General features: G+C 37.6%; 1 protein-coding gene across 1 annotated transcript; it reads left to right on the top strand.

Annotated features, from left to right (window-relative positions):
- The first annotated feature begins 80,563 nt into the window (after positions 1–80,563).
- HCN1 (hyperpolarization activated cyclic nucleotide gated potassium channel 1) lies at positions 80,564–273,958 on the top strand. The gene is made up of 8 exons (XM_048931180.1): positions 80,564–81,027; positions 102,819–103,242; positions 179,506–179,667; positions 204,858–205,076; positions 230,916–231,062; positions 253,320–253,560; positions 268,199–268,363; positions 270,182–273,958. Exons 1-8 carry the CDS (start codon positions 80,657–80,659, stop codon positions 270,976–270,978), a joined length of 2,526 nt encoding a protein of 841 aa, XP_048787137.1. The 5' UTR covers positions 80,564–80,656; the 3' UTR covers positions 270,979–273,958.
- Positions 273,959–288,358: the final 14,400 nt, after the last annotated feature.

The following is a 288,358-nucleotide window of genomic DNA, read 5'->3' as shown; positions in this document are numbered from 1 at the left end:
TGGCCCTGCTCCGGGAGGGGGTGGGGTGGAAGTGCTGGACAAGGCGCTCTCCAGAGCTCCCTTTTCTCCCTTTTCCCCAGAGCTCCCTCCACCATCTCTGGGGTCTCTGGGGCTTTCCCACTGGTGGCAGGGTACCAGTCCTTCTCCTCAGACAGGCCTCTAAGCAGCTGAGCCACAGCACTCTGCTGGCACTGAGGGAGGAGGCTGCCACAGTTCCCCTGCATCATCTGCTCCGCTGCCCAGCGCCAGGCCCATGTGCTCAGGGACACCAGGCTGCTGACAAGCAGAAACCACATGGCCAGCAAGGCCACATGAAGCACCCTTTGCCCCTCTGGGGCACTTGCCTACCACACTCTCAACGGTCTATGGGCGGGTTCGGCCCGATTCCATGACTGATGGGGTGGGGTGGACCCATGGACCCACACCCTGGGAAAGGAAAAAGTGAAAAAGGGGGAAAGGCGGGGAGATGGGACTAAAACAAAACACCGGCAGAGATCCGAGGAGGAAAGTTAATTTACTAAATAAAGTATCAGAATGCAAGATAACACAGTGCAAAACAATATAATCGTAATTGAAGGCCATCAATCAAATAAAATGAGTGTCCAAAACCAGAAGACCTTACTCTAATGCTGAAGGTGAGGCGGCTAGGGAGCAAGACGACACAGAGATGAGCGGAAAAGGAAAAAGGGGTGTCTTGTGACCTGCCAAGAGTTTTATCTTCATCTATCCTGTGAAAGGAAGACAGAAACAGAGCAGTGAACAGTCCTCTGGGATACACAGGTTCTTCTGCTCGTCTGAGACAGGTATACCCACAACGGGAGTGATAAGTCTTTAACTCCCAGTGCACTCCATGATGTTATGACATGAAATACCTATAACAAAAATCATGAAACCATTGCACTCACTTGGTGGCCCTCCTGGCCCCTGTGATGTCACGATGCAGTGACTGTGACTGCCCATGGCTCTCCCCTCCTCTCCTCTCTCTCAGTACTTTGTTGGGTTTTCTTCACTTTCCACTTATGAGCATGACGCAAACTCAGGCCATTGGCACCTCTTTATTTTCTTTTTTTCCTCCCAGAAATTAGGTTCTGAGAAAACTCTGGAGTACAGGGGCAGTATTGCAATGGCCAGCAGGAGCCACCTGCAGCAGGAAGACCCATTGGACGCACCGGAAGACTACCACTGCACCATCTGCTTGGACAACATCAGCAACATGGCGTGTGTGGAGCCATGCTTCCATTGCTTCTGTTCTGGCTGCATCCAGTGGTGGGCTACCATGAGAGCTGTGTGCCCACTCTGCAGGCAGCCTATTGAACATTTCCTGCACACGGTGAGAGCAGATGATGACTACCAGGAGTACGTAGTCAACTCATCCTCCCATTGGCAGAGAAGAAGAGCCAGGGAGAGGTCCAGGAGCAGGTCCCCACTGCAGCACAGGCAGTCCAGGAACAATGGCTTCCCAGCGAGAAGAAGCATAATAGGCAGTGCCCAAGTGTCACAAGGTGATGCAGCTCCAAGTGTTCCTGCAGTGAGAATTTCTGGGGAGCAAAGCCCACCGAGCAGAGCAGAGCACGTCGTCAGCCCTGGTGATGGAGCATACGTCTGCATCAGCACGCTGCAGCTGCCACCTCTGCGCATCCAGGTCCCCAATCGGAGAGCCCAGTAAACATCTGGATGCTGTTCAGGGCGTGGCTTTTACCGAACCAAAGAACAGTCCCATGCAGGGAATACTTTTCAGCGTTGTCTCAAGGGCACAGGAAATCAAGAGGGGAGGACCTCCTGGAGCGTGCATTTAAGGGTAGTGCCGCAACCGGGAATACTTCACTCCCTCAGTCCCAGCAGCCTCAGCCCTTCCATCATGCTTCTCTGCAACACCAGCCCCACATTCTCCAGCCCAGAAGTCTGTGGCTGTGGCTGGGAGGCAGAAGGAGGCCGACCATCTCCTCACTGACCAGAAGATTGGGGATGATAATAACGATGATGATTAAAGAATGCAGGAAACAAGTAGCACACAGTGTAATTGTTCCACGTCCACCTGAGCGAAGCCCAGCCAGTTCCCAGGAAGCAGTCCCTGCCACCAGCAGGTTCAGTTCCCTAACGCCTTCTTGTGAACCCTCAGTCTCTCTCAGGCAGGGCAAGACCTTGAGTGTAAGCACCCGTTGGCAAGAACTAATACATCAGGGCATGATCAACAGTATTCTCACCCTACATCCAAAATGCCAGCTGCTGGGATGAAAGCTGACTCTATCCCAGCCAAAACCAGGACAATGCCCTCCCCTCATTCTATACCATCTCCAGCATGCTCAGGTCCCACGCTTTCCAAGACATCCAAATCACCATCAGATTTCCTGTCTTTTGATACAAACACAGAGACGGCATTCCCATAGTCTATTGGCCATACCTCAAAAATGACCGTGGGGTTCATTTAGCCCATGGTCAAAGAGTCAAAGCGTCACACCCCTCCAAGGCCTTGAAGCAGCTGCTCCAAGCAGGCTCCTTCGTCTGACACTATTTGAGTGTGAGGCCTGTCTAGCGTAGGGAGGTGCCTGGTCAGCTCTTGTGATAGAGCAGCCACGTGCATCGGGCTCTGTAGCATTTGCAATATTTGAGAAATGGGCTGAAGCTGTGGAAAGGCCTGTCAGTGGCTGAGAAGCTGCAGTGCCGTCCGAAGCCACTTGAGACTCTGCTGGGCCTCAGGGTTTGCAGAAGCTGCTGGCCCTGTCGCTGGGCTTGGAGCAGCTGCAGAGCCAGTCACAGGCACTGTAATAGCTGGAGGGCCTGTCAGAGGCGCTGGGAAAGTTGCACGGCCTGTGGTACACTTTGTAAAAGCGGCAGGGCTTGTCACAAGTATTAGAGCAGCTGCAGAGGCTGTCACAGGATTTGGATCAGCTGCAGGGCCTGCTACAGGTGCTGGAGTAGCTGCAGGGCCCCTCGGAGGGATTTAGGTAGCTTCAGCTCCTTTCACAGCTGTTGGAGTAGCTGCAGATTCTGCCTGAATCTTGTTAAAGGATATCAGGATCAAAGACTGCTAATTTACAGTGTCAAGACCTTGAGCTGACTCTTGGTTGAGGATGGATGTTTTAGATATTCTAAATCTTTCCCAAGTAGTATGAGCAGCTCAAAAGGACCAAAGTTGTAGGGTAGGTTGTTTCTCAAAAGAGCAGTGGAATTTCCCATTTTTTTTCCAGTTTCCATAAATTTGGACAAATCAATGCAAAAAGCTTCCGAGAGTGTCTGCTTCCCCAGTGTATCCTTTCAGGACATCACCAAAGAAATAAGACTGATGTGTCAATTGCAACTGTAAAGACAGTTTTTATCAGAACTAAAGCTAGAATAATGGTGTTTTAAAACACGAATGATGAAGTGGAACTTAAAAGTGCTATCATTTTTTTTATTGCAATTGTGTTGGTAAGCTGAACCCATTCTTGTTTCCAGACTAGCAGCCCACCAGAGAAGCAACAGTCCCACAGATCATCACTTTTAATGCAATTTTTACATCTTTCCCTGCCTGCTTGAAAAGCTCTTATCACACTATAAATTTACATTTATCCTGTCTCTCACAGTCTGTGCTTAAAGAACAGGTTTCTCTAGTACCTTCTGGAACAGTTGGGAGCAATGGTTACAGGGGTAATATCATGAACAATTGACTTGGTTGACTGTCTCACCAAATGTTACTGTCTCAGAGCAGGAATAGTTAATAGTTTTCAAACTAAAATTTTGAACTAAATATCAAAGAATTATCACAGCTTTCATTTTAGAACGTACCATGCATTGCAGCTGCTGCACATATTCAGCCTAATGCACAGTCCTCCGGAGAACTGCTATCTCTATCAGACCTCTGGGAAATGCATCCTAACACTTCCCTGTGAATAACTCAATACCTTGCAGTGTGAAATAGGAAAGATGCTGTCTATTCAAATAATCATAAATAAGAGGCTACCTCTTCAAATCAACATCAGTAGCACCAGCATAAATGAATGACATCCATTTTTATTTGAATATTAGTCCAGAATAGTAAATAGACAGTGAAACCTGTACTGAAATGAGAGATCATTGCCAGAGCAAGATCCACATTAAATGAAAACTTGATAACATAAGACAAATTCATTTTAAGCATTATTGAAGTTTCCTCATATGGTCATTTGCATTATCCACTCAAGCAAAGGAAAAAAAATAGCTCTAATATTTTATATATAAGTATATATGTATCTTTATTCATATTTATATGTATTTACATATATATATTATATATAAAAATCTTTGAAAAGGTGCAGAAGGAAAAACTAATGGAAGTCAGTTCGTGTATGCATTCATAAGAGAAAGAAAATGGTTCTAGAGAATGATGACAATTAGAAAGCAGAAACTTGTCATCCATAAACATTAGGTCTTACATGAAACAGATCTAGGGCTGGGAAAGAGGGTATTTGCACATGAATAAATGTGAGCAAATACTGTCACATTTTTTTGTGATACCTTATCTGGGCTTACACTGTACCTAAAATGAACAGCATAGTTGCTAATCTGGAAAGAAATAAGTACGGCGTCTAATAAATTAAAATCAGAAATTACATTTTCTATAGATCTGTAGTGTTCTCTCACTCACACACACACATTAGAAGTAAATTAGAATCAAATATAATCTTCTTGATAAGAAGACTAGATTGAAATGCAAACTTATTCTAAAGAAATCTGTAATACTCTGAAGTCAGAGTATTATTTCCATTACACTTGGAAAAAAACATTACCTCTCTTCAATGCGTTTATAAGACAATCTTGCAACTGCAGTGTTGAAGAATCAGAAATTAATATCTCAGAGCTGCAGGATAAACAGCAGAGCATCAAATCAACCCAGTATATTTTCTGATCTAACTGACAATAATTGAATCGTTTCTCAGTATTGCTAGAAAGGCCTGCAAGAGCTTTGCCAGCTGGTGCAAAGAAATTTCTGTAGCATCCCAGGGAAAGCTGTTGTCTGGAGATGTGAAACTGGGATCTACTAGAGCAACAGTATTTTCTGTTGAAGAGCAAAACAGGAGTCCACTTTCTGGACTAGTTCAACACCATAAAAGCAGGCACCAGTGTCCAACAAAATGCACAGTTTCTTATCTATCTATTTTTAACTAAAAAAATGCTTTCATCTATATATGCTCTGTTTCTGAGCAGCTGATCTAAGGTATTGGAAAGTCAGCAGGCAAACAAGAACATTAGACTAAGAAGCTAAAATTAATATTCAATCCCTTCTGCATTCTGTTTGTTGTTGTTGTTTGTTTACCACACTTTTACATTTATCGGAGTTGAAAAATGAAGGAACTAAGTAGTGCAAAGCGTATATGCAGAAGAGTCAGAGCTGCTGCTTTTCATGAACCCATAACAAATATAAAGCAGAATTTTGCATGGATAGGATGGTGATCAAAGAAAGCATTTGATGAGTAGTATTTTTCATACCTACACACCTTTTCTTTTATATAGTCCTACACATACAGGATATATAAACTACTTACAGACTGAAGAAAAAATACAGATGAATTTATTTACATTTTCTTGCCCCAAATGAGAATAATTATGTAAAATTTATCCTTGAAAAGCAAATGTTTCATTTTTTATTTTCAGTACAATTAGGTGCAATTAGCATCAAAACAAAAAATAATTAAATTCTTTTTCAAAGAAAAACAGGCTTTTTGTTAGTTCAGTTACTATCACAGGGAAAAAAGAAACAAACCCACACACAAACAACAAAAGTTATCATAGAATCATAGAATCACAAGGTTGGAAAGGGCCTACAAGATCACCCAATCCAACTATCCACTCATCAGCAATAGTTCACTAAACCATGTCCCCCATCACAATGTCTAAAATCAACCAGTGCTGCTGTAAAGAGTTATTTAAATCTCAGAACATTACTGAGAATGACTTTAAGAGGAAATAGAAGAAGAACTAAGGAGGAATAAAGTTTTCTGGCTGTAACTTTTTGTTTCATAAAGATGGCATCTGTACTCCTTAAAAGCACTAAAGGAGGAAAAGATCACTCTGGTGAAGTTGCATTTTCCTGGTTTTATATTCTCTTTTGCCTTCAATTTCAGGTATCGTTTCAAAAACTTATTCTATGCTTTAAAAAAAAAAGTGAACTTGAAAATAAATTACCCTTTAACTTCTTCAGACATGTTTTAATATGAAATGATTTTTTAAATTCACTATTTTAAATTCACTATTTTAAATTCACTATTACAATAAGTTTCAAAGTCAAATAATAGATTTTCCATGTAATTTAAAAAAAAAACAAGATTGTGCCTTTTCAAAGAGGTATTCATTATGTGAGTACTGAGTTCTTTGAGTGAGAGATGGCTTTTATTTACACTTACTTCCCTGAAAAATGCTTGGTTTTCTTCATTTTCAGTATTTCAGTGGTCCTGTGCCTCTTTGAAATGAATGAATTATCTTATTTTTGCAACAGTTATTTTTTCATCATGTAAAAATCCCTTGTGAAATACCTTATAATAAATATAATGTAAGCTATGTCATTCAATTTTTTTTTTCCTTTTTAAATTTTTAATTTTTTTTTTTTTTTTAAATTTTTACATCAGCCCCATCACAAGTGCCTAAATTGGAGCTCAGGGCATTATTTCTCAATCATGTTAAAGCTGCTAATTTGTTTATCGTATCATCAGAATAGACAAGCTCAGCAGATATTAAGAAAAAATCATATAAAGCTTTTTACAGGGTCAGTGAGAGGGCTTAGCAAGGTCTTCAGCACATTAGTGCACTATTCATTGCATCCTCAATTTCTTTAAATTAAAAATTTATCTGGCAGACATTCAGTTTTCAGAGCACCATCTTCTCCGTAGAGGTAATACTGAACTGAATGCCAGGTTCTGAAAGTCAGAAAGACCCCATTATACAATGGTTTCTGCAAATATACTTCTGATGTATGTATGTGGCCTCCTAGAGCCTCTTTCATGTCACTAGTAGTTCTTCCCTCCTTGACATTTTGAAGTTTGTGAATGGAATAAACAGCAGATGTTTCATGATTATTTTTAAGATTATTTCTCTAGTTGCTCTTGGAAACTAAGAGGAAAAAAAAAAAAAAAAAAAAAAGATGCAGAAAAAATCACTGAGGAGACCTTACACTGAAATGTCCTGCTCTGCAGTTTGGGGCTCCTTCCAGTAGCAATTTCTAGTAGGTTGAAAATAAATTCTTATTGAATGATGTATCAAGTTATGTCTTTTCATGTTTAAAGCTACATCCATCTCTTCCTTTTATAGTTAAGGGTTTTTATACTGAGGAATTAAGAATTTATTTCCAACGTGATGGAAAATCTTTGTAAGAATTGCGTACTCTGAATAGAGCCTAAACTGTGAAGTTGCTGTTATGTTTTCTTAGGAAAATGAATTTTTGTTGAAATGTGTGCCCACATCCTGTGCCCACATCCTGTGATCCTGTGACAACCCTTGAATACTCTGGCCGAGTTCAGCCACAGCTGATCAAAAAACAAACAAACAAACAAACACAAATCTGTGAAAAGCAAATCCTCCAGTGCTTCAGAGGTAAAAAAAACAACCCCCCACTCTCCCACCCCCCTCAAAAAAAACCCAACCAACAACCAAAACCTTCTAGGTAGGCTGTTTATTTCATATCAGCTAAACAAACGGGTGGCAAAACTTTAATCAGAGCTCACACTTCAGTCTTCAGCCCATGAGAAACAGGGCTTACTTGAGACCAGTGTTCACGGAATCATTGAGGTTGTGGTGAAAGGTCTACTCAGAAGGTTGTCTAGAGTGAGGTGGTTGACTCCACACCTAAAGACTGCCTCCACTGAGAAGGAAAGAAGGGTAATTGTTGCAGGTGAATGCCTCTTGAGGGAAATGGAGGGCCATCTGTGTCAGCCAGACCCTATCCATTGGGAATTGAGCTGCCTCCCTGGGCTCAGTTCAGGGACATTACTAGGAAACTCCCTAGTCTGGTTTGCCCCACTAATTATTATCTGCTACTGGTAGTTCAAGCAGACAGCCATAATGTTGCTTAGAGAAGCCCAATAGCTATCAAAAGTGACTTCAGGACAATGGGGTGTTTAGCTGATAGAGCAGGAGTACAGATGATGTTTCTCTCTGTCCCTTCAGTGGCATCAAGGGATACTGAGAGGACAAGGAAGACTCATCTCGTAAATATGTGGCTGAAAGGCTAATGCAATTGCAGAATTTTTTTTTACCATAGTATGATATTCTTGGTGCCTGGTCTGATGGCTGCACGTGGGTCTCACGTGTCTCAGAGGGGAAAGAGATCCTAGCCCGTGAGCTGGCAGGTCTCATTGAGAGGGCTTTAAACTGAGTATGAGGAAGAAAGGTGATAAAACCAAGTTTGATAGAGATGATCTGATAATGATGATGTGGTTGGGAGTGAGGCAAGGAGCTCAGCTGAAGTATATCTACACCAGTGCATGCAGCATAAGGAACAAGCAGGAGGAGTTGTAAGCCATGGTGTGTATGCCTTAGTTGCCATTACAGAAACATAGTGGGATTGTTCCTGTGACTGGAATCATAGAATCATAGAATCACAAGGTTAGAAACAACCTATAAGATCATCTAGTCCAACCGTCTCCTCATCACCATTGCCACCACAAGCACTAAACCATATCACGCAGCACGTCATCCAGACGCCTCTTGAACACTGCCAGGGATGGTGACTCCACCCCTCCCAGCCATTCCAGTGCCTGACCACTCTGAGAGAAATAGTTCTTCCTTATGTCTAATCTAAATGTCCTCTGGTACAACTTGCAGCCATTTCCCCGTGTCCTGCTTGTTGCCTGGGAGAAGAGACCAAAACCCCTCTTCACCACAGCCTTCCCTTCAGGAAGTTGTAGAGTGCAATGAGGTCTCCCCTGAGCCTCCTCTTCTCCAGAGTGAACAATCCCAGCTCCCTCAGCTGCTCCTCATAAGACTTGTGCTCCAGGCCCCTCACCAGTTTCATTGCCCTTCTCTGCACACGCTCCAGGACCTCAACATCTTTCCAGTAGTGAGAAGCCCAAAACTGAACACAGTACTCAAAGTGCTGCTGCTGGCCACATTATTTCTAATGCAGGCTAGGATGCCGTTGGCTCTCTTGGCCACCTGGGCACACTGTGGGCTCATGTTCAGCCAAGCATCAACCAACACCCCCAGGTCCTTCTCTTCTTCACACTCATCCAACTACTCATCCCCAAGCCTATAATGCTACATGGGGTTGTTCTGCCCAAAGTGCAGGACCCGAATGATGCAATGGATGGCTATAAGCTCTTCAGAAGGGATAGGCAAGGAAAGAGGAGTGGTGGTATGGCTCTCCATGCTAGAGAGTGTTTCAGTGTTGTTAAGCTCAGGGCTGAGAATGATAAGGTTGAGTCTCTCAGGTAAAAAATAAGGGGCAGGCCAACAAGGCTGACATCCTGGTGGGGGTCTGTAATTGATCACCTAACAGGATGAAGAGATGGATGAGGTGTTGCATGAGCAGCTGGTAGATCACCAGCCCTTGTTCTCATGGAGGACTTCAACTTCCCTGATATGTGCTGGAAATATAACATGGCACAGAAAAAGCAGTCTATGAGGTTTCTAGGAGGTGTGGAAGATAGCTTCCTGATGCAGCTGGTAAGAGAGTCTACCAAGGGAGCTGCTGTGCTAGACCTGCTGCTCACAGACAGGGAAGAATTGGTGGGAAATGGGAAGGTCAGGAGCTGCCTTGAACAGAGTGACAATGAAATGGTTGAGTTCTCAATTGTTGGTGAGGTCAGAGGGTGGAGCAGCAAAACTGCTACCTTGGGCTTTCTGGAACTTTGAACTGTTCAGGACACTGGTAGGGAAGATTCAGGGGACTGCAGGCTGTCCACCTCACCTTGGTGCCAGATAAGGTTTTGGAGAAGATCATCTTGAGGGAAATCACATAGCATGTGTGGGACAACCGTGGGTTCAGGTCCAGCCAGCATGGGTTAATGAAAGACAGGTCCTGTTTGACCAACCTGATCTCCTTCTATGAGAAGGTAACCCGCCTGGTGGATGAGGGAAAGGCCGTTGACATAGTCTACCTGGACTTCAGCAAAGCCTTTGACACTCTCCCACAGTATTCTCCCAGAAAACCTGGCAGCCCATGGCTTGGACAGGTACACTCTTTGTTGGGTAGAGCTAGAGGACTGGGCCCAAAGAGCAGTGGTGAATGAAGCTAAATCCAGCTGATGACTGGCCATGAGTGATATTCCTTGAGGGAAAGTATTGCGGCCTGCCCTGTTCAGTATTTTTATTGATGACACGGATGAGGGCACTGAGTGCACAATCAGAAAGTTTGCAGATGTTACCAATGTGGGAGGAAGTGTCAATGTACCTGGGAGAAGGAAGGCCCTACAGATCAATCTGGAGAAGTAGGATTTCTGGGCTGAGACCAATGGGATGAAGTTCAAGACCAAGTGCCAGATCCTGCACTTTGGGCATAACAAATCCAGGCATTGATACTTGAGGCAGAGTGACTGGAAGGCTGTAAAGGAATGAACCTGGCGATTTTCACCAATGTTCAGCTGAACATGAGCCAGCAATGTCCCCAAGAGGCCAAGAAGGCCAATGGCATTTTGTCTTGTATCAGAAATAGTGTTGCCAGCAGGAGGAGGGAGGTGATAGTTCTTCTGTATTCAGCCCTGGTGAGGCTGCACCTTAAATGCTGTGTTCAGTTTTGGCCCTTTACTACAAGACAGACATAGAAGCCCCAAAGCATATCCAGAGAAGGGCAATGAAACTGGTGAGGGGTCTGGAGCACAAGTCTTATGAGGAGCAGCTGAGGGAATTGAGATTGTTTAGTCTGGAGAAGAGGAGGCTCAAGGGAGACTTTATTGCTCTCTACAACTACCTGAAAGGAGGTTGTACCAATGTGGGGGGTCAGCCTCTTCTCCCATGTAACTAGTGATAGGACTAGTGGGAAAAGCCTCAAGCTGTGTGAGGGGAAATTCAGTTTGGATATTTGGAAAAAATTCTTCTCTGAAAGATTGTTCATGCACTGGACCTGGCTACCCAGGGCAGTGACTGAGTCACCATCCCTGGAGGATATTTAGATGTTGCACTAAGGTGAATAAGGGGAAATATTGGTGCAGGATTGGACTGGAAGATCTTAGAAGTCTTTTCCAAACTTGCTGATTCTATGATTTTATTTCTTTTCCCTTCTGTGGATACCAGGAACAAGTTTTATTTGCTGGAAGATAGGGAGTAAAAAACTAATAGATTAATGAAGTCTGCTTCAAGTATGCAATGATTTTGCACTTCCCTATGTACATTTACCCAACCAAATTTTTTCTCACTTTGCTATTCAGTAAAGGCAGTACAATATTTGGTTGAAATATGTATCAGTACTTTCAGTAGTTTTTCATTCATTGCCTAGAATTTCTAATCAAGATTTCCAAAGGTAACATTTCCTGGTGCATCTATATCATACATTTTTCTCAGATAACAGGCATTTCTGTATTGTTTCATTAGATAACAAACAGATCAGTCATCTCTTGGACAGGTTTGATGGTGAATAAGAATAATTGGAGAAATATACTTAAAACTACTGAAACTGTAGTTGAAACACTTTTAGAAAAGCATGTTGCCCTTTTTCCACATCTACTGTTAATTTTAATAAAACAATGCTCACCTTTCAAAGAAAGATACTTTCAACCTTAACAAAATATTTTAAATTTTCTATTGCTTTGTACATTACCTAAGTTTAAATTTCAGAATCTGATGTGGGAAAATATTAAAAATAGTCTTCCAAGTCTATCACAAGTCTTACTGCAAACCAAAATACCTGTATGATTAAACTGCATTTGCTTCCTACTGTTAAGTTTTGCTAAGGCAGCTATAAATACAACCATTCTTGTTGTTGTTGTTGTTGTTTTTTGCACTGGCAGTTACTACTTTAGATTTTTCTTCTCTGTAATGCCACACATAAGCAAAAATTGCCCACATAGTCATATGCAAGGCAGGGAGTTGATCCATAAGCTGTCCTCACATTAAAGATGGAGACAATAAAATGAATGACATTAAAATCCCATTCCTATCTATGTTTCAATGCACTGTTATAGACAGGAAGATCAGTGACCTGAGAAGCCCCAGGACAGAGAACAGAAAGGGTATCAGGTAGCTAAGTGTGCTTGTTTATGCCAGGAGATACAAGAAAAACACCAGGTAATATCAGACAGCTAGGATCACTTTAATTTACAGTACATATGAGTCCTAACAAACTGACTGGTTTCAGGTTAACCTCGAATAAGCACCTGAGCTGCTGGGCTCTGTATTCATCACTTCCAAAGCAAAGGTATTGGATAAAACTATTTATCAAAGTATCAGTACTGTTGCTCATGCTAATGGTATGGAATGCACACTACTTTTTGTAAGAGGACTTTAAAATAAAGTGGCTTGTGCCATAAAATAGAAGCCATCTGGTGAACACAAGTGAATAATCAAATGCAAGAGACTCAGAGATCATTAATAAGAAGCTCGTTCTTCTCCTATTTATCTATTTTTTTGTGCAAGGCTCTGATTTAATTAGCAGTACTATGTTTTTTTATTTTCATGGAAACACAGAATGACTTGGGCTGGAAGAGACCTCAAGGATCATCAAATGGCCACAGGCAGGGTTGCCAACAGGTAGATCAAGTGCCGGATCAGGTTGCCCAGGGCCTCATCCATGCTGGTCTTGAACACTACCAGGAATGGGGCATCCACAGCCTTTCTGGGCAGCCTGTACCAGAACTTCCCCACCCTCTCAGTGAAAAACTTCCACCCTAATCTAATCTAAATCTTCCCTCCTGTCGTTTAAACGCCTTGGTCAATCATAATCCATCTGTAAAAAAGTTTTTTCCTAAAAGAAAGCAAAACAAGTATATGACCTAGGCAACTTGGTCTAGTTGACCCTGTTTTGAGCAGGGGAGTTGGGCCTGCAGACTTCTAAAAGTCACTTCCAACCTCAGCTATTCTGCAATCCCACAGCACCATTACAGAGATACGTATTTGCTCACATGCAACTATTTGCTGGCAAGAAACAAACAAACAGAAACACAACAATAGAAAAATATTCTGGCAAAGAAAAAATCTTAAAACTAAGAATTTCCATTAAAAAACAAAACAAAATAAACAACCAAGATTTAGAAGAGAGTTTGAACTTGTAACATTTTCCTGCAATTTCAGAGGCAGGAGCTGCTGAGAGGTAGAGATTCAGACTTCATTTCCATCTATATTTCTAGTTAATATTAAATTAAGTGATGTTCATGGGATTGCTACAACCTCAAAAAGGTCACCATCCTAACTTGTTTTTCTCTTTTGTATCTAACTGCTTAGACTTGGGAACGAGATCTTCTTTTGTTCATTTTGCACCTTGCACAGAATTGAGAATGGCGCACTTTAGGACAAAGGAAAAAAGAAAAAATGTTTCCTAACATACACAGATTAACCATTGATTGTTTTTTACTGCTTAAAATAGGATATGGTTTATTTTTTCAAAGATTGAATCCGTCCTCTTTTTCCCTTGCCATGAAAAACGAACTGTGTCTGTGGTTTGAGCCATGCATTCTTTGGTTGAAGGGCAAAATATCCTACGTCGCATACTTAAATGCAGCCAAGAGATAGGATTTTGCCTCCAGTATGCATATATACTGGGGGAAATTCTAGCCTTCAGAGTGCAGTTTTGTCAGCTGTCCTCTCCAACAAGGCATTTTCGGTAGCCTTGAAGGAACTGGAGTACAAAACTACAAGTTCTTCAGTTTCCGTTTTCTAATAGAAACCAGGGACATTTAATAATCTGAGAGTTAATATTGTTGCCCAATCCTATCTGAAGAAAGTTAAGCACATGCAGCCTGCACTCCATATTTGTGTAACAGGGAGGTCAAGAATAACATCTTCCTAATCTTTTAAAAATAAAAATTGAAAAAAAATAAAGAAGTAATAAGATAAATTGAATTCACAAAGGACTTACTTGAAAGCTAGTACTAGAAGAGTTTACTTCTAGCTTAAGGCTGTTGTTCTGTATCCCAGAAGCTTCTCTAAAAACACAGGTAATTTATCCGTGGAAATTTAAATATGAAATGAAATTGAGGAGATGTGATCCCAACAAATATTCACAATGCAGTATCTTTGGCTGATATGTTTCCATAGGTTGGAGTTATTGCTTGTCTTTCTAACAGTAACATCAAAACTTATGATCCATGCAGAAATAACTAATTTTGACTCTGAATTTAATTTGCAAATGGATTAAGTAGGGTTGCACATGAATAGCAGCTAACCGCTTATGGGATGCACAAGAGTCCAATTACAATTATTTCATGTGCAACTGTCCAATCTGAATTGGGAACAGTAATTTTATGAAAAAATTAGGCCCATGATTGCCTTTCCACCTTGTTCTTAAGTTCTCTCAAGATGAAACCTCTTCCTGCTATGTGTTGTTATGCCAAGAGAGGAAACAAATATGTGCACTGTAATGAAGTGTAACAATTTTTGATATTCCGAGTATTCCACCTATGGATGCTCATATTGTTTTGCGAAATGCATCTGACAGTATATTCCTAAACTTGAAAGGTCATCGTAATTGCAGCTGTAGGGAGCTGATGAAAGAGAAATTTAAGCTTCTGGTCATTAGCTGTATCCGATTCTCCCTGTTTCTATTCCTATATTCACCTCAGAGGCTCTTGAAAAAGCACAGTTGACACTTTGCCTGTGAACATAGCTATTCATGGTAAGAGCAGGAGATTACCCCAGAGACTCAGTTTTCTTGAATACTTAACAAAATCTAGGATTAATAAGTAGCATCATTCACTTCTTAGCTACAGCAATGAGATAGAAAGAAGAATATGCTTTTGGATTTAGTTGGCAAGAAGAACTCATGCACCAATTGCTGTAGTGCAGTACTAGTGAATACCAAAACACATTATGGAACAACCTAGACAAAGCAAGAATATTATGTTCCAATGTGAATGAGTGCGCTCAAAGGAGAGAAAAATAGAAGGCTAGGGAATGATCACATCTTTCACGTGTGCTTTATATTAGACACATTGGCTTTTCAACAGGGCAGGTAATTCAAACTCATTCAGTGAATCTGAGAACTGTAGGAAAGGGCAGGTTTAAAGAGCTGTTATAGAATTTCAGTATTAATTCACAATACATCATAATTCCTACAGGAGATATCATATTTGTGACTGCAAACCCCATGTATAAAAATCCTTGACATTTTACCCAATGAGAAACTAATTAAATAACATCGTTTGAAGGTCTGTATATTTGCACTGTGGAGAAAATCAAGGTTCTTAAAAAGAAAAGACAAAGCTTTTTTAGTAATGTAAGGATTCATCATTACTCAGCAGTCTGCAAATCTTAAAGAAAGCTTACCTCTGCTTATAGAGCTCTAGAACATATTTGTAAAGTACTTTTGATACTTGTTTGTGCTTATTTGCGTTTTTGTATTTGTGTACGTAAAAGAGGAGTTTAAGATTTCATAATAACATTTCTGTAGCAACTTCTAAGCCTTGAAAGCTAGCCATTTATCGTAAGTCAATTACAACATCAAGTCTGGTGGCTCAGAACTGATACAAGATCTAAGCAAGATTGGTAGTGTCCTGGTCTTAGAAAAAACTTCATGTCCTTAAGCAAACTTCAAATTTTGATGTTATATCAAATCTGCTTGGGAGACAGGAATGCCAAACATCCTGCAGACTGCAGTCAGCATCTTACAAGGTTATCTCAGGTAATTGCTGCTTCTCTAACTCTTTTCTGTGAAATCATTCTGTAGCAGTTACTCTTTGCTGTTGTTCAGCAGTCTAGAGAGCTCTGACAAAGAAGTGCCAAATAAATTCCTCTGGGTTCAAAACACTCTACTGCAGAAGACCTTTCCTCTGTACCCTGATTATTAAGGTTACAGGAGGATGGAGAGCCTGGATGTCCAGCCTTTTGTCCTGCTTGGGCTGAACCGAATGAAGAGGAAGATATAGTTTATGTATATAAGTAACAAAACATTTTATTTTTTATTGTTTTTTTTTAGTCAAAATATTAAAAAAGAACAGCAAAAACATAAAACTAGTGGAATATTTGACCTTGTTTTTGAGAAATCAGTGTATCAGTCTGGTTCAATGGCACTGGTTGCAATTTTTAGTGAGTTCTCAAGGAGTTCAACAGAGACTTTTGATGCAATTTTACTCTCCCAATGCTTAATTCTTGATGGTGGTGCCTGGAAAGAAGGTAACATCACACTCATTTTTAAATGGGTAAAGAAGATGACCCCAGGACCAATTGACCTGTCAATATCACCTCTGTACCAGGGAAGATCATAGAATAGATCCTTCTGGAAGCCATGCTAAGGCACAGTGGAAGTCAAGGAGTTGATACGGGAGAACCAGCATGTCTTCACCAAGGACAAATTCTGCTTAACTAGCCTAGTGGCCTTCTATGATGGCGTCACTGCACTGATGGACAGATGTCATCTATCTTAATTTCAGTAAGGCCTTTGAAGCAGTACCCCACAACATCCTTCTCTCTAGTTTGGAAAGATATGGATTTGATAGGTGGACTGTTTGATGGACGAAGAACTGACTGCAGGATTGAGTCCTGAGAGTGGTGGTCAATGGCTCAGTGTCCAGATGGAGATTGGTGATGAGTGGCGTCCCCCCAAGGTTGGTGCTGGGGCCAATACTCTTCAGTATTTTCATTGGTGACATTGACAGTGGTATCAAATGCATTCTCAGCAGGTTTGCTGATAACACCAAGCTGTGGAGTGCAGTTGACACACCAAAGGGATGGGATGCCATCCAGAGGGACCGAGACAGGCTTGAATAGCAGGCCCATATGAACCTCATGAGGTTCAGCAAATCCAAGTGCAAGGTCCTGCATCTGGGCTGAGGCAACTCCCTTTACCTCAAACTGGAGGATGAAAGGAGTGAGGGCAGCCCTGCTGAAAAAGACCTGGAAGTACTGATGGGAATACTCCTCTTGTTCTATCACTTGTTGCTTGGGAAAAGAGACCAACACTTGTCTCACTACAGCCTCCCTTGAGGTAGCTATGGAGAGTGATAAGGCCTGCCTTGTTTTTTATCTCTAGATTAAATAACCCTAGTTCTTTCAGCAGCTCTTCGTAACTCTTGTGCTCTTAATCCTTCACCAGCTTTGGTGCCATTCTCTGAGCACACTTTAGTATCTCAGTGTCTATGTAATAAGGAACCCCAAACTCAACACAGTATTTGAGGAGCAGCCTTACTAGGGCCAAGTGCAGGAAAAGAACCACTTCCCTAGTCCTTCTGGATTCATACCGTTGGCAATCTTGGCTACATGGGCACACTCCTGGCTCCTATCAAGCTGTTGACCAATACCACATGTCCTCTTCCAGCAGACAAGTTATTAGATACTTTCTCTATACAATGTCCCAGAAATGAGTGCCACATTCCACTGTTCTCTGGTTAACCAGGCAGCTCATTGCAATTGCTTTATTTTCTTGATAGATAACATGTACTTAGTTCCCACTTAGTTCCCTGGTAACTGAACAGTTTGTTGCACTGAAGAAAGGAAAATAAATTCGTAATGGGAAAAAAGTTGATTGCATATTAAATCACAGTTATTAGAGAATACTGTTCTTCAGTAGACTGTGAAAGGTAATTTTGTTACAAACAACAAGTGCTAGGTAGTGTATGAGATGCAGATGACATGCAAAAGGAAAGAAAATTAACTAAGGACTGTTCTTGCCACAGAAAGTACCAGCACATAAAGGATTTTAATGAGACAGCAGTTCTGAGGCTGTCAGCTTCTCTGTTTCTATGAAACAAACAGGAGACAGATCCTCAATTCTTTTTTCTCCTCTTCTGACAGCAGAGAAAGATCATGACAATAATTGCTTCTTTAAAATCTGTGTGATGAGACTCAATATTTGAAGCTATCTCTACTTGAGTTAATAAAAATTTGAAGCTGGCACAGTAAGGATTATATAACTCCCAGAAATCTTACTTTGTGTTTTGATTACATATTTTTTTAATATAGGAATCTGTAATTAGTTCACAGATAAACAAGCACAGTTTCTACTACATCTTTTAAGCCTTAAAAATATGGAGGGGAATAGTTGTTTGCAGAAACACATACAGATAGAGTGGACTGTCTGATTTAAGAAGATGTAAGAGGAGAATTTAGCTACACTATCAATAAAATGAAATTCAGAATTACAGATCTCATTATGGTTTTTAGTACATAAAGGGAGCCTACAAAAAGCTGGAAGGGGACATTTTACAAGTGATAGGAGAAGCGGTAATGGCTTTAAATGGCTTTCAGTCAAAAAAGATTAGATTTAGATTAGACCTTATGTATAGATTCTTCCATTTGAGGGTGGTAAGATGCTGGAATAGGTTGCCCAGAGAATCTGTGGATGCCTGACCCATGGAAGTGTTCCAGGCCAGGTTGGATTGCTTTGGGCAACCTGAATTAATGGGAGGTGTCCCTGCCTATATGCCCATTCTATGATTCTATGATAATCAATCTTGCCATCTGTGCAGGCACACATGCATTCAAATTGTCCAGAAAAGCATAAACATCTACAGTACAAACCAGTAAGATAAAAGAAATAGTATTTTCTTAATTTTCTGTAGTACAGTAAGTGAAAAGTTGTTTCAGCCTTTTTGCACCAAGCAGTGAGCATCTCTAGTTGTTGAATTCAATGTGTGAATTGCATGCAGAGGTTACCCCCAGAAGAGAAAAGAACTATGTTTTGATTGTAACCACCCACTTCATTTGCTAAGTTAATTTATGGAATGTATCATCTCAGTAATCTGAAAGGAAGATGATTTTATATCAAATGTCGGCTTACTATGATATTTAATTATAAGCATGCAAAATACCTAATTACTTAGGTATCTTATCTTTCTTTTTAAAGTGTTAGCAATCTCTTAGGCTAGATTTAAGGAAGCAATTCTGTACTGTGAGGATGGTGAGACACTGGAAATTGTTGCCCAGCAAGGTTATGGATGCCCCACCCTGGAAGCATTCCAGGACAGGCTGGATGGGGTTTTGAGCAGCCAGGTCAAGTGGGAGGAATCCCTGCCTAGCAGGGATTTGGAATATATATATATATATATTATATTTGGAATATATATTATGGATTATATTATATATGTATTATTTGGAATATATTTGGAATATAATTCCCTGCTATATAAATAGCAGGGAATTGGAATGAGATGATATGGAAGGTCCCTTCCAGCTCAAACCATTCTATGATTCTATGAGCAATATACTGATTGAAATAAAATTGTTCGTACACCTAAAAATTGAATACCAATTACATTCTTACTTGATCTCATGTATTAGAGCTTAAAGAAATCCCCTTTTTTTTTTGTACTGGATTTCATGTGAAGAAGCCCTGTTATACTATAAAATGCTACCTGGAAATTTAAGTGAACACAGAATGGAGGTCTTAGAGTGGAAGAGCACAGCTGAGGAAGAAGAGTAGAGAACAAATTTATTTATTTTTCCCTACTCAACCTGTAAGACCTTCATTAATACACATTTTTCAGTTGCCATAATTATGAAATTTCTGAGCCCTCTGTGGAAAGTATCATACTAATGAAAGATGAGAATGCAAAATACTTTTTTTGCATACTTTTTAATTTATATTTTCATCTGTTTTAATGAAATCTTAAGAGTTAGACCAACTAAATAATTGAGTCATTCCCCCTACTGACATCTCTGAATAATTCCTTATATTTTCAGGTCCTGAAAATGCAGCATTTACATACAGATGACAAAATACATTTTAATGAGCCAGATTCTTTCTCCTGTGCAATTTAAGCAGAACTGTTGAGATTAAGGCAGCTCTGTCACAACAGAAGACTTCTAAGGGAATATATACTGCAGCTAAGATGGGTGTGACTTACAGGATCAAATAGTGAACTCAAACAAGTTATTATTATGCATTTCAGTATCTGATAGGAAGAGGAGACACACTAATTAGATCAATCAGCACACCTTCTATAGATTAGTCTAGACACAAAGCAAGGTGTTCCTGGGAGTAGGGTAAGGTAACCTTGGGTAAACTCTACTTGCTGTCACTCACTTAAAGAACAGCGGCACACCACCATTAGTTTAGTACAGAGTCACTTTGCCATTAACAAACAGCTCAAACTACCATGTGGTTGGATTTGTAACCTAAGAATTTGTAGCTATCAATGAATAATAAGATTAAGATGAATTTGTAGTTCAGAAGATTGTTGTCAAGACTGACCTTTTGACAAAATGTCAGACTTTCAGTGTGAAGTTACAGTCAGTGTCTCAAAGTTCAATAGAAGTCCAGTTAGATAATCATGGAATCATAGAAAGATTTGTGTTGGAAGGGACCAGTCAAATAATTTAGTTCCACCTCACTTGTTATAGGCAAGTGATGTTATAGGCAGGGACACCTGTCTCTAGACCAGGTTCCTCTAAGCCCGAAAAACATATTTACAGCTCAAAAGCCAGAACACAGGAGTGAAAGCAGAAACTGAAGCTCTATGCCACTTCCTGGCTCCAGCATTAAACACTATCTTTCACGTAATTTTAAATAAAATCTAATTTTTTTTTTTTTCCAGACATGTCTTTGCACTACAATTCAAGAAACATCCAAAATCTTGCTTTACTTTTCTACTTTCTTAAGATATTCACACATGGCAACATTCTCATGGTAAACAGCAAGTGAGTTTCTATGAATGTACATGCAATGTTTTCACTGGACATGTTCCTCAGAATTTATGTAGATCAGACACTGTGCACTGTAGGCTGCAGTAGACCACCATTAAGATAAAGGGAAGGGTGTGACAATGGGGAAACTGCAGTAACAGTTGTAGAATATTCTGACAGTATTTAACATTTAACAATTGTTCCAATTGTTCTAGAGATTTGACAACATCAACTTCACTATTTGTTATTCTGACAAAATTACTTCTAGAGCATTCAGCTACCTGAATATCTTTTTTTTTTGCATAATTTTTACACCTCTGAACAATGGTGACATAGTGCTATATCAAATTGCTTGAAATAGAAGTAAAACAGACTCTGCATTTGTATTCCTTCTTATATGGAATGGTATATATAAGCCTATATATAAGCCTACTGTGGTTTTCACAACTCACAGAACATCCTGGATTGAGAGGGCTTTAAGATCATCTGGTTCCAACTCCACTGCCATAAGCTGGGTTGCCAACCACCAGCTCAGGCTGTCATGGCTGCATCCAACCTGGCCTTGAATGCCTCCAGGGATGGGGCATCCACAGCTTCTATGGGCAGCCTGTGCCAGGGCCTCACCTCTCTCATAGTGAAGAATTTCTTGCAAACACCTAATCTAAGTATACTCCCTACTAAATTTTCATGACCTAGAGCTTTTTCTTAATAGAACTGATTTACAAATAACTGGCTCTGCATAACAGAAAAGGATATATCACAAATAAAGATATGAGTGCTATGATCTATTAGCAGTTTTTCCAAAACAATTACAAGATATCCAAGCAGTTCCTATAAATATGAATAGTTGGAAACTCTCTTCATTTGTTCCCAATTTACAATATTGTCTTTATAAAATATATTTTTCAAGCTGTGATTTGATGAAAGTGTTCTAAATTTACTACGTTGGCTTCTGAATCCATGTAGTTTTTTTTCCTGTTATTCATTTACACACAAGGGAGGAGTACCTCATGCAAATTGTGAAGCAAATTGTGTAGCATGAATAGGAGCTTTATTAAAGGCAGATTAATTCCACAAAGTGAACACATATTACTGTTCAAAACTCATCTTCATCTACTGTTTCAAACTGAAGCACACTCTGCAATTATAGATAGCACAAACTACCTTAAGCAACAGCTGACTTATTTAATACATTATAGAAAGGCATGAGATTGGGCAGGATAAAAGCTTGCTCTGCAGTGTAATTTGCTCCTCTTTCTATACATCAAGAGGCATCAAGCATATAAAAGGAACCTTATGCTTCACACCTTCGTCTCAAAAATCAGATTCATCAGATTCACCATGCAAGAGCAAAGACAAATAAAAAAAACAGCAGGACCAACATCACACAAAATAAATGGGGATTTTGATGATCCCACCATTGTCACCTGTGCATATCCCACAGAACCAGAGGCAGTATGATTACCTCTATCATTATGTTTATTTTATGTGATAATCACTGTAATGCGTGTTCTCCTTTTCCATGACAGCACTTTAGCGAGTCACAACTCTGTGACATACAATGTGACATCAAATGTTCCTTAGAATTCCAGTCCTATTTTTGATGGTCTCCCTGCAGCCCTTGGGCACCACGTGGAGCAGATCTGCCTGTGCAGCCATGGAGAAGCCCATAGTACAGCAATGGATGAGGCCTGAAGGAGGCTGCAGCCCATGGAGAGCACCTGGCAGGAGAGTCCTGGGTTGGATCTGTGGGGGTCAGGCCGTGGTGGGATAGGTGGGCTGGGGGAGCTGCCACCCATGGGACTGTGCTGGAGCAGCACCTGAAGGACTGGCCTTGTGGTATAGAGCTGGGTTGCTTGGAGAACTGCAGCCTATGACAAGTCCAAGGGGATCAGTGTGGGAAGGGTGGCATCCCATGGGAAGGACCCCATTGAGCAGGAACAGAGAGAGACCATGGGGGAATGGGAGAGATGAAGAATTATGGACTGCTTCATCTCTGTGTTATGCTTCACCTCCCCCTTGAGCTGTCTGGGAGGAGATGAAGGTTGATGAGAGGAAGGTACTTCTGTTTGTTTTTAGTTTTTGTTCCCTAAGTCTATTAGTAATAGGCAATAAATTGCATTCATCTCCCTGGGCTGAGTATGCTTTCTCCACGATGGTGATTGGTGAGTGATCTCTCTGTCCTCTCATGTGAGCCCTTTTTTGTTGTATTTCCTTCCCCTCTTCTGTTGAGGATGGGGAGCAAGAGAACAGCTGCCCTTCAGGGTGAGACACTGTATCTCCTCAAAATCTTTTGATTCAGGCTGAAGCAGTGAGAAAATACTCAAGTATTTGTAGCATTTGGTTGTATTTGAAGGAATTACCACCTTTCCGTTACATTTTTCTGTCTGCTAATTGATTTGCTACTTGAGAGTTGCTCAGTTACTACAGCGGCTGTTATTCAATCAAATTGGAGCTGGTAAGATTCACACAGCTCTATTCCAACCTAGCAGTAGCAAATGGGAGAGTCAGCTATTTATGGTGGCCATACAGCTTTGATTCTTTTTTTTTTCCAAGTTACAAAGCAGTGATACAGAGTCCATCTTTTATTCATGATACATTGAAGGCATGAAGAAAGCTTAATTTCATTGCTTCAGAGTTGAAATACTCCATGCATAACAGCTGTATGACACTCTGGTATTTCAACAGTAAAGTAACCGTTTCCTTGGGACTTTACTACTATCATTGCCTATGATCAATGTCTCTAGTTTTTCTTTTGATAGAGAAAAAAATTGTATCTCCATGTGTAGAGAAACAGAAGATAATAATTCCCAAGATCCACCTAAAAATGCCTAATTGCATGATATGAGCTTGATGGTAGTGGTCGACTATTTTATCTTGTTTTTAACAGGCCTGCAGGAGAACTTAGAAAAAGCATGCAGATGAAAAACTAGTTTCCCAAAGGATACACACCTGTCAAAAATAATTCTTTCTGTCTAAACTGTAGGTAATGAACAAATGATTCAGTGAAATACATTCCATGCTTCCATTCACTGCCATCTGTGAATAGCAAGATACTTTCTTTGTTCCCAGCTACAAAGCTCAAGCATGCAGATAACCACACAAAGGAAGGAAGAAAGTGAATGCTGCAAGGAATATATATGGCTGCATTTCATGTGTGCATGTATTTGTACATAAATGGCTAACAGTATTTAGCTTTTAATCAGAATTAAGGAAAGGAGGCATTGGTAACTGGAAAAATGCAATTCAAGACAAATAAAAGTGCTTTTTTGTTTGTTTGTTTGTTTGTATTTTGTTTTTGCATTAAATTCCATGTCATCTCAGGGAGCAGCACTTTTGCCTGAACCTACTAAGTCTTCTCCACATGTTTTCTAGATCATAGAATTGTAGAATCATAGAATGATTTGAGTTGCAAGGGACCCTTAAGATAATCTAGTTTCAACTCCCTGCTGTCAGCAGACACCTCCCACTAGACCAGGCTGCTCAAAGTAAATCTATGTATTACCAACATTTTATGCAGACCAAATCAAAGCCATCACTTATCTGCATGCAATTCCTTCTGAAACCATTTTTTAGATCCTGCATACTTTTTAATTAGGGCACTATTCATTTCATGAAATAAAAATCAAGTGGTTGCAGTGTTCCCTGACAAGAAATGGTGTTGATACTTTAATAAACAGCATCTTTCCTACTAAAGGAATTCTGAGGATGTTGATATGAGACTGCAGTCCTACATAATTCCATTTAGACACATGGAGAAGAAAAGGTCTTGTCTGGAGCTGGGCAAAAGACAACAGGATGCTTTGTTGTGAAATTATGAAGCGTGTTGCTTTGTCAGTCTCTGTTTATAATTTCAAACTCTTTTTTTTTTTTTTTTTTTTTTTTTTTTTTTTAATTGGAACTATTTACACTAATTTACACTAATTAAATGGAAGTCTGAAAAAAAACTCCAAGGGGTAAATTTGTAGAGTTTGCTAAATTACATGAAAGACGGAGAAGAGAAAAATTCTATTTAGTTGTGTTCAAAATTGCTCAGGGTTTTCTTTTTGTTCTGTTTGGTTTTTGTTTTGTTTTGTTTTGTTTTTCCTCTAAACAGTGGCTCTAGTTACCTTGGAAGTAATATCTAAAAGATGCTTTATGACTAGTATTTATTAAAACAGTACTGTGCTTTCCACACAGACAGAAAGATTACACAGCCAAATGCATTCAGGCTCATTCTACTCTCTCAGTGAGGAAGCAGGACACCTCCGCCCACAGCTGCTTAGCCCCACTTGTGCCCTGGTACTTACTTTGTCCAAAAAAACCCAAACCCACTGCAGTATCACAAAGGTTATCTTCAATTCTTTCACAGAATAGTGCAAACAGAAGTAATTAATTCTCCCTTCACTTCCTGAATCCGGTAACAACAAATAAAAAAGCAAACCCAAAACAAAACAAAAAAATTAAGTAAAAGAATATAACTGTCAATACTTTCATGAAGACTTCTGTAAGAGTAGCTGGTCTGTGCAAATGAAAGTGAATGAGAAATCTGACATTTCCTGGCAATCCCAGCAGTGCTCTGCCAGCAGCAGCAAGCAGTATGGAACAAGGATATCTGGGAGAGGATGAGTGCAGGGGTTCAGGAGACTGAGCTCACTGCAGTGCTAGAGGAGAAGAGGGCGAGCATGGCAAGAGACTCTAAGCAGCCAAAACTTGTTTATAAGGCATGACTGTACTGAAGCTAAAACTCTGGTAAATGACCTGCTATGGTAAGGAGATGAGTCAGACATTGAAAGGGCACACAAGTGCAGCTGTTTGCCTAGGGAAAGGAGGAAAACCATCAGCTTCCTTTAGCTTCAGGGTGTGCTGCCTGCCTGCATAAAGCACAGGCGTTAGCAGCTGTGAAAGAACATTAAAGGAGGTGAGATCAACTACCTTCTGAAGTCATGACTAATGGGATCTTTTGCAGAAATCAAGAGTAAGAGCTTCACTAAGATCATCTTGGTCAAAGGCTCTGTATGTAAATAAACCTAAAAAGGAAAATAAAACACAGAACAAAACAAAAAAAACCCAACAACAAAACAAGAAATCTGCTCACAAACCAACTGAAAAAGAGCGTTCTCAAACTGCTCTGCTACCAAAAGAAAATGTGCATTGCTTTCCGATGATAATTACCACAGCGATGTATTTGGAGTGTGGTTTATCTTGAGTTAGGCTATGAAGACAGACTCTGGTATCTTTTCAAAGTGAGTCCCGTAGCATTATAAAAATGTGTACCTGGCTTCATGCCATATCTCAGGGGTCAGACCATTTAAGAGCCATCAGTTCCTTACTCTCTCTATGTAAGATAGATATAAGGAGACACAACTGACAAAAAAAAATTACCCTACTTGGAGAATAACTTTGTTTAAAATGAGGTGTTAGAGTTCTTGTGATGGAGAGGGGGTTATGCATATTTCCTTTTCCTTGGAGTTTAAAAGCCTACTCTGCATGGGGATAATACTGCTTAGGATGAACTCTGATAAAGAAGATGAGATGATATACTGATTGTGTTGCTGCTGATTGTCTGCCTGTCAGAAAGGCAGATCAAAATCAGGTGTCACAAGCTGCATAAAGCAAGGCTTAGTTGTCAGGAAGCATGTTCAAATTAGGGGGCACTGCTCAACCCACAGTCTATCTGAAATCAGGGAGCTGCAAGAAGCTCCCGTGACAAGTAAGGAAGATGTGTGATATGAAACAGTTCAAAACAGTAGGAGGCTGCTTAGTAATTCATTTGAAGCTGTCTACAGCCTGTAAAAACACTGAGCAACAACTGAAAGGGCCTTGCAGTGTTGGCAAGGCACCCACTCATCTCATGCCGCTTGCCAGCTCCTGCTTATCAAGCCATTAGCTTGTTTCAAAATCCAAGTTATAGTAGCTGCAAGTTTGACCAGCACCTAAATGTCACCAGGGTCTCTGCTGTTGGTCACAACCTCATTTGTGGATTCCAGCACTAATGATGGCTGACAGCCCTGCCATGTATGCTGCCACCTTTGGTAGCATAAGAGATTAGATAAGTGAGATATTTTATAGCATAATCTTTCAATATTTCTTATAAAACTGGATACTTGTTGTCTAAATGATAATCCTGAGTAAGTTTAGAAAGTGTGATCTTGTTAACAATGCACTACCTGTAAGAACTGAATAATCTGAAAGAGACAGTGAACCTTTGCTTTAAAGATCCATCTGCCACTTTCATGTCGTATTTCTGAGCAGTGTAAAATGCATGCATGTTTCTACTGACTAGTTAGCACTAGCACTTATGAACTTTATATGAACTATAATTTTTGCGAGTTATTAATTCAATTTTAAAGGCTTTTATTTTCTTGATGTGCATGAAGGTGAAGAAACCATCTAGTTTGCACTATTGAATATGTATGAAATAGTAGATGGAAGCTGCATGTGCAACATTTGAAGCTCAAGCAGGAGGCTCATGTATACTGATAGGTATGGAATATTTTTCAACTTTATTTGCCCTATTTGCTTGATGTCAATCAGTCCTGTTTTTTTTTTTAATGTTTTTATTTTCAGGCTACATACTAGATTTACGTAGTAAACTATAGAGTAAGAAACAAGAGTTCAAAAGCCAAGTTCAGCAGTCTATTTAAAGATTTCTATTCTTCAAGAGGAATCAGTCACCTGAGCCAGACTATAATTTAGATGATATCTTTAATATGACCCTAGAATCAATGCTGCAGTTGTTTTTTCATTCAGTTTATGAAGAAAAAATGCTTCTTCCGTTACTACTCCTTTCTGTAATAGTTCTTCATATTTGGAAACTGACATTTAACTAGAATATTTAATCTAACTGCTTGTTGTGTAGAAGTCTTTGGAATATTAATTACATTCTGTCAATCTTGTAATGAGTTCAGTGATTCATGGCAGATAATCAAACCTAGTGTTCATTTTTTCCTTTCACATATTTTGTACAGCAATGCAAAGTCATAACAAAGGTCCATCCAGCTCAATATTTCATCTCTAATGGCAGCAAATAGGTATGAAAAGAATAAGGAGGACAAGCATAGAGTTTTCTTGCCCACAATATGTACTATGTAAGATTAAATGTTTTGGTTGTGAACAAGCTACATAATATTTAGGTATAAAAACCAAGGTTTTTTTAAGGAATTCATACAAACATCATAATTTTAAAAGCTGAAAAATAAGATGGAAATGGATTTCCTTATGGAAATGGAAATAAATTCAGTTCTGTGGAAAAAAACAACTTGGGAAGAGTTCAGGAGTGCAAATGTATCACAGTTATGAGCATGTTCAGCTTTGCTTGGGGCTGGAACTGATGTCACCTCTCACACTGGTCTTCAAGGCAGCAGCCATAGAAACATGGCTCATTAGCTCTATGGCTGAGACCAGCAACTTTTGGGCCATCCTAACAGTGATTATCCAAAGTCATATGCCTTCTCTTCACTGAAGCCAGCGCATACTTTGAGCCAGGTGAAGGAGCTGCCTTCACCATGATGGGCAGCAAATCAGTGATGGCTCCAGTGACTATGGCAACCAGGCTCACAGCAGACTGCTTCTGCTGTGATAAAGAGACAAGTAACTTGTCTCACCAACAGTCTCTGCCACTAGGAGCACTCTGAGGACTGATAACTATCCTCTCCTCCCCACCTTCCACTCCAATTCTAATCCTTAGAAAGGTGAGCAGGAAGAGGAGGGGCTCTGTAGAGTTAACCTGCATATGTACTGTTATAAGTATATACAGTATGCATATATACATACTGCTTGGTATTTACAGTAAAAAGAAAGTGGGAGAGAAACAAAGAACTGTTCCTGCCTTGCTGCAATTAGTGGTCATATGGCAGAGCCAGGAGCAGTTTTTTCAGCCAGCAGGAAAGAGAGCACAAAGAGCCAAGAGCACTGGCAGAAGCAGAGACCCCTGAAGGTGGCTCTGAAACCTACCTGTCTGCCTTCATGGTTTCCAGCAACAACCACAGACATCATTTCAGTTCAAAATGATCTAATCTGCTGAGATTACATTTGGAATTTAACACTTTCTAAAACTGTAGGTAATCTGGGTAATTCTGATGGCCAGAATGGCTTGAGTCAGGGCTAAGGTGATCTCCCTTACATTCCTTGTGTTGATATAGGTTCATCTGTTTGCCAGAGATCTGCAATTAGAGTAGGTGGAGGAGGAAAAGGAAAAATGTCAGAACATGAGCTTTCACATAGTATCAATGTGCTATTTGACCTGCATTTTGTATTTCAACATTTCAGTTTTCTGAAAGCGAAAGACCTGAAAAGTAAATCATATTTTTAATACCTGAGTAGTTCCATGGTTCAGTGTAAGAAGTGTGACACTGACAATCAAACATTTTGATAAACTAGCCTTAAAGAGGGCAAGCAATCTTCAATGTGTCACAGAATTTTCTAAAACATATCATCCACAGCAGCAGTAATCCACAGCTCCTCTCTAGGAAGCAAGATACAATGCCTAAAAATAGAAATAACACTATTTAAAACCTTTGAGATGATAGTGGTGGTGGGGGTTGGTTGTCTCTAAGGACCTCACAGCCCATCCTAAAAAGGCTCAGATTTACAGCCATTCCACAGATCCAGTTAACTGAATGAAACAGTGCAGGAATTCCTGCATAATATCTAATAATATCTTCTAGAGTGTATCAGTTAATACTGCCTGCCACAGGAGGTGTTGAAGTGTTGAAATACTTCCAAAAAAAGTATAGGAAAGTAATTTGGGCACTGGGAGGAAAAGAATTATAATTACCTATGCAATGCACTTGTTCTACTGTCAGCAGAAGGGAATGAAAGGATCAGTCCCTCAGACATGACGTAGGCAAGGCAAGAGAAGTGAAAGAAAATGTGTCCAGTTTTAATTACTATTATGCCCCAAAATGACATAGCTTAAGACAATTTTCAAAAACCGCAATGACCAGCAACACACACAACACTTCTGGGGACTGCGCCCTGTATACTTGATGGTACTATGTGTTGGAACAGGGCAGGTATACCTGACAGTTCCTCTAAGAACCTTAGAAGAAATTCCAATAAGGCATGCTTAACCAGTGACACAGAGCAAATGGTATCAAAGTGGGATGCACAGAAAATTCAGACTAATCTTCAAGAAGTGCAGGTGGACATCACGCTAGGAAAGGGATTAGGCATATAACACAATCAAATGGCATCACTGTTCCAGATCTAAAATTGCAGTTAGAAAAAGCCCAGAGGTAGATTGTGGTGCACAATCACAATGTTGGCTACATTTGTCGTTTATTAGCAGTGTTCAGCTTCCACAGGCTGCATCCATCCTTTTGACCCATGTTTTAACTTGCAGACGTGTACCTTTCAGACAGCACAGCCTTGGACTCGTTTGCTGTTATTCCCACCTCCTTCTGATGTACACAGGAATGCCCCAGTGCGTAGAAAGATTCAACCCCTTCCCAAGGTCTTCTTAATTGAGTTTGATCAAACTTAATACTGATAGATAGCTACCTACATGGAAAAAGAATAAATAGAAACAAGTAGGATAATTCTGCAGTGAGTGTTGGAATGTCAGTTTAGAGAACAATGAACAGAGAACAAGTTTGGAAGTGCCTAATTACATGATAACATTATTAGATTGTTCTAAGACTACATGCATACAATGCAGTTCAGCAATATTAGGGGAATTACAGATGCAGCACTTCACAATTAAAGCACCTTCTGCTGCTACATTGACAACTTTTGGCCTTCTTTTGGCATTAAGTATTAAAAAGACACGCTGCATAGCTGGAAGAGTCTGCAGGCAATTTTCAGTGCTATGAAGTTCTATGAAGTTCTCTGAAAATGTGTCATTTCTTGACTGTGACTTTACTTTTTCAACTTGTTTCACTGTAATAATACAGCATACATTGTGGAGGTGAAAGGCTTAAGGGCATGAGATATTCTAGCAATGAATTTTTATTCGAAGAGATCTGAAAATACTTTCACTGCTGTGAATTTAATTTTTATTAATACATCAAGATTTTCAAATTGTGTCTCCATAAAATAATAATGTAACCTTTGCACCAAGGGAGTTGAGCAGCGGCACTAAATTTCTTATTAGTACCATTCTGATAGAGAGTATCTACTTATTTTGCAGTTGGTGATTTGTCACTATTCACATGAACTTAATTTGAATCAATGAGACACATGGAATGATGTGATATGTCAGTTTATTCTGTTATCAACTGTTGAATACAATTATGTGAGAAAATATGTAAAATGCAACAACAACAACAAAAAATTTTCACCAGCTCAATAAATAAATGAATACATAAATAAATCAAAGAGGGTTAAAAGCAATCACATGACAGAAAAACTGCTTAGGTCCTAACAGGACCAAGGAATGCATTAATATAAACATCAAGAGTCCACTTAAAAACTTTGTGATATTACGAATTTGAGGAACCAAAGCCCCAAAAACTGGAATCCTTCAAAAAACAAATAATAACAATGGCAATAAAAATAACAGCAATAACAATAACTACAAAAACCCCAACCCTAACCCTAACCCAAATCCAACCATATTTCAAACGCTATGTTAAACGACTTAGCTGGAAATATAATGTAAAAATGTAACGATGGACTCTGTGCATAACCTCCAAGTACAAAGTGAGGTAGGGAGCTACAAAAACCTGTCTGTTTCTTCCAAAAAGAATCTCATGAGAACACTTTAAAGAAAAGGGCACAATTCACTTCAATTCCCAGACCACATTTCAGATTCTCTGCCTCATCTCAGTTTCTGCTTTTCCTTGCAACAACTACAAAAAAATTGAAATTGAATTTATGTTCCTTTGATACTTCTCACGTTGCCTGAACCCATCTAAGCAGGTTGTACCTGATTTTCTGAGCTGGGAAGATATTCAGAGTATAATCTTTTCCCTGCTTCTCCTGACAAGTTGACCAAGTCACAAAAGTTTCTTGCCTCAGGCTGAGCACCCCTGCGATGCAGCTTAAGGAAACATAGGATGCAAGAGTAGAAGGCTTTTTAAAGCCTCCAGCACACACAGAGCTTATGTGGCAGTGTGGTAGCATTCCATAAGTAATAAGCTAAAAAAGATTTTTAGAGTCCAGGGATGCCTATGGATGGTTAAAAAAAACAAGACCTTTTTTCTTCAGTGTAGAAAGAACAGAAATCAGATCTCCCATCTGTATGATCCAAAAGTAAGCCTGAACCATAACTCAAGTATTATTCACCACTCCTTTCTCTTTTTTGTAGACCGGTTTTCCACAAAAAAGTTGAAATAAAACAATAGGCACCACTGGGAGGAACAGTTGCACTTTTTGTTTTTCCTCCTATCTATGCTTGAATGATTGATTACCTTAGAGTAGCTACTGACCTTAACGGGTATAAATATTTTATTTATTTTCAGGCATAAAAATTTAAAAAACATACTACTACTAGCTCAAAAAAAAAAAAAAGAAAACAAAACTGTAACCAAAAAAACCAACTTCCACTGACATGTCAGATTTATCAAATTTAATATGTCTGCAAGCAACTGCATACATCATTGAAGAAATAGGTTATTTTCTCCTTAAAACTTATGAGTGATTTTCACAGAGTGTAGGTAAGTGGTGGAATTCTTTGCAGGAGAACATCCGGAATGCTGAAAGTGGGTAAGAAACCTATTAAGTACACAGACATTCTCTAAGCCTCTTACCTGAAATACTTGCATTTCAGTGGTGAGAGACCAAATAGTAAAGAACTCCTTGTTCTTTCCTTCTGCTGTAGGAATTCACTGTCAGAAGTAATGTTTGAGCTGGGCAAATGTTCCTCCTGGTTCATTAATGTCTTCTTCCATAGTTGTGTGATTTTCTTCTGCTGGTACAAAATTGAAGTGCAACAAACTGCAACCCACAAAGTTAACTCTTCCAATAGGCCAGAGTCAAACATTTCCCTTTGCACTACTCTAGGGTCCAAATATTACAAATGGAGGCTACATCAGGTTATCTGCTTACTTTCTAAACCTGACAACATACTCAGATAAAGGCTGAATTCCAACATGTATGAAGGTTTCCTAATTTAGAAATTGGAAATTACATAAAATCATTCTTTTAAAATTGCACACTTTCACTTCAGAAAGTACTTGCAGAATGCACACATTGGGAATGCTGACATCTCTTAAAAAGCCCTAGAAAATCCACTGATTTCTGAGGCTGTACAGGAAGACAGAAGTTTTCCAACGCATTGCTAATTTCAGAATCTGGTCATACAAATAAACTGTGACAGTTTTCAAATGTTTTCATTCATAAGTTATCTAGGTACTTGCAGTATGCATGAACAGAATCCAAGCATTTTTGTTATACTTAGTTTGCTTTCCAAATGCATCAACAGACAAATTGATGCTGAATAATAAGACATTCGTATTTTCTTTCCCTTTTAAGATAGATGAGGTTCCATAGAGGGTATATTTAATTTTCAATGCAATATAAGATTAAGAAAGGCCTCTCCATTTCAAGAAAAGAATAGCATTGGTTTGAAAATGTGCCTAGTGCAGATGGTGATCACATTGATATAATTGCTTTAGAGTTATCAAATAAATTGCACTCTCTGACTGTAATGTTTGATCAAAACTACACCGACATTCAAATGCTGAATTTCCTTGCCAGTATTGTCTCCTAGGGTGCTTATTTGAGCTCAACCACTATCTTAAAAATTTTTATAATTGTTTTGAGACTTGTCTGGGGCTAAGTAAGATATCACAAGTGTAAAGCTATCAGAAATTCTTTCCATAGGAGTACGTCAAACATGGCAGCCTCTTCAACTGATTGTTGTAATGAATTTCAGATTCTGGAGAGCAAAATGACACATGACCATATCTAGTTACTACATGTGGTAAAAATGTCATTCACAATAGTAGGTGCTTTGAAGTCCAGGAGGCTCTGCAGACAGTCCTGTACTACCAGATATTATTTTAGACTCTTGGGACATTGTGGTTTCTATCATTCGGTGATAAATCATGATTTTTCTCCAGATTATCCAATGAATTCTCCAGCAGTATTACAGACATCAGATAATACTGAAAGCATTGAAAGTTGTCTTCCTTGCGGCTTCCCTCTGTTTCCACCCTTGCCTCATCTCACTATATTTCCTGAGGAACCGCATTTCTCTCTGCAAATAAACATATACTGCATTTCATTGTTATAAAGTAACTATTTAAAAAATGATGAATGTTTAGTTACAGCGGATTCTAATTAATTTATACACTTTAATATACTTTTATATTTAAACCTAAAAAAGTACATGTTTCTGTGCTATATCTATTTTCACTCATTTTGAAGGAAATGATCAAGGCAGATGTAGGTAAAAGACAATCACAAAGTTTTATAACTTTATTCAGTATTTCATTCTAATCAGCAAAAAGAGTTAAAATCACAGAAATCCTAATGTTTTCTCCTTCTTACAATGGTATTTACTTTCCTACTGCACAATTATCTTGTAGGCAAATAATTTCATGGACTTATGCACAGGTCCTTTTCCCTTAAAGGTATAGTTAAATTTAAACATCCACAAGCTTTGTTTATAGTTACCATTATTCCTTTTATTGTACATTAGCTTGCTCTGCCAACGTTCAGTCTAATCTGTCATTCTCCCTCCCAGACACACTGCCTTGTTATGCTCCTCTTGAGTTCTTCATAGCCTCCTCTTCTCCCCCATTCATAAGTGATTCCAGGTCATCTTTTTATAAGAGCTAAATGTTAAACAAACAGTTGGTGGAGAGGAGATGGAGAAAAGGGTGTCCCTGATAAATTTAAGTTTAACATTGGATGGTATGAAGAAAATATTGTTTTTCCTGTGATTTTTAATCACAGTATAGAAGTAAAGCTGGCCTGATATGTATGTGCAGTCCTGTCCTATTTCAGATAATTCTACCTAATTTTAGATGTTCTTCCTGCTCACTTGAGATTCAGCAACAAGCATGAACAGCATGCTGGTAGTGACGGAGTCTCTAGATATCTTGGATTTGGTCCCTTGTCACTTCATAGAATCATAGAATCATTAACATTGGAAACAACTTCGAAGTTCTTCTAGCCCATCTGCCAACACATTATTACTACGCCCATTAAATCACATCCCTGAGTGGCACATCTATAAGCTTTTAGAACACCTCCAGAGATGACTTTACCTCTTCCCTGGGCAGCCAGTATCAGTGTGTGACCACTCAACGGGAGAAGAAATTTTTCCTCATATCCAATCTTAACCTTCCCTGGCCATTATATCTCATTGCTGTGAGAAGAGGTGGACCCCCACCTTGCTGCAACATCTTTTTAGGTAGTTACAGCGGGAAATAATGTCTTCCTGGGCCTACTCTTTTCTAGACTGAAAAATCCAGTTCTCTCAGCTGCTCCTCATGAGAGGGTTTATGCTCCAAACCCCTCACCAGTTTCACTGCTCTTCTATGGACATGTTCCAGGGTCTTGAAGTCTTTCTTGTAGTGAGATGCCCAAAACTGAACACAGTACTCAAAGTGCGGCCTCACCAATGCTGAATATAGGGGAATGATCCCCTCCCTGCTCCTGCTGGTAACACCATTTCTGATACAAGCCAGGATGCCATTGGCCTTCTTGGCCACATGGGCACACTGCTGGCTTGTGTTCAGCTGAGCGTCGACCAAAACCTGCAGATCCTTTTTTCTCTGTGCAGCTTTCCAGTCACTCTGCCACAGCAGTCACATCTTTGAAACCAGGTAAGTTTCTATCATGCAACAACAATCTAAAAACCTCCTCCAAGAAGACTGCATCTTTTAATTAATGAAGATCTTTATAAAATATAGGAAGAGAGCCATGATTTGCACGTAACATTTAATTTAGTGGAAAGTATTTGTGTACATCAGATTGCTAATCTAAACTACAGTACTTGAACTTTCACAACTCTAGCAGCTACTGTGAAGTCTGTCAAATGTCTAGAGTTTTGAATATACAGAAGATTCCATTTGTCTTTTCTCTGTAATTATAAATGCTGCCGCTTCATGATTCCGGAGGCCCTTCTTTGCTCCGATCTCTGGAATGCTGGCTTTTATTTTAGATTCCATGCTTCTTTCATATATCTGTTTTTACTTAGAAGCTATATATAACATCCTGATTTAGCAATCTGCTGTGGCTCCCCCTGTTTACTGGAAGCTGCTGGTGAAATAATTTGCTTACATATGGCCCCTTGTTTTAGTCCCTTCATTCTTTCTACTCCATTTGCTTGGATCATCTTTTATATTTTAAACTAATTCCTGTGAGAAGCACTGAGCACCCAGACCTATAGATTTTATACCGGAGGCAGGGCAGACGTAGAGACAAAGCCCTGAAGGTCAGAGTGATACAGAAGTCTGCTTACCTTCTCTAAGAACCAGGACATGTCCTGAGAGGGCCTCCTGGACTAGGCTACTCTGCCAGAATGAATCCCACAACTTGCTCCCACACTATTTGGCTAAGGAAGGGAATGGGGGCTGAGTTATGCAGTGATTGCATGAAGTGTGGACGAGAACGCCAGCCGTCTGTTCTCTGAAAGGACAGTAATAAGTGAAGAGGCTTGTGCCAGCTGAACTTACTGGATTGTACCCATAAATTAGTATGACCCTGCAGCTGGTCCAAGTCATTTAATTCTTTCACCTCCAGCACTTTCGTGCTGATTTGTCTCTCCTATGATTCTCCAATATAATTTGAATGATAGAATTGAATAGCTGGAAAAAGAGGATTGAGTAAGTGCTGATGATTATGCTTATGGTTATTGTTTAGTTGTGTGAAACTTTGCAAAAACATTTATTGAATGAGTTAGTATTAATTATGTTTAAATTATATTTTGTGACTAATTGATTTTCTCATTGTTTTATTCTTCCAGGATTCCTCTATGAGAGTTTATGAGACAAAGCTTGCTGTCAAGCCTAGGAAGGAAAAGGGCTATTCATCTGCTCCCACCATAACAGAATGGACAAGAATGTGGAGTAGAAAAGAAGCAGTGAACACTTTCTTGAACCTACAGTATATCACAGCTTGAGGGAGCTGTGTGTGGGAAAACCCAAACACCCAAGCGTTGCTGAGATGATGGAACAACCTTATTTATGGCTTCACAGTGTCTGATACTGTCTTTTCTTGGCACTGCTTGTGTTCACGATTAGCACAAAGCAAGTTAAACCTACTGTTTTTCTAGCAGAAAATGTGGGTTTTTTTTGATGAATAAAATTAGTTTTTTTTTTCCCTAGCTCCTGTTTCTCTGTTTTTAACACTTTGCAAATTCCTGGGATGATTTTACTTATTTGTTAATTTATTTTAAGTATATGTCCATTACTGTTACCCTTTCTTCAAAAATACACAAACCACTAGTGGCACCGTGTTAGTTGGTGGCACTGATGACACTAATTGTACCCTCACATAAAGATCAAATTGGAGCTAGCACAGGCTTAGCAGCAACTTCTTCTGTTTCTGTCTGCCTGCTAGACTTCTAGTGCTCTGTAGAACTCATTCGGCAGGCAGTGTTTGAGGTACCAGGTCTCCTGTCAGCAAAGCAGGGCTCAGCCCTCTGGCTGCAGTTGTAGTGAGTAGCATGCTGTACCTAGGCTCTGTGCCCTCAAAGTCAATTGTGTACCAGCAGCCTGTTTCAAGGTCAGCTCTGTGGTGATAACATACAAGGTACAACTGCTTTTCATTTATGGCCACACCAGAACTGTGACTTCAGATGTGGTTCTCACTGCAGGCAATGCAACGAAGCAAACTCCATTTCTCAGCAAGTTTGATCTGTGTTCTGTAATAAACCGAGGGAATATCAGATCTCAAATCAAGAAAAGACGTCAGAGACTGTATGTGACTAATGATGCTTGAACTGTAATGAAACTGTTTAATGTTAATGAGCAAATTAATCTCAATTTTAATTACTAAATCTTCTCCTCCAGTAAATAATCAAAAACTACAGCTGGCCTAGACATTTTGGAGCAATAACAAACTGATGAGCATATTGCAAAGTCTTTTTCATAGCATAGAAAAACATACATGAAACACTTGCAACTGCAAGCTAAATATATATTATTCCCATAAAATTGATATATATGTAAACACATATTTTCATTGGCAATATATATGCATATAGACAATGTAGAAAAATTTATAACCATAAAATAAATATGTCATACAAAAATAGTTATACCTCTTCATTTACATTTCTGTTTGTTCGGACAAAGGTATCCATTTTAATATAGATATACACTTATATCTAAATATCAGTAGGCACAGATATCTCTGTGTATCTGGAATATATCACATTTATTCTCTAATAAGACACTTCAGTTCAAAGCAGAACATGCCAAAACACCTACATAGTGAAAAGTCAATGAAGAAAACGCATCATACTTCACATTTGAACAGAATGTTTTATTTCAATGGGAAGCTTGTTCTTAATATTTTATAAAATATTAATTTTTCTAAAATTACAAATACAGCATGTTCCCAAATGCTAAACGGTATTTTGTTCTCCACCTCCAAAACTTGGCTTCACTGAGCATTTTGAAATCAACAGAATCATCTCTGTTTCATGCTAGTGTTTTTTCATGAATATTCATTTGGTAATCATTGTTGTACATGGCTGAAACAAAAAAATCCAAGACATCTAGGAGGCCAGACGAATCTTTCAGTAAATGGGTTCAGACACAAGCCAATCCAACCACTACAAAATTATTTAAGGGATGAAATGATCTGATTCAGCGTTATGAAACAAGTAGAATTCCATAGGCTTGGAGGCTTTTTTTGTTTGTTTTCCTGTCAGAGATGTCAGCCTATAGCTCGCTGTGTAAGTGACCGGCTGTGAACTTACTAGTAGACTGATAGAAATCTGTCTAGGCAGTGATATGCCCACTCTGCTTCAGGCTGCATATACAAATGTCTTTAATAAGCAGAGGCTCATGCCGTGCCTGGCCAAGGCAATTTGGAGTTTCAGAGATTTGATTAGCACTTACTGAGAGAATCACAGGCAGGATTTGGAATGTAGAGGCCCTGAGAAAAGATGACGTGCTTACATCAGTAAAAGTGCTTTCAGTACTTAGCTTATTTAGCTCTCTATTTACCTTAGAGAGGTACCTGTCCTGGAGGTGTGTACATAACCTCCTTGCCAGCTAAATAAGCAACACCATCTACAGCATGATGTACTTGCTGATCGAGTGAGTGAGGTGCAGGAGAGAGCTCTGCCAAATCAATAAGAGTGCAAGACAGCTTCTAAGAGGTTACACAAACATTCTGCACTCAGGAAGTTGGGTGGCTTTTCAAGAAAGATCAGAAATATGTTGTTTTTAGAGAAGCAGCTATCTCCATTGTCAGGTATGCTTGCTGATCTCGAAAAATGTCACATAGCCTTGGGAGTTAGGAGGGAGAAGACATTCCAACAACAGAATTCTGTGAAAAGCAGTGTTTGTCACACACAGGAAAGTGGCCATGGTCTTCTGTGAGGATGAGAAGCTTTGCTTATAGCAATTACTCTGCCTGCTAAAATCCAAGTTTTTTAGGATACCAAGTCAGAATCCTACTTATTATTCTCTTGTAGGCACAATCTTGCTTTTGAGCTTTTACATTATTAAATCAGTAACCAAGTGGTATCAAGTTCTGCTCAGCCCCTTTCAATCCTGGATAGTTCCCACAAGTTTTGTCTCTGAAGTATGGCTGTTGGATCTCAAGTCTTTCACCTATGTAATTACCAGCCATACTGCCATACTACACAAGTATGCTCATTTGTTCACTCACCATGAATGGTCTCTCCTTGGCCTCTTTTGGAAGACTGCAATGTACCCTAGGATTCAACGTATGTAACCATCACTTACAAAGGAGGAAGAGGAAGAGGAAGAGGAAGAGGAAGAGGAAGAGGAAGAGGAAGAGGAAGAGGAAGAGGAAGAGGAAGAGGAAGAGGAAGAGGAAGAGGAAAGTACTATTCATCACATGAAGAACAGAGAGAAAAGATAGGATTTGCAACATTGGGTGTATGAACATACACATAATATTCATGAAAGATGAAAGATGGTGGGCAGAGAGATAAAGGTGTTTTGCACAGTAACACTTACCAATACTTAAACTTACATGGACCTAAATTCCTAAATAGCTTTCACTAAAACTTGAAGCCAGCTATAGTCAAAATACAAACTGATTGAGTCTTTAAAGTCTTGTGGTCTTTCTGAAAAGGGTTACTGTTATTAGGGCATCAGTCGCTGGCATAAGGCAGCTACATGTTATCCAATGCCAATTTCAATGTTCTATCAGCTCCTATTCTTGTTCAAGAGGTTCTCTGCTTCTCTGTCCTATTTCACACATCTAAAAAACATTTTTATTTTAAGGCTGAAAATCGGAAACAAAGGAAAACCACTAGGGATCACAAATAAGAGACACACTAAAAGCCTTAGCACTGCTAAACGATACCGACATTGTGAAGTGGATAAATAGTTATGGAATACATAAAAAATCTTCCCAGCCCATGCAAGACATAGTTTATGGTCTAGAACCCTACTCTGACTACAGATTATAACATTTTTATAAAGAAAACTAGTTACTTAAGTTGTGTGTATATGCAAGCATCCCAGATCTCTTCCCTTCAGGATTGAATCCCTCCCTATCAGTGTCCTGAACAGTTCAAAGTCCAACCTCTGGAACTCCAAGATAGCAGTTTTGCTGCCTCCCTTCCTGACTTCACCAAGAATCGAGAACTCTACCATTTCATTGTCACTCTGTCCAAGACAGCTCCTGACCCGTCCTTCTCCTCTATCCTTACAGCGGGATCTGTCCTTACAATATGAATTGTCAAAAAGCAGATGAAGTAAGCTGAAGAAGTAAGAGGTATTAGGTGAAGAGGTAAGAGGTAAAAGGTACAAAAAACTCTAAATGCTGGTGGTACTGCATAGAGAAAAGTGCTTTCACTGAGTATTCTTCAGCAGCCTCTTGCAACGTAGAGCCTGAAATAGGGTTAGACATAATGTTAAGAGAATTGAACAGAAAAATCTTGGCTTTCAGATCTCTTAAACTTAAGCCCAAATTTGCTAACATCTATTCATAAAGACAAAAAACTTCAGTGAATTTCACAACATTCAGCAAATGCAAATGTGAAGCAAGCATTACTAAAATTTAGACTGACACAAGTGACAGAATCTCGCTGCAGATAAAGTTTGTAGGACTTTTCCACTAACCTACAGTGGTCTTCTCTAAACCATTTCAAAATCAAGTGTGACAAGAAACAGCTGAGAATGAAGTGTAAAAAGACTTTACATTATCTGATATGACTGTGTAAAAATGGGGCAAAGTTCAGCTCAGACATCTCTGATCCTTCTATTGTTACAAATGCTTTCTGCTACTACAGCAATTAATACAAAAAAGAGAAATATCAACAAAGTGAGCATGGAGAAAAAAATGCTGGATGGAAAACAGCTTAAGCCGGTTATTTGTTTGGATACAAATTTTCTAAAATACTTTCCAAACTTAAAACTAGATTAAGAAAGACTGTGCAAGGATAGCTGTTACAAGTCAATGTCATGTTATAACAAAACACTAAGTAACATACTGACAAGTGTGAAGTTCAGACCTCATTTTTAATGCAGTCTCCAGTTGCACGTCGTATTTTGATTATAGGAGCCCAATTTCATAATCATTCCTTCCATGAAGTCTACTTATACTGAGATTTTCAGACTCAGTTCCCCACAACTACCAAACTTCAGGTGTTTGGTAATAAAAACAATTGTCTGAATTGAATTAAAATAATCTCTCTGACAACTGCTATAAACTGTTTTAATTAGAGACAGAAATTTTGCTAAGCCAAAACTTATGTAACATTTCTACAGCTAAAGAAATGAAGTAGGAAATGACAAGCATATGAAAAACAGTAAGGTGAATATTAAACAGGAGGAGCTGAAAAATTTAAATATCCAAACTCCTTACTTAGAAAAGTCTTGGCTACTGATGGTCTCCATTAAGTCAAGGTCAGAGTAAAGATGGAGCAATGAGTAGATATGGCCTCAGAAAAATGCCAAAACTAAGCAAGCATTGATTAGTCAGCCATTTTACCATTTTACCATTTTACCATTTTACCATTTTACCATTTTACATAAGCTCTACATTAAGCAGAATCTGAACCTATTATTTTTAAAGGAATGCTAAATCACTCATCTCTTGTTGTAAATTAGCTTATATAGTTAAACTCTGTAAGAGTAACTAGAGACCATGTCATAAGCAAGATGCAGCAAAAAATGAGAGGCTGATAAATTCTGGAGCTGCTTAAATCCAAAGCCCTAAGTGCCTTACAATATTTTGCATTTTCAGAGTTGGTATATGACTTATGAAAATAAGAATTAACACATAATAAAAGGCAGTAGTGCTTAATTGTTGTACACAAGTGAGAACTTTTAAAATTTATCTAAGGAAGATATTGTGGGATAAAACATCTTTCTAATGCTGTAAAGCTATATTAACCTATTATTTGAGAGCTCAATAATTGTGCTACTTTTGCTAAATAATTTCCTTTATGTGGCTTTAATATAGCATGTAAGCTCCTATTCCATATGTCACATCCTTCATGAAATTTGTAAAAAAAGTTTGGTCTTGCAGGAAGTCTGGGTCCTCCAAATCATAATCATAGAATCATAGAATCACAGGCCTGGGCTGAAAAGGACCACAATGATCATCTAGTTTCAACCCCCCTGCTATATGCAGAATTGCCAACCACTAGACCAGGCTACCCAGAGCCACATCCAGCCTGGCTGAATGTCCCTAAAGTGTGGGAAATGTGGGATCTCAAATAAACATTAATCAAATAATTTATTACAAACAAAATCTGAGCTACTAGAAAGATGTTGTCATCCTATATTTAACTGATACTCATATATAAAATTTAAGCACGCCTTGTCATAACGAAAATTATACGCTCCATTCTACATGGAAAATCTGTTTTGGAGGTTTTATTTTAAACTATTACATTCAGGATTGGTAGAGAAAAGCTATAGAGGTGTCAAGTTAACTTCACAGCTCTTTTTGTTCTTTCTGGGAAGTACGCATCAGGACTCAGCTTGATTCCTTACAGTTAATCAAATTGCTTTAGTTTCTAGGAATCCTGTCACATGGTACTGGAGCTTATCCAAAATGTTCCTTCTGCCTTTGCAGATGGCACAGCACAAGCTGCACTTGACTGCACAGAATCCATAAAAACATCAGGGGACATCCCTGAGCAGAGCCTCATGAAAGGTAATGCTGTTATTTCCATTCTGAAATGCTTTCAACCCTAAATCCAGACAGATTATAGACTTCTGGCTGCTTTTAGTTTATAGGTGGCAACACCAGCAATCTAATAGAGAAACATTCCCAGTTGCTTGGAAACTGCCATCAAGACAGAAATTGTATTGGAATTGGCAATGCACAAAAACTTGCTGATTTTTGTAGATAACAATTGAGTGTGCCAGGATCTTGATCTAGAGACACAACTCTCAAATACATTTCTCAGCTACGTAACTTTGGCACTTTTTTATATCATTCAGTAATTTTCATAGAAGAGAATCAAAAAACTGTGGTGATATCTGTTGGTTTCAATGAATACAGCCAGACTGACAAAGATCTTCAGAACTTACATGTTTCTTTCTGAACCTCTGCAACACATTCACTGATGGCATCAATACTAGCTCTAACCAACCCCTTCTTTTGCATTTCAGCCATATGTGTATCCAGAGCACACCCAGCATTCCTTATGCCTCAGGCTTTTAGGATTGCAGTATAGAGCAACTGCTTCTCCTCCTGCAGAGGCAGCAAGCATCAAAAGCTCAGCACCAACCAGCACATTTGAGATCCTGTCAGAGACAGTAAGACATCCAGCATTTCTCATAAAAGGAATTATACAATCAGTAACAGTTGCTGAAGGAAATACAGGTTGCACTGCCCTTCCTGTTCACTATCTGGGTGTTCTCTACTGGACAGAAAATAATAGCAGAAATTGTCTCATTATATACTGTTAACAGAAAAAAAAAAAAAAAGAAAAAAAAAGAAAAAAGACACAATTTCCAGTTGCAGCTCTACCATTCCACATCCCTAGATTGCCTCTGTTCCACAGAATTAAAACTACTGTAGTTTAGGATTACAGGATTATAAATAGGTGCTGCATGCCTCTACATCTGAACTAGTTAAGACAAATTGTCGTGCCTGAGAGTGAACAACTATTTCTCTCATTGTGTGCACATCATTTCTCTCACTTAAGAGAACAAGTACAACTAGTCCAATACAAGAAAATATAACACCACTGATCCAAGTGCAGATTTTATCTCAGACCCCAGCCTAGCACCTGATAGGAGCAGAGAATCAGAACACATTATAATGAAAGCAAACTACATCTCTGAGCACTTTCATCATGTGAATGAAAAAAAGTTTTTAGCATTCTTCTTTATTAAAAAAAAAATATATATATATATAGACATTTTGTCTTGTACAATTATATATTAAAATACTGAACAAAATTCATTTTTAAAGCAATATAGGAAAATTCAGAAACAAATTTAAATTATGAAATAATTACATGGTTTTGTCAAATTTCCTAAACAATGCTTTGTGCATCAGCACCTGATAATGATGTTCCAAGACTAATCATGATTTTTTCAAGTATGGTTTTTGTTTATTTGTTTGTTTGTTTTTAAATGGAGCTTTCATGTAAACCATGTCATTGATAGTACTGACAAGGCAGTATTCTCAAGTCTAACATATAAATATTTTTTATGATACTGTCTGCATTGTAAAGGCAAACGTGTTTCAAAATCACAAAGGCAGTAGCAGGTTCTTGCTTAGCTGTATTAGCACCTCCAAGAGTAATGTGTATTTCAGTATGGAACTCCAGCTGTTTCTCTGCTATGACCTTGTTTCACCAGGTGAAGCATAACACACGCTCAGCAGCTGAGGTCAGGCTTTGTGGGTAGTGAGGGCTTTCTGCCTACCGCAACTCAGGCAATGCCCCACCAGCTGTACACTGTGGCTGCAGTCATCTTCCAAGGCATCACATGAGGTACTACAAGAAGTTCAGTATCAACAGCACAGAAATCATCATTCACAAAGCAGTGTGCAGAGCACATGCACATAACGGCATGTAGGCCACAGTTTTGGTGTATGCCAATCCAACACATTCGGATTTGCAGCCTTGCTGTCCAAGCAGATTCATTTGTTCATGAGAAATACCTACAGTTAACTGTTCATTAGACCTTTCTGCACCAGCAAAGTAAGCTTTCTGAAGACATGAAATGAGCCAAAGTAATTGGAAACTATGCAGACAGCATGTCTGAACAACTGAGTTGTGAGAAAACATGATGCCACTTCAGGCTCATTTTAACAGTATCTATTACCAGTGCAGGCTGAGGACTAGAGGAAAGGCCAGGGTTACATTTACTCCAACAAAACACAATATCTTTTGATAGAGATCCTCAGATTTCTCCTTACATGCTGAGACTGAGAAACACAAATTACACACATAAACTCAGTCATAAGGAGATAATGAGTTCTATCAATAAAAATTACACTCTGCTTTGGAGCTGATAATCCTGCAGCACAGAGCACTCAGGCAGGTAGGGACTGAGTGGAATTTCTTCCTGCAACAGCAGATAGCTCAAGTTTGAGGCACTGCTGTAAATAGAGCACAGATTTCCTTATGCTGACCTATGGAATGTGTAGCTAAAATATGTTTTACTGTACAGTAGATTTGTACTCTGAATGCTTTCTTCAATTCTGATATTCTCAGGGAGCAATTGCTCTTGATAGATGCATTAGTGACAAACTTACCCACCTTTACACACATTCAGTTTCATTTTTTTAACAACAACATCAAAATTAGCGTTCTCCCAAGACAGAAGCTGAAGCAACTGAAATCAATTCAAAATTCTGCTCACAGCAAGTCTTCAAACTGAATTATTCACTACTGGAAGCCAAGAGCTCTGAGACATGTGCAGAACCCATTACGGAGAGGAAAGTGACTGAAGTTGGTCCGGAGGGTGCATGTATGCTCTGCAGCAAAGTGGTAAGGCTGTAACTTAAATATCAGAAACTAAAAAAAAAAAAAACAAAAAAAACAAAAAAAACCAAAAAACCCAAAAAACAACCAAACAAAAAAACCCAACTATTTGGACTCATATCCTTCAGACATATTTTTCTACATATTTTCTGACCTGATAGGTTCAGTTTTATGAAGCCCCCCATTCCATCCTAAATCGTCCACTTCAGACACCTTACATGTTTTCCAAAAACTCTCTGACCTTCTAAAACATTAAATTGTAAAAAAGAAAAAAAAAAAAAAAAAAAAAAAGAAAAAAAAGAAACCCTTGAAGTCATGTTTCTTATATGGACCCAGGCACTTCTCACTCCTGTAAGATCTTCTCCAGCCCCAAGTTAATTTTCCACCTTTCATAAGTATTTATTTACCCTGACTGAGAGGGTAAGTTGCCACAGAATGCAGTTCATTTCATTTCTACTTTAGATTTATAACACCATGCAGCATAGGTGCAAAGTGCCAAGTTTCTAGAAGTATTGAATTCATTATTGGTGAACAGTACAAAGATCTCCTGTGTTCTGAAGCTGTCAAGGAGCTTCAGTTGAGCACAGAACTCACAAGGGCATAAAATTCTCCAATTCTGCTCAAATTTCTAAGCAGAGAAAAATCCAAGGAACACAAAATGTGACAATCATTCACCAGAAAGGCTGCATCTTACTCTTAGAATAGATTGGGCTGAGTGGTGGGTATTTCTGTTTGTTTGTTTTCCACATATTATTCAGGGAAGATATGAAGACAGTTGTCACAGTACGACCTTCGGCATCCCGGCTTATTTTTTTAATAACCAAAATTTCCACATGCAATAATATAAAGCAGTTCTGTAGGCTGTCTCCATTTAGTATTCAACATACTTAGAGCACCATAATCTGCAGTAACCACTCTATGCTTTAAATAACATTTCAAACGTGCTGCTAAACTAGCATAGTTTGCGTAGTGACTGAAACTTTGCAGATAACACGGTAATGGTCTATCTGCAACTAACATAGAAAAGTTTTGAACTATAAACATATTTCATGTATTCAACACACTGGTCAGGGATGGATTTTTCTTTCAAAAAGCTTACTTCCCCCTACATACAGTATAAATCATAACTGAGAGATTTCAAACAAGTCTGAGGTCACATTGTACCAAACGTAATCCTTGTTTACCTTGAAATCTGCATTAACCACATTACCAAATTGGTTCTAATTCTCACTAATTAATAGAGGAATCACTTTCAGATTAGTATGTTTTTGAATTTAACTGCTTGTTGTAGAAAAAAGCAACAAGCTAGCAGTGTTGGCTCTACTACAGTTTTCATACATGTTGGCAGATCTTAGAGATGTGGCCTCATTTTTAACCATTACTTTTTCAGATTACTTTTTCATCCCATACTGCACTAACACATTTAATTCCTCAGTACACTTTAAAAAGTAAGCAGGAAAAAAAAAGAAAAAAAAAGAAAAAAAAAAAACAGAATATAAAAATCTTCACTCTAATCTTGTTCTGATTTTCATCTGTAACTTTTGTAAATTGAAATGTAAGCTCTAGGCAACTGCTGCATCCTTTTGAAGTTTTCTTTTAAGCACCGTGAGCTCTGAATGACAGCCTTTCTGGATCTTATGAGACTCAGTTTTGAAGATGAGGTACAGATTTCATCTTCTGATTTTAAGACAAATCTACTCTGTGAAATGAAGCTGCAATCATAGCTGATTATTACTTCTATAATTGCAGCTGCAGAAGTGAAGTGAGTATAGAGCTTCTACGAAAACATGGCAACTTTATTTCACTTTTAAGATTTGCAGCAGAGTACCAATTTAAATCTTAAATAATTCCATGGAGGGTCTTCAAATACAGTTTAGCTCTTTAATACAAATAGAAATAGTTACAATTTTATTGGAATATGTACTAAAGACAATATGCTAAAATTCCAATTAAAAAAAAAAAAAAGAAGAAGAGAATTTCAGTCAGTTTAAATTGCAAATCTTCACCCTGTTCAAATGAAACTGGCAGAGATACCTATTTAAGTAAATCAAATTAATATCTTAGAGTTGTGCTTACATTCAAGTGACTTAGTACCAGTCCTGGTTTCGCCTGGGAGAGTTGATTTCCTTCCCAGTGTCTATGATGGCTTTAGAAGAAAACAATGTTGATAACACACTGATATTTTAGTTGTTTTTGAGCAGTACCAATCAGAGCCAAATGTGTTTCAGTTTTTCAGCTTCTTGAACTTTCCTGCCAGTGGAGGGGCTGGAGAGACATGAGCAGCAGGGAGGGGGCAGAACCAGAGCATCTGATACAAGCTGGCCAAAGAGATGTTCTATAACATGATAACATGTGGAAAAACTATAAAATTGAGGAATTTTGGCTACGGGGTGGCTGCAGCTCAGAGACTGCCTGATTAATGAGAAATTCCTTTGTGTATCACTCATTTTATAGATATACATGTTTCCATTATTATCGTTACTGTTATTTCTTGCTTCCTTTTCCGTCTCAGTAAGTAGTTTTTATCTCAACCTACGAGTTCTTTTTTTTTTTCTTTTCTTTTTTTTCTGATTGTCTTCTCTATCCCAGTGTGCAGGGAGACTGAGCAAAACACTTTGTGGTTCCTAGTTGCTCGTTGAGTAAAACAACATATCCAATTCTCTTGTTCTGTTATTATCTTTTAGTCTCCCTTGAGCAATGACTTTGTTTTCTTGAAGGCATTTCCATGCTGATTATACATATATATATATATTGGCCTAACTGAGGGGATCTGTTTTCTTTCCAAATGTTGAATATTTTTGCTCTTCATGTACAGTGTTTACTTTGTACTTTTTCTATAGGTGGATGAATCATAGAATCATAGAATCATAGAATCATAGAAGCATAGAAGCATAGAAGCATAGAAGCATAGAATGGTTTGGGTTGGAAGAGATCTTGAAGACCATCCGGTCCCAACCCCCTTGGTACAGGCAGGTACCTCCCACTAGACCAGGTAGCTTAAAGCTCTATCCAGTCTGACCTTGAATTCTTTCAGGGAGGGGGCATTTGCATCCTCACTGGGCAACCCGTTCCAGTGTCTCACCACCATCACAGTAAAGAATTTCTTCCTAATATCTAGTCTAAATCTACTCTCTTCCTGTTTAAAGCCATTTTCCCTTGTCTTGTCACTACTTGCCCTTACAAAAAGTCCCTCCCCAGCTTTCCTATAGACCCCTTCAGGTACTGAATGCTGCTATAAGGTCCCCCCAGAACCTTCTCTTCTCCAGGTTGAAGAGCTTAATTCTCTCAGCCTGTCTTCCCAGGAGATGTGCTCCAGCCCTCTGATCATCTTCACGGGCCTCCTCTGGACCTACTCCAACAGCTCGATGTCCTTCTGTTGGGGGTCCCAGAACTGGACACAGTACTCCAGATGGGGTCTCATGAGAGCAGAGTAGAAGGGCAGAATCCCCTCCCTCAACCTGCTGGTCACACTTCTTTTGATGCAAACCAGGATTGGCCTTCTGGACTGCAAGCACACAGCTCATGTTGAGCCCTTCATCAACCAGCACCCCCAAATCTTTTTCCTCAGTGCTGCTTTCAAGCTATTTTTTGCCCAGCCTGTATTTGTGCTTGGGATTGTCCCACCCCAGGTGCAGGACCTTGCACTTGGCCTTGTTGAACTTAATGAGGTTGGCCATAGGCCCACATCTTAAGCCTGTCCATGTCCCTCTGGGTAGCATCCCTTTCCTCTAGCATGTCAGCTGCACCACTCAGCTTGGTGTCATCTGCAAACTTGTTGAGAGTACACTTGATTCTGTTGTCTATGCCACCTACAAAAATGTTAAATAACACCAGTCCCAGCACTAATCCTTAGGTAATGCCACTCATCAGTGGTCTCTACTTGCACTGCAACACTCTGAGTGTGACCATCCAGCCATTTCCTTATCCAGTGACTGGTCCATCAATCAAATCCACTTTTTTTTTCCAATTTATTGACCAGGATGTCATGCAGGACCATGCTTGACTAATGCGTGTCAAACAAGTGTGTCAAACGCTTTTCAAAAGCTCAGGTAGATGATGTCAGTTGTATATCCACTGATGCCATAACAGTATCACGAAAGGCCCTAGTTTTGTCAAGCATGACTTGTCCTTTGTGAAGGCATGTTGGTTACCACCAGTCACCTCACCTTTATTTTCCACATGCCTTAGTAGGTCCTCAGGAGGATCTTCTCCACAGTCTTGTTAGGCACAGAGGTGAGACTGACTGGCCTGTAGTTCTCCAGATCTTTTTTTCCCTTCCTGAAAATGGATGCTATGTTTCCCCTTTTCCAAACAGTGGGAACTTCACCAGACTTCCATGACTTTTCAAATATGATGGATACTGGCTTGGCAACTTCATCCATTTGTTCTCTCAGAACTCATGGGCGGATCTTGTCTGGTCCCACGGACTTGTGCACCTTCATGTTCTTTAGATGGTGTCAAAACTGATCTTCACTTACAGCAGGTAGATCTTCCTTCTCCCTGTTCTTCCCTTTGCTTTCCTTTTGCTTTGCAGCTTGGGCGGTGTGGATAGAGCCCTTGCTCTTGAAGGCTGAGGCAAAGCAGTCATTGAGCTCCTCAATCTTTCTCCGTGTCCCTTGTGAACAGATCTCCAGGTTTCTACTGGGGAGGTTCTGCATCCTCTTGGACCTTCCTTTTATCACTGATATACCTGTAGAATTTCTTCTTGTTCCCCCTTGTGTCCCTGAATAGATTTTGTCTGGGTTTTAGCTTTCTTAACCTTATCCTTGACTGCTCCATTGACTCCTTTGTAGTGCTTCCATGTCATCTGTTCCTGCTTCCACTCCCCATGGGCTTTGTTTTTGTGCTTAAGTTTTTGTGCTTTGGGGATCCTTGTTGACCCCCGGAGGCCTCCTGGCATTCTTGCCTGACTTCCTTCCTCTTGAGATGCACTGCTTTTCAAGAAGTTTGGAGGAGATGGTCCTTCAATAGGATCAGCTTTCTTGGGCCCCTCTTCCCTCCAAGGCTTTATCCCATGTCACTCTGCCAAGCAGTTCCCTGAAAAGGTCAAAAGGAGATTTTTTGAGAAATCTGGTCTTCTAAGGAATGATGAGGTTCATCTCTCAGATAAGGGGAAAACCATATTTGGCTTTAAAAAACAGGCTTTCCAATTTAATCAAGAGAGCTTTAAACTAGAGTTAACAAGGGATGGGATCCTCAAATCATCCCACCCCAAAGCTGATGTTAGCAATGAATGCCCTGGGCCTGGAGTTGGATCACAGGCCAGTAGGACTGTAAAACTTCTCTCCATACATTCAGACTGTGAAATGCATCAAGTCCTAGGACACAGGACATCCTTATTTGGAGTGGATTTACCAAGGTCATTTGAGTCCATCTCCTGTCCCCACACAGGACCAGTCAAAGTCAAACCCTATGTTTAAGAGCACGGACCAAACAGAGCTGACCATGAAGAATAGCTGCTCAATGCTGTGCTCACAGTCCTGGCAGCCTGTTCCATGCTCACCACCCTCTGGTGCAGAACCTTTTCCTAACTCCCTGACCCTGCCCTGACACAGCTCCATGCCATTCCCTTGGGCTCTGTTGCTGTCACAGGCAGAGCTCAGCACTGCTCCTCCACTCCTTGTGAGAAGCTGTAGCTGCCATGTCGCCTCTCCTCAGCCTGCTCTTCTCTGGGTTGAACCTCAGTTGTTCCTCACTCACCTTGCCCTTCAGACCCTTCACCATCTTTACAGTCCTACGTTTGATGTCCTCTAATAGTTTTATGTTCTTCTTGTGGTGCCGAAACCTGTACCCAGTGCTGGAGGTGAGGTCACAGCACATGCAGGGAGGACAACTCTTTCCCTTGTCTGGTAGCAGCGCTGAGCCTGATGCACTGCAGGATATGGTTAGTCCTTTTGGCTGCCAGGGCGCACTGTTGATTCACATTCATCATCAACTTATATAAACGGCTATACTCAACACCTTGATATTGTTATCTTTTTTTACTACAACTATTATCAGCTGCCATTAGTTTTACCAGGCAGATTCACCCAAGAACACTAAAAATAAAATCTTTAGAGTCCAGAAGTCTGAACTTTTGAGTTGCTTTTATTTCTCTAAATTAATTTATTTAAATACTGTTCATAAAAGTCACTTTTAACTTTAGCTTTGATTTTCCACCTAAATCCCCTCTCCATCGGCTTACAACACACACACAGGAGGTATTTTAGCATATGGTAACTTACATAATACATGATTACTATGAATAAAATAAATTCCTTATCAACCTCTAATGAAAGTCAAATTTAAGTGATAACTCTTCTCTATTTTTAGTTGAAGTTATTCAATCCCAATTAGTTTTAATTGCATTTGAGTGAAGGAATCTTTATACCTGGTACCACAGATGTCCTTTCAAACAGAAAATCTAAACAAGTTCTCTTCAGAAGTAATTGTATACTTTTTGCATTTATCAGTTATCTTCTTTATTCCAAAATTCTCTGTAGGCTCGTGTAAAACAATATAGGATACTTCATGATTCCAGATTTATGTAAGCCATACAGGTCCTACAACTATTTTGGAATTAGCTACGAAGGCTACATAACCAATCTCTTTTTGGTAATGTCAGATGAACTAAAACAGGGCCCTGCATGTGGCAAGGGGGTTTCATGATTCCAACTCTGGCCATTCCGTGATTCTGTGAGCGCAATGATCAATTACTGAAGCTTGGAAAGCTGTGGTAGCACACCAGAAAAGTAAGTTCTTGTTCTGGTTTTCCATAACTGTTCCATACCATGACAATATGCAATGAAGTAATGGAATGGGAACAGCTGTTAAAGATCTCTAATTCCAAAAATGCTACGTTAATTCTGACACGGTTTCTGGGAGGAAAAGAAAAGGTGACATAATGACGTAAAGATATTCATTTTCCTCTCTGTACCGCCAAATAGCACAGTTAAATGACATTTTCTTTCCATTTGATTGATTTATTACCCTTAATTCCTTTTAAATTGTATTATTTTACATTCCTTTACCATTTTTAGTAAAATAGTTTTTTTTTTTTTAATCTAAATTGAGTTGCAGCCCCTCCTTCTCACTTCTCTTTTGGCCTCCTGCAGTGGGAGGAATGGGAAAGGGAGGACCTAAGTCCCTTCTTGTGTGACAAAGACCCTCAACCTATGACAGTTTCTCACTGGGATAGTAGACTAGCAGTAGAAAAGTTTTGTAATTTAAATCTCTTGGGGATTTTTAATTCTTACACAAATAAGGGTCTGTGTAATCTGGTCCAACTTTGATGCCAGCCCTGCTTGGAGAAGTAAGATGCAATAACCCCTAGATATCATTTTCAATCAACATTCCCATTGTTTTATGGACCCATATAAATGTTGCACTTTCAATCTTCGGTAGCAAGTGTCAAATAAGGACAATAGCATAGCCAATGTCTTTCAGACAAATCTTTACAAGGTTAAATTGTAAGTGACTGTGAGTATGTGAACTAAAATTGAAAAAGCTACAAATATCTTTCCTATTTCTTTTATCATGCCCAAAGCATCTATATTTGCAATTCAAATACAAAGAGTTTAAAAGTAGGAAGTGTTGCACCTAGGTGGGCAAAACATCTCTTGGAAACTGTATGGACAGTTACAGAGAATTTTGCTTCCTTATAGAGGTATTATTTGTCTTGCCTGTTTGGCACAACTTTAACTTCTGAAATTCAGACCATGAGAAGTTGTATTGGCTAAGCCAGTGGAGGCAATAGGAGAAATCTCTGGTGACTGTATATTGGACCAGGAATAGTGCTTCTCTGCATCCTAGAGAAGGAATGACTTCAAATGGTCTTTTCTGAATCAATTTTAAAAAATGACCTGCCATGTTATGAGAAGGAGACATATGCAAAATCTTTGCCAACTTCAGTATTGCTTGATACCTTTGCTCATTGAAAACAACATTAAAGAGAAGATGCAGCTAAAAATGTGTCTGCCAGAACAGTCATTTACTTTAAGTCAGTGAAAGCAGAAACAAATTTATCAACATTTTTGCTTCTTTTCTACGCCTATAGTGTTGTTAATTCTCTTTCAGTAACATGCTTAGTGATGTGCATCCAGGAGTACTTCAAACAGGCAGACCTTGTGCTGAAAGAACGATTGTTTCTTACTTTTATTTTTTTCCCATGACATTTAAGTCATGAATAAACTCCTGCGCCACAGCAAGAATTGTCTACATGCACATGCTCAATCTGGAAACAAAAGGTTTTACCTTCTTTTTCTTTTGTTCTTGTTATCAAATGCTGCACTCTGTATATATGAATAAAACATTCTCATTCCTTAAGTGCTTCATAGAAGTTTCCTAATACAAGATTCCAATAATTTTTTTTTTTTTTTAACAGTAATTCTATAGTAGTTGATTTAAAGAACACTTATCATTGAAGAGATGCTCATTTTCCATTTTAAAGAAACATACAGAGAATATTAGACTTCAAGAAGAATTTCAGTTATTCTTTCCATGGATTTTTGAGTTACAGTTTAAAGGAAGTTTGTGCTTTATATTGGTCAGCAACTTGATGTAAATGTAACTGCAATTTCAAAATAATTCCAAATTTTGGAAAAAAGGAAAAACAATAGCAGGGGCTATTGCACCCATAACCCATGGGACTTTGCAGCACACCATTCTGAAAATCTTATTAGTTAAGCACAGGGCTACACATCAACTCGTTAACATGATTTTAATGACAGTATTTTTTATTGTCATGCTGATGTACTTACAACGTAATTTGTGTTCGCAGCAGAGATGAACCATTGCAGTTCAGCGTAAGAGCAATAGCTCTGAACTGCACTGTGGCACTTCCAACAGCGAAGCCAACCTTATTTATTTTGCAGTGACATCTGAAAATCTCTTCAGTGAGGTCTGGAAATTTGAATTACAAAGATTAAGAAATAGCTGGATTTTGAAGTATACTGTAATGCAGATTCTGAGTAACCACCATGCAAAATACTTATTTACAACTGACACCATTTCAATAAATAAATCCAGAAGAGTAACATCATGAACAAGCAGGGAGAGATGCAAATTCCATTTAATTTGCTCATTGTATTGGGAAAGCACATAAATACCAGTTTCCACCTCATTACCAATATCTTCAAGTTCAAAATGAGCGTCTCCTTATCAAATAAAGGAAAAAAACATCTCCAACAACATCAGTTTCATTTTACTCTGAAAGCTACTTTCCTGTTGAGAAATATTTTTTCATTGGAAAGTAAGCTTAACTATCCATTTCAAGTGTGGGCTTCATTCCCCCTCATCTCTGCTGTGTCCATGTCAGAGATGCAGTGTAAGCTATTACCTAGACTCCCTCCCTACAGCCAGCAGAGAAGAGACTAATTTATTCTACCTGTTTTGGCCATCACGAGAGCCTAGACAAATACAAAACTGAGACTTGCTTGGCAATGTTAAAGGCAAGAGAAGGTGATTTCTTTCCTACACCTAGAAATGAGTGTACTCTTTGGTGACCACTGACTGTACAATTGGAAGAAACACCCCAAAACTACCTAGCTCAGGGCTGAATTCAAGCAAAAGCCTGTGTCATTGCTCCTTGTTTGAGTTTCACAGCAGTGTGCACTGATTTGAATAGAGCCCAATCCACACATTTGATCCATTTGGATTTGCCCTAAGAACCATCACGTTGTTAAGCAGTGCTGGGCTCTCAGATGAACCTGTCTGCCACCAGATTTGCTCTGCAAATCTGGGCAGGTACTGGAGCACAAGCCTTTGGTTGTTAAGGTTTTTCCTAGTTGTGTCAGTGGTTCCCCAACTCTTCTAGAACATGCAGCCCTGTGCGATTCATGACAGTCTTGGGAGTGAGGGGGTGACTGACTCAAAGTCCTCTGCAGGAAAAAGCAGACAGAATGTAGTTTTGAAGTGCTGACTGTGCATGGGAGACATTATCATTCTATTTCAGAAAGTATGATGCTGGAACAATCTGCCAGTCCTCCTCTCTGCTGTGTGTATTACACATCAGTTTCTAAAGGGAAAAGCTCAATTCCTTTCAGGAGATGAGATTTACGTGTTTCAAGATGGTCTGTGTTTGAAGTGTTCTGATTACACTGCCCCATAAGATGAGCCTTTTAATAAGGTGAGGGATAGAACCCCAACAGATCGTCTTTCTAGAGATCTCTAGAGAATTTTAGAGCTGCTTTCCACTTATGTTCTTTCATCTAGCAAGACGTAGTATCCACGAACATGCAATATTTAAAGGATTCTTTTTCTTCTGCAGTCTCTTCAATCTATTTGTGAAGTTTTGTTTCAAGTCTTTTAAAGTGAGGTTTTGAGTGTGTAATTAATTTAAAAAAAAATGAGAAAAGATTTCTACCTCTAATCCCAAGAAATCTTAAGAAAATGTGTGCACAAAATAATAATCTAGTTCATTAAGTTATTAATGAGAATCACATGCAACAAATAAACAGGAGGCACACAACATCAGAAGCAGATGTTGGTGGTATGGCAGAAGATGCTGAACCTTCCTACCAATGTTCAATTGCTTTTTGTGTGACAGACGGCAGCAGAGGGGCAGTCTGACAGAATGGCGTCTGACATGGAAGCGCAGATGAAGAAAAGGTGTGCCACTGAATTCCTCCTTGTAGAAAAAATGGCACTCATTGCCATTTGACATTTTGCTGAACCTTTACGGAGGACAGTGAGCACAGTCAGGTGGTTGAGTGGTGCATTTCAGCAGTGGCGACAATCACAGTAGGTCACCTCCACTGGTGCAGATATTTATGAGCATAGCATGCAGCTCTTGTTCATGGCTGGCAAAAACTCAGAGCTAATGGTGGTGACTATGTTGAATAATAGTGTTTTGTATTTGAGAATTTGCTCTTTAAAAGAACGTTTTTGTTCTCATTGTATATGTTGTAGTTTCCATGGAAGTAAATATGAGACATTATTTTCAGAGTGACCTAAAATTAGCCCAAAATTTCACATTTTTTAAAACACTGGAAAATGATATATAGAGAGACCAAAAATTTTCATGACTCAGTATAATTTTCAATTCACAGAAAAATGAAGATTTTATGTCAGTTGAGATCTAGGAGCCTAATTCAGCTGCTATAAATAGTAAATCTCAAGATTTAAAAGATTTAAATCTATCACAAAGTTGAATTGTGTTCTCAATAATTAGTCTAGAGGCTTGACAACATAACTTTTGAAAGTGTCTAGCAGCTGTTTTCAATATCCTTGTTTTTTTTTGCCATTTTTAAAATAATATTGCAAACAGCTGCTCTTCTAGTACACAGTATGCCTGTCATCTCTCTATAAAATGATTTCACTTCAGCATAAACAAGGAACAGTTTAGTCTCAAAAATAGGACATACAAAGCAGTCACTAGGAGAAGATTCATAGAACCAATTCTCTGTAAAGAGGAAGTGTTTGCTATTTCTAGCTCATCTGCCTGTAAATCTTCCTTGCAGTAGCTATGCTTCATGTTTGCAGTTTGAATGTTCTGTTGTCGGTTGCAATTTGCAGCTGCAGGCTATCAAGGCTGTGTCATGCATGAGGGGGAGGTTTTGGCTGAGGTGTGAGGGAACTGACTTTCTTTAATTGTGACTGACAGACTTGCTAAAGTTTCATCAGAGGGTGATGCTGATGAAAGAAAAGGTGTATTTGCTGTAAGTGTTCTGTTCTGCTTAAGAGCCCTAATCATCAGCACCTTATCCACATAGGCGCTACAGTGACTTTACTTGCCAGTACTTTTGCCAGAGCTCATTCCTCACGACCTCCCCATTAGTGACATGGCTAAATGGCAAGCCTAGTAAACACAAGTACCACTGCCAGTTGATTCTATAAAGCATTGTGAACTTTGGCAATGCCTGGGAAACCAGAGTGTGACATAGAGATAGGTTTATAAGCCAGCTGCTTCCACTCAGATCTTAGAATGATAAAAGGCTTATGAAAAAGTCATGTTATGAAAAAGTTGATAAAGATGTCAGCTGAGTGTTCAGTAGCAGTGGAAAAACAAATCAAATGTTAGGAATACTTAGTGACAGAACAGAAAATAGAACACAAAGCATCATTAAAGCACTATATAAGTTTGTAGCACCTGCAAACAATGCATTTGGCTTGGTTCCTCTTTTTAAACAAGATTACAGTAAAATTTGGGAACCAAGAAAAAGAAAGAAAGGGAAGAAAGGGAAGAAAGGGAAGAAAGGGAAGAAAGGGAAGAAAGGGAAGAAAGGGGAGAAAGGAAGAAAGGAGGAAAGGAGGAAAGGAGGAAAGGAGGAAAGGAGGAAAGGAGGAAAGGAGGAAAGAAAAGAAAGGAAGGAAGGAAGGAAGGAAGGAAGGAAGGAAGGAAGGAAGGAAGGAAGGAAGGAAGGAAGGAAGGAAGGAAGGAAGGTAAAAATAGTAATCAAATACAAGAAATATCTTCTGGAAAAGAAGTGACTAAACAGAATAATTATCTGTGGCCAGGTTGAGAACTGGAAGGAAAGACATCATGAAAGGTCTGCAAAATCAGGGGATACAGAAGGCAAATTCAGCCTGACTCACTGGGAGCTCAGCATGGACAATTATCTGTTCTGTCAACCATTGTTGCCTTGCATGACTGGAGACACCAAATAAGAAACCAAGTGAGTCGCTGTGTAAGTAGAAAACCAATAAGCCAGCCAGAAGAGGGAAGAAAATCTAATACAGAAGGCAATTAGTATTGGAGACCTAAATGACTGGAGACTATCTTTAAGATAAAGGAATAAAGGATTTACATGTTCTGCCAGTTCCTGCTTCAGAATCCTGTCATGATGAACACGTTTCACTTATACTGATATGATATCCAAAGTCAATTTCAGGAAAGGGTTACAACCACCCCTTATTTAATACATTTATTTACAGGTATATACTATTTGATAGTATTTACTTTCATCTTTTATAAATTATAAAATTCCATCTAATTATAAATCAGTTTCAAACCAGAATTATTCTAATTCTCTAAACATACCATCATGAAAAGCTAGTAAGAAGACTTTGATTTCAAACTTAAAAATAAAATACAACAAATGACTTAATGTAATTTGTGTGCATTTGCCAATCTTATGACTCATGGCTTCACATGGTTTCATTTAAATTGTTATGACAGTCAGTGCTCTATCTATACTGAAACAGAAGAGGATCTAATAAAGGTAAAATAAATATTTGTATGTCAGTGCCAATGCAAGAATAGAGTGATGACAAAAATTTGCGGCTGCTTCCTACATTTAAAAACTCAGGTAAAAAAGAACTACAGTTTAAAATTGCTTATTTGAACTTTTGTTTCATTGAAGTAGAAAGATAGCAACAATTATATTGGAGGATGAGAAAGGAATATTCAGCCGTGTGTTACAGAACAGAGTAGAAATAAGAAGATATACTTGGGCAAATAGAAATTGCTTGTCAGGTAAAGGAACAGTGAAGATCCAAATGTTTGACCTTCTCAATCGTCTGAATAAGAAGCAAAACAATTCCTTCTTCTACACAGTATTAGAATTTAAATCTTGCAGTGATTTTACATGATCAAGAATCTAATTAAATGAGGAAGTATAAGTGCTAGGTAAATAAATTATTTGTACATTTAGATGTATGAATACAACTGCACATCTATATTCTGATTTAGAAGTAGGTTTAAAAATCAACATATAGATGTTTAAATGGAATCCTCAGAACCAAGAATTCAACTTCAAATAGAATTCAAAAATGTCTTCAATTGTCTAGGGCAATTTTTTCAGTACTTCACTGAAATACACTTTTCTTTGTGTCTTCATAAGGACCCCAAGGAATTCATATGTTTATCTTGCTAGCATGATGTGGTGCTAGAAATAAATGCAGAAACAGCTTTTTCAAAAGATGATGTGCTCTTCAACACGGACGCATGATGACTGAAGGAGATTGCCATAAGAGCAATGGACTATAACAGAGCTCACTATTTCCTTTTCAGATGGCAAAACCTGCTCCCATAATTGGGCTTTCTAATAAGTAGACTGACATTAGTCAGATTGATACATCTACTTGAACAAATCAATAGAATATAGAATATGGAAGACAGATTCCAACTGCATAGACTTTTTGTCTCAGGAAAAAGAAAATAAAAGAAGCACAAGAGATGGTAATCAATTTGCCTAAGCCATTACCTAAAGGAGCCAAGGCTCAGTGATAACAATAAGTGTGGTTGAAGCTGGTATGAGCAAAACAGGATATCAAAGCAAATAATTGGTAGAGATATTACTGTCCCACTAACACCTTCTCATAAATAATTTTAATTATTGTGAAATTACTATTCTGTGCTAATTCAATTAAAACAAACAAACAAACAAACAACAGACAGCTTGGTTGTTGATTTGTTCTTCCTTAAGTTTTTCTCCTGAGTTATTTGACTGGTAGCATTTACTCGACTCAATGAATCCGGCTGTTCTACAGGCAGTTAACCATTTTGAGCAGTTCAAAAGTTCATTGCCCAAGACAGAAGGAAGACAGTGTTTTTTCCCTGTGGAAACTCATATAAACACATTCAAAAATCATAGAAATCTTGGGTGGCAGATAGGAAGTATTACAACTGTAAGAAAAAAGCACACAATGGTCTGTTACAGGTGATGAATAACCACAAAATTTGAGAGAAGCTGACATTTGTATCTCAGATCCATCTTCTAGTGTAGACATAAGCAGCAGAAGGTGGGCACGCCTATATAGTCAAACTCCAGTGTTTTCTGTGATGCAATATGGGCCTAGAAAAATATGATTTTTTAGTTAATATATTTAACTTTTTGTTCACCTATTGAATATCATGCAGAAATCCACCATGGAAATAATTACTGTGAGCACTGAGTGCAAAGGTAGAGTAGAAATGACTTATTAGTATTACAGTTTACTTGTTACATGCAATGGGGCACCAAAACGAAACTTTCTGTGGTAGTTGTAAATTTTGTCTCATAAACCTAGGGACAAAACAGAGCTTAGCCAAGCTTACCTTGTCAAGCCCCAGTGCTCTACCCAAAGTCACACAGAAATTATCAGGCAATAACTTCTGTCCCAAACCTCAACTGAAAGTCATACCAGAATTATCAGACAACAACTTCTTCAAGTCAGAAGTTGAAATTAAAGAGATGTTAAGAAAAAAGCATAAAATTTGACACAACAGAAGTCATTTATAATTGTATTGCAAAGAATCCTTTCAACCAAGCTAAACCCCGTATGTTTTGTATTCAGCAAGTTGATGGCAAAAGCAGAGTGGAATTTTGTTTACCCACAGGAACAAATGATGCATTATTTCTGCACAAGAACAGTCAGCTGAGACAAAATTATCTATGGCTATCAATTTACTTGATGCTCAGAATATTTCCAAGCATATAGCGATTGCCTTTCAAGATTACCGAACATTTATGTTTCAACAATGTAATTAATAGATTATTCTCTCTGCTTTTGGAATGCAGAATCCATTTAGTGCAAATATGAGCATTTCTGTTTCTTTATAAATCACTTCAACTTTTCTCTGTATTTGGATACTCAGTTCTTACTGTGACAAATAAATGGCAAGCACAATTTGGTAAATGTTTTAATCCTATTGAATACATACCTATATTTTCTGAGGGACCAGGAGGGAGATGGATATTCCAGCAGCTTCCAACTACAAAAGCCATCAGGTTCAACATTTCCAACTGCTTTGATCCCACACTCTCTCAGACACTGAACTCACAATGACTTCAACCTCTCTGGTTGAAGAAACATCTGAGGATCTGGGTCAGATTGAAAAATACAAGATTAAATTTGCAAAGGCAGTCTTCATCAAGCAAATGGCAGAGTATAAGTTGCCTCTAGCTATTTGCCTTTATGACTTTTTTAATGGACAGAAACATTTAACTTGTACTGGTGTATCTTTGTATGAAGAATTCCTTCCCCCTGTATCATGAAGCCAAGTAAGCATATAAATTAAGTTTTTTTGAATATAATTCTGAGTATTGCAATTAGAATTGTTTGTTAGCCTTTGGTTTTAAAATGCATCCTCAGGTCAGTGCTCATAAGTGGGACAATTCCTGTCCCTAACCACTGGGAGGTAGCAGATGTATTACGCATTTATTAAGGTCTCAAGAACTGTGCTTGGAACATCACCAAAGATACAGATTTGCTGTTTAAGGATGTACCTTTTGTCATTAGATTTACTGAGTTGTTTTGAGAAAGGTTCATTTAGATACAGTATAATTAAACAAGTCCTTCAAATATCATATGCAAATATTTAGATAAACATGTCAAAATTTCTGTATGATTTTCATCAACTGGTACTGAAAATCTCAGTAAGCAAGTTTTTTGTTTTTAATTTCTTTTTAACATATATTGTAAAAAAAATACTTCACTGATTAAGATTTCATGTAGGATTATCCTTCTAATATCCTAACAATTATTTTGCCACCTTCTATTTTTGCATGAACAGACTCCTTTTCAAATGAATTTCTCTACTGTGAACAGACTCTACAAACATCAATTCAAGCAGTGACCTGATAAAATATTTTTCTTTGTATTAAGTTTTTCTAGAGAATAAAGAATAATTAAACATTAAATAATCAGACTGAATGCCTCAATCAGAGAAATTAGTCTAAACATATCATAACAAAGGGCTACTGTAAACATTTCAGCATTCCTTTGTTGTTCTGCAAGTAGCATAAGAATAGCTCTTTCTTTCACAATGTTTATTAAAATGTAAAAAAGCCCACTACTTGCACAAATGAATTGTGGATAAGAATGGAATAAATGTCATACTCAAAATATAGCTGGATTTTGTTGGCCTTTGAATAAGATCATGTGAACAGCTCCATTGACTTAACTTACCATGGCCACTATGTAATGCCTCTGCTGATGATGCTGGCAGTTCACAAAGATGTTCGTCCCCATTCTGTATAAACAGGAGGGGGAATGGCTGTTTACGGGGGTGGACACTGATAGGACAAGGGGGAATGGTTTCAAACTGAGACAGGGGAGGTTTACGTTAAATATTAGAAGGAAGTTTTTCACACAGAGGGTGGTGATGCACTGGTTGCCCAAGGAGGCTGTGGATGCCCGATCCCTGGAGGCATTCAAGGCCAGGCTGGATGTGGCTCTAGGCAGCCTGGTCTGGTAGTTGGCGACCCTGCACATAGCAGGGGGTTGAAACTAGAGGATCTTTGTGGTCCTTTTCAACCTAGGCCATTCCATCATTCTATGATACTCCAAAAGGACATTAATTTACAGCTTCATCCTGAGCTGGTTATGCTCAAGCCTTGACTTACACTTATGACTTGACATACACTTGATGTATGGAATAATAAGGAGTTACCATAAGGAGGTGTCATGCTCTTTAAACATGTTAATTCTTATTAACTTAAGGAAAATCTGAATTTTTTTTCCTATTTGATTTTTTTTGTATTAAAGCTGAAATCAATTGTGTAGTAAATGATACCACTCATAAGCTCTTCACAGTATCTATCACCTCTTGTCATCCAGTCTTGTTTTGATTAGTTGAGTAAAGTGAAAATTCTCATTAAAATTTTACAAGGACATTTCTTCCTGCTGAATTTCATAATGTATTCCCTAATTTCCAAACTGAAGCTAAAGCCAATAGGATTCTGCTTCAAAAAAAAACTCCCAAAACTCTCAAATTATGTTGGCCTTCTACTAATATTGATGTTCCACATGCATTCTGAGTAACCACTAACACTGTCTTTTAAGATATAATTATTAAAAGATTATTTTTTTATTCTAGTTTTGACAATCGATAAAATAATGATTTCACATTAAAAATATGATGATGCTTACAGTGATATTTAGTAATGAAGTGCAAATGGTCTGAATGTTAAGAGTGGTTTTATTTCACATTAGACAATACTGCTTAAAAATGTCCTTTTTCACTATCACTCAAACGTGTTCAACATTATTATGCAACAGAAATGTTTTCAATAAATATTATATTGCTCAACTAGCTGCTTATGCTCCACGGTGCGCAAGCTAGAGCTGGACTTACAGAATAAAAAGAGATGAAGACATAGTTCCAAAGTAGTTACAGATTTAGTTCTGCTAGTTCCATCTTTGGTTCAAGGAAAATATGGGAAACAAAAAAAATACCTAAGGGCTCTACCTGAGAGAATTGATTTTTTTTTTTTTTTCAGTCTCACAATTTTATCTTAATTTGATTAAAAATTCAAAGTTTGTCTGTTTTAGTAGACAATGGAGATCAAATACTGTGAACTTCTCAGGAGAATCTTTTCCTCTCAGTAATTTGACTCTATTGCCTTTTTCTGTTTTATAGTGACAAAGCGTAAGTAGTATTAAAAAGTGGGCCTGTAGTCCTTGTAAACTTTAATCTTACTGTGATATCATACAACCTAAGGCTTTATTTTGGCAGTTCTTCTCTTTATATATATATATGCATACAAATTTTGAGGTGTGGAAATGTCCAAAAGAACTTACTGCTAATTCTGAAAGTCCAGGGATGTCAATGGATTATGCAGTTTTTCTAAAATTCTTAAAACACAAGCTTTAGCAGACCCTATTAATTTATTAATTCCTGAAAATCAATAAGGTTTCATCAACTAATTTTTATCAACTAAGCACAGTTGCCAGGAAATGTGGTAATGGTAATTTCTTCAGTAACACAAGATGAGACAGTCAACAGTCAAACTGTTTTCTCAGACCAAGGATGTTTTTAACTTCTTAAGCTCTTATTTTTGTCTGGAAAGTAGGCTAGCAACACTTTAAAACACCTGCCTTATTAAACCAGAGAGAAGGAAGTTGGGAGGAACAATATTTTAGTTCAGTGATCAGGGATGTCATGCCCAAGGGACAAAAAAATAATCTCTTTTCTATTACTATTCACAGAACTAGCCCTTTACTTCATCCACTGACTTTCTAGTATTTCACTTCCAAAAAGACCTGGCCAATTTTCCAGATACAGTAAAGCATGGAAACTCAAGCCTCTCAATTAATTTAATCTCCATATCTTCAACTGTTTTATTTCTAGTTTGTCTTGAGAATCTTCAAAAGTATTTAATCCAAATGTTAATTCATTTAATGCCTAGGAAATAATAATAATAAATATTCTAAACAGTAGTAGAAGAGCTGTACATGAATTACTTTATCATTGAAAATATCACTGCAATGTGGGGTTGCTGTCAGAGGAGTTCTGAGGGAGGAAGAGATCATTTAATTTGGGAAAAAGTAGGTCCTATTTTGTTCATCTTTGACTATGATGGTGGTGAATTCAGCTCCTTCTGTAGAAGAAAAAAATTAGTCCCATTAGTTGTGGTGGAATGTAGATGACATTGCAATTGCATTACATTTCAAAAATACTTTTTGTAATTCTGTAATCAATATTGAAAACCTCTTGTCATAAGAGGAGTGCACACTTTATTGAAAAATATTATATATATAAACCATTGGTTTTCTATACTTAGATTTTGAAAGGTGCTGACGTTTACTTCCTGGGATTTTTGGCTTGCTTAATATTTAGAAAGCAATTATTCCAGAATGGATTTGAAAACAACTGTCAGCATTAATTCTTACTGATACAATCTTCAAAGAGGATACACTGGAAAGAGAGGACAAAGTATGTGAATGATGACTATTACATGGCGGACTTTTCTCACTGTGTTCTAATGCTGAATTTGATTTATAATGTACTGTTAGTTTGAATCTGAGAAACCAAAACCACTCACTTTGATCTATTGATTTTTTTTTTCAAACAATACATTACTTTATTTATTCTAATACTCTTCCTGAGAGTATTTCTCTCCACTGTATACAAAATGTGACACACTAATTTGAAGCATTGCTAGCAGCTGATAAAACAGACTAGCTGATGTTAAAGAATACCAGTTTCTGAGATGCCATTCATTTCAGAAACTTGGTGCCAACTGGCACATCAGCTTCATTTTATCCTCAAGGATAAATGGCTTTGCAACAGAGGTCTGTGAATAGTCCGAATGACTTATTCAGTTAATGAGAGTACCAAACCACACAGCCTGGTCAGTTCCTTTCAAAGTTCATTTTCAAGCCAATATCCTCAACTGCATCCAGTTTCATTGTGTTAAAGAGAATACTGTGGGTCTTTTATCATGTCTATAATGATCATACATATCCTGCTATTGTTGATGAGAGCTCAAGGCATTTACATAGGTGTGATTTGAGATTTACAAATCAGGGCAAAAGATTTTAGGGGTGTTTCTTCCCTTTTTGACAATGCTTTACTCAGTTGGGAATGAAATCTGTAGTCTTCAATGTGGTAACACTGAAGGAAGAACTACTGGTATTACTGTAATGAAACAAGCAGATGTTATCATTATTTATGGCACAAAATTATTGGTGAAATTTAAATTATTTTCTATTTTTAAACGAAGAAAAACTTCTGGTTTTATTAGTAAAGGCTGAAATTCAAAGGCAGCATTATGTCATTGTTTTAGCAGTGCTATTCTGTTTAGATTTAGTTCAATTGCATGCAACAGTACCATCTCAAAGATTTTCATCCTCATAGTTTATATATAAAATTTGGCATATAGAATTTACTATCTGTTCCAATTTGAACTTGTAAAATTTAGAGAAGACATATCTTTGACAAAGTGTAAATGTAGGTCAGACTTAGATTCCCTCCTGTCAAAGAAATGAAGCCATTAATTCAAATGATTTCAATGGAATAGAATAGAATAATTTCTACTATGTATCTTTACATTCAAGATGAAACGTGGCAGGGTTTATACTATACTGATATACTATAGAAGAAGACACCTTTGGATTTTTCATACAAAGTTCTAGCTTAGTCCTGAAATAGTACTTTACAGTACATAATACAATATACACAACCTTCAGATTAACCAGTGGGGTGTGCTGAGCTAGTTGAGAAAAATGAAAACTTAAAATCTCAACCCAGAATTCATGGTCTGGTTCACAGCTCTGTCATCTTCTGAACCACATCAGATAAAATTGCATGAGAAACAACATACATGCCATATATGTGATCAAGATCAGCAAAAGAAATGCACAGCTCTCTTTTCCAAATACTTATATTGGTCTTCTAAAAAATGGTGGGGAATTCTTATTTATATTAAAATGTAATTTAGCACATTTCATAGGAAAGTTTGGAAGGCACCTGAAAGGAGAAGACTGAAGAGAGATTCTTACAGTGGGCATCAAGGTATAGGAAGAGAGACACTATGATGATTAGCCAAAGGACTGCATATTGATCTGAAATCACATTGAACTTAAACTCAGAAAACTGTAGCTCATTTGAGTTGAAAATGAACACAATTCATTTGTTCATCCTCTGAACACTGACAAAAAACCAAAAACATGCTTGGTGAGTAGGAATCACTAGATGAGTCTTTCAAATAATTTGTCTGCAAGGGCTAGCTGGCATATGGCATTCTCTTTGGAATTCACCACATTTTGACATGTCTCTAACTAATTGAAAAGGGCTTGTATAAATTGTTTGTAGTGGTTTTCTTTCCTTTGCTGAACAATAAATGATAAATCTCTACTTTGGGATATAATATTTCTAAGACCATTTTGTAGAGAAAATCTTGCTAAAGTGTCAGTAATCAGAAACATAAATAAAAGCTAACATAAATCTGGATGAATGAAATACTCTTACATTTTTAGGATCTCAGTTCCCCAAGCTTTTGACGTGCATATGAAAAACAGAAGATATGCATACTCTCAGTGAGATCAACAAGCCTACACAAGCTTAATAGTTTTTGCTGGATCAGAGAGTAAATTACCATAAGTAGGCAAAATGAAGTGTGTGATAGTCACCTAAAAACTTCAGGAAGCTGCTTACCAGTGCAGATAGACTAAGCATTAATCATTTATTAAGTTGTAAAAGTTTGCTTTAAAATAACAGGCCTAAAATTAACCTTACTGCTTATTTCTAAAAGTTACAGAAATAATCCTGCAACCTCTGCAGTGTTGCATGTTCCTTTTAGACGCCAGTACAATATTTTTAAAAGTATGACCACAGTCAATGACCTCCCTCCAAAGTTTGAATTGATTATCTTGTATAAGCAAGATAAATAATCTTGTGCAGCATAAGATTTTTTTTATTTTTATTTTTGTCATTGAATGTTCTCTGTGATTTATGACTGAAAGCGAGGTGACCTGTATGACTACATTCACTTTCATGGTTTCACAAAAAAGATCACTTTTTATCTGAGTGACCATCGATCAAAGCGTTGCATGATAAAAGGTGAAGAACACTTAGTTTAAATAGCACAGTCAAACCGTTGATTAGATGCCTATCACACACACAAAGGTGACTTATTTGCTGATGTGTTTACCCTGTTGGGAACAGGATCAAGGAAACATACAGATTTCCTCAGGAAAGACAAGCACTTCAGATTTCAATGTAGTCTGTCCCACAGAACTGAAATTAGTGGGTCTCATTTAAAGAGAGAGAAATATATGAACTGTAATCATAACAGAATTCTTCAAGATGGTAAAGCTATTGCCAGGTTATTTTCCTTAAACTAAAGACAGTCCTGCTCTAACTTTTGCCACCTACAGAACTCTTTGCCTCGACTCCAGGGGCTGCTGATCCTTCAGTACAATGTCAATACATAATGCTCACAAAATGTAGCTTGTATGACTTACATATTTTAATAATGCTCAGTCCTGAGGTCCATCAGCACTTCCATTTTCCATCTTTAGAATTTAAAATAATGAATTTCTACTGTTTTCTGAGATAACGGCTGTTCAGTCAACATTTCTAAAAATGGAGTGATACTCAGTATAATATTTCAAAACAAAAGCACCATAGATAGGTCTGTTAGTGTAAGTACTCAAGTTTTTGTGTGCAAAATGGATGGGCCCACACATTTTAAAGACATAATTATATAAAATAGTATGATGAACAGTGAAAATAGTGACTTTAGAATTCTGTATTCTTAAGCGTTAAACTTAACATTTGAACCCTAAAAGGCAAAAGAGAAATGTAATGAATACTTTTTCGCTTTCAAATACATTTTCCACAGTTTATAGGTATTGCTAGATTTCCATAATTGCTATTTGTATTATTTTTCTTACAATTTTCTTCTAACAGTATAGGTTCCATGTCTTTCCCCCTCCTGTTTCCATGTGCTAGGCAAAGATATTTCATGACTCAATCAGCATTAGCAACTGAATAAGCCTTTGAGTGTACTGAGAAAAATGAAGAGATGGTAACAGCCACATTTCTCAGCAGTAGAAAAAGTGCTTCTGTAGCATTCACTGGCATAGCTGAGCATATGCTCTGCATGGTTCTTCAGTCATCTGCTTGGAGTGGGCAGCATCATTGAGGAAAAGACAATCTGTCTCCCTGTTAATGAAAAAGTATCTCTACAAAATAGAGTTGATTAGCCCAACGGTAAACTGTTCAGTGAAGTAGAAACTGAGAAATGATAAAAGCTTGTAAAAAATTTACCTTTTCTGCCTCAGGAGCTCAAATATTTATGATATATGAAACACAAATATGGTAAGACTTGTAGTACTGGAAGAGAGGCTACAGGAAATATAAAATATTTTTAACTATATAAATACGAAAAATTTGCCAAGTTATTTAACTTCCTCTCGAGGATAGCATTACCTTTTAATGTATGCCTGCAGTTCAGTAGAGGGATGCACAAACAAGCTTTAAAAGAGATAGCGTAGGAAATGGAATGAGTTTATAAGTGCTAGCATATAAGGTAGCCTACTCTTATTTCTCATCTTAATATCTTATCTCACATGGAGCTCCACGCTGCTGCTGCTAGACTGTTTCATATAAATAAGCTCAATTGTGCAGACAGCTTGACTATCTCTGTACTTCTCTGCTGGCTGCAGGGCAGGCATATTCCATATACAGACCTGAAACTGCAGGTGGCTGAGCCAGTGAAAGTGAAGGTCCAATTCAGCAGTCTTACAATTTTCTTTCTTCCTTTTCCTTTCAGTGGAGAACGTGCTGCTGGCATTTTATCTGGCAACAATGGTGACATTATATTTACACTGTAAATGGGAATAACAAGTCTTGCTTTTATTAAGACCATACAACAGTGAAATCAATTTGAACTGCTTTAAAGAAATGAGGCAGAAATTTTTTTTCAGCTGCATAAAACAGATTTCATATTGTGTACTTGTCATGTGCCAGAAATCTGCCTTTGGCCGAATTTTAGCAGATGGACAAAACAGTTCAGATATTTTTGTAAAAAGGGTTAGATGAAACAAAGTATGTTCTTATATCCAGTTGTAGTAATTTTCCTATAGTTTCCAGAACATATAAGATTTTTCAGAAAATTTTAATATTTGCTGGTGTCTTTTGGGTAGGAATTAAGCCCTATTTGGTCTTCTATACTCAATTTATTTCCAGCTAGAATCTGGATTAAGGAAAGGAACTCTCTAAATTCATTGTAAACACTTATGAAATCAATTAGAAAAATGTTTCTTTTCCCCATCTAGCAGCAAATCTATGGAGGAACTCCCTCCTCTGTTAGCTGCAGAGGTTTAGGTGATGAGACTAGATGTTCCAGAATCGCAAATTCTGCGAATTGCAAATATGACTGGCAGAGAGAGAAAGGAAAGGTGTTTACTTGGGGGAGGGGAGGAAATTAGGAGCACATACTAACAAAACATTATCATTGTCAGTCATGATCTTTAAAATAAAGGAGTTCCTGAAGTAATGTCTCCCATCCTACTGTGTTTTTGTTTTTGTTTTTCAGTGGGAAGCTTGCCACAGTTTTCAAATTACAAAGGAATACAGTTTACCCAAATACATCATTCCCAAACACATCCTCACTGATGAAATCTTAATGGTTAATGGTAAAATGTTAGCTTGTGTACTTTAATCATAGACAATTTTTAAAGCTTATGTACTTGTAAATAAATGTCTACACTATGCACATTCCAACATCAAAGAAAATAATTGGACATATTCTAAAGTGATTTGGCTTATAAATGATAGTATAGCAATATTTTAAATAATTATGTACTGCTTACTGGGATTTTCAGAAGCCACGGTTTTGGCAAATTTCATAATGCTCTGGGAAGTGTATCATTCTTGCAATCAAAGACAACAGTGACAGAATGGTCTTAAAAATTCTATTAAGTGAAACTCTGAATGCAAAATAGAAATTACAATGTAATTTTCACTTTACTCTTTCGGGACATGGAAGGAATCTACCACAAACATCAAATAATTTTTAGACTGAAAAAGGACAATGCAAACTTTTTGGCATGTTATATTGAAAGTGTTCAAATGCAGAAGAAGGAAGAAGAAGAAAGATTACTAAATAGCCAATACTAAGATACAGGTCACAAATCTATATGAGCCACTGAAAATACAAGACCAAAGAATGGAAGTTACCAATACACTAACTTACTGAACATCAGCTGGGGAGAGATTCTTCGCACAACTGCTGCATCAAGAATGCACTATTAGATCACTTATAAGACTACAGAAGGTGCTGAGATCCTGGTTTTGTTATTAATATTTTCATCAGTTCATCAGTTAATCGGTAATCATACCAGAATAAAAGCCTTCATCTTTAGTGGACAGAAAATAAGAACAATACTGGAAGAATCTACTATAGTTCTTGACTGTTGATATTTTTCAAAGACAGTAGTAAATGTGAGCCCCAAATCCCAAACCTACCATAATAACTCAGCTGAAAAATCATACATAACTTAATGCATTTTGCACACAGCTATTAATACATTTCAGAGAAAGTAGGTTTTAGACAGAGAGCTTTCCAGCCCTTTTTTCTACTGCTACAGACCAATCAGTTTTACTCATTCTTCTGCTTATCAGGTTCGAATTTTCAGCTTGCAATATTGTACTCTTAAATCTCATGTCTTACAAAAGAAAATGACACTGTATCATCGAAGATCAAAATCATCAACATTTTTCAAAGCAGTACAGTCATGGAAGGCTGTTGTGCTTTTCAGTGCTATACCTGTTCGTACCTTACGTGGTAGCTCTGATATAATACTTTTTAATCCCCAAGTAAAATGTATTTGTAATATTTCCCAATTTTTCAGTTAAGGTTTAAAGATAAATATACATTCTTCCAAGTTCTCCATATTTTTATGTTATATGATCTTATTGTCAAGTGAGCAATGCCCACTGTTGAAGAATCTGCTGACTCCACACACGTTTTAAAAACAAATTTGTTTTTAAAATGCCTTCTAGTTTTCACTAGAACAAGTAAAATGCTATAGAAAGACTGCCAGTATAGTGTTTCTGCTTATTTCCAGTTGATCTTTGTCCTGAAGTACTCCATATATCTCATAGGTCAACAGAGAAAGATACTTACATGTGTACAACGATTTGCCCTGTTTTGTGTGCTAAACATCTATTTGTATCTCTGTTAATTCACAAAAACGAAGGTTAGCTGACAATTATCCAATGCCCCTCACAAATAAGTGTTTAACACTTTGAGGGAAAGTACTTGGCTAAAGACAGTCATTAAAATGAAAAACTAAAAAATACGTTATTAAATATAAGCATAGATATATAGTAAAGGTAACAGGAAAATGCCTTCCTTCACTGAGGCTTTGTCCATGCTTGTCTTACTGTATTGTTGAGGATACTTGTTGTGTATTCCTTATTACACAAGAATATTACTGTTCTGTATTTATTTCAAGTACTTTTACTTGGAAGTAGGAAAAGATAAGCTCTTCATATCTTTTTCTGCTATCATTACAGACGATACATGCTACTGTCCTTCCTTTATTTTTCAGCTGCCACCACTGTTTCAGTTACAGTGATAGTACTGCCAGCATTAAATTTTGAATTCTTAGGAAATTATTTCAGTGTAGTGCTAAAGACCCTCCTTACACTTACTGTTCCTAATGCTTCTACCACAACAGCCCTGAGGAAATGACTTATTTAAGTTACTCAGTTCAGAAAGTTTGACAGGCTTTCTTTTCCAGAAGACTCAACCTTTCTACAGTCATGCTTGGTTCCTTACTGTTCTGCGCAGACTTGTGTGTGAAGCTCCAACAGGCAAGGAATTCACATTCAATAGTTTATTTATTATGCACTGCAAAGGCCTCTTGCATTCCCTCAACTCAAGATTTACTGGCCAATGACACCTGTTATGAATTGACAGTCCTTTTATTCTCACAAATCAATTTCACATCAGCTATCAAAACAGTTAATTTCAGGCTGTATATGTAATGGTATCTTTTTCCCAATAGTGCTTATTTATATTGCAGTTTTCATATCTCTCTTTAATGAAGGGACACTTTAATGAAAGGCCTACAAGTACAATTCTGTCACAGCAGTTTACTTTCTCATGCAAAAAAAATCCCAGAGGCAATACTTTACAGTTACTAATTCATATATATTCCCATTAGAAGTCAAAGAGCATGGAATCTGCTTCCAAACCCAAACAGCCTGTGACTGCAGTGGCAGTATTTCCCTCCAAGTACTGATGTTAATTATAGGGCTTTACATTTGCTCAGCTGTGCATGTTGTACTGTTTGCCTCTGCTAGTTGCGCTGGTTTATTCCTCTGCAGTAGAGAATGCCTTCAGCTGCAAGAATGTTGCAGGAACAGAATGTCTGGCAGCAAAAACTGGGGCAATCCTTCCTGAGTTGCAGCGCTTAATGTCACCATTTATCCTGCATCTCTAAGGCAGAGCAGTCAAAAGGGAGTAATGCTGCATGGTCTTCTAATTACGTGTTAGTAATTGAATGCACCTACTACCAACAAAGTATGTTTATGAGTAATGCTAAGTATCTTTGAAAAGTAGTTGCATAAATGAGTACTTCAAAGACAGCAAGTCAGGTATAGCTTGAGATTAATGTCTGGACTGTCTCTGGACTACTCTGGATTCCTTTTTACTTACTGGTAAAACTGAATCTTTAAATCAACTTTGCAAGTATTTAAATACTCACCGTTTTTCTGAAAGTACTCAATAAAAGAAAAAAAAAAAACCAACAACTTTTCTACACTTTGCATTTTAAAAAATGTTTTTAAGTTCTAAAAACATTTGAAAGTCTTCTGGTGTTCCTTCCCCCCTCGCCATCTCCTTTTTATTTTTCTCTTATGTTGTTTTAATGGATGAAATTTCTTGATTTTCAGAAATTACTGCATTACTGCTTTAAAGGAGATCTTCTTACATCTTAGAAGCACCTGGAACAGGATTTTTTTTTCTTTTCATCTTTTTTTTCCTAGCATTTAGTAATCATCAACTTTTTCAAGACTTCAGCTTATTCATTAAAAAAAAAAAAAAAATCCAGGAATCTTTCCAATCTTTCTTTTCAATGTCATGAATGTTATATTGAAGACAGATATTAGTCCAGCAAGACATCTCTCTCTACAAGGAACTGAATTCTACATGCAACTTAAGCACATTGTTTGCAGTGTATGTACACTGCTTGTGTCTACATAAATTAAAATATGATGGTTAAGTGATAGCTCTTAAGTACTTAATCAACACACAAGAATAGCTTGCAGGATTAAAACTGGCAGCTATTAAAACCTTAACTAACAAACTTAAAGGTCAAGCAGAAGGCAGTTTTCAGGTATCTCTAAGAGCACTCTACCAGTTTTGATTACCAGAACAAAAGTTAAGATGGAAAGGTGAACAAGGTTACTGATATCAGGAAAATCAGAAGAGAAAAAAAAGAGATTTAAAAGATTTATTGTTGATGATCTTTGTGAATACCACAGCTAAATGTTAGACAACATGCACTCAATCATTGTGTTTTATGATAATATTCACGCATTATTGAACTAAACAGCTAAAAAAAAATCACCTCTCTTTCTTTGGTCACGTAATTTTCAAGATGGAAAAGGCTTTAAATCACAAGAGCGTGTATTTGTGACAATATAGTCATGTAGGAAAGCTGTGTGGAATAGGAGCATAGAGATACTGTTAATGTGAAGTTGCAATAAAGAATAACTAAAGGCACTTGCATTTTCAGAGAAGGTTTTTTTTTTTTTTTTTTTTTCCCAAATATCTCAAAGAATGGCCACACAAAGCCTTAAGATATGTAGATTCCTTTGAAAGTAATGCCTCCTATTTATTCCTGTGGGAACTCCAAAATATACAGTGAGCACAATAACACTGAAATAATAATAAAAAAAAATTAGCTACAAAACACTATATTTCAACATAGTCACCAGTCACCATCATTAACTCTGCATTTTGCGAGATATGAACAAGAGCTGCATGCCACTCATAAATATCTGCACCAGAGAGGTGACCTACTGTGTCAGTCACCACTGCTGAAACATACCACTCACTGCCTGACTGTGCTCACATCCACTGTCTGTTCTCCATAAACATTCAGCAAATGTCAAAGAATATCAATGGGAGCCATTTTTTCTACATGGAGGAATTCAACGACACGCCTTTGCTTCACCCACACCATTTTGTCAGACTGCCCCTCTGCTGCCACCTGTCGCACAGGAACAAAAACTAACTGAATATTGGTGGGAAAGCTCAGCATCTTCTGCCATACCACCAACATTTGCTTCTGACCTCATGGACAAACATCATAAAATAGGAGGCATTATTTTTGGAGCAGTACTCACACCTCCTGCCCAGTATAAAGTTACTGCTCTTAATAGTATCATGTGACCTTTCACAGCTAATTCTAGAGCTGTTTATAGGATTAAACTTAGTATTAAATAGGTATCAGGTTCTACATAGAAATTATTCCAAAATGGCTTTATTGCAGTTTGTTTCAAGATAAATACTACTGTAAAGAAGGATAAAGACTGAAATCCACCCGTATATGAACTGAACAGAAAAAAAAAGAAAAAAAAAAAGGGAATTTTTTTTGTCACAGGAAAATTAAAAATGCATTGTCAAAGCTATTTGGCTGGTCAGTTGAGCAACTGCTAGAAAAAGTGACTTCTTAATGATTTCTAAATCACTGTAGGTACAAAAAAAATCCAGACACTAGTAAAGACTAATAAGCAGTTATCTGCACAGCTATTAGTAAAAAAAAACAAAAACAAAAACAAAAACAAATTAGAATTTATTTTCTACCTTTTACTCTTTTAGTGGTAGTGCTTAATCTATAAAAATTGGATAAAGATTTAGCAGGTTATTAAGCAGCTAATAAGCTCCAGCATTAAAATACTGTTTTCAGAAAAAAAAAGCACTCAGAACACACAAATATTCCACCAGATTTGGAAGTGATTTGCATAACTAGAAGGTACTCCAGAGAGCTGGTAAGAACCCACTGTGCTTTAATTTCTGTGCTTTAATTTCACTCTATGACACAGCAACAACAACCTACTCGTCCCACCTTCCCAATTGCTGCTTTGAAGCACTTCACTGAGCCTCTTTCGTAGGACTTCCATCACTCAGCACTGAGTCAGAGCTGAACATCAAGGTTTTCCAAGACACAGAAGACTGCTGTGGCATGTAGTAAATAAACAAGCATGTATTTCTGTAAAGTGCAGCTGAACAATTCGTTGAGATTTCAGTGCACTGTAATGATTTTCTTTTGCTTACTGGCGTCTTACATGTTCCCGTAGATTATTTATAAAAAAATTAGGCATTTGTTCATATGTACTAGTGCATTTGTACCAGTATACGTGAATGTGGTCACCCCAGGTCATGTCTGACAGCCATTTCAGACATGAGAGCCTTTCCACACTGGTAGTATTCACCTTATTTTTCTGTTATGTTACAGGACATACCCCACTGATTTCAATTTCTTTTAAATCTTGCTTTTAACTTTCAGAGACATATTTCCCACAAGGTATGCTTCTGCAAAACATCAGGGCGCTGCTTTTGGGAAACAGGCAATGCGGAGGGAGCTATCATTCACATCTGGCACCAGACTTAGGTGTCAGTTAGGTGTCGACAGATCCAATGCATCTGCTCTTAATGATCTTCACAGAAATCATTAAAAAAAATGTGAATAATTTTATTATGTCAGTGTTGACTGTGGATACTTCAAACAGCACAGCTGAGTGAAAATAAATATACAGTTGGCAACCACCTAATATTCGCACTTAAATAGGTAGATGGATGTATGGTGTAATGTTTTCTCCAAGAGATAATGCAGAAGAAAGATTACTTCTGCTTCCCGCACATTACGGGATATTACATAATAAATGTTTTATTGGCAAACACTTGTTGCCAGAAAATATTTAAGGCTGAAGTCACAGCAAAGAACATAAGTAGGCTAGGACAAAAGCAAAATAACTTTATTGTGAATTTGAAGTAACCAGACATATAAAATGACACTTATTATGAATCTGGATTGTCCTCAATGTCGCATGCATAGCTACTCCTCTATGTACATATTTTTCTTCCTCACCAATCCTGCTTTAGCATTTGACTTGATAGTGATTTCCAGTGGAGATGTAATCCTAAACATTCCCATAGGGCAGGAATCTAAAACTTGAGATAGAAGGGGGATGTACTTACAATAGGCATAAAAATTTACTCTGCTTGTTAGAAGAAAAATAAATCCATTTTAAAACATATGTATTATGCTGTTACAGTGGTGTAAATCACTGGAATTAATAAAGTTATCATAGTCTAATAGAGCAATTAAAATAATTAAATACACAAGTAAGAGAGGCTACTAAATTTTTAGAAATGATCCGTTAACCCAGAGCACTGTAAGAAGAACAAAATAAAAACGCTTTCTATTCCTTGTTCTGATAACAATTTCTTGGAAACAGTTTATCAATTTCTTTTTCTGAGTATCTCCTGGCACAGTCACAAAATTGAAATCCAACTTGACAGAAAACAAGCTATACCTCTAGCTAAAGTGAGTTTGTGACCTTTCTACCATATGTAGCATTGGTGCACTCTACAGAACTATTCACACATGCCATGCTCCATTACTTCTCTTTCTGTCTGTGAAACCAAAAATCTCTCATCTAAACTAACATGCTGGCTGGGCCTCAGGAGAGGTCAATTTTCTGGCTGACAACAATTTAAGTTATTTTGACACAGAGAAGAACAAATTCTCCTCCATAAAAACTACAGATTATAAAAATCCTCCATTTCATCTTCTCAGGATTTACTGCTGTAAAATGCATGATGCTCACGCATTAAGGCCATTTAGGCCAGGAAAATATTTGTGACAAATGGTACTTGTGCACAAATAAGTTTATATTTCATCTACATAGAATAAAAATGATTTGATCTCATGTAGCTCATAATACCAAAATGTCAATTTTACAAATACATGTGCCCATGTTGTTTACACATATGGAGAATTTCAGAAGCATGCAGAGAATGTTATGTATACTGCAGGGTTTTTTTTCTCTCATTCAGAGATTTTCCAAAATCATAAGACATTTTGATGCAATAATATATATAATGCTACTAAAGTAAAGAGAATATATCCAGATTATTGTTTGATAAAAATGGGCCAGTTAGGCCACAAGGAGTCATTCTGGTAACTCTGTAGTCCGTGCTAAATAAGGAGAGATAAACACTACCATAAATATACACTAAATAAAAGCAAAAGCAAAACTTCATAAAATAAGAAATTAGATGTTGTTTTACGCTACTTTCATGATTCAGAAATGAAGAACTGTCTGTTTTTTCAAGGTACATTAGAATCTGCTTACTGCAGCTGTGATGCTTGCGTTTCACTACTCTGACTTACTCCATTACAAGCCCATTTTCTTTTGTACATGATGTGTTGCTGTACACCTTATGCTGGAAGAGACCATTTAGGTCAAGGGTTTTGTGCAAAAGACCTCTGAAATAATGAGTAAAGAGATAGTAAAACTGCCTTCTGTCAGGGAGGAAAGGTAAGGCTGCAACATATATACGCATTTCAAGTGTGGAAACTGTCAGTTCCACTGACACTGATGTGATAAACTGTGTGAGTATGTGGAAAAACACAGCGTGACTTTGCCTTTTTATCCCCCGCCTTTGAGGGCTTGTCAAATATGACGTAAGCTAATTCTCTTACAAAGGTGTAGAACAATAATAATAATTTCTTACTTTCTAATTATCATTTGGTGAAAGAAATTGGATGAGGGAAGGAGGTGAACATCATCTGGGGATAAAACAGTAAGAGGGTTTTGTCAGCAGCTGTGCATAAGCCATCAGCAGCTGTGTACACACTCTTCACTGTTTTAGGATAAAATCATACAGAAAAGTATCACTCCAGATGGGGAAGGCTTGTGTATGCCAGCTCTCACACAGTTGTGCTGCAAGGATATTCCTTCTCATGCTAGACCCTGCCCAGGATCCAGCCTCCATCCTGATGCATCCTTGCCTGCCATCCTCCTCTATAAGAACACCATGTTACTGTTACATGGGCATCATGCAAACCCTGCATGTTCCAGTGCGCTGGGCATTAACAGCGCTAGGGGTGGAACTGCTGAGAAAACTTCTCACATTTGGCGCTGAAACAGCTCCTTGGAGTCACCTGATTTGCATTAATCACACTGCGATGCGTGGATTTCCATTTCTCTATCAAGTCTGTTCTAAATGACTGTTTGTAAAGGAGGTGCTGAATGACTGCATAGTGACAAATACTATTGAATATACCTGAGCTAATCTTAGGATATTTCACTAATTCCCTCAATGTATTTTTCAGATGCAAAATGAAAATTGTGATGAGAATTTGTGAAAAATAATTCTATGTCCAACCCAAAGGATCAGTCACTTGTACTTCTACAGGTACACATGATGTTAAAGGTTCTGTGATACCATCTGCATCATTCTGTAACCCACATTAAATCACTCTTTTATGTACAAGGGCCAAGTACATACATTTCTCATTTTTCACAGTGGAGATCAAAGCCCTCCTTTGCTCATTTTGCGGCTAGCTTCTTACCGTTGGCACATCTGGAAGCACCTGATGCCCTCTCAGATCCAACCTCACCCGCAGCTCCCCATGTGTTAAACCCTTCTTCCAGGGCATTCCTAAGGTTTTGAGCATCTAACCATCTCTCTTCCAATGAAAGCCCTTACTGCACACAGTCTCACTTGACATGTTATGCCTGGCACTGAGGGGCCCGTGCCCACAAAGCCAGGCTTCTTGCGTGCCCTTATCTCTCAGGGCTGGAGCTGCACCGCTGGGCTCACACATGTCCCAGCCCATGGTGGCATGCTTGCACTGGGCTGCCTGCTCCCAGCCAGTGCTAACAGCAGAGAGCAAGGAATCAAGAGGTAGCAAAGGCTGAAAAACCTCAACAAGCAGTTTGAGTGTGAAAACGAATGTCACACAAAGCTTCCTCCCACCCCCTTTGCTCCTCACCACTGCACACACAGCACACACTGCAGCAGCAAAGTGCGGCCTCTGGCTTCTTTTCAAAGTCATACTGTCCAAAATGCCCCTGCCATACCCCGGGACACTACCCGGACACGCTGCCACCCGACCACTGCCCCCACTTCTCCCGTCGGGCCACGTCCCGGCTGCACCTAGAGGCCGCAGGACTGAGCGAGCTGCGATCCCCACCTTCACGTGTCTTTACTCAGAGCTGTTTCCCGCTCTGGGCCTAGGGCATCCCTCACCCCGATTGCCCATATGGTAAGACACAGATCTACTCGCTTTATTTAATTCCATTTGACTTTATTTCTGCTTGAAAACCATGCGCGGTAGCCCATCGGTCAGTCCCGCACGCGGACGGGAAACCCGTGGCCACCCCGTTCCGGACCGCTCCGTCTCGCTTCAGAGGCGCCATCCGCCGCCTTCAAGCGCCGACAGGGACCCCGAGCCCCCGCCCCTCCCCGCCCGCGACACAGCTCTCCGCAGCCCGCGCCTCGAGCAGCCGCTCCTGAGAGCCTCGCGGGCAAAGCCCGCCCCGCCACCGGCCCCTCCCCGTCCCCTCAGCTCGGGCTCCTCGGCCCCACAAGGACTCCGGGACGCTCAATGTCAGGCTGGCGGTGCGGCTCGGCCGCCGGCAGGGGGCGGGCGAGGGGAAGCGGTGCCAGCCCTGCGCGGGAGCGCGGCTCAGTGTCGGCGGCGCTGGCCATGCCGGGCAGCGCGGCGGCGCGGTACTGAGCCCAGCGCGGCCGAGCCGCTGAAGGGCACGGGAGGCGGCGGCAGCGGCAGCGGCGGCAGCGGCGGCGGCTGAGGCTGAGGCTTACCACGCGCTCTCCTTCGGCCGGGGCGCGCAGCATGGAGGGCGGGAAGCGCAGCTCCTCTCCCGGCAGCCGGGACGAGGGCAGCGCGAACGCCTTCCCAGCCAAGCAGGCAACCCCGGCGGAGAAAGCCCAGAGCAGCCCCGGCGGCGGTGCGAAGGAGCATGGCAACTCTGTGTGCTTCAAAGTGGACGGCGGCGGAGCCGAGGAGCCCGTGGTGGGCTTCGAAGACGCCGAGGGACCCCGGCGGCAGTACGGCTTCATGCAGCGGCAGTTCACCTCCATGCTGCAGCCGGGGGTCAACAAATTCTCCCTCCGCATGTTCGGCAGCCAGAAGGCGGTGGAGAAGGAGCAGGAAAGGGTTAAAACTGCGGGGTTCTGGATCATCCACCCCTACAGCGACTTCAGGTGAGCGCAGGGCTCCCGCAGGTGAGCCGGGCAGCGCCGCTCCCTCAAACTTCGGCGGGCTCCGGCCCAGCCTCGCTCCGTCCCTCCTTCCTCGCAGACCCGCTCTCCCTGCCGAAACTTTGCCGGGTGCAGCGTTAGGCAGCGGGAACGCGGCGGCCTCCCTGCGCTGCGCGCTGCGCGCAGGCGGCGGCTCGGGGCAGGGCGAGTCTCCCGCCGACCCGGCTCGGCGCTCTCCAGCGTGCTGCAGCCGGGGCGACAGTACCGCCCGGACGCGGAGGCCGCATCGGGGCCTGCGGGAGTGTCCCGGGCTGCAGGGTCCGAGGGGGTCCGCGGCCGCGGAGCCCTCTCGTCTGGATGCAGCGGGCGGGAGGGCGTTTGGGCAGGGCTGGAGACAGGGAGAACTTTGTCCAACGCTGCGAGTGAAAGTGTGTGATCAGAGGTGCAGCGGTAAATAGGGCATGAGCATGGAGTGTCGCTTTCAGAGTGAGTTGGATGTCTGTGACACCGGGATGCTCTTACAGAAAGCATCACAAATAAATTCCCAGCAAGAGGTATTAAGGCTACGTCTTAAATGCGAGATTATTTCATTTTACTATATATATGCCAGCTGGCTGCGTGCCTTTGTAAATTTACCACTCTCTGTGGTATTTGCTGAAGAAACATCAGTGCTGTTAAGCATATTTGATCAAGGACTTGAAGTGGCCACTTTCTGTACACATAATAAGTGAATCATGTTAGTGAGTGTCTTTCAAAAAAGGAAAGCCCATCCTGTTCAGTAGTGACATGGGTCTCCTAAGAAAAAGTGGGCTAAAATAAAATGTGCTCTGGGAGGAAGTGTGGAGCCTGGGTTTCTGTGGGACTGTCAGGGTGCTGGGCAGTGAATGCTGCCCACAGCCCTGGAGCACAGTGGGACCCCAGCACACAGCCCCACACAGCAGAGCTGGTTGCTGGAGGTCCTCTCCAGTGCCTGCTCGCCTGGCTGTGTTAGCTGCAGAGCCAAGGATCCTCTGCTGCCTTCCTGCCATCAGAAGGGAAGCAGCAGGGCACGACTGTGGCGTGTGTGGGGGACAGGGGCTCTAGTGGCCTGCTGTTTCCTGCTTCTGTGCATGAGTAACTTGATTCATGTCAGGGTGACAGTAAAATGAATGAGGTTATTCCTGGATGTTGAGATGCTCGTTTTGTTATAAACTGAATGTCCGAGTGAGGTATGCAGTCCAGCAGTGTGTTGGGCAGAATGAGGTTACAGACCGTATTTTGCACCCTGCAGCTCTTTAAGATGATGATACTCATGGTGATAGCTGGTGATACTCCTGCTTGATTTCATTACACAAATGTCTTCTAATGCTCTCCTGATTCTTCCTGTGGGAATGTTTGAAGATCATAGTTTGCTTCCTTGTTTTATGATAGGAATAAACACTTATTTTTAGGCCTGAGTGCATATTCTTAAATTAACTGTATTTTTTCTGAGGTATTTGTTGTGTTAATTTTATAAAAATTAAGCTTTTTGTTTTTTTAAAGAAAGTTCATAGTTTTTGGTATTTTCTTTCCAGTCTTAGGCGACATGCCCTTGTCCATATCCTATTCTTTACTGTTTCGTGACTTTTTCAGTAAGAAATTTGAGCTGCATGTGTTGTTTTTCCTGAAATAATTGTAGTGACAATATTTATAGAAATGGATGAAGAAGTTGTACTCAGTAGTAAGGGCAGCTTCCTAAGCAGGAATAAGGACAATTCCAGTCAGTTGCCCTCGACAGTATCTCTGTGGCGGAGAAAACGCCATTTGTAAGGGTGAAGTTGTTTTGATTTGTTATTGTATTTTCTAAGAATATATTGCTTGCATGTAAAGCACACAAAGAGGCACAGGTTCATCGATGTTAGTGATGGTAAGACCGAGAGAAAGAATGCAATTTTCTATCAAAATAATATTATAAACAGATGAATGTTTCCCAGTATCAAAGTGGGAACATGTAGGGTAGGCTTGTAAATGTAGTTGTGATCAGCATGTGATCATCATGTTAAATGTGGTCACACTTAGGATGATACTGGATTAACCACATATGAGATAGGAAAACTCTGATGCACGCTTCTGTGGGTTCTTACCTATTTCTGTTTCTCTGGTTTTGAGTGCTTGTGTGCATTTGCTGCAAGTGGTGCATTTGGCTAGTGGTTCACCTAATTCTCTCATTTGTATCTGTAAAACTTTGCATGATTATTGACAGTGAGCACTGTTTATTGACACTGCACTGCGTGGGGCAGGCAGTGTCTCTGTGCTGTCACATATCCTTTTTATAGTGGGAGCAGAAAAGTATAGATTGTACAGAAACTCAGAGCTGGATGAACCAGTTACTCGCATTCTTGCTGGGCTTGATGTCTATTTTATTACTGTTTGCTTCTATCTGCTTGCGTTTCAGAGAAGAATATGCTCTTCATCATACATATACCCTTGGAGAATTAAATTCCATAAATGTTGCATAACACTTCTATAAGGGGGCTGTTCTGTTCCTGGTTGTCTCTTCCCAGTTTTCTGAGGTTAACCTCTGATTTGAAAGCTGTTATGCAAACCGAGCACCTAATGCACACCCACACCAAGGACTTCTGTTTGTCTCTTCTCAGCTCTGATTGATGCCGCTCTGAGCCTGGACAGCGTTTCTGTGCAGTGGCATGAGTCACAAAAGTGAATTTATTATCAACAATTGCGCTCCTGTAGTCCCATGTGCTTTCTGTGGGATACCAGGTGCCATCAGCTGTGCCTGCTCACCTGGGTGAGGGCAGCCCCTGGGAGGGAGCTGCAGAAGTGGCCACAAAACAAAGCAGCACAGAGCCGGAGCAGACCCCAGCAATTGGTTCGGCCACTGCTGTAGGGGCTCTGTGCATTTCATAGCAGATTCATTGCAGACGTGAGTGACTCCTGTATGTTACTGGGTTCTGGTGTCATTGGGATTGTACGTGATAGATATCCCAGATGAGATCCCAGTAATTAATCATGCGGTGTCCTTAGGCACCTTTCGTGAGCTCTCAGAGTGTTTGCATATGTGTGCTTAGGCTGACGAGTTTGAGCCTGTGACATCTCCCTGTCCATGAGCACACACAGAAACTCACAGCATTCTGGAGATGTAGTTTTTATTACTACATCAGCTAGAGCATCTACAGTGTGCAAGCTAAAAAGAAAACAGAGATGCTACCTCCAGAGCCATACGGGAGAGGGACATTTTAGTGAGAAGGACTGAGTAGGACTAGAGTGTGCAAGTAAATGCAACCTGTGCACTCTGTTGGTTAAAGTTTTTAGTTTGATGTTTGGGAACAGCCTGTGACTGAAAGTGGAAACAACAATTTTAATTGGCTTCAAGTTGAAGTCAAGTCGTACTGACAGGGAGCTGTCTGATGGTGGTAGATGAGGAGGTGCAGTGCCGGCAGTGCTGGAAGCCTTTTTACTGTAGAGGTGGCTATGAAGTGTGAAGTCCTCTGCAACAATGCAATAATCTATTGCCTTTTTCTTCAGAAGAGTCCCTCTGAGTAAATTCTTATCTTTTCAAGGGGCCCAAAGCCTTATTTTAATGATAACAGAAAAGTGAATGTAGAATTAACTCTAGAATTGGAGCAGAAAATTTTAGAATATAGTGCATAAGAAGGTATTTTAAGTGGAAGGCATACCATTATTATTTTTTTTAAGCAAAAAGCTAAAACCTTTTCCTATACAACTTTGAATGTTCTCATATAAACATTTATAAATCATATAAAGCACTATTGATATTATCTTGAGACTAATGTAAGGTTTAAATATGTTTTAATCAGAGTGAAAGACCAAATAATATTTATATTTAAATACCTAGTTACTTCCAGAATAATTGTTGTCTGATGCTATTAAAAAAGCATTCTCATCTTCTGCAGATTTACCTATCCATGTCATGCACGTATACACAACAAAGTGCAAGTCAGAACTGCGAATGTGCCTCAGGTTTTTGGTTTTTTTTTTAATAATTATTATACTTGTCTCCATTTTGAACATAAATTTGACTTCTTTTTAACTGGTGCTCACTTTCTGGACCTGCCTTAAATATCCAGTCACCCTGATGTGGTAGACTCTGCATGTTATGGGCAGCTTAAAAATACATATTTCTCAAATTATTGCCAGTGTTGACTTAAAACCTGTCCTTCCGGGGGACCAATCTTCACTCTGTGTTATACGTATAACATATTTTAAGAAGCTTAGGGTAAGCACTTTGTCCCTCTCATTTGTCACGTCTGTAATGTTTCAGTTGAAGCTAATGAGCTTTATCCTTTTGTGAGCTGTTACCTACTCAGGTTTACACAGAGCAGTACAGTTGGGAAATAAAGCTGTATGTGATTAAGACAATATGTGTTACATCATCCTTATATGCAATTTATATAGCTATATATATGTATGTAAGATGAAGTATATAAATCATGTTGGTTTGTATTAAATAGATCATTTACAAATTAGTGTGGGCTTTAATGGATACATTATGTCAGTGGTCGTGTAGGAGTATGAAACAGCTGTAGCTTCGGATTCTAAATGTAGTTGTCTCAGTTTTGCGATGAGTGATGATTTTTTTTTTTTCCACAATATCAAGGCTCTTGAGTTATTTGCTTATTACTAATTCTTGTAATTCCTGTACAAACTGATTTTTTGAAATTTATTTGGCTTTGTGATTGAATTGCTGTTTGGCTAGGGCTCTCTTTCATGTATAATTTTCAAACTAGCACTTTTATTTTTATTAAAGGAAAGCTTCTAGTTAAACTATTCCTTTTACATAAGCATCACTCTTTGTACATCACTAACCATAGGGGAACATTGAGTATCGAAAAGGTCATTAGCAGTGCTTGGCATTTTATTTACTATATCCCAACATTTTTTGCACTTTACTTCCCTAATGCCCAAAAGCATAGAATGACAAAATTGCAACATTAATCTAAATAATTAATATATATTGCCAGGAAATTCTTTTTGACAGTAAGTTATGTATTGCACTTTATAATAGTTCCCCAAGTAAAATGCAGCTGTCACCAAGGCAGGTATTGGCAAGTAAGCAGTACGAAAATAAGCAACAAAATGTTCCGCTGGATATGCTTTGATGTAGAATATGGGCCAGAAATTAATTTGATTCTTTTTCATCTTCAGTTGCTATTATTTTTAATATTGAATTATAGTCATCATTAGCCGTCACTAATACATTTGTTATGAAATGGGTGACTAAAACTAGCTACTGGCATTTGTTTTTGTGCAAGCTGTGAGCATGTATGAGTGAAGATAGATATGTAGAAGTGTGTGTTGTGCCTCTGGGCTCCTTAGGGTCATGTTTTTTTAGTCTCCTTTGTGATTTTCTTCAAGCACAGCAACAGAAAGCCTGCTGAATCCACCTGAGTTGGTGCAGCCGCTGCTCATCTCTTGCACCTCTAGGGGACGTGGGAATGATTAGGACTTCATTTGTGCAAGAAAAATAAATTGTTTCGTTTCCATTCATTCGCTTGTCTGTAATGTAGAATTATAATGCATTGTTTGAGTTCACATCCAGGTCCATTTCACAATTTTTATTTTGTTTATTTTCATCCTGGAATAACAGCACATTCATTGTATTGTCTTTCGAAATTTTAATGTTTTATATACATGAGAATATGAAGCAACAATTACAGCAAAGAAAGAGTTCAATAATGTAAGTCAAAAAGTAAATCCATTCTCTGTACTTTTCATTTAAGCAGGGATGTTTTGGAGGTCCCCTGCCACTCCCATGGGGAAATACACAAGTACAGGACACTACATTTTAGATTATTTAACATATTTACAATCTAAGTAAAAGTAATTGTGTACATGGGGGCTTCAAGATACATTTAAAAAAACAAAACAAAGATACCAAAATGGCCCCACAACCCACAAACCACACTGAAGCATTCTACAGTTCCTGTAGTTAATCTAGAATGCGAGTCTTTGAACTTTGAGATGGGACACTCAATACCATGAAACCTCTTATTTTCTGAAGTTTTATTCTTTTTTTTTCTTTTCTCCCTGTTGTTCTGAATGACGTGAGGGAAGTGCTTGATAAATATGTGTATAGAGAACAAGATAATATCAAAATTTAGATTTTATAACATCAGCATCATGCTTGGGCTTCTAGTATTCAATCTGTTATTCTCATTGGTTATGTTGGTAAGACCACACATTTTTGAATATCTACTGGTAATTTATTATTTCTCACCTCATCAAAATAAGTATTGCTTATAATTGCATCAGTAGAGGTTTTCTATTCCTGTTAGATTTCTTAGGTTGAGTATATGGAGAGGACTGTGAATTAGAATGCTATGTAAACATATGGCATTGTAAATAAAGTTCTAGATCAAGGACTTGCTTCAGGGGCTTTAACAATTACAAAGATGAGTAAAAATGCATAATTTTTGATAAGTTGCTTACGCTTTTTATGCTTATATAATCAAGTTAAAATTTTAGTGGCTTCATTTCTGATTGTTCAGTCTGGGATAGATTTTTCAGGGTACTCAGCAACAAAAACCTGTGATACAAGAGGTCACTTAAAAAAAAAAAAAAGTATGATGAATCTCTGTGTTTGCATTTGTCTCAACTTAGGTACAGTGACATTGTAGAATTTAATTAAGCCTTATCAGCTTTCTTGAGCAGCTTGGTTTGAAGACAGTAGAAAGCAAACTACTATTTCTAAAGAGGAGGGAAGAACATGAAAATTTGTGGGGAAATTTATTTCATTTAGATTTAAATAATCAATATTCTTTCTCATCTGTGCTTTCACTCAACAAAGTGCTTGGGAGCCGTCTTCTATGTCAACATGTGATTTTGGAGAGAGAAGAAACTCTTAACCTACTTTGCAATGTTTAATTTTTAACCTGACAGTACAGTTCTCGTTAATTGCTTGAAAGTCCTTTAGCTGTCTATTCTCCGATTCTTTCCCAGAGGCATGATTTAATTTTAAAAATCATAGTGTATTCAGCTCTAATTATTGGAGGGCTCGTTCTAGACACGTAGTAAGGTATGTTAATGACCAAAAACTGTATCAGCTAGAGTCAATGTCAGTGCTACCTCAAGGACACTGTCATTTAGCTTCCATAAAATCTCTGCTAATATCTTTTAATCTGATGATAGTCAGATTCAGGAAAGCTGCATGTTATGTTGAAATAATCTTACTACCTTGGTTTGCAATGCAGCTGGAATAAATCTAGAGTAAACTTGTAATCAGAAAATGTTCATTTGATTAAAAAAGAAATTCAGCTATTATATATTATAACAAACAAACAAAGCCCCAAAATCTTATTGCTCCCCCCCCCAAACCTTTCCATATTTATGTTGCTGAAATTCCTACAGCTTGATTTGCAGTGTGTAGATAGGAACAGAATTCAGTTCTTACTTTATTAGCTTGTGTGCTGTTTGTGTTTGTCTTACCTAATGAAGCATGTTATTTAACAGTTTGCTGTGCTATTGGAATTAAGTGTGCTGCTGACATGAATACATTTTAAATCTTTATAAAAGTCATACTTATTAAAAAAAACATAATAACGTACTTTGTTTTCACCTGGAAAAGCACAGATATCTTGATGCTCACAGCCAAAGCTAACTAGAAATAGGTAGATGGTGCAGGCTAGTAGTCAGGAATTAATGTCTCTAATTATTTTGAATTTAGGTAATTACAGTAAATTTTTTTAGGCTGCATTTTTTATGTATTATTATGATTTTCTTTATCCAATCCTTAGAAATCCATTGAAGCATGTGCTTACATTGAACCTTATGTGAAAAGCTGTACAGAAATAAAACATGACCTCAGTGTTCATGAATTTGGGAATCAAGCCTCCACATTACATACGTACTGTATTCTGATTGCCTCCAGACTTTTTTCCTCCTCTCCTGAAAATAAATACTGAAGCACTGATGTTCTCCATTTCTGTTGTATCCTACAATACAAGCCCAGACTCTTACTTCTCTCTAATGGCATGATTACACTGACAGATAGTATTCTGAAGTGAGCTGGACTTTTAGTGTATGTGTAGATATATCACAGGATACTAATGAAAAGTGATTTTTTTACTTTCTCCAGTCACATCTATGGATACTATACAGAACCTTTTAAAGATGTGTGCATAACATAAAATCAATGCAGCTTTACCAAGGAGATGGAATGTATTGATGGAAGACTAGAGGAATGGAGTCAGGTGTTCATATGACTGCTGGGAAGTCTTCCATCAGGTTCTGTAGTGACTTCTGTCTATCTGTTCATGCCATTTGCAGAACTTACGATTTGTGACATAGAGAAAATACTCTGAAATCTGTAGTAGGCAATACTACCACCTAGTAGTAGGCTTCCTCACAATGCATACTAGCAAGCTTCTGTCTTCCCCAAATATATCCTAGGCTATAGGTTCCTTGGAATGGTTGTGCATGTGCTCATTTGCATTGATTTCTCGGTGAAGGTAACATAGCCAAATTGTCTCTCACTGTGTTCCACCCTCACTTTAGTGCCAGACAAGCTGAACAGGAAAAAAGAGAGATTTTTCTCTTTCCAATTAGGCATTAGTCTGTAAGACAGAAAAGTAGGATCAAAATGAAAGTGGTAAAGTAAGGCAAGCATGTCCCTCTGCCTTCAGCTGTTCATTGGAGGCTTTCTTATTACTCGCCTTACCAAGAATACTTCAGAGATGTCCTGTTTTTCAGAGCTGGCGCCCAGTCTTCTTAGAAACTGCTGTGTAGGTGACTCCTTAAATACTAAATCTGTCTCTTTCTGTATTTTCTTTAAACAATTTATTGTGGTCTAACTTTCAGGTAGTGAAATAGATCTTATAAACAACAAGCAATCCTCATTTGAAAGTTTGCAAGAACACAGTGATGTTATCTGTGACAGATCATCTGAGCAGTTTTGTTTTCATTTTTGTTTTTATGAACATCTATGCTCTTCCCTTATTCTGCTTTTCCTTCCCCTCTCCTCTGTCCCTTCCTGAAGATGCAGTGAATTCCTTTACAGAAATGGAAACAACAAAATGATGGTTTACTGTAATTTGTTTGCCCTGTCATATAGTTCCTTTTCTTACTGTGTCTGGTATGTATGAGCTGCTGAGCTGTTGGGCTGACTTCCTCTTGGTAGTTGAACACAGTGTCTTGTAAACAAAAACTTGTTAAGATTTTTTTTTTTTTTTTAAAGGAAAAATGGTTATATACACAATTTCCCATAATGTGACCATGTTGGTAGATTTCTTCTGGGAAGGCACGTTCCCAGAAGTTGAGTGTGCTGTTAATGTGTAGACTAGTAGCAATATATGTTGCCCAAATTGTCCCTCCAGCCCATTTATTGCTAGCTTGGGAATTCTACTGTTGCATACATCTATCACATTAAAGTTATAATTATAGGAGGCACACTTCTGTAATGCAGAGGAAGTGTGATATCAAGAGTAAAGCAGTGCCAGATGGCAGGCAGTTTAACAGAGCATTGTATAAGGGTCAAAATTGAAAATGTCTGAAGTCCAATGGCTTATTAAGCAGTAGATGTTGCATGTATGGGACAAGTGAGAGATAAGAAACCTAATTTAAGTATCCACGTGACCAAAATTGCCTTTTAATTGCATGTGTTCTGTTAGTAAATATCTGAAATGCATGTTTTTATTAAGTTACGAATGTTTCTTGAAATTGGAGCAGAATATCAAGTGCAGTGATAGACTGCTGGGCAGTAGAGTTTGTACGTGCATTTACTGAAGTCTTAAATTTGTTATGATGGCTGATTCCTCTGACACAGATGAAAATATCTAGAAAGAATCTCAAAATATTTGATGCTGAAAAGAGTTAAGTCTGGTGCCTAATATAAACAATAGCTCAACCGAATTAATGGTTCTAAGTACTACTTGAAGGAATAAAGCATGTAGTGTTTGGTTTTGGGTTTTTTTTTGCCTATCCTCTGAACTGAAGATGAAAACTGAAGATGTTTTTGTTTCCTCATGATGTGTTTTCCTCTGTGCTGTCCTTCGCATGCAGGCTTGCTTTCTTCTGGCGAGAGATGATTGCCATTAAGATAGGTCTCTTCAAGACACCTTCAGTATCGTACACTTGTCCAAGTATTGTACACTCAGTAATTTCCACCTGCCCTCCATCATTCCTATAGCGGAATGATGGAGGGCAGGGGACTACAAAACCCTTTTTTTTAGTATGACCAGGGACATTCTATCATTTTAAAGCCATCTTCACAGTCTATGTAGCATTGACTGATTTTCTATTTTTATGGAACGGCTGGAAAAATTGTAGTGAACTTCTGCTCCCACACTTGCTTCCTGCAGCATGGCAGTGATCAGATCTAGAAGGAGAGCCATGTTCACAGCCCAGGGAAGCAGGTACCAGAAGTCTGCAGGAAATGGTAGCAGATGTTGCTGCTCTGGTGAATGACTTCCTATGTTTTTCTTAGACCTAGGGATTCCACTGTGTTACTGAATTGCAGCTCATCTTAGTATTGAATGTACATGCTGGTTTTTGTCATTAGCAAAAGTAATGGATGAAATGTGGTATTTAAGTTGGTTTAATGCTTCCAGTACAAAGTTTTCAAATTCTGGAACATCTTTGAAAATCTGAATTTTACCCCAGGCTCTGGACAACGTGAGGGAATATACAGAATATTAGATGAAGATACGAGAGATTACAAGCCTGTACATCTTTGGATGTCAAAACCTGGAGACCCAGGTGCTTTTAGAGTCTGGACTCTGTGGCTGAACATCATCACATTCCAGCCTTAAGGAGTTGTAAATGGCAAGACTGATTTATCAATACTGTTGTCCATGTGAATGTTCTGAATTAATATATAATAAGAATTTGCATATTGTTTGTGTTCAATCTCATTCAGATATCTTTCTCTATATAATGTGTATAGATACAGATAAGTATACATATTTTGAATGTGCTGTTTACAGATCAGTATTTTTTCTAAGATTCTGGTGGAAGTTCTAGCAATAATTAGTTTCTTGTTGATTTCCTCCAATGAGTTATCAAAATTCATTTGGCTTTTTCTTATTATTATGCATCTGTAAGTTAAACTTTTTTGAATAGTTTGTAACTCACTGTCCTCTAAAAGTTCTGCAGAAGTATTTGGCTAAACTAATTTTCTTTTAATTCTAAGGGAAGATTGGATTATGGCTAAAATCTAGTCTGAGATCTCCAAAGTAAAATATTTTCTTTTGCTGAAAGCCAGAAACCCATTTATAAAATTTAGAAAATTTCATTTTTGTAAAAAGGAATGAAAGATACACATCTGGCATTTCATTTGCCATGGAGAACAGATGTTCTTTTGTTTTGGTATCTAAAAACAAGTCATTTGTCTGCGCAGTAGTAAATAGCTTCCTCATTACTTTTGCTGCTCTATGCAGTTCAGGTCATAGGTCCCTGACCAAAGTTTCTTATTTAGAGCTGCTTATCAGTGGCTGCTATTAGAGGCAGCTTCACTTGCCACACTCACTTTCCCTTGTCACCCCTAACCTGGGCGACGTGCCTGATCACCGGAGCCATCCCATCCCTGGGGAGCATGAGTAGTCTTTGCTTTGAACTCGTGAAGGTTGGAGACAGAGAATTTCTGTACCAAGAGAATTGACAGCCAATTGTGAAAAATGAAATGTGCTTCCAAAATATAAAGCTTGCTGGCAGAGAAGTAGATTATTCAATAATTCACTTTTATATTTTTTTCTGATAAATATTTATAGGTGAAGCACGTAACGGAGCCTGTGGTTAAGTTTGAATAAGTTTTCAGATCTTAATATCATTACAATCTTTTATTTTTACAGGCTGAAAACTGACATGTTTCTCTGCAGCTCGAAGAAATTGTGTTTTTTTATTAAATAATAAAGGTGTGTGGATGGGAAAACATCCAATGTACCTATTTTTTAATAACATCTTCACTTTAAATTGTTTTGATTCAGTGAAGATAGAATATAAACTTTTATATTAACTTATATTTTGGTATCAAATGTCTTTCAGTATTTAAAACAACCATTTCATATGACTGAATTAAAAAATAATTAACAGATACATTTCAACACAAAAATTTAACAGAGCTAAGGTTTTAGAAATGGATCTTGACCACTATTGCATTGTTATACTGCAGTGGGAACTCATTTTCAGTTGCAACCACAAGAAGCACATGCCCAGCAGTACTGCTCCTGACAAAGGCATACAGGAAAGAGAAAAGCTTTCACTGCACGTTGAGGAAATCTCTCTGCTGTACCAGATATTGCAGGTTATCCCTTGTTTCACAGTCCAAAAAATATCTATTGAACTGGTGTTCATAGAGAGGACGTTGGTTCTTTTTTTGGGGGGGAGGGAAGGGTCTTTTCTTCTTTCCCCTGGATAAAATTGCAAAAATGCTGTTTGTCAGTAGCATTCAGTTGCACCAACTGATGTCCATAGATCTCAGAGATGCATTTTGCATCCCTAGAAACTTAGTTTGTATTTCAAAGCTCTACGTTTGGCCAAGATTACTGCAGGTTCTTTGTGAGAAGTTTTCTCCAGGATTTGGTGTGCGGAAGCCTGATAGACAGTTGGAAGGTGAAGTAGCATGTAAAGGAGGCAACAATAGGCAACATGTAGCGAGATCATGGCTAAATCTTAGGCCAGTAACTAGAACATGCTTGAGAATCATATTCTCGTTCTTGTTTGCTTTTCTGTTCTGGGTTTTCCTTTTTTTTGTTTTAAGTGAATATCAAGTCAATCTGATCGCTGCTCTGTCTAGCAACATAATGAGCTGATTTGTTTTGGCAGTGCAGTCAGCAAGCTTGTGCTGTCAGAAGGATGGAAGGATTGAAGCACGCAGAATGTGAATTGGGAAGTCTTAAAAAATGTTAGTTGTGTTACACCCATTTAAATATTATGGAAGACAAATGGCTAACGGAGGGATTTGGATGCCAGCTGAATAATGAAACAAATAGTGGTTTCTTTATGTGATTGGCATGAGGATGAGAAACCTGCACAAGTTGCTTTTTGTGGTAGAGGCAGGTGTTTCACTGTATGAAGTGTAAATTAGTGTTTTGAGAGATCATAGGGAAACCTGATATTGAAATTCCTAGCTAAGCGTTTGCCTTCTGCCCTGCATCACCCTCAATGCGGGTGTTCTAATGTGGGTGTATGGGGAGATTAAGCTGGCTTGTGGAAGGTGCTTCTGTTATCACTTCAAATATTTTGCATGGTACAAATTTTATCAATTAATTGATGTTTCAGTGGTATAAATGAATTGATAGCATAAGTTGAGTTTACAAAATATTGACTGAAACATAATGCAATTTTCAGCTCCTTCTTAGTTTAAAGGTCTTGCCTGAATCTTGCCTGAAACAAAAATTTCCAAGAGTTTTCTGCTTTCTGCTGACTAATAATTCATATTTGAAGTTACTTGTTAGCTTCTATTCTGTTTTTTACAATGATATGCACAGAGACATTTTACACCTCATTATCAGAATTGAATTGTTAGTACATATGGAAAATACCAGAAATATTGGCATCTTGTGTGCACTAAGCTGAATCTTAGTTTTGTTTTTGTTGTCGGAGATACTCACCTTAGAACATGAATATTCACAACTTGGTGGTAAAAAATCAGTGTCCTCACCATTGCTTGTCCCTAGGATGTATTGAAAATGACTAAGGAGTGCCTTACAAATAAGCTCTTGTCCTGATGCTCCTCTAAAGATAATTAGAGAAAATGGACTTTTCTCTATTAACAGAAACATTTAATGTTTAAACATTACGTTGATAGCTGGGAGATTGAATTGGTTAAAAAAATCTATTAAAGCACCTAATTAATTCTTTTTTCTTCCATAAATCTGTACGTTAACGTATTAATTGTCATGTTAACCATAAGGTTTTTGCTCATTTCTGTACTTTTCCAAAAGTACAGTCCTCTAAAGACAAACAAAAAAGAATGCTTTGACAACAATTTTAGAAAGCTTCTCCCAGTTAAAGCCTCTCCACTTCTACTTCACATAGAAGCATCTTAAATGTCATGTTTCTAATTGGCACCCTTAACATTTCTGTCACTACAGAATTCCTAATGAATTCAAGTGCTCCAGCATGAGATTTGAGATTATTTTGCAGCTGGAATATTTTTAGATCTCCATCTCTTTCAGAGTTTTTCTCATGCTTATAAAGTGGTCCTTTCTAATTTGAGGATAGGAATGCTTTTTGTCCCTTCCCCCAGATATCATCTGCTACAGAAATTTGCTGACAGTGTGTGGTGATTTGTGACTAATTTAAGGGCCAGCATTATGAATTTGAAACATCAGTTGGAGCACTACACAAAATGTTTCCCAATACTGAGAAGCTATGGCACAGCAATTTGAAAAGAGGGGGTGAATCCAGGAAAAACGCATCACTTGTACTGTAAGGCATGTTAGCTTTTGATGATCTGATATATTTATCTTGTGATTGGTGTGCAGGTTGCCATAAATAGATTCAGCATCTTCCAGCAGTAAATTCAATTGTGCATTTGGACTCCCCACCAGAATTTTTTCCCCAGTTGGCAGCTATCTGGATGGGAGCACCAGCCTGTGCTTTTTCTGACGAGCAGAGCTAGTGAAAGGAGGAGCTGTGCAAAGGCAAGGGTGGTGTGGTGTCAGAACTCCATCGGGAGCATGTGCTGCTCTTGCCCAAGGTTAAGTGGAAGTCAGGCTTTAATTCTTCCTACTGTAGTTTAATAAGTTTCTCTGGAGAAAAAGTAACTGCAAATAGCAAATGTATTCAGGCACTTATGGTAGGGGATTTTTGGCTAAAACCAAAGAGACATTATTAAATAATAGTGCCATGTTACATAAATTTATCTTGTCCTCTTCATCCTTCTCCCCAGTATGCACTGTGGGTAATACCACTTCACTGACATTTATTTCTTCATCTCAGAATACTGTTAGTGCTTTAAAGTGCTATGAAACTTTGGGCAGAAGCTACTGGATGAGTACTGATAGCTATAGATCTTCTAATAAAATGTCACATCTACTGCCTAACAGTTGAATTTACTGAATATATACATTATTTTAATGTAGGTAAGTAATTTTGAAGTCACCATCTATGGACAGTACTGTGACTTTTCTTTCCCAGTACTCACACCTGTAGAGCACTCAAGCTAAACGTAAACAAATGCCATAACCGAAGAATTTTGAAAGTAGTAAATTGTTTTTCACTGGCTTGCCTGGGCCCTGATCAGGTTTCCTGATGTAATTCCCTCATGTAATTATCTGCCTTGTGCATATAATCACAACTGTACAGCAAGCTGCAAATCTCCTGCACTGTTTTCTGTTATCAGGTAAAACTCACGGGGGGGAAAAAAAAGTAGGAAACCCTGTAATTTGTTAATTTTTGTATGTAGTGTATAGCTGTGTAATAAAGAGGAGTCAGCATTGCTGAACTAACATTGCATTTCTCACTAAAAAAAAAATAACAGTGGCACATGGTTTGGGTCTCTGAACATACATGTCTAGGCTTGAAGTGAAGGACTTCAGTACTGGTCTCACATCAAATGGAGTTTTCTGACCATCAGAAATCTTCAATATTATTTATTTTGCTTGCTTTTAGTCTGAAAGAAAATGAAAACATTGAGCTAGAAGATTAATGAGGTCCAGTACTGCCCATAATTAAAGCCATGAAACTGAATTTTCAGAACTTCAGCCTCCTCACACACCAGTCTCAGGCAGGTAGAGGAAGCTTTTCTGATGCTTCAGCAGTTTTCCTGTCTAATTCAGTGAGAGTTCATTAAGCTTAGTATGTGTTAAAGAAAAAAAGAGTAACAAATTTGTGTTAAATTTTCATCTGAGTTAGTAATTTCATCCTTAATTTGTAATATTTCTTCAGTTCAAGATTAGGACTTGAAGTTTAGGAGTTAATCTTACTACTCTAAGCTGCTGCTTTAAAGTTGGTAGGAGTCAAGCGTTAAAGGGCGTGTGTCAGCTTTGTAAGATTGACAAAATCCCAGAATGATGAGGTCGGAAGGATCTGTCTGGCCTAACCCTTATCAAACAGGGACACCCAGAGCAGGATGCTGTCTATCTGAAGAACTGTGAGGAGGAGACTCCACAGCCTCTTTGGGCAAAAAAGATTCCTCATTAGTTTTTACTTAAAAGAAGGTAACAGTATTCAGAGCAGAAATAGAGGGGAATAAAGAATATAAATGAAAACAATCAGGATAATATTTTATCTTAAAAACAAACAAACAAAACCCAACTTTTGTGTAAGGTTGGAAAAATCAAAAATTGATGTAACTTAAGTAGTCTTTCATGTGCTACATCTAGAGTCCAGAACTTGTAAATCATGGAAGCACTCTACAATATATTTGCAACATGTAAACAGTCCTCCTTCCATGGTGGATGCTGACTGATATTCCTGGTCAAAATGTAAGAAATTTCATATTTCATTTACGTGCTGCCTTCTTAAAAGAAAGCATGGTGAAATGAACACCTCTGCCATCAAGAAAAGAACTGGGGGTTCCTGATGAAAACCATCCCTTCTTCCTCCTCCTGTACTTTCCAACACATTCCAGTTATTCTCTGCGAGGTTCAGATGTTTTTTGGTTTGTCTAGCTTTGCTGTCTGTTACTTAAAGAATAACATCAATAGAGCTGCACAGTAAGAGAAAGATAGCGTGCTCTGTGGGAACCAAATTCTGACATGGCTAATCGTGAGTTTAGTAGTTGTTACAGTATGCCGTAATGAAGTTTTATATTGCTATTGTTTCTACTAAGATCTGTTCCATATAGCACATTGACTTCTCTGCTAGGTGAATTGATGATCCATGAATTAAAAGAAGAAAACCTGTGTTAGAAGGTGAGAGAAGAACGCTGAGTAATTGTATCTGCTAGCTGATCAGTATATTTAAATAAAGAAGAAGACAGATTTTCTATGGAAAGTTTGTGAAAAATTTCATCAGATCTTGATTTTCTGTATCATCAGATTTGGATTTAAAGATATTTTGTAAAAAATTTGAATGTCTCCTTCAAAGTCCTTCCACTTCATAATGTATGGGGCTGATGAGTATTTATGGCTGAATAACATGAACTCATTTCTTTTTCTGCTGTATTTAAATAATCAAATTATTATGGTCTTTCTGGAAACTGGAAAACTGATCTTAAGGAAGGCCCTGACTACTCGGTAGCCTCAAGTCACAACACCCAGTGTCCTAGAGATGTTGCTCACTTTGTGATTTGTGACACCTTTGACAATTTCTGTTAGGTCAATCTGGGTGTACCATAAGAATAATCATATATTAAAATAGGCAGATTTGAGGACATTGGGACTGTCAATGGGCAGTAACCTGAAAATAATAGGAAACAGAAATCTCAGTGACCTCTTACAGTGTTGTAAATGCAGCAAGTTTTGCAGCATATTAACTACTTGAGAGCTGAAGCTTTGTTCTTTAAAACTCAGTTTTCTCTGTATGGAATATATGAAGTGGAAAATAAAGTGTCTGCTAGAATTTATAGTGCTTTACGTTACTGAGCTTTGTACAAACATTGATTAATTAGTACTAAATAGTTCTTCATCACTTCCTGGGTAGTCACATTTTAAACAGACTGTCCTATTCTGGATAACCAGTAGCAATAAACAAACTACCAAAGCTTCAGCGTGTTCTAGGAACATAAAGTGCACCTTGTAATCAGGGAGTTTGGAAATTATCGTAGATAAATTATGAGTGAAAAGATCACTGAAGGAGAGCTAAATTCAAAATAATTTTACTTGACAATTTTAAAGTAACTATGATGTTTTTCTGCATAAAATGTTTCCATAAAATGAGTAGAAAATTTCTAAAGCTCTCTTTTTATATTGCATTAGCACTTAAAGGTTTTTTTCACCTAGAGATATTAGTACACTGAGAAGCGTTTCAAATGGTTCAGTCTGGTATCTGTGGTTTCAATTAATGGTAAGTTGCAGTAGCTATACTGAGCTAGCTTTGCAGGAAGAGTGAACTGTCACTATTTGCTAAGGTAGTTCTGGCTTCTTATTATGTGCTCTGAATGCTTGTTACCCCAGATTCATTTTTTTGCCTCATTCTCAGCAAGTTTGTGTCACAGCCTTACCACCACTCCCTTGCTTTTTGTCAACATTTCAGAGCAATTTACATACATCTGGAGCTCTGAGATGGTAAGTTTTTAATATCTGTAACTACCCGCAAGGGGCTTGGAGGAATAATAATAATAATAATAAAAATTAAAAAGCAAATAAAAATAGCTTAAAACAGAGAGGTACCTCTTTGTCTCAGTAGCAGCTCCTTGCACTGTCTCATAACACTTTTTAGTAGGCCCTTGTTACGTGAACAGTAGGATGTTCTGAACCACTGGGCAAGGAAAGCACTGTATTACTTTCTTTGCATAGATCACCGAGGGCAATGCAGAGAATGGCATCTAGTTTTTCTCACCTGAGAAAAAAGTATTGTGTAGTGGAGCCAGGAAAGTAGTGGGTGGAAACGTTTTCCTGAAGGAGAACATATGATTCATTTCTGAATGAAAAATGAACTGTACAGTAATAAGACTTTTTCTAGCTACCTAATCAGATTATACTACATTGTGCACTAAAAATCAAAGCACAGAACTGATGCAGTCTCAGAGTCCTTAGCATTAGATTTTGTTACTGAAGCCCTGACTTTACCATAACTTTTGCTGACATTCGGTGTCAGAAGCACCAGTGTTTTGCATAATCACCGTGGACAACTATCCGTTAAACAGTATTATTGTAGGATAAACTCAGCTGATTCAGTATTAAATTTTATTTTGGCCGGGTAGCTGTTTTGTATGTGGCTTTGGTTAGCCTTAGTTATATAACTACATAACACCCTGCTGGTTAGGCTTAAGAGATCTAAAATCCAGGAATGGTTTGTTTAGGAATGAGCCACAGATACAGGTACATCTCTTGTGATTATTTCTTTTCTATTTCCCATTCATTTCAGGATTCCTTACAGAATTCTGTTCCTCAGAAATGCTTTGTGAAATATTTTGGTTGAATACTTGTGGTAATTGAACCTGTCAGCCTGGAAACAGTAATATATAAATTTGTGGTTCCTTCTGCATTGTATTTTTAGTATACTGATAAGGCATGTAGTACAGCAGTAAGCCTACTGTAAGAATTAAAGAAACAAGGAAATACGTTTGGAAACTTGTGCCAGTGCAGAGGTATGGCAACTGTCACAAGTGTTAAGCACAAATACTTTTATAGCATTGAGTCTTCACATTTGTTGTAAGACCAAAAATATGTAAAACAGAAATCTCACTGTAGTACATGGAAAATTACTTGTAAAGTCTATTTTATGCAGTTTCTCTGTGTATTAGTTACAGGAATTTTGATTCAACTACTAGTCCAGACTTATGTTTGTAGGCTTACCATCAAATGAAGAATTAGGAATTTTTATGCCAACCTCAGTCCACTATACCACTCTGGTTTTACTGTGCTTCACAGTTACAATTAGTTATTTTGTATTCTTAGATCATTCAAGAAGTATTTTCTGGATTAAGCTAAAAACAAAGGAAATTTATAAATCCAGATAATTTAGAGTACATAGCTGGAATCTAATTAAAGATGTATGGTGCATGCAAATTTAGAAAAAAAAAATACATTTGTGATTCTGCAACACTTTGTCTCCTATTAAACTTATATAATTATTGTTAATTGCCATGGACCTTTGCCATGATGGGAGTGTCATGTAGCATGTGAGGTGGTTTGTGCTAATGTAATGGAAGTGACCTGGAAGGGTGTACTGAATGCTGTGCTGGTGTCAGGTCCACCACACAGAACTCATTGCAGCTGTTGGCCTGCTCAGGTCCTGCAGAAACCATTCCTGCTCTTCTCTTCTAGAAAGTCCAGTGAGAACATGAGAAACTGATGGAGACCAGTTTCTGTGCCTTTCCAGGTCATTTAGCTGTACAGATCATGCTGCCTTTGCTTACTTGTAATGTTGAGTGCATGTAGTTGTAAACTATCTCACATAGTGAACAAGACATCAGTAATTTTTATGGAGTGATTCTAGAAGCATAGAGATACTGATAATACGCATGGAAATGCATGAAAGTCATAGGATAACAGAATAGTGTAGACTGGGAGAAAGCTGTGAGAGGTCATCTAATCCCACTAACTGCTGAGTGTAAGACTACATAGTTATTTCTGGTTTTGGCTTCTGTGATTTCTTTCTTTTTCTGTGGTGTTATTCAAGCACTGTTATGGTATGATTGCCTTTGTAAGTACGTTTAATATGTTACCAATTAGATATTTGGGTTTCAATTTGGACAGAAACCAGAAAAAATAGAATAACTGCATTGATAAGGCACGTGATTGGCAGTAGGCACCAGTATTACTTCTATACACACACTGTGTGCTAGTTTTGACAGGAGACTAGAGAAGCATGCAGGATTGAGTCCAGAGGGTGGCGGTTAGTGGCTCAGTGTCTGGATGGAGATTGGTGATGAATGGTGTCCCCCAGCGGTTGGTGCTGGGGTCGATACTTTTTAGTATTTTCATCAGTGACACCAACAGTGGGGTCAGGTGCACTCTCAGCAGATTTGCTGGTGACACCAAACTGTGTGGTGCAGTTAGCACACCAGAGGGTTGGGATGCCATCCAGAGGGACTTAGACAGGCTTGAGCAGTGGGCCCAGGTGAATCTCCTGAGATTCAGCAAATCCAAATGCAAGGTCTTGTATCTGGTTCAATGCAACCCTCATTACCAACACAAGCTGGGGGATGAAAGGATTGAGTGTAGCCCTGCTGAAAAAAACCTGTGGTACTGATGGATGGGAAGCAATGTGCCCTCACAGCCCAGAAAGCCAACCCGTGCATCAAAAGAAGCATGGCCAGCAGGATGAGAGAGGTGATTCTGCCCCTCTACTATGTGCTGGTGAGGCCAGGTGTGGAGTCCTCAGTACAGGAGTGACACAGACCTTCTCGAGCATATCCTAAAGATGGCCACAGAAATGAAGCAAGGGGTGGAACAGCTCTCCTACGAGGACAGACTGAAAGAGCTGGGGCTATTCATCCTGGAGAGCAGTAGGCTGCGAGGTGACCTGTGAGGCCTTTCAGTATTTATAGGGGAGGTACAGGAAGGAAGCGGACAGGTTCTAGCAGGGTCTGTGGTGATAGAACAAGGGGAAATGGCTTCAAGGTTAAAGAGGATAGATTTAGGTTAGATATAAGGAAAAGGTCATTTGCAGTGAGGGTGGAGAGGCACTGGAACAGGTTGCCCAGAGATGTGGATGCCTCGGCCCTGAGACTTTCAGACCAAGGCTGGATCAGGGCCTGGACAACCTGGCTTGGCTGTCGATGTCCCTGTTCATTGCAGGGGAGTGGGACTGGATGAACTTTAAAGGTCCCTTCCAACTCTGAGGATTCTGTTTCTGTGATTCCACGATAAGTCTGCTGGGTGTCACACATGCGTCCCTTTCAGATATACCATTCAATGATTAGCACAGTATTGGCTTTATTCTAGATGCATGTTCTTGAGAAGTAAGGCAGATAATGGAAGATGATAATTACTATTCTACTGACTGTGCATACAGAGGAATTAAATTTATGTCAGAATCAGGAGTTCTAGCATAAACAAAATGTTCAAGTAACCTTATATACATTTATTTTCTATATGAAGGCATAGTATAATTGCTAACGTAATTTAAATGCTAACCTATAATACTAATGCATTTGGGCAAAATTAACACTAAATTTCAGTATTGTAATTTATTTGTATGGAACAAAAAATGTAGTTGAAGTGAAATTAGCAGTGTGATAGAAGTCATCTTTCTAAGCAAGTTATGCCCACGTTGCACCAACCGTTCTGTTTCTTTCATTTTTTCAGATTTTACTGGGATTTAATCATGCTCATCATGATGGTTGGAAACCTTGTCATTATACCAGTTGGAATCACATTCTTCACAGAGCAAACAACAACACCATGGATTATTTTCAATGTGGCATCAGACACTGTTTTTCTATTGGACTTGATAATGAATTTCAGAACTGGGACTGTTAATGAAGACAGCTCTGAAATAATACTGGACCCTAAAGTCATTAAGATGAATTATTTAAAAAGCTGGTTTGTGGTTGACTTCATCTCATCGATACCAGTGGATTATATCTTTCTCATTGTAGAAAAAGGAATGGACTCAGAGGTTTACAAGACAGCAAGAGCACTTCGTATCGTGAGATTTACAAAAATCCTCAGCCTGTTACGCTTATTACGCCTTTCAAGACTGATTAGATACATACACCAGTGGGAAGAGGTAAGAGACATACATACAATCATAACATTGTTTGCTTCTGTTCCCATAAAAAACTGGTCAGGTACCTCTGAAGAGCTACTCAAGACCCAGGTTAGAATAACAGGCATTTACTCACCAGTTGGCATAGTTACAGAGACATGCTAGTAGAAAGCCCTTTTGGAAGAAAGCACAGATCAGTAACCATCTTCTGTCTGATAACCACAGAAATAAAGTGTGTGGGATTGTCAGCGCAATTGGGATGGACGAACTCCTACATCAGAAATTTTAGCAGCCGCCTAAAACTGCCCTTGATTTTGGTGGTTAGCATTTAGAAGTAAGAAGTAAATGCTCTTTCAGTCACAGAGAACTAGAGAACTTTATATATATGTGTGTGTGTGTATATATGTATTCATTTAGACACAGAAGAAATTGAAACCACTTTTAATTGAGTAGATTTCCTAGAACATTCATTGTTTCAAGGCTGTATGAAGGCTGAATTAGTTGAATACTGACCTTCTTTATAAAAATGGGGAGTTCAAAATTTTGAGTCATTTCCTTCTAAACTGTCAACTCCACTATTTGTAGATGTGACCTTAAGCTGCCTGCCAGTTTGGCTTGATGACATTTACAGAAAATTATGGCATTCCCTAATTTGGTTTGCTTATAGTTAGGAAGCATTTAAATCTTTGGCACATATTACCATGATTCAGGCATTTCATTTCTTGCCTGTCCCCATTTCTGCAGTTTTAAATATCATAATATGTTTTAAAAGGAAGTGCTAAAAACATAGGAAAAATAACTGCTGTTTTCTACATATTTTTTTGCAGCAAGTGTTACAAGAATTATTTCGTATTTTCACTGAAATGCTATTTAAAAACTGCATTTATTTATTTAAATGAACATTTAGATAATTAAATTAATACTGGAGAATGATTTTCTACCATTTATGTGTTTGTTTTTTTTTCTGCTAGATACTCCGTTTTAAAGTATTATGTTCACTTTCTGGTTTAGCAGAAACCTCAATGCTGATCCTCCCCACAAACAAAATCAGATTATATTAAAACCAGCATGAGGCTGAATGATACTAAATATCAAATGTTTAACAAATTTATAGTTGTTTCTCAAAAACCTGAAATAGGTCATTATTTTTATTAGTATGTTTTGTAAATTCTACTTCTTTGCCTCCACGTAATGGAGTGTAACTATATTTTTGACACAGAAATGGAGCCCTGTAGTTATGTACTCAATTTAACTGAGGCAAATGATTAAGCATATCTTGCAGTTCTACCATAAAGCTGTACTTTTGTCTCCTCTGTGCTTTATAGAGAGACAACCTTCTGAAACATGTTCAATGACATTATAATCTGGCAGCTTGAATTAATAGCTTGCCACTGAAAGGCCCTACTAAGAACAGAAATGAATACTTTTTTCCCCCTTTGCTTCTCTGTTATCAGTGATAAATCAAGTATTCTAAGTCAGAAATAGTTGAATCTAGAGCTGACTAGGACTAGAAGTGACCAGAAGATCTTGTCCTATCTAGCAATGCCTATTGCTGTTGTAATCTATAGTTCAAGGCTGCTAATTTCCCCAAGGTGCTTGATTGTAACCTCATCTTTGCCTCTCTTGGTAATACTTAAATAATGCTAGCATTTATTAAAAATGAGTCGAGTCCATCTTTTTGTGTTGAGTAACACATTATAATGCTTGCTGATTGTTCTCAGGAAGGTGGAAAGGGATCAGAAGTATTATTGTTTCTGGGTCTGAAACTGCAGGGAGGCAGCGGTGGGCTTCATGACTACTTTGAACAAAGACTTCTACTGCCTGGGAGAGTGTGCAAGATACCCTGAGATGAACATAGGCTGAATGAGCTATTGATAAATCCTAAAATGAAAATTAGACAAAACAAAATAAAACAAACCTCTTTTCTCTAGCATATTATGCATATCAGAAGTCAGGGCAGTCATATGGAATTTTGTGTTTGGCATTTGTTATCACAACAGTGATGTATGGAGATGTGAGAGTGTACTGCACAATGATCGAGGACAACTTTGGAGAAATTGAACGTTGCAGCACTGTAAAGTTTTAAAATGGCAAAACTGAATAGCCAGACTTAGTTTAATTTGGAAATGATGGTCAGATGATCACACAGAGGCAGTCAGTCAATGAGACATTTGCTGGTCGTGATAATCTATTCTGTACTGTGTGTACACATGAACTACAGAGAGCATCCAGTGACTTAATTTTTATAATACAGAGCTGGAGTCTGTTTATAAGTGTTTAAATGGATTGAATATTTGTTGCCTATGGGCTGACATGTTGTTTTTCGGTATGATGAAGTTATGTATAAAATAATACATTGTATGCAAAATAATGCCAAAAATATTGAGAAGACAGATAGCAGCTTGTTCTTCGCAAATTGTGAAGCATAGACTTCCTGGAAAACTGATAAATGAGCAAGCCAGGTTGTGTAACAACACTGCTATCCCACTGAAGTATTCATATGACCTTAAATAGTAAAGATAGGTTGAAATTAGAGTTTTTCATTTTCTTAGTATCATATACCTAATATTCACAGAATCACAGAATCACAGAATTGTAGGGGTTGGAAGGGACCTCCAGAGATCATCGAGTCCAACCCCCCTGCCAAAGCAGGTTCCCTACAGCAGGTCGCACAGGTAGGCATCCAGGCAGGTCTTGAACATCTCCAGAGAAGGAGACTCCACCACCTCCCTGGGCAGCCTGTTCCAGTGCTCCGTCACCTCACTGTAAAGAAGTTCTTGCGCACATTTGTGCAGAACTTCGTATGCTGCAGTTTCCGGCCGTTTCCCCTTGTCCTGTCTCCACTCACCACTGAAAAGAGTCCGGCCTCGCCATTCTGCCCCCCACACCTTAGATATTTATAGACCTGGATCAGGTCCCCTCTCAGTCTCCTTTTCTCAAGGCTGAACAGACCCAGTTCACTCAGCCTTTCCTCATAGGGGAGATGCTCCAGGCCCTTCACCATCTTTGTGGCCCTCCGCTGGACTCTTTCCAAGAGATCCCTGTCTTTTTTGTACTGGGGAGCCCAGAACTCAGTTGGTTAGTATCCTAAACTCTAAGAGGAGTTGGCAAAAATGTTAGAGATTTTTATAAGACGCTAGTGAAAAATGGTTTGTTTTCTTTCTTTCCACATTATTTAAATCAATGAAATTGGTATCAATCTGCTGTCAGTTCCATCTAAGTAAGCAGTATTTGTGTTGCAGAAGCTTTCTCCTTAACTGCTAAAAAGTAACAGAGATCCCTAATAGGCATGGATGGATTGATATGTTGTTCTGCTGTAAATAGTTTGCCAGAACAAATGACTGTAAAAATGAGAAGAAACATTTAAATGAAAGTATGGGGGACGTGTTGAATTTGCAAATGTTTTTCATCTACAGAATCTGATATGCCAGTCTCTTAAAACCCAAAACAACAAAGAGATAATGAAGAGATACTTGTTTTAAAAAAATTATGTAATACAGCATTTAGGGAAACATATTTATTTAAATTGCTGATTGCAGAAATTGTTTTTGCAGTGATTTCTGACTGTTCATTTGTTGCTTTTTTTGTTGTTGTTGTTGTTTTTGGTTTTGGTTCCAAAAACCAACCAAACAAAAATTCCTAACTAAACAAACAAAGAAACAAAAACACTGGAAAAGCAGAACGCAAGCATGAACTACAGGATCTAGTGTATATTTACTTTAATATTCAGATAATCCAGCAGGACTCAACCTGTATCATAATACTGACATGGTCAAGAATTGAATATGCAGAGAACTAGACAGTGAATAACATAAAAACAAAGCTATAATAAGCTATGTTACTGAAATAGAATAATTGTAAATATGGAGTGGTGACATCCATAAGTCTTTTTTGGAAAATAATTCTAAAAGTATTGAGATTGATTTGTTTAAGCTCCCATACATTTTACGTAGATATGCTCTCAACTTGTAAGTTATGTTACCAATGTTCACAGATAACCAAACAATTAAAAGATATTCAGAATTAAGAATACATGCACTGTTAAATTACTTTATGTTCTGAAATAGAAAGTCATTCTTTTCCTCTGAGTTTCAATTAAGAGATTACAAATGATTCACCACTTTGAATTTACCTATGGTAGAAATTTACTGATTTTTTCAAATAACGATTTTCTCCAGAGGCTTCTTAAAAACAGACTTCAAAAGCCTTTCTAAAAGCTATTCTAATTGCAGGACAAGACCTAGTAGAAGTACCAGTAAAGAAAATTCTTACTCCTAAAAATGGTCCATAAATATTTCATTCTGAGATGCCTGATTCTTTAGTATTAGAATAGATTTTAAAGTCACAGATTGCTTATTGCAAGATTTGCAAAGAAGTTTAGGTTTTGCAAACATTCATCCATGAGAATGTGTAGTAATTTTAAATTGCATCATGTTTTATTTTGATTTGGCTTGTACTGAAATCTGGTTCTCAGTTTGGGTAACCTTTTCAAGGTTAATGAACATACCAAACATTTGATAGGCATTCTTGCTTTGCTAAAGCTCCATTCCTACATGAAACTTATTCCCCAGATTTCTGAGCACATCACACAAAGTGTCTTTAATTTTTACTGTATTATTTCTATAATCACAGTTATACACAGCTACCAAATCTCATAAATAAAAGCTGTCTTGAAATCTGAGCCTCACCAAAATGCTTAAGAATTAAGTAAATATGGAAGTGCTTTGCCAAATCAAGTTCTGTATTAACAGTTTAATCTGTCGCTTCCATGTTACACAATCCCAATTGTATTTGATGAACACTAGGTGTCCCCTCCTTGTTCTGCTTGTTAATAACCGTACAGAAATATATATATAACTAGATGTGATGATAACTACCTGAAAAGCATACTGCATAACGTGTTTGTGGTACCTGGATGACAGAAGAGGATTCGTACTTGAACAGCATACAATTTCTGTGGTAGGTATACATCACTCCCTTTATTATGTCAAACCTCTTCATTCCCTTATAACCTGCTGAGAAGACTAGATTTATTGTGTCTCCTTTGGATCACTTACTAGCATACAGTGTGACAAAGGAGAGATGATGACTTAGCTGGGTACTTGGTGGGGCTGAGTAAAAACAGTGTTACATCTTTACCACTGGCATTATTCATTTTTCTGTGTCCTCAGTAAAAGGACAATGAAGAGAGGACTGTGTCTCCAAAGATGCCTTCTTTTGGTTGATGGTGTTGTGCAGTGCTCTTTGCTTCAATTAACAGAAATGGGAGTCGACATAATGTTTTTGCTTTCTTTTTATTTAGTTTTAATTCCTCTCCTCTGTGGCAGTAGTTTAAGCTATGTTCCCAAGATCCTGTAAAGTTGTATCGCTTACTGTAATACAGCAAAAAAGACACCAGTACAGTTCATTTTAAAAAATGATTTGTTATACAGTAGGACATACTTGTTTATTGCCTATTACAGATGCATCAATCAAATCTGAATCATCCAGCTCATAGGAGTTACAGGGAAAAAAACTGGTTAAATAACTTCAGAGAGAAAGAAGATGTAGTAGGAGTAGGAGAGCCTACCTTCTCTTACTGGCAGTCACAAAGCCTCTAAAATTTTGCAGAAAATTGTCTGTACTGATTTCTTTGGCTTTCTTGCCATTGAAAAGACTGAAATAAGAGAAAATTCATATTTTCTGCCAATTTCAACTGTAGGAAACTGAAAATCAAGTTTTCCTTTTTTTTTGGGGGGTGTGTGTGTGTGGGGGGGGAATTGTGCTTGGAAAATGCTGCATGCCTAATTTATATAAATGAGTGAGCTTGTGTTTAGCACTGAGTAAGCTACTCAAATCAGGGTAAAATATTCATGCTGTTGTCTCTCACTGAGCAGATATTTGATCTCATGTACACATCTCACACAGATGACTTCCATTTTATGCTGTGCTGTGTCTCAAGACACCTGATTTGTAATCCTATTATAAAGTTGTCTTTACCAGGCGAAGGTGTTGTCATGTGTACTTGACACATGCTGACCTCCTTCACTTCTTGCATAATCTAGACAGGAAAAAAACATGCTATTTGCTTGTGACTTGAATTACAAAGTCTAAAAGTGTGCCTTGCTCAACACAGCTATGGTAGTAGAACATATCTGTAGGTTCATCAGAACACAGAGGCCCATCCATGTCAGATGGCTGCTTCTATTATCCATATGGAGTTGGATGGTTTGGTAGAAAGCTCTCAGATGTTGAGAAGGACAGCATTTAAGAAGTTTTATGCTGGTTTTCAAGTAAAGGCTGTTCCATTCTGAAGCACGTTTGTACTTTTCTTATAATGTGACAACAGCAAGTATTCTATTCCAGGTAGGTTTAATAATCTACTTCAGTTGCATTGTGTTAATTTGTATTTTTGGATTTTGAGCGTGCAAAAAACTTCTGTGTCCCCCCCCTGCATTTAATAGGAGCATTCCAGTATTTTACATTTGGATGTGAATCTATTCATGGCACCTACTCAGGGCTGCTTTATTACAGGGTTTCTACTTGAAGCCATACAAGCTGATCAAGCAGCATGCAGAAAAGGATACCCAGCCCAGTTCCGCAGGGGGAACACACTGTTTGTGCCTGTGAGTTGTGCTGGCTGTTAGGTCATTACGGGTAGGACTCGTAGTGCTGGTATTCCTCCATAATTTGATTGTGATGTTGCCTAATGGATTGTCTGTCTCTGACAGCAATTGAAACTGAGGTATTTTATCTGTAGGCACTGATCCTGTGGAGCCAGAACCCTTACTGCTAGCTGTTTTCTCTCCTTACTTAAAATTAGAGAATATAAAAGCAGTTGAAGCTATTGATGCTGGCTTGATTGTTTAATTCTAGTCTACTGAGTATCATTTGCTTATATGCATAGAACTGAAATGATAGAAGAATTCTACAAATAAATAACACATTGATTCTGAAATAAAGCATGATATACTGTGGAAGAATATGCAAGTTGAAACATTTTCATAACAGCAAAAGGCAGTCTCATGACGTACAGATATGGAAGTCTGGGTGCTTAAATAACATATTTTTCTTCTCTGTCACATAATATACAAGCCTGCTCTGCATGTTTTGTTAGATAGGGCACCCAATCCTGACTGAATTGGTAGTGTTCAAAATATGGGAATGTAATGGAGCTTTTTTCCTAGAAATCTTAGTGTTTATATGTACTGTCAAAGTTTTAACAACAGGTCAGTACATTATGCTCAGCTCTGCAGTGCTTTTTTATGTATTTCAATGAAAATTAGATATCAGAGCAGCTAAAGCATATGTGCATGAGCTGTCACTGATGTAGGTGATGGAGCACACTGAAGTTTGTATTTGTTCGCTCTTTTAAATTCTGTACAACAGTAGGAAAACACATGTAACTGATAGTGACAATTAGAAGACATTATGATCCATCCTCTCCTAATAATAGAATACTAGCTGCCAAAAAAGAGCAGCAGATTTTTAGAGCAGGCAATTACTGAAATGCAAGCAAGATATAGTATTCTGTTCTTTAATTTCCTATTTTGCAATTTAAGTATAATAACTTCCACAGAAAAATATCTTTCTTCCTACAGACTAAATAGGAAATGTTATGAATGTGAAGTTTTTCTCTTCATCTCGTTACTCCATAGTGCCAACAAGGTGTCTTTCGTGTGTAAGTACACTGACATAGTAATTGTGCAATGTCAGTTTTCCCTAGGAGATAAACTGAGGTCTTAAATAAATCTCCCTGAACTGACACGCTGGGAAATAATGCCTTGTATAGTAAGTATTCTTGCTGGTATTCTTGTCGGATCTTTTATTTCTATTTTCGCTTACATAATACCGACAGATTTTAAATTTGCACCCAAGTTTTCTTTGTTTTCATTTTCGTGTAGTTGCTTTAGATATTGCTAGGGATTCATTATCACTGCTTAAGGCTGTCTGAAGAAGACTAACTGGTCTAATAAGATTTTACAAGGCTTTTTTTTTTTTGTTTTAAGAATGCAACAGTGTGTCTTTACATTGCTAATCATTACTAATTGAAAGTTGAGGAGGAAATTATACTGGAAGAATAAAAACTGATGGTCAGAAGCTGAGTGTGAACAATTTTGACTTTTTCCTAACATTTGGCTTCGAGAATCATTTCACTTCTTAAGTAATCATGTATTAAAGGATAAGTTATGTAGATTTCAAGTTGATACAGTTTCATCCTCTACTTCATGGGGAAAGTTGTCAGTTGCTGTGAACACTTCTTTAAATTAAAATAAAAGAAATAAAAAAGCAATAAAATAAAACTAACCCACCAGTTATGTTCCTCTCTCTGTGTAGAACACCGTGCTTCTGAAACTGCAGGCTTTAATTAATGTGGATTCTTAGGATAGTATTACCTCAATTGTCTTAAGTCTCAGAGGCAGAAAAGTGAGATTGGGCAGACCAGCCTGCCTCATCACCCTTTCTCACTCATGTCGTGCTCCTTAATTTGTCTGGGCACTTTGTCAAATAAGAGCAGGGAAATAATACCAATTCACCACCTGTCAGCAGGCTGAGGATCATGTTCTGATTTTGATCAAATTTGACTACCTTCTAACTCAGTAAAATACTTGGGATGCTACTTGTTTGAAGAGTTGCTGACTCTCACTGAAGACAATGGAATAGGAGTTTAATAGTTAATTAGGAGCAGGATTCTACTTTACAAAGCTAAAGTGGTCTAAATTAACCACTCAGGGAGAAAGAGGCAACTGTATAAACCTATTTAGAGACTACTGAGGAGCTGGGTTGGCAATGTAGAAATAGCTTTTCCAACTCTAAGTTGCCTTCTGAGTTATTTCTAACCTGAATTTCATGGAAAGAAACCTGAATTTCATCGAGTTTATTCCATGATATTATCTCACATCCCATATGCGTAATGTATGATTTAAATATAGTTGCAACCTGAAAAGAATGAGCAAATAACCTAATTTAGAGATTGAAAGCACTGTGCTCCTTGCTGCTGAGCAGGAATTAAAGCTGTAATTGAACTGCTGTGCTGCTCAAACAGTTCTGCATGGAAAGCGTGCTCTCTTCCTCACTGCTTTCATCTTCTTTAATCCAGACACGTGCTTTGACATAGCCCTTCCATTCGTCTAGGCTCATAGTCTTTTCCTCTTACTGTTATCTGAAAACAGCTCTTTTTTCAGCTTCTTTGCTTTAGAGCCAATAGCAGCAAAATAAACTGCATCTGCACCTTTTAGTTGTGCTGCCTTGCTCAACATCATAGCATTGTCGATCTGGCATGAACTACTTCCAGGTGGTACTAAGTATTATTACAGTCTTGGTGTTGAATGGATATGCATCTCTAGAGATCCCTCCCTGCACCCAGGTGGGTGCTACTGGATGAGAAGCTGGGGCAATGGGATCCATGGCTGCCTAGGAGAAACCATCTGTAAAGAACCATCTGAAAGGCTGGCTAATTATGATGGGACAGCTGTCATCTTGCCAGAGCGCTGAGCACTATGCTGACTATAGACAACAGGAAATATGATACTGTCAAAAAAGGGGGGAAAAAAAGAAAAACAGTGAGAAAATAATGGGAGAAGATATTGAAGCAACTTGAACAAATATGCATGCACATATTCATGTGAATAATCTCCAAGTGTGAGGGTTCCTCAGACTGCTTACATACCTCTCAACAGAAACCCAAGAAAACTGTCCTGCTTAAGTTTTTCCATCTCCAGATAAATTCTTCATGTTCAGTTTACCTTGCTTGGCTTAACATACTAAAAGGACTGTGATAGCAAAGTTTACTCTCCTTGCTAATGCTTCTTTTCATGCCTTTAAGATAGTGACATACAAGATTAATGGCCAGAATCTGAAACTGGAGAGAATGGTGACATGCATAATTCAGAATGAATCTGTTTGCAATGCTGCTTTACTGTGGTATTTCCAAAGCATAGTATTGAAAAAGGTGTAGTAATTCTCCTTAAGTTGTTTGATTCCTCAACCAGAGACATGAACTTGTCTTCATCTGTTGCAAAAATGACTGAGTGTTTCACTTGAAAATTGTTTTCCATCTTAGGAAGTTTAATGTTGGGTATGTTTTTAACAAAGAAGTGGAAAAATGTACAACTAAAATGTGGTTTCAACAGGCAAGGAGTAAGTTTTAGAATTGGTGCATTATTTTGATCACCAAGAAATTTAAGCTGTTGTTTAGAGACAAGTAACTTAATATAGTCACACCATGCTGTAATCTGCACTTCAGTGGTTTGTCTGATTTCATATATTTTCTCAAGGATAAGATACTCTTTTCTTGTGGAGACTTTCCAGTGAGCTAAGCCAAGCACTGGCTTTCTTTCAGCGTTAATCATGTAAATACATTTTTAACTATCACCTATTTTGTTGATGGCTAGACCAATCAATCATATCATAAATGTGTCATTATTTGTCCTTTTAATGTGACATTTTTAGTAACTGAATGCACATCTTAGCCTTGTATGGATTTGTATTTGTATTTCTATTCATGTTAGAGTGTCACAAATGTGCGTTCTGATGGATCATTTGAAAACAGTTTTTTTAAAAATTCGGTCTGTTTATTGAGGCTCTTGATTGACAGAGTAACTGCCAGACACTGACAATGAAGGTATTAAAATACTTTGCTTGGATAAAATTAGTCAATACTGTAACTTTTTTTTTAATCAAAGAAGATACTGCTTATTTTCAAAATAATTACAAAACAAATTCTAGCTGAACTGTGCCTGGTTTCTTCCTTTTCATTTAATCTTCCCATCATTTTCCCATGGAAGATTGTAAAAACAAAACTTCAGTGTTGAAGGTTTTAGTTCTACTGTTATTCTGTTTCTGAGAATACTTAATTATTGACTCAGTAGTTCTTATCAACTTTTGCTTAGCAATTAAATAATTTTACATTTGTGGAAGAAGTGATTTGCTTTTCCCTCAGCCAGATGTTTAGAATTGATAGCATTTGAAAGCAGATATATAGGAAGTTTTCCTGTGACACAGCAATTCGAATTCAGTCTGCTTCAGCCAATTACTAATGCTCTTAGGGGCAGTAAAGTCAATTTGACAACTTTAGATGGTGCTTTTGGGAAATTTTCTCTCTCTGTTTTTTTAGATATGTATGGATTTCTTGTCTAAAATGAACATGGTCTGAATATTTTAATGCATTAAGTACACAAACTCTTCAGCTGCATGCTAATTTTAAAGCCACGTGTAGTAACTATTTAACAACCTATTTAGAACTAAGAATTGGAAATTATTGCAACAGTAAAGTAGCATAAATTTGATGTCATTTGCTACAGTGATGTGTGAATGGTTGCTTATTGGACTTCACAGCTACCACGAGGTGCTTTGTCTAGTCAGTCAGTTTTTCTTGGTATTGAAGAGACAAGGAAAAAGTGTTAAGTATTTGATTCACAAGTTCAGTGTAAATAACTCAGCATAAACAATGGTCTAAAACTACATTTTCTCATCTTTCCTTAGCTATCTCAATAAGGAATTTGTTGCCTTGTTTAAAAGTTTTAAAAGTTATGGTTCCAAGTAAACCTTGAGCCTGGCCCTATGGATTTCCTTCCAGTTTCTCCAGAAATTTTCCTCTGATGTGAAGTATATATCATGATGCTCTTTAGACAAATCTAGACTAGAATTAGATTGTCATCTGAGCAGTATAAAATAATTCTTCACCAATGTAAAATTTTTTTTTGATGAAATCGTAAAAAGCTCTGGCTTGGATACTTAAGGCTTGAGTTTCAGGATTAACATGCATGCTCGAGGAGATTCATTTTCCTTTATCTCTCCTGTTTTGATCTTTGACAGTAAGCTTTTTCTCGCAGCATTGCATCTCTAGCTCTGTGTTTCAGTGCTAAATATACTTTAAAAACTAGTAATATATTATTCATTACGCATGCTAAATCTATGTGAGAGGAAGGAGAAAAAGAAAATATCTCAAGAGAGAAGGGGTAAGTAACTATATGGTCCCTATATGATGTTGTTGTTTTTTTTTTTCCTTGTGATTTCTGTTACCTGCTGCTGTCTGGATCAAAAGCTCAGCTGTGTTTTCTTTGACTACCATCTCTTAGTCTAAGCAGTGTTAAAACTGTAGAAATAATAGCGCTGATTGTTACCTAGACTTTTTGAATTGGCTGCTGCAGTTTGTGATAGAAGTTCAGTACTGTTAGCTTCTTGCTGACTGCACATCTTGTCATCTCATCAATATTGGAGAGAATCACTCTGATGAAAACAAAATCAGAAAACAAAAACAAGATCAGTGCACCTCCCACCTCACAAGAAAATGTGTCTTTGAATTCTAAGACAAAGTATACTCAATGTAATATCTCCTTAGCTGTTAAATGGTGGTTTTATTAATTTTATAAACAAGTGTTTTTTAGTTTGCTGTATTTTCATATTTTTACTTATGAAGAAAATGGCTGTTCCTCACAGAAATCATGACTTAGAACTATTTCTGGTCAATTTAAGCAGTTTAGGACTCTGAGGGGATTTTCACTGGAAATCATAACATCTGATATTTTCTCTCAAGACATTTTGAAGATTTATAAGCCTTCAGCTGGCCTTAGCCTTGTTGGTTTTTTTTTTATATATATATATATTTTTTTTCTATTTGTATATAAAATTTTGTCTGTGCAGTATTCCAGTTCATTAGCGGAATAGGTAGATACTGTTTCAGGACATGACTCTCCTTTTTTCTGAATATTTTGTGGTTGCAAATGTGATTTTGAGATACAGAGATTCAAATCCATTAAGTATTTTTTAACTTCACATTTATAATGAGTAAATGTAACTGAACCACAGTTTATTTTTAAATTGAACTACAAATGCATTTGAATGTCCTCTTGGTGTTTTTTTTTTGTTTTTTGTTTTTTGTTTTTTCCCCACACAAAGAAATCATTTCTCAGATATTTATTCTGCAGTTTCTTTTTGGTTACCCACATTTTTATTTTGTGGAACTGCCATGAAGAAGGAAAGGCTATCCTGTGTTCTCACAGGCAGTGGAGGCAAAAAATCAGAGCTGCTGCAAAAACTGTTGGATAATTTGTATCTTTGACTATACCTGTGGTGGAATATACAAAACAGAAGAGACTTTAATGAAGATTTTTAAGTAGATTAGTACAAATTAAGCATTTCAAAAGATACACCCTTAATTCTTTTTATTTCTATAGTTTGAAATGGAAGAGTGAAAATCAGTTTTTTAACTAAACAAATCTAAGAAGTTTTAATAGGACATTTTGTAAGGTCAACACAGACAAAACCTAAAGTAAACCTGAAGTACATGGAGTTGTCACCTCAAGGTCATTCCTTATTAAACATCTTTAACTATAGCGATAGTGCCTTCTTTTACAAAGGGAAACAAACTGAAGAAAATCCCCTGCTTTACATGCAGATGTCTTCAAAGCTAGTGGGAGGCCTGGCATTCCTCTGCCCCCTCAGTCGGAAGGGTTTGTGGTGGGGTTGGCCAGAGATGTTGGCTATTCTAGCTTACGGCTTTGCCAAACCAAAACCTGTTCATGATGCTGGCTGTGGGTGCCTAATGGATGTGGCGTTTGCACATCACTGGAGCATCACAGGTATATGTGGTGATTATACAGGTATATATGGAGTGAGTGTCTCGTGACACACATGGGAAGGACACTGCCTCAGCCCTGACATAAAATCAACTTGATGTCAGCAGATTTGTGCTCCCCATTATGATACTAAGCAGGGCCATCTGAAGTGGCCATCTCTTCCCAGAAATTGGGCAGGGAGCCCAGACACGCATTACGCATTGGATGGCAAGATATCAAAATAGGCAACTGAGGGGCTATTAGAGCTGCTGTCCAGCTCCTAGCCACTGCTAACTTGCCTGTGTTTAGAAGAATTAAGGCATATGACCTGGAGAGAATGCAAAAATGAAGCTCACTTAATTATTTCTTACAGTATTTTGTATTCAGTGTTCCATTCAGTTCCATCTCAACTGAGTTCAGTAAGACTGCACTGATGAAAATTGTAGAATTTTCCACAATACTGAAATTATTGGAACTCTTGAATCTAATCAAGATTTACCCTGGTGACCTGCTTCATGCGGTTGCAAGAGGAAATGTAGATATGTCTACTGAAAAGCTAATTTAAATTTGAAACAGAAGGACAAATCTAAGTTTTTCATTTATTTATCTATCTATCTATTTATTTATTTATTTTTAAATTTAAGCTGCTCTTGTTTTTAAGTAAAATGTAAAGCTGCTAACTAGCATGTTCCAATTCTTGGGTACTACCAGAGCTTTGCAGTGATACTACTATCATTCAGTTACCTTAGATGTTTTCAGAATATATCCAAAGAAGCAGACAGAGGATGATTTTGGTCCGACTCTGTCTCTTCATATTAATTTTCATGGCCAAGCAAGTGTTTGTATTTGAAATACGGTTTTCTACATTATACTTTATGCACTTTGGAATAATTTCTATGTATTTCTTAGATGTGAGGAGAAAATTTAGTTTGCTCAGTGTTGGTGGTAGTGAGCACTACTGTGTAGGTAGAAGAAAATCTATTATTTTAACTCTTAAGTAAGTAGAAGTGTTTCTAAATCTTCAGATGATTTGGCCCACCATTAGACTTACAGTTTTCTTAACTAGCCATAACAAGTAGAAAAAAATATATCTACTAATGAATAAAGCAAATCTTAATAAGGCTTTTCTCCTTAAGTTATCAGAGTGAAGTTTTAAGAAAATGCATGAAAAATCATATTTCTGAAGCAGCTTTGTGACTTAATCTATTTCCAAATGACAGTACAATGATGTATCAGTAATCAGTGAAAAATAATGAGTGATCTAATACTGACCAGATCTGCTGCCCTGATAACTCTTCACTATCAGTATAAGAACAAATACTGAGCCAAAATGGCTCAGAAAAATGAAGTGTTATATTCAAAAGGCTAATGTAAAATCTACATACCTTCAGAGCAGTGTATGATGTCGCATATGTTATGCAGTTCTTTGAAATCTATTTCTGTTTTAGATATCGGTATTACAATTCATCGTGCACTCTTTGCTAGCATGTTAAAATGTTGTTCTCCCACCATTAGTCGTACTGCATACACTGACATCAATAGAGACTGCTGTTCTGTTTGCTGTAAGTTACTATCGTTTTTGCTTTATACTGGATTTCTGTTTTAAATGCAGTTTTTATCAGATGAAAACAGAATGGATCCTTTAGAACAGACCTACACAGATCATAAAATCATAGAACAGATAGAAGATAATAGAAGATATTCAAGTCCAGCTGAGTTCTTTCTTCGGACCCTGCGTGATTTTGCCTGTCCCATGTACCCCCAGCTCCCCAAAAAGGACATCTTTTCTTGGTTCCTGATGTCTACATCTCTGTTTATTTCCTTGAAAGAAAGAAATACAAGCTATCTCAAAGTGAACTTCCAAATCAGAGATTTCTGAAATTGGTAGACAGCTGAAGATTCCCCATCCTTCACAGCTGTTTGTTTGCTGTGGTGTCCTTCACATATTAAAAAAACAAACAAACAAACAAAACCAACATGTATTGTAAGATACAAGGTTATATTTTCCTGTTCCAACCAGTTCCTAGATAATCAGCAGTTTTTAAATTGGAAACCTGTTGGGGTTTGGCATTCTTCAATCTGTAATGCAGATTGGTTTATAACCAATTGATAGCTATCCAGAATAATACCTAATATAATCCAACACCTGTATTTAATTGTAGTTATTGATTTCTCTGGTGCTACAGCACCATTCTTCTACAGTTAAAATTAATCAGTGTTCTATGCAATTTAGGTACATTGTCAGTAAGCATTGGTGAGAATCTACACTGGCAAAAAAGATCCCTCAAATGTTATTTTCCCCTATAGTGCGGATTAGCTATCAAAAGTCATTGATCCAGATGTATTCACATGTCTATATCCTTTTATCCTGTTTATTCCTGTTAGATCAGTGAGGCTGAAGCAGTCTCTATAGCTGATAGGGAGCACGTCTTTAAGAACTTAACTTAAGCTGTTGGAGATGAGCTCTTTTTGATGCCTTGCTGGTCTTGCTTCCTTGTGCCCATGCCAAATCCAGTGTTAAATGAACCCCACATCTACTGTGGATTTGAGATTACTGTAGTTTTTAGCCAATTAGATTTTGACTCTTCCACCTATTCTATTAATACTTCTCTGAGAACTTTGTAATGTTGTACAGTTAAATATTGTTTCAAAAAATGTTACTTCACAAGTTACTTTGAAAAAAAACAAAAACTTTTCTCATTCAGAAATTGTGGTGTGTGACATGTTGTGTCTTATTTTGGTATGGCTTCCTATTATTTTGTTAAGCATACTTTAAAGAAATTCCATTTTTTTTTATGTGAAATACTCAGTTCTTCTGGGGAGCATTATTGTTTCCTGTGTTTCCAGTTTGGAGCATTTGACAGACTTTTAGGTTTCAGGCCCACAGTGTGGGATACTTTCATGACAGTCTAGAAAGTCTAGAAAGTCTATCACATTTTAAAGAGAAAACAAATTTCTGCTACTTGTAGTAACCTGTACTTCTGAGGGGACATGTCGTATGCCATGTACTATTTTGGAAAAAGCTCTCAGAGTTTCCCAACAAAGGAAAGTTTTATTTTGTCTACATCCATTTTTCATCATAATGTCTTGAATTTAGTGATCTTCTATGTTCAAGGCGCAGTTAGGACTGAGTTTTTAGGGAGGTAGAAGATTCTGGGAAACAGTTTAATGTGGAGCTCACTCACAGTGTTTCCTTGAAGCTGCTTCATAATGGGAATTTTTCCTTTCAGTTTCATGAGTGATATGAAAATAATGACAAATGCAACAGTCTTGGTAGCTATAAGGCAAGAGATCATCCATTTTTTAGAAGAACAAGTTTAAATTTTGTAATGTTTCAGTCCACAGTGTCTTGTTCCACGATATGTTGCTGCCTACCACTTTGGAGAAAGAAATAGGAGGCTGCTGTTACCTGTGGAAGGAAAATTTCACTGCTAAAGTCTTGCATGTTTCTTACCTGTGAGTAGGGATTTATTCTTCTGGACTTTTTTTTTTTTTTTTTTTGTACAACAGACAATTTGGGTAATAAAAGTAGCAGTGTCTGACCTTGTGTTATTACACACAAGTGGCATACCAATCTTGCCTTAGTTTTGGCAGTGTCACATTAGGAATGTAGCATAATTACAGCTGGCATTTTCTGCCAATATGAGCTTTCAACAGAAGGTGCCAATTAATGGACACCATTACTAGTACTAATAAAAAAAATAGAAAGCTACCAGTGACAGCTCTCTGGTGAGGAAAAATCTACTCAGATCTGAATGTTATTGAAGTAAAGGAGGAGGGAGGAAGAAGGGTTCCAAAAAGAACAGTGTCCAGAAAGTGAGAGAAGCCATGTTGAATGCAGAAGAATCAAATGAATTACCAATCTGGTACATTTCTGTGATTCCAAGTGGACAGTTCATGTTACCAGATGACTGGCCCCCTTTTGAGCCATGGAAGAAATTCCATTCTATTCAGCAGGCAACTGTAATAGTTTATCTGTTCCAGTAGATAAGTGGTGTGACCTCCAGGCTTCTTGGTGAGACATGCCTCACAGTTTGTTTTTTTGCTATTTATTTATTTATTTTGCAAACATGTTGGACTTACTGTGGTGCACACAGAAATGTGACAGTGCTTTGTTTGACATGTTGGAGGAAGTTGGGAGGAAAAGAGCCTTTCCTGTTTATTCCTAAAGACAGGCAGATAAGTAGATCTGTATCCTGTTCCAAAATTTCAGTATAAAATTCAAATACTATTTTTAATATTTCTCTGCATTGGTATTTCCATCTCATTTCCACTGAATATTAACTTCAGTTCTTTGGGTTTCCTGAGCCTTGCCACTTATCACATTACTTAAAGGTGTTTCTAACCACCAGCAAGAGAAGAGATGGAAGAGTTGCTTTTTAAGCAGCTGGAAGCTAATGGAAAGATGATATTAACAGTGCTATAAAACAGCTGCTGGTTGCTGGGAAAATGCTCAATGCTGATGCACTATAATAATTTTATTCCTCTTTCTTAGTGAACTCTGAAGTGACCAGGCTTTTTGGTCTGTGTAGTAATGGAATGTTCCTTACTAATAGTCAAGCAAATTGATGTCCAGATGAATTTAATCACTGTATTTCCAGAAGTGTGTTGGAAATAATACAACAGTTCTATGGAGGGAGATATTTTTTTTGATTACTCTGAAAGGCGAGTTATAGAGGGAAAATATATACATGCAGCTTTTCGAAGTCAGAGAAGAGTCTGCTTTCTTTAGCTAGAAAAAAATATGAGGATTAGAAACTGACTTAAACATTTAATATAGGAAAACATATCTTCTGCAGTAGGAAAAACGACATACAGAAGCCCAATTTTTATGGTAACTTTGACTTCTCATCCTCCCCTATCCTCCCTCTTTCTCATTATTGCATTCTTTTCTGTGATTACTCTTGTAGGCATCAGTACAATAGCATCATCTACTTAGCTGGAAAAATAATAAATTAATAAACAAATTATTGGAATTTATTTATCTTAGTTTATCTGCAAGTAAGGGCCATATAATATACATGTGTGTGTGTATATATATATGTATATGAGAGCCATATATGTTGTGTGTATTTTGTGTTGTGTGTATTTTGTGGGGCAGCAGTGCAACATAACCATGAGGGAAGACAATATTATAACAATTAATCTCTTTGAAAATGATCAAATATCCATTGAAGACCTAGAGTTAGTTCTTTGTTCAGTTTATTCTGAAATTACTCACTTCTCAAAGCCATTGGTTTTTGTATTAGGATGAAGATGCCAAAGGAACCATTATAAATACAGGACTGCACTGTTTTTGGTTCAGAATATGGCTTTGAGATCACACCTACTGTTGCATGGCAGTCTTGTTCAGCAATTCTATTTTTTGAAAGATTTTGTTTTTTGGCATTTTTTCTTTGCTACAGTAAAGAAGAAAATATCTGACTATTCATTTTACCTGCAAGAACACTTGAGAATATCATTCAACTAGAATATTTTAGTGTGCCAGAAAACATTTTTATTTCACTTTTATTATTCATTATTATTTATAGAGTTGTTACAATTTTAGTTTTACTTGTGGGACAGAATACTTCAGCAGTGTAAACTTCCTCCTTACTCCTTCTCCTCCAGAAAATGTTGAAAAAAGTGCTGTACTTTCACTTACTAAGAAATGCTTCCCAATATCATACAATTTTGCATTTTTTTTTCATCCAATCTACTACTGAGTCACTTACAATTATATAAACCATAACAGATTTCTATACCGACTGAGATTGGTGAGCATGCATTTGCTGCAATACTGTGACTCATTTTCAGGAACAGCCAAAGTCGTTATAATGCTTGAACAGTTTGATGCTGCCTGCCTTTCACTTTTCAATTACAGCATACATTATTTAATACTTTTCTAATCTTAATGTCAATAGGTGTTCTTTGTTCTTTGCAACAGAAAAGTTAGCAACATGGAAAGCCCAACATTTACCAGAGGAATTATATTTAGGGAGACCTTTGATGCTGAATATTTCTGTCCCTAATTGTCCCAAGGAGTTTCTTGCTTACAGATATCTGAGTATGTATATCAGTAATGTGATATGGGAATCTGCTATTTGAAGTCTTGAGTGTTTGAACGAGAATGGTTGAGAAAATATTGGTGTTTCACTTCATTCATTTTCAGAAGACATTCATTTCCTCGGTTCCAGAAACTTCTTTTTATTTTCCAGTTTTGCACCCTTTCAGAAAAAGAATTCTCTGGGCCATTAATATTATTAGCAGGGAGATAAAATTAAGGATTTTCATACCTAAGGCTTAGCATTATTCACTGATTTTTATCTTTTATCCAGAACAGCTTCTTCAAGGTCCCATTTCTCTGTATGGCAAATGGCAAAAGTAAAGCATTTCAGGACAGGATTCAGAGCAGTCCTGAAAACCGCGCCCCCAAATGCATATATTCTCTTTTCCCAGATTCAGGTAAGTACGCAGAGGATGGAGCAATGCAGGATTCTGCCCTTGTATGTGATCATGTGTCATGTGAGATGAAGGCAGATCTCTTAGCCTAAAAAAGGGGAGCCACATCCAACACCATGGAGTCAGGATAAATCATGAATCTGTTAAACTATAAGATAAAAAGGTAGGTATCTTTATTAAAAACAGTGACACTGATAGTCACATTTTAGGTCTGTGAAGAGCTGACTCCTGAGGTTTGTATTAAACAACTTGAGAAGACATACCAAACTGGCCTTTAGAGAATTCGGAGAAGAAATAGATAGCATTTATTTTAAATTTTCAAAATGTTTCAAATTGAAAGTCAGCATTAAGCTGTATGGGCTTTCACAGAACCTCACATATCTTGATACCTTAATGTCACCTTCAGATAATCTAAAGAAATAGGCAGCAGTTGAAGTGGAACTTTATCTGTCATAAATTTATACTGCAGTTTAGGTTTTACATTTTGTTTGTAACAACACTGAATTTTATTTCATTTAAAGCAACAATCTTGCCACCCAATAGCTATACTTTTTTTTTTTTTTTTTTTTTTCTGAGTTGTGCTCTCTGCTCTGCTGCTGGTTTTGACTTAACAAAAATAATGCTGGAAAAGATTTCAGATTGGAAAACTAAGGTCTGTGTTTAGATAAGGTCAAATGACGTATTTATTAACCTATAGCTTCCATATTCATGTGCTTTGCTCTACACTAGGTATACCATCATGAAGATATTAGTTTCTCACTGTCCTTTAAATTGTGTTTGAGCATGGTGTCTGTGTAGACCAAGAGGTCACGCTGTTGTTTGAGTAATGTACTGACAGTGGACAAAAACCCCCTCACATATTAGAAAATAGTGTCTCAAAGATGCACATACATAACCAGAAGTATTGCTCTTAATCCTGTCCTGGATCTGTCCAGGTCAGATAAATGCTGTAGGCGCAGGTAATCCTCCCTTCAGACAGTCTGATCTCCTGGACTGCTTCCAGCCCAGGATTCCAGGTATATGATGAGAAATGTGTCCTGAGCTAAAGCTTTGAATTTATATCTTTGTCTCTTTTTACCATTAATCCTTGTTTGATTTTGAATCTTCATGCCTTCTGCTCTCTTAAGTTATTATTATTTTTTTACTATTATTGTATATAAAGAAAATTTACTTTTTTATAACATGGTGTGCTTTTCCCCCCCTCTTTTCATTTATTCTCTGTACTCTTGCTTTCCCTTTCACCAGGATATTCCTTGCACTGGAAAGCTGGTGCCAATGATAGCTTGTCTTACTGCTATGTTTTGCACAAGCTCTATGGATGTGACATCTCTCTTTGCAATAAGACTGTAGGACAGGATGAAGCATATGATCTTCAGCTTACAATTGATAAGAGTCAGTGTGAGAGGGTAAGCCTATTTGTCTGTGTCTGTAAGAGTTTTTTCAAAACAGACCAGTTACTGGTTGTAAGGTCTTTTTTTAGAAATTCAATATTCATTTAACATTGAGCTCTGTTCACTTCTCTATTAAGCTGCTAAGCTAATCCTGAAATGCAGTTAACTAAAGATTGATATATTCTAATTAATAAAATGGAAGCTGTTCATGAAGATAGCAACATGAAAGCTGTGGAGAAAATGCCTTGCCTTGATTTTTCCACAGTAAGCAATTTGATATCATTGTACATTTAATATATACAGCCAAATTTTGTCACATCCATTACTTGAGTCATGAACTTCATCATTCATCAGTTTTCCAATAACTGGAATAAAATCTTTATGTTTTGATCTTGTGGAAGAGCAAGTGAAATGGATATGAGCATACTCATCAGTACCTTCATGGAAATAACTTAAAAAGTTACATTAGCTCATTAAGAGCCACTGGAGAGAATCATATTATTTAGTTTTAGCATTCCCTGATTCAAATAGTTAAACAAATTCTAATCCCCAAAATAATGGTATTCTTTTCTAATAATGGGTTTAAATACAGAATCAAAAGACAGCAAGATGAGAAATAGCTAATATCCCAGGCTAAATTACAAGAGCAGGCAACAAAGCCTTGCTTCAGCATCTGTATTGTAGTGGATAATGCAATCCATGCCCTTGTCTCAGCTAAGTAGGACATAGAATTGCACATCTTATACAATCCATTGGCAAGTTCTTAAAAAATTTTGCCTCAAATAGTGTTCTACATTTGTTCATTAGTTGTACTACCGTGCTACCTGAAATACTTATTTGATTTTGGAAGTCACATTGTTTCTGATGCAGCACCAGTTTGCCCAAAGTTTCTGAAGAAGAAATCAGAAGGTATCCTGTTGGCCTATTCAGTTCACTGTAGAGGTGTTTTTCAGTACCTCCAAACTGCCATTTAATAGTCTATTTATATGCAATATTACAAACTAGATTGAATGTATCAGGTCCATTAAAAATTACTCACTAAAAAAAAAAAAACAACAACAAAACCTGTACAAAAATAAGCATAATTATAAAGGAGTACAGAACAATTAATAGAAAATGTATCCCAGTGTACCAGCAGCTGAAATACATGCGTCCTGATCAATTTACCTCTGGTATCAGTGGAACGGCACAGATAAGGCTTACCATGTCTCAGAGGAAATAGAGAAATTGTGTATTAATTGTATGTACATTTTTAATAAGAAATAACAAGTGCAAGGTCAGATTTCAGCAACTATGAAGAAGCAGTGCCAATAATTTACTATGTGAGAGTTATTTTTTCCATCAATTTTCCATTTACTGCTCCATCAGAATATCAGAAAAATGTAGATCTTTGTTTTTCTGGATGAAAAACAAAAGAAACATAGGAAATGGGACTATGACTTCATTTATTTTCAAGTCAGGAATGACTGTGATTTTGTAATAAGAGAGAGGAAGAGAGAAAAGTAGGTATCACAATGTAGGAAGAATTAATTTTGCTACATAGGCTTTTCTAACATATCTAATTTATGCATTTACAGAATTGTTTTGCTTTTATTTTTTATACTATTCAAATAGAGCAAAGTTTATTTAGAATACAGAAATACATAAAATTTATATCAGAATATTGTTGAATGATCTCATTTATTTGCAGTTTATGCACAAAGGTTGGTTTTATTAAAAAATATTTCAAATAAAGTGTGAACACACTGGAAGGCTGTGGTGCTGTTCAGCAAGACCTGGACAGACTGTAGAGTTGGGCAGAGAGGAACCTGATGTTTAACAATCATGAAATCATAGAATCATAGATTCATCAAGGTTGGAAAGGAACCACAGGATCACCCAGTCCAACCATCCACTTATCACCAATACTTCTCACTAAACCTTATCCCTCAACACAAAATCCAAACGTTCCTTGAACACCTCCCAGCCTGAATCTCTCCTGGCGCAGCTTGAAACCATTCCCTCCAGTCCTATCACCAGTTACACGAGAGAAGAAGCCAACCCCCAGCTCACTACAGCCTCCCTTCAGGTAGTTATGGAGAGCAGTAAGGTCTCCCCTGAGCCTCCTCTTCTCCAAACTGAACATTCCCAGCTCCTTCAGCCTCTCCTCATATGGCCTGTGCTCCAGACCCCTCACAGCTTTGTTGCCCTTCTTTGAACCCGCTCCAGGGCCTCAATGTCTTTCTTGCAGTCAGGGGCCCAAAACTGGACACAGTACTCAAGGTGCAGCCTGACCAGAGCTGAATACAGGGGGACAATCACTGCCCTGCTCCTGCTGGCAACACTGTTTCTGATTCAAGCCAGGATGCCATTGGCCTTCTTGGCCACCCAGGCACACTGTCGGCTCATGTTCAGCCGAGCATCAGTCAATACCCCCAGGTCCATTCCTCTGAGTCTTCCAGCCACTCTGCCCCAAGCCTATAGAGTTGCCTGGGGTTGTTGTGGCCAAAGTGCAGGACCCGGCATTTGGCCCTATTGAACCTCATCCCATTGGCTTCAGCCCAGCTCTCCAGCCTGTCCAGATCCCTCTGTATGGCCTCGCTACCCCCAGGCAGATCCACACTTCCAGCCAATTTGGTGTCATCTGCGAATTTACTGAGGGTGCACTCGATGCCCTCATCCAGGTCATCAGTAAAGATATTGAAGAGGACTGGCCCCAGCACCGACCCCTGGGGAACACCACTCATGACCTGGTCTCCAGCTGGATTCAGCTCCATTCACCACCACTCTCTGGGCCCAGCCCTCCAGCCAGTTCCTTATCCAGCCAAGAGTGTATCTGTCCAAGCCATGGGCTGCCAGCTTCTGCAGGAGGACAGTGTGGGAGACCTGTGGAGGAATAACTGCAAGCATCAGTACAGGTTAGGGGCTGACTTGCTTGAAAGGAGCTCTGGACAAGAGCTTTTGCAGGGTAGTTGGACTCATAGAATCATAGAATCATAGAATCACCAAGGTTGGAAAAGACCTAAAAGATCATCCAGTCCAACTGTTCACCTATTCCCAGTAGCTCCCACTAAACCATGTCCCTCAACACAACATCCAGCCTTTCCTTGAACACCCCCAGGCTCGGTGACTCCACCACCTCCCTGGGCAGTCCATTCCAGTGCCTGACCACCCTTTCTGAAAAGTAATACTTCCTCATGTCCAGCCTGAATCTCCCCTGCCGTAGCTTGAAGCCATTCCCTCTGGTCCTATCACTAATGACACGAGAGAAGAGGCCAACCCCCAGCTCACTACAACCTCCCTTCAGGAAGTTATAGAGAGCAATGAGGTCCCCCCTGAGCCTCCTCTTCTCCAGGCTGAACATTCCCAGCTCCTTCAGCCTCTCCTCATATGGCCTGTGCTCCAGACCCCTCACCAGCTGTGTTGCCCTCCTTTGAACACGTTCCAGGGCCTCAATATCTTTCTTGCAGTGAGGGGCCCAAAACTGGACACAGCACTTGACGTGCGGCCTCACCAGTGCTGAATATAGGGGAACAATCACCTCTCTGCTCCTGCTTGCAACACTGTTTCTGATGCAAGCCAGGATGCCACTGGCCTTCTTGGCCACCTGGGCACACTGTCGGCTCATGTTCAGCCGAGCATCAATCAATACCCCCAGGTCCATTTCCTTTATGCAGTCCTCCAGCCACACCGCCCCAAGCCTGTAGCGTCGCCTGGGGTTGTTGTGGCCGAAGTGCAGGACCCGGCATTTGGCCTTGTTGAAACTCATCCCATTGGCTTCAGCCCAGCTCTCCAGCCTGTCCAGATCCCTCTGTAGGGCCTCGCTACCCCCAGGCAGATCCACACTTCCAGCCAATTTGGTGTCATCTGCAAATTTACTGAGGGTGCACTCGATGCCCTCATCGAGGTCATCAATAAAGATATTGAAGAGGACAGGCCCCAGCACCGACCCCTGGGGAACACCGCTCATGACCGGTCGCCAGCTGGATTTGACTCCATTCACCACCACTCTCTGTGCCCGGCCCTCCAGCCAGCTCCTTACCCAGCCAAGAGTGTACCCATCCAAGCCTCGGGCTGCCAGCTTTTGCAGGAGAATGCTGTGGGAGACAGTGTCAAAGGCTTTGCTGAAGTCCAGCAATCACCAACATCAACAGCCTTTCCCTCCTCCACCAGATGGGTCACTAGATCACAGAAGGTGATCAGGTTGGTCAAGCAGGACCTGCCCTTCATGAACCCATGCTGGCTAGGCCTGATCCCCCGGTCACCCTGCACATGCCGCATGATCTCCCTCAAGACAATCTGCTCCATTACCTTCCCTGGCACTGAGGTCAGGCTAACAGGCCTGTAGTTCCCCGGATAATGATTTCTTGAGGACTGTTCCAATTCCTGCAGTTCTGTGATTATATAACTTGCTCTATATGTGTTTATTTTGACCTGTCTACTTCCAGAGTTTATGAAATATAAATGTACACTAGTCTGCTCTAGGAAAGACAGTATAATACTAATTTTTTAAACAATGTTGAGTTTATAGAGAAAAAGAAGATCACTAAAATGACTTAGTGAGACAACTACATTAATTATGTTTGCTGTGGGATTCTGTACACTGTATGCTGTTGGCGCAGAGTTTCTTCTGTGTAAAGTTTGTTAGTAAACATGATGCTTGCTGATGATTGTGAATGAAGCACAAGGTGTGGAGTCTGGAGACCTGCTCCTGATGCTGCTCCATCACCAAGGGAAAACAAACTTTACTCCCAAAATCTTTTTTTTTTTTTTTTTTTTTTTTTCCTCACAGGGGTCATACACAGTAACTGAACCTTGCCAATAGGGTATCTATGGCTGCCAGCCTCCCCAGTTTCCTTCTCCTTTGTCCATATGGTTTCAAATTGCAGTTCTTAGCAGAATTTCTGACATTAGGAGCAAGCTGCGTGTTAGGAAGTGGCATTTACTTTCTCCTGCTTGATACTGTCCCAGTGGATAATGATTCTCATGGTCTGTTCAAGAGCTCCTTTTGTTCTTTACTCTGCCAGCCTGTACAGTGCTCAAGCTGCAACTCAGCCTTTGCTCAGTCTAGGACATAGCCCAAATTCAGACCAGCTCTGGGTATGTGGGACTGACTGCTTGGCCATGTGTAAGGAGAAGGAAATGGTGGCTGTGGAGAGGTAAAAGGAGCTCTCACTGACTCGCCTGGGAAGAGAAGCTGCTTTTAGACACAACGGGAAAAATCTATTCAATATTTAAAGATTAAAGATAACCTAGTAGATTGCAAGTCTGCTTTCCTCTGCCTGAATAAAACTGAAGCTCGTCTGTAGTTGTACATCCTCCAGTAATAGCATCTGCGCCAAAATCTACATCTACAATGTAGATTCCAGGTTATAGAACTAGAAATTAACTTTAACCCCTACTGTTGCTTTTTTACACTGTAATCTGTTGTTACATCAGATACCTTTTATTAGAAATTCACTTTCACAGGAATAATTCATAGGTTCTTTATTGCTTCCTCAAGTAAATGAGAATAGAAATGCTAATTTCCCCATTTATAAATTATTCTACAAATGCTAGTTTCTTTGCCTGAGAGTGCTTAGTTACATTGTAGTGCAAATTTTGAGTTACTGAGGTATACAACTAACGGATGAGGAGAGAAGTGCTATTGTTTGAAGACTGGTCTCTTTATGGTGTAAGCCTGCATTTGCTTAAGGATTCTGACACAGAGATCCGTCGATTTTTCCTATAGATTAATGTTAAGCCATCAAAACTCATTTTTCGTTCTCACTATTTACATGGCATTTTTCCAAATGTATTGAATAGAGACTTTGCAGGATTTTATATGCAAGCAATGATTCATCAACCGGAACTGAAAGTGAAATTGGCCTTCAAGTTTTGGTGGATTTTAACTGAACAAACAAGTCACATGCTCTTGTGTTCTGAGGCCAGAAAAAAATTTGTTTGTATTTTGCATATAAATATTCACAGCTATAAATAACAATTCTATTTTTTCATGTTCCCTACTATGAATTTAAAACCTCCTGCTACAACAAAGTATCCCCGCAATGCAAAAAAGATGGTTTTGAATGGAAGAGCAACATGAATGTTCACCAAAATTATTTGCCAGTATTCGCTTGCTTGTAGACATAATGTTCTTCCTCCAGCCACTGTTTTATACTTGTCTTTTTAATCCCAGTGACACCACATTAATGCAAACACTTCGGTGCTTGTTTCAGAATCACTTAAAATGTTTCTGAAATAGTGAATAAAGAATAAGAACTATTTCCCAGTATCCCTACTTTAGCATTTCCTTCCAAAGACAGGAATTAGTAAGAACTACCACAGTACAGTTAATAATTGCTACTAATAACTTGATCTATATTCTTATAGCTCACTGAGATATCACTGTAAAATCCCAGGTTATTAGTTGTTACTACTTATTTTCTATTCCTCTTAGTGCCTGGATGCTCATGTCAAGTTCAGATCTGGAATACATGGAATACATAATACATATTGGAATACGTAATGGAATACATAATACATCAATGTACATATCTGCTTCTGGGAAACTTTTAGACTTCAAAGTAATCAGATAATTGTAGGAAAATACCTTTCGTCTTTTGATACTTTGGGGCTTTTAAGCATGATGTCAAGTTGATTTCATAAAAGAAAGAAATTAATTTAGTTATTTCTGATAATGAAAAGTGGTGAAATTTCTAATTGTAATGGAAAAGTGTGACATGTAATTACTGAGTTTTTAAGGTAAATATACTTAGTTTGAAAGCAGAGTATGATTGATAGTCTCATAGTTGTTGTTCTGTTTTTCTTTTTTCCTATGCTATTCTTAGCAATCCAGTATTTTATTTACCATGTCTGACTCTTCTGATTATGAATAGCTGTGGACAGCAGATGTTAGGAAGTGACTCTTGCTAACCACCAAATGCTCTATCTCAGTGCGATAAGCTACAAGAAAGCCAGAGATTATAGCACAGCACAATAAACTTTGTTTTGGTAGCTGTTTCTTTCTCAATAACATGCCACTACATGCTTTGCTTTTTCGACCAGAGATGGGCATCGGGTTCTTTCTTTCATGGGACCTTCATCACCCAACATCTTTCCTCTGAGATATTACAGCTCAGTGCTCATCTTTTTGGATATGGAGGGTTTTGGTTTTTTTTTTCCTATGTGTTACTCTTCACTGAAATAGAAGTTCATAGAATCACAAACTGCTTTGAGTTTGAAGTGATGTAAAGACTATACAGTCCCAACTCCCTGCTGTGAGCAGGGCTGCCATCCATTGGATCACGCTGTCCAGGTCCCATCCAACCCAGCCTTGAACACCTCCAGCAATGGAGCACCCACAACTTCTCCAGGCAGAAACGGGCCATTGCTGTCTGCAGCCCGTTCCCAACCTACTACTTAACTTCAAGCTTGAGAATCAGTTCCATCTAGCTTTAAGGCATTGAAGCAAAGGCTAAACACACATGTCAAGCATTAGGTTAGTCAGATGTTAAGTCTAGATTTGATTCTGAAAAACAAAGAGTTTTGCTAACCTTCACAAAATTGAGCTAAATGTTAAAATCTTCTAAAAATTTTCTTGTGTTTCATATTGTAATATTTTTTTTTCCTGTTTAAATATATTTAACATGAAAACTACAGAAATAAGCTGCAGTAGAAGTTAGCTAGTACATAGTGCTTTGCATAAGCCGTTCTTCAGTGTTGCTTAATTTTGACCAGATCGATTTGGTGCACATTTAAATTTAGCCAATAGGAGTTTGAATTAAATCGTTGTCTATCTTCTTTCAACTTTGCCACAGGGTCTGTGAAGGAGAACATAATATTGTAGTTACACGTGCCCTAATGTTTCTGAAGACAAGCCATTAGTAGCATACATTGGAAAGTGCATTTAAAACCACGACAAATATTTTTTACAGGACAAGTAAAGAGATTTATTTAATCTGCCCTATTTTTAAAGTGATATCGCCATGTGACATAGGGTATTACTGTTGGAGAACTAGATAAACACATTATAGTAATTAACCTTCCTGGAAAGGGGGAGCTTCTGAAACTTTAAAATACTGCTCTGAAAAATAGTTGCTGTTGAATTATCAACATCTGCTAGATAAAGACTAATGATATCATTATCATTTCTTTTAAGAATATTGGACTGATTTCATTTGGAGGCAAGTCAATTGAACTGAAATGAAATAAAGGGAGCTGAGTCAGTCTTTTTACCCCAGGACTGAATTTGGCACACAGTTTTCCTCCTGTACTTTTTATTAGCTCCCTTACAAAGCAATTAAGTGCAAACAACTGAGCATCAGAATTCAGTCTCAAACCTCTTAACAGAAGGAGAACATTGTACAGTTCTTTAGGTTATGGTATTTCAAGCCTGACATTTCTGCTTTTTGATTTAGTATAATAATATAGCTTTTCCAGCTTAACATTAGCCTAACATATAGAGGTTGACATTTTCAATTGAATTCCTGATGAACATTTTTGTGACATCATGATGAACCAGCTGAATTTTTACTTTGTACAGTATTTTGACATATGGAGGCAAAGTATTTAAAATTCCTTGCATTATTTTGCTTTTTTCTGCCTCTTAACTCAACTTTCTCTTTCATTTCTCCTTTTCCAATACTGAAAATTGTATTAAAACTCTCTTTATGCCTTTATACTTGTTCCAGTGTCACTTCTCTCCATGCTGATTGATTTGAAGCAACATTTTTCTGGATGGCCATCAAAAGAATAAATACCATGCTTCACATGTGTTTCTTATACTTGGAATGTGACACTGCAACAACTACTTCAGTAATTAGATGGCAGCATATCTCTCAGTGACTGACTTGTGCTCTGTGTTACCAGAAGGGTACCAGTCAAACAGGATTTTAAGTCTCTCAACACATCTCACAGTTCCTTAGAAATTTGCTTGGCAACTGCAGAGATTTTTGCTTGGCAGCTTCAGTTTGTTATCAGTATAGATCTCCATTGAGGCTGAGCAATCGCCTACTGAAACTTGCTGATGTAACCACACTGCTGGCTGCCTGCATGTGAGTGCCATGTTTCTATGCCTATGAAAACCAGAAAAGTGGGAAGGAACCTGCTGGTGAAAAGCAAAAAAAGAGCTCAATGTGAGGTTCTGTACGACAGAATATCTGACTTAAAAAACAAACAAACAAACAAACAAAAAACCCTACAAAACAAAAAATCTATTACTTTCATGTGTATTAATTCAGTTTTGGAAGATTCTTAGTGATTTGTTGAAGATAAATAATAATGCCATGGACTGATTTTTGGCTTTAAATAGATTATTTAGATTTCTAAGAGGTGAAATATAATTCTGTGCAATATTGGTAATATTAATAAAAGATTAATTTCTAAAATTGTTAATACTTAATGATAATATTCTGTTTTTTTTGTCTTTGAGATATTTGATAAATGTTCTCATTATCCTGAAAGTTATCCAACACATGTACATTCTCCTTCCTTAATCCCCCCACGCTTAAATGAATAATGAGGATTCAATGGGAGACCACGAAAAAAACCCAACAAAACAGTAGGTCTTCCTTCCAAATTGTATTGTGAAAGACTTTGGTCATATTTTATTCTGCATCTATGAATATATTCAATTAGATGCATCTTTTAGCCATCCCTGCTCTGAATCTACCAAATGAGTGGTACCTTCAAAGGCAAAGCGAATTCAAGAATGTAATTGAAATGAATTTGTTTTTTGCTATGTGATTCGTACGTACAGTAATGACAGTCGTGAGGAAGTTATCAAGTATGGGCTCATATGTTTCTCAACAGCGTGTTAAAGATGTCATTGTTAGATATAATGTGTGTTCCACATGGAAATTGCAGCTGATTCTTTCTGGCAATAAGTTGATAGTTGATTCAGGCTTGACAGGAAAATATTTAAGGCTTTTGACCTAAAATGTAGTACACTCTGTTCTATCTCCATCACCATGGAGAAAACAGATGCAAAAACGTAAACATAACTGTAGGCATATTTCAAAGTAATTTTATCATCCTTTGCTTAATTAATTTTTCCAGAACTTTTAATCAGGGTAGATTGGGCTGGAGCTTTTCTTTAGTAGGGCACAGTGCAGTGCTTTTCTACTTCCCATTTAAAGTTAGTCTCAAGACAAATTTTGTACCCGTTCCAAAGCAGGGTGTTGCTCTGAATGTATGGGAAGCCATTCTTCTCTGGCTGTCTGGCAGCTTGCCTCTGAACATGGTCGTGGAGACACACAGCAAACCCTAAGGGGGTCACTTGCCTGCTGGGTTTCATAATAGCTGGTGCATTCTGAATAGTTTCATGATGTAAAAGTAAAGGATGCCTGGAATAAAAGATGTACTCCTGAGATGTGTTCACTGCAATAAACAAACATGAAAGTAAGAAACCCTCAGCCCATCCCTGAGTCTGTTGCTGCTCAGGTTCTTTTCACAGCCTATTGCTGAGAACCTCAGCTGATTTCAAGGCCTGCTCTTTGTGAAAAGGGTTAAATGAATATAAATGTTTGTTCTGCTTTACTCTTGGTACTCGCTTCATCAGCTTAGAGGTGTAAATATTTGTTTTCCCATTGATCTTCTGTCCAAAAATACCTTCCTATTCAGTTGGTTCTGTCCATAAACCTCCAATTCTAACACTGATAGAGTTCTGATATTTCAACTGCTTAGTCTATTAATCTTGAAGTGTGATTTTCTTCTTTTGGCAGTCTTTTCGCATTGCAAGATGCTTAATTTTACCATTTAAAATGCACAGTTTTTGCAGTATCTTTTCCTTGGTGCTGTGTGAACAGTCCAAGCTGGACATGGCTGCTCTACAGAGAAGTCTCTGCAGGAATTAATTTTTACCCTTTATTCAGCACCTGTGAGAGCACATCTGAGACATTGGCTCCAATTTTGAGTTCCTCTGTATGAGACACACATGGATGTACTGGAGCAAATCCAGAGGACGGTCATCAAGATGCTTGAGAAACTGGAGCACAAGTTGTATGAGAAGAAGTTGAGTGATCAGTGTTTATTTAAGCTTTGAGAGATTAACTTCTTTATAGAACTGCCTAACGAAGGTGAAAAGGTGAAGTTAGAACTTCGCAAGAATAAGAAGGATAAAAAATTGCAAGAATAAGTTTGGATTATATGATTGCATAATAAGATATGTTAGTGTTTTGTGGTGGTGGTGTTATACGTTTTTTGTCTGGATTTTTTTTTTTTTTTTTTTTTTTTTTAAATCATGGGATGGTGAAAACTGAAACAGAGGCCAAGGGAACTTTTGGCATCTCTATTCCTGGAGATACTCAGACCTTGACTGGATGGGATCTAAGCAACTGGGCAGAAGTTGACCTTATTTTGATCACAGAGGTGGACCTTTTAGAAGTCTTGTAGAAGTACCTCCCATCTGATGTGATTCAATGAACACTATTCTTATAGTTTGTTTTCCATTTACGTGCCTTTTAATTTGTTATCAGAGTTTCACCTACTTACTCTCTTAACATCAGTTGAATTTGTTCTGGCAGAATCATCATTGTCTAATTTAAAAATTTTTAAAAAGTTGTGTGCCATCAGGCTTATAGGACTTTCTCTTTACTGATGCAACAGACGTTATGGCAGATGATGCAATTTGGACTTCTAGTTCCTGCTTACAAACTCAGAAAATCACTGTTGTTTGTTTCTGTTCATGCACTTTTTTTCATATAAGAAAACATCATCTTTTGTACTGTGTTTGTTTCCACAATTGTGTATGCATTTGTGTGGTTCGCTGTAGATTTCAGTTTTGGATTCCAGAGGCCTTTCTCTCTTATTTTTTGGATTCTTTAAAATGTCTGTTGTGTCAGAACACTGCCCACACATCATAAGCCTTCTCACCCCCACTCCTTCAAAAATATGCTAGACTTGTTCTTCAGCTTTTAACCAACCATAAACTCTTCAGTGCTTCCATTCTTTTGCTATTCTTGTTCTTAAAGAGTATATTGATCACATTTCATTTTTCTGCTGAATGTAGTGTATCTCAAATATCTCTTGTACAGTTTTCTATTGGTCTCTTCTTTCTGAGTTAACTTAAAAAATGCATTATCTTGTTCAGAAATGTTACTGACAAACATTTTTACACATCATAGCTTCTACTGGTATCTATGCAGTGCAGTGTGTGGCACTTACGAAAAATTGTTCAGATAAATTTCTGAAGCCAGAGCTATAGATCAATACAGCTTGAAATGCCAACTCACCTGTTTTCTGCCTGCACGTTGACCTGCCTGGACTCAGTTATTTCCTTGCCTTTACACAACAGATAAGAGGACAATCCAAGGATAATAAAACTTTCTCTACATGCAGAAACATAAGAGAGTGAAGAAAAATATGTTAAAAATGAACTACACATACACAGAGCTGTAAGGGAAAGATGATGATAGCTTATTTTAGTTTTTAAGTTTCAGCTCAAAATCTTGTATATCTGGTTGTATTTTACTTTAAATGCTTGTTTTTTACGCATTATATATATATATATATATATTTTTTTTTTCAATCAAAATGAAAATATTTTAAAAATCTCAGCATTTTTGGTAAAATGTGATGGTTTTGACCATGTTTTCTGGGCAGATCTTTACCAGTCCCAGCAATACCTTTTACACAAGAATTAATCACTTATGTATTTTCGTTAATTTACTTGAGGCTTCCTAATCTTGAGAGGACTATACTAGATCTAAATTTATGTCTGATTCATGTTCCGTGAGTGATATCACTTTTTTCCTTTTCTGCATGTTTTTCCCATGTTTTTTTACAAAACTTGGGTACAGCATAAATAAATAAAAATAAATAAAATATTGTATATATAAATATATACAATATATATTATATTGTATACATAAATATATGCATACATATATATGTATATATACATTGTATATATAAATATATACTATATATATATATATATATATAGTATAAATATAAATAAATAATGTTAAGCTCTGTTATATAATGGAGTAGTGTTCCTTAAGCAAAATGACAGTTGTGACATTGTCGATGTCATTTCAACAGACTATATACAAAATACAGCCAAAATACATGAAGTCAACATATGTCCATTAGCAAAGAAAAGGTTTTTGCAGCTTATGTGCATTTTCTTCCTCCTGATTACAGGCTTCTATTTCAAGATTCATATAGATGACAGAAAGCAAGCTTGGAATTGGATGGAAGTTATAAATAAGCAGTAATATGCATTACCAGTTTTTTTTAACTTGTCAGAAAAAAGTATCCTTATTCCATCAATACTTCAGTTGGTCAGCCAGTGGCTCAGCATTTCTTAGCTGTGAGAACATGGGGTTTGAGGAAGTGAAGATCCTCTAAATTTAGATTTTCTAAAGCAAAATATAGACCTGCTAAAGCTATGTTTCTAAACTCTATATGTTGTGCACTCTTCTAAGACAATTTTTAACCACTTTGAGACCACTGGAGACTTTCAAGGCAAGGCTGGATCAGGCTCTGGGCAGCCTGGTTCCCATGACTTTCCAGGGAGGTTGGACTAGGTGGCCCTTAACTGTCCCTTCCAACTCTAAGATTCTGTGATTCTATAATTCTGTGATTCTGAGTCTGCGGTAATACTTCCAGTTAACAGTTGAAGGAAATACCCAAGCATCCAAGCAGTTTTGAGGTGGGGTGGCAATTAGAAAACTAGGTTTTCATACCTATGACAAATGCATGCATGTGCTTGTCACGGAGTTATCTCTAAATTTATCCATGTCTGTGACAGGGGTTTAGCAGGCCCACTGGCCCACTGGCCCAAAAAAGCGGAGGGGGGGGTGTCAATGATTTACAGGCTGGTTCTGTGACTACAGGGGCAGGGGGACCAACGGACCGATGCCCTGGAAAAGGGAAAAGGGAGAAGGGGACAAGGGGGAAGGATAGGGAGGTGGGAGATGAGCCTAAAAACAGAGCAGTGGCAGCGATCTGAAGAGGAAAGTTAATTTACTAAATCAGATATTGGAATGCAAGGTAACACAATATAATACAATATAATTGGAATTGAGGCTAATAAATAAAATAAGAGTGTCCAAAACCTAAGGCCTCAATCTGAAACTGAAGGCGAGATGGTCAGGAGCACATGCACTGCCAATACGAGCAGCAAAAAAAGAGAGCAGTCTCATCACTTGCGAGCAGTTTTATCTGTCCCTCTGAACACAAAGTCCTCTGGGGTATGTAGTTCTTCTCTTCTGAGAGCCACGTATCTGGAAAATCATCAGTCCACAGAACTGGAGCATTAACTCTTTAACTCTCAATGCTTTATTTACATGATTTTATGATGTGGAATACTCATAACAAAAATCATAAAACCGTGACAGCGCTGTAATCAGCTAAAATCAGCTCAGTATTTTCTTCCCAAGGCTTTCCATGCATCTGAAAATCTCTGTAGCTTTCATAAAAACACATCAAGAACTGAGCTGAGCACTCTAGAGTGGTTGTGATCTCAGTGCTTATGAAGTAAAAAATGATTGAAAAGTTGTTTTTTCAGCTTTGATGTGTTATCCTGCCTGAGCTAAGCTTGCAGAAGAATTGTAGGGCTTTTCTAAGATCTCTTGGTATTGCTGCAAGTCACTGATTCCAAAAAAGTGTTCAGAATTTGCTTCTTGGAAGAACACTTGTTTTCTTTATATGTGAACTTCAGTCTTGGTTTACATTCAGACCTACTGCTGATGAACTCTATGACACTGTGGATTTCACCTGAGCTCTCAAAATGAAATAACCAAAGTAAATTATTCCATAAGGAAAACGGCAGAAAAGGAGTTAGAAAATTATTGTACTGTGTAGAAAATATTAAACGCTCTAGTTACCTTCTTATAATATTGCGACCTCTAAATTTGTGTTTGAGGTGAAATTGGATATAAAACATCTCATAGTAGCAGTGCACATTGAATTTAACAGAAGCTGAAACACTGGTTTCAATGAACTCAGGAGCAAACTGCATTGTTTACTGAAGGTTAATGACAGCAGATTTTTTTTTCTGTCAGTAGAGCTACTTTTGCTTCCTTTTTACTTTGTGATTTTCGATCTAGATCAGATACAGAATAAACAAATTTGATAAATTAGAATAATGATGTTTTGGAATGAAACCGTCTCTCTATCGACATGACAGGGGAGATACATGTCAGTGAACGAGGTAGCGTATTCTGAAAGACAAAGGAAATTAGAAAGCAAGCTGTAGTCTTATCTGATAACAGTTAGCAGATATTTCATATCCATAATCTGAGTACCCAAAATAAGTGCTTATATTGTAAAAGTAAAAAGTTGAAGGAAATTATATTATATTCTTTGTAATATTGTATTTTAACATTCCCTGATAGTGGCTTGAAACTTCCGAATGACTGCGGTGAAAATAATGAAACTCCTACCACCTTGGTTTTAGGTTTAACTGATTGAATAAACAGTGGTGTGCATGATACTGTGAGATTTAGTTTATGAAAAGATATTAAGTTATCTGAGACTGTATCTGGATTTTTAGGTCTTCATTTTACTGAATGAAGCTACAGCTGTGTGTTTGTATGCGTGGTTGTGGTTGACTGGGACTGAAGCTGTTTTCTCTGAAGTATCAGTTCACAGAATCACAGAATCAGAGAATCACAGAAACACCAAGGTTGGAGAAGACCTACAAGATCATCCAGTCCAACCATCCACCTATCAGCAACAGTTCTCAATAAACCATATCCCTCAACACAAAATCCACATGTAATTTAATCCTTTCCACTTTCAAATAAGGTAGTATGCGTTAATTAAGTTTGCATTTTTGAACAACTTGTGAACACTTCTGTCAGGAGTAAGCCTATGTCAGAATACCATGACATTTCTCTTCCATCCATCACTCTTGCAGTTGGAGCAGATCCAGAACTAGAAAACAGTAAACTTTTACTTATTGTTGCTTGCTTGTACAATGTCTTCCAGAGAGGACTAACAACAACAAATACTGGTATTGAAATCTTCATGAGTTCTGCAAAATTCATTGTTTGGTTGCTCAGTTCCTTGGTGAGCAGGAAGTTTAAAAAGGTATATTTTTAGCATATCTGAGCACATAAAAACTTCAAAATGCATGTATACATGAAGGCTATAGGGAGAATGGTTTTAAACTAACAAAAATGGAGATTTAGTTCAGACATTAGGAGGAAATACTTGGAGGATGGTGAGGCATGGAACAGGTTGCCCAGAGAAGCTGTGGATGTTCTGTCCTTGGAGGTGTTTGAGGACAGGTTGGATGGGACCCTGGACAGCCTGATCCAGTGGTTGGCAACCCTGCTCACAGCAGGAGGTTAGAGCTGGATGATCTTTGAGGCCGCTTCTGACCCAAACTGTTCTGTGATTCTACCTGCAGTGATCATAAAATAATAAGAAAAATTATTATGAACTAGGGATAGGCAATACTATTTGGAAATAAATAACGAATGTTAGGGTATTGTATATATACGATATATATACTGTGCTTTGGTATTTACACAGGATCTAATATTTGTGCTGTGTTGAATGTCTCTGTAAAGTGTTTCTGGTCATGATAAAGCTTTTCACCAGCTTTCTCCATTTGACTATAGAATGCCTCCAGTCCATTGGGAATTATTTCGATATATCAATTCAAGTTCATCTTATAAAAAGCCCTAAACAGCATCTTCTTTGGAAAATGTATCATAAATAAATAAGATGAGATGGAAAAAGCAGCTGATCTTTGCTTATCTGATATAGAAACTGAACAGAGTTCATTATAAAACAAGAGCTAATTTGTTGGTTGCAATCTTCCCAGTCTTCATTCTGTAATCATGTTCCTGGTTTTGTCACACTGAACTCCTATAGTTTCCTTGGCACAAGTACTTGCAGGAGTTGTTCAGGATGCTAATTCATTGCTATGAGTTGGAAGGTGATGGATAAAAAACAGTGTTATGTATTTTGTGTTCAGAAACAAATGTATTAAAAAAAAAAAAAAAAGATTATTTTTCCACCTGCTTCCCTTAAATCCATGTAATTTCTTCCACTGTAGCTTTTTTTTCCCCCCCAACAGCCTAATAGCAGCTTTAAGTGGACCTACCACCTGTCCCATGTTTATTTCTTACCAGTTCATCCTTTATCTCTTCACAAATACTCCTTACCCCCATACTGTTTATTATTTTGAAAGCAGGCTAGCTTTTGTATGCGTAGTACAATGCAGACTAATTTTCTTTGTTCTTTGTACAGCACAGCATGCTCATATTGATTTTTATGAAAACTGAAGAAGAGCAGACAGTTTTGATTTATTGTTAGATTTACACAGAGTATTTGAGTCTATGACTTTACGGCACACAGAAAGCATATCATTATAATTAGGTTATAATTTTTTTTGCTACATTTTAATTTAGAATAAGTTGTTGTGTAAATTGCCTTGACTGTTTTAGATTTGGGATCTTCTTGTACAGTGCTTACGGATAGATGCTTGCTAGCTGATGTAGAGTAAAAAAATAAAGTATTCTAGTAATAAGTGTTTATTTGAAACTATTTGAAAGTCTTTATAAAATCTTCATACTGGGGCTAATTAATTCTTGAACATTTCTTAGTGTGTGTTGGCAGTATAATTAGCTTCATAAAGTTCAAGCACTGTGAATCACTTGATGTATTCTTTATTCTTTTTTGTGTTCTAATGTGACATGTTTACAGTCTACACTGAAAAAAATACCTCCATTTTCCTGCTTGCTTGAGTGCCCTTGCTACAATTCTCACCTCAGTTATAAATTTGCATTCCTGTGGTGGAACTGTGGTCACACTGGAGCTGATCGCTATTCTGCCACTGGTGAAGCCACTATGCAGCCTCTTCTTCAGTACTGAGGTCCCCCTCAAGCTTCCAAAGCTATAAAATGACCTACTGTTAATTATTTGTTGAATGCTTTTATTCAGTGTCAACACAAATCTGGTCCCTAAGCATGGAACTGCATCATAATTCTGAGAATTAACTGAAAACTATTTCTCAGCTCATGCGCATGGTGTTCTGAGCAAAACTTACTGAAGCATCTTAAAGAGAGTTTGGATAATAAAGTAGTTTTATGTCAAGCACTGTAGTCTAGCAATTCTACTAATGAGTTTTTACAAAAATAACATTCACACTCCTCCTTTCTAATGCCAAGTATTTTCTAGGATTTATTTTGTGATAAGCTGTCAAAATAGAAATTTTGACAGAGAGATGTGTTGCGTAGTTGGGAATTCCAGATTTAAGGCCATGATCCTGTCAGACTGAGATGTGTAGAGCTTCAGTAGGCATTTGTCTTCTTTTAGATTCAGCCTTTTTATTTATAACAGAAGGAATAAGAGCAGCAGCTCAGTGCTAAAGATCTGACATTGTCCTAAACTTTTCTGCAAATGAAAAATGTTTCCTAGTGGATTTAATGAAACTTAATATGCCTAAAAACTTAATAATTTAGCACTTACAATTAAACATGCAGAATAAAATCACAGCTTCACAGATGTTGCTAGTGACTTTGCTAAGGATTTCAGCAAGGTCATATAATTCAGGATTGAGAATGAAAGTCAAAAAAAGTGTCATTTGACAACATAAATTTACATGTTAAAAAAATGGTAAATTTGCTTACTTAAGATTAAGGAAAATTTGTAGTATAAATTTCTCAGAAGCTCAAGAATAATAAATCAGTGTCCAAATGATACAAAAATATTTTTTAATTGATAAACATCCCTCCCCTCCCGTATCTGCCTGTTCTATTCCTGCATTAATCATCTATAGTCATTAGATTTCTTCTCTAGAAGTTAGGAAAATGAAGCAGACATCCTGCAATTCATATCCAGAAACAGAAAGTGAAAATGGCACTTTTCTCCTGCTTTGCATTGGAGTAAACACTGTCATGGAGATTCTTGATATTCTCCTTCTTTCATGATTTGCATATTCAAAGATAAACTGTGCAAGAATTAACAGAATGTGCGTGCCCTGAAAAAAGAAAATGGAATAATCTATTTCAGATGGGTTCAATTCCTTATTTTAGGTTCCCTAAAAAATATGACATTTTAGACTAACTGGAGTTAGGATGGATTTTTTGACCCAGATTTCCAATTTAAGTTAGTGTTCACATCTTTCAGGCTTTGTGGTTGTCATACATAGAGTTTCTTATGAGCAGAGTAGATATGTGCTACGTATGTGATATCCTTTCACCATAGGATATCAGTTTAGTGATTTAAAGGAAAGTAACTTTTAGAGAAGTATTTTCAAAAAACATACTTGGTAGGGAATTAATAATCTTTAAAGAGGATTTGTAGAAGTAAAGAATTACTAGTATAACAATTTTACAAAGCATTATCCATCCTTTCAGTTGTGACTGGAATGCATTTCAATCTGCCAGAAAATTCTGTAGCTGTGCTGGTGAAATATCTGGATAGTTTTGGCTGAGAGGGTTTTTTTACAGTGTCCTACCTCACACAAACAGGTTTCTCAATGGACTAAACAGTTGTATTTTTGTTAGTTAGTTAGTTAGTTAGTTTGTTTGCAAATACTGTTGCTTCAAGAGCTGGAATTTAAGTCCTTTCCTCCTCAGTAAATCACAACATTTTCGTCTCAAAAACCATAATAAAAAGGTCTGTCTGTGTAGTCACTTATATAGGAAATACAAAACATGAAAAAGCCTCTCATGCAAATTATCCTGTGGAATGGTTAACTTTGAAACAAACCCAGGACTGGTAAAAAGCAGAGAAATTAGCCGTATGAGGCTGTGGTGACAAAATTTGAAAGATGTAGATGAAAATACATGTCACAAAATTGTATAAAGTGATAAAAAAAATTGTAAAGTAGTTCGTGAAAACAAGATGGGGAAGATGAGGAAAACAAAGGATCGTATTTCAGAGGTCTGGGCAACTCAACTTTCTGAGAACATGAATTTGCCTATCAAAGGCAACATTTCTGTCATTTATATAACTGCTGATGACTTTTATCATCACAGCGATTGCACAGAGCCACATCAGCCCAAGAAATCTCCCACAAGTTGCAGGGAGGAACTAGACCTTGCAGTTTGCAAATCTGAAACTGGAAATGGAAGGTGGAGGCTAAGTATTCCAACAGGGAGCATTTAAGCATTGCTGAAAATGCTACTTAAAAAAATAAAATTTCAGACAACTCAGTGATAATTACATTTTCTGACATAAAAGATACATAGTTTGGTCATGCTGATGCCTGCTAGTAGGTAGATACCACTACCTTCTGCGGGGAGAACAGTGAAGAAAAGCCACTAAGAGTTGAAGAGACATTAAAATAGTCATTTTAGTTTGATGTCTGTACAACTGTGAAGAACAGAAGAGAGGCAGCTAGCAAAATTGAAATAAACCCCCTTTTTTGTTGACACGGGGGCTATAAGTCTCCTTTTACGTCTAGCTAAGCAGTGTGTTAATCTACACATTATTGTAATGCTTTAATGGAGTTGGGATTTGAAGTCACCCCAAGTTTCCTGGAGAAAGGGAGCAATGCAAAGAATAAAACCATGGAATATTAAAGGAAAATGAAAGTTTTAAACTTTAAGTTTGGTCCAAAGCATCTGTCTGCTGTAAAGGAATCTGACTGCTTAAGAAGTCTAAAGTTTCTCTTTTTATCCTATAGAACAGGACAAACAGTTTTTTGTCTGTGTGTAAGCCTAGGACAATTATGTAAACATCTTTTTTTCCTGTACTTTGTTCACAAAGAATGACAGCAAGTGAAGGTCAGTGTTCCCTTCATGCGGAGTTACGTATTTGAGATCACTGTGTTTTTTTTCTTTTTTTTTTTTTCTCCTGTGCATCTTGGTAAGAATTTCACTGAATATATTCTTGATGTACTTGTATTTGTAGGTACATGGAAATACTGACAAATTTGTCAGTGTATGAAAATACTGAGGAAAAAGAAATTCCTCCTAAAATCAGCTCGGATTCTGAAATGACAAATTAAATTAAATTTACATAGCTTATGTATAAGAAATAATATTTTTGCTTACATATGGTTGTGACCAGCTCAGCTACTTTAAGGATGATGCCAAGCAAGTAGATTGATTTCTATATCTGTGCTTTGTTCTTTCTGCTGACAAATGTAGACTGTTAAAATGCAAATCAATAAGAACAATGCTATAGAGAGCTGTTAGCATTAAATTCTGGTCTTGAAATGCAAAGATTGCACATGAGAGTTATTAACAGAGACGTGTGGCAAGATGGATGATTCCTCCTTCTGCTGCTGGCTGAGTAGCATAATAACAGTGAAAAAAAACTTGAACCTATGTTCTTTTCTTGAATGATTACAGTCCTTCTAGGGTAGAGTACTTGATGGGAATGCAAATTTCCCCCTGCCACTAGATGCCTTCTGCCTTAGGCTGGAGAAGAGGGCAATTGCAGGCAGTGCTCCTCTTCTTACATCAGTCCTCAACCTAGAGAATCCATCAAGAATTGTGATTTGGAAATCTTCTGTTATGACAATGGTTGAGCTGTACGTAGGCGTAGTGGGAAATGTAGGAATTTGTTCATTCCCCTTTTTTGGAGCTTCTAGTCTTCCCCTGCAGAGAGATGAATGAACCTGATGATGTGGGTGAAGATCACGCAAAAAGGAAGGTTCCGTGAGCAGTTTAAGAGCAGATCCAGAGAAAAACAGATTACTGGGCCATAACATAATGGACTTCTGAGGAAAATGCTTGAAGTGATAGGGTACCTTCTTGATAAACTGCTGTAAAGTCAACAGCTTCAGCGCCCATGGAAGACAAATATATTAAGAGGGTGGTGTGATTGTAACTTTGGATATATTGTGCACTTTGGAAAATGGAATAGGTGAGAATGAGATGATTTCATTGCTTCCTTACAAAACTGTATTCAATACGGTGCTTGATAAAAATACTTGGAAACCTTCTAACACTCAAGACAAAGCTATTTGGAGCAGTAAAGCAGAAAGATCATTTACTGATGCAAATAATTCCATTTCTTCTGTTTCTTTAAGGCTGAAGAACTCCTTATTTGTTTGTTTTTGCTAGGGCTGAGCACTACTATGCATTCTTCATGAAGAGACAGTGAGAAATAATTAACACCACATTTGAAAGTGTGTAGCACAGAAGAATGTAGGACAAAAAAAATTAGTAACACAGATTCATTTATAAAGTGGAGAACAAAAGTAAAAGTGCACTGCAAAATGGCTACAGGTGAACAAGTCCTGAAGCAGATGGTTGGATACATGAATGTGAGGAAAGCAGTATCCAGATTTTAAAAGGAGCAATGAAGTTCTGCCTAAAATTGAAAACATTTGGAAAAATAGTAATTGATCTATATTTCACTCTTAGTGTTTTACCTGTCTGATGTCTGAATTAATAAACCCTTCTGTACCCCACAAAAGAATCTCAGGGTCAGTATCCTGAGAGCAGGATCACAGATTTAGATTTGTTAAATCTGGGATGGTAATATTGCTACAAGCCTCCCAAAAGAATTGCTAGCCAACCACAGCCACACTGTTTCTGTTGTCTGCAAGGTAAAATAGAAGATCTTGAATAGAAAAGAAGAATTGTGCCACAGCTGGATATAATGGAGATGTCAAGTTTAATAATTTGACTTTGCAGGCTGAAAATGTGATTGATTTCACTGGGGTTATTTATAGAGTTCAGTCTCACTGATGCAGAGTAGGAAGACTTTCGGACATATTTTCCTTGGCAAGCAAGTTTTCTTTTGCATAGAAGGCTGCTAAAACTATGAGTCTCAGGAGAGACTAATTAAATTGAGGAAGAAATGTCAAAGAAAGGGGAATTAGAACTCATAATGAATGTCTTCTTATTTGATTTGGTAATCAGTTTTTCCTCCTTGCAGTCTCCTTTCTAGCAACATCACCTGCTTTATAGTTTTATATACCATCCTTTGATTAGTTTCAATTTTGGGAAAAGGCATGGGGAAAAGACACATTCAGCAAGTCTCCATATTAAATATTGACTGCTTTGTGGCTTGTTTTTCATTTGAAATCTGAAAGAGAAACAGCTGTTAGCAATCTTTTCAGAGTGAGCTTGAAGACACTTTTGTTACAGCTTAAATCTGTAGCGGACAACTTTCTTAATCATCTTTGAGTAACTGAATGTTACCAAAAGAAATTGTAATTGTCAGTAATGTACATATGGCACAAAATTATGCTGTCAGAGCAAAAGGGGTTTCTATTAGCAATCAGACTTAACGTTTCATCGTTAACTGAAAGTATAAATAAATATTGATAATTCTTATTACAAAGAAGTATTATTAGACCTAATCACTCTTTGAAGTAAAGAAGGTTCATTTACTTGTTCTAATTGAAAGTAAATAGTGATTTTCTTAAAATCTTTAAATAAAGAAAAAAGTAATTTATTCTTACCTGTTGTGGATGGTTGTGTGTACAAAGCATTAAACGTGAACACCCTGGCTAAATAAATTCAACACTGAAGTTTAGATTTTCATTTTAACAAAGTCAGTTGCAACTCTAGTTTAAGTAATAAAGTACCTCTTAAATTAAATAGGTGGGCTTGTGTTATTTTTCCAATACTGAGATTGTGATGGCAGTTTATAAACTCACAGGAGCAGCAGCTTGTCTGTGCATCCTCAGCCAGTTTTTTACTCAAAATAATCCAATCTTATCTCACATGAGTGGATCCTGACTGGACTGAGATTCCAAATTCTCTTAGTGCCCAAAGCACTGAAATACCACTAATTTTTTAGCTAGATATTTCTTAACAAAGAGCCGCTTTATAACATTCTCATCAAAATGCCAGGCAAAGTCTATTGGTCTATCTTCTAATTCATTTGCAACAGTAAAAAAAGAGAAGCTCTATATGCAGATATATACTGCAAAGGTCTGTAACACAGTAAATTTAATAGTCCCTAGCTTAGTAGCTTAATTAAGAGTCAAAAGAATATATTAATATGTAATTAATCAGTGATGTCAATTTGCAATTGATTGATCAGATTGTCTAGAGAGACAGTGGCTTCTTCAAGGAAAGACCAACCCGGACATGACCTTTAGCCATCTGCGGGACAGAACATTGCTTTGGGCAAGGAGTTGCCCTGTGCGATCCCCAGAAGTGCTATTCAATCTCAGTAATTCTGTGATGAATGGACAACCCAAGAAAACTGCCTGAATTTCTCAGAAGTCAGAGGGTGGTCTCAGAGCAGGAAGCTCTTTTGAAAAAAAAACAGGTCTAGCTAAGTTGGGACCTCGGCCTGAAGAGCTGCAGGCAATCTGAAGAAAGTCTCTGTAGACTGCAGTGATTATCATTTTCCATATGCAAACAAGATAATGATTATTTAGGCCTGAATGAATTTAATTTTACAGAATGTATATTTGTTAGTATAGGCCAAATCTTTACAAAGAAATGAAAAAGTGTTAAATGTTATCTTCCTGAAACCGTGCTTCCATTTTTATTCATATCTGAACTGGTTGATGAAGACATCTATTTATGAAATCATTGATTTCATAATTGATACATGTGTATTTCTAGTAAGTATGTAAATGGCTGGGAAAAAAAAAAAGGAAAACGACATTGAATAAAGATTGTCAGGTCAGATAGCTGGAAACTGGTACAAAGGTACAGGGCTAGTAGGATTAAACATTCTCAGTACACGTAGAAAGTTAAGAGAAAGACAGCAGTTGCAATTCAATAAATGAGCAAGCTACTAGAAGAATCTGCTCCTTCATCAGCAGTGTGAATGAAGATGTAAAAATTCTTCTCATAAAACCTGAAGCTGATCAGTTGTGTAAAATATGTTTCAATAAAGCAGAAAGGAATGTGTTGGACCTGGAGGCAAACAGCGTGGGTTATAGCCCTGTGTTGCAGAAAGGCTTTTCTCGAAAAGCAGAGTTGATGGTGTCATTCTGAGAACATGCTTTGTTAAAAAATCTAGTTTGAAGTGCTTGTCTTGACCTCTTTTACCTGAATTCACCCCTTCAGTTGTGCCAGTTTGGGTATTTGTCAGGTCATCCTGTAAAGCAGATCAAGGAAAAAGATCTAAGTTCAAAATCAAAATAGACTTTTTATAATGCATTTTTTAACACAGTAGTTTCCTTTATCCATTTTATGGCAATGCCTACTACTTCTCTTGAGAGAAACAGCAGGAATATGTAAGTACTGTAAAAAGCCTTACACTTGCTGTGCAATGACTAGAAGAGGAGAGAACAGAAAGATTCCTTGAGCTGTTTTGAAGTCTTTGGTTAGTAAAGTACCTTTGCAATTAATACATTTCTTTCCTTCAAGTAATTAATTAATTAATTAATTATGTATATATACATATATAAATGTATATGCGGGGGCAAAAATATGTGTAATGACTCTTCCTGACGTCTTTTTTCTGACTGTTAAGTAAGTTTCACAATTTTGTATGATATAATTTCTTGAATTCAGTCTCTTTTGCAGCTTGTGTCATCAGTAATTTTTGTTTAATTTATTATTACATACATTCTGGACTCCAGGATCAGTCTCTGTTAATTATTAGCTTTCTTTCCATGAACTGGGAAGTTTTGAACAATGGTCATGAGTTTCTTTGCGTATATATACAATAACACAGAAATTATTTATAAGTAGAACAATCACAAAGAAAGCAATTTTTGTGAGTCAAAAGTGCAAGGAAACCTTAGAATAGAAACATGATGCCACAGCCTTTTTTCAAGGAGTATGAGAAAGTGCTGTCAGTTAGGTATAACAAGGGAATATTTGCAATTAACATAAGGGAAAAACGGTGAACAGAATTTACATGAGGTCTATACATTTTGGAAAAAGCAAGCAAACAACCAAATACACAGCCACGAACAACTGCCTCCTTCCTTGCTACTGCAACTAATCTGAATGGATTCACTGTTTTGTCCTGAGTTCCAAGATGCACATTTCTGGCACAGCACAAGGGTAAATATGTTTTTTACTCTTCTGGAAATATTTCAGTATGTTCATGGACACTTGGTTCTGCTTCAGTGCAAGGCGGCAAGCTGTCTCAGCAGTTTGTATTTCAGTCGAGTCTCAAAGTGGAACCAGGCTGCAAGTTCCCCTGCACTCCTGCCATTTAAGTTTTTTTTACCGTGCTTCTGTGTGGCCTGTACTGCATCTCAGTGAAGCTGCTTTCCCTGGATCATTGCACCAAGTCCAAATACATGGCATTCAGCAAAGCTAAGCACTGAGTGCTGTACTTCTGTCACAACAACTCCAGGTAGAGGTACAGACCAGAGAAAGATTGGCTGGAAAAGTTCCCAGCAGGGTTCCAAGGGACCTGGGGGTACTATTCAACAGCCAGCAGTTTGCTCCGGTGGCCAAGAAGGCCCAGAGCCTCCTGGCTTGCATCAGAAATTGAATGGCCAGAAGAACTGGGAACGGGGAACTGGGGCACTGGTTGTACTAAGCACAGATGAGATGTGATGTCAAATACTATGGTCGGTTTTGTGCCCATCACTATTAGAAGGATATTGAGCTGCTGCTCAAGTATGTGCAGAAAAGAGCAATGAAGTGAGTGAAGGGTCTAGAATAAAAGAAGTATGAGGAGCAGCTGAGGGAACTGGTGTTTACTCTAGAGAAGAGGAAGCTGACAGTAGACTCCATTGCTCTCTACAACTACCTGAAAGGAAGTTGCAGCAAGGTGGAAGTTGATCTCTTTTCTTAGACAGTGAGTGATGGCACGTGAAGCAGTGGCCTCGAGTTGTGCCATGGGATGTTAAAATTTGGTATCAGGAATAATTTCTTTATAAAAAGGAGTGGTTATGCATTGGAACAGGCTGACCAAGGAAATGGTGGAGTCTCCATCTCTAGAGGTTTTTAAGAGCTGTGTGGATATGAAGGACACAGTTTAGTGATGGGATTCAGTATTTTATGTTGATGGTTGGCCTTTGAAAGTGATCTTGAAAGCCTTTTCCAAGGTAAATGATTCTACGGCAGAGGGATAGATTTTCTGGCACACTTTAATGTGGATAGCATAGAAACTTACAACATTACTGAAAGTAGTGGGGTGTAAGGTTGTAGAAGCTCCCCTGTCCCTTTGGTAACTGCCCATTATGGCACGAATTTAGTGAACTTTGATTTGAAAGCAGGTTGGTTTGCCATCACAGATGTTTGCTCTTCACCCCCATTCATTGATACTGCATCCAGCTTTCAAATATTGCTTTAACATGTCTTCTTTTATGAAATCTTAATGTGAACATTCAAAATAGTTGCAGGGTCACAAGACAACTGTTTTCTGCTGCTGCTTTTCTGTTACTGTCACCTGATTGACATTCATCCCAGAACATGTATGTACAACGACAGCTGTGTCCAAGCTAGCTAACTTTAAACAGCCTCATTCTGGACCCTCTCCTTTGTATCAGTTTACCTGGCATGTTTTATTGTAAAGGCTTTAGCAAGACTGTGATAAAGAAAACAGATGTGGGCTTCTGCTCCAGACCCTCTGTGTTTCACCCCATTTCTTTGTGGTTGTGCAGCTGTTAGCCCAACAGATCAGACCTATAGGGATGTGTTGAGTGCAGCTGCGCAAAAAACACGTTGCTTCCAGGATTATGCTTCTGCATCTGCAAAATGCAGCTCAGTGTTGTGTAAATGCATTGGCTGGAGTCAGTACTGCTTTGGATATCTGCACTTCTTGGACATTAATTGAAGTCTGTAAAATCTTCATTTGCAGAAAAAAGAACCAAAAACTTGAAGGAGGGTATTTTGCCCCACAGGATGTAATTTATGGTTTTGAAAGAAGTTCTGACATTTTCCATGAAAAGTCAAGGTTATTCTTGTTGCTTCTCATAAAGTCCATTTTTGTGTGGTCTATAGTTCCCTGCAATTATGATGTTTAGAAATGAATTTCGTGCCTCCTATCTATGCAATTTATACCTTTTTTTTTTTTCCCCCCCTGGACCTCTTTAGTTCTGTTGGATAAAGGAAAAAATTCTTTCCAGCTCAGCAAAGTGTGCATTTGCAACCTGCTGTCACTAAACAGATAAAGTTGAAACATCATGTGGACTTTGCTGTCCCAGTCCCTGTCAGTATTCTCTTATTCTGCAGCTACAAAGAGCATGTTGTTATATAACTAACATAATTTTTAGTGTCAAGGCAGGCATCTAGCAAAATGGAAAGCAAGAACCAGGTTATTTTAGTTAGAAAAGAAAAAGAATATATGACATTATTCAGATACACTTTATTTACAAATATCATTGCCATATTTTGGAGAGCTTTGAAGAGAAGTTGTCCTTAGCAGAAAAATACGCAACTCAGTGTGGACAGTAGGATGCACCGTGGCTTGAGTGTGTGTTTGTCACCACTCTTCGGTTTCTACGAGTTCATTTACAGAACACATCCTTATCTAAAAAATGTGGTACAACTCCTGGCTATTGTTTTTAAACACACATGGTTTAAAGTTGTTCTGCCATGTTCATGCACCTAAATAGAAATGTCCTGATTTGCAGAGGTGTGATCAATTCTAGGTCCTATTGAAATCAATGGGAACTGATGATTGCTCAGTTCTTTTGAAAACCAGGCCATTTATATATAGGTACCTAAATATGGCACCCAATTTTGAAAAGCCTGGCTTTAACATCATATACCATCTTCTTTTGATATCTGGGTCCCTGACACAAGAAAGGGTAAGAATGATAATGAAAAAACAATTGTAATGAAAAGAAGACTTACCAGTGCACCCAGGAATATTTCTCTGCAGTGATTATAAAATAATTTTTAAAATTGCTGCAATCAAGTTTCTACAGGTAAAATGTTCTCTTTCATATTTCCTCTTCTTATTGAGAAGAAAGTGGATGGCTCCTTTGCATCACAGTCTAGTAATTATGCTCAAAACAAAATTAAACTTGGATGGAAGTACAGACACACAAAAAAAGCTGTTACCAGCTATTCTGTATGTTGGTACAGAATAGTTGCAAGAGGTGCATTTCTGTACAAGCGTTCACTTGCTGATTCTGCTTTCGTAAGTATCAAGAAACCAAAAAATAGTTGTTACTTGATCAGTTTTCACATTATTCACTCAATATGCTGCAGCAAAAAATTGTTATAACATTAAAAGCCATTCCAGAAAGTACAGTTAGAGATTTTGTAAAGCTGGCAGCAACCTCAGGAGCTTATTTCACCATTCCATTAGCATCCTCCAGAGGAGAGCATCCTTCAGACTCGATTCTACTCATGGTTACACAACTGTTTGAAACAGCACATAACTGATTCAAGAAATCCGAAAAAAACTGAAACATTGAAAACAATTATTTTTGATGTTGTGATCATCAGCTTCTAAAAAAAACTCGTTTGGGATTTATGTGAAGTTTATGAGCCTCCAGGGTTTGTGTTTCTGAGCTTTACTGTGCAAACATGACTCAAGGACTTGTGTTTTTTAGCTGCAGCTTGCAGCTTGGAAAATAGTGACATTTATGAACCCTGTTTTCCTGTGACTCTGCTGCATGTGTGTGGATACATTTAATAAGCTGTGATGTCTGTATTTTTAGAGGATGAGGAATTCTCAGAGGATTTGCTGGTACTGAATATTTGGGCTGACTTTGTGGCCTTGGACAAGGAAATGACAGAAAGAAAAGGTGAACTCTTCTCTCTTTACAGATACCTATTTCCCTCAAAGCTCTAGGATATACTAAGACTTTTGTCTTTCTGTTCCATTTTGTTGAATGTCATTTAAATTACTGTGAGAGAAAGGCATTAAAAGATTCACAGAAAAAAAGAATCCTAATAATGCTAAAGTGATATTTGATTATATTATTAGCAATGGATTCTGGAAGTTGTTGCTTTGATAAAAAATATTACATTGGAAGAAATTTTGAAAACGGATGGAGAATGTTCCTTTCAAAGGCAGTACCGATTGCTTTTCTTTATGACATGAGACAAATTTCAAAACTGAGTCACAAATGTGACATAGGCAGAATCAGTAATATCAATGTAAAACTGAGCTTACCCATAGATCACGCTAGTGTGGGCTTACAAAGTCTGTAACAGTGACACTGAATCATTTATTTAATGTCTTCAACACTCTGAAGTAGGGTCCAAGAAGGTGGAAATGGGATTCTCTTTAATCTAAAGTGACCAGTGTTTCATTTTTGTCAGCAGTTATGTTAAGCTTAGTAGTGGAAATGCGTTGGAACCAGTGTATCCTTTCTTGAACTTGTATAAATGTATAACTTCAGTAAAGTATGTGTTAACTCAGATGAGAAAGAAGTGAAGATAAGATTTTGTTGTTCTTCAGCGTATTTCAGAGTCTTGGTATATTCAAACAGTCCCCTAGGTATTTTTAATAGGTTATGATTTTTAATGGGTAAAATATGGGATACTTTCTGCACAAGTATAGCTGGGAGGGATAGCAGTGTAAATTATGAATGATGAAACAATTTAGGTAATACATTTCAAACATTCAAAGACCTCAGCATCTTCGAAGACTTTGGTGTCACCTGTACCTGAAGGCTGTTTGTTCAAGGTAGGTTTGTGCCAATAAACTCACTGCTGTTTCAAGACGTATTTTACCCTACCTCTTCCCAAATCTTACTTTTCTGAGTAAATGCTGCTTTGCCAGTCTAGACCAGTAGGTTACCGGCTGTTTCTGTGATGGGGGTTGGTGGGAGGTGGCTGTTTGGACTGGTGATAGTGAGAAGCCCAAGCAACTCAGTGAATCATTGAATTGTATAATTGTAGAATGATTAAGGTTGGAAAAGACCTCTAAGATCATCAGATCCAACCACAAGCCCATCACCATTATTCCCATTAAATGGTCTGAGGAGGCCAGGCATCATTGAGAAATGCAACTGATTCAGGAACTGTCAGCTGTGCCACCTCCAGAATACAGTGTTTTTTGATCATTGTTTTACTGATTTGTGCAGAATTCTCTTTTATTCCCTGAGATCAAGCTTAAGGTTCTCTGGCATAACAATAAATGAAGTCTGGGTGGGTGTACCAGTGCTTTTTCACTTTTAGTATTTTCTGACTGATCATGATATACTGTGGTAAACCTTAGAATTTTAGTCATTTAAAAGTAAAATTAAAATACTTGCATTCCAAATGCTTTTTCATGGGGTTAAATGAGAGAAAGGGATATATCTGTGCATTTGAGAGACCTTGGCACCATAGATTAATCTTAGGACATGTAACCATTTTTAGATCTAGCAATAGTTCGTGGGGATTTACTGTTGTTCTGTAACGCCATTCCAGACTGCACAGATGCTTAGTTCCTGTTGGCTTTCTCACAGAAAATCTGTTCTCTGTGCTTAGTCTCTGTAAGCCTCTCTGCTGTCATTGTCTTCAGCTATAATGCTGGTCTTGCAGCTTGAATAGTTTCAGTGTCACGTTGACAGCTTTACGCATTTCTAATATGTATTACTTGGAGGAGCAGGTTCTTTCTGCAGATAACACTGTTGTTTTAAGAATTATAAAAATATATAATGACAAGAGTGCATGTCCAAAAGCTTGTTCACCTTTCCAACTGTGTTAGCTGCAAGTCCTCTATGAATTCTTGCACAGCAGCAAACACATTGAGCTATTTTAATTCTGCTGGAGTAGTGCATAATACTATTTTGAGAATCCATGTTAGTGTATGCGATGTCTGCTAGAAGTTTCCAAACCTAGTAGTCAAAAAAAGTACACGTAGCAGCTCCATGAGGGGAGGCTGTGCGTCCGCAGTTGCTATACGTGCACACAGTACTTAAGTAAACATACACCACGTACACCTGCATATACAGATATGTGTTTGTGCACATACACATACAGGCAGCAGCCGCACAGATCAATCCAGGCAGAAAACAGTACTCAGTCAAGCACAGAGTGGCACTAATGGTCTAATTCCATCTCCATCTCTTGGAATCTCTCTATTTAGACACATAAATTATTGATCCCTCCATCAGCTAGCTGCGCTCAGATGCCTGCTTTGCCCCTGGGTGTCTTCCCTGTTACCTTGCACCCAGATACACAGATGCATGCATAAGTATTTCCCTGGTAACTGTTCCATAATTAAGACCTTACCAGTAGCCAAAACCCTTAACCCACTGTCTTTCCAGTAGCTAGCTGACTTAGATCCCTTTGATCTCCTGGAGCCATCTCACAGATGCTGCTTCTCTCCAGCATTTAGCCCAAACTTAATGGCCTCAGTGATACTTGTCTTCCCAGCCCCCTATCCTGTGCACCACCTTGTCCAACTGGGTGTTTGCAGATGATTACACTCCACGTTCACACTGTGCAATATGCACAGTCTCTGGCACTACAGTTACTGGCATCATAGACATGCCTGTGACCCTACTCCAGCTGCTGGCCCTTAAAGCTCCATGCCCACACATACATATATATTCCTCTGAAGCCACTTAAAAAATTAGACACTTAAAAAATAGGTAGCCGTTGATTTCTTCTCTCATGAAACTGTCACTCTTTTCCAAAAAAGTAATTTGGAAGTCCCAGTGTCAGACTTTGATCTGCTTTCTCTGTTGGCCTCTGGAGAAGAGAAGGCTTCCAACAAAGTGAAATTGTGAAAAAATTTCTCTATTTTCTTCACTTTCCCTGATGGCCACTGAATTGTGAGGGTCTGCCATCTCCTCTTGTTTTAGCCTCAAGGCTGCTTTCCACAAATCCAAACAAAATGTGCCTGCATGTGTCTTCATTGTCATGGTGTCTTCTGCAGAGGGATGGTTGTGAATGGAGTATTGGCAGGAGGCTTTTTATCCTTTACTGAGGATAAGAGGAGACAGGAGTTTGTGTAACTAAACTTGATGTGGTTGTTCCTGATAAATTGGACTCTTATTAATTAATTCCTTAATGTCAAGCACAAATAAATTACAGTCAATTTTTTTTTTTTTGCCAAATTGTCTCTTCTGAACAGAAGCACTATAGCAGTGTAACCATTATCTTACCTGAACATGAGCTGACTATGAATTCAAATAATAAGACATTATAAAAAACGTCTTTTTCAAGTTTCAGAGGGAACAGAGCAAGGCAGAATGTAAAATCACAGGCAATAATTGCTCAAGTTAGAATAATGGCCTATATGATCTTGAATGCCATACAAGTGTTAACGAAATTCAGTATTTTTTTTTTTTTTTAAATGTAAATTTCATTTTCCTGATAATAATCTTAGATAGTCATCTGATCTTAATTTCTGTAGATGGAATGCATATTCTCCTATACGACATACTAAATTCAGCCTGTAACTACATTTGAAGTAGAAAATATATCAGAATTCTAGAAAGCACAAGCAGATGCAGCATCACAATGATGAGCAATGGCCCAGAGGTCATTTTCCATAAATCCTCCCCTGCACCATGTTCTGCAACATCTGGCAGTGGTATGTGGTGTAGGCATACCTTGGACTGTGTGTTCTGCTGTGTTCCAGAGGGTGTGGGTGACCAGCACTCACTGGATTGAGCATTGAGAACACAGCCTGTGGAACACTGGGGGGGTCTGGTTTCCCCCTCCCGATATTTGCTCTTTTCCTCTCCCTTTGTTTGCTCGCAGGAGCGCTGTGAGCAGCACTGCTACCTGCACACCTTGGCCCTCAATGGATTTGAGAAATTCTCTTGCTGTCGCCTGTTTCTGTACACAATAAGGAAATTCCTGTATTTATCTCAGTTCTCTGCTCTCACAATGTTATTTGTTGTGTCAAAGAGTAAACCTTCTGGATCTGGAGTTTATTATGATTAATATGTCACAGTGGAGTTCTGTGATAATACAGATTATAATAACATCCTGTTTCAGTGTAACAGACTGCTGATGTCTTGTTTTCTGTATTACTAAAGGGACAGCTAGGAGGATATGAAGTATGTGGTGAGGGACTTAGTAAGGTAATTTAGAATCTTATTGTATTCTATGCAAAATGATATGTTTCCAAGTGCAAAGTGAAAGTCTGTTTGAAAGATTTATGCTAGGGTTACAGCTGAGAAATGCCCTTTTCTTTTTTGCTGTGTGTCTTGCAGCCGGCTGTTGAATTGCTTGAAGTCTACTAATCGGCTTTGCTGGTAGACCTGCTGAGAAAGCGTTAGTCGTCCATGCAAGACATAAGGCAGAAATGTACGGATTAGGTTTCTGAATAAGTTTTGGACACAAGCAGCATGAATTTGTGAGGAATATTTCATAAGCATTGACAAGCCAGTTTGATTCCAGCTGTAATAAGCTAAGAATCCAAAGAAACCAATTTATTTTCTATGTCCAATTTATTCTGAGATTTGTACTTTTATTTTGTTAATTTTCTTAGATGTTGAAAGGAGGAGCAGTGAGTACCATCTTCCACAGTCTGAAGTTGGGGTCAGTGTGTAAATTTAGCTCTGTTTTGTGTTTCTATATCAACACTTGCCAGTCTGTACTAGATAGCTTCATAGAAATGTTTATGTAAGTGTGTTTGAGACCGTTTTGTTAAAACTCTCATGAGACCTATCGGTCCAAATTCAAGTGTACTTTAGCTACAGGATTCTAAATATAATATACACCAAAGCATTTGGACTTTCTTTTCACCATATATTTTAAACATCCCAGGAGCTTCTGCAAAGGAAGACGGAGATGAAGTGCTGATGTGCAAACCTGTTTTCCCTCCATCTTGAGTTGTTTAAACTGATGGTGAAGAAAGGATCCTCTTTCTGCTGCCTGGGCCTGTCCAAGGCTTTCTGCTACCCATGCAGAAGGAGGAAACTCCTTGTGGTTTTTTTGGAGAAACTCTATGTGCAAGTAGTTGTCATGCTGCTTTCTTTAGGGATATGCTGTACCTCTATAGGAGAGAAAAGCAATATAGGGCTGAAACTTGGTCTTCAAACTTTTATTTTGGACAGAGAATCCTGAGACTGGTACAGTGTGAGAGCAGCAGGCTCCATGGAACAGCAGAATTGTCCTTTATCCACATATTAAGCATCAGCATACTCACTGACTGTTGTCTTTGCGTATTGCTGGGTATCTCCAAAGCAGTGTCTGTCATCTGGGATGTTCACTGTCTTCTACCACCAGCCCTTGAAAATTTTACTTGGAGAGACTTATCTTGACTCCTCACATATTTCACTCCTTCCTGCCATATTACTGTATGGATGTTTTTGCCAGGCTCTCCACAGCTGTTATTTATAGGCAGTCGTTGTTCAATCCCTGTTCATTTGTAAGATTTACAAGCTAACTTTTGCATTGCCTTCTGGCACTTCTCAGCTTGATCTATCAGAGTGTGGATCCCATCGAGAATGATATAGAAGACCTTATATATAACAAGGCCCACAGCACTTTTAACAGGGCCTTTTCTGTGTTGTATGCAGAAGGAGAAACTTTGGAGTTTCTGGTGTGATCAGTGCCATAGGGCCTCAGAGGACAGGCTCTGAAGAAATAAACAAATAAAGGAATAAAATGCATCACATAGACAACATAGCCAAAAGGATAGTGGAGGTGGCTAAGAACACTGTTGTTTTTTTCGTGTGATTATTGTGTTACATTGCTTTTGCAGAACAGAAGAAAGAACAAACAGCTTGCTCAGCAGATCTGCTACAGAACATGGCATTTATATGGGACCATTGTGTAACTTTCTGGCAGACTGAAAAATATAACAGGTTTGCAATGGGAAGCAGATAGGCTGGCCTAGATTGTCCCCAAATGGTGAAAATTTCACTTTGGGAGAAATGAAGCCCATTCATAAGAGGAAGACCACAATCTTTAGATTGTTCTCAACAAGCAATACTTCATGGAGAAGTACTCATCTAGTTTGAAATTTTTGGTCTTTCTGCAACTCAGAGAGATCAGCTCAAGAACACATTTCTCAGTTTTCCCTTTGTCATGCAGAGGAATTTTAATTTCCTTAACTGTTCTCTTTCCATACAGGGGAAAAGCTGCCTAGGAGAATACAGCAGATAGAGGCTATTTCAGAATAGCTGATTAAACTATTCCACTAGAAAATCAAATTAGTTTGGAATGAAATACAGCTATGGAAATGCTTGGAATTACTTTAGTGAGTTATATTAATAGTATCTGCAGGATGTGGGTGCAAACATACTAAGTTCAAGGAAGAGAAATATTGTAGGCGATGGTAGATGATGTAGAACTGAGTCCTCCACTGAGAGGTAATGGAGTGAACTACAGACAGGACGGATCTTCACTGTGACAGGTGACAAGATAACTAACTAGTGATGCTAACCTGACTACACACATTTAAAATGATAGACAGATTCCTGTTTGTTTGGACTTTTTCCCACTGAGTCAAGACAACTGCTAATATGCTTAAAATAAGGTACTTGCTAAGTGCTTTCCTGGATTAAGACCAGGGAGCCAACCCAGCATTATGCAGAATTGACTTCCTATATAGTCAGTGAAAAATACTATATTGCCAGTCTTTTTTTTTTTTTTTTTTTTTCCTTTTAAGCAGTATCGTGGTTAATAGGATTTTATTGCATTAATATTGGTGTATCATCTGCATGCTTAATAATATAAAATGAACATTCTTATAAGTGGCTTCACAGTCTGTATTTGCATTGACATTAGTACTTGAAAGTAAGTTTTAAATCCTTGGCCTTGTGCTTATGTTAGTAGCTCCTACAGATTGCTAAGGGAAAAGTCGAGTAACTTTTTTGGAATGTCCATTATAGTACGTTGTTTCTGAACGGTGCTTCTGCTTTCTAAATAATCCATATGGTCTCACCAATTACTCCAACCTCACAGACATTCTGGTAGCATCTTTGAGTTACTTTAATGTGTAGATGTGTGGGTGATTTTGATAGTGGAAAGGAAGCTGAAGAAAAAAATCCTGCTATGTGAAACATGGATCATTTAAGTTACTTACCTTGTTTTCTTGTAGTTTGCACAAAAGAGACTGCCACTCCTGCATGTAGAAGTGGGTTTTTTTTTAAGGTTTTATCCTATAGAAATGAATGATCACAACGTGACAACTATGATCGAATGTGACTGAAACATCAGGTAGATGGATGTACTAGATTAAAATAATTTGGAATGGAAATTCAGAATTTGCAGGGAAAAACAACAGAAGAAATTAGTCCTGCACATGTATTTGATTTGCTTAGCATTTTCTGTACAAAATCCACCTGAGAAATGAAGCAATTCTTGTCTGCAGACAGTGATGTATGGTACATTCGAGGCTCCTTCTAGTAGTAGTATAGTAGTGTGTTGATCAGTGAGTGATCAACTCACTGCACCTGAAAATTGTTTTGAATAGATTAATCCACTATTCTATAGATAAAGTCTTTCTATAGTAATACCAAAATATCTCTTACTGACTAAAACAAATAAGCAAGAAGAAAAACAAAACAAAACAGCCCAAGAATTAAAAACGAAAGAGAGTGAGTAAATGCTGTGGTTGGCTGCCGCCGTTGTTTCACTCTCCTACTGCGTAGTCCTCCCACGTTGCTCATCTTCTGTTGTACTTCGGGATGTAAAATAAAAGCTCAGGCACCTGAAATGGAGTTCCACACATCAGCTAGAGCCAGTTAAAATGAGGCTTGTATTTTTTCTTTGCTTTGGTAGCAGGGAGTTTTGTGGCAGAAGGAGACAGCTGGATTTGTTTTTGTTTTATTTTTTTTTTCTGATTATTTATTTCCTCCTGATATGCATTCTGTTTATTTTGTAGTTTCTGTAAGAGCAAATTTCTTTAAATTTACTGGCTGAAACAGAGAAAGAACATAATTTCATGAAATTCATGAAATTAATGTATGTACTGTCAGGTCAGTAACACAGAATTGTATAAATTTTATTATATATGGATTTTTATTTTAAGAAATACAGTTAGGAAAATTAAACCTAAATCAGAATATTTGAGCTGTCAAAAATTCCAGTTCTTAAGTTTATTAGTACCCCTAGGTGGCACTGCATTCTTTTTTTGTTCAAAAGTAAATCAAATACTTTATAAGTAAATAAAAGCAAAATCATAGCTTAATGCATATGATGATCTCTGAAGTGTCAATTGTATAATAGATTCCACATTTTCTCTAATAAAAGTGATTATCAAGTTTTTTTCTTTTAATATATAACTCATGGAATAAAACTGTTCTAATTTGAGAATTGCCTGAAACTACATTAGAGTGTATTTGGAATTGAAAAAAAAAAAAAAAAAATATCTAAAAGGACTTGATTTTTCCCCTACAATACACCTGTATTAACTATTTAGATTTTAACACATTTTAAATTTTCCATGGTAAATCTGTGCCAATAATGAGAGAAAAGACAGACAAATGTGGGCTGATCCTTACAATAAAATTCAGATACAAGAAATTTTAAATATTATAAAGAAACTGTGTTTCCTCTGCATCTAGTGTTTCAAGATACTAATGGGTCAACACATGGCTTTGAAGAATTATAGATTTTTAAATTCTAAGTAATAGGAGTTACATAAGACAAGGTTGGTCATACTAAATAAAACTCAATAGGAAACAAGTGGAATTCAATTTTGAATTTAGAATAAATCTAGAATTTTTTTTCCAGTTTTATATTTATTTGCTTATGTATGTATTTCTTTACATTCATGATTAGGTTCTTTTAATTGAAATTGGCACATCATGAACAAACTAATCCTTTCTGTCACTTTTGGTGACTAGCTAGGGTTTCAATGTGTTAATTACTGTGCTGTTGTTTTTCATTTGTTCACTAGATTTAATTAGGAGCTATTCTATAAGACAGAGTGTGGGTGGGATTGCCTCAAGGATTTGTGTGGAGGCAAATAACCCCTCTAAGCCCTTCCAGTTTTGCATGCAATGTAAGTAAGCACTGGTTCAGCAGCACCAAATGCTCAGTTCCTGCATCTTTGTGCCATGGGTCTGCTGTCCAAAGAGAGTGTCAGTGGAGCAGAGGAGCTAAGCCTGTTTTTCCTCCAGTCACCTACAGTCAGGGCCAATCCTGTACTCCTTTGGAACTGGCTCTCACTGGCACTGGAGACACCCCCGGGAACGCTGCTGGTGCAGCACTGAGTAAGGTGGCACAGCTTTCAATCCTGTTCTCTTGGGGTTAAGCATTCTGTGACATCTGGAATGGAAGATCTGAAGTAACCAAAAGTGAAAATTACTGAAGATCTTTCATCTCACCTTGTAATGGTTAAGTAGTAATCACAAGACACTTCTGCAACTAATGGAATCTTTTAAAATAGTTTATGTGGGACCTTGGTCACAATAAATGCACTGATGGAAAATAGTTCTGAAAGCTGAAGTTTCTGGGAAAAAAAGAAAAAAGGAAAGGAGAGGAAAGGAGAGGAAAGGAGGGGAAAGGAAAGGGAAAGGAAAGGGAAAGGGAAAGAAGCGAAAAGGAAAGGGAAAGGAAAGGGAAAGGAAAGGGAAAGGGAAAGAAGGGAAAAGGAAAGGGAAAGGGAAAGGGAAAGGGAAAGGGAAAGGGAAAGGGAAAGGGAAAGGGAAAGGGAAAGGGAAAGGGAAAGGGGAAGGGAAGGGAAGGGAAGGGAAGGGAAGGGAAGGGAAGGGAAGGGAAGGGAAGGGAAGGGAAGGGAAGGGAAGGGAAGGGAAGGGAAGGGAAGTAGAAAAGAAAAAAAAAAAACAAAAAAACAAACACAAACCATGCAAAAGTCTGAAACGAATTAGGCTACGTGTTGTAGAACAAAATGTTCAGCCATCCTGGGCGTCCATTTTATGCATTAAGCTTCATGGATTTATCTTATTTTATTTTGAATCTTTAATTTGCAAAATCTAGCCAGGCAGTTTTTATAGTTTTGTCGAAATTAGTGTAAAGTAAGTAATAAGAATAGAAGAAAACTTTGTAATGGTGCTGCGTATGTTCTCCATACCGGCTTTCAGTATTCAGCATTTTAGGCTGTAATTTAGCCGTAGATGTCTCTCCAGATATTTCACAGACAACTGTGTTCCTTTCCTCTCACATTTTCTGCATAATACTAAGTCCACAGCACATATGAAATGGCATCTGTATTCTCTTGAATCATTACCAGAAGATACAGGAGTATCAAATACCCACATGATGGTGTTTTTCAATAGTTAGATAAAATCAAGTTTGTCAGTTCTATATAAACTGCAGAGTATGCAAAATCTATGTCCCTAGTTTGGTTTTCAGATTATATACCTTGGTGTGGCTAATTTTACTGTTCCAAATAAAATAAATGCAAGAACATGTAATTCAGACTGGTACAGTGTTGCTGTTTGCTGATAAAAAAGATGTGCATGTTCAGTGCAGGGAGTAGAGTTGCATGAATTACTTAAATTTATTTCTGTGTAGAAGAAATGTGAGGAAAGATTAATGGATCTTTTGTTTGTTTCAGGCATAGGAATAAAATGTGACATTGAATGAACTGGTGAATAATACTAAATAACTAAACTATGAACTACAGCATTAACTAACATGCAAACTACAGTGCAACATTTCTGCTGTCTGTATGTTTACATTCTGACATCTTTATCATGACATGCAATTGTCTCTCACTTTTGGCTGTCCATCAGATTCATCCCTCCCAAGTCCTTTCTCCTCTGATGTTTGGGATTTAATTTAATTCAGCTGCAGGAAACAGAGCAGGAAAAATAAAGTAATCAAGGATCCGTTGCAGATAATATCAAACTCCTGTTGACTCCTGGGAGACAAGGATTTCCTTAAGAAAACTGAACTTACATACATTCTCCAGAGGAACTCTGGACATTTTGATTCGAAAAGCTTTTTGAAAATGAAGAAAGAACAAAGCAGAGGGGGGAAGAATTGTGAGATGAGTGTGGAATCAGTTTTATGTTTGTACAGTGAAGTGCTGCTTTTGGTGGTGAAACCCTGCTCAGATTTTGACAAAAGTAGAAAATGAGGCTTTGTTTGCTTAAGAGCTTAAGGCACGTGTCAAAACTCTGGTGTTCTGGCTGGTCAGCACACGTCACAGTCATATACAGTCTGTATACATTTATATGTGTATATGGATGTATTTAATATACAGAAGTGAAATTTTATATATGTATGTAGAGATATATATGTATATATATATGTATATATATGTATATCCAGATGATGTATGATATCATGAGCATTCTAGTCCATTGTATCTGGCATCAGAAAAGAAATTGCATGCTGTTTTCCCACTTTAATGATTATACTTGAATGAACAGAAAAGATCTAACAATACACTAATGGAATAACATTCTGCTTGTAGCTGACAGGGAAATACTGAGAAAGCAGATAATTGTTTTATAATTGTGCTTCCTCTGAAAGGAAGAATCAATAATCACTGAAGTGTAAAGAGAAGACAAATCAATTGAAGGGAAAACTGAAAAGTTTGAAGGGAAGATGTTGCAGAGATCTGAGAATTTTTTTGGTCTGTGATTACAAAACCTTTTCCATGCTTTGAGAATAATGATGCATTTAGCCAGTTAGTTATTTTGTTTTTACATCCATAGCTCACATTTGTTTTACTGTTGCCCTTACACAATGAACTGTTCAGTTACTGGGGAAAAAAAAAAAAAAAAAAAAAAAAAAAAAAAAAAAAAGTGCCATTAATTATTTATGGTCTTTTATATAAATAGCCTGCCTCTCTTTCTTAAGGCCTTGCTCAGGTCTCCACAAAGGAGATGAGCACTAAATATGGGAAATGTGCCACCTCCTTACGCTGAATGCCCAGCATAGGGTGCAGCAGCCCCAAGGGATGACCTGCCTACTGCACGGCTCCATTGCTTCCAGGGGGTTGGCAGGAACCATCATGCCCAACTCCTGCTTCAGAACAAGCAGTTCTGCAATTAGGCTTCTACAGATGTGTATCTGAACGGGGTAAGTGGCATTCTTAATCGAATTGTGCAGAGCACAGCATGACTATTCCACATGCAGGATGTTAAAAAAGACAACCTCTTCATTTATTTTTAATATGTTTATCCCAGAAATAGAAATCACATGGTAGTCAGTCAGACCATAAAAGTTTTCCCAGAATGCTCATGATTGCTGTTGTGTTGCTTTTATTTTATTTATTTAGCAGAGAATATAATGACATTGTGATGTCTAGAAAACATGTGGGTGACCTGGGATTGACTAGTGCTTGTGCTGGTCATCAGACAGTGAGTACTTAAAGGAGGAAGGGAAAAACCAAGTATTCAGCAAACTGATTTATGAAAACTGTCAGTTGTTTATTGCTGCTTTTGTAAGTGGGAATCTTAGAGGAAGTTCCAGGGCGATGGACTGGGCAAGTGACAAGTTAATTTGGGCAGGCGAGAAATTTCAAAATCGTTCTTCAGGGAGTAATGCCTGGCAGAGAACTGATTAAGCACTGCTCTGCATCCAGCAGCCTGTTTGCAGTGCTTGTGGCCTGTCTCTGCAGGGCAAGAAGCCAGTAGGCAAAGAGTTTTCACAGCTCTGTGAAACCACAGCTTCTGCTCCCTTCTCTCTTGTCCTTTTGTTTTATGTTAGTGATCCTATACACATGCAGACCCCCATGATCTAGGGCTTTTGAAACATTTGAAGCACCTCATGTTTAGCTGGTTCTGCCAAACTCAATGGTAAAAATAACTCCCCGTTCTGCTGTCACCCTGCAATTGCGTAAATGCTGTTCTTGCTATTCAGCCTCTGTCACAGCACTGTCCCAGTGATGTTAGCTGCAGCACTGAGAGCACACAGAACAAACATTTCCCAGATTTTGCCTTGTGGAAACAAAATATTTCTTTAATTTAGGACTGCTCATAGAAGTAGGATGATTGGAATGTCGTTGCAAATTTTGCAGACTTCCATCTTTATTGTAGGCCTTACAATACTGTCTTTATCCTGGAGTCCCAGCTCCTTGAGCTCTGTGACTTTGTAAACATCTCGTACACACTATTTCCTTCTCTTGTTGCTAGCTTTAGCCTCCCACCAAATTCTGATATGCAGATATGAGCAATCAAACCATATTTATAAATTAATTTCAAGTTTCATGGTGTCACATGAGTCATAGTTAGTTGTATTTACCTGAAGTTGACAATACTACCATGATATGGTAGTTGATATGAAATGTGAGCTGTTGGATAACAATCACTCAGAAGAAGAATGGACAGTGTTGTGTTCTCTAAAATTGAAAATCTTTTCTGGATGTTTCTGAATGTAATATTAATTTTTTTCTGTGACTGTATAAACAAAATAGAAGAGGATATGGCACAGGGACATAATATAGAGAAATTAGAACATTTCGAGTGGATGGACTGAAAATGTACTGCAGGGATACTCTGGGGAACAAGAATAAAAGAAAACACAGAAAGCTCTGGTCTATTTTCTGAAAGAAAATCCTTTTCCTCAAGATGTTTAGTAGCATAAATCTGCCTTCAAAAATGGAAGTAAATCACAATCTCACCACCAGTTTGGGACTGCCTATAAATCTACATAGAGAAAGTAAGGATATATTTTTCTTTTCCTTATGGAAATTAGACAGTCCTGCTTTAGCGTGTTTTTTTTTTAATGCTAAATATGACAAGCAGAAGGAGAGATGTAGGGTGGTTAGAACCATACAAAATATGGACAAAACAGAAGTAGACAGTGAAAGCAGTCGATTGCAACCTATGTCTCAGAGGAAAATACTGAAACAGCAACAAATATAAAACAATATTTTAACAGTGATGTACAGGGAATGTAAAATAAAGCTATTAAGTATCCCTAAGGAAATTTCCCAAAGTTTTCTTCCTGTTCAAGGAAGAATGAAAAAATGATTCTACGAGATAATTGGAAATTTCATTGAAGAAGAATATTTTTGCTTCAAGTTCTTTTTGCCAAGTCATGCTTCATTATGTGTTCTCTTCAGTGGCTGCCCATCATTTAGGTGTCATCTGTGAGTTATTTTTTTGTCGATAGCCAGTCTGATAGCAGCTGCACTGGGAGTCAGCTGCAGCAGACTGACAAGGCAGAAACATGGAACTGGAAAAAGGCCACGTAGAAGCTTCATACACTAAAACTACGCAGAAGGCAACAGGAAACTGTGCTCTCTTCTTAGAAAATACGAGACAAAGGATGATTTTTCGAAGTTGTCAATCAAGAGTATTGCATACTGTTGCATGGCCAAGCTGCTTGATCTCAAGACAACACTGAACTCAGATGTTCAGGTGCTCAGAGCGAGTAGCTCCTGGGAGTCCAGGTTTCTTGCAGAGCAAAAAGATGTTTTTTTCATGGAAATGAAAACACAAAGAGAAGATAGAAGACAAAATCCCACTGTGCAGTCTATGAGTTGAAATAGTCTTATAAAACTAAAAACTAAAAAGCTATGTGAAGGGCTGTTGAGAAAAGACAACACCTACTCACTTTTGCTGTTGTAAATCACAAGACAAATAAAAGCATAATAAGAAGGTAAACACAAAGGTCATCTATGTGACAGCAACGAAAATTATTGAGCCTTTAGCAGCATGTTGTAAAACTAGCAGGTAGTCCAAGAAAGCTCACAGCTGGCTGCCAAACCTTGGAGGACCTTTGCCGAACTCAGCATGGATTAGCTCTGTGAGATATTATGCAGCTGAGATTTTTGACATTCATTTGCTCTGGTGGCAAAAGACTGCAGGCAAACTGACAAATAAACTCCTGGCAGTAAAATAATGCAAAATGCAGGGTATGAGTGAAGGATGGACTGAATACTACTATGAAGGAGGGCTGGTAGTAACATTAGCTATTGAAAATGCTGATGTGTTAAATAAAAATTCATGAGACGACAGAGGTATTCCTGGGATGAACAAGGAGCTGTGGTGTCCACCATGACCATGAATGGTCAATAACTGCACACACACAACTAACAGTAGTCATGTAAAAAGTTTTACTTGCACAGTACTGAAAAGCATATCCCTACGCATAAAGCTCATAAAATGTGAAGGTGTTGATAAAATGTTCCGTTCAAGTCCCTATGGTGGCTGACAGTAGGCATTCAGCTGGAATGACTGATTTCAGCATGGCCTGCAAGAAGGAACCAGGGACAGTCATAGCAACAGCCTGGTGAGGAGCAGGCACTGAAAATGGAGCCAGACGTTCTGGAGCTAAGCTTAAGCTGGATGGTGATCTGAGAACCAGACATTTTTAGAAGATCAACTAGAATCCAGCAGAAAGCCACAGCTATTATCCAAGAAAGACCAGTGCAGATCTGTGTCTGGATATACGGGGATGTCACAGTGCACCCACAGTGGTCACAAACATGAGGTGTGATGGCAAGGCTGCAGCTGTCCCTGCCGAGGCCAGCGGTGCAGCTTGACCACCCTCCCCATCTTTGTGGTTTGTGGTCACTGCTGGCAAGACTCAGCACTTGATTGTTCCAGTGGTATTGCTTGCATCTGGTCAGTTCTCAAATCCACAGACTGATGTGTCGTGACACTTACAGTGCAACCTGTTCTATTCCTCATAGCACAGACTGAAGCTAGACGTGGTTAATGAAGTACAGGTTTACAAAGTGTATATTATGAAAGTGTGTACAGTTTACAAACTGTACATTCTTGGAGAGACTGCAGAAGTAAGTACTGAGATGCCATAGTTTTACACATTTGAACACAAACAGCTTTCCCTGTCAAAATATCTAACATGGTAAAATGTTCATGTTAAAGTATAATTAGTTAATTTATATTGATGAATTTATTTTCTAAAAAAATAACGCAAAAAAACATGCAGTCTACACTTCAACGTTATAACTGACAGCAGTAAAACGCAAAGTCTGGGATGCATTGTGCATTGAATCCTGAACAGTTTTACCTGTCAGAAGTATGTATTATTTTAAATGTCATTGGAATTAAGACAAAAAAACAGAGAACCCAAACAGGACCATGAAAACATACTTCTTTCTTCTTACAGTAACTCCTCCTGCCCGATTTTATTAGTATTCCTTTTCTTGTCTTTTATTTTCAGTCTTTTACACTGATTAACTAGAGATCTGTAGAAACTTTTGAATGCTCAGACCTGCTTGCAAATTATGTTTTTGGATATGCAGGTAACGATTGTCTTATCATAATAATGATAGTCATGTACGTAGCAAATGTTGAACAGAGTTACAAGTAGAATAATTTAGAATCTGAACTTTCTGCCTTAAGGTAGTTTAATGTACTAATTCAGGTAAACAAGATAACTTACAGAAGAGATTATTGTCTGCAATTTTTCAAAGTAATTTCTTTAAACTGTAATATATTTCTGACAACCTGAAGTTTTTGTAGGCAACTGAGTTCTTAATTTCTTCTAGCAAACATTGGGGTGATTGTGAAGACTAGGATTCTGGCATGTTCCTTCTTTCTACCTGGCCAGGCATCAGATCACAAGGATTTTTTTCTTTTTCTTTTTGGTTTGTCAGGTTGTTTTTTTTGTTATTGTTTGTTTTTTGTTGTTATTTGTTGTTGTTTGGTTGTTTTTTTTTTTACATTTATCATTTAGACCTGCAGAAGGGATCCTCTATGTCATTTTGAGCAACATTAAGCTTTTAACTGCAGGCTTCATTTGCACTTATGGAGTAAATAGTTTTTTAGAATGCAGTTTAATTAGCTGTGTAATTTCCGGGTTATTTGTCAGTATTGCGAAACGTTGACTTATGTCAAATTGTTATTAGCATAATTATTTAATCAATTATATAACATTAGAGTATGTTATTTTCATTTTTCTATTTGTATGTATATGAATATGATATCTGAATAGCTTTATCATGCTTCCTCTTACCAAGATTACCAAGATTTTCAAAGGAATAAATGGATTTTCTGTGTTTTGGATTTTAAGCATTCATCCACTGAAGAGTTCTGACTTTCATAAAGCATCATTCATCATCTTCTGCCTTGACTGTACTGACAATCCTAGGTATAACCAATACTATTTTTTTAAATAAAGATGGCTTTTTAATTTACTATAAAAAAGAGAATTTAATTTATATGTGGAATTTCACATATTTTATTCAGGGTTTATGTTTAATTTTAATATCCAAAATATATAAACATTAAATTTGACAGCTGTGCCTCATAAAACAACATTTTTTCATCTTTTTTTTTTAATGAAGTCTTTTATGCTATTCAAATGAAATTGATTTGGTTTCAGTACTTTTATTCCACAGGAAATTTAACATAACAGTTTTTATTTTCAATTCCTTGCCCATTAATTCCATGTTTGGAAGATTAACCTCAATAGCTTCAGTAAGACACCAACTTAAATTCCCAAGGAGAAATATTCCTCATTATTTCAGTTGTTTGCTATTAGATCATTATGTTGCTGTATTATAATTAGCAGAATTAATTTGAAGCTCAGAAATGCACCAGGGTGACTTTTGGGGTAAGCATAATGGAAAAAGACCTGGGGATTTAGGAACTTAATGAACCATTCCTTTTAATATCGAAGGGCTTTTGGGGGGTTTTAGGATGAGGGTGCATCTCCTACTTTCAGAAAGCGTCTGTTTGCATCTTATCTTCACAGACCTTGGAAATCAAAATCTTTAAAGAAAGCAAGAGATGTTTAGGAAAATGCTGAGACTGAAGGAGATGGGTCTGCAGGTGTCTCAATTATAAAAACATTTTGTGCTGAGATATGCTGTCACTTTGGATTTATAAGTACTTTCTGCTGTCTTTCAGCTTCGTGGTCCTTCATTTCTCTTGGGTTAGAGTAGAATTCTTTCTTCAGTTACGGATACCAGTCAAACCTAAAAGTGATTCTGTACCTTGTGTACCTGCATCCCTGAGTTCACACCTGGAAATATCTGTGGATGTTTTTAGTGTTCAGGTACCAATCATATTGCTCGCAGGCACAGCAGACAGAAGAAAGAAGTCAGAAAGAGATAAGAGGGAACGCTGTCTGTGCACTGTTTTATTTTTAGACCATGAATTTGAGACCACGTCCTGCCTGTTTTGATGTCAGACCCTGCCGGCACCCTGCACCAAACCACACTGAATACAAAGCTCAAGGGAAAAGACCTACTGTGCTGGGGGGAGAATGTGGTTATCTCTGAAGTTGAGCTTTAACAATGGAAATCAAGAGGGCCAAGGGCTTGCGAGACTTGAACAGACAAATATGGTCTAAAACAATCCTAAGGGGCTTGGCACAAGTTTTTGTGAAGATCTTGGTTCTTCCGAAGGATCTCCCTAAACTGTCTTAGCATTTATGACATATTTTGTGTTAAACTTCTTTATGAAATACATGTCTGATATTTATTGTTTCATTTCACATTTTATAAGGATGAAAACAGCTTGTATATTAATAATGGAGAAGATAGGTTTCATGAGCTCAAAGTGAGTCTGAAAAATGGAGTTAGTTATTTGAATTCTGCCCCTATATTTGAAATGCTGTAGGCAGTGATAGCTGTTAAGATTCATGTTAATTGTTCTGTTGCCCTTTTCAGTGCTGTGGGAGTCCCTGCCCTAGTCTGACTGTGGGCAGTTGAGTGATGGTGAATAACTTATTTTTCTTCTCTCCGTTTGACACTGGAATACTTCTGCACATTAATATGAAAAACAGTATCTCTCACTCAGCTAGGAAGATAAATTGTAAACAATATTTTGGGCCATTTAGAGACTGGCTATATCTTATAGCTGCCTTCTTTGTAAGATATGAGTAATTATAAAAGGTAATAATAAATATTCCTTCTAGCTCACTTCTGCTCACAGAGTTCAGTGGTGCTGTCACTTGAGATACTGTGCCCATCAAGAAGCTTCAGCTGAAGGTCAGGCAATGCTGATGCTTGAAACAATGCTGAAATGGTAACTGTATGATATGCTTCAAGTTGGCAAAACTTGCCATCTCTCTTCTCATGAACATTTCAAGTATTTTTTTGCCACACATTCATTCTTAGTTCTGAACTATAATTTAAGAATAGCTTCAGCTAAATTTTTTCATGTAGACAAGCTGTAGAATTGCACGTGTTTCTCACAGCTATAATTTGTTTACTACTATAACCTCCACTATTATTATTTTGTGGGGGTTTTTTAATTTTATTTTTGTCATTTTTTGTTTGGTTTGTTTTTGCTCACTTTTGCTTTGCCTCACTTAATGAAAGCAAAGGCTTAGTCTAACAAGGTACATTCTGTCATTAAAATAAATAATGAAAGATACTTTCACCTGTGTAAAAGCACAGTGAAAATTAGCACTGTGTTTTTTGTTTCAGGATCCTGAGGTTTGTAAGTCTTGGTTTGTTTTCTTTGTTACAGAACTAAAGAGACTTTCTGTTTTGATGTCAAAGCAGGTCAAACACATTAATCACAACAGGATAATAAAAATAAATGCTTTGGCAGTGAGGTTATGCCCTCAGTATGAGAAGTAATATATTAGTATGGCTTTGGCGAATCTACAGTAGATAATATGTACTGCTGAGTTTGTATGGAGTGAATAAATGTTGCTTGCTGGTTTTAATGATTTCAGGTTTAACCTGAAGTTGGAGCGCTGTCACATGTCTGTGTTGTTGTGTTGTTCTTTTTGCTACATGGAAGCTGGCTGCCATTTGTACATGCCTTGAAGCAGAATAAATCGGGCCGCTATTACAAAACCTAATGTCAAATTGAGTCCATCTAGAAATAACAATTTTTAAAGGTCACATAAAATAGGCCAATCATCTCAGCTTTTTTTTTTCCTTTTCCTTTTTTTTTTTTTTTCTTTTTTTCTTTTTTTCTTTTTTTTTTTTCTTTTTCTGGATATGTTTGATTTAAAATATTTTATACCATTTATTAAATCACTGGTGTTTACCCCCAGGGCATACTAAAGCAGAAGCAGATCTCCGCATTTGTCATCAGCTTAAAGTCACAAATACAACTAGACTAAATAGTGCTATAGACATTTTCCCACAACTGAATTATCAGTGATGAATTATTTATTATCAAATTAAGCACAAGCATCAGGAATCAGTTAAGAGTAAAATGTAACTCTAAAGGCACACCTTGGCATTTCAATCAATGGGCCTTTACATCTACTCTTGCAGATTTATTTTCCACGTAGAGTGTAGTGAATTGCAGTTTCCAAAAAAATGAGCTTTGGTCAGAGTTGGATGCAATCCACAGTATCTCAAATGATATTTATGAAGAATGTCCTTTGAAATCAGTTTGTAGAATATAACATGGATAAAAGTCACGATTGGCTTTCACTGTTTAAAGCAGATGGAGAGACAGAAATGCAAACAGAGCCTTTGTGCTGTCTTCCTCTCATAATACTTTATTTTCCTGGAGCTTTCTGTTACAAATACTGTCTTAGAAGTGAAGATTTAGCTCAGGTAGAAAAATCTGAATCCTGCAGTTCTTAATCTCTGTCTAGGTGCTGCTCTGAGGAATGAACCTAACAATTCTGGGCTGACCCAGAGGATGAACCAAAAAACCTTGTGATTTTCATGACTATTATTTTGCCTGGCAGTCTATCCTGAACTTACCTTGCCTTGCTCAGTGCCACACTCAGTCTGCTTTTAGTGACTGGCATACACGTGCAGCTATTTCAGTCTCCAGAAGGTTCAATATTCCAGGCTCCTCATAGCTCACTTAGTGCAAGTGCCATTTCATGTGGCCTTGAGGCTCAAAGCAGAACGTGAAGATGAAGCCTTGACTATCTTTATGATTTTGAACACTTCTAGTGCTTCTAAGAGGTGCAAAAGAGGATGTTTCTCAATCAACTCTGTGGTACAAGATTTTAATAAATTTTTCAGGACTTCCTGAGACTTTCTTTTCCCTTCTGGGAGAGTTAAATCTTGGTAAATTTTATAAATCAAATTTTATGTAACTGAATCAGGCCGAACTAGAAATCACAACTGAAGAACTATTGCTTTCCTGTTATAAGAAGGCAGAAGTGGTAACCTAGAGCCCTCCACAAAAGCAGATTTTATGTTCATTTAGTTGAGCTAGATATGTACTATTAACTTAATATGACAGCCCTCAAATACTGTTAAGCGAGTGGGAACTTGCTGGAACAGTTTTTCTGTCTCAGGATTGGAAATCAGAGTCAGCAGGACCAATTTAAAGTACACACTCCAATACAAATGTGAGAAAAGAATAATCTGCTTTCTTCTTCACACATGGAAATCAAGAGAGTCATTAATGAAGTGTGAATAAAACTGAGATAAAACATGTGGCCTATGACTTACTGAGGAGAAATTTCTTGTTCTCAATGAACGATATTTTGCCAAAATGTGAAAAATGGCTAATATGTGATTACTTTTCAGTCAATGTCAGACACAATGTCAGCTCGTTAGGGAAAAATTTAAGAAATAATAATAATACAGGAAGAAATTATGGGTTTCCAGAAGTGAGGTAATAAATCACAGATTATTATTAAACATAATTTTAAAGTGTATGGAAGCTGGAAGCTGTTAACAGTAAAAATATTTAAAAAAAAAAAAAAGCCCCGACAGAACAACAAAAAATGCATTATAATAATAAAAAGTATAATCTCCAATGCAAATTGAGTGGTAGAGTAAAAGAAGAGATATCTCTTAAGTATTTTTTATTATGTGAAATGATAGTATAGGAAGAGTTAGTTCTCAAAGAAATGTTCATTTTTTCTTGCTTGCAGTATTCTCATGTTGCTGAAGTCATTTCTTTTTGTAAATGTACTATTAAAAATTTGCGCCTGATGGCTGAATATTTAAGTGGCCAGATTTTCAAATGTGCTTTAGGTGTGCTCATTTATGTGTGATTTATGGATGGTGAATCTTTAATGATATCTGAGCTACGAGCATTTAGATACCTGAGTAATGTGTTTAGAAGCCTAACTCTACGCGTTTCCATGTGTTCCAATTGTATTTTTTATGAGTTTTATCTCAGTAAGGAATCCATTCAAAAAAATATATATACATATAATTTAAACGTATAGCACACCCATGCTGTGAAACCAAACTAATCCATTTGATTCCACTTGGACAATCTGCTGATGGGCAAATGAGTGGTGTTAGCTTTCTATATGTCAATTCCACTCTTAACAAACTACATTCCTCCTAGGAATTTTAGTAAGGATTAGTTCAACAAATAGCAACTGTGTTTTTTGATTAAAAAAAGAGAATGTGATGAAAATATGAATGATTACTTCTTATTTCCTTGTATCACAATCAGTTCCTCATGAAAGAGTGTAAAAGATTAAACAGGCACTGTGGGTCTTCAATCAACAGGTTAGTGTGACTTTTAGCTTTAATAAATAACTCTCTCTCTTTCAACTGGAGAACTCAATACAGTTCTATAAGTCTATAGCTCTATATAACTCAATACATCACAAATGTTACTGATAACTTACAGTGCTGGCTTTGGGTATTTTAATGTGTTGGTATTTTTGTTGTTGCTGTTGTTTTTCCAACCAAGCAAAGATTTCCATGATAATTTTCAAAAAAGAAAACAGCTTTTATTCACTGGAGATTGGTTAGAATACCCAGAGATGTTTAATAGGTTATTTCAACATGTGTAAGATTTTTTCTTACTGAGCTTTCGTGTGTAATACAGTTATCACAGTTATTAGAGTAGCTACACAGCTATTAAGTAAGAGGACGAGTGATAAAGCACCACAATTAATCCGTGCCATGGTGAAAATGCTGATTTCATGTTACAGTGATAAGCAATAAAGGTAATGTCCAGAATGCTAATATATACGTAACAATATCTGCTGATCCTTTGTACTAAGCTGCAGAGGAGTATTTCCTGAATGGAAAGGTGTCAGAAGTGATGGCATCACAGTGTCAGATGCAGATGGTTTCCATCATTTCCTTTACTGGATTTGTTTCACATATTATTTTCAGTATATTACTGTTCTTTCATTACTGCATTCAGTGATCATTACTGAAAAGGTACACCAGTAATGAAAAGGCAGATGCTGCTTACTTTTTAGGAAAAACAAGTTACTCAGTTATAGAACTGTAGCAAGATAGCCCTTGCAAAGCCCAGGCCCATCAGGAGTCCTCGCTGATTCAGCAGGGCCTTTTACTTTGAACTTAGCCTTCTAGATCTTTGGTTTGATTTTTTTCTTCTTTTGTACCATCTTCTTCTGTATCCTGGTTCAAATGGCCCTTTTGAGAATATTTACTGAGCCATCACACAGTTTCACACGCTAGGCAGGCAGCAGTACACCTATAAAATCAAGGCAAGTTCGCTGGAATACATTTACAAATCCATCCACTCGTCTTTTTTTTTTTTTTTTTTTTTTTTTTTTTAGTACATATTACTATATAAATAATGTGAATCTTTTATAATTTGAAATAAAAATATGACAGTGCAAAATGCCCTTAAATTCATGGACATCCTCTGTTGTTAGGAGCTTTCACACTCAGGCTATCTCTATAGCATGAATTGATGCCAAAAATGTGCTCCATGCAAGTGAAGGATCCATAGAGAGATCATTTTTAGGCAGCTCTGATCACAGGACACGTGAACAGCCAGTCATCTTGACTGTGCCTGTAGTTGCTGAGGTCAGAGAAGGATGCAGCAGTCCTGGAGTCTGTGCTGCTGTCTAATTGTCTTTGGAGAGTTTCACAAAACCAGATCTTCTAGATCTTCTCCTGATTATCACAAACACTTAGATGTGTGTTTTCAGACGTGCAATAAAATAACCATGTGGGGATAGTGTAACCTAAATAAAACTCAGTGTTAGTTAGTGCTCCAGAACAGTAGTGCTCTTGTTATTTATTTCCATTCTTGAAATAAAATTATTTCAGTCTTACAAACTACCGACTCACCCAGTTCATCTTTTGCTACTGAAACTGTAGCTATTTAAATAGCTGTAGTTTAAATACATTTCCAAAGAGCACAAATTTTAATAATGTCACTTTTCTGTTTATTTCTATTTATGTTATCTCCTAAATATTACTGTCATTTCCTAGGTATTGAGAAGAACTAAATAGTGTCTAGAGAACATTTAAGAATTTGCTTCAAGTGTCTGTGAAGCTGAGATTTGTAGTATTATTCTCTCAAAATGCTCTAACTTGAGGCAATGTTTCGCACATAAGCATAATATATTAGATATGTTTCAGTTACATAAGTTTTACAGTTTAGTATTAAGAAATATGTCATTATTTTCAACAGACGCTCACTAACAGAAAATTATATTGAAAGACATCTTAACCTGCTCTCTTTATTTGCACTTGTACTCATCTACAGCATGGGTACTTAACCACTGCCTTCAGTTTTAACAATGTGAAAGCTGGGGCAGAATAATTTTCTCACGCACACTTGAATTCTTTTGGAATTTCCATTTTGGTGATGTGTGTTTTGCAACGTTAGTGAGCAGGATCGTGTTTGCAGAGGCTGATCTCTGACTGCGGAGCATGGTGATGTGTTGCTGTACCATCTACTAGGTGAGAGACTGGGATGCTAAAAGGACAGAATCAAATGTATTAAGAAAATGGATGGACTGGATGCCTTACTGGAGTGTGTGTGGTCTTCAGTTCTATTATTTGGCTCAATAATGATGTCTAATATTTAGCACCCATCAAAAATCTATCTTTTTCTGTTGATGTCTCTTCACATAACTGGGGAATAACAGTTGACCTTCATCTTTTGTGCTCTTGTTCTAAAGAGTATGTTTATGTTGTGCTATAAGAGGCTATACAAATAAAATTGTTTTCTTAACAATAATGGAAAAATCCAAATGACTATTTTTTTTTACCTTAGCTACTACAGATGTTTCAGGATTCTCAGTGTTTTAGCAAAACTGCCAATAATTAGGAGCTGTGAAATATTCATATGTCATTTTGCTTGGTGAGCCAAAATTTGCATATATATATATATATATGTAAAATTACTATATTGCTTCTTCACTCACATTTTGTTACTTTTTAGAAGGCGGGAAATGTGACTATTCTGAATAGGTCATTGAAGTTTTATCTTCCACAATTATGCGAATACTTAAGATACCCAGTTAACAGACAAGCAATGGATTCACTAAATTTTCCAAGCTTCCCAAGTTTTTTTTACTTTTTTTTTTTTTTTTTTTTTTTTAGATCTACTTTGATTAAAAGAAGTTTGTGGCTTTACAAAAGTACTTCAGTTGGTGGCTTCTGTTTAAACGAAACACTTTTTAGCTGCTTGTGTAACCATGATGCAGACAAGAAGGAGTCAGGTGTGTCATGTACAGTCCCATGCCCAAATCAATGTGCCCACATTAGTGAATATCACTGAATGAACTCTGCCTTGTTTGAAGTTCAGAATGTTGCTTCTTCATCTTTAATCGGCGTGATGAAAAGTAAATAATTTTCATTTCTGATTTGCATCACACTTCTATAATTTTTCTCTACAGATTTTCCATATGACATATGATCTGGCCAGTGCTGTGGTGAGAATCTTTAATCTAATTGGAATGATGCTGCTGCTTTGCCATTGGGATGGTTGTCTTCAGTTTTTAGTACCGTTACTCCAGGATTTCCCACCAGATTGCTGGGTGTCCCTAAACGGTATGGTTGTAAGTATTGTTCATTTTTCATTGTGCTTTCTAAACTTTATTTTTCTAAACAGTTAGTCTCAGACTTAAGTACATGCCTAGTAAGACAGTGCCCTGCAATGTACTCAAAGTTATTCAGGGGTTTTGTTGGCTTGTTTACTTATAAGCAAAGATTGCTTTTGTATCCCTCACGACCAACAATACTAAGCTGACACACAGTCAGCAAATGAACCAGAAAATATTTTCAGTTTTGAGGCCATTTTAGTTAGTTTATTAATCCTCATTCCCTCAAAGAAGTCACTGTAAGGCATTTGGAAACACTCAATTCACTAGAGTTTTCAGTTTAAGTTTTATTTTCAGAAGACTATAGATGTTGATTTAATCTTCGTTATTTTCATCTGATATAGCCCTCTGTTTGTTTTGTAAATAACTTTTGGCTATGTTATTAAGTCCTTTACCCTAACTGTCAGGATGAGTTTTTTCTAAGTAGAATACAGGAAATACAGATGTACTTCTGTAATACTTATGTGTGTGTGAAAAGACAGTTCAAAGAGAAAACTTGTTTATGCCTTCTTTATAAGGAAGGTTAATGATGTTCTCCTTGTATGACATATGCCTTGAAGAATTAAATACTTCTTGTGAAGCTGGATGATGAATCAGACTTTTTTCATAGAAAATACATGGATAAAGTTGTTGAAACGTGTCTGTAGCAAACAGAAAAAGTCCCAAGTAACGGTCTCATTGACCACATAAAACACAGAATCACAGAATCATAGAATCATCAAGGCTTGAAAAGACCTCCAAGATTATCTAGTCCAACCATCCACCTGCCACAAATATTTCCACACTAACCATGCCCCTTAGTACAAAATTTGAATGTTTCTTGAACACCTTCAGGGACAGTGATTTATCCACCTCCTCGGGCAGCCTGTTTCCACAATTTTTATGACACCTTTACTGTAGATGGGCAACTTGTACAGTCCCACATATTTCTATTGTAAAAACATAAGGTATTTGTTCCTTTATGTAATACTGCCTTTTACTGTTGGAGCTTAGTGACTAACACTGTCAGTCATACAGACAAGCATTTGCAGTCATTGAATGACATATTTAATGATAAGCAGCATGTTTGCTGACACCTCACTGTGTAGCTTTCCAAAAAAAAAAAAAAAAGTGACATATCTTCACAAATGGAATTGCTACAATATAAGTAGGTCACCAGGATGCTGACTGGCACGTTTTTGCATTCTACTGCATTGTGGGTTCTGCTTCATAACATCTTTCTTTCGTATTCTGTAAGGGTACATTTTCTACCAGCTTTCTAAAGATCTGGATAAAATTTACTCTAGAGAGTGAAAGGGAATAAGCCCTGGCTTATGCTTAACTTATAAAGCTTAAAAAGTTTTTATATAAATAGGTAAAAACTTAAAAAGCATTTACCTTTTTATAAATGCTTAAATATTAAATTCTTCCATATGAGCTACATTTGACCTTAGAAAGTGGTACACATTCTTAGGGAGATCTTTCTGCCTGCCTACACTGAATTTTCTTATAGAAACAATTCTGTCTCCTTACTGGCCAAATGCTCTTGGAACGATCCTTTCTGAAAGGATCATTTATTTTCTCTGACAAACTTGCTGCTATTAATGAACACTGCATATTGTTGGTGGCCCCAAAGGGCCCCAAAGGACCAATATCATGAGGAAGAGGAGATCTTTACCCATATCCATCTATTGCATCTTTCTGTCAATGCATTCTTTTTTTACTCAAAGATTTTAGCGCAGTATTCTGTAAAGACAATTATAAATGCATTCGGAGTTTGTCTCAAATTTCTGAATCAGAGAATTCTGAAATACATAGGTTGCCCTGAAAGTAATGCAACCTATTTATTTCCATGGAATCTGCCAACAGATACAAAGGAAACTATTTCATAGGGTAAATCCTCAGCTACAAAACACCATTTTTCAGCACAGTCACCACCATTAACTACGCACTGTCACCAGCAGTGAACAAGAGCTTGCATGCACATTTGCAAACATCTGCATGGCCATCCAGAACGTGGCTGGAAATGTGAATATGAAATGTGAATGTGAAAACGTTGCTGCCATTGCTGAAAAGCACCAGGTCACTGTGCTCATATCCACTGTCCTCCGTTGATATTCAGCGCTCATCAGTGAATGTCAGTGGGTTCTAATTTTTCTGCATTAAGGAATTCAGGTCCACACTTTTGCTTCACTCTTCCATGTCAGGCATCATTGTGTCAGACTGCCCTTTGCTGCCATCTCACATGGCAACATAACATAACAGGATCTTGGTGGGAAGGTTTGACATACACTGCATTATAACCAACATGCACCTTTGCTATCAGAAGCCAACAGAATAACATAGGTAATAGTGCGCCTTTTGGAGCAGCCCTTGCACACCTGTTCTGAAAAAGGCAAAATTGCCCATCTGTGAGTTTCAATCTTATTTTGAGTAGAGATTGTTGTTTGTTTTTTTTGGTGTGGGCATTTCCAGGTACTCACACTGTCACATCCATGTATGTTCATAGAAAAAAAAAAAAATTCAAAACCAAGCCAAACAAAACATTTTCACATGGGCTACAAGGATAATACACTAACTTTGCTTTGAAATAATATTTTAACAGTTAGTGATGGTGATCATAGACTTGAAGACTTATTCTTAGAAAACACATACATCAGTTTTTCAGTACACAACACAGCTGCTAGTTGGTTGCAAGCCAGAGATTTAAGAGATAATGTCATGGTGAAGGAAGTAAAGATTCCATGAGTGTGACATGCTGTCTCCTCAGTCTTTGCAACCTAGCATACTCTTCCAAGCCACAGTTGCATTCTGTCTTATACTTGCGTTGCTTCAGGCTGCTGATTACAAGAACGTCCTCTAAAAACCTTCTTCTGGAAACATTCTTTTCTGTAGAAGCTAGTATGTGAAAGTTTTCAGATTCCACAGGCCTACTCACATTGTACTATTAGGAAGAACAAAGGTTAAATTGAACGTCAGAAAGGAACAGAATAATGAAATCAAGCCTACTGCCTCTCTGAACAATGGCACTGGATGAAATTAAAGAAAAATAAATCAGTGGATTTTCATCTTTGAAAGAATGATTAAAAATGTCAGATTGGACCATCAGATTGACTATGAAATGAAATGAAAGGGCTTCTCTTTGAAAGGAAATAAGATGGCCACAGGCTGGTACTGAGCCAACCTTGACCCTGAGTAGTTCAGACCACATTGGGATGTTATCCTCAATAATAATGAACTCAGATGGTGTATGTACGTCTTGGATTTCTTGGCCAATTCTTAGCACTGGCATTCCTGTTACAAAAAGAAAGGCAGAGCTGGTATCTTTCTTTAATTTTTCTAGTTGTGATTCCACCTGCCCACTTTCATATCATTACTGCCATTTCGTTGCATTGATTTTTTAAAAGTAGTTTAGTTAGTAACTGTTTGCCAGCAGGATCCTATGTTCTTTTAAAATATACTTCTCTAAAAATACGAGACAGTGACATGAGCTCTTTCTTTAATGCTCACTGTAAGTCGTGTTCCAGCCAATCCATTCTGGATAAAACAACAGACAATTAGTGCTGTGAGGGTATATTATGTATGCATATATAATATATATTCAGTTCCTTATCTTTTTTACACCAGTATTATGGGTTTAATTACTAAACAAGGTCTTCTCTGAAGAAGTTTTACAAAGTTTCCTAATGATGCTGCTAAATTTCTCCTTGGCTCAGAAAGGCTATTATCTGCAGCTCCTTGTGTGATTTATCCTCAGCTTTCTGATCTGCATTGCCTCAGACTAGTGTACTTCCATAATGACTCATAGACCAAACAGCTTTATCATACCTCAGAGTCTGAGCCAGTTGTTCATTAGAAAATTAGGAGTAAAACTTTTGCTTGAGACCAAGGAAAATGCAAAAACAGGAAGAATGCTACAGGATCCTCTCCTATAGTTAGTCTGTAAAACTCTTTCTTCTGCATTTTGTATTCACTTTCAGCTGTGGTGAATTGCAAAAACACAGTATGCAAGCTCCAAATGATGAGCAGTTATAGCCAGGTCTTGTAGGAGACAGAGTTTCTAAGCAAGTGAAGATGTGATGACATTTTTGCCACTGGTGCCATCTGGCCATCTAGCCATCTATGTATGAAATAAAGAAATATATAAAAATAAAGAATTATTTGCAGTAAATTCATTGTTGCTGTATTGGAAGATTGCTCTTCATTTTTCCATCATCTACGGTAAAGTCTCAAGTGTTAGTCCCTGAGTAACAGTGTCTGAAGATCCTGACCTCTATTTTCACGTTTTTATTTGCAGTAGTTGGATGTATGGAAAACAAAGTCTACTAAGCAAGATATTTACTTGAAATTTTCAGATTTTTTACATGTAACAATGTCTTAGTTAGAAAAAAATCTAGCAGAGAAGTATAGAACTTGAACACTGGGTTTTTTAAAAGCCAGAAAACTGCAGAGCTTCTGGAAAGAGCACGCTTTGCTAGCATTTCTCACGGCAGTCAGACAATGTTTGCTCAGCAAGAACCCTTTAGGTTCTCTGGTTTCTTTGTTACAGCTTTTTCTTACTATCCTTGCAGTTCAGTCGTGTCAGACTCTGGGTTTGGTGGGGTATTTTTTAGGCTTTATGTTAGGTGGAGGGGGATTTTGCTTTATATTAACTCATTAACACCATTGGAAATCAGAAATTATCCTGCAGAACCTCATCTCTGACAGTATCACCACTGAAATGAAAATATTCTGGGAATTTCTGTTGTAGAGAGTGAAGGCCCTTTCCTTTACAAAATAAATTGTTTAAATAAATGCTTGATAGTAAAATTCAGAAGTGCAGGAGATGGTCAGGGTTTCTAAGGTCTAGGAATTATGGTAACAAATTTTAACATGCACAAAAACTAGTAATAATGCATCAACTTAGCATTTCTTAATAATGAACATTATTTTTAATTACATAATCACACACTTCAGTAAGATCTCTGCTTTACTCATCTGAGCTCAAGGAATGGATTACAGTCACAGTTATTCAGCATTGGGTTTTTGTGTTTTGATAATACATTGGCTCAGCACCTTCATCCCTGTGGTTAGTCATTAGAACAGCTAAGACTCTCCTGAGATTTCTCTGCGTTTGGTCTTCATGTGATAATCATCATTTAGTGCTTCACAAATATTATTGGAACAACTTTTTATTGTATGGCAAGATGTTGAGCAGTGTTCAAAGCACTGATTCTTTTGACTTCATTTGCAGTGAAAAGTAATAAATGCTTGTAGAAATCATATCCCACAACCTTTAATTGGGTACTGAGTAAGTATGGAACATATGGGAGTCATGTGGTTAGCAGAGGCACTGTGGATCTCTTGAGATATATTACTACTCTAAAATATTTTATACTCATATATTTACATATGTCTATTGCTTTAGTTAGCAAATGCTTCTATAAATAGTTAAAATATTGAAACTACATTTCTGAGATTGACTCTGATGAAAATATTAGTAAAGTATGAATTTCCCAATTTAGACGAGTGCTCTATTTACAATGCAATTTCCAAACATGGTAACACTAGTAATTACATTATGTAATCTACATTCCTAGGACAAAGATGTTTTTCTTCGGAGAATGCAATAATTATATCTCTTCTAGGATGTGCCATTGTGCAATGTTGAGTTATGGCTCTCTTTTGCACACAGCTTTGCCCCATCATCTGATGTCAGGCCACTTCCTGCTTTATCAAGATAACAGAGTAATGCTGCAGTTTGTGCCCTATTCCAGAAGGTGAAAGAGTAGCAACCTGTGTTAGGCCAAAAAGTAAGATAGCTTAGGACAGTATATTAGTCTGTGTGATTTGACGCTATAATAAACTGCAATGGAAAATGCTGTAGACATGCAGAACAAGATACGCTTCATGTAGACTGAAGCCAGGTGTTAACATCAGTACCAAAGTTTTACGCTAAGCTAGCGACTGTTAGAGAAAAGAAGTAGCTGAGGACACTATTGATTTAACTCAGTGTGTCATGATCAGTGGAGAGGAAAACAAATAATGTTCTCATTTTTTACAATTGCTGAGGCTTTAAGAAGGCCCACGTAGGTTTTGGCGTATGCTTCTCTTTCTGTTCTCAGAAAGGTGAGGAGGCCATTCATCTTTGCTGGGCTGCAATACACATACTAATGAAAGAAATAATAACTTGTTATTCTTGCCTTCTTGCTTTTGATATACTATCTGCAATTCTACTCATATCTCCTGTACTCTGGGACTGTGTAATCTGACAGTAGATTTCTGATGTGCCTACATAAAAGCAGTCATTAGATTTCCTGTGCCTTGTATTTGTTTAAAATATTTCATCATTTTTATTTTGTGAACTGTCTTAGTCATTTCTGACAGTAAATTAATTCTGAATAATAAGTAAGTTCCTGGAGTCCAATGCAGCATCTACACAATATGATTAAAATTTGTTTCCATTGTGGCTGCTGTTTTTTGACCTAAAAATAATACTCATTTGTTCCGAACTGTTTTCTTAGTGTTATGATTTTTTATGTCTTCTATTTCAGATTATCTTTGTCTTTCAAGCCATGATATATCAGTGCAAGGCAGCTTTGTTTTTCTTCTAATAAATTTGAACTGTAGCAAAAACACACTGGTTTACAGTTTCACAATCACACCTCACTGGTTCACTAAGCTAAAATGATGAATAATAAATAAGATAAAATGATGATGATAAATATATTCATCTTCATGGCTTACTGACAGTGGTATATTCCCAGGTTCTCATTTAGAGCCCACTGTGCTAATATAGTGAACTTATTGACGTGCAGATCCTTCAGCATTGAAAAATAAAGGTGAAAAATCATTTACAGGAAGGCCTGAAACTGAAATCAGTGCCTCAAAGAAAGTTCTTGGAACACAATGCTATCAGCTTTGGAAATTAAAAACTCAAGCATTATCATAAGCCCTGTTACCTTACTATATTGTAACTAAAAAACTCAATGTTTCAGTATTGATGCTATTATTTTATGATGACAGTGACAATTAGTTAACTAGATATTAGCTTAGTGATTCTAAAGTAGTATGCCCCTATTTTTAAGTGCTGATTGTAACATTGTGCTACTGATGAGTTAATAGCTTCTAGAGAGGGAGACTTCTGTAATGAATTAGTTGGCTGCCTTGTGTGCTTCTGTTTCTTTCAGATAGAAAGCTGGTCTTCCTTACAGAGGATAAGAATAATGAAACAATTAGTTAGAGGAAGCATGCAAAAGCAAAATGTTGAACCTAATGGATACTTATTTCCACACTTTTTCTTCATTATTGTGAGAGCTGGTAGGAAATTACTCAGATGTGGATTCAAGGAGGGATTTACCCGTTAATCATCAAACCATAATTCCCATGTTTCTCCCTGCCAACAATCAACCCAACTCATGAATTTTTATTCTGTAGTATATTGTGATGGGATTTGGGGTAAATTGTAAATTATGAAATATTTTATGTAAGCCTTCAACTTGAAAGACTACAAAAATCTGCATGTAATATGGTTAGCTCCAATATTACATTTGATAGACATCCCAGGGAAAAATAATAGGCTTCATAATGTGTTTTAACATTTGAACATTTCCTTAATAAAAACTGAAGCAGAGCAGAAACATAAGTTGGTTCTATTGTATTTTAGGTGATTGTATCCACCACGTACCCCAGAATGAATACTCAGGCAGTTTTATGCACCTCATTGCCAAATACAGTTTCTCTGTTGTAAAAGAGGGCACTCCCTTTGTTTAGGAGGAACTGGATCAGGATATTTTGTTCTGTCTCTGTAAAGGACAGTAAGTGTTTATCTGCATGTGGTAGTTCTCTGGGTTCAACTGACACATCCCTTTGCAATAGTTACTCTGAAGCAGCTCTTCACAGGTGAACTGAATCTCCAGGCACTGAATGCTCGGATATCTATTCCAGAGAAGCTTTCTCAGAATAAGTCCAGGTGTAGATAAATCCAACTGAATACCATTATATCCAGCTGCTCTTCAGCAAATCTTTGTTTATGTTTCTTCCATTCCAAATCTATGGTAATGTGCACAGTGTAACTTCCTGATCTGTGTGCTTAAAGAGTGTATAAAAAATAATTGGCTTTGCAGAGGCTGCCTATTATTGCCAAAAGGTCATTTTCAGCAATATTACAACCATATTTCCTCAAGGGCACTAATTTTAAAGCTTTTAACTGAGCTTTTTTTACCATGTAAAATTTACACTTTTCACGCATGAATGTTCTGATATCTAAAGTATTTCTGGACAGAAGTTCTTGCTGAGATGCAATTAGAAATTAAAATTGCCCACCTGAAATAGTGACACTTTAAAGGCTTACACTTTACATTAGAGAAGTGAAAAAACAAGGTCCTTTGTTCCGTGCCTAGGTCTGAAGTGAGGCACTTTGTATGCCAGGCTCTTCAGATTTTGTCACTGGTCCATATAACACTTCTTATACTTTGCAGTGTTTTTTTTTTTGTTTTGTATGTTTGTTTTCTCATGCAAGAAGAACAGCAATTTTGGTATTAAAAAATTGCTGAGTATTTTAAAGAGCCACATAAACTGCCATACAATATTTTTTATGTCACTTTAATAAATTTTTTCTCTTTGTCTAGAATGACATGGTTTTAAAAAATGTTCAGGACAGTCTCATGTGAATAATGTTGAAGAAGACAGAGATGTATACTGTCAGGTCTAATTCATTACCACAATTACCTAATTTTTGCACTACTGCTAATACAGTGCTGTGATATAAATATTTTGAAGCAATTTTTTCCATTGCTTCGCCAAGCTAAAATATTCTTTGTCACTTGAATGAGACCAGAAAATAGTTCCCATGTTTTCAACAGATCACTCATGTAGCTTTTCCACTCTCATTTCAATCCACCTGTAATCCACAATGACACTCAACTTTATTTTAAGGTTTAGATAGTGGAAAAACATGACATTTTGCTCTTTTGAATAATGAAAGCTCCTTTGATATACTTCCTCTCATGTACTTCTTTGCACAGAGTTATTTAGTTCCTTTCCTCTGACTTAGTTCTAAAGGTTGGATCTGAAAAATACTTCCATACATGCATATTTTTTATAAAGTATTCTGTTACTTACATTTGGGAGTGTTCCAGCAGATATCTGTATTGCTGAGGAAGTCTTGTGTGTTAGTTTCAATAAATTCACAAAAAGGCTGTGTTGAAATTCAAAAAACTCAGAAGCAGTTATTTTTTTTCCAACACTACAGTCATCATGCACTTTATCCTACCATTAATTATAAAGAGAAATAAAATCTGTCCTTTTAAAAATAAATAGAAAGAAACTTCTAGAGTAAAACTTCAGAGGGAGAAAATAACTTTGTAATATGAAATGGGACTCAACTCCCTATCATTTTCAACCTAATTTCAGTGAAATGAGAACTTTGTAAGTTTTTGGTTGGAATTAAGAAGCTGTTTGAAGGTTAGCTGAAACTTGTCTGTATCTGCATACTTGAAGCTTACAAAACCCGGCTGCTGTAAAAATAAATTATTGTTGTCACTGTTCATACTTAGTGCTATTCATAATGCTTTTCGTTCCCTCTGAAGGATTAATGGTTTGATTATTTTCAATTGAGCATATAAAGCCAAAAGGACTTCATTTGTTTATAAATAAACATGTAATATATACACAGAAGATTATCAGATTTTTCAGATCAATTGTCATTTTTCAGGTATCCACTAAATATGGGGATTCTAGCTAAGAAAAATTTCCAGTTGTGCAAGTAGAGTACGCTATTTTTTTTGTAAATATGCACTATTTTCCCTATAATGTGAGTCTTCAAGATTAGCACCTTTCTCAACCGTGGCAAGGTAAATGCCATGCTTTCAAGATGTAAATATTGTGTCCTGAATCCAAGAACTCTTGTTGCAGCTTTCATTGTGTACTCTATCCTGTGTAATGCTGCAATCCCTATAATAGAGCAAATATTAAGCTTTCACTCTAAGCATTCTTCTTCTCTCAGTAGATGCCTTTTTTGTCTCTCACTTGGTCCTCTCAATCGTGGTATATTTGCATTGAAGCTACTGCACAAGAACTGAATTCACCTAGACAAATCCCTAGCCACTCTCCAAGAGCCCCTCACTGATTTCCCAAAGCCAATACCCTTACTGGTCAAACAAATTATCCAAACTGTTAATCCAGAAAGGTGTGGGGAGGCATTTCTGGTCATAAAAATGCAGGAACACTCAGCAGGGGAGCTGCTGGAGATGATTTTAGATTAATAGGCGCTTAATGCATTTGATAGAGAGAAAGTTTCCCCATAAGGTGATAAAGAACACCTGCATTAACCTTCTAATCTGAATCACCATCTGCAGGATTTGGGGTTATTTTTTTGCTCCCTGTATAGAGAGCCTAAGGAGACTCGTCAACTAACGTAGCTGTTAAAGTGATTAACCAAAAGCAGATGATGTAAAATTTTATTATGCCTTTTCCTGTTAATGTGCATTCTCTCAAGCAAAATCCAGGACAAGGTGGTCCACATGTTAATGTGGATACCTGGATGCAAATAACTCTATGAAAGGCACTGTTCCAAGCCTATTCATCCTCCATTGCTCAGGATTGTGGTGTCCTTCATGTTCCTCTCCCCCTCAGTCATAGCCTCCTGTGGCTGACTGCTCCCCATGGTTCTTCTTTTGAGATGAGTTGTCAGCCTCAGTGTTACCAATCTGAGTCAGAACATTTTCATTCTCTGTATGTGAACTGAGGAACCCAAACTCCTTTAAACTTCTCAGCAGGTGGATGTTATAGTTGATCCACAAGATACTTTTGAGGATCTTCCTCTAATCAGAGGAGTACGGTTTCATTCTTCAGAGAGAGGCTTTTTCTTACTTATCACGTTACAGTTCTGGAAGTATCCCATATGTCTTCCAAGCATACAGTCAAATGGCATTACTGCTATTCTATGAATAGAACAGCTGTCTCATTGAAACTACTGAGTAGTGAAAAGGGAAGTTAGCTAAATTAAAATCAGACCCATTATAAGTTTCTCTTTTAGGACTGAGTTCTTCACTATATTGACTAATCTGTAGAAACAAAGAATAGAAGAATAATACCCATTTATGACTTGACCACAGATCTTTACCAATACGACCTATTCTAATTACATCTTTCCCTCTCCTTTACATTATGGAAATCTTGGTGGAGGTGGGTAATTCAGAACTATGAATGGCATTGTTGAAATGCTATTTCCCTGATCAGCAACAAAGAATATATTTATTTGAAAACTACATGTGATGAGAAAAGAAGCGTTAACTGATATGCTCACAGATCATGCAGAATAATGCAGATAATGCAAGGAAACTGTCTATACAAGAGCAAACATGGACGGAGAATAATGAATCAGTGTTTTTAGTGCACCTTACTTTCAGGTAAGTAATAACAAAAGCTTGGAGGAAGAAGTAGGAAGGTGGGCAGAGAAAAGAAGACAATAAGGTAAACCCTCTGTGTTCTCTGTATTATAGAATAATAATAATAATATATAATAAATATTAATAATATAATAAATAGAATGATAATATAATATATAAGGAAACATACCCAACCTTGAAATGCACTTTGTCTCTTTCAAGAGACAACAAAATCCATGTGGACATCTATAGATGTTTGTTGTGTAGTTTATACAGCACAGCATTTTACCTTTATGCTTAAGTCCTGAGAACTGCACAATTATGTATGACTACATTCAAGTTGAAGATTCAGCTGCTGAGTGTGCATTCACATGGGATTTCAAGACCAACCTAGTGGCCATGTAAACTCCAACTTACAGCCTGTCTGGCCGCTTTTCAGAGTGTCAAGAGTAGATGCCTGGGAAAGGCAAACCAGTGTTCTTTAATAACTCCATCAGAGACACTGACAGTGGAATTGAGCAAGTTTGTGGCTGACACCAAGCTGTGTGCTGCAGTCAGCACACACAAGGGACAGGATGCCATCCAGACAGACTTGGACAGGCTTAGCAGGGAGCCCAGGAGAATATCATGAGATTCTACAAAACCAAGTGCAAGATCATGTGTTTGGGTCACCACGAACCCCTGCTATCAATACAAGCTGGGATACAAAGGGAAGGAGCTCAGCCCTGCTGAAAAGGGCTCAGTGGGTGGTAAGCTGGACATGAGCCAGCAATGTGCCCTTGCAGCCCAGAAAGCCAACAGTACCCTGGGCTGCATCAAAACAAATACTGTCAGCAGGTTGAGGGAGGTGATCCTGTCCCTCTGCTCTGCACTGATGAGGCCTCATCTGGAGTACTGTGTTCAGATGTGGAGTCCTCAGTAGTGGAGATACATAGACCTGTTGGAGCACGTCCAGAGGAAGGCCACAAAAATGATCCAAGGGATGGAACACCTCTCCTATGAGGACAGGATGAGAGATCTAGACTGTTCAGCCTCAGGCTGCAAGGTGACCTGAGTGTGGCCTTTCAGTATTTAAAGGGCAGATGTAAGAGGGAAGGGAACAGACTCTTTAGCAGGATGTGTTGTGAAGGATAAAGGGAAATGGTTTCAAACTAAATGAGGAGAGATTTCAACTGGGTTTCAGGAAAAAAATTTTTACAGTAAGGGTGGTGAAACAGAGGAGCAGGTTTCCCAAAGAGGTGGTGGATGCTCCATCCTTGGATTCAGTCAAGGTCATGCTGAAGCAGGCTCTAAGCAACCTGATCAAGCTGTAGGCATCCCCATTACTTGCCAGGGAGTTTGACTAGGTGGCCTTTAAGAGTTCCTTGCAACAAAAATGATACTATAATTTTGTGATTTTGTGCATTGGTTTCGGGCTGCTAGATCATTTTTTCTTCAGTTTATTATTTTGGAATTCCTGGTAAACACTGAGAAGTACTTGCAGTGTTAGAGCATTTGAATTTAAGAACACATTATCAGTGAAACTCGGATGACATCTCAGAAAAAGAAAAGCCTCTGATCTAAATCCTGCCAGTTTACTTTGACACCAATATTTACTTTTTACATATAGCCAAAGGAAAAGCTCTACTACAAAACTGCTTTGCTTCCTGTCGTTGTCATTCCATAATAAAATAATACATAGCTATTTGTAGGAGATAGTGTTTGATGAAGGACTGTGATTTACCAGAAACACAAATCAGCCCTCAGGAGGTCTCAGATATTTAGTAAGTTAATTTCCTGAAGAACTGTAAACTAACCAGATGTAGCCTAAAGTCTCAAAGGTATCACATTAGGAAACAAATTGAAAAACTGACAAGAAAAGTGCTGCTTTCAATACCAGCTAGAAGAATGCATAAAAACTGCACTTCATCTCTGCTGTAAGAGTTACAGTAGTTAAAGACGAAAGAATATACGATAGAAGGCTAAGGAAAAAATATTTGAATTTTCCTATGCAGTACCAAGTATTGCCTTGCTGTAGAAATAATCTATTCTATAAAGCACTGGAATCTATAAAGCACTGGAGTCTATAAAGCACTCATGAATCCTAGTCCTGCCTCTTATACTGAGTCACCTTAAAAACCTTTTAAGATTAAACCAAGTTCAGGCCCTGTGTAGGCACATTCGCCTGAGTAAATTATGTCAGTATCTTTTAAGCTATTGTGATCTGCAGTTAAAGATATATATTTTTTAATTTTCTTAGGGCATATTTCTGAAACACTTATAAAAAAAAAAGTATTTTGCTACAGTTTGCATGTATATTGAGCAAGAGTGAAAGTATTCTTAACAAAATCAGGCTTTCAGTATTTTGATATGTTCTTAGTGAGAGATCATTACGATACTATGATTTTGTGCATATCTGTCTATCCACCTTTCAATTTAAATATCAAATTTTCATATCCTGTTCTTAATAAAAGCCTTTTCTACTACTTACTAAGTTAGTTGTTTCTTCTACTGTGTTTGCATAGCTTCAAAATCCCTTTGATTCAATCTGCAGTAGGAGCACTCAGAATGTTACAAATTCATTTGCAAAAGAGATTTCCTTTCCATTTGTCATTTTATTTCAAATCAGATGCTCCACATAATTTGCCATCTAGTCTGAATGGATCACAGAATGTAAAGATATAGCTTCTTCTGTTGATATATCTTTTCTGAATTGGTTGCAAATACTGTCAATGACAATTTTATGTTACAGTTTTTAGTAAAGCAGTATCCTGTGGAGTCATGAGTCAGGTTTATATCACTTCACTCCTTCAGCCATCTCCTGGAATGGCTCTATATTAAGCTCACGTTATCTTCTGCCTGTTCCTGACTATCAGGTAACTGCTGCTGAAAATTTAAAGCTTTTCTCAGTGGCTGAATTATAAAAGCATTTCATAAATGGCTTGATTCAGTGCTCGAGGTTTGTTAAATAAACAGTGTTTTGCATCATATCCACTCCCACAGTCTGAAAGGAGCAGAAAAAGAGACTTTATACATTCTTTCATCAAGCATGCCATTCTTTTGACTCTTTTTTCCTTCTTTTTTATATTCTTAATAATAAAGTAGTTATCTCTGTGATGCCTTCTTTACCCACTTAAACAGAAACCTGTAGATGTACTTACTTATTTTAATCAATTATTGTGACTTCATAATAATTACTGTGTATTTACTGTCATTACAACAAATTGCCCCTTCGTGAACACTTTTGTGTCTGTTCCAGGCAGTCCCTCCCTTAAAGTGAGGATGCAGAGTTTATTTCAGGATTAAAAATAGTGTGATAGGAACTTCACCAAACTTTGAGTTTGTAAGTTACTTTGTGTAACTTTGTGAGTAACACAAAGGTCTTTATAACATTATTGGATGTTTGATCAATTTTGGGGGGGAAAAAAGTAGGTCCAAGAACAAAATTCAGCATATAATGGCATGGCAACATTATCAGTCTCAAAGATAAGAATTTGTAAAGGCTTTGGTTTTTGGATGTATTTTGGGTAATGACCAAAATTTCAAAGGAGGAAAGAAGGAATGCACTCTGGTGGTATTATTGCTACTAAAAATGATGCCACCTAAAAACTTTGAAGGCAAAAATATTCAAAAATTGCCACAAGCGATAGGCAGGGTCTATAGCACCCAGATGTCACCTTGCAGAAAAAACTTGTGTTCTTTGTGAGAGCTTAAAGGAGCTGGAACACAAGCCTTTTGAGCTGCAGACTCCTACAGTGAATTCTGCTCTCTCATCATGCAGGGAAGCTTAGATAAGACAACAGGTACATTTTGGAAAAATCTCTCATTTTTATCTGTCCCCAGATTTATCACTGATTTGTTTGCACAGGGGCTGCATGAACACTGGTAGATGAAATGTGCCCTGGCTTGTTTTTTCTCCTGGAAGCTGTATACCTGTGGTGGCCATTTTCCTGAGACAAGCTGGCCACAAGTGAGCTGCTGATCATGGGTCAATCTTGACCTGTGCCGACTGTCCTCAGGAGCTGCCTGTGAGAATATCAATTGGTCCCAGCCAAAACCAGCACTTTCTGAAAAACTGCAAACAAATTAGTGTGAAAATAGCATGAGAACGCTTCCAGCAGTGTTAGACTTTAAATGGGAAAAACAGACATAGCCTATGCTTTTAACAGCCTATGCTTTTTTTTTAGTGCTCTCAGAATAAAAATTCTGAAGTCTGCCAAATCTTGACTTCGACTTCTTTCTTGTTAAAATAATCCTTAGGAATGGAATATTATTTTAAACGCAAATAGTGTGTTAGAAACATCCTCTTGTCTTTTTGTCATCCATTCCTGTCTTTTGGACCCAATGACCTGAAAAAAAAAAAAGGATGAATCAAAGTGGTCTAACACAAAGGCAAAAGAAAACAAAAAAGAACTTTTCCCCTCAGATTTAATTTTGTGATAATATAGGTACAGCTGTAAGAATCTACAGTTGTATCCCTGATTAGATAGAGATCACCAAAGACCAGCATTGAGCAATGTGCAGGGATACCTCCTCAATGAGCTGCTAAGCTTACAAATGTCTACTGATGTGCACCATCTTTTTGAAGGCCACTGGCCTACGCATGTGAAGATAATAACTCAAATATATGTGCAAGACAAAGCTGTGTGCTAAAGACAAATGTTTGCACTTCTCTTGCTTTTAATGAATTTCCATACCGATTCCGCAAAGAAAGTAATGAATTCTTACTACAAAAATGTAATCACAGGGAGATATTCTTCCTGCTTATTTTTAATGATGAATACTCAATTATTTCTTCTTCATCAAGAGAAAAAAAAAAAAAAAGTGTTTTACACTTCTACATTTTTGTTTGATGGCTAGTGCAAGAGACAGAGCACCAAAACATGAATAAGCTGTAATGACAGTAAAGTCATTGTACCGCTGAACTAAAAACTGTAACATAAAATTGTCATTGACAGTATTTGCAACCAATTCAGAAAAGGTAACTCAAGACAAAGTAAATATGTAGTCATTGCTCCTCCAATTGAACCTTTTTTTTTTTTTTCTTTTTTTTTTTTTTAAACATAATGCCAAACACTTATAAAAATGCTTTCTGCCTATATTGGTTTTGAAAGTATATGCTGAGTCATTTGCACCATCTGTTATCTGTGCACATATCTACAAAGACAAATGTTAAGAAGATTCTGAAGACATCTGTTTATTCCACTGGGCTTACCAATCCAGTTTTGGGTTTTTTTTCTTTTTAAATCAATAGACATACAAACTTCCTAAAATATATTATTTTTCCTGGCACTTCAGAGATTTGTAGAACAGCAGCAGGATATTTAGTCTTCCAACTCTGATCCCACCTTGACTTTATTTACTAGTTCTAAGAAACACGAGATTTTTAGCAGTAAAAGCTATGTTGGTATAAATGTCGTGTGGTAGTACATTCTCTATGGCATGTACTTGAAAACAAAATAGGCATTGCACAGCTTTTCCACTGACTACCTTGGTTATTTGTTGTGGTACTAAAAGAACTCATTTGAAAGTTGAAATTACGTTATATTATTTTGCTGTAAATTACTGAGATTTTAACTGACTGTCAACCTAAGGTACTGTGGAAGCCAGAGAAAATTATGCGACTAACTGATGCACAACAATGTATCCTGTGTATCTGTATAGAAACATACTGGTGGATACATTTTACGTAAGGGCCCAATTCTAGTGTGATGTCTGTGTAACACGTGTATAATTTAGATAACATAAGCTAATTACTGCTAATGGACACAACTTGTTTTCTGAAATATGAGATCAGAACTGGAATTTCAAGATGTGTAGATGCCAAATTCAAAACATGGGAAACTTCTGAAATCAATAAAGCTTTTTTGCAAGTTCAGTCTATTTCTGCTACAGGATTTGATAAGAAACACATGTTGTTTTCTGTAGTTCTGTTTGAAGTACTAATTAAAAGTGTCCTAAATAAGAAAGCAGAGCCTTTTCTTAGCATACTTCTTTGATTAGTTAAATAATATTTTAAGTAATTATTCAATTTAAAAAATCTTTAAGAAGCTGTTGGAAATAAGAACTTGTAGATAAATATCTAGAAATAAGCATTGTTAGGGTTATATTAGATACAAATACAGTTTAATCAAATGCCCTTTGGAAAAGATGCAGTTTTCCCAGTAATTTTGACCAAGGGTTTTATCTCCTCAAGATTTTAAGGGGCTTTGACAGTGCTGCAAGATACTATGTCCTGCCACATTAGCAAGGATGCTTCATGCTCTCTTTAACTTTTGAAGCTACTTCCTGCTTTGCATTCATTTCATGCAATTACTTTCTGTGACAATGCTAAAACCAGAGGTTTTATAGGCTGCATAGCTACTTCCACGCTAGTAAATAAAAGGAGCCAGGTGCTGAGCACTGGCATAGAACTAGGACAGGAGCTACTTACAGTGTCTATAGTATTAATCTTATTTGGGTTTCAGCACAGGCTGGCCTAGAAGAAGTGGTTCATTTCCCAAACTGCTCCCAAGTAGACCTGAAATAACTTTAGAGAGCGCTACATGGCTCCACTGCAGGAGTGTTTCTAACAGTCATCAAAGTTCCTGAGCTTCAAGATGATTTCTAATACACTGTAATTTACTAGTATAGACTCAGACCACTTATATCCCATCAATATTTACATCTGTCTTTACTAGTTTATATCTCAGTTGCTTTCAGGAGAATACAAATGCAATTATGGCTATGCATGGATGTGTGCAATTCACTGCAAGGCAAGCTCTCGTAGGGAGAGGCTGCTGCCCTGGAGGAGAACTAAGAGTCTGAGTCAAACATCACTGTAGAAACCATTTCACTTTATTCCTAAGTCAGTCTTTGTTTCACAGTTATAAAACAGGCCCTTGTAAACTGGGAGGACCATTTCTGTGACCCACACAGTGATTGTGATGTGACAGGAAAGAAGAACTGAGTCAAAAGTTTGGAAACAAGCATTATCTGTCCAATAGTTTGCTTGTTAAGATTGATTTCTAAATCAGTTTATAGTTTAGTTCAAGTGTATAGCTGAGGGAAGATAAGCTATGCCTAAGGGAATTACTACAGCAACGGAGTGAAATTGGTTTGTCTGATGACAACTAAATTTCCTCCTGGAAACCTCTAGATATTCCAGTAAAATAGAAACTCTTTCTTAATACTGAGAAACAATAATTTGCTTTTATTTTTTTCCCCTTGAAGTCACAATGTAACTTTTCTGTGATTTATTTGTTATAAGCTGAGAAATTGATATTGCAAAAAAGATATTTGTAGCAGACTTGTGTGAAATAATGAGACAAAGAAGAGTGCCCTGTAATGCAGGAAAAGGCATGGAAACAAACCTTTAAAAATCAGAAGTGCCATGTGATGAATGCGTTCTTTAGGATAAAAAGTGAATTAATGTATATTCACACAAAATCATTGCAAACGATCCGTTATCACCGGCTTCATAAATCCAAAGATTTCTTAATGTCATCAAACTAGATTATGTAATCAATCCTTGGATAAACAGCTTTGGTATTTATCACAATTACAGTTTTTAATAGTTTTTACATTTTAATGTCATTTCATTTTAAACATTTTAAACTGATTACTGCTAATCTGGAACCACTGATCAACACATTGTCAACTAAGAAATTAAATGCCCTTTTCTACTGATTGGTTGCAGAGTGTTTTCAGTTCATATAGTGTGTGGTCTTTTTTAATCTATACGTTAAAACAAAAATATTACAATTTAAGGAAACATTTGACATATATGTATAAATACATAAATATTTTATAGATGTATTAAAGAAAAGCTGAATTTGTAAACACTGGTCTATTTTATGGGATGGGCTTCATGAAGTCAGGGTTATTATCCCTGAATATCCTGGAATAGAACTCAAGGATCATCAAGTTCCAACCCCCCCCTGCCACAGGTTGAGTTGCCAACTTCCAGATCAAGTAGTAGATCAGATTGCTCAGGGTCCCATCCCACCTGGCCTTGCACACCTTCAGGGACGGGGCATCTGCAACCTCTCTGGGCAACCTGTTCCAGAACCTCACCACCCTCTCAGTAAAAAACTTCCAGCTGATCTAAATCTCACCCACTTCAGTTTAAAAGCTTTCCCCCTTGTCCTATCACTATCTACCCTTGTAAAAAGTTGATTTCTGTCATGTCTATAGACTCCTTTTAAATATTGGAAGGCCTCAGATAGATTTCCCAGCAGCCTTCTCCTTACCAGGCTGAACAAGCCCAGCTCTGTCAGCTTGTCTTCATAGGAGAGGTGCTCTAGCTCTCTGATAATTTTCATGGCCCTCTTCTGGACCCACTCCAACAACTCCACATCTTTCTCATGGAGGGAGTCCCACATGTGGATGCAGTGTACAATCAGCTTCCTTGCCTTGCTAGCCACCCCTCTTTTGATGAAACACAGAATATAGTTTACCTTCTGTGCTACAAGTGCGCAGTGTTACGTCACATCAGCCTTACTTCCCAAGCAGTATTTCATGTACTTTTCACTGTACCTTTTACACATTTGGGAAAGCACTGCTTGCTGTTTGCTTCTCCTCACCTCCATTTTCTTATTCTATACAATGGTATTTTATTTAAAATAGTAACTTAAAACTTGGAGTGAATGTCAGTCAAGAAGTGAAATTCCCCAGCCTAAGGATTAAATGATTTTAACATTAAAAGATTTTTATGTAAAAATATAATTTCAATAAAAGAACTGTAATTAAGATTTATCATATCAAAGATATGGTAGAAAAGAGTCAAAGACAACATTAAAATCAGCATTTTTTAAACTTAATGTTTGTAATAGCTAGAAAGTACATTTACAGGAGCAAGATCAGTTGCAGAGTGGATCCCTGCAGGAACTGAAGTTCTGATCTTAATACTCTTGAATAGTGCGGTTTTAGTAGTGTTACTTGTACTCTTAAGAACAGCTTATTTTTTTTCCCAACAAGTACTTTATTTTTCTCGATAACTGTCACTTTTAAGGAATTTGGCTTGGTTATAAATTACTTCCACCCAAAGAAGATGTATACCAGCTTTACAATACATTGTACATTAATGGGTGTGAATTGTTTTCATGGAAGTCAGGGAGCTTGGATTGAAGTACCAGCACTAACACTGATACTGTTTGAATCTCAAACTGAAAATGTTTGAGGAAAGGCATCTTTAGTTTTTTCATTGTCTAAGATTTATTTTTTTTTTCAACACACAAAAGAAAACGGTTTTCTGTATTATGCAGTAAAACCCAAAATTTATCAGAAATGTTACTCTTTTTTGTTAGCACAGACACTGAAAAGTTATTCCTTAACAACACTTACAGCACAGAAGTTTCACCTACAAGTACAGACAGAGATCACATATATGAAAAACTTTAACTTAAAAGATAGAACAAATGTAAATGTGGAAGAACTATTAATTTGTAAATTAATATATTAATAAATATGAACTTTGTTATCTACAATCCAAGAATGATTAGCATTTTTTGTTTGTTTGTTTTGTTTTGTTGTTGCTGTTTGTTTGTTTTTCAATAAGGGTATAGGCAAGGCATTTGAATAGATGAAAAGCAAGGTCCATCAGTGACCTTGGAATTTAAGATGTCAAGAGAGCAAGTGTAAGTTTTCTGAGAAAAAAAAAAAAAGAGCACTTGAGCAAAGCTTTGAAAGTGAGACACAAATGTTGGTATTTCACAAATAGCTTCTACATAGAAGTACTACGACTAATTTGGAGATTTTTTTAAGTTTGCAGAAATATTATTTTTGGTCTTTTACTTAATACAAAATACCAGAAAACAGGTTTATCTCCTTAATGTCATTCCAGTTCCTCTTCACTTTTTTTTTTTTTTTTTCCTTCTTAAATTATTTTCAGTTCCTTGTGGTAAACACTGTGTACTCTACATGCCTCTGAGCACAATTTGTTTCCCTGGGCAATGGATGATCAACAGCTATAAAACTGTTCTCATTTCATTTATTTGGCAAAGGAAACAGAAAAATCTAACCAGGACTCCTCAGGCTTTTTGGAGCATTTGAAGTGTCTGCTGTTCTCTTGGAATGGCCCCTTTGACTATACATATATAAAGCTGCAGATTTTCCAAGCCTCTGAGGGAACCGTCATGTTTTTCTCATCTCCAAGAAGGTCTTGGTAGAGATAGCTATGTATTAGAAGAGCAGGACCCATGCAAACATCATGAAGTATAACAAGACCTACTGACAGGTGCTGCACCTGGGTCAGGGTGATTCCAAACATGATGAATGCTGGTTGGGTGACTACTAGATTGTGAGCATTCCTAATGAGAAATACTTGGTAGTGTTGGTTGATGAAAAATTGAACATGATACTGCAATGTACGCTTGCTGCCCAGAAGGCCAAATGCATTATGAAATCACAGAATCGCTCAATCACAGAGGTTGAAGGGGATCATTGGAGATCATCTAGTCCAGCCCCGCTGTTAGATCAGATTCCTAAATTATGTTGCACGGGAAAGTGTCCAGACAGGTCTTGAATATGTCCATAGAAGAAGTCTCCACAACCTTTTTGGTCAGCTTGTTCCAGTGTTTTGTCACTCTCAAAGTGAAGAAGTTTGTTCTCGTGTTCATATGGAACTTCCTGTATTCCAGTTTGTGCCCCTTGTCCTGTTGCTCAGGACCACCAAAAAGAATCTGCATTTGACATCCACACTTGAGATACTTCATAGAATCAAAGAATCATGGAATGGCTTGAATTGGAAGGGATCTTAAAGATCGTCTTGCTCCAACTCTTCTGCCGTGGACAGCGTTGCCACCTGCTAGATCAAGCTGCCCAGTGCACCATTCAATCTCACCTTGAACAGCTCCAAGTATGGGGTACCTACAGCTTCTCTAAGCAACCCATTCCAGTACCTCACCATCTTCTAAGTAAGAACTTTCCTTCTAACATCTAAGCTATATCTCCCCTCTTTTATTTTAAAATCATAGAAATACCAAGCCATGTAAAAAGTTGATCTCTCTGTTATTTTTAAGATCCCTTTGAGTACTGGAAGGCTGCAGAGGTCTCTCCTGAGCCTTCTCTTCTCCGTACTGAAAAAGCCCAGCTCCTTCAGCCTTTCCTTTTTGAAGAAGTGCACTATCCCTCTAATCGTCTCTGTTGCTGTCTTCTGATTTCACTCCTACATTCCATGTCTTTCTTGTGCTGGAGGCCCCCCAGACCTGGACGCAGAGATCCAGATGGGGCTTCATGAGGGCAGAGCAGGGGGGGACAATCACCTTGCTCTCCCTGCTGGCCACCCCTCTTTCTGTGTAGCCCATGATACAGTTTACCTTCCAGGCTTCAGGTGCACACTATTGGCTCACATCAAGCTTTTCATCCACCAGAACCCTCAAGTCTTTCTCCATATGACTGCTCTCAATGATTTCTTCTCCAGTTTGTAGCCATACTGCACAAGTTTAAGTATATTACATCCGTTTCTCTTCCTTTGTCCACTGATGCTGCCATTCCTTCATAGAAGGCTACCAGATAAGTAAGGCATTGTCTGCATTGGTGAAGCCATGCTGGCTGTGTCAGATCACCTCCTTGCCTTCCATGTGTCTTCCAGGAGATCCGTACCTTGATCTTCCCAGGCAAAGACATAAGGTTCACTGGCCTTATAGTTTCCCAGATGTTCTTTTCTACAATTCTTAAAACTGGAAGCGGTAACTTTTTACAGCTATCAGGGATTTCACATGAAAGCCATGACATTTTGAATACGATGTAGAGTGGCTTGCCAGCTACATCAGCCATTTTATTCAGGACACTGGGATGCATATCATCAGGTTCCATATAGCTGTACACATTCAGCCTCATCAGGTGGTCTTGAATTTGCTCTTTGCTTACAGTGGGAGAAACTTTGCTTTCCCAGACTCCTCCAAAAGGTCAGGGGATGTGAGAAGCAATGGATGCAATGGATTGGTGGAGTACCTAAGCTTTCTCTGGGTCTTTCTTCCATCTCATTGCTCAGAGAGGATACACTCTCCTTGGCCTCTCTTTGACCATTGTACCTTAGAATTTTTTCTTGTTATTGATATCCCTTGCCAAGTTCATTTCCATCTGCAACTTGGCTTTCCCGATCCCATCTCTGCATGTCCAGACGGCATCCCTGTATTCTGCCCAGGCCACACATCCCTGCTTCCACATCCTGTCATTTTCTTACTTATCCCTCAGTTTAATTGGCAGGTTCTTTTTAGTCATCCTCGTTTCCATCCTCCCCTGCTTGATTTCTCACCTATGGTGTTATTCTTGAGCTCTCATAAAGACGTCCTTACATATCTGGTTTAGTTTCATTCCTTTGACCCTGAAGACAGCTTCTCAGGGGTTCTTGTCCAGTAGTATTTTTTAACAGCTGGTAGTCAGGTCTTCTAAAGTTCAAGGTTCTGACTCTGCTCTTTGCCAGGTCTGTATTCTTTGAGATCACAAACTCAACCAGAGCATCATCCTTACAGCCCAGACTGCTTCCAATTTTAACTTCTTTAGTGACATCAACGGGCTCTTCTTGATCAGGCAGGAACTAGCAGATCCTGACCACCAGATGTCCCTTATTAGTCCAGTCCCTAATTTTAACCCACAAGCTCTCAACCTGTTCATGGCTGTTTTTTAGAGGCAGCTCTTTGCAATCCCTGCAGTTCTTTACATAGAAGGCAAATCCCCCACCCTCTTGCCCTACGTATTTCTTCCAAATGTCTGAGGCACTCAATCAGAGTATTCCAGTTGCGTGGTTCACCCCATGTTTCTGTGATAGCAATTAGGTCATAGATTTCTAATTGCACCATGGCTTCTATCTCCTAAAGTGACAGTGTGAGTCCCAGACTGCGTCAGATGAAATGTAGAGATAGCGGTAATGGCGCACTGATGTTTTGTTTATGATGAATGATGGGAGCAGTACCTGGGCCAGCCTGGGCCACTGGGCAGAGAAATGCTGCCACTGTGATGGGAAATGAGGCAGTTAGGACACCTGGCCTGAATCGGGAAAGATTCAGGGAAAGAGCACACAACATCTTGCAAAAGGCCATAAAGGTGTGGGGGCAGCTGCCTGGGCATTTCTGGGCATTGGTCAACAGGTGTGAGATGTTGTGTTGCTGGCACAGTGTTGGTTGGGAAGCAGTGGTACTGTTGCTCTGTGCTGGTCTGCAGGTGGCAAATAATTGCATTGTGGATATGTGTACATAGTTGTCATTCCATTTTTCTTTCTGTTTACCATTTCTTTCTTAGTAAACAGTTTTTTCTCAAACTAAGTGTTGACTTTTCTTTCCAGTTTTCTCCCGCATCTCGTTCTGGGAGTAAGCCAATGGCTATGTAGTGCCTAGTTGCCTGACAGGGGAAATCACAAGAAGACATAACAACAAAGTTTTCTTTTCTGCTTGAGAAATCAAACAGCTGACAAGATGAAAAGTAGTTGTCTGTTAAAATGGAGAACTTAGAGAAATGAGGCAATTAGAGTATGTTCCTGCATACTAAAACACTTTCTTGTTCTGCATAGGTCTGCATAGTCAGCTCTTTCTAATCTTTCTCCCATAGAACTATAAAATAAAATCGACCTTTAGTCTCCCTGTAATTAGGTTAACTCCCAGGTTTAAGAACACAATCATGTATTTGAAGTAGTCAGTATTTCATATCAGTGTGCTAAATACCAGCTGGCACAATCTCTAACACTTGATCTAACAATTAATTTAGAAGGAATATCTCCTCACATACAGGGGCTATATTACCAGACCACATTTTCAGAGCCAGTAATTATCCCAGTATACAGGTACAAATGTGTTTTTAACTTCAGCTACTTGCTGGCTCAGTCACCTGTCTTTTTTCTTGCAGAATGATTCCTGGGGGAAACAATACTCATATGCGCTCTTCAAAGCCATGAGCCATATGCTGTGCATTGGTTATGGAGCCCGTGCCCCTGTCAGCATGTCTGATCTCTGGATAACCATGTTGAGTATGATTGTGGGGGCTACTTGTTATGCCATGTTTGTTGGTCATGCCACTGCCCTCATTCAATCTCTGGATTCTTCACGGCGACAATATCAAGAAAAGGTAACACATTTTAATGTACCATCTTAAGTTTTTAAGCAGTTCAGTGATACGCTTTAAATGTGGAAAAGGTCTTATAAGTTTGCATGAAATAACCTAGTGACATCCACATGCTGTAGTGAATATTGATGTGCACAAAGGAATTCAGGACACACTCTGTGTTAACAATATTCCTGCACGAAATGCATTCTGAAAAGAGCACACGTCATATAAACTGATTGAAACCTTGGTTATGTAACTTGCTTTAAACTCCATAAAAGCACATTACACCCCCGTGCTACACTCTGTAGGTACTCAATTTAAGCAGCTTGAAATATGTCTTTGATGTTTGTAAATTAGGCATTTTTGTACAGTTCATTGTTTCTTCTTTGGGCAGCAAGTTGAGAATAGATTTTAATGTAAGAAAATAATGGTCATTTGATAAGGACCATTCCCAATAAAAGTACTTTCAAATGTGGTTCCAAAAATTGAACTACCTCAGAGAAGTGCTATAAATAGGACCTTGCTTTATAATGTCATAGTTTATACTGTAATCCATGATGTCTCCAACAACAACAGGAATGATAGCCAAAAGATAGCAAAGTAGATAGAATTTACTGAAAGAAAAAGAAAAGAAAGATTCTTTATGTAACAGGAAGAAAAAGTTCATTCAGTTCCTTGTTGAATTCCTCATAGGCATGATTAGAATTAAAAAGATGTAAATGGGAGGGTACAGGGTGGAAACTTTCAGGAGTGAACACAAATATGCACTAACTAGCACTGTCAGTTGTTCAATGAAAGGTAAATGCAAGTTTAAGTGGTGCTTTGAAACCAGATGATGAGGCTTAGAGCGGTGGCATAAGGAAGAAAGGAGAAGAACAAACCTGAGCAAAGGACAGTAAAGATGTACAGTTGTTGAGATGTTTAAGAGAGGCCAAAATAGGATATTAAAATAAGAGAGGAACTGGAGAGGTCATGCCAGGAGAGGTCTGCTATGTAAAGTAGCGAAATCAGTGAGTTCAAATCAGCAAGTAAGAATCATGTCCCGAGCAGCATTAATTGGCATATATCTGTAAGAAAGTCCAGAAAAGCAAACTAAGCAGAAACCCTGGTGTAAAGTAATACAAGCCAGGCTGAAAAACCTGGCAGTGAATGAAAAGATGAGAGGGTGACCCTGGTGTGTGCTGAAGATGTAAAGGAATGGCCTGACTTTGCTGGGCAAGAATAAGGAAGAGTCCAAAACCAACACGTAAGTAGAAAGAAGTATGAGTGTTTGTTTTACAGGAAGGCAAGCCAAAGTAACTGAATGCATGGAAGAAAAGTTTACACTCAGTTTTGTTAAGCTCTAATTGCAACAAGGCAACAGAATATATATATCAGAGATAGTCAGAAGTCGGAGGTGTGGTTAACAGTCCAGTAGTAGAAAAATTAGCTAGTGGCTGACACATTAATATCAGAATTATTTATAACAGAAGTTTGCAAGCAAGAAAGCCAACACAATGTTGCCCTGAAACATTGGTGAGGACTAATGGTTTAGGTGAGGATGCGTTAAAACCTCTAAAGATGTCAGGTTTTACTGGCCACATGAAACTCCATAATCCATTCCAATTCAAAGCCATGGGGCTCATCCTGGTAGGTGATTTAGCCAATACCAACTGTCGTGTTGGAGTTAGTCAACAATGTCTGTTCTGCCAGCTAACAGGGAAGGAATTTTATCAAAATAGGATATTTAAAGGGAGCTGTGGGACATGAATATCTTAATAGTAGCTATAAAAAAAAGGCATAAAAAGTAAACCCCAGACTTGGTATAATTATAGTTTCATTACAGATTAGTCAAAATATATACACACATAAAGATAAGTATGATGTAGGAAAACAGCAAAAAAATCTTAATTCACTAAAACCTCTTAATCATTATCCTCAGACTTTCCTGGTTTCTGCATGATATAACAATGTCTTGAGCTACGGAAGTACAGAATATGTGCAAAAATGTTAATATATTTTAAGTGATGCTAAGGAAATAATAGGAATATTTTGTGTAAATTAATCATAGAATCATAAAATCATGGAATCATTAAAGTTGGAAAAAGTTGGATCATCTAGTCCAACCGTCTACCATCCATCAATATTGCCCACAAGTTAAAACCTATTCTGTAGTCTTTATTAAACTTTGCCACAGAAATGTATAGCAGTTTTCACTGTCTGAAATTCTCAACATTTTCATTCTTTTTTTTTTTCTATTTTTTTGTTACTTGACATCAGAAGCAAGAGTTTTAACATGGCAATGACAATCAGGAATGAAAAAAATGAGCCAGAAAGTGCATGCTTTAGAAAATGTTTCTCTGTCTTTCTGGCAGCCATTTGTATGCCAGTTATTATAGTTTAAAAGATGTCTTAATTAAAGAATATTTCTGCTGATTTCTGAGGCCCTGAAATCATGTGTATATTATCAGCTATTACAACTGTGACGTGTCCTCATCCATTGTTTTATCATAGCTTAATACTATGTATTCTATACTATAGATATATATACATTATAGCCTAAGAATTATGGAAACATTATTGCTGCTGCTAAAGAATATTGTATGTTTTTTCTTTCCTCTGTAAGCTAGATAAATGAGTATTTCAAAGATCAGTTTGTGCTATCTATTTTGGCAGCATTTTTTTCTAAAATAATATAGCTTATATTTCACTTATCAGGGACTTGAGGAAAAGGTAAATTAAATCTTCAGCCACAAGTTTCAGACTTATATATATATATATATGTATTTACATATATACATAGCACTTTTTGTCTAATGCATTGCTTTTTCTTTCTCTCGGAATTCAAAAATTTGAAAAATCATGAGAGAGGGATTTGTTTAAATGCTAAAGTAATCTTTTTTAAGTTTAGTGTACACAGGATTCTCTATTATGTGGCTCCATTGTTTGTTTTAAAAGACACAAAAAATAATGAAATTAATGAGAATTGCTAGGCAACACAAAATGATACCAGAGGTGAAGAAAAAGATCCTGGTTTGTTTGTTTGTTTTCATTTTTTTGACTGTTTTCTACTAAAATGGCATTTGATCCAAATAATGGAAGGAGAATTCTGATCCTTCTTACCATACAGGGAGATGATTTGCCAAGACCAGTGTACCTTCCTCCTCCAAACCTTCCAAAGCTCAGGGCATTCAAAACTAGAACTGGTACAATTCTAGATGGAAGAAATAAACACAGAAAAATGAGAGGGAGATTTAATAAAGCCAAATATGTCAAACACCATCAAACAGCACCTGCTAAGAATCTGAGTGGTTGCCAAGCGCTGCATGCTGAGAGAAATCAAAGTAAGAAAGCAAACATTGCTCCCACATGTTTACTGAGATGAGCCAAAGACATAATTTTTCAGTGGAATTTAACAGCGATTATTAGCTGCTGATTTGAGAAGGTGGACAATACAATCACATACCAAGATTCACTGCAAAAAAAGATAGGATTGAGGTACACTTCAGAGTGTTCTGCTGAAGAGAATGGAACTGTTACCAAAGGAAAAGCACCAAAAATATGTAAATCAGAACTTGGCTTCCATGAGTGAAGATGCAAGGTCTGGCATAGGAGGAAGACATGTCAGAGCCAGGTAGACTCAACCTGACTTATCATTCTGCCTTACGAAGAGACAGCCTTATGTTAGCATATACACAGTAGTAAATAGAACTCATATTTGAAGTAGCAAAGTCCTTTCAGATTTTGTAAAATCTTGGAAACCACATCTCAAAGATGTTTGTCTTTGCTAAGACAAAATTTATATGAAACAAGTAAAATATATTAATATTTTTAACCAACTATAGTAAAACAAAATGGCCAATTAAGCAGTCACTAGTTTCTGTAAACAGTGGCAGTTTTTAATAGGAAAATGTTCACCTAGTGCTCTGGATATCATTGAATAACCTTGGCTGAAGTCTGGTTAATATTTCTTCAGTCTGTAGGCATAAATTACTCGTATACAAAGTCTCAACAAGCGAACAGAAGTAAGATTTATAGTAGCATACACCATGTCTCATATTCATAACAATTTTGAAATTGATAGAATGACAGCTACTATATCCTTTTTTATTATGTATTTTTCATATTTTCAACCATTTTCAATTCACACTATGTATATTCTGATTTTTATCTATTTGTGAATCTAACACACTGGGTTTCAGAAATAATAGAAAGGCAGAACCAAACAGATAAAGTTATTTTACCAGTTGCAAGTAATAAAGAGGCATAAAATTTATGGAATCCAACTATACAAATTAAATAGGAAATAAAAAAAAAATGCAGCTTACTCCATGCAATTGCTACTGCCTTAATCTTGAGAAGAAATTTTAAATCATTATCACAGAGATTAAAGATTTCTAGGCTTGACACTGATCTCAGATATCCCAAATGACATCTTTTTCTAACCCTTTTTTTGTTAAATATGCTTTTATCTTCTCAATTTATGATATTTTAGCACATCCTCAGTTAAGTTAGTGTAGTCCAAAGAGAAAAAGTGTATTTCTACAGAGAAAATGCAGTAATTGCAAGATAATTTAAAAGCAACTTTATGATTGTTATTGGGTGTTCAAACATAGACAGCATCATAATTTAAAGCAGATTGCTTATTTTTACTTTTCTCTTCAAGCATTCAAATAAATATTTACAAATGAATAGCAGAGTTAGTACAGGAGGACAGCTTTAGATTGTGCTGCACAATGCTTTGCATCAGCCTCTCAAGTCTTCCTCTCACTGCGCCAGTTTGGATATCTAAATTCTCCTTGAAGTGTATGGGGAGAGAGACTCAATATGCACTTGCAAGAGCAAGCAAGCTCTTGGGCAGGTTGAAGCAGCAGTTGCTGAGCTGTATTTCCAATTTTCCCCTTCCTCCATGAACTACAGCACATGCTCAAGCACCTTGTGCTGTGAGACGTATGAGCTCCTTACTTCCACAGTAAGAAAGAGGGGCCACCTTTCTTGACTAAGGCAGCCAGAAGAGCAGATGGCACTGATTCCCCTCACTGTGCAGTGCCTGGGGCAGAAGACAGTCTTGGAAATGATGAAGTAGGTTCAGAGCTGACCCGCACCCGAGCACTTCAAGCAGAAGTCCTCCAGGCTGCTTCTGCTGGGGCTAGGAGCAGCAGATGGAAAGAAATGGAGAAAGGAGACTCCTCGCAGCTCAGACACAGAAAGCATTGCTTTGCTGAGAGGAATAGAAAGTTTGCTGTTCCTGCAGGTTTATGGCAAATGACTATGGCTCCCTGGGAGTAACTGATTGATTCTTCAACCGCTTCCATGCAGCTTTTAATAGCTGGTTGCCAGATAATCCAGAAGTGGTGCTGGTAGCAGGGACAAAACCTTTTATCAGAAAAATGTCTTAAATGCTAGGGCAGATAGTTGTGCTTCTTTCTGCACAGTTACTGTAGTGTGTAGGGCTAAAGGCAATGAGCTGGCTCTGCCATGGAGTACGTCAGGATTTGGTCAGTATTCACTGCTTTTTGCATTTTCTTATGAAGAGAAGATTGCTTTGCCCTCTTTTCTTAAGTTTTAATCACTTTGTGGTTAAAAACATGGTGGAACAACACCTCCACATACTCATTACTAAAGCTAGAATACTCTTCTGGAAAACCTTAGGTATCCATATCATACAGATTTCTGCAGGATCTTAGAAATATGATAAACTAGCAAACACATAGAAGAGGAAGAACTACAATAAGCAGGACCGCATTCCCATTTAACTAGGCTTGTACTAGCTTCTGGTATTAGGCAGATGTACAAAATACAAAGAGCCTAGCTTGAGTTTTAGACACCTGGCTGAACTTGCAGTATGGGATGTAATTTGTCAATCTTAACCAAAGTTTCTCATGAAGTACTGGTTTGTTACTTCAGTAGCTGTTCATGGTGTGCATGTTTTTACAGGAAATGAAGCCCTGCTTTTCTGATGCTCTTGATTGTTTTTACAAAGCCTGAAAATAGCATAGCTCTCTTTACTTAACAATAGCACATTTTCACTTATAAAGCATTATTTTAACATTAGGTCATATCATGTTCACAGTGTTGGAGCAGGTGAGCATTTGGCAGATAAATCTTACATTTTCTGTGCAGTTGTGCTACAGTACACATACAACACCAGAGGAACAATTTATTTTGGAGAATGAGGGATGATTTACTTCAAACTGTGGTGGCATCAAATTTTACAAGTAAATAAAATTGGAACCAAAGTGAAATCTTGTCACTGAAAGATCAGTGCAAACTTCCTGATGTCTAAAGGAATATGTAAATGCAGCCACTGAACTCAAGTTTGTTTGTTGAATATAACAGAGGTAGTTGTGTCAGGATAGGGCCTTTACTAGCCTTCTCATTCCACCAGTTCATGATATTGGTTTCCATTCATAATCATTACCTTGAATTTTTGCTGTGTATAGCTGTGATATTTAACTTGACTTCAGTGTTCCTTGTCTCTCAAATATGAAAGATCAATAGATAATTTTACACCAAGTAAGGACAAAACTGTTCCCTCTCCTTCCCTGAACAAGGATCAGAAGTAACTCACCTGCAATAACAAAATAAGTATCTTTGTGTCTTTTCAAATGCAACTGAACAGTATAAGGCATTAGGAGATTATAAATCAGTTAGAATGCCCTCACCACACTGCCTTCTTGCTTTGTTCTGGTACATTGTTATTGTGATTTGGCTTCTTGTTGCAGTCAGTCTTTCAGGGGTAATGGAGTTGGTTATTTGTGCCTTGTACCTTTAAAAAAGTGACGGATTCCTCCCTATAGCACTTCCTATGCAAGCCAAGTGCTATCCATCCGGCTGCATCCTACCTGTGCCAAGCTGTAATAGACTCCCACTGCTTCTAAAATGACAGATGGGACTTCCTTTGATTTATTGCTATGTTGTGGGTGATTTACCTATAAAGTGTTCTGCTGTCTTGCATTATGGATTAGGTTTCTAACAGCTTTCCATTTGAAATTGCAGAGCAAGCTCATTACAATTTAAGCCATGTTCATGATGACTATATAAAATCAGTGGGAAGACATGACGTAATTCTAAAGACAGACTTTACAAACATTATGCTTTTTTTTTCTTCACAACAATTATCATAGGGTAGGCTATTTTTTTTTTATTTTTTATTTTTTAAAGAAACAAATTGCACGAGACTTCTGTTTTCCAAAATTTCTGCTTGAAGGGAACTTTTTATAGAATGGGCCATTCTAACTCAGTTCTATGGTTCAGTGCTTGTTTCCTGCGTTTGCAGAAGGAAATAACATAATGCTACTGAGAAAATAGTCCTTGTTATGTAGATTTGTCTGCTTCTTTGCCTTGCTAGAGAGGGAAGGAAAGAAAGAAAGACTGATTTTATTTTGACTCCTAGATAATAATTTTCTTCCAACAACACTCTTTTTCCTGAAGTCTGAGAAATTAAAACATTTTCCTTGAAAACACAGTTACTTTGATAACTAAGATAATAAATACAAATTCTTGAAGTCTATGGGGTATATGGGGTAGCAGTAGGACTGAAACCTGTTCTCAGCAAAAGACTCTTATGAAGTCTTCTCCACTGTATTATGTGCTAAGTTCTTTTTTTTTTTCCCAAGTGGTTAGTAACTTTGACAAAATACAGTCTCAATAATAAATATAAAAATAAAATATTTTTATTTCAATATTTTCCTAAGACATGCTAGGCTTACCCTGTCCAGCAAGCTAAACACTAGGAATTTATTAAAAGCAGAATAAAAGCAAATCTCTTCATAAAAATACACAATGCTATAAGCTCACATTGTATTGTTTCTCGTTAGGAAAATGTCATTGCTAGGAAAACATCATTTTCACATGGCAGCTGTATGGTCTCCTAGAAAAGATATTACTTTACTGGCTTTCTTTACTATAGGCAAATCTAGCCAAACATATTTCCTCAATCCAGAATTTAATGAGAATGTGTAAATAATGTTATAATGTTTCAAGTACAACATTCAGCTATTTTTAAAATAAAAATGAAGACAACTGGCTCTTTGAGCATTTCTTATGTACTTCTGGCTAGAGCTATCAATCAGAGTTTAAAGGAATTCATTCCCTTAAAGAAGACATCTCCTTATCCTTTTTCAACTTTTTTTTTTTTTTGCTTAGATCTTTTTTCACTTCTGATCTGCAGAGATCATATGCTGGTAAGAGCCTAGCTGTCTATCCTGATGCAGAGCATCAAGAGTTTCTCAGCCCTCCTTTGGGCAATATCAAAAGGCGAACGTGGGCCTCATCCCATCAAGGAGCCCCACCAGAGGCAGTCTAAAAAGCCAGTGCAAATGCAAACTGAGCCAGACTGGAGAAAGAAAGGTTTGATCTGTGCAACAGAAGTAATAGGAGGGCAGGTGTGACTTTTACCTATGTCATGCCACCAAAATAAAAAGAAGCTGAAAGTAGCAGGAGCCCAAGGAGATGCAGAGTGGGGGAAGAAGGGAGATGAAGAAGGGAAAGAACTAGGAGTGTTCTGTTGGGAGAGGCTTTTGGCATATTTTAAGGAGCTTACAGTGGAGGATTTATGGATGGGCATTGAATTGGATGGACATCTGCTGAGGAAAGCTTAAGATCAGAGAATATGTGACCTTATTTGGAATAAATTCAGAAACAATTTGTCATGGCCTCCATTTTGGGGGCAGAATGACAGATGAGAGACTTAGTTTCTGCCTTTGCTTCTTCCACTTACTTTGAGAAAGAGCAGGTTCTCTAAGAGGACAGTGCCAATAAAATGAGACCTAAGATCATAGAATCATAGAAGGGCCTGGGTGAAAAGGGCCTCAAAAATCATCTAGTTTCAACCCCCCTGCTCTGTGCAGGTTTGCCAACCATAAACCAGCCTGCCTAAAGCCATACAAGATGGATCAACCCAATGGTCAAAGTGAGCTGATACCAGCAAACTTGTTCAGCCGGAGGTGAGATTTTGGGTTGCATGTACAGAGATGTTACAGCAGTTGATAGTTCCTGGTTCATCAGGTGGGCCTATAAGACAAAGAACAGCATTTACAGACAGCTTTGCTAGAAGAAAAATATGAAAAGAAGTAAAAGAACTATAAAAATGGACAAAAGACATTAAAGTCTCTAATGGACCATATTGGATTTTAGAGTAAGGCTATAAAAATCTGTGAGTAACTGTGACTGAAAAGCAGTGGAGCAATAAAACCACAACTATATGTGACTCAATAAATGAAAATATAATTCTTTATTACTGAAAGGTCATGTTTTAAATCTCTGTTTCCAAAATATTTAAGAACATGGCTTCTCCTCATAGAGTTGATTTGGGGAAGATAACAAATGTAAGCTGGCCACACAGTTTTGAGCCCAGAAATTATTTAGGACAACAGGAAAACATAATCTTGTCCCTGCTTGAGACTTTGAAAAAAAATTCTAAATCTTCTTCTTCTTTTTTTTTTTTTTTCTTTTTTTTTCCTTTTTTTTTTTCTTTTTTTTTTTAATAATTGAAGGATTGAAGGTTTTTTTTTTTAACTTCAGCTGTCTATTCTTATCTTTTGTAGTTTCTCAGTCCAACACTATCTCAGTCTACCCCCAATCCAGTTTCTGCATCTGGCAGAGAATATCTTTCCCCCTTTTCTTCAAAACTGTCTCTGGAAGCTATTATTGTTTTGTGGAGTTTAGAGAAATGCCCTGATGTATGTAAACCCTCCCCCAGTCTTTCCATGGAAGGAAAATAAAACTTTTCTTTTTCTGAGGAGTGCTGTGCCACTTATGCCAAAGAAATGAGAGCTTCCTACAGGAGCATACAGTGGTGTAATTAATAGGATAATGTGACAAAGCAGGAATAAAGGAAAATAAAGTGAATAGTGAGAGCTTTGCTCTATGACATGTCCATTAATATGAGGTGCATGCCCCATTGCATGTGACATTTAAATTTGTGATACAGTTATGAACAGAATAGGTAATAATCTTGTGGCAGACTGAAAATTAACTGTCTTTCTGTCTACAATGGCTGAAGGCAATTCCTCAGAGAAATGATTTGGTTTTGCACTTAGCACCATTGCTAAAGGTACCAATTTGCTAAAAACAGAATTTAACTTCATAAATTACATTATATGCAATAAAGATAATGGGTAATGTAAAGGATTTCTACGCTGGCCATCCATTTTAGAAAATGTCACTATCAAACATGGAACGTAGAAGGAAACACAAGTTTAGGTTTCATTTTGCTGCAGCTTTAGCCCCTGAAGTCCTTATATTATTACAGATGTTATATGCATTTATTATTTATAACAAGATTCTTATCTAACACCTGAATTTCAGCCTAAGCAACATTCTTTTTCTGCAGTTTTCAGGAATTAAAACTGTAGAGCCTATATTTAAACATTTCTTCTCAAAAAGGTAGTTCACTATCTATGCAGATTTAAAACATATTGATTTGACAAGAAGATTGTAAAAACAAAAACTGGAAAACTTAAAACAGAATGATAACTTCAGAGTGGATAATTCTTGTATTTTGTTAATTTAGTATTTCCTGAAAAGAAATAGGAAATGAACTTTGTGGCACAAGTGAAATAATTAAAATAAGTTAAAATAAAAACAATTTTATTGAAATATATATACATCTGTATACATATGTGCTTAAAAGTCTAGTTAAATTCCTTAAGATACTTATTTTCAGGTGATTACAGATTTCCTCATGATCACGACTTCTAGCATACTTTCTTTAAAACGCTCAAAATTCTTCCTCTTCTTCCTCCTGTTCAGTTAAGGAGAATAGAAATTAAAAACCTTTTCATGTCTCAATAGCCTGTTACCTGTGTTTTTCACACAGCCTGCATGCTTTCTTTATAAAGGATGCACTACTATTCTCCTGGGAAAGTTTTCCTATGGTTTCATTGTTATTGCACAAAACTTCAAGGTCTAAACTACAGTGTCTGAAGACTCCATGTGATGGTAGCTCAATATAACACTGTACTGAAATTATCAATTCCATATGTGAAACAAACGGCCTCTGGAGGCTATCCCACTGAGAGCCAGTGGTACAATCATGCAAATTCCTAGTTATAGAAAAAAAGCTATTTTATTCTAGTCTAAATCAAGGAAAACTTTGCTAAAATTTCTGATACTTATCAGACTATTCCTAAAAATACATAAGATGGTATGAAATTGATATGCATTTTCTAAATCAAATTTCTTTTTAAAAAAACACTTTGTTCTTTCAGTTTAGAGCTGCTTATGGATTTTTTCAGATCCATTTGCTAGCTTTTCACAGCTTTCACATTTTGTCATAGGCTCTTGAAGATGTTCTACGCCTGTCTAACATCTCCAATTCTTGCCTTAATATTATAGAATAAAAGGAAGAAAAAAAAAGAACCATTATTCGAAATTTCATTTTCTGCTTTGTAGTTACAGCTTTTTGAATTTACCTGTGGTTAATCCCATCTATATTGAATAAAACACTTTCTCTGAGTATTTCTGCTAAAATCATCAGCACAAAAATATGTCATCATTTGTTTGAGAGTTAAATCTATGTAGACGTGTGGGAGGCAATCCCTACTATTAAGAACCTCACCTTTTCAAACTGTGACTTTGGTTAATGTATTGGATTATTCCTTCACAACCAGAAATGTCACATATGCTGTTAGTTTATTTGCTTGAAGAAAGCTATAATTTACATTAAAATAATAGAATCACAGAATGGTTTGGGGTGGAAGAAATCTTGCACATCATGTAGTTCCAACCCCCTTGTCATGAGCAGCATCACTTCAGGATACATCAGGATCCCTAGGGCCTTGAATTCCTCCAGTGGTGGGGCATTCAGAACTTCTCTGGGCAGCCTGTGCTTGTACCTCACCATGCTCATAGAGAATAATTGCTTCCTAATATCTAATCTAAATCAACTTTTTTTTCCTCTTAAAGCTATTACCATTAATAAGAGTGCTCCCTTATAAAGAATCTCTCCCCATCTTTCATCTGGGCCCTCATTAGGTACTGAAAGGCCACTGTAAGGTCTCCCCAGAACCTTTTCTTCCCCAGACAGAACAAGCCCAACTCCCTCATTCCCTCTTCACAGGAGAGGTGCTGCAGTCCTTCGATCATCTTCATAGCCCTCCTCTTGTCCCCTCCAACAGCTCCACATTTTTCTTGTGCTCAGGCTCCAGGCCTGTACACAATAGACTCATGATATCACCAAGATTGGAAAAGACCTCTAAGATCATCCTAGTCCAACCCTCCACTTACCACCAATATTTGCCTGCTAAATCATGTCCCTCAGTGCAACATCTAAACATTTCATGAACACCTCCAGGGACATGACTCAATCACCTCCCAGGGCAGCCCCTTCTAGCTCTTCTTTGGAGAATAAATTTTTCCTAGTGTCTAACCTGAAGCACCAGGACTCCATCACACCAGGTGGAACCTCAGAGGGCAGAGTAGAGCGCAAAAGTCACCTCCATCAATTGGCAAGATGTATTAGGATATGTTCTTCAGAGACTGAACCCCATGACTTTGCTTTCCCAAAAGGTTTCTAAGCTCTCTTAGGTATCATTTTGATTCTTAATAGTAAATTGCTATTAAATCTTAATGAGCCTTAGTAAGTTTTTTGGTGTTTTTTTTTCTCCCCATACCTAGCAAATAAGTTCCATAATTTTTTTTTGAATAGAAAGAGAAATATGTTGTGGCTCACTGGTTTCCTCTGCAGCCACCAGAGATATGTAGGTGTATACTCTGAAAGTAATGCCACCCATTCATTTCTTAGGAAAATGCAACAGATGCAAAGATCACATTAACAATGTTTCATAGCACAAATTTGCAGCTACAAAATACTATTTTTTTCAACATAGTCATCACCATTAGCTGTGCAGTTTAACCAGCAATGATCAAAAGCCTTTGTGCCACATCTTTAAAAGCCAGTGGAGGTGACCCTCTGTTCTTGTCACCACTGCTGAAGCACACCACCCACTGCCTCACTGTGTTCGCATCCACTGCTTGGTCTTCATCAATGTTCAACAAGCATCAGTGATATCAGTGGGTGCCATTTGTTTCCACGTGAAGGAATTTAATGACATTCTTTTGCTTCATACACACTTTCATGTCAGACACCATTCTATCAGGCTGCCCCTCTGCTGCCATCTGTCACGTGGCAGCAAAATGCAATGGAATACTGGAACTGGGAAGGTTCAGCCTCTACTGTCTTACCACTAACACCTCTCACACCATGAGCTAACATAATAAAATAGGAGGCATTACTTTTGGAGCAGCCCTCCTATAGTGACTGCTTCTTCCAGAAAATACAACAGTTTTCCTAGAAGATTACTGTCCTACAGACTCAAGGGCGGACATTTGTCAAAGAAGCCTCCAGGAGATATACATTCATTACCCTGAATATGTCTCTGAAACATTCATACTTCAAGAATAGATGAATACAAGTTAAGATTAAACAAAAAGAAAGATTACAGGTATTTTAAAGGAATGAATTAGACACAAACCAGGGAACAAGCAGAAGGGCAGTTTGTCAGGGTACTGGAGGCTTTTGCAGTTTGTGCAGGAATCTCAGAGGCACGAATGCCAGGAGATACTGTGTTAGCCACAGTGACTGAGATTAAGCTGGAGGAGCCTGACAAATCATGGAAAATGATCTTAAGGAATGATTTTTATCCTCAGTTCATTTTTGTGTATGAAAAGACTCTTACATCATGCAGTGACAAGCTGTGTGCTCAAATAAGATATGCAGCAAGGTTATACGTTTTATCAGTAGATGAATAGATCATAAGGGGGTAACGTTATTATGGAGGCCATCTGCTTGGAATAGAAGTTTTCTGGCATTCTCTGTGTTTCTGTAGATTCTTAAAAATAATCAGTGTTGAAGCTGTCTGTAATTGTCTCAAGTATCTATGCGTCAAATTCCAACATAGACATGGATTACTTACAGCTGATGGCTGTGTTCAGTCGTCTTACCTAACGCAGAATCTGCATAGCATGAGTCTCTGGCAGTGTTTCCCACAACCTAGCTTCTGTCTAAATGATTATAATGTGATTATAATGTATTGGAAAATCAGGGTGAAATGTGACTGCCTACATCTCATTTCTATCACCAGGAAGAAAAAGAGCACTCTCTTTCACGCACACAGGTGTCGAGCCTAGAAAAGCCATTTCCTAGTTTTGAATACTCTGCTGTGAGATGAAGGAAGGGGCTGCATCCTGTAACCGAGCAACTGGACTATCTTTGTTCACTGAAGTATCTCCTTTGTCTCTCACTAAGGCTTTGAACAGTCCTTCCTGTGCATGATAAACTTGCGATGCAAGTTTCTTTGAAACAGACCCGTTTAAAAAGCAAGTTCTTGTTGATGAATTGGCATTTTCCTCTAATTAATACAAAAAGCCTGGCAAGCCAAAAGTCTTATCAAAGCCAGATTTTTCAGGATCAGCAGCTGCATCATGTCAGTGTTTCTATTTTACTCATGCTGGTGCTGCTACCCACATAGATGTTGGCACAACATCAAGCAGATGTAACAATTACGGTGCTAATAAAACATTATCCTTTTCTTTTCATTACAACTATTTAACAATAGATATAATGTAACATAATTTCAAGCTAATTAGTCCTTTGTCTTTTTTTCTTTTTTTTAAATTATTTTTCCTTTTCTTAATTACTACTTTAAATTACTTATTGAAATTAAAGGATTTCCTATGTGGAAGATGCTAATCAATTAAGCATGTAGATTTAGCTAAAAACATTGTAGCACATGCTGAATTGCATTATGCCATGCTTCATTATTGCAGGATCAGTTGGGTGAGGTGAAGCACTTGCCAGGGGGAAGCTCTGCTCCTGAAATGAGCATTAAAAAAAAAAAAATCACAGGAAATTAGATGGTTGATCCTTGTCACCCTGTGGCCAAATTCAGCATCAAGGAGAGCTGCAGTGTTCGTTCAGTGCTTACGGACAGTTATCCCAGGGACAGGTACCTGGTCTGGCACAAAGCAGTGTTTGTGAACATCACTGAACTGAAGGAATGACAGGGCAGTGATTAATCCCACACTCCTTTCCTTGGAGCAGGAGTTCCATCTCCCTTCGCTCCAGGCGTGGTTTATAATGCATATATATTATTTTTATTTATTTATTTATTTTGTATTCTTCAGTACATTGAAGAGCTAAAAAATATCCAAACCATTCAAAAGATAGGGATATTGTATGAGTTGACTGTATAGGTACTAAATTTCTCTTCAGAACTGGCATCTTTGGAGAAGAACATTGCAGCATATCTGATATTTTTAAATAAGCTGTCATCTGTACAATATTTTTCTCATTAAAATAAAATAATCTGCCTTAGACTCAATATGGTTTCACCTGTAAGAGAAAGCAGAAGAGATGCTTTGCTTTTTGTTCCTCAGGGCTTTAGTAGTTGTTTCATTAAATCAAAGTACTGTTACTGCTTCTGTGAAGAGAGGAACTGAGCTTGGTTGTCACGATCCTTCCCTCTGCTTTTTAAAACAGAAAAACACAAATTTGTGCAAGATAAGGAATAGACTAAGGAAACAAACCCTATTCAGAAAATTTACTATCAATTAATTTCTCAATTAAGCTAATTGAAAAGAACAGTAATATGAGATTGAATATTTTGTGGGAATTGAAAGGAAATGTTTAATTACTATGTGGAAGTAAAATGACAGCTTACAGCATTCTTGCAAGCAACAGTGCTCTTTATGGGGTAATTAGAGAAAAAAGAGATAATAAACAGATGATAGCTTTTTAAGCTAAACAAAATCAGTTCAGCTCCTACCAATGATGAAGAACTATAAAAATGAACCTATTGCAGCATAACTTTTATTTTGATCTATTGGTGATCATAAACTATGATGTTGGGTGGTGGGTTTTTGTTGTTGTTATTGTTTTTAATCTGAAAATACCTTTAGGCTGGAGTGGCCTTGAAGAAAAGAGATGATACAAGTATCTCTGAATTCAACCTTTCAGTGCCCATGGTAGACAGGCAAGCTGATTGCTTTGCTACTATTAAAATATGAAAACTGATGTTTGATTTGCAGCATTGGCATTTGATGTCTTTTGTGAATACAGCCAGATTTCAGGTCAATGCTGGACTGCCAGCATTGTTCCTGACACACAGCAGTGCAGTGGAGGCAAAACTAGTATTGCTGCTTAGAAAAGACTGAGAACCCTAATTTTGGCTCATACATTGTTTGTGGCAGTCTGTAGCAGTCTGACAGTCTGGCCAGAGGCTGTCCTTACTGTGGGATGCTGGTACATGCATTTTTTGGTACAATTTGAGTTAAGAAATCAGTTTAGAAGTTTGATAACTTCTTTGTTTTGTAAGCAGTTTGTTATCTAATTTTTCAAATGAAGTAATTGAATGAAACTAGCAAATGAATCTGTTATTTCCTGTGACAGGGAGAAAATCTCATTTAATAGCAAGGGGGAGATGTGCCACATTGCGCATCAAATTACACATTTTTTTCTGAGGTTCCTTGTACATACTATCTTAAATGCAATGTATAACTGGGTATATCAAATTTAAGTCAAAGTCTTTATGAAAAGCTACAAGTGAAGTGGCTGCTTTTATACAGAGTTTACATTAACAACGCCATATTTTAGTGAAAGTTATACATTTTCATTGTGTAGTCTTTGCACCAATTTTTGGCAACCTCATATTTTTAATCATAAAAATATACTTTGCTGAAAGATTCTTTTTAAGAAATGCTGCTCCTATTATATTCATTACATTTGTTCAGTGCTTATTCTTGAATTTGCAGTTATTCTTCTGCTACAGAAGGAAATCTCAGCTTTGTCATTGCTTCGTAAATTTCACAAAAATTTACTGCCTGTAAATATTCAGTCAGATGAAACTTCAGCATGCATTTCTTTTAAATTCCTTTGCCAATGTCATTTGAATCAAGGTTCAACTTAATATGCTTAATATCAAATTTAAGCATAGTAAGAATTACATAAATTTCAGTGAATTGTAAACCAAAATTGATTTTTTTGTTTGTTTGTTTTCAATTGGGAATTGAATATTCTTGAATATTTCATTGTTTCTGTAATTCCGTGATTGTTTACTTTGATTATTAATTTTGAGAGTCTACCAACACTCTTCCCTCAGAGTAATATTTTCCTTGAAAAAGACTAACTTCTCCACATTATGAGGGAATTACATCCATTTTCTATCTTAAAATAGGAAACAAACACAAAAGCAAAAAATAATTTCTTGTTGGCTTCAAGCACTTTACGTTTTATTTTGGTTAGCTGCAATGTTAAACAGTATTTTTCTAAAACCCACTGCACATACTGTACTTCGTGGTCTGTATTTGAGGATCCTTGTTGAATCTCCCCATGTTTCCTTAAAAGTTACATATCTGGTATGCTTTGCAGGAATTATATTTGGACTGTTTAAGTGCAAAACTCTCTCAGGCATTAAAAAGTATTGAAAAATTGTTTTGTAAAATTTTAAACTCCGTGTTTGTAGAAATAGTCAACCATGAAAAGGCTATCTTCTTATTTGAAAACATCTGCCTGCATGAGACCACACCTGCATTACCGTGTTCCGCTCTGAGGCTCCCACCATAAGAAAGATTTGGAGCTGCTGTATTGAGTCCAGATAGCCATAGTGATAATCAGAGGGCTGGAGCACCTCTCCTGTGAAAAAAAGCTGAGAGAGCTGGGCTTGTTCAACCTGGAGAAAAGAAGGCTCTAGGGAGACCTCATTGTTGCCTTCCAATACTTAAAAGTAGCTTGGAATCTGGAGGCAGACCAACTTTTTACGCAATCCGATTTTTATATGGCAAGGGGGAATGGTTTTAAAGAGGGGAGATTTAAGTTAGATATTAGGGGGAAAGTTTTTACTCAGAAGGTGATGAGGCATTGGCATAGGCTGCCCAGGGAAGCAGTGGATGCCCCATCCCTGGAGGTGCTCAAGGCCAGGTTGGATGGGACCCTGGGCAGCCTGAACTACTGAAAAGCGTTGTTCCTGTACATAACAGTGAGTCTGGAACGAAGTGCTCTTTAAAGGTCCCTTTCAACCCAAATTATTCTATCATTCTCCGGTTCTAAGATGAGCTGGTTGTGAAGAAATGTTATACTCTCTGCCAAGAAAAATAACTGACATCCATTTGAGTCACAGTTCCAGAGTTTACTCAAAGGTTTCACAGACGAGAATTTTTTAATTTATATTGCTTTGATAAAATTACATCAAATAGTTTAATAGTTGATTTTATTTTGTCAGTTCTTATGCAGGGAAGTTTTGACTTACAAGTTTAATTAGCTTTGCCTTATGTTGATTCAGAGAGAACCTCATTTATTGCCCTTCCAATGTACTGTACCTGTCTGCTTATTCCATTTAGAATTTGAAGCACAAATATAAAATCTTCTCACGATATTTGTTAACAGAAGGCTCATCGGTGCCTTGCTTTAGCGTTAACTTTTGTCATCTGATAACCATATTTATTTTCTTTTTTAAGACTAAAATTTTAAAAGCACAGTTGTAAGGGAAAATCCCTTAGTATTTTCCTGTTAGATCAGATGCTATGTATCACAACATAAAGCCTTGTACTTTAAGACAATAGTTACAGTTGATGACATGAAAATGCTTTGAGTTAGAATCCATTTCACCTAATTTAGCTAACTGATCGGTGCTAGTCATTAGGAGCTCCCCTAGAGTCAATAAAGAGGGAGAGAGAAGCATGGCAAAGGTGAACGTATTCCATCCATGCAAGACAATAATTTTAGAGTGAGATGAATTACCCCATCATATCTCTTCCTGCTTGCAATAAAGGGAATCAGACACTGCTTTGAATCAGAGTCTTGACTTTTAGAAAGCTGAATGCAGATGTCGCACTACTAACCTCACATTTTTCACAGAAAGAGAGCAGTCTAAGTTTTGGAATTCTAAGTTTCTGTTAAATGTACAGTTTTGCTTATAAGCAGATCTGCTGCCCTTTGACATGCTTGATGTTTTGAAACTACTACTAGAGGAAAAATTACAAAGAAACTTATTTAAGTATTAGTATGTGTAAGAAGTCTCTGGGGTATCTTCTGTGTGACATTTGTTAAGTAGAGCATAACCTGTCATCCTCACAAAACTGATTTGCTTTAGGGTATGCAGACCTCATTCTGCTCTCACAAACAAAGCTGTTTTAAGACAAAAAATTCCTCTGCTTTCTCTTATTCCACTACAAGTTCTTCAGACTGGAGCAAGTCTACTTAAAAATACCTTAAGGAATGGTGTTGTCGTGAAGTTTGCATAATACCTTCAGGAATAATCCTCAATGTGAGTTTAATAGTTCTATAAAGCTTAAGATGATATAAAACTTTAAATACTTATAGCACATAGAGATCAACATACTTTAAAGAAATAATCAGTTCAGTTTTGAGGGTTGAATTATTAGGAGCAGGATGAAATTTGGTGCTTCAAAATCCAAGGTCTCATGTACTAGTACAGACTCTAGCTGTAAGTTGGGAGATGATGTGGACAGGACAGGAACTTTCAGAGCTGCTGGATAAATTTCTCTTAGGCATTATTTGTTTTAAACTGTCTGCATACATTTAGACTGAAATTCAAAATAAAATTCAGAGCTATCTAAATGAACTTTTTGGAGAAGCATTTTTAGAGAATTCATGGAGAAAGTCTACTTTGATATTGCCTGATATATTTTTAGAAGAAGACAGCTGAGGTGAGGTTTAGCAATGATAAGGGAACAAATTCATTGACTTATGGGACTTCAGTAAAGCATTCTTTCCTTGTTTTGTTTTTTGCCATTGTTTGGTGTTTGTATTCTAGCCTGTCTGCATGTCATTCATTTTATTTTGTCATCTGCAAAATATGTCATCTGTAAGTGTGTCATATGTAAAAACTGGAGAAGCGTTCCAAAGAGAAGAGTAGAAATTGCTGAGGACAAGTGCAAAAGGGTTATCATTCAACTCATATTGTCAATAGAAGTTACAGGGAACTAGTCCCTTGAAAAACTAGTCAGAAATCAGAGTTGCTGAGTGCTGACATTTTGGAAAAAAAATCTTATTCCTTAAAGAATTGAAGGAGCTTAAGAGTGACTGGGTACATGTAAAGTACAGGTACCTCTAGGTACCTACATACTTAATATCTAAATGTACAAGAATATGTACACTAATATTATCATTAGTTCCATAGTTTTTAACTGACACTATTCATGTATTTTATATCTTTTTATGGTTCAGTGTACGGAAGGATGAACTGTGAGCTGTAGAGATTTTTAGGACTGTTTTTCTTTCAGCTAGAAAAGGCAATAGTAGTTATGAAATAGAAAGAAAAAGGCACTGACAGGTACAACTTACATGTTAAAATACCTTATGAGAGATGACTTCAAGTTTCTCTTACACTGGTTTTATTTGCATATTTACTTTATTGGGATACTCTCTTCATTTTGAAATATTGGTTCTGCTTCACTTGCAGATCTTTATTAAAAAGATCTCATTTTGCTCATTTGCCTTTGGCAGGAAGGGAAGGAGCATAAATTTTAACACATAAATTGAGTCCACTTAGAACTGTGATCAGTGCCATACTACTCACCATTGGCTGAAGGAACATAGAAGGAAAATTTTTCTGTGCACAAGGAGCCCATAAATATTTTGATAGCTGAAATAGCAAGAAGCAGTTAGTAGTGGATGATGTTCTTCAGTGAAAACAAGTACTTAACTTTGAAATCCACTTGTCTCTTGCCTGTTTCAACAAGAACCTTTCCCCAACACCCAAAACTGTGCCCAGTGCTGGAGGTGAGGCTGCACAGCACAGAGCAGAGGAGACAAGCCCTTCCCTCACCTGTGGCAGTGCTGGGCATGGTGCATCCCAGAGTATGGTTGGCCCTTTGAGCTGCCAGGGCACACTGCTGACTCAGATTCAACTTGCTGTCAACCAGGAACCACAGATCCCTTTCTATGAGGCTGCTCTCGTCTCACAGTCTGAAAATATAAACAGAGTTGCCCCATTCCAGGTGCAGAATCTGGTACTTGTTAAAATTTATGTTGTTGGTGGTTGCCTAGCCGTGTAGTCTGTCTAGATAGAATCTGTAAGACTTCCTGACCTCCTGGACCCCCGATGAACTCAACAGCTCCTCCTAATTTAGTGTTATCAGCAAACTTATGTGTTTGTGTTCTGCTACCAGATCATTTATATTAAAGAGAACTGGCCTTAACACGGAGCTTTGTGGAACCCACCATGACTGACCACCCTGATGTAACCCCATTTGCTGTAATCCTTTGAGCCCAACCTGTAAGCCAGTTGTTCGCCCACTGTACTATGTATTTGTCTAGCTGTATGCTGGACAGTTTGTCCAGAAGGGTGCTGAAGCATTGATTAAATTCAAAGTCATTACATTAGCTGGCTTCCCTTGGTCAACTGAGTGGACGACCTTATCATAAAAACAAATCTAGTTCATTAAACAGGACTTTCCCTTTGTGAACCTATGTAGGCTATGATCAATGTTTTGTGTTTTCTTTCACATGGTTTTCAGTAACTTGTAGAATAATCTTCTCAATGATTTTACCAGGCATCAGTGTGAGACTGACAGGCCTGTAATTGCCAGTATCTACTTTCTTTGCTCTTCTTGAAAACTAGGTCAGGCAGTTGCCAGCTTCCAGCCAATAGGGATCTCTCCAGATTCCCAAGACATTGAGAAAACATTGAGAGAAGTCTCAGAATAATATAATCTAGCTCTTTTAATACCCAGGGATTAATTCAGTCAGGCCCCGTAGATTTACATGCATCCAACTGGAGAATCAAACGCTGCACAAGTTAGGGTTGACTGGGTGCTTACCATTACCTCAATCACAGTCCTCCAGTTCAGGGTGCCAGCAGTCTCAGCACTCATAATTAGCGATGAAGACAAAGAAAACATTAAGTATTTCTACTGTGTCAGTGTCCCTATTTGTAAGGTGCCCACCCTCATCAAATAACAAATCATTATTATCTCTTATCCTCCTTTTGCCATTATAGTATTTTTTAAAAGCTGTTATTTACTGTGCCCCACAGTACTGACCAGCTTCAACTCTGATTGTATTTTGGCCACACTAATTATATCCTTATAATGGCAAACATCATCTTTTGTGTTCCTGACATGTTGCCTAATTTTTCTTCCAGTTTCCATACATACTTTTCCTGACAGAACTCTAGAAGAAGACCCCTGTGCAAGTCAAGGGTTCAGCCTTCTTCCCTACCTGCTTAACTTTCAACATTTTGGAATTACTAAAGAGGTGGTACCCAGAAAGTATTGGTATAGATGTTAAAGGCATTTTAAAATTGCACCAAGTAGGGTGTGTAAAGCTTTCTGTAGTTCAGATAAACCAACTGATAGGGAAAAGACAGAAAGACTGCAATCTATTCATTTATAGAGATAACTGAATTACCATTCATTAACAGGTTTTCTAAAGAAGTTTGAAAGCATTTGATTTCTAAAAAACATAGAAGTCAACTGTTCAGAGTTTTTGAAATAAGCTCATACTTGGGTGTAATACCATGACACAAGGTAACGATGTTCTCATTTTAAAAGCTTTACCATAGGTTTCCTTCGTCTTATCAGGCTTTACTGTAGAGCAAGGATGTGTTATTTCTCTCCCACTGGAGTCAGAAGTAGTTTGTCACTGTCTTTTGAGACATTTGTCATATCCATAGAAAGCAGAGTCTACTGGGGAGATGTGCACATGGCGAATCCTTTACTAAATCATCTTCCGTGTAAAATGTAGTGCTCTTCCACATCTGGCAATTTGAATTTTAAAGAGAATGTTTTCACAAAATTTTCTATGTTTTTAATACAGACTGTGGCTGTCACGTGGTATAAGGAAGGCCAAAAAAACCACAATTAGGTTTGAGGGAAATTCTGTGCGTCTGAAACACAGATTTTTTTACACAGATATAAGAAAAGCTAGAGGTACCATTTTTTTCCCACTGATATTCTGAATAAATCAAATTGAAACAAACTAATGAGCCAACCAAAATTTTCTGTGTTGAAAGAAAAATGTACAGTATGATGCAAAGAGTCATTAAAAATTATTCCATTCACATATGAAGAGAGTAATTCAAGTGTCAACTCTGATGGATGATTCAGGATCAGCTACAACTCTTTTAAATACAAACCAAATACAAAATTTTGACAAAATGTAACTTACTGACAATTCTCTATTTTAGGTCTGTTTTAGATGTAAAATCTCACTTAGACATACCAGGTAATCTTATGAATTGACATACTTATTAAGAGTATTCATAGTCCTGTGAGAATTTTAATTTTTTTTTTTAACGTTTAATTTTTCCAGAAAATAATTTAGGTCTCTTTATGCGATTTACATCATTCTTGTAAGGATAATTAAACAAATAAATGTTGAATGGTAAAAATACATACATTTCTGACCATTTTGGATGAATGTGGTACCCAAATAAAAAGTGTCATTGCATCATTCAAAATTAACTTGGAACACATTAGTGTTCTACTACATAAAATAACTATACTAACTTCGCTTTCTTTTTATATCTTCATTTTAGCAGATTTTTTTTGCAATTGAATTGTGACAAACTACATTGACAATTGTTCTTCTGAACACTCAGTACTACCAGTGACATATAGCAGACTGAAATAAATAATTTTTCTTTTCTGGACTGAAAGAATATTCTAGAAAGAAAAAAATAATTGTGACTTGGGCTGTGTTAGTGAAAGAAAAGAATAAGTTAAAAGTTTTGACAGATCATGTCACATGAGTACTGTGTCACAATGTCAAGAAGGGAATAGTAGTAACATGAACAATGCAGAATATGAGTTAAAATCACACTGAAAAAGGTTAGAAAAAGCTCTTTTGCTGAATAATAATATATTGTGTACTCAGGCTCAGATATTTTGACATTGAGAAGTTTTAGATAGTTAAATATTTCTGGGAGGCTTTAGCTTCATAAAGATTCATATACGTTCAAAATGTAAAAGTTGCTAATATGCAGATGTTCCTATTATGCTGCGAGATATTAACATGGAAATATTTTATGGCACACAAGTGATTAGCACTACATTCCTACTAGTACTATTTTTACTGTTGCCCTAAAATTCTCTCGTATAAGCATAATCCGTGGTAGAGAAAAGTACTAGCCTGTCTGGGAGAAAGCACCTATTCAAATAACAGATCTAATGAAAGGGAGAAGTGTAAACTGCTGGCAAAGCCAATTGCTTTCAGCATAAATGTTCTCTTCCTCAAGGTTATTCTGATAAAAATGTCCTTTGCAATTCTCTTGCATTATATCCTGACTATCTCAATTTAATGTACATTAGCAAAGAATATTGTTTATTATCATTGCTCAAGCATACTAGTTTACAAATAAGATTGGGTAGAGGGGTGCAGCCCCATGCTGCAGTGCATGGTGGCATCTGTACCCTACCTGTGTGTTATGACAAAAGTTACATATCATTCTTGCGTGAGGCTACAGCAAGGGTTGGGCAGCACAGCATCTTCTCTTTAGCTACGGAGAAACTGCAGAAGAATGAGAGCAGCAGCAGGACAGTCAGATACATAGAACACACGTGGATCTGAGCTCCACTCCCTGCCACTAAATCCATACCTAGATGAGCTGAACTGATTATTAGAGTAATTTTACTACCAATACCTTGTCTATGTGAGACTATGACTGTCCCAGAAGTCTGATTCACACCCAAAATGGATGGATAATTTTTTCCTTATCAGAGAAGAAACCACTGATGGGCAAGCAAATTTAAATCTCACTTAACACATAGGGGGAAGAATTTTTGCTTCAGAGGTGCAAAAAAGCTGTACAGACCTTAACTCAGACTTACATATTCATCATATATTGTTAAATAGCCCCATGCAAAGTTACTTTCTTCTTATTTAGGGAATGCTTGTTATACATGTGGTCCCTTCTAATTTTTTTCCACATTGCAAAACAAAAATTAAATTGAATTGCAGCAGAATTAATTTTTGCAGGTTAAAGAATATATGCAGCAGCTCATAAGGATTGCATGTACAGTATAAATTCATTTAATTGGTCTACAGGGATGCTGGTCTTAATTAGACTTTTTCATTTAAAACAGTTAAAAATGCCAAATACATGGGGTAAAAAAAAAAAACAAAAAAAAAACCCTATGTGTAAGAAACAGTATTTGACCATTTGTGGCATACAGAGCTTCTCCATTTTTTGAAAATTGTACTATTCAAAACAGCTTCTGAAAAAAAGTAAGCAAACAAAGCAGGAGAGAGTGCAAAGACCCAGTAGAAGCCAGGAAACCTAGCACACAATGTGAATCAGGTGAGGTCCTGGCATCTCTCTCTTTTCCCTACTTTCTGTTTCCTGATTCCATAGCTATTTTACTAGTTTGCCTCTCTTCTCTTTGTTCCTTCTAAGGAATACCTTCTGCTTTATCATCTCCATATATTGCAGCTTTTTTTTCTTCAATCATCTTCTTAACATACACAGCACTAACAGGTCATAGATTAATTCAGCACATCCAGTTTCTGAAATTTCATGATTGAAGCTGTTCCCTGAATGAAGCACTAGAGAATTAGATGGGCAGTATGTATGGTTTTCCTGACTGCTGCATTGACTGAGCTAAAAATGGTGGCAGTGTAGTTTCACAACTAGAAATTTAGGGAAGACAAGGTGTGAGGGGTTGTCTTCAAAAAATCATGTGTTAATATGAATATTAACATAATCACTAGAGGCAGTTTCCATAATTTTCAACAGTTTTGTTGTCACTTCAATAACAGTTATACTAAATTAACTCGTTTTTGTTTTAGGGTCCTCTTATATCTTTATAAACATATATAAGGCATAAGTGGACACATGAATAAATTTTCATTTAGTAAGTGCCTTGAAATTATTAAAAATTTGGAGAGATTAATGATTCTTCCTTTTCTCCTCCTGACAGTACAAACAAGTGGAACAGTACATGTCATTCCACAAATTACCTGCTGAAATGCGCCAGAAGATCCATGACTACTATGAGCACCGCTATCAAGGCAAGATCTTCGATGAGGAAAACATTCTCAATGAGCTCAATGACCCTCTTCGGGAGGTAAGATTAGAGCATTCAAGCTTTGTAGGATGGGAACATTCCACATCTTTGCTGTTTTTCTGATTCTCTTCTATAATACTTAACCTGATTTGACCATCTATCTCGCATGAGGCCACAGCAAGGGATGGACAGTACAGCATCTTTACATTAGAAAATAAATGAACTTTATGTTAGAAAATTAAAAAGAGTAACGTGCCATCCTTAATTGTTGAGATAACTCGTGGTCTTCTGCCATTCTATAAGACAGAGACTGAACTGGAATGGTTTGGAGTGAAAGACATTACCTGCTGCCTACTTACTGACAGGCAATCTATGTTGGTGAAACCTCTGAAAGCCATCGGTAAAGCTGTAAAGTAGAAGTAGTATCCTTGGTTAAGATGGTTTTTACTTCCTGTCTTTACTGCCAGATAAGACAGTTCAAATCTGAAGTACAAGCCATGAAAAAAGTTCTTATATTTTTAAACCCAAGTTTCAAGAATGGTTTTGTTTTTTTAAAAAATTGTGTTGTATATTACATGTGTAAGCACTTGAAATTTTCTTCAGTGACATGCTTGGGATGCTTCTTAATCAGAACATGCTTCTTACATGCTTCTTACTCAGAACATAGAAGTGACTATCTTCAATTGGATGGTGTTCATGGCTGGCCTATGCAAGGATGTTTGTATTATCGATCTGCTGAAATCTTCTACTAGAAAGAGGAGGAAAAAAATAATTGAAATATTCAGAGAGAAAAAAGCATAGAGACGGAAAAAAGAAGAGAAAAAAAAATATGAGGAGAATAAAGGATAAGTAGTCTGTGGGGAAACCTGTAATACCAAATTGTGCATTTTACTATGCTCTGCCAAGGTAGAAATGCTGCTGGTAATAGGCATATAAAACTCCATACAGAGCAAAGGACAACATATGTAATTTTAACTCCCATCAGAGCACAGTAGGATATCCATAATCTTTGAAAGATATGTGTTTATTCCTTTCTAACGTCTTTAGTGGATTAAGAAGAACGTAGGTCTGTGATGGTTTGTCTATTCCATCGAGTCCAACTGTTCGCAGTGAGAACATGTCAAAACATGTTATGCAATTCCTATTAAACATTAGTCAAGTTCCATATTTAAAATAGGTGGGGTATTCAACTTGTAAGAAACAATACCATCCATTCCTGTTCTTGGGCTTCTAAAGCCTGTTGGCACAGTTTGGCCGTGCCAGTGTTACTAAAGCCTGATAGCAACCTCCACCCTTAGAAACTACCTGCTGAGAATGGTAGACTATGCTCAAGACTGCTGGATAAATGCTAGATGATTCAAGTCAGTACCAGAACAAACAACAATTTTTCTAACAGTTAAGCAGTACAGATTACTGAATTCCAGTGCTCAGCTATTTCCCTAACATACGTGTAGCCTCTCTTGCTGTGGATTTGTAAGCAGTTTGGAGGGCAGGTGGAGGTCTCTGGTTTCTAAACTTCCTCTGCCAATCTACCCTGAGGCTACCCTTGGTATATTTGGAAATGTCAACAGGAAAATGCACTATAAAAATCTACCATGTAGGACAGGAGAAGTCTGTAAATTATCTCTACACTACAGTGATGGGCAAAATAAAAATTTTAGCTAGTATGGAGTTAACATTCTTTTGAAAAATTGAGTGCATATACAAACTCATCAGTCATTGACATCAGAAACATTGTATGTTTTAAAGGAAAAAAATTATCCATAAATGAAGTATAATACCTTTCTAGTTCCAAGTCTTCTGGTACTAAGAACAATTTTGTATTGCAGCACCCTAATTAGCTTTCTCATTTCCTCCTTACATCAATCCCATTTTTATTTCCTTATTTCCCACTTCCCTGTCTCCTGTTTCCTCATTCCTTCCTTTTTAAAAATTTTCTTACCGCTCAAGAGAAGCATGATAAATTTATTCAATCATAAACAAAACTAAAAAGCACTTCTAGGGAGAGATCAGGCATAAAAATGTTCAAAAATTAATGAGTGACTAAAAACGTTAAGAGTGGAATTTCACTGAAGGCATGGTTTCTGGTTTTGCTGTACAGTCATGCAGTACTTAGGATGATTTCTTTGTTCTATTTATTATCTCAGAAAAATGTATTTATTAGTATAGTGCATTCATTGAGGATTACAATCAAGTTGCACACTGTACTAATGGCAACATAGTGATTTCCAGAAAAATATGTCACCAGAAATAAAAAAAACAAAGCAAAACAAAAGAAAAACATAAGAATTTGATGGTGGCAGTGAGAGAGCAGGTTTTCCAACGCATCTCTCTCAATTCTAGCAGTAACTCTAGCACTGTGCCCTGAAAATGCCACTTGGATGCGTGCTTATTTTAGCTGTTTTAAATTCAGTGTTAGCTACCACTTCAGTATGCGCAGTTTTATAAGGCAAATAGTGACTTTTCAGTTATACCAATGGATAATAAATTAGACCCTTTTAAGAGTACAACACAACTTTTTTTTTTTTTTTTTTTGGACAGGATATACCATTGCCAGTAACTGTACAAGGCTATAATGTGCAGGCAGTAGTACGGTTGCATAATTGAAAGAATTTTTTAATGACTTCTGTATTTTACTGTACCCTGTATTTAGTGGAGGGCAAGAATTAAGCATTTAGTCTCCACTGTGCATATGCAGCATGATGAAAGTAACTTAGGACACTATACTGAAACCATGTTTTTAGAGTATGCAGAAAAGAAGCCACACAACATAGTGCATAAAAAAAGTTTTAAAAAGGTTTGCTTCATATTTGTGTATGGTGAACTTTGTTGGGTAGCAGAAAAGAAAAAAAGAAAAAAAGAATCCTGAACATTTCTGTTTTCTTTTTTCCAGTGCTCCCTAAGTGCATCATATCTGAGTAAAGTGCCTGGTAAAAACCAAGTGGCAGCTGACCTTTATCATTTAAGGACACGCTTGTTTTAACAAAGATATTAAGTTCAATGGATTAAAAGTTAGATATGTATCAGAATGTGGGACTAACAAACCTTAACTTCTCCTTGGTTGAGCTACGTGATTTGGGCATACTAACTGGATATCCTTAACTCCACATATTCCAACTGTATTAACCATACATAGCCATATGTAGTGTGCTGCTGTGTGCTCTTAAGGAAAGGCGTGCTTCAAGGAAAAGTGAGGAATTTCACTCCTACTGAAAAGCTTATCTCCTTTTTCACAGAGAGAGTTATCTGATAGTAACTGTCCAGCCTTCCTGGGAATCAAATAGTAGGGAAACTCTCAGCAGTTACATTTTTTATAGAGGTGGAAAGACTCTTCCAGATCATGCGGGTTCACTGAACCTATTGCAGCTGTGTAGAAGTTCTGTATTACATCTGAGCTGATCATCGAGCTCTCCCTGTATATGCAACCCCACACACACATCCTAGTTTCATTGCAGAGAAAATATAGTCAATCAGTTTAAAAAAAAGCTTTGTCTTCAAACAGTTGTTGTCTTGCAAGATACCTTCCATCTTTGAAAACATTTGCAGTTAACTATCTCCTACCCTTATTTTTCAAGGCAGTAATTAGCAAGAGGCTGCAATTAGCATGTTTTCCTTTTACACATATTGGCTCTGGTCCTTCAGCATGCAGAGATGTGAAGTTTTCTGTAGTTCATGTTCTTTTAATTCAGATACATGTTTGAAAATCATCTGGTATGGTAAGGTATTTAAATTTAAATGGAGTCTTTATAAGTGTCACAACATAAAAAAGAGATGGTACAGTCAAGCAAAAAATAACCAAACAACAAAACAACAACAACAAAAACAGGAAAAAGAAAATCCAGCAACACAGAGCTAAGAGAAATCTCTTTAAAAATGACAGCTGAATTACAAAAATTAAAAGACAAACATAAGAAGTTTCATCAAAGAAAAAAATTTAAGAATAGCCGAAGTGGCTCAGCTGTGGGTTCTGCCTAAGCCTCCAGCCTCTCCAGCAGTGCCTGTAAGAGGATACCCAGAGAACAGCAAAGGACAGGGTGACTATGGTATTTCCCTTGAAGGCTCTCCTAGACTCCAGCTTTTTCAAATTCAGAGGATACTCTGCAAGTGATGTGATTTGTCTATTGAGTAATCCTTAATTGATATATCTTCCAATTATTTACTTACATTCCTCTTGAACCTGTGTAATCTTTCTGTAAATGCAACATCTTTTGACAAGGAACACAGACCTGTACCCTTCTTTTTCTTGGGTTTGAATACAGCTCCCACTGTTTATAAGATTTAGATGGCCTCAAAAAAAGAAAGTGAGGATATAGACAATTCCTATTCAGTCTTTGTATGCTAGTCATGATTGCATAAACTTTTATGGTAACATTATTGAATTGTATTTTTTTGAGGATATAGTGCTCTATTCTTAATTATTTTTGCATAAAAGCCAGCTCACCTCCATGATCATCTTTGTTGCCATTCCCTGATATTTTTTTCCCAGCTCTACTGTACCAGATCTGCACCCAGCATGCTGATATTTTAATAATATTAATTATTCTTTTCCTAAAATTCCAAACATTAGTGTTCTTTTTAAATCACTGCCAACTACTGGGTTTACATTTTTCTATTATAATTGTTAAAGGAAAGAGGTAATGGATACATTACTTTATGTATTTGCTGACTTATTTCACTTAATTTTGCACTCCATTAGTAATCTCCTACCAGCCCTTATGAAGCTCTTTTTAGTCTCCTTTTTACAAGCTTCTTCATTTTTAGACAGTGCCCTTTCTGAACGTGAGCAGAGCTGGATGAAGTTCTTGGCTCTTGTTTTCCCATAAGGATAGTGAGTATAAGTAAGTTAATGGCACCTAATGGATCTGGTGGAATGGTAGAGTTGCAGCATTTAGTAACATTTCTTGTAAGGGAGGTGCATTCATAACAGAATAAGGGAAAGCTTCTGTTGCTGGATTTATACTTTCGTAACAGTAACTAAAGTGAAAGCTTACTAGAAAGAGATTTGTTTTTTACATCTTGACAAATTAAGTATATTTGTAGGGAAAATATTTGGACTTCCAAAATGAATTCAAAAAATTATCAATTCAGTAAGTTCACTGTTCTTTTCAGCTAACTTTCTCCTTTTCCCCATTAGAATTAACTTCCTCTTGTAGTATTTTTTGTTCTATTTCATACTGGTCTTTAGAAATCACAAAATATTATATTCCTGTTTGGACTGTGCTATGCTTCTATGAACAATGAAAAAACAACTCCAAAGTTAATATGAGACTGAAATGTGATGTAATTTGAGCATGGTAAGATTTAATCCTTTTTAATAATGTAGTCATTATGATTTTCGGATACATGCCATTGAAAATTAACATAATAGTAAAAAATAAAATGAGTTTATTAAAAAACATTAAAGTAACAAAATCAATATTAAATATCAGTATTAAGTTATTGCAAATTACAGATATTTCACTTCAGTAACAACCTATGTCCATGCTTTTAGAGTCATAAAAGAAGTAATAATTTCATTGTAATGGATTGTATTTTTATATACACTAGACCTTGGTAGAAGCTTAGGAGGGGAAGTAGAGAAAATGCATCAGAATTATAGATGTAGTCATACAGGAAGTCATTTAAGTATCTCTTTATATAGTTTCGTGGAAAGAGTGAATACCTCTTTATCTAGTGCATTAAAGAGCTTTTCCACATAGTCATGGATAAAACATAACCTCAGTTCAACATAACCTCTGGTGTACTGAAATCATGAATGAATTATGCAGCACATCAGTCTTCCAGAATAAATGCTAGTATACTGGTATACTGGAGTGATACTTATTTGACAAATTCTGAGGAAAAAAAACAAGAAAAGCATTGCTATTTTTCGTATCTGTTTACCGTATTCCCAGATGATGACCAGTTCTGCAGAGCAGGCTTAAGCAAAGCTCTAAAAGTCTCTTTGAAAGGAATGTTACTAAGATATAAATTTGAGAACAGTAATAAATAGGCAGGGTTTATGTTGGAAATTGGCCCACGGTCACCAGGTGACTGGATTTTACTGTGCTTTAGGATACTCTGCACTACCAGGTATGACACAGAAACACTCTGTTTGCAGTCTCAAATTTGATTCCTAGGAATCTGAGAAAATGAAGCTAAAATTATTTCCTGCATTGTGGGGAGTATGTTTGCTCCTTGGCACATGCTCATACACGTGTCCATGCTGTAGGTGGGACACAGCTTTCGAATTACCAACCACTTTCATCACTGCAGCACGTATTCCAAAAACTTTTATCAGAGTCCCTTCTGTGTTTAATGTCTTTGTTAGCAAATCCATCTTGAGCTGCAACATGCTTTGGCAAGTTCAAGATATAACTGCTTCCAATAATACAGATAATAATACACTGACAGCTCTCAGTAATTACGATTTTCAACAGACTTGTTACTGCATCTACGATATTCTTTTGTAATAACTGTTCAATAAATATTTCAGACATGACAGTTCTTTCATGAGCTCTTCTAAAATACTAAGTTAAATCAAATCCGAAATCTTAGTGCCGTTGTTTTCTTGTTAAAAGTGTTAAAAGATGTCTTTTGAGAAAAGTACCAGACTATTTGGATGCAAACTGAATACTCTCAAAGCCAGCTACAGAAGTGTAAGTCCAGTCTGTACTTGCTCTTGCCTGGACTGCTTTTCAAGGATCTGAAGAGCAGAAGCAGGAAGGCTTTCCCCAGAACCCTGTCCAGTTCACTGAGAGAACAGCAGCTAATGCAATAGCAGTGCTGTCCCACAGAGGAGAATTCTGCACCATTGCCTGACTTGAGTCCAAGATCACACTTCCAAGTGTCTGTTCTGTCTCAGTTTTTAGTGGACTGAAGGATTGTTTTGTTGATACTTGAGTGGTACTAAGGGGAGGATTGAAAGAAATAGGCTTTTTTATTTTCTTTTTCCTCATGTGGCTTCTGCTAAAAGGCAGTTAAAGTTAAGGCACATTAGACAGTGCTTACCACAGTATGTTCATTCCTGTTAGATCTGACTATGCTCTTGCAATTATAAATGGAGTTGCTAATTTTTAGGATGGTAAAAATAGAAGCAAAGAACTTCTGACGGCTTCTGAGTTAGTTTTCTGTACGTAAGTTTTTTAACACTGTGATTGCTTGGGTTTGGCTGGTGCTCTCTCTAATAGGTCTCTAATAGGTTTTGGTAAGTTTCAGATCGGTTAGCTAAACCAAATGATCTTTTTCTCCAATCCTTTAATAATGTCCAGAAGTCCTTTTATGTTAAATCAGTAGAAGTTAAGAAAGTTCCTCCAAGCCATCTAGAGAATAAATGAAAAAAAAAAAAATTTATCCAGGGTTACAAACATTGTGGTCTGTTTTAATTCAAGATTAGGATATGGGGGATCTAGCTTCAGGGATGCCATCTGGTACAATGAGCTACTGCTACCTGACAGGTTCTTCATTTTTCTTCTCATGGAGTTCTGAAGTGAAATTTCTTAGTCCTTATATAGGGAGAGCATGGGCATAGGAAGCAGAGGGCAGGATGCAGTTCTGATCCATGTCAGAACTGCAGTGCAGGCAAGGAGGCACAACATGGATGTCCCCTCCTCCCTTTCCCATAATTCTCTCTCTTGGTAATGGTGAAAAAGAACATTTTTTCTTCATTTTTCCCTGTGAATTTAAATTATGGATCCAGAAGCAGGCTAAAGTCTTTTGAAGCATTTATATTTTTTTGAATTGGTTAAATTGTTCTGAGGGCCACACAAATGTTTCTGTGTTGAATCAGCATGTTCAAATTTACCAGTGTACACTGAAGTTGTACAAATACCAATTAGTGTTGTATCTCACCAGCAAGAGATGATGAATGTGTCGTTAGCTGCCAGATGCTAAAGCAGATGCACATGCCTATTTTTATGCATTCTACTCTGTCATTCAGTTGCACACTTGGAATAGTAGTAACAGCATGCAGAAGGGTACGTGGCATTTCCCTTTTGTACACTTGGAGATGCCTTTTAAAAGCATGGCATCTCAAAGGCAAGACAGTGAAAACAAAAAACTACAGAGCTTAAAATCTGTAGTTTTCCTACCTGAAGGAGTAGGTTTTCCTCATCTGCAAACTTCTCCATGTAAGTGTAATACAGCCCTAGTTGATGAAGAGCCTTTAAGGGATGTCGCATGGAAATAGAGTTTTCAAAAAAAAAAAGTTTTGTTTACTGATAACCTGCACCTCTGATAGTACATAGTGTGGCCAGCAGGAGCAGGGAGGTGATCATCCCCCTGTGCTCAACACTGGTGAGGCCACACCTCGAGTACTGTGTTCAGTTTTGGGCCCCTCACTACAAGAAAGACTTTGAGGCCCTGGAACGTCTCCAGAGAAGGGCAACGAAACTGGTGAGGGGTCTGGAACACAAGTCTTATGAGGAGCAGCTGAGGGAGCTGGGATTGTTCAGTCTGGAGAAGAAGAGGCTTAGGGGAGACCTCACTGCACTCTGCAACTTCCTGAAGGGAGGCTGTGATGAGGAGGGGTTTGGCCTCTTCTCCCAGGCAACGAACAGGACACGGGGAAATGGCCGCAAGTTGTACCGGAGGAGGTTTAGATTAGACATAAGGAAAAACTTTTTCTCTCAAAGAGTGGTCAGGCACTGCAATGGCTGCCCAGGGACGTGGTGGAGTCACCGTCCCTGGCAGTGTTCAAGTGGTGTTGAATGAGGAGCTGTGAGATATGGTTCAGTTTGTGGTAGCATTGGTCATGAGAAGATGGCTGGACTAGATGATCTTGCAGGTCCTTTCCAACCTTGTGATTCTATGATTCTGTGATACATCTTTGCTTTTCAACAGGGTGGTCTGTGTCCTGTATTAGTGCTTGAAATGGCACATAAGTAGACAGATAATGAGATAAAGTGTAGATATGTATGCAGAAGGTTTTGAATTTAATTTGAAGATAAGTGTCAAATACTGAAGGAACTTAGGTGTTTTTAGTGATCAACAAGAATCTTCCTCACTTAAATTACTGAGATATAAGATTGCTGGAGGTGAGTGGAGTTAAAAGCTGCTGCAGAGACTCCAGTTCATGTACTCTGAGTACCAATGCATACTTCCCAGTAGTTCCTTGGCTGAGTTCAAGGTAAAGATTTTTAGATGCTGTTTTCATCTTTTGGGATGAAAGCTTAGAGGCTGGATCCAAAACCAGCCTTAGCAGCACTTACTTACAAGGATTTTCCCTAACATTTTCATCTCCTAGTTTTGTTAATTTTCTCAAGAATAAATCCATATTTCATTTCTCCCATTTGTGAAAAATGAAAACTCAGAAGTTGGTTGAGAAGATATTAATAAAGTGCCTAAAGCTCATACAGTTGCATGTCTTAGAGCTGATCACTGTGTGTTTGTGCACTCTGATCATTGCAGTATACTAGAAACAATACGCTGCACCTTGATAGAAGGCTAAATAATTCTGTAGATAAAAAAGTACCTATGTGCTTATGTATATAAAAACAAGACACATTCTTTGTAATGAACAGTTTTCATTTCATTTCTGTGGTCTTGTGAATGTCATTTATATGTACTTAAAATAAATTTAACTCATAGTAGGGAATTTGAAATAGTGAAGAACTGAAAATCAGGAAGCAAAGACGAATCTGTATTAAAAAAAGAGAGAGCTCATTTTCAACTCTTTGAAAGGAATGATAACTGCAGGACAAGAAATGGTTTTAAGTTGAGGGAGGGAAGATTTCGGTTGAATGTCAGGGGGAAATTCTTTACAGAAAGAGTGGTGAGGTGCTAAGGCTGCCAGAAGAGAGGTTGTGGATGCCCCATCCTAGAGGTGTTCAAGGCCAGGTTGGATGGGGTCCTGGGCAGCCTGGTCTAGAATTAAATGGGGAGTCTGGTGGTCCTACCTGTGGCAGGGGGGTTGGAGATTCATGATCCTTGAGGTCTCTTCCAACCTGGGCTATTCTGTCTGATTCTGTGTGTGTGTGAGAGGGAGAGAGAGAGACAGAGAGAGAAAGAATGCAACTGTTTAGAATTATTTGAAAAGTGTTCCTGATGAGAGCATTATGCTGTGGTAGTTGGACAGCAGGTTGTTTGGAAAATACACTGGCTTGTACATGCATCCAGCGTCTGGAAAAGAAAAGTCGAGCTACTTACTGTACCTCTCATTGCTACACATTTTATACTCACTTATTTATGAAAACACTACTTTTCATGATCATCCATATTTCACCAAAAATAGAATGACTCCCATCAGTAAGAGCTAGATATAAACTATCTCATCGTTTTTAGCAGCTGGCACAAAATAAATGCCCTACAGAGAGGAAGAGAATTGCTGTTGATATTATGTGTAGATAGCTTAATATATAACAGACCTTGAAAAGAATTAAGAGGCTATGACATCTCTAATGCTGCTGAACAGAGCTGGCATGTATGTAGTTTGCTTCGTCATTCTCCAACACAAGAAACCTTCAAAATATTGATACTTATAGCAATGTGACAAACTTAGAATGTGAGAAAGAGGTTAATACCCTTCCTGAGCCATTATTTAAAGCTCATAGCTGGCCTATTTTTAGGCCACCATGTGAGGAGATGTTAGCTGAAAATAGATACAGATCATGTGCCCTTGCAGAATATAGAACATAAGGACATTTCATTTCCAAAGAACATAATTGGAACTGGGAGCAGAATCTTCTTTCACCTTTTGCTTGTAGATTATAACTCAATTTTACAAGCACGCAAATTATGTTAACCACTGAATACTTGACTGAAATTAATTTCAAACGTATTTATAATAATACACATTACTGAGTTAAAATTTGGCTGTTTTTACACTGAAGACACACATATGCATGTATGTGCACATATAAATAAGCCTGTGTAGACATGTATGTGGAATATATAATGCATACATACATTTATGTACATTTTGTATGTACATAATGTACATTATGTACATTTATGTATGTATGCATTATATATCAGGCATATATGTGCAACCCAGTGTCCGAAATGCATGTAAGAGAGAAGTACTATATAAAAATCTGATTATGTTTCTCACTGTTACAGTATGTCTCAGCACATCTATCCTATGCCTTCAGTCTATGCTTATATTACTTTACCGTGAACTGTAATGACAAGGCTTTTAAAGACTCTCCTATGATATAAAGTCAGTATAGATTAATTTATTCATAAAAGATTAATATATAGTTATATATATATATATATTTTATATATATATATATATATTTATATATATATATAGTTATATTCATAAAAGATTAATATATAGTTTTAAGATAATTTGAAAATTTTTCCGAATAAATTATAGGGACATATTTCTCATGGCTGCAGACTCAATCCTGAGTCTGCATTTAATTCATAAAGTGAGTAACGCCTGAAATACCTTTAATGGTTAAACAGCTAAACAAATGTAACATTTTCAGCAAGCAGATAAACTGTAATTGGGTTTTTTGTGTTATTTTTTGTTTTGTTTTGTTTTTTAAAGAATATTTAACTGATGTAAACGGTGCACCATGGTATGCCCCCTGCTTCCTGTGCCTGCCAAGTCTCATGCACAGATGCTGATGGCAGCTCCTGGAAACCCCGCTGTCATCAGGCTTCCTCACTTCTGTTGCATGCCTAATCCTAGAAAGAAAGCACAGGCAGAAATATTCAAGGCCTTAGTGACTGCATGCAGAGAGCAAACACAGCACACTTAGTAAACGTGGAAGGTGGAAGGCTACAGGTATCTCCCTTCACTTTTTGGATGCCTTATTTACACAGGTACTTCTTTTATATGCTTCTCAGAGTAAATATTTTCAGGATTTGCAAATGCAGAGGGTGTCCCATGTGCCCTTGATCTGTCAAGTCTAGATTGTGATTTGGCTCCTAGCTCTAATGTGATTCGTTCTTTGCTTCTCTGATACCATGCACTCTCTTTTATCTTGCTTATATTATGTAACTGGAGTGAATGGCTCAAATATTGGCCTGTGTTTATAGACACTGATGAACGACTTTTACTATAGCCGTAATTACTAATGCATATGAACTAGCCCACTCCTGCCAATTTGCCTTCTCTTTCCCCAGCGTGATCTGCTGTTGAGGTTGTTCTTGCTTCCTATTTGCACTCCTCAGAATTTCTTGCATTCTTTACACCTCCTATGCCATTTATGCATCTCTTTTCCCTGCAGCTAACATTGTTAGCTAAAGTGGCACTCTCAAGAAAATTCTCTCGTCAGGGCTGTCTGGCTGTCACTCTACTGAGTTACTTCCAGAGATTTCATTTTCATTTTTTGCCATCTGATGCTATCGCTTCTGTAGCCATTTCTCCATGTCTCACTTTTTTCATTTGTAACTGAGCAGCATCCTCATGATTCACCGCAAAACTGAGCTCCAGAGTCTCTGCTCTCAGTATCTTTCTATGTGGCTTGCACTCCAGCCCAGTGGCCTGAATATGGGTCATGAGCTCCTTACACTTTTGTCACATGCTTCTCATAGCGTAACAACACTGAGCTGCTGTGCTTGATCCTGCTACAGCACCCTTTGCAGTGGTTTTATTTAGAAGGCAAATTTAAATGGCCTTATAATTAGCTCGTCTCTCTTAAAATAATAGAGCAGTGACGATGGCTGATTCAGAAATAGAAAGGGATTGGGCATCCTCCTTATCTGTCTCTTTATATCTTTCTGTTAAATATATACATGTGCGTACACAGTTGACAATGTAAATATTCTAGCATTACACACAGGCATTCAGGGTTCTATCACACATTTGTCTAAGAAATCAGAATAAATCTCACTGTTTGCAAGTGCTCTTCTTCCCCACTTCAAGATGCTAACGTAGATAGCATAGCAATGCTTTATGAGTCAAAGACAGGAGTTCGTTTATACTGTATATACAACAAGTCTCTACTGAGTAGTTACCAATGAAATGCAAAGAGAAATGTGCATAAAAAACTCTAAACAGTATTTCAAGCTCAGCTAACTAGTATTTATCCAGTATAAACAGTAAATTTAATTTAAGCAACTTAATAATTTTACAGAGTGGTTTTTTAATTCATAATAAGGAGTAACTGTTAGCCTAGCAATTAACAAGATAACAGTATTTCTGATCCAGAGCTCCTGGAGAGGTTCAAAATAACATGGCCTACAAACCACTGCTGCTGATAGTTAAATAACCGTTTTCCTGGCTTTTGTTGTTAACTATGTCAGCTAGATGATACAAAGAGAGTGTGGGTAAAGCACACTTGAGAAGCAGCTAGTGGATGAGTCAGTTGTCTTGGGCATTTGGGCTGTGAGATACAGGAGACAAGAGGAGAAATGAAAGGACAAGGAGGGAGGGATAGAATGGCAGAAGGAATTTCTTGCCTGATGCAGCACTTAGAATAAATTCTCAGGGGAGCTATTCTTAGCATTGAATTCTGCTCTTCGCTAAACAAGTGCAAATCAGAAATAGTCAACACACAAATTTATCTCCAGGATGTAGCTTTCTGTTTCTCCTAAGGCGTGTTGAGTTTTTTCTCCCACCAAGTTCTTTGTTTCAGTAGTTTGTGCTAGTCCTCAGGCAGTTCTCTGCTAGCTTCAATGTTTTTCCTCTGTTTTCATCCATAAGTTATTTTCTGCATGGGCCTTCTTGCTTCAGTGAGATAAGTAGTCTTGTTCAGCCACATCACATGTTCTGCATTCAACAAATATTTTATACAACAAAGCACCCACATCAACACATTCTACGTAGTAAGTGATGCAAATACAAGTGTAGCTCTGGATGACTTTGTGAAATTCCACTCTCTTCCTCTCTCCCTGTTTGTTTGTTTGTTTGTTTTACGGTTTTCTGTTGTACACAACTACTCTGCTTTCAATCACATGGATCAAGCACTGTTGTGAGAATAGCAACACCCTTTCCAGAACTTTTCAAAAACAAAATAATTTCTTTCTGGCTGTCAGGTAATATTTCATTTGGTGCATATAAGAAGTACACTTTATTCTAAAGAACTGTAAGTAAGATCTGAGGTTGTTTCTGGAAGGATGTAGTAGGAAAAAATAGTAGCTGCCACACAGATCATGTACAAGGTCAATCACAGATTGATTGGTGTTAGCAAGTGGTACCACAGTAGTTCAGAACAAATGCAGAAGGATGAATATGGTTTTCAGAATCATCACACTAAAGGACTGGAAGCTAGGGAGACGGTGGAAAAGCAGTGCTATTTGTTAACCTGTGAGCAAGCAGACTAGGAAGAGAAATGTGATTATTAACAAAACCAACATTACTGTTCCTTAATTGTTGTTTTAGAAAAATACGAGGTTTGCTTCATAATGACTAATTTACACCACTTTTCAATGGACTAACACAAGTTTCTGATACAGGCAGATACTGATAGGATTTTACAAATCTTACATTTCTTGCAGTTCTCCTTCCTGCCACAAATTGACAATGCATACGTTAAAGTCTGTAGACTCATAATTGAACAACTTCAAATTTAAAACGCTTTACTAAACCAAGACATCAGTCTTACGTGCCTCCTACCCAAGATATTATTTGGTAAATACTACATTATTAGTACAACACCCAGACACAAAGGAAAGTTAAGATATTTTGCTGCTCTTGAATACAATCTGAAATACTGGTTGTTAAATAAATTTTGTAAATTGCAGTTCATTTATACAATTAATAAAAGGAAACAGAATCTATAGCAACTGCTGCTGTCATACATAAATTCTATATTACCTTCTGGAACAAACTAGCAGTGCTATTCTTCAGGATTTTTTTCTGTAGTAGTCACTTCCAGCACTACATATGGAGAGAGAAGGCCTTCAAGAACTAGAGGCTGGTTAACTCGCTCAAACTTATCTGAGTTACCAGCACTTCCCAAGCTTTTGAAACTAGACAGGCTATCTCACGATTACAGTTTGTCTTAAAACATTGTGTGTGTGCTCATTTTGATAGTTCTTATCCTTTTCCCAACAAAATTATGAGACATAGAAAATTTCTGAACATTGAAGAAGATTACAGCTAAATTAACTTTAAAAGTTGCACAGTTTTGGAATGGATACACTGTTCAGTGAATGAAAAGATGGATAGTGTCTTTTTTTCTCTCTTTTTTTCCTTCTTTTGTTTCCCCTCTTCTAAAATATTCTAAATATAATAGAAGATCTAGAGAAAAGAAGCATGACATGCATGGAATTGCTCTCTCCCTTAACCTCAGTTAAATCAATTAACAAGCTGGGAAAATGATGGATATGTTTCACCAGACAGACCTTATTGGAGGTTTGTTGAGCCATCATATCTGCATTTTAAGTTAATGCAATAATAATTCTGAAGTACAAAAAATGTATGTAGGGAATTGAATTAAAAAATCAGATCAGAGTGATATAAAAGTACACAGAAAGCCAGCATTCAACCACAGAAGCCAAGAAAACATAATTGATCCAACCCATATCCCTGCTGCTTGAAAATACATAAAAAAGATTGGTTTCTCTTAGGAGACAGCAATACTAGCTACCATATGCACTTTTTAAGGACGACTTGTCATAAAATGAGGTGGAGGGAGCCAGAGAGAAAAAAAAAAACACAACTGTGCACCTGCTTCAACTCAGTCCTGGCAGAAACCAAGCAGGGCTTTCATTCAAAGATGGGCCGTAAAGCAAGTTTATTGCTCCCTGCCTTAGCTCATCTCACAGCAGGTTGGAAAATTTTCTGCAGCTGGGCAACCAGTGTGCAGGTATGGTGGAGGTCCTGGAGACCTAAGGGTTTTGAAAATGTAAATACACAGACTGTCTACTGTTTTTCAAGGCAGAATGTCTTTCCCCTTTAGTTTTTGTCAGGCTTTGTGCATTGTCTGTGGTCAAACACGTAGGTTACCTCAAATCAGAGCATTCTTGTGCTTCTAAAGTGTAAAGCTGCGGCAGCTAGAGAGAGAGGTTTTCCAAAGCCTACATACCCCCAATATTCAGCTGTATTTACAGAGTGGCAAAACACCAAAGTCTTGAAGAAAAGAGAATTACATCTCTCGGTGCAGTTCTAGACATAAATGATGATATCCAAAGGTTAAACATGAAATTTAAGCAGTCTCTGTGTTAAAAATGCCCATTGTTCTGGTACAGAGAGAAATCTGGCATAGTGTACAAAGAGAAAATTTGTGCCAGACATCAAATGGGCTACAAATGAAGCCCTAGATCTGTGTTTTCCCTATAGAGAATGCTAGATTTAAATGTAAGTGAAAAATGGAAAGACTGTGGTAAAACCACTCAAAGGTAAAGCTCTGCATAGTCATTCTTACATGTCTAAAAGCTTTGGAGTAAAATTTGTTTTTCAGGGAAGCATTCTGTTTAGTTGATTAACCACAATGTATCAAAGCAATTTGAATCATTTCAGGTGTACCAGAAATAAAGAATATTGCATCCTGTTGCCACATGTATATTTTCTGGCACTAAACAAGTTTTGATCTGTGTGACTAACAATGTAGTCACTCCCCCAGTGGGATGCTAACCCTAGTCCTCCTGATTGCCTGCTGTCATAAAGCCTGTGAGTACTTAATATCTGTGAGATGCCTTCTTTCTGCCAAGGCTGAGTGCAATTGAACAACAGGTTAAAATTAACTGCAATCACGAACACATACAGAATATGACTACTTAAAACCCAAATGAACCGCATATGTTGCTCAAAAATTAATGGCTTCTATTTATTTCCATGGAAACTTCAACAGATATGGAGAACACAGTAACACTACTTGATAGAGCAAACTCTCCACTACAAAACACTATTTTTTCAACGCAGTCATCATCAGTAGCAATGCATTTTCTCCAGCTGTGAACAAGACCCTGTATACTGTGCTTGCCAAAATCAGCAGTACATGAGGTGAACCACTGTTGTTGTCGCAACTGCGGAAACATACCACCCACCTCCTCACTGTGCTCATATCATCCGTTTGGTAACCGTAAAAACACAGCAAGCATCAATGAATGTTAATGGATGAAATTTTTTCCACATGGAGAAATTCAGTGATGCACTTTTGCGTCATAAACACTTCTGTGTCAAATGCATTTGTCAGACTGCCCTTCTTCTGCCGTCTGTTGACAGCAACAACATGTAACGCAATACGTAAGGTTCAGCCTCTACTGCCATACCACTAACACCACCTCTGGTGTTGTGTGCTAATAAAATAGAATAGGAGGCATTACTTTCAGGGAGGCCCTCATATATTCCACATGTTGATATGCCCCAAACCCTTTTAAAGCAGAGCATTAAGACATAGGGAAAACAAACAAACAAACAAACAAACAAACATGCATTGTTAAAATTAAGGTTTGTTTGTTTGTTTGTTTGTTTGTTTGTTTTAATAGAACTGACCAAATGAAACTAAGTATAGCCATAAACACACTTTGTTGGCCTCTACATAGGAAGAACACAGCTTGTGGACAGAAGTAGTGTCATCTGTTAGCTGAATTGGATGTGTGGGGAAAAAACAACCCATCAGTCATGCACATTTTTCTAGGACTTCCTCTTTTTTCTACTAACAGCTTTTTCCAGTCAGTCTAACTAAAAGCACTTCTTCTATCCAAAGGTTTCTCACCGAGAGAAAAAGCCTAATGCCATCAGAGAAGTGGGTGACCGTTGTGCCCATTGGCATTATTCACAGCTGCTTCTTTAGGTGTGACATGACAAGATGTGTTGGAGCAATTGCCCAGAAATACTGAACTCATGAAAATGATAATGTCTAAGGATTTAATGACAGTTTGAAAAAAAAATGGCCAGAAGAGCCAATATGAGTAATAAGGCCAATACAACATCAAGCAGCAGGAGCCAGTGGAGACAGCTAGCTAATCCCTAATATAAAGCAGATCACTACACCTCTGATTTAGTCCTTGCATACTAGTCAGGTACTTGACCTTGATAAACACTTATTCCATGTGAATCTGAATCACTCCTTCCTTTAGCCACTTCAGACACATAAAATGTTATTAATTCTCTCTCAAGCCTTCCATTTGTTATTGGTGTACAGGTGAGAAAAAAAAAAAAAAAAATTATTTCTTCTAATAAAGATACATGGGGGATCATAATTTGGTTCCAGTCACACTCCAAAGACATAACTCAAAAAAAGAGTTAAAAAAAAAGAAAGATGTTTATCTGCACATAAAATGACAACTTTTAATTAGGCTTTAAAAAAAAATAAAATTAAAAGACATTACTTTTTCTCCCAGAGCTTTCTGAATTAGATAAGGTACTTTCATAATCATTACTGTTTCTTTACCCCTAAGATGATATTTGAAGTGATATACAAGAATCTGAAATTACAGCACTGCTTATGATTAAGACTCACAGAAATGTATTTTACTTGTTCTGAACGATCTCATATTTAAATAAAAGAACACTTTAAAGAAAAACAAAGCACTTAAAAATGACACATTTCTTTCTCCCTCAGTAATTTTCCACCTTCTAACATCTTAAACATGGAAAGTTGGTGCTTTAACATAAACTTTCTTACAGAACTAATCAACAAAACGAGTGCATTACTAGAACGTAACAGCTGAAATTACCACAGCAGGGAGGTTTTGTAGCTTTGTTCATGCCTTCATTATGCAACTCAAACTGAACAGATAAACTGTATGTATACATGGGTATATATAGGTATAGACTATATAGCAAGAGAGAAAGGTGTGCAGGAGATGGAGCCATAAAAAGAAATGAGATTCCAAAAGTGAATATCCTGCAAAAAGATGTTTTGCTTTATTTGCCGAGAAGAAATGAAATCTTTTTCTGTTGGACTCTGCTGGCTCTGCACAGAGAGCCCATGTAGTCGTGAGTTCTCCCCTGTGATTGTATCATAAAGTTATGAAAATACATTATTTATCAATTCCCTTTTTTTCTATATGTCACTGAGTCACAGAATGATTAAGGTTGGAAGTAACTTCTTGAGGTCATCTGATCCAACACCCACACGTAAGCCGGGACACCTACAGCATGTTGCCCAGGTCCACATCTCTCTTGTGCTGGGAAACCGAGAAATAGATTATTCAATATGCTGAATAGGGCAGAAGGATCACCACAGTTGATCTAATGGCAGTACTGTGCTTAATGCAGGCAAGAATATCATTAGCATTCTTAGGAGCAAGGGCACGTTGCTGACTCACGTTCAACTTGGTGTCTGCCCAGACTCTTAAGTCTTTTTCTGACAGTGTACTTTCCAGCTGGGTGACAACCAGCCCTACTGGTTCCTCAGGGTTCCACCCCAGAAGCAGGACTATTTACTTCTCCTTGTTGAACTTAGTGAGATTTTTGTCAGCCCATCTCTCCAGTCAGTCTAGTTTCATCCAGACGGCTGCATGGCCCTCTGGTGAGTCAGTCAGTCACTGTTTCCACTCTTAGGTCATGCACAAATTTAGCGTGGGTGACCTCCCTTCCTTCATCAAGGTCATTAATAAAGATGTTAAACAGACCTGAAAGTGTTACTGACCACTGCAGTATGCTGGTTGTTACTGGCCTCCAGCTAGACTTTGCACCATTGAATACATTCCTCTGGACCCACCCATTCAGTGAGTTTTCAGTCTACCTCACTGTCTGCTCATCTAACCCATGTTTCAGTAGTTTCTCTGTGAAGATCTTATGAGAGGCAGTGTCAAGGCCAATGTATCTCCTGATCTGTTTCTTTTCCACCCAAGATGGGAGTCACTTGTCTTGATGTCTGGAACTTGCAGTTCCATAAAGTTGCTGGTAAAGATTGAGACAAAGAAGCATTCATTACCTCAGCTTTTCCACTGTCTTGGATAATCAGGTCTCCTGCTTGTTTGTTTAAGGAGAGGGCCCACGTTTTCTTTGCCTTCATTTTTGTCACTGAGGTATTTGAGGTATTGTTGCTCTTAATGTCTTGGCCAGATTGAATTCTATGCTTTCCTGTTTCCATCTTCTTGGCAGTGTCTCTGAATTCCTTGCAGGTTACCTGTCCTTGCTTCCACCCTTTCTAGGTATCCTGTTTGTATCTGAGTTTGGTCAGGACCTCCTTGTTCATTCATGCATGCCTCCTGGAACTGTTGTGTCTGACTTCTGCTTTGTTGGGATGCATGACTCATGAACTTGGAGAAGGTGATCCTTGAATATTAGTCAGCTTTTTTGGGTCCCTCTTCCTTCTAGGGCCTTATCCCACAGGACTCTACTACACAAATCCTTGAAAATGACAAAGACTAAGGTTGTGATCTGTGCACTCCTTGCTGTGTGAAGGACTTTATTTACTTTATCTGCCCCACTTCTCAGTCTTTTGTGCTTGACAGCTTTTTCCCTAGGCTCTCTGTTCCCAAGCTCTCACTTTTTCACTTCCTTGATCTCTTTTTCAAAGTCAACCTTCCTGACTCCTTTTTTTCTATTTCTTCTGTGTCCTTTGTGTTTCTTCCTGTTCCTCTCATTCTCTTTCTTAATACTGCTCCCCTCATACTGTTTTTCTTTCTGCTGATGACTGTTGAACTTTTCACTTTCCAAGCCCCTTCTGTGCTAACTGATCAGCCTCAATATTATTTCAACACAATTTTTGCATCATTTAGTAATTTCCTTTCTCTGCCTCCCAGACATGCAAGACAGTTATTCACTTTCAGAAATAGAAAACAAGCGGCATATCTACAGAAAAGTCCCTGAGCAGAGCAAGAAAAGTAACGGTTATTTCCAGCTTTCTGACATCAGCCAAGACAATAGCAAGGCAGTCTCAGGGAGAGCAGAGAAAGTAGTCTGGGACTCCATACATGATGCCACCAGACTGCGAGCAATGGGAGAAGAGAATAACCTGTCCTCTCCAGGGAAACAGTGGCTGAAGTTTTTGTGAGAAATAAGGTTCCTTGTTACCTGTTTCGATGAAGAGAACAGGCTTTTCTTCTTTCCTTGGAAAGACTGTCAACTGGAATCTCTTTTTAGTATTTATTATGTTACCCAGAGTATACTTTAAGGGGTATATATAAAAGGCATATTTAGAATATATCTAAGCGTAGAGATGTGATGCTGTTGAGACAGAGGCTAAAGAAAACTGCTGTACTGCTCTTTGTTAAGAGTCAGTGTTCATTCATGCTCAGAAACGCTTCTATTTCCAACTTGCCATTAACATTACTACTGACAATGAGGAAAAGGCTGAGATTCTCAATGCCTTCTTTATTCTGTTTTTAATGATCAGATAACTGTCAGGTTCTCCTCAGGGAACTCTGCCCCCTGACCTGGAAGTCAGAGATGGGGAGCAAAATAAATTCCCCACAATTCAGAAGGAAGCTAGTGAAGGAAGTTAGTGACCTGCTATTCCACTTGGACTGTCATGAGTGCACGGGGCCAGATGGGATCCATCTGAGAGTTCTAACGGAGCTGGCAGAAGCGACTGACGCATTGATTTCCATTATTTATCAGAAGTCCCAGTCAACCAGTGAGGTCTCAGAGAACTGGAGGCTTGCTAATATGATGCCCATCTACAAGAAGGATTGGAAGGAGGATCTGAGAATCTACAGGCCTGTCATCCTGCCCTTGATATCTGGGGAGATCACTGAAGCAGATCTTCTTGAATGTGATCACACAGCATGTGTAGAACAACACAGGGTCAGGCTCAGCCAGAGTGGATTCGTGACGGGCACATCCTGCCTGATAAACCTCATCTCCTTCTATGACCATGTCACCCACCTAGTGGGATGAGGGAGAGGCTGTGGATGTAGACCACCCAGACTTTAGCAAAGGCTTTGACACTGCCTGGCTCTGGAAAGATAAATATTCTTGGTGAGAAACAGCCTTAAGACCTGTAGCAGTTTTAGGGAAACAGTACTGCTTTCTGAATTTAAGGATCTGTTTGAAGTGCACAATTCTGTGTTTATAAGATGAATTAAATTCTGAGAAATAAATTTTTGTACTGATTTCAGCTAGCCCTGCAGCTAATTACAGTGGTCATTTATATTTTCAATAGAGTTGTTAGAATGACGTTACTGGTACAACATTGGAAAACACAGGGCTAAACTTTGCACTTGCATAACTTTATCACTTAGTACAGTTATTGCAGCAGCTAATCTTCTTGTTAGCTTTTCTGTGTAATTCTTATCTAATCTTTACCTTTCTACCATTTTTCCCTGTTAAAATTCAAGGGAAATAAGATGTGAAACCCACCGGAAGAAGACAACTTTTTTAGTACAAATCAGAACTGCTTTATTGTTCCCATCACTTCTCTGGAAAGAGATGAAAAGCTAATGAAAAGATTAAAAATGAAGCGCAGTAGGAGAAATAGAAAAGTCCAATAACTGCATAATTTATGTTTGTGTGTGTGATCAAAATAGTCTTTTTTCAGTGCCATTTATAATGTATATATTTGCTGACTGTCATTACCATAATGTTTTTTGTCTTTTTAGGAGATCGTCAACTTCAATTGTCGGAAGCTGGTTGCTACAATGCCTCTTTTTGCTAATGCAGACCCAAACTTTGTGACTGCCATGCTAAGCAAACTGCGTTTTGAGGTGTTCCAACCTGGTGATTATATTATCCGAGAAGGTGCTGTGGGTAAAAAGATGTATTTCATTCAGCATGGCGTTGCTGGTGTTATCACCAAATCCAACAAAGAGCTGAAGCTGACAGATGGCTCTTACTTTGGAGGTGAGTAGGAAAAAATGAACTGTACCTTTGAAATGAATGCACTAGCATAAAACATATTAAGATATGAGACATATAGAGATGTATGAATGTCTTTTGCCTGGACAATTCCAATTGCTGGGAAGTGTATGCAAAATATTTTTTAATAATACATTCACACTCTGCTTATGCTTCTGATGTAGCTACTGAAGATAGGGAATAACCTTTCTAAGTGATTTTAAATGAAGAGCATCTCTTTAAAAAGGGATAGAGATTTGTAGTCATAAATGCACTTCTGAAAGTTAAAAATAACTGCAAGAGCTCAAAGTTTGATGGGATTAAAGATGATTATTAGTATGAGATATTTGGCATCCTTCAAGAATATTTCATGCTGTTATTAGGGCTTTTTCACTAAATTTTTTTTGTATGCGGTATTGATTAGCCTTCCAGTAAAAAAAAACTGAGAAACTGAACTCTGAGTAGATAACCATTCAACAGCTGTATGTTAATAAAAATAAATTAAAAAAAAAACAAAACAAACAGACAGGAATTTTAATGCAACTTAAATTCATTTGGTAATCCTAATGAAAAATAGATATTCATTTAGATGAAGTCATCTGAATATTTGTATTGGAATGAAAGCAGTCTTTTTTTTCACATGTAATAATCGGTATGATTTTGTTTTTCTGGTGGCTTTTAGTTGTCTCTGTGCAATGAAATAGGTATCTGCTTCTTAAGGTAGAGAAAAGGCTGGCTTCTAGATGTTGATTGAACATTTGTATGTAGTACTGCTGCTTATGACCATCAGTTAGTTTGTTATTGTATTAATTTTCTGTTCAATCCCTTGAATCATCCCAGAGCTGAGCTGAGTCAAAAGCCTTTCAGAAAATGTTGGATTGAGAACCTAAACAGTAGCATTTAGCTGGTGTACAGAAGTAGAATGCTTAAAAATGTAATGTGGGCCTCAGAGTTTGAATTGGGCTACGGAGTTACTTAACTAATCCCGTTTTAGAATAATATCCTAAAGCAACTCCTACTGATCTGGCCAGCAGGTCATGTCATTCTGCAGTAGCCTTTGCAAGGTGATTTGTACCAGTATTTGTACAAGCACTTCAGAAAAGCAGTCTTGTGCTTATCCCATGGGCTTAAACCATAAATGCTGAAGACAGGAGATTAAGGAGAAAAGGTAAATGCTGAGGATGAAGAAACAGAGCAACCTTGGTCGTGGTTTCCTCTGTGCTTAGCAGTGCCCCAGTTTATGAAAATGAGTTTGCAAGAACCTGCATGCTGAATCTGGCCATAATACTTCTCTGAACCAGCAGAGGATCAGAGGAGATTGCAAATGGAAGTATTTTATGTAACTGTCAGCCTGTTCTTGCAGTGCAAATGACTCCTTAGCTCATCCTGTTCATCTGCTACCTTAGCAGGACTGCAGTCAAAAAATAAGCTATTTGCACTATCTGGATACCTGAAGAACTTAATATAGTGCATACCAAAACATTTTGTTCATACAGACACTCCTGGGATGAGACAAAGAGCACAAAGATCTGGACAAATATCTCTGAATCCTAACAGCTGCTGGGGCAAATGGGAAAAAAATATTGGCTGCTGTTTGTAGCCGAAAGGGAAGATACAAGAAAAGGAAGAGTGAGCACACAGGGAGAAAGAATCTGGAAAAGGATGTACTCTGGGATACAATACATCATGATTCAGATCTGTTTTAACAAAATATCATACAGCATTGTGAATTCCCAGAAAGAAAGACCTATTTGACTGTAGCTGAAAAGAGAGGAAACAAGATGCCCATCAGAAAACTGTGAAAATCTTGGTTTGTCAAAGCAGAAAAAAAAACTCTAATACACTCTTCTATCTGAAGGAAATACATTTTCTCTGAAAAATGAACCACAATCTGAGCAGAGCCTCCTGGCCAATACAAAGATTAAAAATATTTCACCCGGGAATAGTAACGAATGTCTGTCCAAATCCCAAGACTAATCACCTTCTGTTTCTCCAATGGAGACATGCAAAATCTGAGACCAAGATACTGCTTAACAAGCTGCAACTTACAACTTTAATTCTATAGCCCCAGATCTGACCTAATAAATCAGTTTAAATATTTATGCTTTCCATTGAATAAAAAACACAGAGGTGCTATGGGGTCATGAGAGCTTGGGTTTCCCAAGAACTCTGGCTCTGGGGATTTTGGGAGGAGTCCTTGGAGAGGCAAGCTGTCCTACAAAACTCATGAAGTGTGTCCCACCTTAAATTTGGAAAACATTTATCAGAGTATCAATCTTTAAAATACTTTGGTATTGACAAAATTTTATCAGCAGGAAGTTTTTTACACCCTGGAGTTGTAGGACAACTAGTAGTTAGTGTGAAAGCCAAGACTTAAAATGAAACAAAGCAGTATCACCAGTATTTGTTTGGAAATTCTTCTCAAAAAGAATGTGTCTGAATATCCACAGCCACAGTAACAAGTAGAAAATTCTGTGGTTTTAGTATTGATTAATGAGACTGTATTTCACCTCAGCCTTACACTGATTTTTGATGGAAGTGCAGAGTGATGACTCCAGAGAGCCCATCATAGATCTAGGCTTTATTACTGTATGCCTTTTATCTCATATGTGCTCATTGGTTTCTCCTCTCTGATGTAAGTAAGTCAAACATACTAGCCACTAAGGTATTTTGGCTTGTTTGGTGACACAGCTGTCAGGAGAGTATTCTACCTCTTAACTTCCACGTGTGTTCTTAAAGAAAATCTTGAATTTTGAATGTAAGAGCATTATTTAGCCTAGCAGAATGTAGGATGCTAGTTTTTGTCCTTTGCATCTACTTCAAGTGCTAGTATGCATTTGCAAAAGATGTCTGGTACTATCCTTTTCTGTAGCCTACATTTGCCTCAGCCCTTCTCACCACTCCAGCTTTAATGGAAAACAAAAAGCATGCATAAGGGAATGAGTGAGAATACATCTGGCCTTGTAGTCTGCAAGCACATATTGATGGCTTATGTCCAGCTCTTTATCTAACAGAACCTCAAGTCCTTCTCCATGAGGCTGCTGTCAATGATTTCTTTTCCCAGTCTGTAAATATATCTGGGAACGCCCTGACCCTAGTGAAGCACCATGTACTTGTCCCTGCAGGACCTCTTTAGGTTCACGTGGGCCCACTTTTAAAGCCTGTTCAGGTCCCTCTGGATTTTGAAGGTGTTGCTATTGTTAAATAATTTTTTTTTTTTTCATTTGGCCCATGATTTTATTTATCTACAGTTCGCAATAATGAAAATATAAAATATTAGTCAATACAGCAGTGGTTTATGAGACATCCTGGAATTTTTTTTTCTGTCTCAGTACATATTTGTGTTTCTGTTTATTAACACCCAGTATTTCAAACACAATAGTGCATTGTGCTATAATCCTGATAGTAAATAGTAGGGAGAAAATTGCCAGGTTTCAGTCCTGCTGAACTTTTTCGTCTTGGTACCAGTTGATTGTATTAGAAATTGCTCAAAGATCTTTTTGTCTTAGAAAAAGTTACAGGACAGATTGTTTATTTCTTCCTCACTACACACATAAATGTGTTAAAAAAATAAAGGTTTTTACATCTTACAAACCAGGCACAAAAATAAGAGTAATTCATTTATACAGAAACATAGATTATCATTTTACTGAGGCTTTATAGAGCAGAAATAATACTTTAATGTATCTAATTACCCTAATGCAAATTTAATTTACATTTTAACAGTGTCTGTTGGTATAAGATGCTGTAATACCCCTAATACAAGTGAATTCTGATTTTTGGTGGGGTAAATCGTATTACAGGTCACTCCATAATGATCATATTTACACGATTTACAAAGGTGCCATGATTAATAACAACAAACATGAGTATGATAGATTAAAGAGAAGTCTGTTGTAATAAAAGAGCTCATTTTGCACAGTTCCCTTCCTTTTGCTCAGTCAGTTGTGGATGTGGCTGTTTTTACTGCCACAATGAGATCTGGCTATGTGAAGTGTCCTTACCTCCTGGAAATAAAGCCTTTTCTCCCCTGATATGTAATGATCCTCTACTTCTCTGTGCATCCCTTGCTCCAGTCTGCTGGTGTTCACTAGCAGTCTGGTGTGGAACGCAAGCTGCTGCCTGGGTAGAAAAGGCAAAGAGGAACATTCTGCTATTTTTCAACTCATACTGTTGCCCCTGCAAACATGCTGATGAGTGGGAGTGGTTTCATGATGTCCCCTCCAGTTGCCAGTTCATACAGTCTGAGGAGATACTCTGGGCGTGCAGTCCTGATCTACCTAAGCACATACTGAACCTTGTTTGTGTTTCAGTGCTGTGTCAGACTGGGGCTGACATGCCTACAAAGAGTAAAAACAGTGAATAAATCCACCACTACCCAAACAGTGGTCCTCAGCAGAATGAAAGAGGCTTGTTTGGAGCATATTCCAAATGCTGTTACTTCTTTTGCTTGCTTGCTAGTGGGTAGAGCACTGTCTCCTCACTGTGGTCCCATTCTCCTTGCTGAAGTTACTGGCAAAGGGGCTGGCAACCTCAAAGGACAAAAGATAAGCCTTGCATCCCTGCTATGTTTTTCCTCTTCCATCTGTTTTCCCACCTGTGTTTATACAGGCTTTCCTTCATTCAACAACCCAGACGTATGTTCCAGGAAATTATAACTCCATTTGTCTGTTTTTAACAGATATTGTGTTAAAGCTGAAGGAATGCCAGTCTTGCTAGGGGAATCCAAACTGAGTGTGTAGGATGTGTAGGATATATTTTTATCATTTACATTAGCCTGGGGCCCCCATGGAGTTTGTAGTTGGAGGGAGTTTCCTAATTCCAATAGACTAGTGTGCAATAATTCATGTACCCAGTTGGTGATGTGTCTCTTGTGGTTCCCTCTCCCTGCTGTTTTTATTTTATTATCCCCATTGAGGATCTCAGTGGTATCATGCCACTTAGAGTCATCAATAAGACATTTTGTAGACTAACGAAAAGTCATATTGCTTTAAAAGTTTTTTGGTTTTTTTTGTTTTTCTATGAGTTTCCAGATGTATGAAGGATGAGGAAGTATACATGATTCTCTAAATCTGTATTTTTGATACGTGCTGGTTTATGGTATATTTATGAGAGTTGCCCTGTGTAGTTTCATACGTAATGTAGATACTGCTTGCATTGTAATAAGAGACAAATAAATGTCTTTTTTTAATTTAGTCAAGGACACCTATATGAAACTTCCAAATAGCACTGTTCCTCTAGCAAAATCGCATATAAAGCTGATTTAATCCCCATCTTCCCAGAATTTGGAGACAATTTATGGGATTGCTTTTTTTTTTTTTTTTTTTTTTCCCTGTTTTTATTCTTAGCACTGGTTTGTCAGTGTGACTTATGGAATATTTCATATTTTTAAATGTTTTACTTTGCCGCGGTTATTTAGTGCCATTTTGGTAGTTACCCTTTCAAGCTTTAGATTCTAATAAATTGTATTTTGTATTTCCTTCAGCTTCTATAAGTCCAATTAGACAGAACTATTTCGACCTACCTAATATTTTTGGATCTTTTCCCCATTTCAGAACAGCAATTGTCAGTATATTTTAGACCAGTGCAGTGGAAAATAATACCATGGGAAATGTTGAGTCACTTTAGATTATGTTTTGCCACTTCTTTCTTTCTGGGTACACTGTAGGTACTTCCTTTCGATGGACAACTTTTAAGGATTTGCAGTATTATATTTTTTTATATAGAGAGAAAATGCTGTTCAACTGCCTGACTGCTCACTGCTTTACTCATTGTGATTTATACCTGAACAATATGATATGATAGAATTCTGCATTTTGTAAAAATGCTACATAAAAATAATACGATGGCTACTTGTTATTCAAAGTAATGGTGAATTACAGCTTTTAGGATTTATATGCCAATCCAGCATCTCATTGAAAATACATAATTAATCATAAGTAGCCTCCCTGATGTACTTGCCATGTTCTTAATGGAAAATACACAGTCAAATGCTTAAAGATCTCCATACCAACTCACTTGTAAAACAATTTTTAGGTGAACAATATAGACCATTTTTCTAAGCCTATTACTTGAAAGAGGTCATAAAAATGGAATGTCCTTAGCACAAACTAGTTTGCCATTTTGAGGATACAATTTTCTCACAGTACAGCATAAACTCCTTCTACTAAAGATCATGTTGTTCTTTTGACACCGTATTTTATATGGAAAAATACCATGCAGATGGGAGAATTGCTCACAATTTAGACGTAGTACTATTTTAAAAAGTCTAAGGAAGTTTTTAAAAATGTTAGAGACTTATTAAATATGTTAGAAAAAAATGACTTGCTCTGAAATCCTATTAGAAAGTAGATTTGATTTTAGTTTTATTATTTAGAAATAAATAAGATGTAAATTTAATAACATTATTGAAAGAAATGATTATATAATCTTTACTATTTAAATAACATAGGCTTGAACTCAAATGATAGTTCTTATTCTGCACATTCATGAATAGTTTAACTAATTCCTAATTTAGTATTTATAAGCAAGAAAACCAGCACACCCAAAATGTCACATCAGCATACACTGAAAATTTGAAGTGACAAACACAGATAAAGCAAATGATAATTTTGCAAGTGCCTTCACTTTTGGACAGTATAATTTAACCTAAATATATGAGTTTAGGTTAAATATTTCATCTAAATATTTAATTTGAAACTGACTGTGATTGTTTGTTTAATAATTTAAACAGATAAAAAAAAAAGAAGTGCAACATTTTTATAGTCCACTAAAATTCAGCTAAAATAATAGTTTAATTAGCAACTGTAATTGTTTGTCAAAGCCAATATGTCAAGAACCATGCATTGAATATATAAGGAATTAACTGAGTTTTTTCAAGATCGGACTCCAAACAAAAGGCATAAAATGAGTAGAACAAAGCCATATATATATTATATATTTATATATTATATATATATATATATATTATACTTTGACTCCAGCAGTATAAAACCTAAATCTATATTTAGGCACATTATCTTGAAATCTGAGTTTATTGCTGTTTGCTTGATTTTAAATTAAAAATAAAATGAATATCATAAAAATTAGGAGGTTTTGCAAGATAATAACTAGCATATCTTAGTCTCTTGCTAGAAAGAGCACTTTTCTAAAATAGAATAGGACTCAGTGGATACTCTGTTATAAATAATATTGAAAACAAAGTAGAGGCTTGCATTTCTATTTTACATAATGATCCCAAGTTTTTTTATCATACTGAGCTTTCTCGAAAGACTGAGCTGAGAAAATAGGCAAGATGTAAGATGCCTCTGTTTGCTCTAATCATGAACTTTAACCACAGCTATTTGCTGCAAGTACAGAGAGAAAAAATAAAAGACAGGTCAGGATATGACATAAAATGGCTGTCTGGGGAGATGATATGCCACTTTTTATGGAGATAATTGTATTCCAACCTTGTATGTTTGGCTGTCTTTCTTGATGTAAAAGTAATAATGACTTAAAACGTTACTGGAAAGATTTAAATTTTACTTCCAATCTATATTAAGCAAATTATACTGAAATAAACTTATTGGTGTATCAGTTTTTATCTTACAGTAAATACAAGGACTTTAAATTACAAGTCATTACAGACTGCCTAAGGTGGGTTGACTTACAGCACTCAAGCCCACCTTCAAAATGAATATATGCCCAGAATGTATTTTCTATATCAACATTTACTTTTACCACAGTAGATAGCAATTTAAAGATTCTGCCAGTTTGCTTAAATTATTATCAATCTGGTTTTCTCAGACCTACTATAAAGTAGTGTATTAAGCCTTATTCAAGGAAGTGGACTGGTACAGAACAAGAGTTGTTGGAAGAAATAACATTCTTGTAGATCGACAACAGAAAGGACAAAATTAGATCCAGAAAAAAAGGAAGGGGCATACTTTCAGGATTGTTGCAGACCTTAAATAAATTTAAAAATTGCTCATACATTTTAAGACTTTCTTTTTAAAGCTTGCCTACAAACCCTATCAAAGTTTGGGTCAACAAAAGTTAGGCAATTCTTTTTGAAAGAATAATTTCTCCCCAGGATATCTGTGCTGTCTCCAAAGAACTAAATGCACCTTTTTTACCAATTAGAAATTATACTGGAGAAAATAAGAATCGAATTTCTCTAGTTCAACCACTTACCAAACCAAAAATTAGACGTATAAACACAAAGATTAAGCAAATGAGAACTTGGATGGGACACTGGTATGGAAAGGAGTAATGGGAAGAAGTGCAGAAACAGAATTAATCATTCATCTCTATCTTTTATCAGGAAAATAGTTACAAAAATTCTGTAATGGATGCTCATCTCCAGCTGCTTCTAACTCATTTGTTTTGAAGGCTGCTTCTTATCTCAAGGAAGCTTTGAAGACAAAAAGGACTGAGTCTGAAGGATACCTTCTGGTTGGGAGGGATAAATACAATACCACTTGTGTTGTGAGTGCTGATATCCCTCATTTTTTCCCTACTGCAGATTTCTCTCAGGAAGACTAAAATCCTTATTTTTCCTTGATATAACTCCTTAGTATTATGTCATCTTCAAACATAGAAACAAATATTCTCTTCAGTACCTATTTCATTCTCTTTTTCTCACATGACGTTACATTTAGGACATCTTCGTGATAGAGGATTATTGGAAGGTGCTGTCAAGGAGGAACAAATATTTGCAAGCAAGAATTGCATTCCTAACTTGTCATGAGGGTATGGATAATGAATCTAGCTAAAATTCTGGTTTTTTAATTATTATATTAATAATAATGTAATGCACTCTTTTTTCACATCTTTTTCTGTTTAATAAGTGGACAATTTAAACCTTACTAGTCATTGCACATTTTCAATTTATTTTATTTGCCTTGTTAAATAAAATTAACAATTAAATAAATTAGATGATGAACATTCTGAGAGCTTGTAGCAAAATTTACAGTCAGGCATTTGAAATGACTAGAAACAGGCAATAAAAATGTGAAAGAAACTTGCCTGTTATCTTTTTATTTAGTAAAATGACCCTGTGAAAGGTAACATCTATCGTAAATAGTTAAATTAGATTTAGGTAAAGCACTCAAAAAACAATGAAAGACTGGAACTGAGTCTTTAAGGAAGTTGCTTAGCTGCAATTGGCTACTCTTGCTTCAAAATGGCAACTTCTCATGAATTCTCTGTGGTTAATCATTCTGTCTGTCTGAAGAAAAATGTTTTTTGACAACTTTATGGACAACTGCACACTGAAAGCTCAAACTAACCAGTCTGTAACTCTGTATTTACTGTACTAAAGTGGGAATAGATTAGTGGGATAGTTTTTGCACACTTTTCTTTCGACTGTCCAGCTTACATATTTGACTGTAAAAGGCAGTAAATGTCTCAGATTTCTTCCTCCATTAAGTTCTGCCTTTTGCTGCAGGAATGTTCCTGTTTAGCACTGCCTATATTTCAAGATTTCTCAAATATTGGACGGAATGGAAGAATGTACTTATCCAAGCGTGACCTGAACCTTTTCAGTTCCATCCACTCTTGGGTTTAGGGGATATCACTCATAACTCCCCAAGCAGTCTCAATTATGTGAAACCTATTTTGCAAAATCATTGTGAAATAAAATCTGCCATTTATTCACTATTTTGAAGAAAATGATCATTGTAATTGATATATATATGTAATATAATCATAAGACCCAGTATTCATAATTCCAGTGTCTAAAATAAAAATGTTTTTTGATTTTTTGTTTTGTGTTTTGCAGTAGTGTAAGACATTGAAAGAAAAAGATAAATTCATTAAAAACCTAGAAAATAAAGAAGTATTTGATATCTTCCAGAGTTTAAGAACAGTGACAGACATACAGAAGTGCATGTTAAAGCCATCCATTCCTGTTTTCTATATCAGCAATACTCAAGCCAACAAAAACCTAGGAAAATGCTCTACTTCTGAAGGATGTGATTTCTCAAGAGACTCTTTTAATTGTTTGGAATTCAGATAACTGATTGCTAAAGAAAAGGTGTCACTCGTGCTACCTGTTATAAAGTATGTCCCAGGCTGAAGGTTGCATTCCCTAGCTGACTGACGTGCCAAGAATGGTGCCTATTGGCTAATTCCTGGTCAATGTCAAGAACTGTTGGTTTAGTGTTTTGCTAAAGAGTTACTTCTTTGAAGAGTTAGATTAGAGAGGGAGAATAACTGTTCTGGGAAACTTGCTTTGAAGTCTGTGTAAACTCCAAGCAATTAAAAAGAATTACAAGGCATACTATAAAAAGGTATGAAAGCATGGATGGATGGAAAGAGTTGTCATTTATCTAATGTCTTTCCATAATAGTTTAGTAACACATTGGTCTCTATAAAGTAAGTAATATTCTAATCCTCTGTCCTGTTCTCCTAGAATTTTCTGTAGTAAACTAGAATGACTGACCGAAGCTTTTGAATGGCTTTGATTTTCTGTCTTTCTTCTGCTGCTGAAAGTTGCCAGATGGTCTGAATAGCTGCTTACCTATTTCCACAGCAACATATCTGCCTGCTACATGATGAAACAAGCTTCCTGCTGAGGAAATGAAGCGAGAGTCAGCTGTCCTCAGCTGGAAGGACACTTCATTAGATCCTGTAATGCTGAATATCACAGATAATAGGAAATCTTTTATGGCTTTAGAAATGGGGAAAGCTCTTAATAAACTGATATAATTTCAACATACATTGAAATTGCTAATTATTTTTAATTTATTTTTATATGGAAAGGACTATACAACTAGTTAACTAGCCTCTTTGTTTCCACAAGAAAAATTGATTTCTGCACCTAGTAAAGTGAACTTTTGCTCTAATTCTGCTATTTCTGTCCTTGTAAAAACTGTGCATATTATAGTAATTCATTGTAATATTTCATTTTCTACATATTACAGTATACCATTCTCAAGTCAGAAATGTATTCCTTGGAGATAGGACTAGCTTAGTATCCTGTAATGAGCCAGCTGACTTCTTGATTCATAACTGTTTCCTTTTTCAGCACGGCTTTTCTGTTTGTGGTCACATTTTGTCGGCAAGGCAACTTTATCTTGTTATTTGGATTTCTGGAGTTTACTTCCAGTCTCTAATCAAATCATAAGGAGGCATAGAAAGCTCAGTAGTTAACTGAACTTTTGAACTAATTCAGGAGTATAATTTTTACAGAAAATGAAATGACTGTTAATGGATAAGTGCCACACTGTCAGATGAGCTGTACTGCGTGCCACGGGGGGGGGGAAAACAAAGCAAACAAAAAAATACCATTTCTGACATCTGTCTACAGACATAGGAAATCATTATTAGAATAACTAGTCCATGTAGTTATCCAGCAAAGACTAAGAGTTGCAAAATCACAAACAATGCTTGAGGTGATTTGCTCCTATAAAGAATAAAAGAAAAAGTTTAGGAGTCTCACAGCAAGAGGAGAATTCAAAAAGTAAACACAGTGTTCTTATTGAGATAGTGCCATACATGTGTGTAACAAATGTTGGTGAGTTTTTATTATTGCTGTTATAATCTTCAGAATTGGCTTAGCTTCAAAATTTGATCATTGTAGTTTTTTTCTGTTGGTGTCTTGACAGCACAAAATGCATGCTTATTGAGTCCTTACCTATCTTATTTTAAGAGCAGTATTGGTCTGTGGGACAGATCTGATGTAAACAGCACACAAATCTGAATTTTTGCAGATAAACTAGATGATTTTTATTCAATATGTTCCATAAAACCAAATGAATGTTTTTAGCATTGTTTGGTGTTTTCAAATAGTAATTTTCCATTAGTACAGTGATTGACATTTGTTTTAAACTGTTCTAGAGAGCAACTGTCAAAAAAGATTAAGTAATTAAAGTAAATCTTGCATTAAAAGTTTAATTATAGGTTCACTGTAGCCTAATATATAATTGTTAATGGGAATTAAAGACATTTGTACATTTGGAAAGTTAGAAGTATTTGAGACTTTTAAAATGTCAGCATGAAGGCAATGCACCATGCTAACCACAGGTAGGAAAATTAGTCACTAATATTCTGCAGGCACTTTCTTTTTATGTTAATAAAAAACCTTGTTTGTCCAAACTGAAAATAGCCTGTGCCCTTTGTGTTTTCCTGCACACTCCTGTGCTATTGTTTGTTGTTCATAGTCCATTTAAATCAATTGAATGTCAAGGAGAGCAAAATTGGTGAGGGCACATGGTGTTCTTAATCCCACTAAGACAAACTATAAGTATACCCTGGATATTTTCATCACCTTTTCCTCTTGAAGTCTACATTTCGTTCATATATATATATATGCAGTTTATATATATATATAAATGGGATATACTTATATTTTTATATACATATATATGTGTATGTATGGGGGTATATATGTATGTATGTGTATATCCTGGATGTATTCATTACTTTTTTCCTCTCTCCAAGTCTACATTTAATTTTCTGTATATTTACATATATATTAAGATTTTTATTTATCTAAAAGAACACAAGTATTTGACAGGAATATCCTTTTCAGACTCCATGATATTCCTCATATTTTTTCTGTCCCATCCTTTCATATAATATCTAACTAGAAGACTTTATTACTGATATCAAGAGCATTCCAAAGAGATGTTCTTAAACCAGAAGTTGTGGCTTGACACAGGATTTTCAGACTGAAATGTATAATTTACATAATGATTCCTTCCAGTCTTCTTACTTGATAAGAGAAATGATGAAGGAAAGTTGGACAATAAATAAATAAAAATTATTGCAATAACTTCTATGATCTTCTGTATGAGACCTAAAAAGTATCTTAGGAAACAGGGTGGGTATTCACTGCGTGAATCTATCTCCCGTTGGGCAAAATGTCCTTCTCATTCTTGTAACTAAAATGCAGTGGGTGCAATCAAAGGAGAAGGGGTCAGGATAAGCTGGGGGATGAAAGAAGGAACAACTGACTTCTGTGTGACCTGGCTGGCTCTTTACAGTAAACAGTCATTTTTCATGGGTAACAGGTCTTTTGAGGGACATTGGGATGAAACTCTAACAGTACTCATTAGTCTGTACATTCTCCCCAGAGCCATAGTGATTCAACTACAATTTATTCTAGTACTGAATGCAATTTAATGTACTTTGATTTATCCATTACTATTAAAGCATTTTAGCTCCTAAGCCTTCAGGGTTAGGTGCCATGTGAAAATTCTTCAGCAAAAAGTATCAAAAACCATCGAACAAAAACCATCAGGGTTCTTTATATCCTATAGTAATAAAAAATGTATTCTGTTAAAGCCATGCATCAAAAGAAGGGATTGTACTGGCACCTTACACATTTGAATTAAACACTGCAGAACTGGTGTTGCTAAGGAAAAAATATTTGTATTTCCACATTTCACTGAGTATGATCAATTGTGTTAGATATAACAGTGTGTTAGGAGACTGGTTCCCAGTCCACTTCCAGTATTTAAATATGAACTCTGTGCTATTATGTGCCAGAACTGAGTAGGAAAACCTACCTCCCCCTGGAAACCTAGATAGAATACAGAATTTTTCAGTATTTTCTCATTCCCAAGCATGAAAATTGGATCAACTAAAACATTTCTTTTTGCAAATGACTTTTAAGTTTTGTTTTGTACTTTAAAAAAAAATACCAAATAGTTTTCCAGTAGTTTCCAAACTCTCTTTAATTTTGAAGTCTTCTGAGAACAGCTTCAGTTTTAGCTGAATATGAAAAAACATTTATACCTGAATCATGTTTTACCCTGTGTTAAAGATTCTGTAGGTAATGGTGAACCCCCTGTAAACTTGTCTAATGTAACATTTAACTGAGAAGAGGGCTGAAGACAAAGAAAAGAATGAGTGTATGCATTTTAAAAGAGAGATATCTTTAATACCTTCAATTTGACAACTTTATAAACATATAAGAACTAATGTCTGAATATTGAGCTCTTCTGTTGGGAACATTCCATGAGATCGATTTATACATCTCTCTCATTCTTCCCCCTATGTTCTTCTGTTGCAATCCTTCCGCATTGCCTTTATCCAGTAACTCTTTTCCTGTGGATTCAAGAATCAACTTTTTTAAGACTCTGCATATGTTTTTGGTCCCACCTGTTCCAGAATAGTGAATTCCTGTTGGAGAAACTCTAAGAGAAAGCCCACTAGACTAATCAAATGATGTAATCATAAAGGGGTTCGACTGTTAGCAAAATGAGGAGGGAAAAAGAGCTAGTTCTTGTGTTCAAAAATCACATATTAAAATAGTAGAGAAAATCTGTTGAATGGTTAATAGAATCAGTAGTGTTTAGCTGAATATATGTGTTTTATAAATCAATAAAATCGTTTAGGTTGAGTCTGCAAAGTGTTTGACAACTGATGAATCATTTCTTAGAACTAGAAGTTTTTCTGTTTGTTTGTTTGTTTTTTAAAAAAAGAAGCCTGATAAAATCTGAGCTGAGAAACACAGCTCTTAAAGGAAATCAGTTATTTCTACACAGTAGCAGAGACAAAATCAAGTACTTTTAAAATTGCCTATGCAACCTTGCATAAACAGCAATAGAAAAATTGCCTCTGAGTACTTGTTTGCACTGAGTCACTTCCTAGCTGTTAAGTAACACGATTTACTAACTTGTTTCCTGTGTGTAATGAATTTTTCTCTCTCCAGAGATTTGCCTCTTGACCAAGGGCCGTCGGACTGCCAGTGTACGAGCAGACACATACTGTCGCCTCTATTCCCTCTCAGTGGACAACTTCAATGAGGTTCTGGAAGAGTATCCCATGATGAGAAGGGCCTTTGAAACAGTGGCAATTGATAGACTTGACAGGATAGGTATCACAGTTTTTTCCATCTTTCATATTCTTAAAATCTATCTAGCATTTCTTCCTTAAATTGAAGGATAAAGTATCCAGATTAAACCTTTGTTACAGATGTCATTTCTGTTACACAGTAATAAATGTTCTGATGTTCTATGTATAAATAAGACATGTCCAGGAAAGTAGTTCTGCAAGCTCACTTTTAAATAACAATATACTATGAATTTTAGAGAGCCCTGGTGCTTCTGTGAGAATTATTTTGAATAGTTTAATTATCATTAGTATGACTTATTAAGCCTATCTATTTCTTTTGCTACCCTCAGCAATTCAAGGTGTTTATCCAGTTTAGTGAGACATAAATGACATTTTCCTACATAAATAGTTTAGAGATAGCATCTATAATGATGAGAAGAGCTGAAGTTTCTCTCTGCTCTCAAAACCTGTGTCTATTGAAGTGAGCTAATCCTTTGCAGCAGGGCTCTCATTTTCCTCACAACATGGGCACTGTTAGCATTGATGACTGCACACTGACATTGCTCAGATCTGCTTGCAATCACAAAAGCAGGCCAAGGATATCCAAATGGAAAGCAGAATGATATGGCAGATTATCAAAATGAGTGTGTTGCTGTTGTGCAACTAGCCATTCTGGACCTCTCTAGTAGGATGTGTTAGATAAAATGGCTTTAGGTAGAGAGAAATGCACTCTGATCGTCTTTACTGACACTGATTTTAAAATGCAACTATTCATAAAATATCTTTTTCGTATTTTTGATGTTGTTTCCTTCACTTGACAAGAAAATTCCAGTGTAAGAATTTCCCCATATACATATAAGTCTTCAGTTTCTTCAAAGGGAATACAGAAAGACTTGGAGAGCATTGCCATCATGCTGTCTATTCTAAGCTGAAATGTGATTTGGATAAAAACGTATTTGTGTTATCCGTGTTACAGCAGGAGTAAAGAATTGAAATGCACATATATGTTTATAATATTGAAGATATCTATTTTATTATTTTGGATTATGATTACTTAGTATATTAATTTATCTTACTGAGAATTTTCAAACTTAACAATTTGTCTTCCAAAGCGATCTTTGGAAGTGCAGTCCAACTCCTAAGTAATACGTGCCTAAGTAATGCTGGTATTAAAGGGCAGTCTGCTCTTGTAGCAGTAATCCAGTCTGAAGTGCTATATTTACAATACAAAATCTACACAGCACAAAAGATAAAATGCAGACTGCCTTCTCTGAAACAGAGACAACTCAGTGCAGTTGTATGCCTCTGAATCTGATGACAGAAAATTGAGAGAGCATCAAACAAACATCAGGATAAGAGAGGAGATCAGTGTGCTCTTTGAGTAAGCAGGTATTGCATTGGCAGTGAACTCGTATTAGTTCATACATGTAAGAAAAGATGATTTCATACATGCTAATGGTCAATGATTACTAATGTCTAATAATTAGTTCCAGGGAATGTACTAAAAGGCAGATGTATTTATAACTTATGTAACAGTTAAGTGGAAATTAGGACAGTTTTGCAATCAGAAGGGTATGCAGAGCTCAGTGACTTTTTCCATCCCAACGTTCAGTAGATTACCGTGGTTACATTTTCACAGTAATTGTAATAATGGCAATGCACTGCAAGTGAAGGGGCACGGATAGTTCAGGTGTCTGAACATGGTGTGTTGTTATAGCATGCAGTTCTGGAACAGAGTGAGGGAGAGCAGACTGTGAGTGAAGGCCACAGGCAGTTACCCTGCTGATGTGCCCATCAGTGATGGAACCAAAGTGTAAAGTCATCGTGTCAAGCTGGCTAAGTATTTTGTTTGTCTGTGCAGGGAAGAAGAACTCCATCCTCCTGCAGAAGTTCCAGAAGGACCTCAACACAGGGGTGTTCAACAACCAAGAGAACGAGATCCTGAAGCAAATTGTCAAGCATGACAGGGAGATGGTACAGACCATCGCCCCGGTGAGCTTGCAGCAGATGCCTGCGCTGAACTCCAGCAGCTCCACCACCTCCTCGTCGCGCGTCAGGACGCAGTCCCCTCCTGTTTACACCGCTGGCAGCCTGCATTCCCCCTCACCCAGCACGCAGACACCCCAGCAAGCCGTTATCCTCTCGCCCTGCTCCTACACCACTGCCGTCTGCAGCCCACCAGTACAGAGCCCCCTGGCCGGCCGAACTTTCCAGTATGCCTCACCCACAGCCTCGCAGCTCTCTCTCATGCAGCAGCAGCCTCAGGCACCCCAGCTGCCACCAGGCACTGCACCCAAGAATGAGGTCCACAAGAGCACCCAGGCCCTCCACAACACCAACCTGAGCCGGGAGGTGCGGCCCCTCTCTGCCTCACAGCCCTCCCTGCCTCACGAGATCTCCACCCTGATCGCCAGGCCTCACCCCACCGTGGGGGAGTCCCTGGCCTCCCTTCCACAGCCGGCCCCTGGCGCCAGTGCACCTCCAGCCAGCCGGGCCACCGTCCCGCAGCGGGTCTCTCTCTTTCGACAGATGTCCTCGGGAGCCATCCCCCCAAACCGGGGGGCCGTGCCACCCGCAGCCTCCCTGCCAAGGGATTCTTCTGCAGTCTTAAGCACAGAGCCCGAGGGAGACAAGCCACGGTTCGCGTCAAACTTATGATCCCTGGTGACTGCGAGAAGCAGACTTGCGACAAACTGAGAGCGGTCCCAGGAACTGTTTTAGCCTGTTTCCTCATGTACCCCAGCAGTCTACTATGAGAAAAATACTTTAGACAGCTTTGCCCTACATAACGAATGTAACATTTATATATATATATATATATATAATATATATATATATCCAAAAAAAGAGATTAAGAAAACTTGTTTGAATTCATGCCTTCCTTTCTTGCAACCATTAAAGAAATCTAAATTCACCTGTAAAATTATTTATTTTTAATGTGTAAACTTCAAAACCGATCTAACATGTTTCTCTGTTCATGAAATTTCTTGTTTCCATGGGAAAAATGTCAACATAGTAACAAACTTCAAACAAGTATAAAACAAATAACCTAACTATTAGGTAGCACTGGCTGAGTGGTATTCTGAAACTGTCATTATTCCATTTGTTCACACTTACTGTTAATAATTTCCCATGAAGAGTTCAGTTGTTGTTTCCCATCGCGTCTCCCATTTTAGCACTTTCCATTCAGAATTAGATTGACAAACTAAGGCAGACACTAGCGCTCCTCTGGATAGGTTGTAGCCTCACACCATGTCAACCCTTCTGTTGTTTCAGAAAACTGGGTGGATTTCCTTCTTCTCATTGCAAAAGACTTTTACAAAGACTATTGCCACTGTAAATACCTTTTTAGACCCAAACAACAATAGCTGCTGTGTGGTGTACCATTGCAAGGTCTTTGTTTAGGAATTTAGGTTCAACTCTTCACTTCAAAATTTACTGTTTTAAAATTTGTTAAAGCTAAGTGCAACACAACTGTTGAATTGTAATGCAATGGCTTAAAACCTACAATGTTACTTTTACATGCAATGTTTTATGCAAAATTGTACGCTTGATCCTGCAAATCGCTTGTACTTCACCAGTACCATCACTTTTCTTCTCCTTGCCCTAAATAGCATCCCAAAATATTCCATGCATGCTTTGGAAAAAAAAAAAAAAAAAAAAAAAAAAAAAAAAGACAATAAAAATAGGTTCAGTCAGCTATTGTAGGAAAAGGCTTTATGGTATCTTAGAAAATAATAACCATTCATTGATTGTGTCTACCTTAAAATTCCTATAATGCTGACTTTGAATCTCTGGTTTAAGTCTAGAAGTGAGATTTTTCATTTAAATAATTATTTGTAAACCACAGCTTGATTTAGGCTTTCAGGTGCTTTTTGTGTCTTCACTGTAGTTTTGTAGTTGACTGTGGTGTTAATTTTAAAAAAATAAATATAATATAGCATCAAGTCTGTCTGGAAATGCACGATTTGCTCTTTGTATATTGTAATTAAATGGATAGTATATCCTAAGGCATGTAGTGTCAAACATAGCCCATAGGTACAAGGTTTATTATTTTTTATGTCTTCAAAACAGAAAGGAGATGGTAACAGAAAGCAGGGTTAAAGCATACTGTTTTGTGAATGTTTTGTTTTGTTTGCTCAAATCTTCATGTTATCTTATCCACAAAAAAAAGTTATTTCATAATCATTTGTGCCTGATTTACACACATTAAATAGAGATTTAAATTACGTGTCATATTTTAAGTCATTGAATATCAGCATTATGGATATGATGCAAGCATACGTTTTGATCCTTAAAACTCAGCTGACCCATGTTAAGGATGTGAATGGAAAGGAATTCTTCTTTTCCCATTAATGCTGAGTTTAACAGTGCATGGAAAAATTAAATAACATCACAAACTACGTAATGCAGTGAATCCAGATGTACTTGAGAGCCAAGTAAATACTCTAAAGCTAACAGAGCTTGAACCCATGCTGCCTGTTAAGCCTTTTACAAAAATGGTACATCAAATAAAATTTAAAACATATGTATTTTTCCAGTTTCTGCTGACTCCCACTCACCAGTAAAAACAATGTAACTAACCCATTAACATGCTGCTGCCATTAATCAGGTGGCCCAGAGTAGTCTATGAGGAAGCGATCGTTTAAACGTGTTTGGAACATTATGGATACGCTGCAAGACCATTTATTTCTCAGTACAATACCCCCGATATTATTTTAATGCTAACAAATTCTGTCAAGTAAGATCATATCCTGATCTTTCAAACTCTTTAAGGTTTACATTTAATAGGAGAAATGGGGTTATTAGCAAAATATTTTTATATATATTTTTATTTTATTTTAAGCACTATGAAGAAATATTAATTCACATGGTCTTTCAGTGAAACCATAAATAATTTTTAATGACTTTGTAATAGAGTGGACAATATCTAGGCTTTGTATGTTAATTCAAAAATAAATGGTACAGGGTATAAAATTATATACGTATATATATAATGTATGTATGAATGTATATATATTTAGATTAAGAACCAAATGACTCACATTCCTGTAATATAAAGGTCCATTGCTAGTTTCCGAACTGACCTATTTTGTCTGTACATAAGTAAGCCCATAAGTATGAAATCTTACATCTGTACAGGATGAAATGTATTAACGAAAAAGGTTGGATCTTACTGCTGCTGAGAAGACTATAGATCTGATTCTTACAATAACTATCATTGGGGATGAATTAGATATTTTTTCTTTTGTCTTTGCTCAAAGCCATAAATAAATATATATAAAAGATTATTAATAAATTGAAGAAAATTTAAAAAATAAAACCATGAATATTTCCTTTTGTTCTGATATGTTTATAACTTGGCAAGTTTTGCTTTATCATGGAAGAATTTATAACTTGGCAGGTTTTGCTTTACCATGAAGGAACTACTTGCTTTTCCCATTTCTCTGTTCTTAGCCTCAGAATTGATGTGCACCAAGTACGTGAAGGTGGGGAAAAAATGAGTAATTTTTTATGTAGATTAATACTAGAAATGTGAAGACATACATGATGTACTCAGTCAATTCCTAAGCAGTATTGCCTTCGTAGATTAGAGGAAATAATTGTGCTAAAAAGCATTATCTGCACAGTAGTATTGTTTGAGCAATTACCAATAAACTGTAACATTTCTTCACTTATAATTAATAAACTGAGTAAACTCAAGCTTACTTGTATATAAAATTGAAACTACATCAGTGGAGAATCCCAAGTTATTAGCATAACTTACAAAAACTGTACTCTATCATACTTTCACTTTTCACTTTTATCTTACTATCTACGCCAGTCCTAAATAATACAGCTTCGCTTTTTTGTATAAAACTTAGGATTTCGACGGGTGATTTGTGTAGAAGTATTGTTCATTAATTACACTGTAGATGATCGTAGATGAACAAAAAGAACCCATTCAAGACAGTACATTTTTGTGTAGTAACTTCAGTAGGATCAGTCTAATGTTGAGTTGAATTACTGTGCTTTTTTAAGCAAGTATGAATAGTTGCATTTTCAAATTGCACCCTAAAGACAATGATTACAATAGCATTTAGTTAATTTTTGTTTTGCTTTACAAAGATTTAATTTTTGTCGAATTGTAGTCAATGAAAGGATTTCCAAAAAGACCGGCATTTCCACAAATACTAGCGTTAGAGTAGAAGCTTGTTGGCTGGCAGCAAAATTCTGTTTGGAAATTATAGTTCTGACCTTCAGAAAGCAATGTAGTACATTCTGAGATGTTATAAGAACTGGGTGCATGCAGTTTATTTATGTATTAAATTTGGCCTTCTCTTTTTTTTTTTTTTTTTTTTTTTTAATTGGGAGAATTAATACAGTATTACTGCCTTAGAACATATCCTCTGACACATACATGTGAAATTTTAATCCGCACATTTCTACTGGCAATGGGTACCCTGTACTCCTTTGCATACCTAACGATTTGAATCACTCATCTGATTGGTGTGGTGTGTCATATAGATGGTCAGGTGGCATAATTTCTGGTCCATGGTTACATTTCCACCACCTCTGTAAGCACAGACAATATGTTAAGAACTTATGGTAATACTGAATTTTTCAGGTCAAGGTATTGGAACATCAGAAAGTGAAACATGGTGGTAAGGGACAAGCAAGTTGTCCACCTAAATGAAGTAATTTTAAATCTTCCCCTGTGCGTTGTGTGTGTATTTGCAAAACTTCCACATGTACATATATCTCCCTTAAAACGCATAGTTTGTCGTTTTTTGTTGTAGGTCATATAGGATGTATGCAGTCACTTAGATGGCCCCTGACTTATAAATGGGAAGACTCAAGAACACATTTGCACTGAGATTAAACTTCCCTCCACGCTTGGAACTGTTACACATTTATGTTACACATACATGTTCTTTGGTCAGCTTTCAGAAGCCACGTTTCTTACTGTCTTTCAATTGTATGTCAGATTTGGATTTGCTTGTGCTCTGCCTTGAGGATTTTTCTGAAAGGCTGTCAGCAAAGATGCCAAATTCCAGCTTATTTCTATAACCAGTTCAAATTTGCTGTGCATGACAGGGAAGAAGACACCTACAGGGATGCTGATACTGAACCTCAATCAAACCAGGGTCCAAACTGACAGTGTGTATCCAATACTAGCTGCTTCTCCACAGTTACTGAAGAGTTTACATGGACACAGGCAATAATAGCATTAGCAGAACATCTTACCTGTCTTCTATTTAATGTCTAGTCTTTATAGGTTCTGCAGTGGTATTACAAACTGCAAGACCTTGTATGAACATTGTAGCAGAGCTTGACCATTGCAAATGGATTTACTTGCACCTTTTATTTAGGGTGCAACATGTGTGCAGTCAGTGTTGAGTTTTCTTGCTGTATTGTAGGGGTTCCAGAAGGAGACACCTGGCTTTGAAACAAGAATTAAAGTATAGGAGAGGGCAATAGATGTAGACTTATATCTCTGTTGATAACAGTCGGGAATTTGGGAGCTCTGGACCAGGCTCTGTTTGAGTCAGATTTTTTATGGTTTTTTTTTGCAAAGTCAACTCAAACAATGGTTTTTTTTCTTGAACTTCAGATGTAGTATGCACTGCTGAGGAAATGCCTGCATTCATCAGTTTTTCTCATACTGGAAGACTTACTCCGACTCTAGTTTCTCTAGTCCAGCCAAGAAACAGTGAGAGCAGTAACTGATGTCAGGTCATGGTCCACTGAAACACACAGTCTTCTAGGTAAGGAGGGAAGATGGAATATTACAGTAACTCCTACAAAGAACTGTCAGTATTCCTAAATATAAGCTTTTGATTCACATCTGAATCTTCCATGAAAGTAGATTATATTGTCATAGCTAACATTATTTTGTATGTTTGTTTTAACCTATCAGTCAGTACCCTTCCTGTCTATGATTTGTCTTCTTTCTTCATCCTTTTGGCAACATAAATTTGTGCTGGTATTTGTAGGCAGTGCAGTATCAGCTATATTTCACTTTAGCTCATGCCTGCATGTTGATCGAGAGGTTAAGATTTTGTTATTCTTGTTGCTTAAACCCTATAAAAGAAGTGTACTCTATGCGTTTTACCAACTAGTATTATATTAATGCATGAGAAAGGCTCAAGAAATTTTAATGATTCATTTGGACCTTTGTTCATAGGTCATAGTGGCCCTTAATAGTGGTTCTGTGTGAAAATCCTAGAGAACAAATAGAATATCTCCTTTCTTTTCTGCAGTAGTAAGATCATTCATCACTTAGTAGACTGTCCATCAGACTAATCAGATTCTAGATTGACAGCCCAAAGCTCTGGCTTTTTGCGTTTCCACTGCACAACCAACAGATGTGGACAAAATTCAAAATTGTCAAAATCTTGATTGAATGATTGATAATCATATAGAGAAATAAATTAGAGCATATGATAACATAATGTCATCAGGCAGATAGCATCAGAAAGCAAGCAAGAAAGTAGAAAGAAATGTTCTGACACCCCTATATGACAGAAGACAGTATGGGTCCCTAAGCATTATGTGAACTGCTATGTGAGTTGGATCAAAGACAACATCTGAGACATCAAGTGAGAGACTGTCTTTGGACTTTTAATCTTCTGTTTTATCTGTATACGTTTAAATCTCCCAGAATAACAAAATGAAATGCAAAAAGAAAAAGAAAAAAAAAAAGTATTTGCAACTTTACAAATCCCTTAATTCTTGATCCTCTACAAGTAAACCTTACAATTGTGTTGTTGTTTCTCTGAGAGCAGAATTAATCTGAATGAAGATGTCTCAACTAAGACACACAAATTTTGGAGTTTGAGAATATAATTACTTTATAGCCAATGTTTTCTTATTCAGATCTTTGACAATATTCTGTGAAAGAGGAGCTTTTTTTCACAGTCTTTTGCCATTTTTTTTTTACAGTTTGCAAAGCAACCAAGGCCTGGAATTGTTAATAACTGGTGAAAAATGACGTATCTGGGGTGAAAGTACACAGTGTAGGCTGTGGTATTACAGAAGGTAGCACTGAGCACAAAGCACCATGTGTCATGGTCCTGGTTATGCTGGCTATTTCAGGCTATGCACTGTTTATTTCTGCGGTCTTCTGTCACACATCTTGCTCTCTTATTCTGGCCTAATAGTCATTTGCAAGAGAGATACTTGATGTCAGTAACACAGAGAAATTCTTCTGGTTTTTTTGGGTTACTTATGAACGAGTTTTTTAAAATTTCAGCTCTGATAGGTGGCAAACTGCATCATGCAAATTGGAATTATTTTTCTCTTTTTTCTTAGATTTTTTTTCAGAGGAATTCTCAACCTTGAGATAACTGATGCTGTTGCCAAAGAACAGTAAAAAGGGCAAAAGCAACAACAGAATGAATAGAAGAAAGGCAGAGAGATGTGCCATAAGCAGAAAGAAATTATTTCCTTGAAATAAGTCATTTCTGTTGAGATTCCCTGAAGGCCATGAAAGGGATAGGGGAGGAAAGATGACAACATGTCATGTCCTATTTCAGGATGGCAAGTAGCTCTGTCATGAGGGGAGTGATAAAGCAGGAGAAGCAGAAGAAATCAGTCTCTTGTTTTTCACAAATTAATTACTTCTTTTTGGTCATTTATTTCATTTCCTTTTAGAAGTGAAAGCATATTACTGGTTGCTTCTGTTGATATCAGACCCAGACCTGCTAGAATAGTGTGAAAGAACATCTGGAATATTAGAAAATTGGTGGCTCTCTGGTCCAGTTTTGTTCCAGATCCCATGTAGGTTCCCTTTTAATATTCCCAGATCCCTTTTAGTATACATATGTTGAAAACTGCTGTAGAAATTTTTAATCTGATTATAGCAGTATTGAGCTCTGTCTCACAATTTATGAATACGAAAAACGCACAGACTTTCTCAACAGACTTAATCAAACATCATGTTAGGCTGGAATTAACAGTCTAATAGTAGGTCTAGGATGAAAAAAGCAAAAAAATCTTCTGGTCACAATATGATGGAGGCTGTGACAGCACAGCCGGCATGTAAGATATTCAGGGATGTTTCTCCCACAGGAATGTTCAAACTCAGGTCAAATCTTGGCTCCCACACTTTCCTTACCTTCCTCATTTGCTGTGGCCAGCTCTCTTTTATTCCCTTTTGCACATCTTTTTGTCTTTTGCAAGTGAAGTCAGAACACCGTTATAGTGGCAGTAAAAGGCAACAAATCATGACAGTTACCTCACAAAACTTCAGTCTTTTGCAGCCAGAGGGTATAATCAGAGAAAGTTACTTCTTTGCTTTGTTGTATGTCCTGCAAACAATAAGGGTAAACAGAAGCATGCAACACTTTAAAATCTGCCGAGAAGAAAGTATCCAGAATATTATCAAATTCTACATATTTTTACCTTTTTTTTTTAGCACTACAATTGGGGAAAGGGGAAATAATTATGGATAATAGAAAATCTATGATAAATATAACTTCTAGTGACTCTGTCTGACCATGCAAGAAGATCTGTATACTAGAAGGGCAGCAGGTGTAAATCATTTAATGATTACAGAATCACAGAATCACCAAAGTTGGAAAAGACCTTCAAGATCACCCAGCCCAACCATCCACACATCACCAATAGTTCTCACTAAACCATCTCAACACAATCTCTCAACACAACATCCAAACGTTCCTCAAACACCTCCGGGGTCGGTGACTCCACTACCTCTCTGGGCAGCCCATTCCACTGCCTGACCACTCTTTCAGACAAGCAGTATTTCCTAACATCCAGCCTGAATCTCCCCTGGCGCAGCTTGAAGCCATTCCCTCCAGTCCTATCACCAGTTACACGAGAGAAGAGGCCGACCCCCAGCTCACTACAGCCTCTTTCAGGTAGTTATGGAGAGCAGTAAGGTCTCCTCTGAGCCTCCTCTTCTCCACACTGAACATTCCCAGCTCCTTCAGCCGCTCTTCATACGCCCTGTGCTCCAGACCCCTCACCAGCTGTGTTGCCCTTCTTTGAACCTGCTCCAGGGCCTCAATGTCTTTCTTGCAGTCAGGGGCCCAAAACTGGACACAGTACTCAAGGTGCAGCCTGACCAGAGCTGAGTACAGGGCGACAATCACTGCCCTGCTCCTGCTGGCAGCACTGTTCCTGATGCAAGCCAAGATGCCATTGGCCTTCTTGGCCACCCAGGCACACTGCTGGCTCATGTTCAGCCGAGCATCAGTCAATACCCCCAGGTCCATTCCTCTGAGTCTTCCAGCCACTCTGCCCCAAGCCTATAGAGTTGCCTGGGGTTGTTGTGGCCAAAGTGCAGGACCCGGCATTTGGCCCTATTGAACCTCATCCCATTGGCTTCAGCCCAGCTCTCCAGCCTGTCCAGATCCCTCTGCAGGGCCTCACTACCCCCAGGCAGATCCACACTTCCAGCCAACTTGGTGTCATCCACAGATTTACTGAGGGTGCACTCAAGGCCCTCGTCCAGTTCATCAATAAAGATATTGAAAAGCACTGACCAGCACCAACCCCTGGGGAACATCACTTGTGACTGGTCTCCAGATGGATTCAGCTCCATTCACCACCACTCTCTGGGCCCAGCCCTCCAGCCAGTTCCTTATCCAGCCAAGAGTGTACTTGGCAAAGCCATGGGCTGCCAGCTTCTGCAGGAGAATATTGTGGGAGACAGTGTCAAAGGCCTTGCTGAAGTCTAGATAGACTACATCAACAGCCTTGCACTCGTCTACCAGGCAGGTCACTAGCTCATAGAGGGAGATCAGGTTGGTCAAGCAGGACCTGCTTCATGAACCCATGCTGGCTAGGCCTGATCCCCTGGTTGTTCCGCACATGCTGCAGACTCTCCCTCAAGATAATCCACTCCATAACCTTCCTAGCACCAAGGTCAGGCTAACAGGGCTGTAGTTCCCTGGATCATCCTTACAACCCTTCCTATAGATGGGAGTCACATTGGCAAGCATCCAGTCTTCTGGGACCTCACCAGTCAACAAAGAGCACTGATACATAATGGTGAGCAGCAAGGCTGTCACCTCCACCATTTCCCTCAGCATTCTTGGGTGAGTCCCATCCGATCCCATGGACTTGTGACAGTCCAGCTGGAGTAGTAGGTCTCTGACTGCGCCCTCCTGAATCACGAGGGGATTAGTCTAAGAACAGTTACACAACCTTTATTTCATTGTGAAACATCTTATCTCATTAAACATAAGTGCAGTTATCACAATTTTATTGGCAGTGTCACTTTAAAACTATGTCCTTACTGCAAAATGATGAAAAGATATTCAATTATGCAAAAAGAAGAAAATGATTTAAAAAATGATGTGTAACAAAACTGAAATATACTGTCATCTACACATATATAAAACTCCTGCAATGTATTTTTTTGAAAGCTGCAGCACAACTCAGTCTTTTATACTCTGAATGCAAAGAACAGGCTCTGGACATAAAGTTTGTTACAGCCATATGTGATCTCTTGCCTTGGCTAAATGAAATACCACCATTCTCAGCAGCTGATAGTCTTTCATCAAGCAGGATAATATTGGAAATTGAAACAACTCCTTCTGAAACTTTGACACAGTAAAATGTTTTAGCCAAGCACATTTGCTAATCTTAAAGTGGTACCAGGTATTAAAATGCCAAATAGTGCATACAGTACAATACAATACTTTAGGCACTTTATTTTACATTATTTCATCAAGTACCTGGAAGCCTAATTAATCCAAGATTAAAGTTCCATTGATATGGATGAGTTTTAATTATTATCTTTATTTCTTGTATTTCATATTTGCACTAGAGACTAGGAAAAATGCAACAAAAAGCTCTAACTCAATGGAACTGAACAGAGGAACTTCTTTGAGGGCCAGAACAAATTCCTATGAATTACAAGGTGAATATGAGCCAGTGGTGTGCCATCGCAGCAAAGACAACAGACAGCATGTAGTTTGTAGCAGTAAGGCAGCAGCCAGTAGACCATGGGGAGGGATCTCTCTGGCTCTCATGGTACTGCACTGGGAGTGCTGTGTCCATTTTTCAGTGCTCTGATATAAGAAAGACATTGAGCAACTGGAGCAGTTTCAGTGAAGGAGTAAGAAAATATCAAGAGAGGCATAAGGAGAGGCTGAGGATACAAATGGAGCAAGTCTGTTCTTGAAGATTCACAGTAATAGGATAAGAGATGATTAGCTGGAACATAAGAAATTCCAGTTAGATATAAAGGAAAAATCTTCAATTATATATGTATATATATGTATACAAACATGTATATAAAAAGAAAGAGAGAGAGAGAGAGAGAGAAAGACAGATTTTTTCATTATGTTTACATTTTCCTAACAGGATAGACAAATGCTGTAATACAAGCCCAGAGAGGCTACAAGATCTCTTTTGGAGATGTTCAAGACTCACTTGACATGGCCCTGTGCAACCTGGCCTAATTAGACTTGCACCCTGCACTGAATGGCCCAGAGGTCTCTTCCAGGCTGCACTTTTCTATGGCTATATAAATGACATGTCACTACCTCTGCCCCTCCACTCCACCTCCTCAGCACCAGCCTCTCTGATCAAGCTTGTATCCAACAGCCTGTATCACAAGTTAATGGCCACCGCTTCTGTGTTGTCCACACAGAGACTTTCCTGAGTTGGAGGTTGTGGCAGCAGCCTTTGTGCAAGGAGATGTACTGGAGTTCCACATATTCAGTCCTCTAAATAAAAGAGAGGGATAAAGAGAAGGGAAGAAAGGAGTAGAGAAAAGGCAATAACGAGTCACAGGTGATGGAGCATCCATCCTGATGGAAAACGCTGAAGTGAAACTGTTTCCTCAGGCACTGTGATTTCTGCGTATACTCAAGTCTCCTGTTCATGCTACTGACAAGTAGCTTTACTATCTCTCTCACTTTACACTACAGAGCAAGCAGGCTGGGCTGCATTTCATTCTGTCTTCCGTTACAAACACTGCCAGCAAACTTGTGAATACAAAGCCAAAACTCAGTCTCCTTTTATGGTAGCTGTACAATAGAAAATATTAAAGCTGTTGAAAGAATCTTCCTTACAACCTACATGGATCACAGCCCAACATCCTCATCCAAAACACAAACTAGTGCAAACATTGTGTATGCACTGTCACTATTTGCACACAAGCTGAATGTAGCTCTGGGCTTTCACCCCATTCTGAAGGAAATTAACCGTTTGTGTTTGCAGTTGTCATTTGTAGCCCAGTAATAAGGCACAATTAAAGGTAGGAAGATAAGGAAAACTGATAGCTCTGAAAACTTATATGATGAGACACACGCTCCTTCCAGACATGTCTGGATTTAATTACAAACATTGCTCTTCATTTAAGCAATGACTTCAATTCAGCTTCCAAAAAGCTAGTTATCAACTTGGTTTCACCTCTGAGGATAAAAGCTGCCTTCTTATTGAAATCTGATGAGTACACATTTGTTTCAGGCTTTGCTGGCCAAGTGGGATCCCAGAGGTTTCCAGAGGCTGAAGTAGTCTTGGTTACCAATTGTCTTCTCCTTTCCAAGGATGGACTTATGGTATTTTGAAACATTTCCTTCCAGTCTTTAGACCTTGCAGCCAGAAGCATGTGGTAGCTAAGAACATCTGTGCTGGCTAAGAAGACCAGAGAGGAACTGCTACTTGATGCAACTGCAGATCACACTTGGTAGCGCTTCATTTATTTAAGAGATTAAATATTCATTGTTTATTAACATCATGCACCAGTTTATTTCATACAGTTGAAAGTTTATTATGTGACTGAAACTTGGTGATTAATTTTCTATGTCAAAGGAGGCTCCAGTCATTTTTAGGTAGATGCAGAATGATTCAATGCTGTATGCTCAGTCAGTTACTGATTATATAGCCTTGATAACTACATAACAATTTAGCACTTGCCTTCAGCAAAACTATTTATCCAGGTGAGAAGCTGCAGTACCTTTCAGAGTCCGCTCTGAGTCACTGCTCCATACCTAGAGTACCTAGTAGTATACCCACACCGAGTACCGCCCACAAAGGTCAATCTGTCAGTTTTGCTCATTACCATCAGGTTTACAGATTCTGCTTAGCCAGAAGTACACTGCCAGAGCACTGAAGCTGAAACAGAGACATCTTAATACCTTTGTTGGCTCCTGTGTGGACAACTGGAGTCAAGAGAAAAGACAATCGCTTGAACTGATGATGTGAAGGAAACAATTTGAGAGAGCTGCCTTGTGACTTTTATTTCTCTGATTTCTATGAATGCCATATACTGAAAGCAAGTCCTGTGGATTATGGAGGTGTAGACAGAGGGATGCAGGCTTTCTGGGTTTCCTATGGTGAGTTTATGGGATTAAGATCAGTTCCTAAAAAGAAAGAGGCCATATCAAATATTACCTTCTAACACAAATATGAGCAAATGCTGTCTGGCATGTATATGGTTTCATAGATAATGTTGTAAGGAGGAAAGATACAGGTTCTGTCTATACAGTCTGTGAAGTGTTCATCCTATGAATGACATGACATGACAGTATAGCTTTGCTGATCAATTTTCTATAGGAAAAATCCCACAGCTTAGGGACTCTATATATCTCTGTTACAGCTGTGTCAACATAAGCTTGTAGTGCAAGCTCAGGAAACAAATGGCATGTGCAATTTTAGCAACTGCATTTGAATTTGCAGAGTCAACTACTTGAACAAACTTCCTTGCAAGAAATATCTCCTGAGTTAGTGTCTGCTCTGAAGGAGCACATAGTCAGTTTCCAAAAAAGTGTCAAACTCATTTTCTGTTGCCTTAAGATCTTTGTTGTAAGAATCACATATCATGTCATTTGTGGAGAAAATTGTGACTGAAAACAAATTTACACTGTTTGTGCTAAAGATTGTGATCATTCTAGGTGAAATAGAAGTCAAGCAGTGAATTAATTACATTATCAGGAAGAGTTTGTATCGGTGACAGAGCAGCTCAGTGCTGAAAATACAGCATCAGCAAGACCCTGTTCATGTGGTGGAAATTGAGAAGTTGGGTGTGATTAGCTCAGAAGAGATTGCTGTGCATTCTGTTAATTGCTCTCTCTGTGAACTGCAGGTAGATTGTATCTGCAGTGTTTTTTGTAACATCATTAAAGTTGCATTCACACAGGGGCAACTATGGCCTCTGGCTCAAGCGATGTGACGAATAATATTTAGATTTGAGGTTTCTTGAAAGGAGCTGAGTTGAAGGGAGAAGCACTTAGTTCTAGTACTTATTAAAAATATTTTCACTGAAAAATACCAACAGAAAAAAAGTTGATTGGGAACTCTAGTACCAGAACTTAAATATTTTATTGTAACTTCTGGTTTGTTTAATTCAATAAAACTGCAGGAAGTGATATAAGTTCTCTCTTTCTCTCTCACTCTTTTTTTTTTTTTTTAAATAATCAAATAATGATTTACTGCATTAGGGAGCTTGCAGCAGTGCTAACATCATGTGACATGGTCCCTATAAGAGGTTTTTGGAGATTGAGAAAGTATTTTATTAGGTAATTAGTTTATATTTAATCAGCGCTCTTTTCAGAGATATATAACTAAGTGTTTTGAAATGTATATATTTATACGTAAGTATAATGCTTTTTAGCATCTATATCAGTGACGTAGACAGGGGGACTGAGTGCACCCGCAGCAAGTTTGATGATGACATCAAGCTGCATGATTCAGTTCACATAATAGAAGGAAGGACACTATCCAAAGGGGACCTGGATGCGATTGAAAAGTGGGCCCACATGAACCTAATGAGATTTAAAAAAAAGAAAATGCAAGGTGTTGCATTAGGTTGGGGTAATCGAGTACAGAGAAGAAGTCCTTGAGAGAAGCTCTGTGAAGAAGGACTTGGGTGCTCTGGTGGATGAAAAGCTGGACATGAGCCAGCAGCATGTGCTAACAGCTGGAAGGCCAACAGTATTTCGGGGTGAATCAATAGAGGACTAGCCAGTAGGACAGGTAGGTGATTGTCCCACTCTGCAATCATGAGGCCCCATGTGAAGTACTGCATCCAGGCCTGAAGCCCCCAGTACAGGAAAAATGTGAAACTGTTGGAGCAGGTTCAGAGGAGGGCCACAAAGATGACTAGAGGTCTGGAGCATCGCACCTATCAGGTAATGCTAAGGGAGCTAGGCATGTTCAACCAAGAAAAGAGAAAGCTCTGGGGAGACCTCTTCCAGTACTTGGAGGGAGCTTATTATCAGAAGGGAGGACAACATTTTACAAAGTCTGATACTGGTATGACAAGGGGGAATGGTTTTAAACTAAAATAGGGAAAATTTAGATTAGATACCAGGAAATTTTTTACTCAGAAGGTGGTGAGGCAGTTGCACAGGCATCCCAGAGAAGCTGTGGATGTCCCCACAGAGATGTTCAAGGCCTGTTTGCCTGTTTTGCATGCACAAAAGCCTGTGCTGGTGTGCAGCAGTCCTGCTTTGTGGCATGGGACTGGAGCTGGGTGATCCCTGAGGTCCCTTGAAACCTACGCCAATTTAGGATTCTATGATTTTAAAAGCATGAGTATAAAGTCTGCTTCACAAAACCCAATAAAACAGAGCTGATTAGGTTCTTTCTGAAGGGTAATTTAAGTATTCAGTCCACTAACTAGCAAAAGGACCCAGAAGGAAAGAAGGCTGGTAGAAAAGGAAGATCCCATTTAACTCCTTCTCAGTATATTAAAACAACGCAAGTAAAGAGCATCTTACAACAATTTAAAGCAAGCAAACAAAGAAAACATATTCCCTTAATATTTATTCTACAATTCTCTCTAGACTTTTGTTTTTATTTCCTTTTTTATTTTGTAAAGGCCCTCTCTCCTTTACAGGTAAAGTTTAGCAATAGATGGTCAATAACTAACAAAGATATAAATAATATATATCCACTTCATGGAATAATCTAGCAGATAAGGAAGCAGAATCCTCCTCAATCTATGGAGGAGGAACAGAGAGTAACATGGGTGGAAATTGTTGCCAGAGCCAGGAGTCAAACTATATCTTTGCTTTTAAGAGAGTCCCAAGTTCATGCTGTTGCAGACATTTCAGGCAGCTTCTACCATAAACTTTCCTAACCATTTATATGCACCTTTCTTGACATCAGGCTGTTGTCTGAAACATCGCAAGCTCCGGTGGTGTAAATCCTGGAGATTGTTTTGCCTACTGTAGTGTGATATATGAAGTCCTGGAGATACAAGGTAGTAATAAATTTGGACTTTCTCAAAAGGAGTTAACTGATTTGAGTATTTGTGAACCACTCAAATGTTCACAGTGAGCAGTGATACAGTTAGGACAGCATCTGCCTAAATGCAGCCAGAATTATCTATATGTATGTAGCAGTTTACCTCTGATTAAATGAATTTTCCTATGAATAGATGGTTTATGTTAGAAAAAATCAGTCAGATATCAGTTGTGTACCACATGTGCACTGGTTTCATGAAACTGTGCTAAGGGGAAGGGATAGCTTTTCATAATTCTCCTAAAATACATGTGCCTGCTTGAAACAATAAAGCAAACTCCTCAGTTCATGTGCCCCTCAAGATTTTTATATTCATTCAAAATCAGCCACAGAGGCAACAGGTGAAGAAGACAAGAATTAGGAAGGAAGATTTCTGCTTGAAATTAACTTGGGTCTTTAAAGACCATTCTTTACAGACATTTCTTGTTAACCAGAGAATACATCAAACACATTTCAGATCTAGCATCATGAAAAGCACTGGGAAAACTTCTTGCCTTTTAGCTGCTGATGGAAATTGCCACCTGTTCTTCAGCTGTTCTGTTTCCCTGTCCTAGGGTTAGGCTGCCCAACAGGAACAAGAAGACAAAGCAATTGCTCATAGGCTTAAACTAAAATGTCAAAAACCATCAGAAGCATCTAGGTATTTTACTTCCTTTCTGCGAATTGTTTGCATTTCAGGTAGCACTGCAGTAATTTTAGTGTTGAGGAAGGTGAAAAGCAGTATTTCAACTGGATAATAATTGATGATTCAGAAAAAAAAAGAAAAAAAAAAAAGCTTTCAACAAAACTTATGTTTAGTCAAAACCTCTTCTCATCTTGAGTCTTCCCAGAGAATTAATTCCAAATGATTGTGCCTTTAAAAAAAAAAACAACAACAACGAAACAACTTAAGTGGATTCATAGAATCATGGAATCATAGAATGGCTCCTGTTGGAAGAGTCCTCAGGGATCATTAAGTTCCATCCCAAGGGATGGGACATCCAGAACTTCTCTTGGCAACCTGTTCCAGCACCTCACAACCCTTTCAGTGAAAAACTTGCCCATGATATCTAATCTAAATCTTCCCTCCTTTAATTTAAAACCATTCTCCCATGTCTATCATTATGTACCTGTGTGAAAAGTTGATTTCCCTCTTGTTACTCCCCTTAAATACTGGAAGACAGTGAGATCTTCCCGCAGCCTCCTCTTTTCCAGACTGAAAAGCCCAGCTCCTTCAGGCTGTCTTCACAGGAGAGGTGCTAAGCCCTCTGACCGTCTTCATATCCCCCTTCTGGACTCCCTCCAAATCCACATCTTTCCTCTGCTGGGGGTCCCAGACCTGGACACAATACATGAGATGGGGCCTCACAAGTGCAGAACAGTGGGGAACAATCACCTCCCTTGCCCTGCTGGCCACCCCTTTTTGGATTCAGCCCAGAATTCTATTGACCATCCAGGCTGCAAACACACACTGCTGGCTCATGTTAAGTTTTTCATCTGCCAGGACGTATAAGTTCTTCTCAGCAAGATTATTCTCACGGGGTTTTTCTCCCTGGCTGTATACTATCCCTATGACCCAAGTGCAAAACCTTGCACTTTGCTTTATTGTTTCTCATTAGTTTCACATGGGCTCACTTTCCAAGCTTACCAAGGTCCCTCTGAACAGCATCCTTTCCTTCTGCTGTATCAACTGCACCACTCAGATCGGTGTCATCAGCAAACTTGCTGAGAGTGCACTTGATTCTACTCTCTCTATTTTTGATACAGATGTTAAAGAGTACTGGTCCCAAGACAGAATCCTGGGGGACGCAACTTGTCACTGGCCTCGACCTGGACATAGGGCCATTGACCA

The sequence above is a fragment of the Lagopus muta genome, chromosome Z (genome assembly GCF_023343835.1).
Source record: "Lagopus muta isolate bLagMut1 chromosome Z, bLagMut1 primary, whole genome shotgun sequence".
NCBI classification, from domain to species: domain Eukaryota; kingdom Metazoa; phylum Chordata; class Aves; order Galliformes; family Phasianidae; genus Lagopus; species Lagopus muta.
This window is presented reverse-complemented; position numbering and strand designations above follow the sequence as displayed.

Excerpts from the sequence above, each read along its gene's own strand:
- HCN1 (XM_048931180.1), top strand. The coding sequence starts at position 80,657 with ATGGAGGGCGGGAAGCGCAGCTCCTCTCCCGGCAGCCGGGACGAGGGC. Across the intron at positions 205,077-230,915 it reads GGCGACAATATCAAGAAAAG|TACAAACAAGTGGAACAGTA; the intron begins GTAACACATTTT and ends TCCTCCTGACAG. Across the intron at positions 268,364-270,181 it reads TGATAGACTTGACAGGATAG|GGAAGAAGAACTCCATCCTC; the intron begins GTATCACAGTTT and ends TTGTCTGTGCAG.